At 43.4% G+C, this 241,366-nt stretch overlaps 3 protein-coding genes across 3 annotated transcripts; 2 read left to right on the top strand and 1 right to left on the bottom strand.

Annotated features, from left to right (window-relative positions):
* Positions 1-16,949: 16,949 nt before the first annotated feature.
* On the bottom strand, positions 16,950-65,059 carry MYH16 (myosin heavy chain 16). The gene is given in 44 exon segments (XM_087449238.1): positions 16,950-17,037; positions 17,039-17,079; positions 17,170-17,309; positions 19,719-19,935; positions 20,778-20,910; positions 22,198-22,288; positions 22,291-22,321; positions 22,324-22,395; positions 22,751-22,788; positions 22,791-22,877; positions 24,702-24,819; positions 25,737-25,982; positions 26,570-26,656; positions 27,359-27,415; positions 27,890-27,932; positions 27,934-27,978; positions 29,102-29,247; positions 29,439-29,525; positions 31,980-32,084; positions 33,088-33,315; positions 35,038-35,211; positions 38,610-38,691; positions 40,064-40,200; positions 43,646-43,763; positions 45,142-45,259; positions 45,635-45,719; positions 46,644-46,702; positions 47,471-47,597; positions 49,246-49,425; positions 50,856-51,026; positions 52,747-52,914; positions 52,916-53,016; positions 53,385-53,523; positions 54,324-54,427; positions 56,175-56,264; positions 56,566-56,614; positions 56,920-56,930; positions 57,565-57,661; positions 58,420-58,516; positions 58,832-58,859; positions 59,512-59,668; positions 62,281-62,421; positions 64,851-65,035; positions 65,038-65,059. Coding segments are annotated over 44 exon segments (4,740 nt in total).
* A 21,470-nt stretch (positions 65,060-86,529) lies between these two features.
* On the top strand, positions 86,530-111,095 carry KPNA7 (karyopherin subunit alpha 7). Its single transcript, XM_004440844.2, has 10 exons — positions 86,530-86,613; positions 88,286-88,414; positions 96,983-97,065; positions 97,499-97,767; positions 99,086-99,168; positions 101,265-101,528; positions 102,931-103,164; positions 104,917-105,099; positions 108,341-108,487; positions 110,982-111,095. The coding sequence occupies exons 1-10, from the start codon at positions 86,548-86,550 to the stop codon at positions 111,093-111,095; spliced, it is 1,572 nt and encodes a 523-aa protein (XP_004440901.1). The 5' UTR covers positions 86,530-86,547.
* Positions 111,096-113,486: 2,391 nt separating this feature from the next.
* On the top strand, positions 113,487-240,939 carry SMURF1 (SMAD specific E3 ubiquitin protein ligase 1). The gene is made up of 20 exons (XM_087449237.1): positions 113,487-113,504; positions 128,934-129,495; positions 205,367-205,441; positions 210,997-211,035; positions 212,196-212,304; positions 214,412-214,545; positions 214,697-214,762; positions 215,999-216,074; positions 217,602-217,843; positions 218,581-218,665; positions 220,251-220,397; positions 221,502-221,700; positions 223,544-223,647; positions 229,061-229,175; positions 230,180-230,358; positions 231,550-231,687; positions 232,713-232,833; positions 233,882-234,083; positions 235,755-235,830; positions 237,561-240,939. The coding sequence occupies exons 1-20, from the start codon at positions 113,487-113,489 to the stop codon at positions 237,658-237,660; spliced, it is 2,787 nt and encodes a 928-aa protein (XP_087305363.1). The 3' UTR covers positions 237,661-240,939.
* The last annotated feature ends 427 nt before the right edge of the window (positions 240,940-241,366 follow it).

Below are 241,366 nucleotides of genomic sequence, written 5' to 3'. Positions count from 1 at the left end.
CCGCTGCCAATCTTCCTCTTCTTGCTCTTTTTGTATGTGAACTGCTGCCACAGCATGGCCACTGACAGATGAGTGGTGTAGGTCCATACCTGGGAACTGAACCTGGGCCACCGAAGGGGAGCATGCCAACCTTAAGTGCTATGCCACCAGGGCTGGCCCTAAAACATATTTTGAGGCCATATTATAGGTGTTTCTATGTTATAGAATTTGTCTTCTGATAAATTGAATGTTTTATCATTATGAAATATTCCTTTTTTTTTTTTTTTTTTGTGAGAAAGATCAGCCCTGAGCTAACATCCCTGCTAATCCTCCTCTTTTTGCTGAGGAAGACTGGCTCTGAGCTAACATCTATTGCCAATCCTCCTCTTCCCCCCCCCCCAAAGCCCCAGTAGATAGTTGTATGTCATAGTTGCACATCCTTCTAGTTGCTGTATGTGGGACACGGCCTCAGCATGGCCGGAGAAGCGGTGCGTTGGTGCGCGCCTGGGATCCGAACCCGGGCCGCCAGTAGCGTAGCGCGCGCGCACTTAACCGCTAAGCCACGGGGCCGGCCTGAAATGTTCCTTTTTAATAGTACTTTTGTCTTAAAATGTACTTCTCTGATATTAATACAGCTATACCAGCTTTTGTTTGGTTAGCGTTTACCTAGTATATCTTTTTCTCTCTTTTTACTCTCAGCTTTTCTATTTACCTTATGTTTTTAGATATGTTGCTCTTAAACAACGTATAGTTGCATTTTATTTTTATAGCATGTTTACCTTTTAACTGAAATATCCAGTCCATTTACATTTAAAGTAATTACTGATATATTTGAGTTTAACTCTAGCATCTTATTATATGCTTTATTCTTGTCCTGGCTATTTTGTTTCTTTTTCTCTTCCGTCTTGCCTTCTTTTGGATTGGTTATTTTTTATTATCCCATTTTAAAGGACTAATTCAGAGGTGTGCTGGAACCGGATCACACTGGCTCAGGAGAGCCAATTGTGCCCATTTCTTCCCAACTCCACGTTCAGTAACCTCTTGTTGGTAGCTTGAAATCAGCCATGGTGGGAGCATTTACACCATGGAAAGTAGCAAAGATTACAGATCAGGGCTTTTGTCCTACAGAGAGCTGGTTGTTAAACATTTACCAGCACACCAATGATTAGTACTTTTTCTTCCTGGATAGTGCAAAGGTCTTAGAATACTTTAACTCCATTATTATCCTTCTCCACAGTTACATGCTATTCTTGTCATGCATTTTAATTCTATAGTAAATATCATGTGTTTGCCATTTTCTGAAATTCCTGTGGGATTGTTTCTATTACCAACATATTGTTTTGACGAGTTCTTGTTTATGTTCTTGTCCTCTCATATGCTTGGTTATCAATGTTGTGTCTAACATTTTATTTTAAAAATTGTGTAAGAATAATTTGAGACCTAAAATGATTTTATTTTTGCCCAGATAAGATTTCCATTTTCATTTTGCCAGGTGCCTGAGATGTCAGCAGTCTGGGATCACCTTAATCTGATTTTAGGATTTGAGATTTTCTGGGCCATCCAGATGACTCAAAGTTGGGCTCCAGTCATTGGGAAGAACGTTCATCTTCTAATCACCGTTTCTCCTAGCATCCCAACCCACAGCACAGGTGTCATGATTAATTTTATTTATCAGCTTGACTGAACCATGGGATACCCAGATATTTGGTCAAACATTATTCTGGGTGTTTCTATGAGGATGTTTTTGGATGAGATTGACATTTAAATCAGTAGACTGAATAAAACAGATTGCCCTCCATAATATTGGTGGGCCTGATCCAATCAGTTTAATTCCTCCTGCCTGAAACTTTTGAACTGAAACATTGGCTCTTTCTGGTTCTAAAGCAGCTTCTGGCCTCCAGACCTAAACTGGGATGTCAGCTCTGCAGATTTTTACTTGCCAGCCTCTATAACCATGTGAGCCAACTCTTTGTGATAAAGTCTCTTTATATCTATCTATCTACCTATATATCTGTATCTGTCTACCTATCTACCTACTTATCTGTCTATCTATCTCCTATTGGTTCCATTCTCTGGAGAACTCTGACTAAGACAACAGACATTTACCAGGACACTCGTTCTTGGATGGCCCTGGACTCCAGCTTTTGTCTCTGTAGTCATGATGGGCTCAGGCTCTCAACCACCTGTTCTGGAATCAGCAAATAGCGCTTGGGGTAAAGCAGTCCTAACATGCTGGGCTCACTCTCTGATGTTTTCTTTTCTCTTGGATATTGACCTGGCATTTACTACCTTACTAGCTCTCTCTTATCTTTGAGTAGATGTTTTTGTATATTTTGTCCACTTTTCTAGTTATCATTAGTGAGAGAGTTGTCTGTTGCCCTAGTCCTCCATTACCAGAATCATTCAGTAAGTAACCATTTTAAAAAATTATCCTGTTTGCCTATTTTATTTTGCTAAGTCCTATTGCATTAATTACATATCTTTAATGCATTATTACATTGTTTATTTGCTTTGTTACTACAAAGCCATCTGGGCCATGTTTGTTGCAAGTTAAAGGGAATATTTAATTCTCATCCAATATAGTGTATATCATGATAATATAGTGTATATCGTCATGTGCTGCTCATAGATGTAATCACCATGGAGTTTAAGTGTTAAATAATTAGGTAATTGATGTTTAAAATGTTTATATTATGCAGAAATGTTTGGAGAATTATTTTATAGGTGTTTAAGAGGGTTTTAGTGATATTTAGAGAAATTGGTTGGAGTTTTTGGACAGGCGGTGAGTGCATTCTTATTTTCTCATTTAATATAATATAGGCTCCTTTTATCTTAGAATTATTTTCAGGAATGGATTAACCTGGGATGACTATAGTTCTAATTATAGCGTATAGCATATCTCTGAATTTGTGAAGATGTTGGCAAAAGCTGAGTAATTCCACGTCTGGAGGGAAGTTAACCCACAAAAAGAATGTCTCTCCAGAAGGAACAAATTTAAAGTGGTAGGAAATCACAAGTCTAATGATTCTTTTTGTAAGAACACCGAATGAAATAGCTGGTTTGCTCATGAGCATAAATGTTTTTGTTTGGGTCTTGCTTCTGGGCCTGAACCTTAAATGCTGATGAACCCAAGTTTCTGCCTCCCTCCACACGCACTCCCTAAGTGACCTCACAAGCTCTCGGCGTCAACCAGCACGCATAGGTCGCCAACCCTCAGATGTGTGTCTCACTTGGTTCCTGACCCTTGATAGTTCTGACTGCCGCTGAGCTTCTCCACCTGGTGTCTCCTCAGCTCCCACTTCAGTTCAATACGTATAACCTGTTATTTCTCTTCCCTTCCCCACCTCAGATTCTGCTGTCCTCTCTACCTCTCACTTCAAGTCATCATCTAGGTTGATTACTGGTTCCCAGGCAGTTAGTTACCGAGTCATATCATGTCTACCACCTATGTATTTCTTTTTTTTTTCCCCGAAAAGCTTTCAAACCTACAGAAAAGTTTCAAGAATATTATAAGGAATATCAATATACATGTTTACTTAGATTCACCAACTGTTAACATTTTGTCACATTTGCTTTATCTCTCTCTCTCACATATATATATAAAGTAATAACAATGGTTATTATTATTATTATTTGTTGAACCAGTTGTAAGTCACAGACATCATGACTCATCACCCCTAAATACTTCAGCGTGTATCTCTAAAGAACAAGGACCTTCTCTTACTTAACCATAATACAACGATCAAATTCAGGACATTTAACATTAATTCAATATTATTATTAACTATAATAATAATATGAGTTAATTACAAAATTATATAACACATAATTATAAGTTTGTTATAAGTTCATCTTCAAATTTCATCAGTTATTCCAATAATATCCTTTCTAGCAATTTTTTTTCTTGATCCCAGAGCCAATCCAAGATCATTTGTTGCATTAGTTGTCATGTTTCTTTAGTCAAATCTGAAATGGTTTCTCAGCCTTTTTTTTTCTTTGCCTTTTACCACATTGAGAGTCTTGAAAAGCCCACACCCATTATTTTATAGAATATTCTTCAATTGGGGTGGACGCCACCTTAATCAGGTAATCAAAGTTAACCTCACAATGGTACAAATCGACATTATGTGTCTTCTGGTGTGATGCAGTGGTTGGGACACAACTTTGCTTATGTAATATTCCTGTCAAAAATGCACAACCTGAATTGAATCATGACAAACCTTCCTCACCCTCTGAATAAAGTCCATACTCCATAACAAGTTATCAAGGTGTCTCTAATGCTCTGTCACCTTTGTCTCTCACCATGTCCTCTGTGTGACAGACACTCGAGCTATCCACATTATCGCCTTTCCCCCTTTGGCTTCCCCACTTTTGTGCAAGTGGCTGTTGGGGAAGCTGGGCCCTTCCCCAGTCCAGGGAATGAACCACAATTGGTCCATGTCTTATTGCCACTGCTGCTAATTGGTTTAGGGATGGGCCTGTGACCCATATCTGCCAATCAGGACTCAAGGGGAAGTCTCTGGGGAGCTTTTTGCTCCTTGATAAAATGGATAGTGAGGAAGTCTTTATCTTTTTCCTGTCTTGAACATAGTTGTGGGAAGATATGATGGTTAGAGCTGGGGCAACCGTCTTTACAGACCCAAGGGTAAAGCAGAGTGGAAAGGTGGAGACCTGCATCCTTCACGTGGCATTAATTCTGAAACCGTCTGTCACTGCCGGGGTTGGTGTGTAAGATCATTAAATGTCTCTCGTTTGTGCCACTGTTGGCTCAGGTGCTGCTGTTTGCCACCAAGCACATTCTTAGCTGGTCCTCTCTACTTCCACCTTCGGTTCCCGCACGCTCTCCCTCCCCTTTATGCCTAACTCCTACTCATCCTTAGGCTTCGGTAAAGACATGATTTCCTCCGGATCACCTTCCTTTATCTTCCAAGACTGGGCTGAGTGCCTTTCCTGTAGTGTCCTGTACCTACCCCCACAGTAACCTTCCTAATTACTAAACCTAATTCTTATAATACAGCTTTCCCCATGGTCTAAATGTCTGGTTACTATTTTGCAACCTATATTTATTTATTTATTTATTCATTCATTCATTCATTCATTCATTTATTTATTTATTGTGAGGAAGATCAGCCCTGAGCTAATATCCATGTTAATCCTCCTCTTTTTGCTGAGGAAGACCGGCTCTGAGCTAACATCTATTGCCAATCCTCCTCCTTTTTTTTGTTTTCCCCCAAAGCCCCAGTAGATAGTTGTATGTCATAGTTGCACATCCTTCTAGTTGCTGTATGTGGGACACGGGCCTCAGCATGGCCAAAGAAGCGGTGCGTTGGTGAGCACCCGGGATCCGAACCCGGGTCGCCAATAGCGGAGCACGTGCACTTAACTGCTAAGCCACGGGCTGGCCCTGCAACCTATATTTAAAGATTTTATTTATTTATTTTTTCCCCCCAAAGCCCCAGCAGATAGTTGCATGTCACAGCTGCACATCCTTCTAGTTGCTGCATGCGGGACTCGGCATCAGGATGGACGGAGAAGTGGTGCCTCGGTGCGCGCCCGGGATCCGAACCCGGGCCACCAGCATCAGAGCGCGCGCACTTAACCACCAAGCCACAGGGCCGGCCCCCTGCAACCTATATTTAAAGGTGGGTTTTTTTTTTTTCTCAAGGCTTTCATTTATTAAATCATTTAATCTCTTGACATCTGTAAGAAATAGTTCCAGTTGTTTGTAGATGAGAGAACTGAGGCCAGAGTGGTTACACAAATAGCCCAAGGTCCCATGAATAGTAAATGGCAGATCCAGGATTAGCAAAAAAACAAAATAAAGAACTCGAGACTTGAGACTTGAGGCAGTCTGGCCTCAGAAGCTGTCTCCAAAGGCTGCGCTTTTCATACCACTGTGCGCCCCTGCCTCGGGTCCTGTGGGCTCAGCACCCAGTCCCCTTCTCAGCCCCTTCTCAGCCACGGGCCAGGCCGCTCTGGCCTGGGCTATTGAAGAGCCTGCTTGCTGGTAGCCTGTGATCTTCTACCTCACAAGGCAGGACCAGGACATTTCCTGAGGCCAGCAACCCCTATGATTTCCGTTGTGAAGAGATTCAAGACCAAATACTCAACCTGGACCGGAATAGCCTCCCCAGACCCCTCTTGACCCCACGCATTCCCTGCTCACATCACCCAACCCAACGCTCTCCTGCCTCCTGTCTCCCTCACCCCCTCTTCCTTTATCAAACTTTTATCCAGCCTCAAATACCGCCTCTGCTGCAAAGCCCTGCCTGACCCCCTGCCAGACTCCATTGCCCTCTCCCTTGTGCCCCCACGGCTCTGGGCCTCTGCCTCTGGCTGGGCTGACTTCACCCCTGGGGTTACTGTCTGTAGTGTCTGCGTGCATCCATGTCCTCTGCTGCCCTGTGATCCTCCAGCCCGGCACCATGTCTTATTCATTTCTAGGTCCAGGGACAAACAGGGCGGGGTGCAGTGTGAGCCTCGATACTGATATGAACAGAGTGACCCACAGTATCACTTGGTGATTCAGGGCAGGCAGAGTCCGAGTGTCTTTCTGTTCTCCTGTTTGTCCTGCTGTAGCAACCAGAAATGGGGAATGATTCCCAGATTGTCAAACCCCAGATTGGCTGCACTGGAAGGGCCAGAAGAGGTCACCTGCATTCATCCTTTATCTTTTTTTTGTTTTGTTTTGTTATTTTTTTATTGTGAAATTTTTGTTGTACATTATTGTTTATCAGTCACCATATAAGTGCATCCCTCCACCCCTTGTGCCCACCCCCCACCCCACTAGCCCCTGGTAACCACCAAACAGTTCTATCTGTCCATGTGTTGGTTTATCTTCCACATATGAGTGAAATCATGCACTGTTTGTCTTTCTCTTTCTGGCTTATTTCACTTAACATAGTACCCTCCAGGTCCATGCGTGTTGTTGCAAATGGGACGATTTTGTCTTTTTTTTTTATGGCTGAGTAGTATTCCATAGTGTATATATACCACATCTTCTTTATCCAATCATCAGTTGAGGGACACTTGAGTTGCTTCCATGTCTTGGCTATAGTGACTAATGCTGCGATGAACATAGGGGTGCATAAGCTTCTTTGGATTGTTGATTTCAGGTTCGTTGGATAGATACCCAATAGTGGGATAGCTGGATCATAAGGTATTTCTGTTTTTAATTTTTTGAGGAATCTCCATACTGTTTTCCATAGAGGCTGCACCAGTTTGCATTCCCACCAGCAGTGGATTAGGGTTCCCTTTCTCCACAGCCTCTCCAGCATTTGTTGTTTTTTGTCTTGGTGATTATAGCCATTCTAACGAGTGTAAGGTGATATCTTAGTGTGGTTTTGATTTGCATTTCCGTGATGACTAATGATGTTGAGCATCTTTTCATGTGCCTATTGGCCATCTGTATATCTTCTTTGAGGAAATGTCTGTTCATTTCCTCTGCCCATTTTTTGATCGGGTTGTTTGTTTTTTTTGTTATTCAGTTGTGTGAGTTCTTTATATATTACGGAGATTAATCCCTTGTCAGATATATGGTTTGCAAATATTTTTTCCCAGCTGGTGTGTTCCCTATTCATTTTGATCCTGGTTTCATTTGCCTTGTAAAAGCTCTTTAATCTGATGAAGTCCCACTTGTTTATTTTTTCTTTTGTTTCCCTTGTCTGAGTAGACATAGAATTCAAAAAGATCCCTTTATGGCTGATGATGAATAGTGTACTACCTATATTTTCCTCCAGGAGTTTTATAGTTTCAGGTCTCACCTTCAGGTATTTGATCCATTTTGAGTTAATTTTTGTCTATGGCGAAAGAAGATGGTCTACTTTCATTCTTTTGCAAGTGGCTGTCCAGTTTTCCCAGCACCATTTATTGAAGAGACTTTCCTTTTTCCACTGTATGTCCATAGCTCCTTTGTCAAAGATTAGCTGCCCATAGATATGAGGTTTTATTTCTGGACTTTCAATTCTGTTCCATTGATCTGTGTGTCTGTTTTTGTACCAGTACCATGCTGTTTTAATTACGATCTCTTTGTAGTATGTTTTGAAGTCAGAGATTGTGATTCCTCCAGCCTTGTTCTTCTTTTTCAGGATTGCTTTAGCTATACGGGGTCTTTTGTTGCCCCATATGAATGCTAGTATTCTTTGTTCTATTTCTGTGAAGAATGTCCTTGGGATTCTGATTGGGACTGCATTGCATCTGTAGATTGCTTTAGGTAGTATGGACATTTTAACAATGTTTATTCTTCCAATCCAAGTGCATGGAATCTTTTTCCATTTCTTTATGTCAGCATTGATTTCACTCAGTAATGTCTTATAGTTTTCTCTGTATAGGGCTTTCACTTCCTTGGTTAAATTTTTTTTTTTAATTTTATTTATTTATTTTTTTCCCCCAAAGCCCCAGTAGATAGTTGTATGTCATAGCTGCACTTCCCTCTAGTTGCTGTATGTGGAACACGGCCTCAGCATGGCTGGAGAAGCAGTGCGTCGGTGCGCACCCGGGATCCGAACCCGAGCCGCCAGCAGCGGAGCGCACACACTTAACCGCTAAGCCACGGGGCCGGCCCTCCTTGGTTAAATTTACTCCTAGATATTTTTTTCTTTTTGTTGCAATTGTAAATGGGATTGTCTTCTTGAGTTCTCTTTCTGTTAGTTCATTGTTGGTATATAGAAATGCGACTGATTTCTGTAAGTAGATTTTGTACCCTGCCACTTAGCTGTAGTTGTTGATTATTTCTAATAGTTTTCCAATGGATTCTTTAGGGTTTTCTACATATAAGATCATGTCATCTGCAAACACGAAAGTTTCACTTCTTCATTGCCTATTTGGATTCCTTTTATTCCCTTTTCTTGCCTAATTGCTCTGGCCAGAACCTCCAGTACTGTGTTGAATAAGAGTGGTGAGAGTGGGCACCCTTGTCTTGTCCCTGTTTTCAGAGGGATACTTTCAGTTTTTCCCCATTGAGTATGATGTTTGCCGTGGGTTTGTCATATATCGCCTTTATTATGTTAAGGTACTTTCCTTCTATACCCATTTTGTTGAGAGTTTTTATCAGAAATGGATGTTGGATCTTGTCAAAAGCCTTCTCTGCATCTACTGAGATGATCATATGATTTTTATTGCTTGTTTTGTTAATGTGGTGTATCACATTGATTGATTTGCAGATGTTGAACCATCCCTGTGTCCCTGGTATAAATCCCACTTGATCATAGTGTATAATCTTTTTAATGTATTGCTGTATTCGGTTTGCCAATATTTTGTTGAGGATTTTTGCATGTATGTTCATCAGGGATATTGGTCTGTAGTTTTCCTTCTTAGTATTGTCTTTGCCTGGCTTTGGTATCAGGGTGATGTTGGCCTCATAGAATCTGTTGGGAAGTGTCCCATCTTCCTCTATTTTTTGGAATAGTTTGAGAAGGATAGGTATAAGTCTTCTTTGAAGGTTTGGTAAAATTCTCCAGAGAAGCCATCTGGTCCTGGACTTTTATTTTTTGGGAGGTTTTTGATTACTGTTTCAATCTCTTTACTTGTGCTTGGTCTATTCAGGTTCTCTATTTCTTCTTGGCTCAGTTTTGGGAGGTTGTATGAGTCTAGGAATTTATCCATTTCTTATAAATTGTCCAATTTGTTGGCATATAGTTTTTCATAGTATTCTCTTATAATCTTTTGTATTTCTGTGGTATCTGTTGTAATTTCTCCTTTTTCATTTCTAATTTTATTTATTTGAGCCTTCTCTCTTTTTTTCTTGGTGAGTCTGGCTAAGGGTTTGTCAATTTTGTTTATCTTCTCAAAGAACCAGCTCTTTGTTTCATTGATCCTTTCTACTGTTTTTTTAATTTCAATTTCATTTATTTCTGCTCTGATTTTTATTATTTCCCTCCTTCTGCTGACTTTAGGCTTTGTTTGTTCTTCTTTTTCTAATTCTGTTAGGTGTAGTTTCAGGTTGCTTATTTGGGCTTTTTCTTGTTTGTTAAGGTGGGCCTGTATCGCTATGAGTTTCCCTCTCAGGACCACTTTTGCTGCATCCCATATGAGTTGGTACAGTGTATTTTCATTTTCATTTGTCTCCCGATATGCTTTGATTTCTCCTTTAATTTCATCAATGATCCACTGGTTGTTTAGTAGCACGTTGTTGAGTCTCCACAGCTTTGTCACTTTCCCGGTTTTTTCCTTGTAGATGATTTCTAACTTCATGGCATTATGGTCTGAAAAGATGGTTGTTATGATTTCAATCTTCTTAAATTTATATAAGCATGCCTTGTTTCCCAACATATGGTCTATACTTGAGAATGTTTCATGTGCACTTGAGAAGAATGTGTAATCTGCTGTGTTTGGATGGAGTGCTCTGTATATGTCTATTAAGTCCATCTCATCTAGTTTTTCATTTAAGTCCATTATTTCCTTATTTATTTTCTGTCTGGATGATCTGTCCATTGATGAGAGTGGGGTGTTGAGATCCCCTACTACTATTGTGTTGTTGTTAATATTAAAGGTGTGTTTTTTAAATGTCTGTAGAGAAAAGTTTTATAGAATCACTGCTCCAAAGCAGCAGGATACATTTTTTTGTTAGCCTAAGCCAGGGTTCAGGAAGTAGAGGAAAGAATAGTCTCGTATAATAGCCAGTAGGTTCCCTTCCAATCTTGTGATTCTACCATAACTCAAGGTTGGCCTTTTCACAACAGCTCTCCAGCCCCAATTCCTGGTAGCTTGTGGGTGGAAGGGTCAGGAGTCTTTGTGATTTCTGGAAATACCCAAAGGTGTGCTCCATGGGGAAGACCTAGAACCTGCTGGGTCCCTACAAAGACCCAGGATTAGTTCCCATGAGAAAAGAGAAGGAAGATAATCAGTGGTTTTAAATGTACCTGGGATTTGTTTTAATCAGGTATGATAAGACGCACAGACAAGGAAATGATAGTCATGAAAGAAGTTTTTCTACTCACAGACTCACCCTTAGAAGCAGGAGGCACAGCATGGCATGCCACTCAGGGCGATGTGGGGAAGCACCAGGGTTCGTCAGGAGGCAGGAGAGTGAGGAGAAAGCATGGGCATGAGCCTTTATTGTGGTTTCCATGGGAAGGAATGGGCGAGGCAGGGTAAGCAGGTTTAGGATGGGCTAGTTTGAATAATTTCAATGGGCACTGGGGCATAGGAGCTGTCCCTAGTTGTCTGGTATGGGGCCCTGAGATGATTAGGGCAAGGGGATATGATAAGAGCTAGACAGAGGAGGTGGTTCGAATTGTGGGCTCCGGATTGGTTAGTCTGTGTACAAAAGCTGTTTGCCATCTCTAAGAATTGGCTAGCCCTGGAAGGGGTAGTGTCTCCTCAGTCAGGGAAGCCCCAGGTGCCAGAGCATCAAGAATACAGAAAATAAGAAAATACAGTTAATATAATCAGTAATACAAAATTTAGCAGCCTTAAAATCTAGCCCAAAACATTTAGCAAAACCATTTAAATAGCCTTTGGTCCATTTACTCTGCAGAACATGGCACCACTGCCCTGATTTCAATCATTGTGGGTACCAATTAATGTTATTATATTGCAAGGCTATAGATTATATCCTTTTAGGCATTCAAGCCATTCTGAAATTACATGTTCTTAGGCAAAAACAGCATATGTATGTGGCTATGTGAAGTCCATTTTCTTATAAATACTGGGTCAGAAACCTTACCTCATCTCATGCTACAAAGGATTTCTAGCTGTGCCATTAACTGAATGGTGATGGGCAAGTCACTGAGCCTGTCTACATTCCCCACCCCCTCCAGCAAAGTGAGGAGCTGCTCTGGAATTCTCTGAGTGTGGGGAGACCGTGGGTGGACTGTCCTCCAGGAAACAATGATGAGGTCTTAAAATCTCATGGAATGCGCCTTGCGCTTTTCCAGCAAGAGGTCTGCTGCTGTCAGCTACTAGACTGACAGGCCCCGCCAAGCCTCCCTTGGAAGGTCAAGTGTTGAAGTCCTAGGGCATGCTAGAAGAAACTTGGCAAGGGTCATGCATATTAGGCTTTGTGCCAAGTTATCTTATTTAAACTACACATTCCCACAAGGCAGATGCTGTTATTATTCCTCATTTCATAGTTGAGAAAACAGGACATGAGATAGGTTAAGTTGCCCAAGGTCACACTGCTGGGAAAGGGGAACCCATATCTGTCTCACTTCAAAGTATAAGAATTAGACTTATTTTATATAATTACATAAGTGAAGACTAGATCAAAATAAGGGCAAAATATAGGGAGACATATTCTGTTCAATATTAAGTGGGACTTTTGAACCGTGATCATTAGGCGAAACCACAACGGACTGCCTTTTTTTCATTGGAAGGGTTCAGGTACAAGTTGGATTACCATTCTTTCAGGGATGTTACGGAGGGGAATCCCCAACTGGCTGAAAATTGGACTAGACACCCTCTGAACATCCCTTTGAGCCCTAAAATTCTAATATAATTCTAAGATTCTGTGATTTGGTGTCGCCCAGGAAATTCACACACAGCAGTTGGAGACCCCACCACCAGAGGGCAGTGTCTTCACATTTGCAAACATGGAACCAAACGTGGTTCCCATGGAGCTGCCTAGAGAACGCCAAGTTTAGAACCATCACAAGGGTGATATGGGCCCATGTGAGTTTGGAGAGGGATCCACCAACGGAATATTAATATCCCTTCCCTCTCCAGCCTGAACAATGGTTTCTGTCTGCCCATGGATTGGAGAGAGGTCAGAGTGCCGAAAGTGAAAAGGAAGACACCATTTCCAGAAAGCTGGGGAAAGGTGCATTCAGAGGGCTGTGAACTGGCAAGGAGCCCACATGGTGCTGGCCCTTCCACCCCTGCACACGGACGACTAGGGAAGAGAGGAGAGGAACAGGGTCGAGGAGTGTTAGAAGGTGACAGCAGAAACCCTGTCACATCTTGGGAAGGTTGAAGGACCCAGGAATATCAGCCTGGAGAAGAGAAAACTTGGAGGGACCGTGAGAACTGTCTTCTCTTGAGGTTGTTCTGCAGGGCCCTGGGTATCAAAACCAGGATGAGCAAGTGGATACCACTAGAGGGCAGGTCTCAGCTTGATTAAGGAAGAAATTTCTGGCAATATCAGGAAGTTCGAGCGCTCTGCTTTGGCAGCCTGGGGTTAGGGGGTTCGGATCCTGGGCGTGGACCTATACCACTCATCACCCATGCTGTGGTGGCAACCCACATACAAAATAGAGGAAGATTGGCACAGATGTTAGCTCAGGGACCATCTTCCTCAAGCAAAAAGAGAAAGATTGGCAACAGATGTCAGCTCAGGGCCAATCTTCCTCACCAAAAAAAAAGTAGTAATAAAATAAAATTTATATAAATGCAAAGGACCCAGAATAACCAAAATAATCTTGAAAAAAGAAGAACAAAGGTGTAAGACTCCCATTTCCCAATTTCAAAGCTTACTACAAAGCTACAGTAATCAGGACAGTGTGGTCCTGGCATAAGGATAGACATATAGATCAGTGGAATAGAACTGGGAATCCAGAAATAAACCCTCACATTTACAGCCAATCCATTTTCGACAAGAGTGCCAAAACCGTTCAATGGGAAGAGAATAGTCTTTTCAAAAAATGGTGCTCGGACAGCTGGCTATTCACATGCAAAAGAATGAAGTTGGTCCTCTACCTCACAGCATATTCAAAAATTAACTCAAAATATTTTTTTTTTATTTTTTTATTTTTTTTGTGTGTGTGAAGAGATCAGCCCTGTGCTAACATCTGCCAATCCTCCTCTTTTTTTGCTGAGGAAGACTGGCCCTGGACTAACATCCATGCCCATCTTCTTCCTCTTTATATGGGACGCCTCCACAGCATGGCCTGACAAGCAGTGCGTCGGTGTGTGCCTGGGATCCAAATTGGCAAACCCTGGGCCTCCGCAGCGGAGCGCACACTTAGCCGCTTGTGCTACCGGGCCGGCCCCGGCAATGAGTTTTTAGACATGACACCTAAAACACAAGCAACCAAAGAAAAAAATAGATAAATTGGACTTCAAAATTAAAAACTTTTGTGCTTCAAAGGATATTATCAAGAAAGTGAAAAGACAACCCACAGAATGGGAGAAAATATTTGCAAATCATATATCTGATAAGGGTCTAGTATCTGGAATATGTAAAGAACTCTTACAACTCAACAATAAAAAGACAACCCAATTTAAAAAATGGGCAAAGGACTCAAATAGACATTTCTCCAAACAAGATACACAAGTTGCCAAAAAGCACGTAAAAGATGCTCAGCATTATTAGGCATCATGGAAATGCAACTCAAAACCACAATGAGATACTACTTCACATCCACTCGGGATGGCTATACTCAAAAAGACAGATAATGATAAATGTTGGAGAAGATATGGGGAAACTGAAATCCTCATACACTGGGAATGTAAATGGTGCAACTGCTTTCTAAAAGAATCTGGAAGTTCTGCAAAAAGTTAAACATAGAGTTACCATATGATCAGAAATTCCACTCCTGGGTATATATCCAAGAGAAATATAAACATATGTCCACACAAAAACTTGTATATGTTCATAGTGACATTATTCATAGTAGCAAAAGGTGGAAACAACCCCAATGTCCATCAAGTGATGAATGGATAAACAAAATATGGTATATCTAAACGATGGAATATTATTCAGGAATAAAAAGGAATGAAGTACTTACTGATCCATGCTATAACATGGATGAAGCTTGAAGACATTACACTAAGTGAAAGAAGCCAGTCACAAAGGACCACATATTGTATGATTCCATTCATATGATACGTCCAGCATAGGCAAATCCAAAGAAACAGAAAGTAGATTAGTTGTTGCCTAGGGCTGGAGTGGGGGTGGTAGGGAAAAATGGGGTGTGACTGCTAAAGGATAGGGGGTTTCTTTGGGGGAGCGATGAAAATGTTCTAAAATTGTAGTGATGGTTACACAACTAAAAACCTTTGAATTTTTCCCTTAACATGGGTGAATTGTATGGTATGTGAATTATATCTCAATAAAGCTGTTGCAAACACACATACACACATACACACATACAAGCCACATAGTGGCAATAGCTAGGGCTGGGGTCAGGTTTAGCCCAATGTCTGCAGAGTCATCGGGCTTCTCCTCCCAGTGGCTCTGCCTACAGCCCTCTTAGAAGGAGTGATTGTGGGGGATGTTGTAAACTCAAGTAGCAATAGTGCAGGAAACTTTCAGGCAGACATATTAGGCACGGTGCCAATGTGGATAGTCCCAAATGTGTTGATCTTCTCAGAATCACAACAAATCACATTTCTGCAAACTAAGACCTAGTGATGAGTCCAAAAATTTCTTGAAACCTCAAGCAGCAACATTAGTCACTGAATTAAAAAGAAATCTCCAAATCCAGCATTCCTTGGCACTCCAACATATCAATTCTTTTCCATGATGTATTGGATGTCTTCTGAAAGTTCATGAATGCTAATAGTAACTTATATCTGTATGGCTTTCCAGGTTACAATGTGCTTTCAAATCTACAATCTTATTTAATCACCACATCCCAGAGAGGTGATGTGGAAGCTGTCATTATTCTCATCTGTTAGATGGGATAATTGCACCTATCTCGCTGGGGATTTTTCCAATATTTTTTTATTGTGGTAACATTTACATAACGTAAGATTTACTGTCTTAACCATTTTAAGTGTACTGTTCAGTGGTATTAAATACATTCATAATGTTGTGCTACTATCACCACCATCCATCTCCAGAACTCTTTTCATCTTGTAAAACTGAAACTCTATACCCATTAAACAATAACTCCCCTACTTCCTCCTTCCTCCAGCTCCTGGCTACCACCATTCTACTTTCTGTCTCTATGATTTGACTACTCTAACTACTTAATATAAGTGGAATCATACAGTATGTGTGTTTTTGTGACTGGCTTATTTCACTTAGCATAATGTCCTCAAGGTTCATCTATGTTGCAGCATGTGTCAGAATTTCCTTCCTTTTTAAGGCTAAATAATATTCCATTGTATGTCTATACTACATTTTGTTTATTCATTTATTAGTCAATGGACATATGGGCTGCTTCCATGTTTTAGTTATTACAAATAATGCTGCTGTGAACATGGGTATACAAATATCTCTTCGAGACCTGGCTTTCAATTCTTTTGGATATATACCCAGAAGTGGAATTGCTGGATCATATGGTAATTCTATTTTAAATATTTGGAGAAACCCCCGTATTGTTTTCCACAGCAGCTGTTCCATTTTACATTCCCACCAACAGTGCACAAGGGTTCCAATTTCTCTACATCCTCACCAACACTTGTTATTTTTTGTTTGTTTGTTTTATTTTTATTTATTTTTTTGTGAGGAAGACCAGCCCTGAGCTAACATCTATTGCCAATCCTCCTCCTTTTTTTCCCTTTGTCTCCCCAAAGTCCCAGTAGATAGTTGTATGTCATAGCTGCACATCCTTCTAGTTGCTGTATGTGGGACTTGGCCTCAGCATGGCCGGACAAGCGGTGTGTCGGTGCACGCCCAGGATCCAAACCTGGGCCGCCAGTAGCGGAGCGCACGCACTTAACTGCTAAGCCACGGGGCCGGCCCCATTGTTTGTCTTTTGGATAGTAGCCATCCTAATGGATGTGAGGTGGTATCTCATTGTAGTTTTGGTTTGCATTTCCCTAATGATTAGTGATATTGAGCATCTTTTCATGTGCTTATTGGACATTTGTATATCTTCTTTGGAGAAATGTCTATTCAAGGCTCTTGCCCATTTTTGAATTGGGTATTTATCTCATGGATTTTGTGATGAATCACTGAAGTACTATATTTCAAAGTGTTTGTAAACCAGAGAGTGCCACGTTGGTATAAGGTACTATCATTATTCCCAATTCACAGATGAGAAAACTGAGGTTCAGAGAGGTTGACCTAAATTGCCCAAGGTCACATGACTAGTAGGTGGCAGAAACCCAAATTTATGGACTCTGCTCCATCATGCTACCTAAAGTCAGCCTCCCATCCCATCAGCCCCATATCTCGTAGCTTCAAATTCCTCTTCTTTCTCGTGGATTCTCCGGTCGATGTCAGCTTTAATGAGCCAGTTCCAGTTGAATTCGAATCACCTTGCTCTCTTCAATCTGCCAGGAATTTAAGCATTCGTCTTTCTGGCCAAGCGGGTGTGTGGCCCCTGGCCCAGGGTCCAGCCCCCAAGGTGATGGCCACGTGGCTATCTCCAGGGAAGACTCAGTTTCCTCCAGGGCCACCTGGAGTTCTTCCTTCTCCATCTCCAACTTTTTCTTCAACTTCTGCAGCTCATACACACTCCGTCCTCCCTTGCCCAGCTAATCAATCAGTTCCTTTACCTCCTCTGAGAAAGAGATATTCTCAATACTAAGGCACATGAGGACTATCCACTTTCCAGGGTCATGACACGTGGCACAGACATTCCTCTGTAGGACCCAGAAGTGGGCACTCCTAGCCTCGTTGTATCAAAAGAGAAGCAATATACTCCAAGTCATAGACTCGTGGAGCATTAGGGCTTGCACATGGAACAACAGTGGGTTCTAGCTCCTTTTTTTATAGCTGAGAGGCTGAGGCCCAGGGAAGAGAGAGCAAGCACAGCGGCTTTGGGGCCAGTGCCCAGGACTCCTCGGGCCTGTCAGTCCTACAAGTGAGGCCTTCCTTTTTCAGAGAGCCCCCACCCGATTCTCAAAACCAACTGCACAAGAACACCACTGGGAGGATTAGAGCCTTTCTGGTCTCCTTCCTCAGTTGGGAGACCTCTCTGTTGCACACCCAGAGGAACTCTGTGGGACCCACAGCACCTCAGAGCAGGTACACATCTCAGCCTGCAACCAGAGGTGTCCAAGAAGTAAAACTGTCTTGATTCGTCTATTTTTTTTAAAAAGATTTTATTTATTTATTTTTTTCCCCCCAAAGCCCCAGTAGATAGTTGTATGTCATAGCTGCACATCCTTCTAGTTGATGTATGTGGGACGCGGCCTCAGCATGGCGGGAGAAGCGGTGCGTCGATGCGCGCCCTGGATCCGAACCCGGGCTGCCAGGGCAGAGCACGCGCACTTAACCCCTAAGCCACGGGGCCAGCCCTTGATTCATCTATTTTGATGTCAAGCCTCCTTGAGTTCAGAGAAATCTCATTTAATCTACCTGGGGTTCTAAGTTCCAGGGAGTTTCTGGAGAGCATTGGTGGGCATCATCGAGGTCTCAGCTGTTGATGTCCACCAGTGCTGGCATCACTGACATGCCCACGTCCCACATGGCCTCCCAACATCTGTCCCTGGATATAGTGGCTGTTTCCAGAACATTCTCTACTGCACTGCTCTGGGACGGTGAGGAATGCTGGGATGTTGCCTCATACTCTCTCAGCCCAGGCAGGCTGCTTGGCCATTCTCCTCCACGCTCGCACCAGGCTGGGGCTACTTTACAAGGTTTGCCCCTTACCTGGGCTTCACCTGCAAGGTGAGGTGCATATTCCTCTGCTCTTAACCCCCAGGTTACCTGGGAGCTTTGTCATCTGTACCAGGAGCTGGTAGGGGGCGAGGAGGCAGGGCCTGGGTCGTTGGCAGAGGCCTTCAGCAGTGCCTGATCATCACTCCCTTCCTATTTTCCTTCCTCTCCTAGTCCAGGCAACCTTCTTCTGGTTCAGCTGCTCCTCCTCCGTCTTTAACGCATGTATTTACGTTACGCTCAAGTCCTTCAGTACTTACACTTCCCCCCCCCCCAAAGCCCCAGTAGATAGTTGTATGTCATAGCTGCACATCCTTCTAGTTGCTGTATGTGGGAGGCGGCCTCAGCATGGCCGGAGAAGCGGTGCGTTGGTGCACGCCCGGGATCCGAACCGGGGCTGCCAGTAGCGGAGCGCGTGCACTTAACCGCTAAGCCACGGGGCCGGCCCAGTACTTACACTTTTGAGATTAAGAAAGCAGAGGCCTCACACCCCAAACGCTTGGCTCTCAGGATTGTCTCTTCTAAGCAGACAGCTCCCCTGGGAGGGACTTGTAGCAACTCGGGCAGGTTTGGGGACAATCTGCCTCTACTCTCCACTGCAGCGACCCTACATCAGCCACCCTGGGACTCAGATACGATCCTAGGGAGAAAGCAGGGTGGGGTAACCCGAATTGAGGAAACCCTGCATGGACTGAGATTTCCTTTCTGCCACTCAGCAGAATGGGGACCCAAAAACAGTTCTTCAAAGTGAGAAAGAGTGACATCTCTTTCACATTGTCTGTGGTTGGAAATGTGTGCCTGCCACAAAAACAAATATTGCAGTCAAATCTTCAAATGGCAAAATGATCTTCAACAGATAACCCACACTTTTCAAGAAGTATCCAACAGAATGAAGTTCCAGCCTGAGACTTCTATATGTAAGAAATATATAGGCATATTATTTACATATGAGAGATGTAAGGGCTCAGTATATGAAATCTATTGAGCCCTGGTCTGTGCCAGCTACTCTACTGAGAGAAGACTTTACACATTTTATCTTATTTCATTACACAAGCACCTTACAAGGAAGGCAGTATTATTTCCCCATTTTACAGATGAGGAAACTGACGCACAGAAAGGTTAAGTAACTCACCTGCCTGAAGTTATATTGCCGAGTGCCCAAGTGCTTCAACAAAGCACTTGCTAGCCAGTCAACATTTATTGAGCACCTACGGTGTGCCAGATGCTCAAACCCATGGTGTGTGCAGGAGGAAGGGGCCCTGGCTGTGTCTGTGTCCCTGCAGGCCCACCCACCTGCCTTCAGACTCACCCTGCAGGGTCTTGTTCTCCTTCTTCACCGACTTGAGGTGCTCCAGGGACTCCTCGTAGGCCATCTTGATCTTGAAGCTCTCTGTCATGTACATGCGGCACTCCTTCTACGAACAGTCCACCTCCACCTGCAGCTCCTCGTGCTTCTGCTGCCACTCAGCCAGCATCTTGTCAAAGACCTGCTGCTCCTTGTCCAGGGTGGTGGCCGCAGCATTGGCCTAGGGAGAGGTGGGGATGGTCCCTGGGGGTCTGAATTCCCTTCCTTCTGCCCCCCTCCCCAGTAACTCTGGGGACCACAGACTCCTTGGGAATTGGGATATAATTCAACGTATGGAACAAGCATGGGACAGGAAGTCTGGAAAGAGTTATGTTCCAGTTCTAAAACTTTTACTACTAGACATGTGACCTTGGGTAGTCCACCTTATCTTCCCAGACTAGGATTTTCTGAGGTGTAAAATGAGGGATCTGGGCCACAATGGCCTTCCCAGAATTATGACATTCATCTAACTCCTCGTAATGTATTTCTCTATAATGTACTAATATGCATTATACATCATTGTCCAACTCAGAGATGGGTTTGGTATTATTTTTCTTGTGAATCACAGCTAGATTATTCCAGACATTATTTTTCAAAGACCTTTCATCTTTTTCATAACTACCTGGCATTTGCTGCTGTGCAGTATTAGATTTTGTAAATTTCTGCTTAATTTCCTAATTTGGGGGGAGCAAAACCTTTTTGGGTTTTATCTCACATGTATATGACCTTCTACCTACGTGCCCCTGACAGCTGGCATGAAGCAATGGTCCCATCTGGACCTAGATCAGGTTGGCGTATGCCAGTGGAAGGCTTATTTAATTTGGCTAGAGACTGGCAAAGCAGTCTGAACCAGGGAGGTAGCAGGAGCCCGTGTGCAGTGGGCCTGAATACAAACTCTGTGTCCCACTCTCTTGGGCCACCTGTTTCTTCTTGCCAACCCCAGACATGTGATAGTCTCATCCAGCTCTCTGTGGGCCCTTGGACACGGCAAATAGGCAGCCTATGAGCATTTGACCTTCTGACCTTCTCCAAGTCGATGTTGAGGTCCTCAACTTCTGCCTGGAGTCTCTGTTTATTTTTCTCAAGGGAGGCAGCCCTGCCCTGGGCAGTTTCAGCTGTCTCTTCCACTTCCTGGAGCCTGGAGGCCAGTTTCCTACTGTGGATGAGGGCAAGAGGGGCCATCAAGGAAACATAGGAGCCCACGGAGGGGACCTGGTGTGTGGCACTGAGCTCTAGTGTCACGAAGGAAAAGATGCTGACAAAATGGAGAGCATTTAGAGGAAAACAACCACTGTCCATTCATTCATTCCACAAATATTTATTGTTTCTACTCCGTGCCAAGCATTGTTCTAGGCATTAGGGAAACAGCAGTGAGTAAAACAGACTAAAATCCCAGCCCTCTTCTTCTTTCTGGATGGGGGGATAGACAACGCACAACACATAGACGTAAGCACTATGGTGAAATAGAGCAGGGGGGGACATATGAGCAAAGGCCGAGGGAAGGGAGGATGGGGGCCCTGTGGGTGTCAGGGCAAGAGGTTCCCGAGGTAAGGAATTTGAGATTTAGGTTTAGCCCCAGACTGAGAGCCTTGGGGTAGGACTAGGCAGCTCCCAGCAGCTCTAAATAGAAAACAGAAAGGGGCTGGAGGACAGGAGTGGAAGCTTCAGGAAGGCAGATTTAGGCTCAGTGTATAAACAGCTTTAGATAAAGGATTTGTGTCAGCTGGAAGGCACTGTGCTTATTGCTATCACATCACCACAAATTCCAGTGGATGGAGGCACCAGCAAGCAGGCTGGGTTCCCCTCCTCACCTAGCACAGGGTGGCTCACACGTGGGGCTTCCCTGGACACCAAGCCAGCCTCTTCTTAGGCAAGAGAGCAGTTCACAGCCACATTCACGAGTCCACACTTATTTCCTCAGGCCCGCCAAGCAGAGTGTCCACTTCCCTAGTTTGCGAACGGGGAAGAAAGCTCAAAGGAGTTGAGGGCATTTTCCACAGAGCTGGGGAACTGGCAGAGCGGAGACGTTTGCCACTGAGCGTGGTCCGTGTCCTCCCAGCATCGCCGAGCTCCCCCTCCTCAGACCCACCAGGCCTGTGGAGGCTTCCTAAGCACGTCAGAGGCAGAGAAGACCTGCCTGGAGGAGGAGCCCCTGGCACCTGACTTCCCTGCAGGGAGCCTGAGCACTTTAAGGCAGAGGATGTGGGTGAGAGAGCCCTTGAAGATGGAACCTGAAGGCTGGCGATGCACACAGTGGCTATTCTGCTGAGGGCACAAAGTGGGCTCCCCGGCCCAGATATCTCTCCCCCCTTTAAGAGGGGCCCGTGAACTGCCTTCTCCTGGACGTGGCCTTGGCCTCAGCAGTGGCTGACAGTAGTGAGACTCCCAGTGCCCACCCACCCGCTCTGCCTTCCCGGCTCTCCTGGCACAGAGTGACACTCACTTGGTCTCCTCCAGCTCCTCCGTCCTCTGGATGGCATCAGTCGCATACTTGGTCCTCCAGGTGGTCACCTCCGTGCTGAGTTTGGACACAGGCGCTGCAGCTCCGACTTGCCTCCCTGTTCCTTCAGTCCTCCAGCTGCTCCTTCAGCAGGTCCAGGTCGTGCTTGGTGTTGAGGCTCACCATGGCAGCACTGTGCGCCTGTGGGGACTGGATGAGCCTGTCAGAGATCCACAGGGCTCTCCATGCCTCCGGGCCATCACTTAGATGTACATAACCTTGGATCAACAGTACAGCATGTAAAGGGGGGAAACACACCTGGTTCTACAACCCAAACCATCAGGGTTTATTTTCCATGTTTTCTTCCAACTATTGTCCACAAAGATATGTAATTTCATTAGTTTCATTTAGTCATACACATAGAATATTGCAGTTTTGTAGTTAAATTTTACTTCCTATTGAATCAAATATTTTTCGTATTCCTTCTACATCTTTATAACCTGTGACTTTCTTCAAGGAGGCAGCTCTGTCACCCCCACCCCACCCCCAAACAAACCTTGGACTCTTCATCCAGCTGCCTCTTGGAATCGTCAGCTGTGATGTCAGCGATGTCTTTATCCGCAGGATTTGACTGAGCCGGCTCTGAGATTCTTCATATTCCCGGCTCACTTCACTATTTTCAGCTGGGCGAGAAGGGAACAAGAGAAATATTGGATGAAGAACTGGCTCCCCAGCCAGAGCCGAAGCTCCCTGGGCATCGCTCCCAAAGTACCCAATAAACATGGCAGCTTGACTGACTGAGCTGGAACAGGGAGCACTGTGAGCTGCCACACCAGCCACCCAAATTAAGTGAGCCCAGAGCACTTTTTTTTGCACCATAAAGTCAGACATGATTTGTCAGCCTTTATTAACCAAGAGTGAGCCAAGCCCTAGAGTTTCCTTTTAAAAAACCCAACCTTGTTTATGGCAAACAATGTTTTTGTTATATGTTCAATACTACAGAGCAAGAATCGATCACTTTCCAATCACTTATTCTTCTGATATTAAAATATAAGTGTAAAACAAGTTAACATAAGATTCTCCCCAATGATTTAAAAAATAATTCCAACTGAAAGACATTTCAAACACTATGTGTAGAAGTCAGGACCAAAAAAAGACCTTAAAACCTGTTTACCTTTGAGGTAGCACAATAATGCTGAATTAGATTTCTTTTATTACAATGAGCTTAAGAAAACAATGAGGAATCTACCTTTTTGCTCAAGGTGGGCTGAAAGGTTTTTCTGCAAATCCCCCCTGAGGTTAGTGACAGTTTTATCCTTTTTTTCAAAGTATAAAGATAGCCCTGCAGTGTGTAAAAGGAAACCCATGGGCAGGCTGCTTCCCGTAAAATAGACATTAGAATCATGAGGCAGTGAGCAGTCAAGACAGGAGGAACAAGAGGTGACTGTAGTGCCCAAGGTCGCCGACATCCAGGTGACTTACACAGGGTAAGGGGCTTCAGATAAAGAAGGCCCTGGCTCCTGGCGGGAGATGCAGCAAAGGAGTTTGGAGAAAACAGTGAGGCAGAGAGGGTTTACTTTGTAAACTGTTATTTGTCACGGTCCCAGAACCTACACTCCTGTCATTTGTGGACTGATTGCTTGGGCCAGAGGCCAGGAAGAGGTGCATGAGCCACGGTTTCCGGTTCTGCTCTGTAAGGCATTAGTTTTGTGACCATGGGCAAGTCACCTCATCTCACTGAGCTTCACTTTTCTTATCCATCAAATGGGGATATTGATTTTAAAAAGTATTCAGGATGGGGGAAATAAGGCCAAAGGATGCCTGCAGGTTGCCTGGTGTCACACTGCAGCATTGTCTCCCTGGCCCGCCTTCTCTCAGGGAATGCACCAGCTTACTGTTTGAGCCCAGCCTCTGCAAAGTTAGGTGTTAACTTGTATATTGATAAGTCTCAAATTATTTTTGTCCTAGAGATGCAAAAGATTTCTTCTGGTAGAAAAAAAACGAAACTAAACCCATAAGTTGCAGTACTGTTGTCCTGTAGGACTTGTACTGGTTTTGCATCTAACTTAGCAAAGTTATCTTAGCATTCCTTTCCCCGCTGACGATGTAAACTCGGCCCCTGAAATGCTTCTCGAAGGCAGCTTTACCATTTTCCTCGTTCCCTCCTTAGTGACACACGGTGGCTTACTTTAGCATGCGGGTCATGTTTTAAAATATTTGAAAATTGTATTTTGTCAGCATTACTGCCCCTCCTGCTGCTCTCCCAGGGTGGTTGAGGGAACTGATAGGAAAATGCCTTGAATAGTGTTCTCTGTTTCACACCATAAAGACATTGCTTAGAACACTCAGCAGAACAAAATCTCCTTGTCTCATCACAGGGACTGTGAATTTTCCAAGGCCAAGAAAGCTCTGGGGAGGGGACCCGGGTTCTCCCTCCGTTTCCTTGAGGATCCCTATTCCTTTTCGTGCACTGGTCCTTAGGAAGTTGCAGGGAGGAGTGGGCTCACCTTGGAGGCGGGTCCTGATGGCACTGATCTCTGCCTGGTTTTGCTCCAGCTCAGCCACTGTGCCATTGGCTTCTGCTAAGCTATCTTCCAGCTTTTGCACAGAGGCCTCGGCATTCATCTGCTCAGGAAGAATGAATCCAGTGGGGAAATGGAGAGGCCTAGGCCAGGCCCTCCCTGCTTCCCAACTGGGTTCCCCTAGTGCACCCTCCCAGGCTACCTGCCTAGTCCTTCTAGAACGTTCCTGTCTCAGAAATCCCCAATGGCTCACCATTTTATATCAACATTAACCCAGAGCCCCTGGGATGGCACACAGCCCCTCACTCTGGCCCATCTCCTTTTTGTAGCCACTCCAGACCCCTGTATACCCACTCAATCAGAAAATGCAGTGGGCCAATTTAAGGAAAAATACTAGCATTAGTGCAGTGGTCTGCAGATGAAACAGGAACTATGAAGATGCCTCATGAGTGTGTGAAGTTTGGAGACACTAGTTGGCTGAGACAGGGACCCCCAAAGCATCATCCCAGCTCACCTTTGGAGTCCCCCTTTTCCCTCGTGTCACAAGAAGCCTCTTCATGCCGCAGGTACTCGATAAATGCATGCTGAATGCTTACTTAATTTTCTTTCTTGCCGTATATCACCTTTGCATTCTGACAATGCATGCATTTATCCTGTCACTCCTACTGGTCTCCAACTGCTTGAGGATATAGTCATACTAATGTAATGATAATCTTAATAGCTCACATTTATTGAGCTTTTCTTATGTGCCAGGGACTGTTGTGCTGTTGTGGCCCTCACAACAGTGCTATGAGGTCGGGATCATTATTAGGCCCATTTTAAAGATGAGGAAGCTGAGGCACAGTTAGGTTAGGTAATTGGCCAAGGTTATACATCCAGCCGGTGGGGTTTTGAGGGATTCATCTTGGTTCCCTTCACAACATCTAGAACAGGTCTCAGGCCTGCTGGGGGCTCAGGGAATATTTCGGAAGGAGCCAGATGCCAGGGCACCTCCCTGTGGCTCAAGGGGGCCTCCCTCACCTTGGACTTCTGCACGTTCTCCATGCTGGCATTGAGGTCATCAGTCTCGGCCTTCACGGCCTGCTTGTCCTTCTCCAGCTTGGACTGGACCCTCTGCACGTTCTCCATGTGCTCTGTCAGCTCGGCCGTGGAGTTCGTGTGCTTCCTGTGTAGCGTGGATGCCATGGCCTCGCTCTGCAGGGCCGCCTCCTCCAGCTCCTGCCGCAGCTCCAACAGCTTGGCCTCCCGCTTGTAGTTCCGCTCAATCTGGGATAGAGGAGACGCAGGGCTTAGCAGAACTGGCCAGACAACCAGGGACAGCCCCTCCGCCCCAGAGCCCACTGAAATGATCCAGATTAGCCAACCCTGAACCTGCTCACACTGCCTCGCCCATTCCTTTCTGCAGAAACTGCAACAAAGGTCTTGCCACAGTTCCCTCTCCCTCTGCTCCCTGACCAACCCTGGTGCTTCCCCATGTGGCCCTGCGTGGTGTGCAAGCCCCCTCTCCTTGAGAACGGTAACAAACTATCTTTTCAATGGCAATCATCTTCTGATCTGCTGGCCTTACTGTACCTCAAATTTTCTATTAATACACTATATTTTAGAACACCTGCCCCCTTTGTCCAAAGCAAATCCTGCTTCCATCAACACCACTGAACTGAGGAGCCCCAGAAGAAACGGGACCGAACCAGCCCCTCTCATGCCTACTCTTTATTATTGATTGGTTTCTCCTCCAGTCAGCCCCAGCAATTCAGCAAGAACTAACTGGACTTTATCCTATTGCTCATCATCCAGCATTTCTTTCTCCCTGAAGGCAGGCAGAGATTGGGGTTCAGGCCTCCCAAGGATGGTACCTGAGCAGACGTGGCTCCTCCAGCCTCTTCCAGCCTGTCGCTGGCATCTTCCAGGTCCTGGGACAGGTCGCTGTGTTGTTTCTCCACCTGGGGTGAGACTGAATGATACTGACTGAAGCCAACCACAAGCCCTTCTTTCTCTAGTAAAGACCATGATGACCACATCGTGTCTGTGAGGCCAGGGGCCTGTGCTTGGGGAGGAATGCGCCCCACCTGCCACCCCACACACTCAGTGAAGGAGGCTGTCTGTCCTTCTCCCTGTACTGGGTAGGTGTTAGTGCCCATCGTACCCTCAGCCCAGTTGGGCTGACTCTGGAGTTTAGGTGTGTTATGACTCATCTCCCACCAGCTTTCTGGCCTCATCTCCTGTAGGATCCCCACCCTCAAGCCTCCCTCCACTCTTTGCTCTTCCTTTTACACCTTCATACCTGTGCAGGTAGGTGCTATTTCATTCCCTTTGCCTGGAAATTCCTCCCTGCATCAGCCTGTTGAATTTGGTCTTCAGGTCCCCAGGCTCATGTCTCCTCCTCCACCTGCCCCAGGCAGAACTCGCCTCCTCTCCTCGGGCTCATGCCACACATAGCGTCTTTGCATCTTACAGCATAATTAATGTGCATGTGTAGCACAGTGCCTGGCACGCAGTAGGTGCTCAAGAAACAACAAGGCCTTTTCAATGGGAAGTCTGTCCTCCTCTCTATCGGTTTCCTGAGTGGGAGTTGCTACTTATGGTTGGATTGTGGCTGGCACTGGGTCCTTGGACTCAGGAAAGGGGATAAGTATTTCATTTGCCTTGGCTCTCAGTGCCCTCTCAGCTTCCAGCTCTTCCTCCAGCTCCTCAATTCAGGCCTAGCAGACAAACAAGCAGACAAATGTGGGGGGTGTTGATCTTTCCTGTGAGAAATCAGAAGCTTACCCACTTGGCTTTTAGAATGAAAATGATGGAAGGGAGCTAAGCATATGATAGACACTGTCAAAAGCAGAGAGAAGGGGGGCACAGAGAGCATGTGCCAAGGCCCTGAGGCAGGAGGGAGCCTGGGGTATGTGAGACCCTGCAAGGAGCCAGCGTGGCTAGACAGATTGGTAAGGGGACTGGTGGGTGATGAGGTCAGGGAGGGAGCAGGGGCTAGATTGTAGAGGGCCTTGTAACCAGTGTAAGGACTTGGAACTTAAGCCTGCATGAGGTGAACACAGGTTAGTCTCCAAGGACTCTGCAGCAGTCTTGCTCCTCAGGAAACCTTAGCGGCTAATCAGCTGATGTGACCACAGGGCAGGGAAGTGCACCTCACAAGGAGACCTCAGTCTTCTCGGTCCTGGGCACACCTGGTGTTCCTTTGGTTTCCTCTGCAGGGTGGAATTGAGACGGCTCATCCTCGTATTTAGAGTTCACAGAATTGATTTCCATATCCCTCCTGCAGCAGAAGGTTTGATCACCTGAGGAAAAGCTCTGAGGGGAGACCAACGAGCTGGCGAGGGAACGGAGACTGGGCTGCCTGAGGAGGCCTTGAACCTGCTGAAACCCACTCGTCCCCCAACCCTCAGCCTTCTGGGGTGACAGCCCAGGAGGTCTCACCCTAGAGAGGAGTCAGACCCTGGAATCTGCTCCACAGGCTTTTCGTTCACTCATTCATTCACACATTTATTAATTCGGCACATGATTACGGAGCACCTACTGTGTGCCAGACATGGGGGTTCCAGGGACGCAGCAGTGAACAAACTGGGTAGAAATCACTGTTCTGGTACAGCTCACATTCTCCAGAATCACATTGATGCTTTGTCTTCTTAGGGAAAACTTTCCTCCAAAAACTTTCCACAAAAAGTCAAGAAGCCACACATGAGAACTAAGATGCCAGAGACCAAGTGGATGAGGAGGACGAGCAGGGTCGCTGCCCCTTCTGGCTGTGCTACAGAGGAAATATGCTCGGATGCAGATTTCGCTGCACATGCCCCTAGAGCACTGCGCGGCGCTTTAAAACTGCCTCAGCAACATAGACTTCAAGGATGCAAAGATGTCCAAATTCTACTCCCACAAAGCTTTCCTTATCTGGCTCCTCCTTATCTCCATCCCCTCGGCCTCTTACCAGTTCGGGTTTTCACCCGGACCATTGCAGGAGCCTTCCAATCATCTTCCTGCTTCCAGTTTTTCTCCACCCCACCTGTCTTCCATGTCACTGCCAGAGTGCTATTGATAAAATAGCCCCCTCAACTCTTTGTGAACTTTGAGAGCCCAGTTTATAGGTTTCTGCGAAGACTCCCTGCCCTCTGGGGCAGATGCATTGCGTAGTACCAGTCTGCTTTCCAGCACCCAGCAGGCACCGTGTGAGGCTGGGAGCTCCCTGTGGACAGAGTAGCACCTACTCCTTCCCTCCCATATTCCTCCATGCTGGGCACAGTGCCTGCAGCATGGTGGGTGCTGAGGACATGCATGAATACATGTCAAGCCCTCAGCACAGTGCCTGGCGCCTGGCACCATCTAGGAAGTGCTAGGTATTGCTAATATTGTTACAGACGGAATGAATGACTGCAGAAGCGTACTTTTTCACCACCTCCTCGAGATCCAGCTTGGACCGCTCCATCTCGTTGAGATCATCAATGGTCATCTTCAAGTCGCTCTCAGCTTTCCGATGAGCCTTTTCCACCTCTGCCCGGATTTTCTTTTCTTGCTCCCAGTTATCCTCCAGCTGCAGAGACAAGAAAATCAAAAGAAAGTAGAGGAGGGGGGAGTCTGAGCCAGCATGTAATAAGGAACCAGACTGGGCCTCACTTCCCAGGGGATGTGTCAGTCCAGTTCCCAAAACGCGATCGAGGACCCTGTGCCCCGGGACGGACCTGGCCCTCGGGTTGTGGAATTGGCCCAGTAGCAGGGTGTCACCTCGTGGATCCGGGCACTGAGCTTGCTGTCGCTCTTGGTCAAGTGGTTCACCTTGTCCTCCTCAGCTTGCAGGTCATCAAGGGTTTTCTGGAAGTAAAGATACACATGGGGGTCCCATAAGGCATGCAGGAGCAGCTGAACAGACCTGGTTCTGTGCTATGACTTCTGAGCCGAGCAGAGCTGACTTCAGTGAACAGCTGTTGAGCGCCTGCTCCTGGGGGCTGGGTGAGGCCCAGGCAGACCTGAGCACCTGTCGTGGGGTCACTCGGGCCTCTGGTTCTCCACGGGGCACACAGGAGATCTGTGGGGGCTTCTGGTTGTCACAATGACTGAGGACCCCCCTGGCACTTGGTGGGTGGTTCCACAGATGTGGGACATCCCGTTTTACTCTGGACAGTCTGGCACCGTGAAGAATAATTCTGCAGTTCACACACTTGATGTCCCTCCCAGGCATTCATGTAAGTAAAACAACTATTTATATTCTTCTGTACCTGGAACCCAGCACCACTTTACATATAATTCAACCATTTTCTTTTCATTTAGTATACACTACATCTTTAAAGAATGATCTACCACGAAAACTGAGAGAAGATTTACTTGTTGTTGTTCACACTTTCCCTGAGACAGGGGCTGGCCCGGTGGTGCAGCGGTTAAATGCATGCGCTCCGCTTTGGTGGCCCAGGGTTCACAGCCCTGGATCCCATGTGCAGACCTAGGCACTGCTCATCAAGTCATGTGGTGGCGGCGTCCCATATACATAACTAGAGGAAGATGGGCACAGATGTTAGCTCAGGGCTAATCTTCCTCAGCAAAAAGAGGAAGATTGGCAACAGATATTAGCCCAGGGCCAATCTTCCTCACTAAAAAAAAAAAAATTTCCCTGAGAGTTATTCACCATTTTCTAAAATCAGATCACCGACAGCAGCCACACTGTGCTACCTGAGCCATCTACACCCCTCCTGTGCCTGTTTGCAGCCATTATAGATGAGCCCGGGTGGATAGCCCCCTGCTCACGATGTCTTCCAATCGATCTGCCAGAGTGTTTACACACTGACAGTTCTATTATTTGTTACAAATTACTCTCCATTCATTTCTTCTTTATATCAAAGGGCACTCATTTTTTTTTTGAAGTTATGTATTAGTTATATTATTTATAATTTTTATTTCAGGATATTCCAAAATACAGTCGAGCCTCATTATTTGCAGATTGTCTATTTGCCTATTCACCTACTTGCTAAAATTTATTTGTAATCCCCAAATCAATACTCTTGGTGCTTTTATGGTCATTCGCAGACATGCGCAGAGTGGTGAAAAATTTGAGTTGCCTGAGGTGCATTCTCCATCAAGGTGATGCTCTGCCTTCTTGTTACAACTCATACTATAAACAAGTGTCCTTTTCTTGGTCTATTTGGTGCCATGTTTTCCACATTTTTGTGCTTTTTGTTGGCGATTTCACTGTTTAAAATGGCCCCAAGCATATGCTGCAGTGCTGTCTAGTGTTCCTATGTGCGAGGCGGTGATGTGCCTCACAGAGGACGTTTGTGTGTTAGATAAGCTTTGTTCAGGCCTGAGGTATAGTGCTGTTGACCGTGAGTTCAATGTTACAGAATGAACAATATGTGCTAAAGAAGATGTCTTTAAACAGAGACACACACAAAACGAAGTAATGTATTGATCATAATTGTATGCATTATGTATTGACTGGTTGATGAAAATGTGACCAGAGGCTCTCAGGAACCTAACCCTACATTTCCCTTAAGAGCAGAGGTCCAGTATTTGCTCATTCAGTGTTCTCAGTGACTTTATAGAACATAATTACTGCAAACAATGAGAATTGACTGTATTTGTTATAAAAGGGGGCTCTGGGTTTGATATGGTTGAGAGTCACAGTGTCATGGGAGGGGTTTCCAGAGGTGGCAGAGAGAGACACTCAGGGGACATGTTGTAGACTCATGGTGTCAGCAAAGGGGATGAGGGTCCACTGTCCAGGTTTGGGCTTCGACTTGCTCTTTGCACCTGTGTCTCCAGAGCTGGGAGGTGCTCTGTGCCACCATCAGCACTGGTGGCCGGTCAGGGCCAGCTCTGCATTCAGGAGCCTGAGCCTGTAACAGCAGCCATCGGAAAGTACGGTGGGTCTCCCCCTGACCTCAAGAACTCGTGTCTGTTGTTGATGTATCAGGGTTCACTGGTGCTTGAGAGCTCCCAGGGCACTTCCCTGCACCCCACTCATCCTACGACAGTGGGGCCATACCTCCCAGTGTGCCTGGGACCATCCCGACTCATGCCTATGTCCCCTTTCACTCTTAAAACTGTCCTCATTTGGGTGATGTTATATGGTCACCCCACTTACAACAAACCCGGAAGGAAGGTAGTGAGACATGACCACACCCACTTCACTGATGAGGGAATTGAGATTTAGGGAGACTCTGTGACTTCCCTAAAGGCCCTCAGCTGAGGCGTGGCAAAGCCAGGACCTGAGCCCAGGTCTCCAGTCTCCGAGCTCCTCCTGCTCCACTGAGGGGAGAAGAGGGCAGTGCTCACCTGGTGCAGCTCCTCCAGGGCCCTCTTCACCTTCTGGAGCTTGGCGATGGAGTCTTCGCAGGCCGAGAGGTCCCCGGACAGGGTGCGGACCTTGTGATCCAGGGCCTGAAAATCAGGGCAGGAGAGAGACCGGCTCTCAAAGCTGGGAGGAGAGGAGGGGAAGGCATTTGCTCCAAGAGACGGTCCTCAGCTTGGTTGCCCTCTAGTCACCTGGGAGCTTGAGAAATGCCAACGCCCAGGGCACACCCTAACCAACCAAGGCAGAATCTTGTGGTGAGGGGGGCAGTGAGAACCACTAGTTCAAGCCTTTGCTGCTCAAAGCCTGGTCTCAGGGGTCAACAGTGGCATCGTCTGGAAGCATGCTAGAAACGCAGACCCTCAGGCCCCCCTAGACCTGCCGACCCAGGTCTTATAAGAGACCTGCATCTTATCGAGATATCAGTGGTCTGTGTGCACATCAGAGCTGGAGGCATGCGTTTAGGCAACATCCACTTCCCCTGCTGTGGACCCAAGGGGGCCCGGGGGCCAAGGGCTAGCCAGCTGGTATCAGGAGCCAGGGGCGCCCACAGAGCCACCTGGAGGGGCAGCAGCTGCTTGTTTGGGCAGAAATCCAACAGCTCAAGGTGGCCTCAGCATACTGCTAGGGTTGTCTCTTCTGGGAAGGGGGAAGGGTGGACATGGTGCCGATGAAGAACATTCTGTGAGGGGCCCCAAGGGCAATGGGGCTGAGGGGGCAGCAGGCCGGCCTAGATGTCTGGGAATCCCGGGCATGAGGAGGCCTGAGCCTGGACGTCACCTTGATGGGAACAGCTCTCAGTCCCCTTAGTCAGCTGCTCTGTCCAGAACTTTCTGTAACGATGGACATGTTCTTGGTCTGCTCTGTCCGACATGGTAGCCCTCACTATGTGTGGCTATTGAGCACTCAAAATGTGGCTAGGCTGACTGAGAAGCCACATTTTAAATTATATTGAATTAAGTTAGAATAGGCCCACGTGGCCGGTGGCCAGGGCACTGGGCAGCACTGCAGTGGGGGCTCCAGGTGTGGCCTCTGTGGGCAGGAGGTTTCCTGGCCCTGAGAGGAGCATGGTAGGCCCAGGGGACGCCTCACCTGCTTCCGCTTCTCCGTCTTGGCCAGCATGGTCTCGAGGCCCTCTAGGTCCTGCTTCAGGTCGCTCAGCTCCTCCTCCAGCTTGCGCTTGGTGGCACTCAGAGCGGTGGATGTGCCCTCCTCTTCCTCCAGCCGCTCCCGCGTGTCCGAGATCTGGCTCTCTAGCTCCATTTTGGTCTTCATCATCTGGGTCAGGCGCCCCTCTGCATCTGTCAGGTTCTCTTGCTCCTGGTGGAAGAAAGAGCCCCAGTCAAAGGCAGGGGTCCCAGTACTTGCTGGGGACCAAGACGGTAGGCAAGCCTCGGGCTGATGGGCTCCAAACAAATGTGTCCTGGGGGTCGGACAGGGGGCTGGGCTAGTTCTGAGCTCCTTTGGGATGTGTGTGACAAAGTGTAGTCTAGGAGAATGGTCCCCAGACCAGCAGCAGCAGCAGCTCCAGCATCGCCTGTGAGCTGATTAGGATGCAAAATGTCAGGCCCCACTGGAGACCTGCTGCATTCGAATCTGCATTTTAACAAGACCCAGTGATCAAATGCAGTCAGGTTTCAGCAGTGGTGTCTAGGAGAAGTCGAGGGCACTCAGGCAGGACACCACTGTTAGTCCAGGCTCTGCCATCTCATCTGCTGACCCTGGGGGTGCCCATGCGTCCACCTGTCCACGGGGAGGGTGATGTCCACTCAAGTAACTCCCAGCATTGATTTCACACTTTTGTGTTAACACATCATTTCCCCCCACGGTTCCTCCTTATAACAACCCTGAGAAGCAGGCCAGGCAGGGGTTCCTGTAAGCTATGGTTTAGAGATGAGGGAACTGACATTCAGAGGGAGGTGGAGTTGCTGAAAGTCACACAGGCAGTGAGTGGCAGAGGAGGGACAACCTGGGTGCCACTGGGGTCTCCCTGTAATGAGGTCAGTGGTGGAAGACAGCAACTGGCCACAGAGTCAGAAGACTGGGCCAGCTGTGTGACTTTTGGTATGTGTGGTGCAGCTTTACTGAAATTCAGTTCTTTGTCTGCAAAATAAGAGAAATAATTATTGTGAGGCGTAAAGGGCTGGAGCACATGAAGGCACTCTCTAAATGGAAGATTCTTTTATTACTGTGGTCTTGCTTGGCCTCAGTCTCCCTGAACATTAAATAAGGATCTCAGCTTGAGCGACTTCTCAGGGGAGTCGAGAGATGCAGAGAAATGATGTTAGAGACAGCTTGGGGGAAAAGGGCAGACACTCTCACTGCTGCGGGGACGCGGCTGTGGCAGAGCAGGAAGGACCAAAGACGCAATCGGACCCCTCCCAGTTGTGGGTTTTCTACTAACAGGCTCAGGACTTTGATCAAGTCTCTAAATGTCGGTCAAACTGAGTTTTCTACCCTGTAGGACCCATGTAAAAATCTGGCGTCTTCAGGGGTGGTTGTGAGGGTCAAATCAGAGAAGGACCCTGTGTACACCGGAAGGGTGACAGCAGTGAACACAGCTGCCATATTGGAGAGCAGAGTTGTGGGGGGGTTGTTGAGTCAGGCTCCCCACAGAAATTAGGTCATTTGTTCTCCCCGCTACGTTTGCACTTGACAGGCAAGGAAAAGGAGGCAAACAAAAGAGGACACATTCCCGAGGTTCTCGCGGCAGAGCCAGGCTTGCTCCAGGGGCGCTCCTCCCACCACATCTAGTGGCCGCCATGTCTGCGCCATCCTCACAGGCCCAGCATGTATCTGTGTGGGCCCAGCCTGCTGCCATGGGCAAATAAGAATTCGATGGAGACTTTTTGGTAGCGGGGTCAAGGGTGACATTGCAATGAAGGAAAGAGAAGGCTGGGAATTCCCTGTGGTCTGGAAGGACATGGCTTCTCAGAAGGTTCACCCTCCCTCCCTCCCTGGGTGTAATTCATATTGACCCTGGGGGTCTGAGCAGTTGCCAAGGCCCCCAGCTCTCGCTCCTCTCCCCAGGGCCCCACGCACAGCCTGCAGCTGGATGGTGAGGTCATTCTTCTCCTGGCTGAGTGTGGCTATCTTCTCCTCCAGTTGCTTGACCTTGCTCATCAGCTCCTGTGTCTTGGACAGGGCATTCCTCAACGCCTACTTCTTGGCCTTCATCTCCTCCTCTTTACGAGCCACGTTCAACAGCGGCTTGACCTGGGCAGCAAGCAACACCATAGAGTGTTAGGGAGATGGGCTTTGCCAGGGGGCCAGGTGTTGGGTTGTGGGGGCTCTGCCTCAGACTGGACCTCACACCCCCATTGGGGTGGAAAGCAGCTCTTGCTGTAGCTATGAGGTGGAGCCCCTCTCTGCAAATGCCATGAAGCATCCCTAGGCTCCACAGAGAAGGCCCATCCTTGCTTAGGGCCAATCTTCAGGGTGCTCTTTGATCCCGAGAGACAGCGTTAGGTGTTCCTCAGCATCCAGGTGCACCCAGTGCTTACATCTGTTCTGTAAGTTGTCTGTGCTCCAGACACCCTGGCCAAATTCTCAGGTGTGGTTTCCCTTCCCTTTCACCCTTACTGAGTCCTCCTCTCTCTCTCTCTCTTTCTTTGTCTATCTTTCTCTCTCAATCTCTGTGTCTCTCTCTGTCTCTTTGTCTCTCTCTTCCTCTCTCTCTCTCTGTCTCTTTCACTCTCTGTGTCTCTCTTTTTTTTTAAAGATTTTATTTATTTATTTATTTTCCCCAAAGCCCCAGTAGATAGTTGTATGTCGTAGTTGCACATCCTTCTAGTTGCTGTATGTGGGACGCAGCCTCAGCATGGCCGGAGAAGTGGTGCGTCGGTGCACGCCCGGGATGCGAACCCGGGCCGCCAGCAGCGGAGTGCGTGCACTTAACCGCTAAGCCATGGGGCCGGCCCTGTGTGTCTCTTGTCTCTCTGTCTCTGCCTCTCTCTCTCACTTCTTTTGTCTTCTCCCTAACATGAAGTCCCAACTCTCCACATGGCCTTCCAGGCCTCCTACAACGTAGCCCCGCTCACCCCTGTTCCAGCTCAGCTGGTAGGTCCTGCCTCTGGCCTCTGCCCTGGTTGCTCCCATCTCTGTAGGGCTGGGCGTGCTTTGCCCTTCAGCTGGGAGCAGTCACTCTTCTGCACCCTCAGCATCTATCTGGACCTCTCTGTGCATTTGGCACTTCTTATCCTGCAAGAGTGCCTGGTTCATCAGGTCCCATGACCGTGTACCTCTGCCCTGCTAGACTACGAGCCCCTCAAAGATCTCCCTCCTGCCCTCTGTGTCTCTACAGCACCGAGCACAGTAGGTGGGACAGGCCCTTGGGGATACTTCCTGAGTTGATAGATACATTTCTCAGAAGGGCAAATGCTGTGGAAATGGGTTTGGGAGAAGGCATTGCCTCTCTTTGAAGATGACAGATAAACTTCGTTCATTGCCAGCCTGGTCTGTGGGGATCTGGGAGACCGCAGTGGCGAAGGTCGCAGAAAAAGGTTAGAGTGAGCACCACAACTTGCAGCTACACAACCCTTGTTATTCAGTGAAAGCCTACTAAAAAGCGTTGCTTTGGGGCCGGCCTGGTGTCGCAAGCGGTTAAGTGCGCGTGCTCCGCTGCGGTGGCCTGGGGTTCGCCGGTTCGGATCCCGGGCATGCACCGACGCACCGCTTGTCAAGCCGTGCTGTGGCGGCGTCCCATATAAAGTGGAGGAGGATGGGCATGGCTGTTAGCCCAGGGACAGTCTTCCTCAGTAAAAAGAGGAGGATTGGCAGATGTTAGCTCAGGGCCAATCCTCCTCACAAAAAAAAAAAGTGTTGCTTTTCTCATTGACTCATCCTATCTGGCTTAGCTAAATAAGATTAGAGCTTAGTTCACATAGTAAAGGTAAAGGATTTTTATTTTATTTTTTTACTCATTGGAGCAGGACTTTGCTCTGCCATGTTTAATCAGTGACATTTTACTTTCCAGTAAAGAGCAAGGAAGTTCCCACGTTCTGTCTCCTTGTCACCTGAGGCCACTGTGTCCTGCTGAGTAGGAATCTTTTTTTTTTTTTGTGAGGAAGATCAGCCCTGAGTTAACATCCATGCTAATCCTCCTCTTTTTGCTGAGGAAGACCGGCTCTGAGCGAACATCTATTGCCAATCCTCCTCCTTTTTTTTCACCAAAGCCCCAGTAGATAGTTGTATGTCATAGTTGCACATCCTTCTAGTTGCTGTATGTGGGACGCAGCCTCAGCATGGCCGGAGAAGCGGTGTGTCGGTGCGCGCCCGGGATCCGAACCCAGGCCGCCAGTAGCGGAGCGCGCGCACTTAACCGCTAAGCCATGGGGCCGGCCCTGAGTAGGAATCTTAAAGGCTGTTGGTCTGGGGCTTCCCAAAGAGTAATGCATACTCCAAGGGGGCAAGAGATGGATTCAAGCATTGCATAGAAACTCTGGTTTTCAGTTACATAGTTACTTTAAAGATAATTTTTTAAAATAATAATTTAGTAAATAATTTTGAAAAATAACAAATTTTTAAAAATGAAAAAGAACTCACTAAATCCACAACTTTATGGATAACATCTGCTTAGGATGAGATTAAAGCAGGTAGGGATACGGTTTCCTTTTAAAATGAAAATTTCACAATAAACAAGTGAACTGACGTAAAGAAAGGAGGTCAGTCACAGATGAGGTGGGGAAAGTGCGGCGATGCCTGAGCTTTGAGAAATGCTCATCTAGCTCCCTCTGCAGTCTCAGGCCCTCGAGGGGGCTGGCCTGTGTGTGGGTGCCTTTGGGGATGCAGAACTTACTATCCCTCCCTTTAATTTTGTGGTCAGCACCGATTCTTAGAAAGTTCTTTCGTATGGGGAGGGGAAAGAAGCTTCTGTGGGAGCTGTGGGGGGCTCAGGGCCACCTGAGATGATTTGGAGCCTGTCCCAACCCCTAGCATGGCTGCCCCAAACACCCTGCCCCTTCAGACAACACCATCCTCCTGTCTCCTGAATGTGGCAGTCCTGCATTCTGGCCTCCTCTGGTGCCCAGTGGAGTGTACCCTCTTAATGGGGCCCCAGGTGGGATGCCATGACCCAGCGTGGTTCGACTCGCACGCAGCAGGACGGCTCATGGCCTCCCGTGTTGGTTGAGGGCAGCCTGGATGCTTGGGGCGCCTGCAGCCCCACCACCTGGCTGACTCACTCTGCCCTCACTGCTGTCTCAGGAGAACCTGGGATATGAGAGGTCAGATCCCATGATTTCCTAAGGTCGCTCCAGATCTGAAGCCGAGGCCTTCACTGAAGGAGTTGAAGATGCCTCCACATGCCCAGGGGTGAGGCGCTGATAACCAAGCCCACTTTTGGGGATCAGTGGGGCTTTCTCCATCCTAAGTGGATTTTATTTTGAGGGATGAGATGAAAGGTGGGAAGACGCACTGTGATTTTTCTCAGGGAGGAATTAACTCCTATTTGGAAGGAGGCTAGATTCCTTCTTCATCTCCAAGGTGCCCTCATTTTCAGACTGTCTCTACAGCATCCTGTGGCCTCCCACCCTCAAGAGTCACCTCCACCTGGGACCGAGGCCCCCAGCCCACAGGCAGCAGCGGTTCTGCTGGCCTAGCCCCTCAGCCCCCACCTTGTTGTAGAGCTTCCACCAGCCCCAGAAACGCAGCTGCAGGAACTTGCAAATGTTCCTCTGGATGACTTGCAGGCCAAATCTGCAAAAAAGAATTGCATGAGTTATGTATGTTAAAATGCAGGTGTCAGGGCCCGGCCTCCCTGACGGAACTGGTTCCTCTCAGACAACACATGGCTGAGACAAACCACTCATCTCTTCCGGCATGTCCCCGCCTCCTGTCCCTCCCTGGAAATCAACCATTAGTCTCTAAATCTCATCCACCTGCAAAGTCTCTGGAATCCAGCCCTTCTTGTCCCTTACAGCTTCGTTCAAGTGTCATTTACTGATGACCTCTTGTGCCCCAGGGCCCTGGGCTGGATTGGGCAGCCATCCCACCCCTCAGCCCCTAACAGGTGTCCCTGCCTTCAGCCAGGGGTCACGGAAGACCTGTTGGTGGGTATCAGGACTTCATTACTGTTATTATTTCTTCATTACTGTTGTTATTACTACTACTATGACCACAAAGAGCCAGAGTCAAGCACAGGTCAGCCGGAAGGGCCCGAGATATTTTCTAGTTACTGTGTTAGGGAGAAGGCTGAAAAACATGATTCCGAGGGCAGGCATTTGCAGTGAGGACTCTTGGGTTCTAATCCTGACTCTCTCTGCACAAACCTGGCCCAGTCCCTTAACCCCTCTGACCTCAGTTTCCACATCTGTCGAGTGGGGGTGCTGGCCCTCCCACATCCCTCTCACAGCATCATCATATGGATCAGTAAGGGAAAGGCTGTGAAAGTGACTTGTGGACTGTAAAGAGACGAGTTTATAGCAGTTGGTCCCTGTTATGAGTTGAATTGTGGCCCACCCCCCAAAAAAGATATTCTGAAGTCCTAAGCCCCAGTACCTGTGAATTGATCTTATTTGGAAATAGAATCTTTGCAGATGTAATTAGTTAGGTTAAGATGAGGTCATGCTGGAGTAGGGTGGGCCCCTAATCCAAGATGACTGTTGTCCTTATAAAAAGAAGGAAGATGATGTGAAGACACAGACATAGACAGAAGGCCTTGTGAATACAGAGGCAGAGATTGGAGTGATGCAGACACAAGCCAAGGAACGCCGGGGGCCACCAGGACTAGAAGAGGCGAGAAAGCATCCTCCTCTAGAGCCTTCGGAGGTAGCATGGCTCTGCCAGCCCCTTAAATTTGGACTGCTGGCCTGTAGAACTGTGAGAAAGTGTATTTCTGTTGTTTTAAGGCACCCAGTTTGTGGTGGTTTGTTACAACAGCCCTAGGAAACTAACACAGGCCACAAACAAGGTTCTTTGGGCCAGCAATGATGTTGGCATCCTCCCCTCTTCTCACCACACCGTGTCGCTAATGGAGCTGACCACTGTGTGTGTGGCAGGGTCCCTAGTCACTCTGTGTGGACATGTGTGGCTTCAGTGGTCCTGCCCTGTTGGTATTTGTGAGTGCCACCTTTGTTCCAGCATATTCTTGAACTCAAGCCTCATGAGGAAACCCCGGAGCCAACACTGCAACATTGTCATGATCTTGGCCAGACGCCCATCCCATATGTCCTCAAGCTTGGCCAGGATGCCCGCTCGGAAGAACACCTAGGGAAAGAGACGTTCCTCTGAAAAAGCCCAGCTGTCACCAATGGTGGCCACTTGGGGGAGTTTTAAATCAAAGAAGCAGAGGTTCAGAAGGGTCCTTAAGAGTCAAGAGACCCAGTCTGGTGCTGGTGCTTGCGGATCCTTGGAAACAGCTGGCCCTGGCCTGGACACCTCTGACAGCCGGGCCACTGCCAGTCTCATCGTCGACTTCCCCTTGCCCAAGTGCACCTTGGATTCTCCTATGGGCTCCAGTCCCAGCCTTGCTAACACCCACTGTTACAAAGCAAGCTCCAGGGAGCTAGGGACTCCTGGTCTGTTCACTGGGGTGTCCCTGGAGCCTAGAACCATGCCTGGAACACGGGAGACACTCTTTGAACATTGCCAAGTGACCAGACGTGTCAGATGCACATGCAGTCTGGAACTCACGTCTCAGGGCTTCAGTTCCTCATCTGTGAAATGGGAATGCTGATCCCTCCCTTAGAGGGTTGCTATAAGGATTAAATTACATAATGGGTGGAAAGGGTGGGATCGGCAGGGGGGCTGGTTGATTTTCTAGAAAGGATACAGAGTTTTACCAGTGCTGCACAATTTCTGGCATCCAGCTCTGGTGTATGAATGGGACTCATCCCCAGGAAAACAAGGCTAGCTTTGCAATGTGTGTTAGAAAGAGCCAGAAACACCCAATCTCAGGACAATACAAATTAAGGTCACAAGATAGCATTCGCCCATCCCCCCCACCTGCAATATTTAAGACTGCTGATCAAACAAGCGTTGGCAAGGGTGTGGATCAGGGTTGGGTGAATTGGTACAACCGTTTTGGACAATGGTTTGCATTTCCTCGTCCTTCAACAGGCAACCATCCTCCTCAGCGTATCTCAACCATGGCTGCACATCGCCCCACCTGGAGGGGTTTGGAAAGATGCTGATGCCTGGGCATAGGTGATTTCAAACAATTTCAGGGGTGAGGCTCAGGCACTGGTATTTTAAAATCCCCCAGTGTTTGAATGTACATCCAGGGTTGAACACTTTGTTCCAGAGAAACTCCTACATAGGACCATGAGCAAGGATGTTCATAGTAGCATTGTCGGTAACTGTGAAGAAAACAAAGAAGCAATCCCACTGTGCAAAGACAGGAGAAAGGATAAGTAAGGGTGGTATGGCCATCTGAGGCAAGATGATATGGCAGTGACAATGAATGACTGTCATGCACCAACCAACAAGGAGACATCCTAGAAACGTGATTAAGTGATAAAAACAAGTTACAGAAGACTATATTGAGTATAATACTTTCATGAAGCTCAAAACCAGGCAAAACGTAGGGCCGTATGCATATGTGATAAAACTGTTTTTAAAAAGACGAGAGAATAGTTAGTATTCAGGACAAGGGTTACTCCTGAGGGTGGGCAGGAAGGCTAGGAAAGAGATGCAAAGACTAAGTTCTGGGTTCTTATGTGTGCTCATGGGTGCTCACTTTGTTAGTGTGTTTCATAAGGTAATATCTTTTTATATGCTTCCAGTAGGACACGATAGAAACTTCTAGGAGGGTAGAAGGATCCAGGAGACCTGCATCTGGCTCAGCCCACCTTCGATGTGCTATGTGACTTTGGTCAAGTCACTCTCCTGTGGGGGGCCTCAGTCTCCCCTCTTGTTGGGTGGGAGTGCAGGACCCTGAGTCCTCCCAGCTCTGTGAGTCTGTGATTCCACACATGGGGGAGGGAAGAGACCCCCCAACTAAATCCTTTGGGTGGATGCTACAGATACTGACGGGAAAAGGATGGAAAAGGATCTCCCAGCCCTCCTCCCCCAAAATCCCACGGAGCAGAGATAGCATGGGGTAGAGACATTGGGCTTGATTTTGTAAAATGTTTCTTGATGTTTCAAAATTAATTGGCGTTAAGGTTTGGTCTTTGAGGAGCAGTGAGGTGAGCATTTGGCTGGGGGTGGGGCCCACATGAGCCAACACCGGGGATAGGGACGCAGTTTACAGGCAGAGTCATCCTGATCTCTGTTCTGCCCCTGCCGCCAGAGCCTGCCTGGTCCTCGGGGACCAAAGCTGTGCCCTGCAGCCCTTACCTGGCTCTGATGTGCCCAGGGTAACCCCTGAACAACGACAAGATGCAGTCTGTTTGCCTGGCGGCAGCTGTGTCAGGTCCCGGCGCAGTCAGCCCCGTCTTCTCAAGCCCCACGACCAGCAGTCCTGGGCTTGGGGCCTGCTCCGTCCTGCCTAATTCTGTGAAATTGGGCATGTCACCTTCACACTCCCTCCAGGCTTTATTAAGTCTGACGAAGGTAGGGTGAGGGAGGGAGGGGCCAGCTGGTTTCTGAGGTTCTCTCCAGCTCAAGTATTCAATGATTCTGTGACGAAACCTGGAGTGTTCCTCCTGTAAGTCAATTTAGCTACACACAGCACATCTTAATTGTGCAAGAAGCCAAAAGCTAACAGTTCCGGCAGATTCGAGAGCAGTGTTACAATTCTGCTAACACCCACTGTTACAAAGCAAGCTCCAGGAAGCTAGGCACTCCTGTCTGTTCACCGGTGGATCCTTAGAGCCTAGAACAGTGCCTGGCACACAGGGGGCGCTCCATGACCGTGGCTGAGTGACCAGACACGTTGGATGCACACGTATGCTGGAGCTTCCTTGTGCATCGGGCCACACCAGGCCTGCGGAGAAGCTAGGTGTGGCTTGGCTTGTGTGCCTGCAGTGGCACACCTACTTGTACCACCCATGAGACCTGGAAAGGAAGTGACCTGCTCCGGGCTACACAGAAGCAGCTTTGAGCCTGATGCTCCTGATGCAGAGCCAGTGCTCCTCCCCCATCACCCTGGCTGTCAGGCTGGGGTGCAGTCTGGTTGGGCAGCTGTAGATGGACACCTTGCACCACCAGCCTGGCTGGCCCTTACAATCCCAACGGGACTCTGTGGGGCCAGGAAGTGGGACAGACACAGGGCAGCCCAGGCCCTGTGAGTCAGGATCAGGTGGCCGCTGCGTCTGAGTCAGCCCCGACTCACCTGCCAGCTCAGGGTCAGGGCTCTCGGTGTGGGTGGGCTGGGAATATGGTGCTTCACTCCCAGACCCTGCCCCCCCCCCCACACACACACGCACTGCCGTGCCCTGGTCAAATCCAGGACCTTGATTCTGATTGGCTCCTTTTATTCTTAGAAATCTGGGGCTCACACAGTCCTAAGAAATAATCTACCATTTACTGAGACCGCTCAGTCTGAGCTGAGTTCTCATGCACATTCCTGCTGATCACCCCTGAATCCTGTGAGATTGACCTTATCACCCCTGATTTTTCAGAGGAGGAAACTGAGGCTCTCAGCAGCTGAAGGACTTGCCCACGGCAGACAACCGGTCAATGGCAGAGCTGGAAGTCACCCCTGAAGCCCACCTTCTCAGGACAAGGCTGAGTGGTGTATGGAGGGAACACCACCAGAAGGCCCTACCTTGGTATGTCCAATTTTGTATTCATTCGTGTTCAGGTCGATGGCCCCAGTCAGCAGCTCTGAGGCCTTCTTGTCTACAAAGCCCTGAGGAATCACGTCGGGGTTCAGCACTTGGTACCTGGTGGGAGAGAGACAACCACACTCATCATCATTCCCAAGCCAGCAGCACAGGATCACATCCATGCAGTTACCCACTGATCTATTTGTTTTTTTTTTTTAATTGAGGAAGATTGGCCCTGAGCTAACATCTGTGCCCATCTTCCTCTACTTCATATGGGATGCTGCCACAGCATGGCTTGACAAGTGGTGCATCAGTGCAAGCCCGGGATCCGAACCTGCAAACCCTAGGCCGCCGAAGCAGAGCGCGCGCACTTAACCGCTTGCGCCACCCAGCCGGCCCTGTTACCCACTGATCTTTGAGATGGGCTTGGAGGCAGGGATTAGATTAGTTTCACAGATGCCCAGGCAGGCAGAGGGACGGGACGGACAGGGAGCGAATGTCAGTGTGGGTCGATGTTCCTAGAAATGTAAACACCAAAATCTTTCCTTCCTGATCTTTTCTTCCAGTCATAGGAGAACTGCTTCTTTTCCTGACCTGCCAGGATCTACCTTTGTGATTTAGACAAGTCCTTCCCCAATTAGGGACTTCAGAAGGCTTGGACAAAATGATCTCTTGTGATCCTTCCTGCTCTAGCAATCTGTGGTCATATGTTTTAGCAAGTCGAGAGGGAGTAGAAATAAAATAATCCCTCAGGTGGAGGTCTCAGTTTGGATTCCCCCAGAAGCAGACCCTGAGACCAGGATTCAAGTGCAAGTAGTTTATTTGGGAGGTGGCAGAGCTGGGAAATTGGGCAGGAAAGCCAATAAAGGCACGTTATCAAGCCAGTTATCACAACGGGCAAGTAGGGCTTAATGCTGCCTGGGGGACACTGGTGAGCTGGAACCGGCTCCCACTGGCTCCAAGAGCCAGTTGTAAGCACCTCTTTCCAACCCCACATTCAGTGATGTCACACTGGTGGCTGGAAATCAGCCATAGAAGTATTTAACACCATAAAAATCAGCAGATGCTACAAATCAGGGCTTTTTTTTTTTTTTTTTTAAACCTGGAGAGCCCGTTGGTAAGCAGTTACCAGCATGCTGCTGTCTGAGAGCCAGCATAGAACACGCCTCAGAGTTAGCCCACCAGAAGGGTGAGGGTGGTGAGGTGTTTATATGCCAACTGTCCTTAGTCACTGGTTGAGGGCTGCTCCTGGGGAGGTATTAATTCCTGATACTTTCAGCCTGCCGAGTAGCGAAGCAGGCTCCAGCAGCCAGAGAGAGCCCTCAGGCAAAGAAACGCAGATGGTGGCCCTTGCAAGTTGGGCCAACGTGTACTAACTTCATGACAGTGGGGCGGTATCCATCACCGCACCCATAATGTCTGGTATAGTGGGACTGTATTTGTCAGTAGTCATCCCTGGAAACTATACTCAAGGTATGAGGAAGACACCACTCACCTCTGTGTGAACTCTGGGCACTGCAGCCTGTTTGGGAAGCCTTTCTCAAAAATACAGATGCCTTCCAGGACTCCGTTGCAAGCCAGCTGGTGCATGATCAGGTGGGCGTCCACCACGCCTGCCACGAGGGAGGGCACGGGATAGGGAGTCATGGGTGGGACAGGCCACTCCTTGCCACTCAAGGAGGCTCAACAGAGCATCCACATCACCAACTCCTGTCTCTTCCCATCACTGCCCATGGGGCCCCAGATCCCCCACAATTCAGCCTCTCCTGAGTGTGACTGCTGGCTGGTGCCCACCCAGCCAGAACACGACTTTTGCTTTATAAAGCAGCTAGAATGTGATTTTTGGATGATCCATTGTTGGAGATTCTTTCAGTGCCCCATTTTGCCCCAATCGTCCCTAGTGATTAAAAGTGGACTTAATTTAGAGCAAACTCTGACTACACAGATCCTGAGGACTTCCAGCAGGGAGACAAGTCCCCATGATGCACCTGATTGCTTGAACTCATTGGGGCCAATACAGTGGACAAAATGGGGGGCGGTGCTGTGGAGGGTGGCCATCAGCTTATTCAACTGCTCCGGGATGGAGGAAAAAGAAAAAGAAAGAGTGAGTAAAGCTCGGCATTGGTGTTGCAGGACAACCATGCTCAGGAGAGGTATTCACTTAGTTTAATTAATTAAATTAAAATTAAAATTCAGTTCTTTAGTTACTCCAGCCACTTTTCAAGTACTCATTAGCCACATACGGCTAGTGGCTACCACATCAGGCAGCATATTGGACAGCGGCTGCCATAGAGGACAGAAGAGAACATTTCTGTCATCGCAGAGAGTTCTGTTGGATGGCGCTGCTCTTGGAGGTCCAGTGACTTGCCCGAGATGACATGGTTTACAAGAAGTGGGGCCCCTCCTGATTCAGTGCTGGCTCATCACAGAATCTCAGTACCAGAAGGAACCATAGTGCTTGTGTGGACAAACCCCTGCCCATTGTTAACCTCCCTACTGGACGGTCCCTCCTCCTCTGCTTGGATACCTCCAATGAGGTGGCCCACTCTGCCTTAGGACAGCCTAATCCTTGGGAAATATCAAAATCTCTCCTCGTGCAACATCTTGCCACTGGCTGCACTTCTGCACTTTGGAATGTGTCCCCAGTAATGCCCAAATTTTGTGGAAGTTGTGACCAGCCCAGAAGACCTGCCAGCCAACTCTAGGGCACAAGATTTTAGGCACTGATATCTCCATTTGTCATGTTGGGCAAGTCCCATCACTCTCTGGGTTTCAGTCTGAAATGGGCATGGGTGGAGTGGACTGTCTCTAAGGGTCTTTTCTGCCCTGTGGTCCTGTGGTTCTGTGACGCCTTCAGAAGGAAACAGACTCCTCAAATGGAAGAGGCAACCATAGGCATGGAAATGAAGTCATCCTGCCCTTGGCTGTGAGGTGGCAGCCAGACCACCACATAATTGAAAGGGAAGTTTGGGGCCCTCTGGGGCAGCACCTACTCACCCTGTAGAAGTTGGAGACCGTCATGAAGGAGGAAGCTCTCTTATGCTTCTTGCTTCCAGCTGAGGAAAAGAGACAAGCACGTTTCACGTCAGTACCCAGCACGGGGGCAGGCAGCACCCTTAAGTTCGCTCTGTGAAAGGACACGCATGCTCTGGTTTTATAAAGGCCTTTCTTGGGTCTAGGTGAGGTGGGGCCCTCCCACCAAGAAAATGAGATCTACCGGGGAGGGGTGAACGGGCTAACTGTGGCATAATTGTCAAAAGGAGTGCTGTGCTCCCTGGAGAGTGTGGAGCCCTTTGTGATTTAGGGCTGGCACAAGGTGACAAACTGCTCCCATTGCCCGGGGAGGAGGAAGAGCCCACAGACCGTCTGGAGAAATTGCCCATTGGTGGTGAAAACATCTCTGAGCCCCAGCACATTTGCAGTTCTTGCCCCACTGAGTCACCACCCCATTGGGAGGTTCCAACAAAGTGTTCCCATATGGGCCAGATTGGGTGGGAGGCAGGGCTGGGCTTGGCATTTGCCTCAGACAAACATCAGGGAGCAGAAAATGAGCATGGAGCATTTGGTCGTCAACTTTTCCAAAGCAGCATCGCTCCACCTAGAGGTGACACGGGCCGGGGATCAACCCGGCTCCCAGGATGCCTCTGCATCCCTCTATTGCAGTGTCATCTATGGCCTACCTCAAGCAACTACTCATTCATTCATTCATTGATCATTTATTCATCCAACAAGAGCTGGATAAGAGTTTCATTTCCTTCTTTCCATTTTGGCCACTAAAGGGTATCAGCAGAGGGAGACTGGACACAACAAGGGGTCAGCTGTACCTGCAGCCTCCTCTTCTTTGAAGAGAAGGGCCAGGATTCCCAGGGTCGATTTCTGGAACAAGCCCGCCACTGTTTCATTCAGGGTGTCTTTGTTCTTCTTCAGCCAGCCCATGATGTTGTAACCCACCTGGAGGGGGGAAATGCCAGTGGTTACCTTTCAGGCAACCACAGCTCTAGCTACAGCTCTGCCCTGCTCTGAGTTCCCAGGACCAACCTTCAGCCCCATCCCCTGGGGCTTCCGTTCTTGTCCTGATGACTTGCCTGGAGTCCTGGGATGACCCTGAACCCCAGCCTAAAGTGGAGGCCCCATCATCTGCTTTCTTGGGCATTTGCACTTTGCCTGTCTAGGACACTCCCTCTCTGAGCTTTACCCACAAACCAGGACTCCGCAGTTTCTCTCTGCTGAGCTGTGACTTTCTCTTTCATGTCTTGCTTTGCTGGCCACAGTGAGCCTCCCTGACCCCTGGGTCTTCTTCTACCCAGATGGGCTGATCTTCTTCCAGGCTCGTCTCTGGCAGTCAGTGACTGGTTTTGATGAGTGGACTCCTGAGCTACATGAACTCCCTACAAGGGCATCTGGTCTCTCCTTGCTGAGGAGCACACATTCCCAGGGTCATTGCCTGGTAGAAGGGGGGATCCACCCACCCAGAACTGGGGGCTCCATGTGTCCAGGTAATTGGACATCCACTAATTTGTTTCCCATTTTGCTATGTGGCCCCAGCTGGAGAGGCAAAGAGGAAGGAGCCTTTCAGATCCTTCCACTGAGAACAGAAAACTGAGGGAAGCATATGAGAAGCCAAAACCTTTGGGCTTTCCTTCTTCTATATAGTGTATAGACATTCGTCACCTCTGGGCCTTATTTTAGAGTCTTCTTGGAATTGCATGGGCTCCATTAGACTTTGAATGTTTCACTGCTATAAATATGGAGCTCTTCTCATTTCACTGTGGGAGGTGAGGTGGAGCACCACAATTTGGCCCCAAGCCTGCTGTTTGCTCTAGGTACGGCACAGTCCATTTTGTGAGTAGTTGGCATTGTTATGGTCAATGAGATCATAAAATATTGGCCCCAATGCCCAATCCAACAGCAACTTTCCTGACAGCTCTGTCCTGAGGCTGCTGTTTCCTTTTAGTTAAACCCACAGAGGCTCAACAAACTCTGGGGTTAACAGGAGCATTGGCATTTACGGCAATACTGAAATCCCAATGAAACCAAACACATTCTTATAAGCTGGTGAATGAACGCTGTCTCCCCCATCGATTATTCAAATAGAACCTGAGTCCTGGCTCCACTTCACTTCCCTCTTCCCTAAGGATTAAGTTTCTCATGAGTGAAAAAGCCACTCTGTAGATGTCACCTTGTTGGTTTGGTGGCCATGAGCTGTCAGAAGGATGGGTTCATCAATTGGGGAATAATCAATGGGCTCATGGATTTTTTTTTTCTTTTTGCTAGTGTTGTCATTTCTGACCAAGATTGAAGTTTAGCCATCAAACCGAGGGCCATAGACAATGTTGTGGCCCTGGCAGGTCGGAGGGCTTGAAGTGCTTGCTGATCCCTAGGCGGGCATCCTTGGCTGGAATTGGAATTTAGAATCTCAGAGGGAGAAGTGATGAGGAAGTATGAGCTGGAGTTCATTTCAATGAGCTGATCACCCTGTTGTATTGTGGCTGTGCTGGTTGGAGGGAGGAAGCCTCAGGAAGGGTGTGGCAGGAGGGACCTACAATGGGAGATGAAGGCAGCCAGCAGGTGGCCACAGGGGGCACGAGGCAGTACTCACAGTGCCTGCGTAGTGGACGAGCTCGAAGTGGGCCTTGGGCCTCTTGCCCTTGCCCCCTTTGGTCTTGAGGAAGTTGCTGGACTTGCCCAGGTTGTTATCATACAGGGCTGCCTTGAATGTGGCGTCGGCGGCCTTGGGGAAGACACACTGTTCCTCCAAGGTGAAGAAGATGCCCATGGGCTAGAAGTGAAGAGGAGCGGATGGTGTCAGAGGAGGCCGCAGGACCCCAACAAGGCCACTCTGGTGTTGGCCTAGGGTTGGTGGAAGGGGTGCCCCAGACACCCACATGGCCAGCCAGGAAGCAGAACTCTGGGCAATGACCTCTAATGGTGCCAGCGCTCCGTGGTCTGGTCTTCAAATGCCATGGCCATTTAGACTTGAAAGAGGCTAGAATTTATGGAGTCCAACAGAAGGGACGACTGAAGTCTGCAGGAGCTACATAGCTCCCCAAATGCTCATCCCACCCGAACAATCATGCCAGGCAGGCTGGGCCCTCAGAAGAATGGTGAGATCAATGGCACCTGTCCTCTCTGTGTTTAATTCTCTTTTATCTGCTTCTCCTCAATGACATTTCTGGCTACCAGAGGCCTCAAATGGTTCTAGGTCTTTTCTCACAACAAAGGGGAGCTCATAAATGCTGTTAGTGACTTAGTACCCCCCCATCCACGGAAGGTCTGGATTTCTAAAGAAGACTTCTGCAAGAGGGCAATGCTTAACCCCAAAACTCAGGCATGAGGACATTTCAGGCTCTGTGACAGCTGGACAGGAGGTATTTGTAGGTATTGGGGGCAGGGGGATCGTGCATGCAGCCTGTTTCTGGAGACTGTTTTCCTGGGAGGCTCAGGCTGGCCCCACACCGGAGACCACTGGCTGCTCTGATGATAGAGTCTCTGATGGGCCTGAGGATAAGCCTCAGAGAAAAGCTATGTTCTTTATTTCCTTTATTTTTTTAACTTTTCACTTTGAAATAAATTCAGGCTTGCAAAAGTAGTGCAAAGCATTTCTATATATCCTTTATCAAACTTCAATTGTTAACATAACCCCTGTATTATGATGAAAAGCAGGAAATTAACATTGATCCAATACTATGAACAGACTTTGATCAGATTTTGTCATCTGTCTCATTAATGTCCTTTTTCTATCCCTTTTCCGCATTTAATCAAACAACATATTCTTGAACTAAGCCATTTGCTGAAGCATCCCCTATGGTGTGATTATAGGGGAGGTTATCAGATTGCCTGGGTTTAGAGCCTGACTCTGCCACTCAAGGGTTGTATGACCTTGGACAAGCGACTTCCCTTCCCAGTGCCTCAATGTTCCCATCTATGTAATGGTTATGATAAATTACCCCTGCATATGGTAGCTTGTGATGATCCAGTGAGTTAAAGCATACAACAGCCCAACTAACGGTGGCCATGGCAGTCACTGTTGTACCCATTTTGTAGAGAGGAAGCTAGAGGTCAGAACAACCAAGGTCATCAGTGGCGTTGCTGACTGCCCCGAATCCAGGAGGAATCCAGGAGCCACCTCCCCGCAGGCCTCAGTGAATTCCCTTCCTGAGGCGTGCCCCGGTCAGGGCCCCGGGCTCTCTCCTGCGAGCAGCAGGTTACCTTTTCTGGAAGGTCAATGCAGGCCTGCAGGTGAAGCCCGAAGTCTATGGAGACCCGTTCTATGCCATCCCTCTTGTACTCTTCCCACTCCAGCACAAACATGTATAGGCTGAAGAACTGCTGTGGCTTCTTGTTGGTGATGCTGATGCACCGCTGCTCGAAGCTGTGGAACTGCGGCAGGAGGACAGAGAGGGGCCTCAGCCCAGACAAGACACAGCCTCTCCCAGGACTGAGTGATGAGCCACAAGCAAAGCTAAAATTTGTCGAGTGCCAACCGCCTTGGCACTGCCCCAAATGCCTTCACCCTGACCACCCCGTCCGTGCCCCCATCAGCCCTGTGAGAGGCCGTTCTCTGTCCCCCTCCGCTGCGAAGGCACAGAGCAGCTTGTACACATGCCGCGGGCCACACAGCGCTGATGCTGGGACCTGAATCCCAGGCAGCCAGACTCCGGCCCGTGTGCTTAACAAAAGTCATTGTGGAAAGAACCCTTTTCTTTCCGGGGATGGAAATCATTTGAAATGCTTTACGGATCTGACCCCTTGTGTGCCTTGGGCAGTTCTCTCTGCGTGTAGTTTGTCTCATCCTCAGCTGTAGGATGAAGGGATTTGAGGGGTTTACCGGCCTTTTTTTTTTTTTTTTAAGTCAGAGACTGCTTTCTCTGAATGAAACCCCATGCTGAAGCCTCCTATGAGAAGCAGGTTACAGTAGAGGTGTCATTGTAGTCACAGAGCAATATTCGTGGCGCACGTACACGTGCCAGACCCCGGCCTAAGCTGAATCTGCTCAAAAACCTTACAAGGCGAGAATGATTAGTGTCCCCATTTATGGATGGGGAAACAGAAGCACACAGGTTGGAAGTGGCCAAGCCGGGATTTGAACACTGTTTGCCTATTCTACCGCACTCTGCTATTGGCACAGGGCACCCTCCTTCTCTAGTCCCACCCCTGCTAGCCGTCAGAGGCTGCCCAGGATGCTAAGGCTCCTTCCATCTATGAAATTAAATGATTCTATTGCAGACAGCAGCCAGATTAGCCTTTTAGAGCCTGAAAGAAATTGGGCTAAGCTGTTTTTTAAAAAAATCCATCTGTGGCTAGTAGAAATCTTATAATAATAGGATAGCAGAGCTGAAACGGATCCTAGAGACCACTTCTTTCAGCCTGCTCATTTTAGAGTTGAGAAAACTGAAGCTCAGAGAGGGGTAGCTGCTTTCCTAAGGCCACACAGCAGTTAGAGGCCGACCTGAGTCCAGAACCAGGTCTACTGACTCCTAATCGTGCTGCTTCCAATTACAAAGGTAAAGTCTTCCAGACCCGCAACACTAGTCTTGTGATGAGACCCAAGTCTCTTTCGTGGGGACAAGAATGGGGAGGCCACCAGTGTTGTACTGGTAAATCCGCTCTCTCTCTCAGTTCCAAGCTGTGTGCCTCTGTTTCCCCATCTACAAATTAAGACACGAATCATTCTTGCCTTATAAGGTTTTTGAGGAGACTCAGCTTAGCCCAGGGTCTGGGCTGAAAAAAAAACAAAAATCTGATTTGCAGTGCTGGCCAATTTCCGTGGTGTAAACATTCACACCATGGCCGTGTATCAACATGATGTCAGCTGGCTCACAAAATTCCAGAAAATTTAACAGTCAGCCCTTGTGAGCCAGCACAGGCCGCTCCAGCACACCACTCGTTCTGTCCATTATGTTCACAGCATTCTTTATGACTTGGCGCCACACAAATGAAGACGGAACTTTCTGGAGTCCAAAGGTCAGAGACCCAGGAGCACACTGAGATTGGCCCGCCCCAGGCCCAAGGTGAGAAACTAGAGAACCCCGGTGAAAAGTAGCTCATAAAAGGAGGATGGGCACCCCAAGGCAGAAGCGGAATGTGAGGCCAGGCACACCTCAAAGATCTCGAAGCCGGCCATGTCCAGCACCCCGGTGAAGAACTGCCTCTGCACCTTGCTGTCCAAGGTCTTGTGGGTCCTGACCACCAGCCACTTGAGCATCTTGTCCTAGACGGCCTGGCCCAGGGCCCCAAGGGAGTTCTTGCACTGTTCCAGGTTCTGGCCCCTTCTGCACAAACGCATTGCCTCCTTTGACCTGGGGCCTGGTGATGACCTTCTGGAGTTTCCCCAAATTGAGACCCATGCGATGGGAGACTTTGTCAGCCACTGAGGGGGGATGGACAAAGCAGGTGAGTGAAAGAAAGACAATGCCCTGCCCCAGAGAGGCCCAGCACTGACTACTGTGGTTAGGAAAGGGCGTGAGGAGAGGGTGGAGGAGACCCCACTTTGCCAATGAGAAAACAGAGGTCTGAGATGGTTTCCACACTCATTCAAGGTCAAGTGGCAAAACAGAGTATAGAAACCAAAATCACGTCTCTGACTCTCTGTCGTGTCTCTGAGAGTACCGATGTCTGGACATCCAAGCAACAGTCCTGGTTTACAGCCTGTCTCTGAAAGGTGCACGAAGCCCTGGAGGGCAGTGTGCCCCCGCCTCTGGCTGCCTCCTCCCTGAACGGCCCCAGCCAAACGCCTACCCTCTGTGGTGTCCACTTCAGCTTGCTCCTCTCTGGCCTTCTGCTTGAACTTCTCATTCCCCAAGCGCATGATGCCCCCAGTCAGCTTATAAACGCCAATCTTCTCCTTGGCGCTGAAGCCCAGCACGTCAAAGACAACCTGCAAGGCCACGGGGAGGAGAAAGCCAAGGAACTCCTGGCTTCTCATCCACAGAGGAGAGGCCATGGCACAGCCACAATGGGTTGGCACCAATGGGCCACTGCGGCCCGGTGTGGGTTCTGAGAGTCAGACATACTCTATACAAGGAGAGGTCTGTTTTCCTCCAAGGATCCCAGACCAGATGCTCTGCAATATAGTCATTTGATTCATTTAACCTCTCTGGCCTCTGTTTAGTCATCTGTAAAATGGGGATAATAGGTGGTCATAAGAATAAACCAGAATGATGTGTAAACGTTTACTCTAGTGCTTGACACATCATAAGTGCTCAATAAATGGGAAGTTATTACCATCATTATTATTGTTAAGTCTTCATGCTGGGTACTGGCAGAGGGGAAGGCAAAGATGCCTCAGGAATCGATTCTGTTGTCAAAGAGGAGAGAGGGCCTAGTACACAAACCCTACTAACAGAAGTCACAGGTGCTCAGTGCCGTAAGAGAGGGAGAGAGAGGGTGCGGTGGGAACTTCTAGCTGGACTGAGGAGGAGGGAAAGTTGCGTGGAGAGGATGGCCCCTTAAGTCACTGTGGAATTCTAGTCCAACTCTGCAAAGAGAAACCCTGCTTGCTACAACGGGCTTGGGATAAATGTCAACTGCAACCCCAGAAATCTCCAGGAAAGAACTTGGCTGCTGTCTGACAGCTCTGAGGGACCCCCCACCACAATTCTGGTGGCAGTGCACACAAGGCCCCAAAGTTTCCATCTGGCTCTCCCTGTCTTCCACCAGCCATGCCCTCCCACTCACATCTGTGATCAGCAGCTCCTCCCTGTCGTCCACGTTATCCACCATGGTGACGCCCTGGCTCACCCAGTGCTACTGCTTAGGGTTGGGGACCAGCAGCAGACTCTCTGCCAAGAGCAGGAAAGCGGGTTAACAGCTTGGTGACACGTGGTTTTCTTCTCCTTCCTTTTTAACCCATATCTCTAAATGCCTCGCACGTGCCAGGCATGACGATGGACATCATAGGAGTCACAGAGCTGTGTAAGTCATCACCCCTGCCCTCCGGGATCACCTGGAGTCAGGGAGGGACTTGACAGGGTCACAGGAGGAGCTTCAGAGTGGCAAGAGGGTCTCAGGAACTTGGTTGTGTCCTCTGTCACTTGGCCTAGTACTTGGCACCTAGTAGGCACCCAATAGATATTTTTATAGATGACTTCATGTCTTTCTCCTTCTTCTCTCCTATGAAAAGCAGGTCATACCAAAAGGCAGAAGGTAACACAATGACTGCAGGAGGCAATAACACTCACGTGCATATAATATGCATGGGATGTGCTTTTACAACGAAATATGCTCACTTCTGTTTTTCTTCAAATGTGTGCCCCTCTTAGTCTATCTTTGTTTTTTCACTTTTGGAAGAGACATAGGTGCAAGAAATATTTTCCTTTTCTTTCATCTCTACTGTCAAAAAAAAACTGCAGCCCAAGAAGGAAGATTAATGGTGCCTGCCACTCTGCTCCTTGGTCAGGAAGGCAATAGGGCTTGGTGGGGAGTGTGGTAAATAGGAGAGCTTGAGTTCCATCCAAAGGAGCCACCACCACTCAGCTGCCCTGATCAGTGCCACATCGGAGGGCAGGCCCATGGCTACTGGATCTTCTGCTACTCCAGAGAAACCAGTAAATTGATTTTTTGTGTGAAGACTTCCAATTTCAAAATGCCATTTATTAATTTTTTTTGGGGGGGGGAAGATTGGCCCTGTGCTAACATGTGTGGCCAATCTTCCTCTTTTTTTTTTTTCCTTTTGCCCCCCTAAAGCCCCGGTATATAGTTGTATATCCTAGTTGTAGGTACTTCTAGTTATTCTATGTGGGACGCCGCCTCAGCATGGCTTGATGAGCGGTGAGTAGATCTGGGCCCAGGATCCGAACTGGCGAACCCTGGGGCCACAAAAGCAGAACGTGTGAACTTAACGCCTACACCACCGAGCCAGCACCACCATTCATTAATTTAAAAGTACACTGTGTCTAACACAAATAAAGCCCACCTGTGAGTGGGGGTGGTACCCAGTGCCCTATTCTCTGGCTAGATTAGGAGATGTGTATGTGGAAGATTGAGTCTTCATCCCTCCCGGACCTTACATCCTGAGCAGGTCTGCCATGGATGGCTGAGCATGTCAGTGCCTGCACAAGGGCATCCAGCTGAGTAGGTGAGTGCAGTCTGCTTGCTGAGCCGTGCACTCAGTGTGGGCCGTGTCCACCCGGAGGTGAGCCTGCTCTCACTGCACACGCAGACACTGGCAGGGCTAACCTGGTCCTGGGCTGACCTCTCTGCTGCTGTCTGAGCTGCAGACCCAGAGGCAGCAGGTCCAAGACCTGGGGCTCTAAAGCCCCATATCCCAGGTCCACGTCTCAGCCGTGAGTTACAGGCACACCCAAGCCCCATCTGTGAAATGGCCAACGGTGTTAAGGCTGCTGTGAGGATGAGATGTGCAAGTAGGACTGTGAGAGAGTTCTCTGGAAGCCATTCACATAACTCTAAAGAGATTCATGCAGAACCACAGAGGTGACACCAGACCCTCCGCACACAGCAATCCTTTCCTTATTGAAACGAGAGGAAAAACAAGTTAAGGGGCAGGCAGACAGGCATAAAGATATTTACCGACATGTTCAGGCTTCCTGTTAGAGAGAATCTGGTAGAAAATGTGGTAGCTCCTTCTGCCTGGAGCGCAGGGTTCCGTGGAAAGCAGGGCTCCCCTCTCCATAAAGCCAAGTGCCACAGCCAACATGGGTCCATTCCTCCCCCTCCCTTAGACACAGCCTCAGGGGGCCTGACTGCCGACAGAGGGGAGCCCAGGAGCAGAGCCAGCCTCCTGGGCATGAGACAGGCTGTGCTCAGAAGGGCCCCGCACTTCGTTTAATGTTCTTCTGTGGCTGTTTTGAAATTCTTAATACTTTTTGAACAGGGGCCCCTCATTTTCATTTTGCACTGGGCCCCACAAATTATGTGGCTGGTCCTGCCCAGAAGACCCTCCAAAAGGGGCCCGACACACAGCTCTTGATGTCAGCTCCAGCCGGCTTGCCTGTAGTTCCAAAGTGGACCTGATGAACTTGCCCTGAGCAGGGAGGAGAGGAGAGGGTTGTGAGGAAGGAAGCATGTAGCTCTAGAGCAACACGTGGCCCGGGTTTGGCCGCAACCACTCGTTAACGGCCCCCCTGAATTCAAAGAGCGTTATGGAGAATGTAACTGGGCCAGACGTGGCTGTATGTGGAGCCGCGGGTTTCCCACGCAGATAGGCAGAGAAGGAGATGGACAGGTCTCAGAGCTAAATCTAGGATCTGTAGGGTGGTCTGTAGGTTTGAGGCATTTGTAGGAGAGAGGAGGGCTCAGCAGGAAGGGCTGGGACCCTTTGGAATTCTGATTAGAAGCAGGCATGGTGGGAATTTGGCCAGCCAAAGGTAGAGAGCCCTCTACTAAGTCGCCTAACCCAGAGACATCGCAGCCCTCTCCTGACCTTCAGCAGAACCACAGATAAAGTCTTCTGGAAGCAGGAGCCTCTGTATCTGCATCTTGGCTGCTCTGTCCATTCACCCTCACCTCTATTCCTCACCTGCCCCACCTCCTCCCACCTGCCTGTTTTCCCAGGTTCCTGCCAGCCCACTGGCTCAGGCAATGAGAGGCCACAGCAGGAGACTGGAGTCAGGAGGGAAAGGCCAGAGCACTTCTAAGCCTTCTGTGACTCCAGCTCCCACCAGACGGCCAAGCCAGCTTCCCAATCCACCAGGGCCCTGGGGATGGCACCTCTCCTACGTCCCTCCAAGGAGCGGGGAGGCTTGTCACCACGTGTTACCAAGTTTCTGCATTCAAGCCCCTTGATTTAAATACCAAAGTGGGCTCTGACAGACAACAGATTAAAAATCTCTTGCAAGGAGATGCTGTGACTTGCTTCATTCCATTCGCCTATTCAAGCCAGCCCAAATTTCCTTACCTAGAGTGGGGTGATGACGCCTGTCCCACCACCCCCAGGGGCCACTGTTGCCACTGCTCACACTTATGAAGCGAGAGGAGTTGCTATTCCTGATGGTCTTGGTGTTCCTGAAAGCCTCCAGCACAGGGTTCGTCTGGATGATTTGATCTTCCAGGGACCCCTGACCCAGAGAGAAACACAAGGCGCGGTGGCCCGTTGGCTGCTGCCTGGGGACCCAGGGCTTTCAAATGGCAGCAGCTTATGCGCCAGGGAGCAGGAGGGAAACGGCCTTGGGAAGGCTAGGAAATAGGGGCTGGAGGGGAGCTGGGAAGAGGGCCACCACCTGATGACTGTCCCCCTGCAGCCCTGACATTGGAGGATCACCTGGCAGACGATAGACCTTGACTCTTAGCTGTTGTTGCCTCACTTTGCTATTAGTGGAGAGACCCCTGAGGGAGCCGCAAACACTTCCCTGGGCATCCCTGCTCTTCCTCCCAAGCTCTCCTTTTCTCTTTCGGCTTTTTACAGCTGCCAACGGCCCAGCTAGTACTCATCGCACCCCCAAGGCTGCCAGGGCCTGCAGAGCAGCTTCACGAGAAGCCTTTGTTCCCCATTTCTCCCCTGCCAAGCACGAGGGGCTCTGGCCCCCGCCTTTCTGGGGGCAGACGTGGCCTGGGGCAGCAGAATCCATCCTGTGGGAGGAGACTAAGTCTGCAGCTGCCTTCTCCCTGTGTGACTCCATCCAAGTCGCTTCTCTCCAAGCCTCAGTCTCCTTGTCTGTAAAATGGCCCTAACCCATGGAGCAGCTATGGGGGTCACAAGGGCTCTGCCGTGTGTGCCCTTCTCTGTGTGCCACTGCTGTGTGAGCCACTGCTGTGTGTGCCTGAAGATGGGGTGGGCTGAGGATGACAGACTCTGAGCCTGCCCGGTGGGCCCTACCTTCCCATCCGAGGACTGTTTGCCAGTTCCTCCAATATTGGCAAAGTACTGGATGACCTTCTTGGTGTTCACAGTCTTGCCAGTACCAAATTCTCCACTGTGGGAGGAAAATAGGAGCAGACAGTGAAGCACAAAGAGAGAAGCAAAGTAATAAATTGTGCAGGCTAAACGTGGCCACATGTCACCCCTCAGTGGGGACAGACAGGCAGGGGTGGGGAGGTGGGGGTGGGGATTGGGGACATGGAGGCCCCCCTGGGTTTACGGGTGTAGACTTACTCGTCCTGCTAAGCCCACTCGCTGCCTGCTGATTTCCATACAAAATCCAACCAATTAATTCTAAGAAGGCTTAATTACATGTGTAAGACACAGACCTAATTATATGTATATAGACTGAGAGACAGAAGGGACACACGTGATTAGCATAGACTGATTTTCACAGTCTGTGGGGAAGAAAACAGCAACAGGAAGATGTAATCAGGAAACACTTAGTAACTGGACGTTTGACATCGTCTGGCCACACAGTCCGTGTCTCCCAGCATCCCATCCAGCTTGGGGAGTGGTTGCAGCAGCCAGTGGGGCTGAAAACCAAGGATCCTGCGGCGTCCGTGGCCACATCCCTGCCTCTCAGCATACACCCTTGCAGAAAGGGCCAAGAATTTACCAGTCACTCCGTTTCTACCTGCCCCGTCCCATAGAGCTACCCAGTCATAAGCAACATAAAGAGAAATGTTACTCAAAAGCACTTCACGGGGCCACTGTACTGTACGGCAGAGGTCATACAGGGGACGCTTAAGTGTTGACTTGAGTTCTGGGCTAGTTACTTAACTTGGCATCCAGTGTTCTTGTGATATTTAAATGAGATAGGGTGTGAGGTCGGGCTGGTACTTGGCGAGTACCCAGTGCACTCACCGAGCGCTGGTACCTGGTGTTCATATCGCGTGTTGCTGCTCCTCAACGTTTAGTAGAGGACTTCAATGGGTGGTGGGGGTCAGGGCCGGGATTGGGTAGCATGTGGTTCTAACGCGTTTGGAGCCACAATGGAAAAGGAATTTTTGGTGCCCACCACGAAAGCCCCTGCGGGCTCCACCCCACTCAGGAGCACGTCATGGTAGGCGTTGTCTGAGGTGGAGAAGAGGTGGGGTGGCAGCTCCGTGCGCTTCTTGCCTTTGTACATGTTGGCCGAGCAGGCCCCACAGATGGGCAGCCACTTGTAGGGGTTGACTGTCACACAGAACAAGCCCGAGTAGGTCTAGTGGAAGGGAAGGAGGACAATTAGCAGGCCCTTCCTCCTGGTGCCCTCTTCCCTCCGGGCCCTAGCCTGTCCCAGAACAGCATGGCGGGAGGTCACTGCCAGCCTGGAGAGATAGGGTGGTGTCCTCTCTGGGGACAAAATCTATGTCTGAGTCTCTGTTGAGTGAGCAAAACAAGCTTTCTCTTTAATATGTATTTTTTAAATTTTCTTTTGGTTTAATTATTCGAATAGACAGTTCAATAGGATTATTTGAATAACACAGTCACTATATGGACAAATATGCAGCCAAAGTTCCCTCCACCTGCTCAGTGCCCACCCCCTCCTCCCACAGGTAAGCATTGTGTTAGTTTCTAATATCCCCTTCCACAGTTTTTGATGCATATACAAACAAATCCAGAGAGACATTTTTATCTCCACCCTCCCCCCACCGCCTTGTTTTTAAAACAAAAGGTAGTATTCTATACTGCTGTTTTATATCTTGCTTTCTCCACTTAATGTATCTGGGAGATTTTCCATGAAAATTCACGGACAGATTTCTGGGGTATTTTAATAGCTGTGGAGTCATCACTGTGTAGACACAGATCCCTTCTGGTGGACAGCTGCATTTAATCTACTCTTAATAAGAGACACCAGCTTCTCTTTTCACTCCGAGGCAATTTTGAAATCAAATCATCCCATTTAAAAAAAAATCAGAGAAACCAATGAGGTAGTAAAAGAAATTGTCTGAGGGAAGAGTGAGTGGGGGCAGGAAATGGCCAAATCCGTGGGTCCCCAGGAATGGGTCCCAAATTTTCCCTTCTCCTTGCTGTACACTCACATTCACCTCTGGTGCCCTCACTCTGTGCCTCTTTTCTTTTTTTTAAAGATTTTATTTATTTATTTTTTCCCCCCAAAGCCCCAGTAGATAGCTGTGTGTCATAGCTGCACATCCTTCTAGTTGCTGTATGTGGGACGCGGCCTCAGCATGGCCGGAGAAGCAGCGCGTCGGTGCGAGCCCGGGATCCGAACCCGGGTCGCCAGCAGTGGAGCGCGCTCACTCAACCACCAAGCCACGGGGCCAGCCCCTCTGTGCCTCTTTTCAATTCAACTTTAAAACCTTCCACTTTGGTCCAAGTGGGAGTAAACACCCCCAGCTTCTCCTTAGCATAGCTGTGATATGTTGAGTTTTTTAAAGGAATCTTATTAAATAGAATGCGATCCAAAGAAAGAGAGGCAAAGAGGAGATAAAAAGAACCCCCTCAAAGAGTTGAGAGTATGACACACAGTGTCTCATCCTGGGACTCCAGCCATTGAGTCACTCTTTCCCTCCATGGGGTAAGGGGTGGGGCAGACAGCAGCCCGGATGCCAGTTATGTCCCCGTTTTGGTCAGAATGAAAAGGAGAGGTCCCTCACACCAGTTGGGGCCATGAGCAGCCCCTGCCTCCCAGACTTGTTCAACCAGTGGTTCAACCGAGGGGCTTCCAGTGGAGACTCCCTGCCCTGCTCCCTCAGGCCACACTCCGCAGACCCTGCAGTAACCTTAGCCCAAAGACATGGTGTCACTGTCCACAGGGAGCAAGGTTCTTGGCTGCAGAGTGGCCCCAAGTTAGCCCCAGCCCTGAGCTTGGCCACTGAGCCCACATAGACATTCTCAGCCCAAGCGCCAGTCTCAGCTGGAGGTGGATGTCGTTCTTCCCAGACTGAGGTCCAGTGAAGCCCCCACTGGCCTCCAGGCCCAGCAAATATCCCCAAGAGCTTCCTAGAGCTCTTCCAGCATGGCCTGGGGCTATGGTGCTGGGGGAGGGGGCCCTGAATCTGGAACTAAAGCCGCATTGAAGTACGACAGGGGAGGAAGCATGTAGTAGCCATCTTGGCTGTCACCATAATCCCAAGGAGAGGAAATCTCCAGTGGCCCCTGACCTTGAAGTCATGGCCAACCTTACCTATTCCTACTAGACAAGCATCTTTCGTTTTTAGTAAAGACATCTAGAGAGGCAAACACCAAAACTTCCCTACATCTCATGTTGAGTCTAGCCACCAGCACCTTCAGAAAGTCATCTTTCTGTCTTAGGATTTCCAAGATGGTTAGGGGACTGACAGTAACCCACGTCATTCATCCGAGCATGCTCGATGTTTGTTGAATGAATGAATGGTTGAATGGATGGAAGGAAGGCTGAAAAGAAGGAAGGAAGGAAGAAAAGAAGGATAAATAAATGGATGGATGGAGGAAGGAAAATGGATGGATGGATGGATGGATGGATGGATGGAAGGATGGATGGATGGACAGACAGACAGGGAGGGACTTCTAATAAAGCCATATAAAGTCACTAGGGAGAAAATGATGTTTTGACTGGGGAATTTTCAGGGGTGGGGTGGGGAAGAAGACTTCTGGGTAATAGCTTCAGCAAAAGGTGTTTCAACTGCCCATGGAGATGGCGCCATCACTGAGATGGCGAAGATTTGGGGTGGAAGTTCTAACATGTCAAAAACATGGTCCCTGTGTGCTTATCTGAGCCATAGTGTAGACTATTTGCTGGGGAACATAGAGTAGCTGCCCCCTTCCCATCAGGAGAGGGGCAGAAGATCTGCAGCCACCCTTTCCTCCCCATGCCCAGCCCCAGGCACTCACATAGATGCTCATGTTGGTGTAGCGTTGGTGCATATTGTCCAGAACAGTGGCCTCATTCAAAAATGTCATGTCTGCCATGTCACTGGCCTGGTAGAATTTGGGTGGGTTCATCTGCTGGATAGCATCCTTCATGGTGAGGGTCTGGTGGTATGGGGGGAATGTCAAGACACAGAAGCACTTGAATTAGGAAATAGTACTGTCACAGCCATAGTGGCATCTGGCACAGGGTCCCACACACTCTCTGGTGCCCTGAAAGGAGCTGGAGTCAGGCATCCAGTGGGCCCAACTCCTTGTCCAGTCATGTCCCACTGTGAGACTTGGGATGGGGAGGGACTTCTGAGGCTGTATGAGCCCTAACTGCCTCCCCTCTGAAGTAGGGATGACAATAGCTTCCTTGGAAGCTTGCTGGGAGAATTATATGAACTTCAGTGGGATCATGTAAAATACCTTGTAAGCTGTGAAGTTCCCTCCCTACATTCAGAGCTTCTCTTCCCCTCAAGTCCACTCTGGTAGCTGATCAGAGCTTGCTCTTCCATCGCAGGGACACTTTATAGAGATGTGACTCTTAGCTCCCTGCCTGGAGAATTACTGGTGGTTTCTAAATAGCAATGAACTTTTCCATTAAAAAAAAGACATTCCCCGCCCCACCCCCCCAAACCACCTTAAAGGATAAAATCGAAAGCAAGCAAGCAAGCAAAGAAGACAAAAAAAGGCAACAATGAGTGTGGAGGTGTAGATGTGTTAGAGTGAAAATAGTACAGCATTAAGAGCCCAGAGCTCCCGTGCAAGGCAGGCAAATCCCATCCCCCCTCCGCACCCCAACTTCTTCATCTGTAAATGAAAACTAGCACCAGCTCTTAAGTTCCAGCATCTGGAACCAAAGCTCAAGACGTGATCCAGAAAACAGACATCGTTGAGCTGCCTGCAGCCTGAGATGTGAGGCTGGAACACATACTGGGCTTTCTGGGACTTTTAATAATTTATGAGTCCAATAGGCAGATAATTTGCAATCTTGATAGTTCTGGAAAATCCACCCAGTAATGGTCACGGAGTAAATCAAGCTGGGTTTTATTGAGTCCATTTACAGTGGTAGTTTCCAGATCTCTGGGCCTCGCCCACAAGCAAACACTTCGCTTTCAGCTCCAGCAGAGGAATGGAGGCCTTTGCCTTTTTCTTAGAAGCCAGATGAGTCAGTCTTTTCTGTCCCAAACCTGGCTGGGTGGCGTGTTCACTGTGGATGCTCACAGAAGTTAAGTGTTGTCCTTAAATAAGAATTGTCCTTAAATTGCCTTGAAACTGGGGCCTCTGGGGCTCCAGTCTCATCGTCCATCTTTCCTTGCAACACTGCAACGCTCTGCCCTTCTGAAAAGTATGTTTCTCCTGAGAATTAAGCTTGACTTTTGTGTTCAAACCCACTTTAACCCAGCTACAGCCTCATCTCTCTCCCGCCACTCCCCTCAAAGGGTGGCGAGGCATAAAGCAAAGCTCAGCTATTGCAAGTTCTGATCATGGAGGGTCTCTGGATTCCCTTATTCGTGAAATGAACCAAGTGTCGACCTCACACTCCCCCTTCACAGGCCACCATGGAGAGATGGCGTGGTGATGTAGCGGGAAACGGGCACATACAGTATTTGAGTCAGATACAGCTAGATTCGAATCTGAGTTCATCATTTGCTGTCTTTGTGACCCGATGGTTACCTAAAGTCTCCTTGATCCTCTGCAAAATTAGATCAATACATCCTACTACATACGGTTATTAAAAGGATTAAACTAAACGCCCAGTGCCTCACCAGGAGTCTGCCACACAGTAGGGGTTTAATAAACCAGATTTTCTCTCCATTCTCTCAAGTCATCCCTCACAGTCAGACCCAGCATGGACCAGCAGAGAGAGTGGTGTGCTGGTAACCCAGCTGTGTGGAAGAAAAATCCCTGATTTCCACCATTTGTCAATTCTCATGGTGTAAATATTCTACCGTGGCTGACATCAAGCTGTCAAAGTTTTAACAACCGACTGCAAAAGCCCCTGAATGTTTAGCGTTGGGTCCTCGCAAGCCAGGACAAGCCCAGCCCCAGCGTGCCACCGGCGTGCAGCAAGGGGCTCAGGAACCACCATCTGTTGCTCACACAGCTGAAGAGCTCACCCAGGGTGGCCAGGGTGTTCTGGGCCCTGTCTCACATTCCTTGTGCCATCACGGGCACGTGGTACAACTGCTGACGGGTGGGATGCCCACTCTCACTCTTAGAACAGATTCCACCTGAGAGCTGTTTGGGACTTTAAAAAGAAGCAGCTCTCATGATACCCGTACGCACAGAGCATACAGAGTGCTTTCGTGTGTCCTATCACGTGGGAGTCTACTGTGAGAGAGCCAAAGATCAGAAAGGAGAAGTGTCTTGCCCAGGGCCACACAGCTTGAGTGTGGTTGAGTTCTGAACTTGAACCCAGCACACGGGACTCAGAGGCATCTGCTCTTCTGACCTCCCTGCCTCTCGAGCAGAAGCGTAGATGGCAGAGCCTGGGTGTCTGACACTCCCAAAGCTCAGTGTCAGCCTGGAGATTGTTCCTCACTCACCTGGTTGGTGATCGTCTTCACAGTGACCTGGTCGCACTGTTCAGACTGGATCTCCCCAGCAATGAAGCCCTCCTTCTCGTCTTTGACCCAACAGGACCTCTTGATGTCATAGGGCTTATTCATGGCTTCAAACCTCTCCTTTTCAGGAGGTGCCAGGAAGGGCATTGGGTCCACATTGTCCCAAATTCGCCTTTGTATCCAGTGGGCATCATGGCTTGGCTGAGGGAGGACCAGGAAGGAACCAAGGGTGGGAACTAGGACTTCCCTGGGTGCTGGAGGGGAAAGCAAGGACAGTTCACCAAGACTTGTGTGTGGGCTGAGGCAAATGTCCAGAGAGAGACAGGGGGTTGCTTCTGCCATGTCACTTTGGATGTCTTGGTGCCATTAGGTCTTAATAACCGAAAATAAGAAACTAATAACTCCTCAGAGTATGTACCCCCACCAAACACAAAACACTCTCCATCTGTCATCTCACATGCCCCTCACACAAAGGCTGTGAGGTAGGGATCGGGTAGCTCATTTTATAGAGGAGAAGACGAGGGCGAGGAGAAGTTAAAGCAAGAACTTTTAACAGTGAAATAGGATGGGAAACAATTACCGCTTGGTTTTCACTTTCCCTTAAGGTGTGAACACAGGCCACAGTCACAGTCGTACCAGCACTGCTGTGGCTTGTCCCCAACAGAAATCACAACTATTCTCCTTTCACTTTAGTGTGGTTGCAGACATCTCAAAATGTTATTTACCCTCGTCTCAACTTTGAAATTATGGTCTTATAAGACTCTCCATTTGATGTTGTTATTTAAATCTATTAACAAACAAGTCCACTTATTATTACTGTATGACAAATTGATTTTTAAAAACATTTTGATAACTGCCTTTTAATACCACTGGTTTCCTCTGTAACCCTATGTAGTTTATTTTATGCATTTAAACACACTAATCTGAGCAGGAGTCCCCAGGCTTCACCAGATGCCAGATGGGTTGCTGGAATAGAAAGACTGGCTGGGCTCAATGATTGCCTATCCTAAGACGAGGCCAGCCTGTGGTCAAGCCTGGGCCTCTTGGTTTCCAAACCCAGATAATTTCACCAAACCACCAAGAAGGAGAACTGGGATTCTTGGTAGCAAAGAGAGAGCCAGGTGCATCTCAGTTTGTCTTGGGGGTGAAGAAACTTCTCGAAGGTCTGGGGAGGGGGTGGTTCTGAGCCCCTTTGCCAGCGGTGCTGTTCTCAAGGCATCTTTAAATAACCTGGCTGGAGGTCAAGGGTCTCCTGACTGGGCCCCTGGGTCCCTGCTGCACCCAGCTATCCAAGGGAGAGCTCCAGCTTTTCCTGCAAGGGGCACTGGTGTTTCCAACAGAGGCTGAGCCTCTGAGGACAGGCAGCGATGGAGGCAAAGCCAGACACTCTCTCCTATTCTTATCTCGCTGTGGGGTCCACCTTACAGAGTTCTGGTTGGAGCCTGGGTTCCTGACCTCAGTGCTGGTCCATTTCACAGAAACTAAGAATGAGGAGGGCGTGGGTCCTGTGCCCTCGAGGGCCACAGACCTCTGTGGCCATCTGGTGATGTCTGTGGCTTCATTGGACAAAATGTTTTCAATTCAGGTAATAAAATACATGGGATCACCAAGGAAACAAGTGACATTCAAATATAATTCACGCAATATTAATCATGCACGATACGGTAATATATGTGCTTCTTAACTAACACATCAAATAACATGATCCAGTGGCAGTTCTAATCAACACGGTAGCTTTGAAGAACTAACAATCTTTTGAGCTATCTGCAACAACTGTAATATGATAAGAAGGTATCAGTGAATTCCATTGCTGACAAAGCTGCAGGTAGTGCTAATACAACTGTGATTTGTTGCCTGTGTTAAAAAGGGAAGGAAATGATACCTTTCAGTTAAAAGTAGTGAAGATCACGACAGAATTGTTTTCCCACTGAAGATTCCGAGCCTTGGGAAAGAACCCTGCTTAATCCGTCCTGAGTCCCGTCACTGGGGAGCACTGGGCTGGGAGTCCTCGGCTTCTGAGGATAGCTTCAAACACTCTTCATCCAGCATCCAGGAGACTTGGGTCTCAGTCAGCTCTCCCACAAGTCACCTGGGGCAGCTCAGTCTCCACACTGGGCCTCCCCCCACTCTGTCCCCTTTCTGGAAGATACAATTGCTCAACATAAGCTTCCTTTTGTAATTTGCTGGCTCTGACAGCTCTACAGCATTATCTTTTTGCTGTCTCATTTTCTTGGTTCCATTTAACATCCTTGGAAATCACCAGGGAGAAGAGACCAAAATCTACATGAAAAGGAGATGCAGGTATCAGCAAAGTCAGATTAAAACGCATTAGACTTGTCATTAAAACAAAAGAACTGCTCAGTCTGAGGGCTGGGCTCCTTTTTCATTGTTCTAATGGGGGAGGGAGGGTGGGAAATTCTCCTTTGTTTATTCCAATTAGGCTGTTTGTATTTTTTTTAATGGGTGGTTTTGCCATGAACCACAAACTAAGGTGTCGTTGCTGTTGTCCTGGCCTGGTAGCCTGGGGCACAGACCCCTGGACCAGGGACCGCCTCAAAGGTTGTGCAGGCCTCGGACACCAGGTTCCACCCCTCTCAGTGGTCACCAGCCTCCTGCTCAGTCATAACCCCACTTCCCAGGCCCCTCTGCATCCAAACCACTCCTAGCCCCCAGATACAGCTCTTCCCAGGCATCTTCGATAACCAAGACCCACATGAACCACAAAATATAGAAAAAATTCAACTGGCAGAATGCAAAAGCTGAAATGGTCCTCAGAGGAAAGAGATGCGTTACAAATGCAGGAAGGGCAGGGCTGGGGTTGAACCCAATGGGAATCCAGCGCCCGCTGCACGCTCCAAGGAAGGCGCGTGGTGCGGTGAAATGGGGCTGATCTGGGTTCGAATCCCAGCTGCTCCCATCTCATCATGGAACACTGCACGAGTCCCAGCAGCTCTTTCCTCATCGGTAGGTCCAGTTCCCTGGGAGCACTGAGTGAGATGCCGACTCTGCAGCCCCTGGGGCAGGCAGGTGCTCCAGAAATGCTCATCCCCTGCTCCCCTTGCTAAGCTCTCATCATTTCATCCGCTTTCCCCAGGTGGCTCCTCTACGGCACCCTCCTCCTCATTTCCCATCTCCCCCAGCATCCCCTATGGTACCCACCTGAGACCACACTGGAAGAGACTGGGGGCCCAGCAGAGGCTGGCCATTCCCTTTTATACCTGCCCAACAGGTCTGAACCAGCAGAACCTTAAAAAAGAAAAGAATCCCTCAGGGCTCCAGTGGCTCAGCTGGCCTCACCTTCCAGGACCTGTCTGGACACTCCCGGGTCCCTCAGGGGTGATCAGTGAACGCCCTGATTCTAGGGCATTCGCCTTCCTCCCATTGCCCTTGTGGGGAAACTGATGACTTCAGCCCAGGGGTGCAGGCTGTGGGCAGAAATAGAACAGCTGGCTAATGACTTTTCCTCTTAAGCTATAACTGCACTCATGGAGGGGGTCTGACTCTCAAGGAGGAAGACCTTGGTTGACTCATCAAAGCATGGATGAGCCCGGATAACCAGTTAGTTGATGACTTTGTCCCTTTCATATGCTCAGGCTGGAAGGCCAGTGTAAGCTTGGACTTCAAGCATCTGGTCATGGCCATGGGCCCCCTCCAGACCACCACGGCCAGCAGAGGCCATGTGGTATCAAGGTGCAGTGCCAGCCTCGAGTTCCAAATCCGTGCCTCTAATTCCTCCATGGCTTCCCAGGCATTGCATGGCCTTGAGCAAGTTCCTGCCCTCTCTGGGCTTGCCATCTGTAAAAGGGGATGGATGGACCCTTGGAATCCTTTGTGCTCTTCTCAAGCTCAGAGATGGCCTCTGGGTCTGGAGGGAGAAACTGCCTAGGGGACTTTCTGCCTGGCATCTGCCATCACCCATATCTCTACCCACCAGGTCCCTAATTCACTGTTTTTTGCTTTTTTTTTTTTTTTTTTAAAGATTTTATTTATTTTATTTTTTCCCCCCAAAGCCCCAGTGGATATTTGTATGTCGTAGCTGCACATCCTTCTAGTTGCTGTATGCGGGACTCGGCCTCAGGATGAACGGAGAAGTGGTGCCTCGATGCGCACCCGGGATCCGAACCCGGGCCAGCAGCATCGCAGCGCGCGCACTTAACCACCAAGCCACAGGGCCGGCCCACTGTTTTTTTCAATTGAGAAAAAATTAACATAACATAAAATTAACCATTTTAAGGGAATAACTCAATGGCATTTAGCACATTCACAATGTTGTGCAACCCCTACCTCTAACTAGTTGCAAAACATTTTCATCAGCCCAAAAGGAAACCTAGTACCCATTACAATTTCTCCTCTAGTCCCCAGCAATCAGTAATCTGATTTCGGTCTCTAGGGTTTTACTTATTCTAGGTATTTCATATAATGGAATCATACAATATGCAACCTTTTGTGTCTTGCTTCTTTCATTCAGCATAAAGTTTTCATAGTTCATCCATGGTGTAGCATGTATCAGTACTTCATTCCTTTTGATGGCTGAATAATATTCCATTGTATGGATATACCACAATTTTTTAATCTATTCATCCACTGATGGACATTGGGGTTGTTCCCACCTTTTGGCTATTGTGGATAGTGCTGCCATGAATGTATGAGTACATGTGTTTGTTTGAGCATGTGTTTTTTTTAAATTATTTTATTGAAGTCATAATGGTTTATAACATTGTGTAACTTCAGGTGTACAGCATTATTTATTAGTTTCTGTATAGACTGCATTGTGTTCACCACCAATAGTCTAATTTTCATCTGTCACCCTATGTATGTGCCTCTTACCCTTTTTGCCCACCACCCCACTCCCTTCCCCTCTGGTAACCACTAAACTGTTCTCTTTATCCATGTGTTTGTTTATCTTCCACATACGAGAGAAATCATTCAGTGTTTGTCTTTCTCTGGGTTATTTCACTTAACTTAATACCCTCAAGGTCCATCCATGTTGCAGAGCACGTGTTTTTGATTCTTTTGGATATTTACCTAGGAGTGGAATTGCAGGATTATTTGGTAATTCTGTTTAGTTTTTTGAGGAACCACCAAACTGTTTCCCATACAGGCTGAATCATTTTACATTCCCATCAGCAATTCACGAGGGTTCCAATTTCTCCATATCCTCAACAACACTTGTTATTTTCTGTTTTTTTGGTTATGGCCATCCTAGCAGGTGTGGAGTGGTATCTCATTGTGGTTTTTACTTACATTTCCCTAATGACTGATGCTGTGGAGCATCTTTTCATGTGCTTCTTGGTCATCTGTATGTCTTCTTTGGAGAAATGTCTATAAAGTCCTTTGCCCATTTTTTTTTTTTGTGAGGAAGATCAGCCCCGTGCTAACATCTGCTAATCCTCCTCTTTTTTTGCTGAGGAAGACTGGCCCTGGGCTAACATCTGTGCCCATCTTCCTCTGCTTTAAATGGGATGCCACCACAGCATGGCCTGCCAAGTGGTGCATCAGTGCACGCCCGGGATCCGAACCAGCAAACCCTAGGCCACCGTGGCGGAGCATGCACACTTAACCACTTGCACCACAGGACCGGCCCCACTTTGCCCATTTTTAATTGGATTATTTGTCTTTTTGTTGTTGAGTTGCAAGAGTTCTTTATATATTTTGGATACTAGACCCTTATTAAATATATGCTTTGCAAATATTTTCTTCCATTCTGCAAGCTTTTTCACTTTCTTGATGTCCTTCAACACACAAAAGTTAATTTTAATGAACTCCAACTTATCTATTTTTTCTTTTGTTGCCTATGCTTTTGGTGTTGTATTTAAGAAACCATGGCCAAGTTCAAGGTCATGAAGCTCTGCCCCTATGTTTTCTTCTGAGAGTTGTATGGTTTTAGCTTTTATATTTAAGATGTTGATGCCTCAATTAACTCTTAAAGGAGAAAGGAACACATCTGAGCCCAGGGCTGATTTTCTTTTCTTCCTCTCTAGGTTTGGGCCTTGGAAACAGCTACGTTAAACCCAAAGAACTTTTTATTTAGTGCATAGAGATGTTTTGCAGATGCTTTCCATTATCATCCGGTCCCTACAGCATGTTATTGTATTCTGACAACTGGAATCTGGCGATGAAGAATCATATTAATAAGCAATCGTGACGCTGAGATTTACTGAGCCCCTGCTCGGCCTGAATGCTTCACACCTGACGATGAGCCTCGCTTCTCCCACGCTGGGCCTCAGTTTCCCCAAAGGAGAAATAAGATTTTAGCTGAGATGTCTCCAAGCATGGCTGTGGTCAGTCCTGGTGCTTGGGAAGCCTAGAACTTTGCTTGCTGAGGCGCCCTTCAACCAACCTGCTGCTCCCCAAATTCTGATCACCCGGCAGGGCTGTTTTAAATTTCTTCAGCTGCGGCACTTTTAACGGGCAGATCCTTGTGCAGAAGGCTTGTTTGTAAACAAATAAAAGTGGAGCTTCTCTGGGCGTAGCAGGTGGAGAGGTCTCCCCACGCCTCACCCTCCCTGGGGCCTTTGAGGACAGCGCCCAGATACCCAGGAGAGGCTGCTGGGGGGATCGTTCCCCTGGCAGCCGGGGGCTGGAGTCCATCCCTGAGATGCCCCACCCAAAGCATCAGCCCTGGGGGGCTTCCAGCTTATTTCCACATGATCCTCATCCTCTGGCTAGTGAGAGCAGAGGCTAGTGAGAAGAAAGGGGGCCTCTGTCCCACTGTAGTTTTGAAGGATATTCTCCAGCAGGAGGTTTTCTGTCCGAGACCCAGCAGCAAAAAGTACCCTCCAATGGGGTCACTGTGTAGTTTAATGGAGACTATTGACTAAGGTGGCTTAGGGTTAAGGGAAACCAAGAGCGGTTGGTGAGGCACCCCTGGCCCCCAACAGGTGACAGGAAAGCCACCACACCCCTGATATGGCTGTAGGAAAATTGTGGCCATCAGGGGACCATGCAGCTACCGCCTGACCAGCAGGGCTAGGGGCTCCCTTGCCTCTCCCCGCCTGCTCCGCCATCTCCTCCCCACAGCTCCTAATGCCACACCGAACTGGAAGCTGGAGAGCAGGGACTTGGGGAGGGCAGCCAGTGGAGGTCAGCCTCCTGGGCACAGGACAGGTTAGTAAAGGGCAGCGAATGGATCTGGAGCAAATGTGGGACATCCAGGACCTGCCCCTTAGTCTTTCATGGTTTGAGCTTCTCACAGGGTTTTTTTAATGTCAGTGTTCCAGAAAGTTCCATCTCAGTAATGTGCTTGGTCTGGGGAAGGCCCTTCATGTAACTGTCAGGGGACTACTCTTTCCCAAGAGTAGATGGGTGCACGCAGTGCTCTCTGTTTTTAAAAATATGGTAAGAATCGCACTGGACTTGGAATCATCTGGCTCACAGAGATATCTGGGGGAAGGACAGGGGTGTCTTTCTGTAGAAAGCAAGCTGATTTAAATCCCTCAGGGGAAGAAAACTTCCTGGAGTCCTGGGTTGGTGTTAGTATAATAATAAAAACAAAGTGCCCCTGTGTCCATCAGTTCATTTTGATCCTTCCAGCAACCTGAGCAGGTGGGTAGGGTGGATGAGTCATGACCTGCTTTTAGCAGGTGAGAAAACAGAGGCTCAGAGGAGTGCAGCAAAGACACAGCGAGTCAGCCTTTGAGACGTGGCTTCATTCTGCTTTCTTCACTTGTCACTATCTAACAATACATTATAATTCTACTGGATGATCTCTGGGCTCCTTCCCTCATAGAATATAAGCGTGGTGAGGGCGACGGCTTGGTTTGGTCTCTTTACTGGGAGGCTGTAGCGTTTCGTGGTCAAGAACTTGGACTCTGAAACCAGAGTTTCTGGGTTTGTCCCTTACCAGCTCTGTGTCTGAATTCTCTTGTCTGTAAAATGGGGATAATAGTGGTACTTACCAAATGGGCTTGTTATGGGAATTAAATGAGTTTATGTATGTAAGGTGCCTGGCATCTATTAAATGATCAGTAAATATCTGTTGAATGAATGAAAGTCGCAGCCCTGTGATGGGAACAATGACTCCAAGCACAGTGCTCTGTTCGAGTGGTAGTCGAGATGGGAGTTATTCTTGGGATCCACATCCATAAACCCCTGGACTTGGTATACGCAGGGCTGGATCCTGCCCCCAAACAGCTAGCTCGGAAGTAGGCCTGCCAGTCCTTATGCGTCGTCTCTCCCCTCCCCTCTTCCTTCCTTTCCTCAGCTCCTTGTTGAGCTTGTTTGCTAGACACTAGCAAAGATACACAATTAACTAGCCACCTTCTCTGCCTTCAAGGAGTTTGCACCGCTGCCTATCGGCCTCCGGTGGGGAAACCCTGTGCTGAGCGCTATAATGGGAGACAGACTGGGAGGGCAGAGGACATCTGAGAGATAAAGGTGGAGAAGTGGCGCCATGACCCAGCCTGAGGACCCCCACACTCAGTGCCCTCAGAGGGCCCCCCAGGGCCACGTCCAGGGCCCAGAACCTCAGATGGAACGGAGTGCTCAGTCAAGGTATGTCAAAGTAAATCAGACTCCTGTCGAAAGCCAGAGCCAAGAAGCTGAAGCTACGGATTTCCTGCTGCGTGCCTGGCCCTGGGCTGGGGCCCAGCTGCTCCTGGAACAGGCCCCTTCTGTGAAGCAAAGCACCGGCTGTGGAAGGTCCACAGAGCAGGCCTCGCCCAGCCCACGAGAGCCCCTGCTATTGCTCATTCAATGGTCACTCGCTCCACACAGGTAGTGGGGACCCAGAGACCAAGCCCTGTGCCAGGTCCTACTGCTCCTGAGGCTGGTCTGTCCACCCATGATGGTGGGGGATGTGGGTGGGGCGTGGTCTTCTCTCCTTGCTTCAATGATGTGTGGCCTTATTCAGTTGGATGCTAGGTGCTGGCTTCTAGAACATTCTTAGAACTCAGAAACCTAGCAAGTGGAAAGAGTTTCATGGCTTTGAGTCTCAGTTCTGACCTTTGGCGAGTCACTTGACCTCCATGACCTTCCATTTCTTCAGTATAAAATGGGAGTAATAATAATAATAATGCCTACTAACCTCACAGAACTGATGAAATGATCGAGTGGGGTTATGACTTGAAAATGCTTTTTAAAATTTTTAACTAATCGTCATCAACTAATGACGTTGAGCATCTTTTCACCTGCTTATTTGCCACCCACATATCTTCTTTGCTGAAGTCTTTTCAGATTTTTTGCCCATTTTTTAATCATCAGATAATTTGTTTTCTTATTATTCAATTTTGAGAATTCTTTATATATTCTGGATACAAGGCCATTGTTGAATGTATGCTTTGTAAATATTTTCTCCTAGTCTGTGGTTTGTCTTGAAAACGCTTTTAAGTGGTAATATGCATCCTACATGTTAAGGGTCTCCCTAAGTGACTCAGAATGGAGACCCCAAGAAATTCCACCTCCATCTATCTCTGCTTATCTCCTGGCGGTTTCCCTGGGGCATGTTGGGCTCCTCTGAGCAAGGTCAAGGGTTGGAGCCATGAGCTCCGATAACTTGGCTCAGGGCTGGCAGTGGGAGGGGTGGGAACAGAATCAGAATATATTTGTCATGCCTCTGTGTTCCTCAGCCGGTTTCTGCAGGTGTCTGCAGGGTTGTGTCCTCAGCAGCCCGATCCCTACCCCTCGATGAGAGCATCTCATTGCTGCCTCTCTGACTGTCCCAGCTCCACATTCCACACTGTTTGGGTGTGCAGGTTATTGCTAGGCTGCTGGGGCAGGGACAAGCTGACCCCACACCTCCAGGGTGTTCAGGCTCCAGAACTCTCTGATCTGGAGAAGGGCACCTGAGACAAGCTCAAGGCTACTGGCTCCTACCTCTCGCCTTGGGCCCAGAGCAGCCCCTCACCAGGTGCTGCCCACACCAGGCTCTCACCTCTGCTTCATGGGGGACCTCTTTAGAAGCCCCACCAAAGTCTGTCCTCTCTCCCTCCCTCTTTGTCTTCCTTCTTCTTTTCTTTTTTACCTCCTTCTTCCCTCCTTCCTCCCTTCCTCTCACCTCTCCCTCCCTCTCTCCTTCCTTCAGGCGGCTCCACGCTGGCTTTCCGTTGAAGGGAGCAGAAGGAGAAATTCCGCAGGAAACTGCTATTGAGGTTGTCCAACAAATTGTGAGAATGAAAAGTTGGAAATAACCTAAATGTCCATCTATAGGGGATTATTTAATGAAGTGAAATATAAAGTTAAATAAAGGTACAATGGATATTTTTGAAACAGATGATGTAAATTCATATTCATTGGCATGGAGCAAGACCCAGAGAATACAACTGGGTTAAAAAAAAAAAAAAGTCATAGAACAGCTTGAGCCCATTTTTGCAAAATGGCACCTGTGTGAACAGATGCACCAAGAGCTTATCTGAAAGGAGGCTCAGCCAGGTGATCACACCCATTAGCTCTGGGTGGTGGGATTTCAGTTTCGTTTTGGTTTTTTTTAACCTTCTTTAAACTTATCAGTGTTGCCTGAAGTTTTTTCAATGACAAGGACTATCTTTAGGATCTGAAATTATTTTTTAGGAAACAAAGGTCAGTTGGATGTGTCTCAAGAGGCTCCCTTTGGTTTTTCACCCCAAGGTGGTGGTTGGAGGGTCCTTGCTGGTGAGCTCCAGGACCCACATTCCCAGGTGTTGTTTGCCTCCTTGGAGGAAGGGGGATTGGTGCCCTCCCAGGAGAGTTGCGGGATGAAGCCTTGGCAGATCGAGGAAAGTTCACAGTGTGCTCCTTGAAGACCAAACATGGGCATGGAGCCTGGGCCCAGAAATAGCCCTTTGCCCCAGAGACCCTTGGAATTCTGCAGGGTCATCTCAGGGAGGGGAGAACCCAAGCAGGCCACTGCCGCAACCTTCCTCACAGGTTCTAAAATGGAAGATGGGGCCTAGGACAGATGCCTTTGAACAAAGACAAGCTGGGACCCAGACAAGGAGTTCTCTAAAGTCAGCCTAGCTTGAAGAGTCTCTGATGCCAAGCCAACTGGAGATTTCCTAATTAATCGTGAAGTCTGTGGGATCCCAGGAACGTGGTGGTCAAGGCTGCTGACGACAGATTTCTCCTGCTGCATTTCTTTCTTTCTTTTTCATGCTGCATTTACACTTGTATCTCAATTTGATTTTATTTGGCACTAAAATTCCATTTTCATTTTATTATCTTGACTTATCAAGATAAATTATCAATTACCAAAAATATTTCCAGCTTTTTATCCTCCTCAGCATCATTCCTCTTTGTAAGAATTATTTACTTTCATTTTTCCAAATTTTTCTTTGCTTTCCATGACTCTCCCAAGGTCAAATAAAGCCCAGTGTCTGAAAAGCTCAGGTGGATTCAAACGCCAACACAGGTGGGTAATCTCTTGTTCATTCATACATCAATCCATCATCTATCCATCCATCCATCCACTCATCTATCCATACATCCATCATCCTTCCATCATCCACTCATCCATCCATCCATACATACATCCACTCATCCACTCATCTGTCATCCATCTATCCATCCATCTATCTATCCATCCGTCCGTCCATCCATCCATCCATCCATCCATCCATCCATCCATTCATCATGTATTTATGGTGCTCCCTCTGGGGCCAGGGACTGGGCTGGAGCAAACTTTGGCCTTATTCACCTGTACTCTGTGAGGATACCATGGCCCCCACAGAGCCATCGCAGGGAGTGGGAGCATCATGCTGGACACACAGTGCTATCTTTGAATACCTACCTCACTTCCTTATCTGGGATGATAATATCCATCTCACCAGGTTGTTACACACGAGAGGTTGTTATACAGGTAATAATCACCTATGTCATTATTAGAGCCCAGGTGCTTGAGCAATGACAGCTGTGAGTTCTAAATTCCTTGGCAGCAGGGACCCTGTCTGGTCCACTCCTGCACCTTGCAGAGGGCAGCACAGAGTAGGCGCCAGTAGCTGCTCCCAATCTAGCCTTGTCCCTGGCCCAGCTCCTGAGGTCATATGGTGTCAGGAGAAAGCCACACATGACCCTGGACTCTGGGCGTGATTTGTTCTTCTGCTGTTCAGAGGCCCCACTGAGGAGAACATTCTGTAGAGTGCCCCCACACCCCTAGAAAAGAAAACGCTTAGGACAATCAGGCAGATGAGAAAACTTGGAGCGCCAGCCCCGTGGCTTAGGGTTAAGTGCTCACGCTCCGCTACTCGGATCCCGGGCAGGCACTGACGCACCGCTTCTCCGGCCATGCTGAGGCTGCGTCCCACACAGCAACTAGAAGGATGTGCAACTATGACATACAACTACCTACTGGGGCTTTGGGGGAAAAAAAAAAGGAGAAGGATTGGCAATAGATGTTAGCTCAGAGCCGGTCTTCCTCAGCAAAAAGAGGAGGATTAGCACAGATGTTAGCTCAGGGCTGATCTTCCCTACACACAAAAAAATAATAATAAAAAAAAAAAGAAAGAAAACTTGGAGCGACGGCGCTGAACCAGCCCAAGAAACAGGATCCACTCTTAGCAAATAACTCCTGAACGGAGGGCCTAGGGTTCTGACTTCACTGCAGGGCCCCCAGACTGGATAAATAATCAGCCTTTGGTTTCCTTTTGCTGCTTCCTGCCCCCCCACCCCACCCCTTTTCTTTCCTTCATATCCCTTTTCCTCCTCTTCTCCTGGTCCTGGGCCAAACAGCATCTACCAAGAATCTAAAATTAGCTCCTTAAGAATCAGCATCCTGGGAAGTTAAAGTCCCCCCAGACCCTGGGGACTTTCTGACACATGTATGCATACACACAGACACACACACAAGCTTGCACACGCAGAGGCCAAGGATGTTGACAGCTGCATTCGTCAGGAGCCAGTGGATTCCCAAAGACTGAACTCAAGCACAAAACCTTCCCTGAATCCCCTGAGGAACTGTGACATCAATTCTCCAATTCTGGAGTTATTTTTTTTAACCTTTTTTATATTAATAATATAATGAATGGGCATTTATATATTAATAACCAGTGATGTACCAAGTTGGGGGGTGGTGGGAGCAGATGGCCGGAGATATGGTCAACGAAGGGATGCATTGACAGCAGAGGACGTAAAAACAATAACGAAAACTGAGTACAAATCAGTCTGCTTTTATTTTCGCTCTGTGCTGGCCATTATAAATGATGTCAAAAGATAAGTACTCCCCCCTGCCAGGGAGGACCCACACACACACACCTCCCCCCTTGGGATGCTGCTGTAAATAACAGTTTTAATGGTACTACAAAAACATGAAAAATGTTTTTGTTTTAAAGAAAGAAATAAGAAGGAAGGAAATTCTGACACACACTACGACGTGGATGAACCTTGAGGATGCTATGCTAAGGGAAATAAGCCAGGCACAAAAAGAACAGATTCTGTATGATTCCACTTGCATGAAGTATCTAGAACAGGCAAATTCATAGAGACAATAGAATGGTGGGTGCCAGGGGTTGAGGGAGGGAGGAACAGGCAGTTAGTGTTTAACGGGCACAGAGTGTCAGTTTTACAAGATGAAAAGAGTTCTGGAGAGGGATGGTGGTGATGGTTGTACAACAGTGTGAATGTACTTAATGCCGCTGAACCATACACTCAAAAATGGTTAACGTGGTAAATTTTATGTGTATTTTACCATCATAGGAAGAAAGAAGTCAGGCACGATCCAGCACAGGCAGTAGAGCATCGAGGCATAGAAGGGGCCGCACAGACTGGGCCTTCCCCCATCATGTAACCTCGGGCAAGTTACATCAATGTCGTCAGCCTGTTTCCCACTGTGAAAAGAGATCGGTAATTCCTACTACATCACAAGAGTCAAGGTGGGTTAAACAAACCAGGTAAACAAGTCCATCCGGGTAATTCAATCACAAGAATTTAATGTAAGATTTGTTGGAAGGGTGTTGAAGGGAAGTGCCGCCAGACCGGTGGGCAAGTGGCCCCCAGTGGTCAGCCCCGAGAGAGGATGGGAGGCTCAGCGGAGGGTGAGCTGATAGAGGAAGGAGAGGGAAGTGGGAGGCCAATGTCAGGCTCCCAGCCTGGTGGACAATGCGACCCTTACACACAATTGGGGCTTAGGAGTAGGGGAGGATGCTGTCACTTGTTTGAGGACTCGGATTCCATCCAAGGTGCTTTTCTGAGTCCTTTGGGTAGCAACTGTGGGCACCGTTGTGGTGAGCTGATTAGATTTATTCAAAGGATGCCAGCTTGATACTTGCCTTGGGAAGAGCGTAAGCACTGCCCACCATACAGCCCGGGTGAGGGAGAAGGGATGCCCTAACATAGTAGGGAGCAGTGGGAGAGCTTGGCTTTGTGGCACGTGCCCACTTATGCATTCAACAAATACAATGAGCAATGACTCTTCCTGGCAGTGGGGATAAAGCAGCAAGCAAAACAGACCACACCACTACCCTCATGGAGCTCACATTCTTTTTGGGCCAGGGGATGGAAAATCAACAAGCAAATAAATGTATTGCATTTTGAATGTTGATCAGAGCTGCTAGGGAGAGCAATAAAACGAAGTAAGTCAGATGGGAAGGCAGGCGTGGGGTGAGGTTCGATCTTAGGGTGACCAGGGATGGTCTCTAAAAACGGAGACCTGAAGGAAGTGAGGGAGGCATAGGGAACAGCAAGTGCAAAGGCCTTGAGGCTGGCACAGGCCTGATGTGTTGGAGGGACAGTGAGGAGGCCAGGTGGCTGGTGTGGGTGAGTGAGGTCAGAAGGAACAGGATGGGGGACGAGGCAGAGCATGAAGGGCCTCATGGGCAATTGTGGGGATACTGGGGAGCCCTGGAGTGTTTGAGCAGCACAGTGGTGTAAGCTGACTTGAATGTTTAAAGGTTCCCTCTGGCTGCATGTGGGGAAAAGCCTGAGGGGCACGGTCCAAAGGAGGGATCGCTGTTATGAGGTGAGTGGGATGCCACGGGGCCTGGGTGCCCAGTGGAGGTAGAGAGAGGTGGCGTGGGCAGAACTGGGAGGCCTGGGCAATGCCTCTGATAGACTCGGATCCTGGGGGTCAGACCTCCTATCAGCCATCCTGAACCCCCCTCTTCTGACACCACCGCACACCAGCCACCTTGGCCTGAAACCACAGCATCAGCTTGTGTCTCTGTCACTGTCACCCACCACCACCTCCCATGGGTCACTGAGTCCTGCCCCAGCTCTGAACCACTGGCCTTTGCTGCACCCTCACCTCGATGGCCTCCAGGCACCGGGATGTGAGGGTCCCCTGGACTCCACGCTTCACCCACTCAGAGCCCCGGCTTCTCCGCACCACACCCCCTCCCAGCACCAGAGCATCCTGGGGCCAGGCCCTCCTCTCTCCACTCACCCCCGGCACTTCCTGTCTGCTCCTCCTCCCCCAGGCCCACCCCGGAAAGAATCCTCCGCCTTCCTCCCCCAGGCTAGCCTAAATGTTCTAAAATGGCATACTAAGAATGACTGTGGATTTTGTTAGGTGATCGTGGTATTTTGGTTTTAGTTTTTAAAGCCTCTGTTAGAGATGCATTCTGAAATATTTATGGGTGAAACAATATGATGTCTGAGATTTCCCTTAAAACAACACCAGCAAAAAATCAATAAATACAAAATTAAAAAGGTGGGAGGAGAAGAAGTAAGATGGTGTTGGTAATTGTTGAACCTGGGTGATGGGTACTTGAAGATTCGTTTGTACTATTCTTTCTACTTTTACGGATTTGGACCTTTCCATAATAAAAAAGCAAAACAAGCAAACAGGAGTACAGCGCTGCTGCAGCCTTCAAGGGCTCCCTGCCCTCAGGACAAAGTCCGAACACTTTCTGAGAGTGAGTAACCAGGTGGGGCGCGGCTCCCTGACGCTGTTCAGAGCTCCTGGCTCATGATGATAATAAAATGCAAACAGACTTGTCGGTTTTATCATTGATTTAAAATTGCCTACATACAGTGCAACCCCTTACTGCCTGGACGCGGGTGGACACCTCCCACTGTCCCCTTTCCTGTACACCAGCCCATCTTTGCCAGAGCGCCTGGCCCCATCATCCCTCTAGCAATCATGAACCACCTCTGTTCCCAGGGCAACCATGGCTATTTTTCTTGCCTCGGTGCCTTTCCTATGCTGTTCCCTCTGCCTGGAGCATCTTTCTCATAGTTTTTCACTGGCTAACTCCTGCTTTTCCTGAACACTTTGCTCCCATAACACCTACTCCAGGAAGCCTTCCCTGCCCTCCCCTGCCCTGTGTTGTTGCAATTGCTGTTCTGCTCCCACTCTGCTGGGAGGACCCATCTCTGCTCATGTTGGGAGGGCGGGGACCAGGTCATCTCATTCACTGTTGCGTGTCAGGGCCTGGCACAGTGGGGACTCGGTAAATATTTGTTGAATAAATACATGAAATTTTATTCCTATTTCCATTTCAGTATGCAGCATATTCTTTCTCACCACCACCCAATCTCCTCGCCTGCCTTGAGAATAAACATTTGTTAACAGTTCCACAGCAGCTTTAAGCCTAATACTCCAATTTAGGAAGAGGCCACTCTGTCTAGCCAGATCCCAGAAGCCTTAAACACCCAGAATGCAAACCCTTCCCTGGAGGGAGATTCCCCCACCCCTCGCCTTTTGATAGTTCATCTGAGGGTCTCAAAAGGATGCACCTGCAGAGGCTGAAGGTCCATGGCGCCTCTGAGGCTCCCCTCTGCATCTCTTCTGGACATGAGCGTCACCTGGAGACCCAGGCCTCCTCCTGGGCCATCTCAATTAGTCTCTCAATGGGAGCCCAGGCGGCAGGGTATTCAGGGCCCCCCATGTGATTCCAATGTGCATCCAGGGCTGAGAGCCACTGGCCTCCCTGTGGGGAAGGCCCACTGCTCCGAAACACCTGCCACATGCTGAGGGCATTTAAGGCGGACCAGGGGCCTGGAGGCCGCGGCTTCCTGCCGGGTGAGTGATGAATGGGTGGTGGTCTGTCCTTGTGTGTGGTGAGGGGGTTCCTGGGGTGGCTGTGTTCTCCCCAAGCCCTTCTGTCTGAGTGTTGACCAGACACCTTACTCTTGTTTGGGGAACGAGCCACGAAGCTGTTCGGGGGCCTCAGCAAGGCTGCTGGGGTCTTGCCCTCCCAAAGCCGGCAGCCTGCCCAGAGGGGCCGAGGCTGGGTCTCTCCTTGTTGAACACAGCCTTGATTTACAGAAACTGTGCTCCGTGGCACTGGGCTTGTTTCCAGGATGGGTAAGGAGGATGCGGCAGATGGTGGGTGTCCGTTTCCTCTGCGGAGCCCGGATGGGGGCTCGCAGGGCGCGTGGAGCTGCGTCTAACCACAGAGTGGCCCGGAGAGCGATGTGCCTGGCTTGTGTCCCCTCTCCTGGAACTATCCCTCGGGACATTTTCACCTGTGGGAATTGTCCACCCAGTTCCACCCCCTCCCATGAAGGCTTCCCAAGCCTTAGAGGTGGGATCCCCGGGAGGGGGTCTCCTGTTTTCTTCCTGCTGGGACACCTGCCTCCCCTCTGGGCCAGCATGAGCCCTGGAGGGACGCCAGGCTGTGTGTCTCCCTGCACCAAACGTGGTGTCTGGACATGTCTTGCCCATGTTAGTAAAGCCCTGCGGGGAGCCAGAGGATGCTAAGGTGGGCCCTGCCACTGGGGCTCATGACCCCTGTGACCATCCCTGCCCCCCTCCCAGTCCCTAGGGCCCCACCCCAGCCCTAGCAGTGCCTGTTGCTGACCCACACACCTTGGGGCAGAGGTCAGCTTGGTCCTTCCTGGGGCACGGGCCTCACTCATTCCAACCCAAGGTGTAGTTTTAGCTTAAAACAAATTCCACTGTGTTTGAAGAAGTGGCTGTTAGTGATGTGGATCTGACTGACCATCCATCAAAAGATGTCTATGGTGCAGGTGAAGCGGAGAAACTTGTCGAAAAACCCTATCAAGCTCCACTTTCTATAATTAGCCCCTCGGTGCACCTGCAGAGCGGCTGTGGCGCATGGGGGTTGGGGTGAGTTTTTAAAGGTTAACTTGGAGGAGGACTGGGGTGACTGAGAGTTAATGTTCAATACATTTCTGAAGTATTTAATTTTCTTAAGCTGTGATTGTGTTAATTTAAAATCAGAAAAATACTACTTTATAGAAGCCAATTCTTGGCTGATGAGATATATCTTAATTTAAAACAGTTCTCAGTTCATTAAAGAGGCTCACAAAGGTTAGCTAGATCTAGAAAAATATAGAAAAAACCAAAATGACCTCTAATACCCCAACCAGAGAAAGCGATGTAGTGCCATTGAGACTTGGCCAGGGTCCCTTGGCTGGGCCTCTTGCACCTGACACCCAGGGCAGGGGTCTCATAGTGTGTGGGGAGTAGCAGAGACAGCCTGAGGCTGGGTGTGTGTGTAGATACAGCCCCAAAGTTGGTGACATTTGCCTAAATATCCAGGTCGGCTTTCTCTGGATCTCCAACTTAGAGAATCGATGAAGAATGTTCCTGACTTTGATTTTGTGCATAACTTAAAGCCTCCAATTCGGCGTTTTCATACTCCTGGTTAAGGACAACAGGGTGGCGCCTCTCCTGGATGCTACAAATAGCAATGTGAGGTGAAGGAAGCACATTTTGAGCTGAGACTAGAGAAGACTGTGAAAGCCAGAAGGATTTGCTTTACAGCTGGCTTTGCAGACTGTCCTCAAATGAGATGGTTTGGCCAAATCCGTGACTTGCAAATTGCTCCCTCCAGAAGCCTCAGGGAGAGAGGGTGACCCTGTTGGATCTGAAGTTGAGCTTTCTCTGCTTGTGTCATCTCATACTGGTTTCTACTTGATATTTGATTTGAAGGAAGGTGGAGGCCATCTGAACCCCTGGATCCACTTCCAAGGTTCCTTATGGCCATACCTTCTGGGATGTGGCAGAAGGATGAATGGTTCCCGTGGCAATGGTGCTAGAACTAGGCACTGCCTTGGGTCTCCCCAGAAGTGAAAGCATTTCATTCCCTTATACACATTCAGACAGTCTCATGAACTGAGCTGGTCGGGCCCCTTACAGTGGGTGAGACAGCAATGAGGTGGCAACGCGTAGCAGAGTATTTCAGAAGTGGCCTCTGTTGTTTCCATTGCTTAAAACCCGTGCTTGCCTATTTTCCAACATCTCACCCCATGTGTTAAGTGCCACCCATGGTGGTGACTCAGTGCCTTCCTAATCAGACCTTGTTACAGATTGTTGGCTGCAGAGCTTAGTGATCCAAAGCATGGACGCAAGAGTCAGACAGATATAGGCTGAAGTCCTGGCTCTGATACTTAACAGCTGTGGGAACTCAGGGGTTCTGCGGGAAATGACATCTGAGATGGTTTCCCCACCTGCTCTATCCACCTTCCTATTAATGTTGCTTCATTTAATCCTAAATGTCCAACATTCTTGGCATGTAAAAAACATGTTTTGGCCATTGCTCTCTGAAATAGGCCCATAAGACTAGTCTACTCCAGACTAATAAAATGCCATATGTCTTATCTCTTGGAGATGTAGGATACAGCTTCTCATTTAAACCTGAATCTCAGATTCCAACTGATAATCCTCTTGACTCTGGTTATTATACCAACTAGAAAACTCTTGTGTTGAGATGGCGTTTTAACAGGTATCATGATTAATATCAATGATTTACCTTTTGGTCATAAAAAGCAACTCTTGGCTTCCTTGTGGGGCAGAATTTGAGATTATGTAGAAGTAGGTGAAAGAAGAGGTCATGGTTACTCTCTGGCCTGAGCTTCCAGTGCCAAGATTGTCCTGCCACATAGTTCTCTCCTCTTCCTGACGTGCTGGCTTCTGAAGTGTTGCTGGAGGGAAAGCTACCTCCAGATTGAACTTGCAACTGAATTAATCTAAAGCCTGAGATTGTCTTAAACCAACTTCAGTGAGGTGCTTCTCCTGGTAAATACACAGCAACTGAAGGACTACTGATGTCATTGAGGCACCTCTACCCTACATGCAGGGTGGGGTGCGGTGGAGGGGGAGGTGGCCAACGTGACTTCGTTAACAGAATGGTTGAGAGCTTCGTTAATGTTCCTTCGAACCATTGTTTCACTCTCCACCTCTCCAGATTGGGCTGTGCTGGGGGAGGGAGGGAGACCGGTGAATTCTAGGAAGTAATTTACATTTCCGGTTTTTGGATTTGCCGACAAGTTGTACCCTATTCTTGCCCAAGCTCCTAAGGACACTAATGCTTTAAAACAGCAAAGTCACGGCAGTGAAGCCTCTGCCTGAGGCTCAGCTGACTTACTCTATCTTGTTGTGGCTGGCTGGGGGCATTTTGTTTTAGGGGCTGGTCCCTGACCTGGTAGCCACTGTTGCCGGCAGTGCCTCTAACACTCATTCTGTTGTTCTATCTCAAATTCCCTTCTTTCTCCTGGTCCCTTGCTGGTTCTTTGTTCTCTTGGGCCCTAAAATGAGTGTCACCAAGGCTCAATTCTTGTTCTATTCTCACATAGAGTTCCTTTCTCAAGACATCAGTCTTAGCTCTCTACTCACCTATGGGATTCTCCAACTTGTCTACACTGTCCCATCCAAACTGATGTCTAAATTAGTCTTTCCTACCAAAATTATTCCCAGCTATTGTACACTCAAGAATAGAGGCAATAGACTCTGGTCTTCTTTATCTAGTTTTCTCTTTTCTATAATATAGTCTGACCTATCCCGTATACTTGGAAACAGATGGATATTCATGGCACATTTGTAAGAAATGTCCTTCCCTGCTGCCTTGTAGAAAGTTTAAACTTGGCCTGATTTGAATAACCTCCTCTAATTGAGAGCTGACTCCTTTTATCACCTTATCACCCACCACCCTCATCCAACAAATATTTGAGTACCTACTTACTATATGCCACACACTGTGAAGGGGCTGAGGAATCATACCTAAGACACATGTGGTCTCATTGTCATTAGGAGAAGGGAGAGGAAGATGCACAAACAAGAAAATATTGTAAGGTGGTAAAAAACTATGAAGAAAATAAAATTTATTGGGAAGATACTTAGATTCTTAGGTAGGAAAGTGTTGTTGGAGATGAAGTGGGTTGGGGCCAGCTCATGCAGGGTGGGCATCATAGGGAGTTTGAGTTTTCTTCTGAGCTCAATGGGCAACCAGCAGAGGGTTTTTAAGTGGGAGAAGTTACATGAACAGATTCTTTTCAAGACCATATGGCTTCTGTGTGGAGAACAGATTGGAATAAGGCAATGGTAGAAGCAAGGAGAACAATCGGGTGGCAATTGCCAGAGTGTGGGTGATAGATGATGGTGGCATGGTCCAGGGTGGATGCAGTCTACCAAAGAATTAGAAGGAGTGGGTCATGCTTGAGACTGCCCTGACCCAAGGGGAGCTGGTGGATTGGGTGTGGGAGGAAAGGGCTGTCTTCCTGTCGTAGCCTGGTTGGGCTCCTCACCATCCTACACATATACTCTGAGTAGTACTCCTTGGACACAGCCACATGAAAGGGTTCTGTGCTTTCCTTCCAGCCTACTGTAGCCATTGAAGGCCCAGTTCAAGCCAAAGTGCCGCTGAAAGGTTTCCCTTATTGCTGCAACCCGGGCTAGTCCCCTGGGAGCTCCCACTGTGCTCATCGCCTATTGAGCTGGTGTGGTGATGCCCATGGAAGCTGACTTCCTGAGTCTGCTCTCCGTTCCACTGTGAGCCCATTAGGCTTTAACACAGTAACCCACACCATGGACACTGAAAATCTCTTTGTAACTGTCCTACCTACAGGTGGTTTATTTCTTCCAGTCAATATGTCAACTTCAGGAACTCCAGAAGGGAGGCTGAGAAAATTTAAGTACCGTGGCAAAGATGCAGCTGTGAGTATGAAACAGCTGGGCCTCACTCTACTAAGGACTAGGGCAGTGGAAAGCTCATGGTGGAAATGCTCAAAAAGGGAGTGGAGGATGGGGAGATGGGGGCTGACAAAACAAACATAGCAAAATGTTCATTGTGGATAGGTGCATGGGTGTTCACTGAACAATTCTTTCAACTTTTCTGTCTGTTTGAATTTTTCATAATAAAATATTGAGGGTGGGGAGGACAAAAGTGCATGGACCTAGCGGTCAGACAACAGTGGACTCAAATTAAGGCCCCCATGTGATCTTGAAACTATTAACTTCAGAGTTTCTGTTTCTTCACCTATAAAACAGGGCTAATACCTACCTCTGAGGGACCGGATAGCAACATCAAATGTCTGATATCTGGATGCCTCGCTGCAGCTACTCATGTCAAGGAGGCTTACCAAGGAGCTAAAATGTTTGGGATACAGGTGTGGCCAATAAGCATGCCTTGTAGAAATGGACTTGAAAAGTCCAGATTGTTCTTCTTACTGTTGGAATGAGCATGAGGGCCTGTGCCAGGGAGCCTGAGCTGTGTGTGATTCTAACTCTGCTTCTCTGGTCTCAGAGTTTTCTGGCTCCAGCTCTGGGTCCAACATCTGCATATCTTGACTGACATATCATGCAAAGTTGGCTACACCTTGGGAATCTGAAGGTAGCTGAGGAGGAAGGAAGCATAAGGCCACAGCCGCCCAGTTAGGACACCATCTAGAGTCAAATCACTCTTACTTACACCCTTTCCGATGAGCTTGGCTGACTGGCTTCCAAGGCCACTACAGATTAAAAGAAACCAATTAGAACAAAGGAATTGAACCCTCCCCGTGGAGAGCAGTGGGAAGGGCCAGGAGATGAGACTGGAGAAGCCAAAGTTACAAAGCCCCCCACAAGGAGGGGCCACTTAGTGATGGGGGCCACAGTACAGTTGGCTCAGTGAGCCCCGAATGCGTCCCTGCCTTGTTGGATAACACCACAATGACCCTATTTTCAAGCAAGAATTAAATGGCTTGTTCAAGGAACCAGAAGTATCTAGTATGTATTAACTTCCTTATAATTAACTTAAAAGTCTTCAACCTAAAACTCATCTATCCGTAAATTACTTAGATCTTTTCCCAAGATTCTCAGCACTACAAAGTCTGTGAGTTTTGCTTGATATAAGGAGAAAAGAGTGGGTTTTATTTTAAATTTTAATCACCCTCAGTCTGGTGTCCAAAACTCTTGGGACTGGATCAAGGATTGACTGACCTATAGACTGATTCCCTACCAGTGGAAATGGTCAGGGGCATCTGGGGCGTGGGCCTTCCCGTCACAGTCCCCAGCCCCACCTGGATGCCCACAGTTCGAAGGCCCAGGCCTGCTCTTCAGGAGTGAATCAGCGCCAATGTAGATGTGCTCAGTCTCGGGGCAATGGGGTGCACTGCCCAGATATCCCTACAGCCTGGCCTGCCAAGGGCATACACGGTCTTCCTTCACTTTGGGAGGAAGATGGACTGTTTTTCTGGATGTAGGGTAGAAGGAGAAAGCAGAGGAGGTAAATGGAGCTGAGACTATTTACTAGCTGTGTGATCTTAACTCGTCCAGCCTGTTAGATCTGTAAAAATGACAACCTGACTCGCTGGCTCTATGTGCTTCAGTTCTTTCTTTTCCCCACTAGATGAGGCGGCAACAGCGGATAGCAGTCAGCCTGGAGCTCCGGAAGGCCAAGAAAGATGAGCAGGCCTTAAAGAGAAGAAATATCACCCCTCTCTCCCCTGACCCAGCTTGTGAACAACAGACCAAAGTGGTACGTTGGGGATGTGGTGTATAGAGCAGTTGTGTGTATATTATGTCCTTAGTAAGTTTCTCTGGCTTGAAAATGTTTAATAGATTCAGAACTTGCAAGCTCTAATTGAAGGTCTTTAAGGAAAGGAGTGGAGAGATCACCATTGGAGTGTTGTCAGAAAGCTAAGGGTCATGACCTTTGTGGCTGTGAGTCTTCGGGATCTATGTTCTAACGGTGGTTGAAGAAGATGCTGCTTCTAGTTGAAAATTCACTTGCCACCCCTCGGCCAGAAACAGGAAATGGGGGATCGCGAAGGTTATCTCTCAGCAGAGGCATCTAGTCACTTGACGTGTAAAGTCTTGCCTAGGATTTGAATGCTGTCCTCTATCTTTCATTCTCCATCTGGCGCAACCTGGTTAAATGCAATTCCTGGGTTGACTTCTGGGCCAATACTGTTTTTTGTGAATCCTTTCCAGAATGCCCTCACCAGGAGGTTTCCCTTCTTAGAACTCCAATAGCATTGAATCTGTGTGCCTTTTATGATCCGCCGCTGTCTATGTCCCGCCTTAACTATCCACGGGCTTCATTGCACCTTGCTAGAATTAAGGCTCTTAGAGGAAAGAGATTGGTTCAGTCTGGCCAAGTGGATCTGATGATGCATTACCGGCCATCAAATGGAATGGTTGTAATCATTCTCTGAATTGCCTTGGACTCTGAACCATATCTCTACTTAGCTTCATTTGTCTAGAGGAGTCACTAGGATTCCCACCACCCAAGGAAAATGAAACTCAGAAACAAAACTGTGAAAAGAGTTGTTTCCCTTTTTATCCTATATTAGCATGTTCTTTTTAAAAAATTATAATTCACATACCACAGAATTCACCCTTTTAAAGTATATAATCAGTGGTTTTTAGTATATGCATAAGGTTGTGCAACTATGTACTAATTTCAGAACATATTCATCACCTCAAATAGAAACCCCATTCCTGTTAAGCAGTCACTCCCCATCCTCCTTCCCCCTAGCCTCTGGTGACCACAAATCTACTTTCCACCTCTATGGACTTACCTAGTCTGGATATTTCATCTAAATTAAGTCATATAATATGTGGTCTTTTATGGTTGGCTTCTTTCATTTAGCATAATGTTTTCAAGGTTCATCCACATTGCAGTGTGTATCAGTACTTCATTTCTTTTGCGGCTGAGTAATGTTTCATTGTATATATATATATACTACATTTTGTTATCCATTCATTAGTTGGTGGACATTTGGGTTGCTTCCACTTTTGGCTATTATGAATAATGTTGCTATAAACATTTCTGTACAAGATTTTGTGTGAACATGTTTTCAGTTCTCTTGGCAATATACCTAGTAGAATTGCTGGATCATATGGTAATTCTATGTTTAACTCTTTGAGGAACTCCATATGATAAGCTGAATAACGCCCCCCAAAGATCTCCGTCTCCTAATCCCCAGAACCTGTGAATGTTAACTCATGTGACAAAAGGGACTTTGTAGGTGTGATTAAGTGAAGGATCACAATGGTTCCTATAAAAAGAAGGATGGAAGACAAGACAGAGCAGAAGGTGACATGATGACAGAAGCAGAGATTAGTGTGATGTGCTTTGCAGATGGAGGGAGGGGTCACAAGCCAAGGAACACAGGTGGCCTCACTAGAAGCTGAAAAAGGTAAGGAAACAGATTCTCCCTTCAGGGCCTCCAGGAGGAACCAGACCTGCTGACACCTTAACTTGATTTAGTCCAGTGAAACTGATTATGAACTTCTGACCTCCAGAACTGTAAGAGAATACATTTTTGTTGTTTTAAGTCACTAAATCTGTGGTAATTTTTACAGTAGCAATAGAAAACAAATATGTTGCCAAACTGTTTTCCAAAGCAGCTATACTTTTGTACATTCTGGTGTTCTTACCAACATTTGTTATTGTCTATTTTTGGATTATAGCCATCTAGTGGGTGTGAAGGGCTATATTGTTGTGATTTTGATGTTTTCCTAATGACTAATAATGATGAGCATTTTTTCATGTGTTTATTAGCTATTTGTATATCTTCTTTGGAAAAATGTCTATTCAAACCTTTTGCCCATTTTTTAAATTGAGCAATCTGTCTTTTTTTAAGCTAGCTGTGGTGGTCTAGTGGTTAAGATTCGGTGCTCTCACCACTGCAGCCCAGGTTCATTTCCCGGTCAGGGAACCACACAGCCCGTCTGTCAATTGTCATACTGTGGTGACTGCATGTTGCTGTGATGTTGAAAGCTACGCCACCAGGATTTCAAATACCAGCAGGGTTACCCATGGTGGACAGGTTTCAGTGGAGCTTCTGGACTTAGATAGACTAGGAAGAAGGACCTGGCCACCCACTTCCGGGGGAAAAAAGTAACCATGAAAACCCTATGAATAGCAGCAAAGCATTGTCTGATATAGGGCCAGAAGCTTTCAGCTCTGTTGTACACAGGGTCACTAGGAGTCAGAATTGACAGGACGGCACTAACAACAAAATTTGTCGTTTTATTGTTGAGTTGTGAGACTTCTTTATATATTCTGGATACTAGACCCTTACCAGATACATGATTTGTGAATATTTGCTCCCATTCTGTGGGTTATGTTTTCACTTTCTTGAATAGTATCCTTCGAAGCACAAAGTTTTTAATTTTGAAACGGTCCAATGTATTTTTTTTCTTTGGTTGCTTGTGCTTTAGATATCATATCTAAGAATCCATTGCCTAATCCAAGGTCACAAAGATTTATGCCTATGTTTCCTTCTAAGAGTTTTATAGTTTTAGCTTTCACGTTTAGGTCTTTGATCTATTTTGAGATAATTTTTGTAAACGGTGTGAGTAGGGGTCCAACCTCATTGTTTTTGCATGTGGATATCCAGTTGTCCCGGCACTATGAAGACTATTCTCCCCCATTGAATGGTCTTAACACCCTTATCAGACATCAATTGAACATAAATGTGAGAGTTGATCTGTGGTCTCTGCATTCTCTTCCATTGATCTGTATGTTTATCCTATGCCAGCACAACACAGACTTAATTACTGTAGCTTTGTAGTAGGGTTTGATATTGGGAACTGTGTCTTCCAATTTTGTTCTTTCTTTTCGAGATTGTTTTGGCTATTTGGGATCCATTGTATTTCCATATGAATTTTAGAATCAGCTTGTCAATTTCTTTAATAAAGGCAGCTCAGATTTTGATGAAGATTTCGTTGAACCTGTGGATTGATTTGTAACGTATTGCCATCTTACAATATTAAGTCTTTCCATTCATGAACATGGGATATTTTTCAATTTATTCAGGTCTTCTCAAATTTTTTTTATAGTTTCAGCATATAAGTCTTGCACTTCCTTGGCTAAATTTATTCCTAAGTATTTTATTCTTTTTGATGCTATTGTAAATAAAATTTTCTTAATTTCAATTTTGGATTGTTCATTGTTAGTGTATAGAAATACAACTGATTTTTTGTATGTTGATATTGCAACCTAGCTGAATCTTGTTTATTAGCTCTAATTTTTTTGTGTGTGTGGATTCCTTAGGATCTTCTATATACAAATTCACATCATCTGCAAATAGAGATAATTTTACTTCTTTTTCTGATCTGGATGTATTTTCTTTCTTTTTCTCACCTAATTTACCTGTCTAGAACTTCCAACACTATGTTGAATAAAAGTGGCAAGAGTGGGCATCCTTGACCTGTTCCTGATCTTAGGGGGAAAGTGTTCAATCTTTTCAATCTTCAACCATTAAGTATGATGCTAGCTGTTGGTTTTCTTGTAGATGCCTTTATCAGGTTGAGGAAGTTCCCTCTTACGCCTAGTTTGTTGAATGTCGGTTATCGTGGAAGGGTGCTGGATTTTGTCAAATGCTTTTCCTGCATTTATTAGGATGATCATGTGTCTTTCCCCCTATGCTCTATTAATGTGCTATACTACATTTTCATATGTTGAATCACCCATGTATTCCTGGATTAAATCCCAATTGGTCACAATGTATAATCCTGTTCATATGTTGATGCATTTTGTTTCCTAGAATTTGTTGAGGATTTTTGCATATATATTCATGAGGGATATTGGTCTGTACTTTTTCTTGTAATGTCTTTGCCTGGTTTGGCATCAGGGTAATACTGGATTCATAGAATGAGCTAGAAAGTTCTCTCTTCTATTTCTTGGAAGAGTTTGTGAAGGATTGCTGTTACTGCTTCTCTAAATGTTCGGGAAAATTCACCAGGGAAGCCATCTGGACCTGGGCTTCCCTTTGTAAAAGTGTTTTGTTTTTTTTTTTAAGTTATAATTCAATCTCTTGTTATAGATCTATTCAGATTTTCTATTTCTTCTTGAGTCACTTCTGGTAGTTTGTGTGTTTCTAGGAACATGTTCATCTAGATTAATCTGTTGGCATACTTTGTTCATATAGTCTCTAATCTTTTTTATTTCTGTAAGTTCAATAGTAATGTCCCCACTTTCATTCCTGGTTGTAATAACTTGTCTTCTTTATTTTTCTCGTGATCATTCTAGCTAAAGATTTGTCATTTTTGTTGATCTTTTGAACCAACTTTTGGTTTCACTGATTTTTTTTTCCTCTATTTTTCCATTCTGTTTCATTTATTTCCATTCAAATATTTCCTTTTTTTCTGCTTGTTTTGGATTTAGTTTGCTCTTATTTTTCTAGTTTTTTCAAGGTGTAAAGTTAGGTTATGGATTTGAGATCTTTCTACTTTTCTAATACATGCATGTAGGTCTATATATTTCCTTCTAAGCTCTGCTTTAGCTGCATCTCATCAGCATGGTATGGTATTGGTATGTTGTGTTTTTGTTTCATTATCTCAAAGTATTTTCTATTTTTGCTAGTGATTTCTCCTTTGATCCATTGGTTATTTGGGAGTATACCGTTGACTTGCCAGAAATTTATGAATTTCCCAAATTTGTTTCTATTATTGGTTTCTAATTTTATTCCATTGTGGTTAGAGAACATACTTTGCATGATTTCAGTCCTTTTTAAATTTCTTGAAACATGTTCTATGGCCTAACATATGGTCTATTGTGGAGAACATTCCATGTGCCCTTGAAATGAATGTGTATTCTCCTGTTGATTGGTCTAGATGTCTGTTAGGTCTGGTTGATTTGTGGGGGTGTTCAAGTCTTCTATTACCTTATTGATATTCTATCCAGTTGTTCCATCCAATACTGAGTGTGGGGTTTGAACTCTCCAACTGTTATTGTTGAATTCTCTATTTTTCCCTTCAGTTCTGTCAGTTTTTGCTGCATGTTGGGTGCAAATATGTTTATAATTGTTATATCTTTTTGATGGGTAAATTGACTCTTTTATTATAAAATATCCTTCGTCTTTAATAAAAACTTTTGTCTTAGTTTGTTTTGTCTAATATTAGTATATCCACTTCAGCTCTCTTTAGTTACTGTTTGCATGGTATATTGTTTTCAACCCTTTTACTTTCAATTCACTTGTGCCTTTGAATCTAAAGTGTGTCTCTTGTAGACAGCATATTGTTGGATCACATTTTTTAAACCTATTCTGCCAATTCTTGCCTTTTATTGGGAGTGTTTAATGTATTTACATTTAATGCAATTAATGATAAAATAGGTTTTGTGTCTACCATTTTGCTATTGGTTATCTATATGTCTTAAGTCTTTTTTGTGCCTCCATTCCTCCATTACTCTCTTCTTTTCTGCTAAATAGATATTTTCCAGTTTAATATTTTAATTTGCCTGTTGCTTTTTTTACTATATTTTTTGGATAATTTTCTTAGTGTATGCCCTGGGGATAATTAAGATCTTAATTTATAACAATTAGTTTGAAGTAATACCAACTTAATTTCAATAGTATACAAAACTGCTCCTATATAACTTTGTTCCCTACCCCCTCCTTTTGCATGATTGTCATCCAAGTTCCTCTTTATGCATTGTGTGCCCATCAATATAGATTTATAATTATTGCTTTATGCAGTTGTCTTTTAAATCAGATAGAAGAGTTATAATAAAAAATATATTTAGGGGCCGGCCCGGTGGCACAGGTGGTTGGGTGCGCGCGCTCTGCTGTGGGTTCGCCGGTTTGGATCCCGGGCGCACACCGACATGCCTCTTGTTGAGCCATGCTGTGGCGGCATCCCATATAAAGTAGAGGAAGAGAGGCACGGATGTTAGCCCAGGGCCAGTCTTCCTCGGCAAAAAGGAGGAGGATTGGCATCAGATGTTAGCTCAGGGCTGGTCTTCCTCACACACACACACAAACAAATATATATATATATATATATATATATATATATATATTTATTTATTTATACTGTCTTTCATATTTACCTATATATTTACCTTTACTGGTGTTCTTGATTTTTTTTTCATGTGACTTGAGTTATTGTCTTGTTTCTAGTACCTGAAGAACTCTCATAGGGTGGGTTTGCTTACAATGGATTCTCTCAGTTTTTGTTTATCTGGGAATGTCTTAATTTCTCTTTCATTTTATTATGACAGTTTGCTGAATATAGAATTCTTACTTTGACAGTCTTTCTTTCAGCATTTTGAAAATGTCATCCTGCTGCTTTCTGATCTCCATGCTCTCTGATGATAAATCAGCTCTTGATCGTATTGAGGCCTTGTGTGTAATTTGTTGCTTCTCTTTGCTGATTTCAAGATTCTCTCTTTGTTTTTGGTATTCAACAGTTTGATTATGATGTATCTAGGTGTGGATCTCTTGGAGTTTTTCGTATTTGGAGTTTATGGGGCTTCTCAGATGTGTAGATTAATCTTTTCATCAAATTTGGGATGTTTGGGAAACCACTTCTTCAAAAATGCTTTCTCTCTCTCCTCTCCATCCTATTAATCATATGTTGGTATGCTTGATAGTGTCCCACAGATCTATAAGGATCTGTTAATTTTCGTCTTCATTCTTTTTTATCTTCCTCAGAATGGATAATCTCAATTGATCTATCTTCAAGTTCACTGATTGTTTATTCTGTGTGTTCAAATCTGCTCTTGAGCCCCTTTAGTGAATTTTTAATTTCAATTATTGTACTTTCCAATTCCAGAATTTCTAGTTGGTTCCTATTTATAGTTTCTATCTCTTCATTGATATTCTCTATTTGGTGAGACATCAATCTTCTACTTTCCTTTAGTTCTTTAGACATGATTTTCCTTAGTTCATTGAACATATTTAAAGTCTTTGTCCAGTAAGTCCAATGTCTGGGCTCCACAGGGACAGTTTTTATAGATGGCATTTTTTTTCTTGTATACATGCCATTCTTTGCATGTCTTGTAATTTCTTTGTTGACAAGTGGTCATTTAAAATGATAAAATGCAGCAACTTTGCATATCAGATCCCTCCTCCCCTTGTCCAGGGTTTGTTGTTGTTGCTTTATGTTTGTTCTTTCAGTGACTTCTGAACTAATCTTGTAAAGTGTGTATTTTTTGTCATGTGTGGCCACTGAATTCTCTGCTCACTTAGCTTAGTGGTCAGCTAATGATTGGACAGAGATTTCCTTAAATGCTTGGAACCAAATATTCGCCCAATCTTTGCCAAGGAGTTCTGTGTGCTTGTTGGGGCATGCCTTCAACACTCAGCCATGCAGTTGACAATGCTGCCTTAAACCTTCACTTCCCACTTGCAAAGAGCCTTAAAGTCAGCCAGAAGTGAGCACTCAAGGGCCGTCTCAGTTTTTTGTGAGCATGTGCACAGCCCTATGCATGCACATGGCCTTCTAGATTTTCAAGAATATGTTGGAGCTTTCAAAGCCCCAATGAACATCTCATTCCCCAGCTTTTCCTTTTAAGTTTTTTGGTTAGTCTTCTGTTTGCCCCCAACTGTTATCCACCCCAAGAAGCTATGAAGTTAAACAACTTCCTGTAATTGTTTTTAACAAACACCCTCAGGGAAAAGACTTGGTGCATTGTGTGAACTCTGAGTCAGATAAAGAGAATCTTATAAATGGGATCTCCCAGGAAACCGCCAGACAGGTCAAATAATAATTCTGTGGGAATGAGGCTTTAAAGGAGCACCAACTCATTCTGCCTCCTTCAGTGGCTGCTGTGTTGTTGGTTTTCAAGGCTATCAGAGCTGAGGGGTGGGTGGGAATAAGGCAAAGCAAAAGGCCACAATGCTCACTGTTCCACTGAGATTTAGACATTTTTCTTGAATAAACTCTTTTGGGTTTAAATAAAAAAAATTGTGGCAAGCCTTTGGTCAGCTTCTAGAGTTCTGAGAAAGTTGATTCTAACTATTTTTGTCAGCTTTCTTGCTGCTTTTATGGAGGGGAGCATTTTTGGAGGTCCTTACTCTGCCATTTTGGCTGACATCCACTAGCATGTTCTTGCTGCATGGGATAAAAAGGTACTTGGGATCCAAGTGATGATAGGAATTACCCCTCCCCCAGAGCATAGGGAGTGTCCTACAGATCCATTAGACCTATGAGACCACCAAATGTTCTTCCCTCCCCTAATATAGACCAGAATGCAGATAAGGACATACTGTGCAAGCCAGCCTGTTCTAATCAGATAGATGGCTAGACTAGATGACCTTCATGGTTCCTTTTGGCAGAGACTCTGACCTGAATGTGTGTCTCCTTGCAGATCAGCCTCACCCTGCAAGAAATAATCAATGGTGTGAATGCCTCAGATCCAGACGTACGTTTCCAGGCCACCCAGGCAGCCAGGTATTGCCAAATAGACTCCTGCTATTTACAGGTTCATAGCTAGAAATGAGCTCCAGTGACCTATTTGGTTTCTTGGCAGTGGCAAAATGCCCACACAATATGAGAAAAGGCTAGTTTTCTATCCAAAAGGGAGCTGAAGTTGCTCCTCTACACTGTCCTTGAGAACAACTTAAGATATGCAACTGTTGTCAGAGATGAATTGCTTAATTTAAATCGGCCCCTACAGGAATCTCAGCTCACAGACAATACCTGAGGGGAAAAAATGTTGCTGCTTCACTGCAAAGTGCTATCGGCTGAACTCAAGGAGATTAAGTAGCTCTGGCCCAGCTGTTTGTCTCATTTGATAGTCGGGAATGCCAAGACTATCCGTAAAGGAGGTTCTTAATACCTGCCTCACCTGACTTGTTTTTGTTTTTTCTCTTTCCTTGCAAAGGAAAATGCTGTCCCGGGAAAGGAACCCTCCCCTAAAACTGATTGTTGAAGCAGGGCTCATTCCCAGGCTGGTGGAGTTCCTGAAGTCGTCACTTCACCCCTGCTTGCAGTTCGAGGCAGCCTGGGTTCTGACCAACATTGCTTCAGGGACTTCACAGCAGACTCGAGCTGTTGTGGAAGGGGGTGCCATCCAGCCTTTGGTTGAGCTTCTGTCTTCTCCCCATATGACTGTGTGTGAACAGGCAGTGTGGGCCCTTGGTAATATAGCAGGTGAGCCTCTCCTCTCCGGGGACTAAGAAAACGGTGGGCCAGGCATGTGGCATGCTGTGGGAGTTCTTTGGGTAGTATTGTGGGCCCCATATTCTAAGTATAAGTACCTAGAAATGCTGGGAAAAGCACAACAAGCTTTTCCAAAATCCAGAGGCCAAAGTTGAAGCTGAAGCCAGACGATGCAGTGCATACTGAAGCTACAGGCAGCCTGGCGACATCTGCCAATACTGGGGCTCTACAGCCTCAGGTCTTAATGGCTTCAGGAACAAAAGACATGTCATTGGTCCATACAGTGTGGGGGTTAATGACAGACTCTTACATAACCAAGGACCCTAAAAGAATCCTACCTTCATTGAAAGTTGCCAAGGGAACATACAAATGTTTTCCTTAGTTTGGGTAAAAGTCTGCGCTGAAAACGCAACCCTAAGATTGGCTTCGGGGATTTGCACAAGTGGGGATTTAGTGCTACAGGGTTGGAAGCTCCAGGATTGCTGGCTGAATATAAATACAATGCTCTCTGGGGGAAATGAACTCAATTAGGCCCCTCAGGATTTTGACAAATTAAGATCAGCCAAATATTAGCAATTCCAAGTTCAGAGAATTAACAACCCACCATGACTGAGTCAGCAGAAACAACAGTATGATTAGACCTCCAAGGATTTCCGATATTGGGATTAGCAAACATAGAGTATAAAGTATTACTGCTGTTTAAATCCTTGCAGAAATAAAGCACCTCTTACAGAGATTTTGCTTCTCATTTTGCTTGGTTCAGTAAGGAACAGGCAAAATTGGGTGGTGTAATGTAACTTATGCCTTGCCTGATGGTTGAAGAATTATAAACTGAGACTTCTAGGGTCTAGAGTTGGTATTCTAGACAAAGTAGCAGATAGCTGATGGCTGGCATCTATCCATCTCCCAGACTTGGTTCTGAGTCACATTTGGAAATTACTGCCCCATGCCAAAGTTTTCTGGGAAGACAAGTTGGTCTCTAATGGCTTTCATCTTCTTGAGAACCATACTGTGAAATGCTACCAGCATTTAGAGCACACTGCCTGGGCCCAGTTGGCTGGCTCCGTGATACATCCACAGACTCAGCTTATAGCAGTCGCTGCTATGTGGCGCCTGCTTTTCACATCAGGCCTATCCACTCAACTGACATGTTGGAGACCCAGGATCTAGTTCACGCTATACCAGCTACTTGCCCAACCCAGGAATGAGTTTTGGCCTCTCCCTTTGCATAAATTTTTTAAAAATTAGTCACTCACCCCAGGATTCCCTTTGTTCCCTCTTTGAGTGTCATGTTCTTATCTATTTGTAGGTGATGGCCCAGAATTCAGAGACATCGTTATCTCAAGCAATGTCATCCCACATCTGTTGGCCTTGGTTTCATCAACCATACCAGTGAGTGCCTTCAAATTAGAGAACCTAGCTAGATAACAAGTTCCCACATTGGGAAGTTGGGGAAGTACTTCCAGATTAATGCTCCACCGTGTGGTTGCTGCGTGGCCCCTTACGGCAGCCATTATAAACAAGGCCTAGGACTGAATACCACTTGGGGTAGAGATTGATCCAAATTTGTCATCAGGGGGCAGTAGTGCTGATCTTTCTTTTGGAGGCATTGGAAGAGGTCCATTAAAGTTTTTCTAAGCTTACAATCCTGCAAAAGTAGATGACTAAGCTCTCCATTCAAGGGACACAGACAGAATTAGTGGCTCACCAGTCCTCTTGCTGGGTAATAGGGTCTGGGTTTGAATCTTACAGTTGAAGTTGGTTAATGTGGCAACAATAGAGGACTCCCTGGATTAGGGATTAAATTTGGATTCTAGATTTGCCTCAAACAAAAATGAAGAGAAGGTGGCTTCCAAAAGCCAAGGGAATACATGCCCAGCCCTTAAGGTGGGAGAAAACCTGACATGGTCGAACCAGGAAAAGGCTGGCATGACCAAGGGAGTTGGCAAGGAGAGAGCAGTGTAAGATGGCAAGTAGGGCATGGGACTTAGACATCATCCTGATGGCAACGGGAAGCCTGTGGAGGATTTCAAAGTAGGAAGTGAAGGTCTGATCTTTTGGAAAGATGCTTCTGGCCGCTTGTTGTAGGATTATAACTGAGAGAGATGGTGAAGCAGATGGACCTGGGATGCTGCTGTGCTGGACATGGAAGGGAGATAGAAAGAAGCAAGGATGCCCCTAGGTTTTGAGGTAGGTTGTTTAGATGACTGTCCTCCTAGAGAAATGGGGACAAGAGAGGGAAGGAGGAATCAGAGCTTTAGCTGTCCATGTGAAGTTGGAGTGAGAGGCCCCGTCGCAGCAACATCAGGTGGATGGATACGCAGGTCTAGATGACTTTGTGTGCGCACAGACATCGTCCAACTGGGCAAGATCAACTAGAGTGGAGGTCGGCAAACCTAACCTGGCCAGCTGCTTGCTCGTGCATATAAAGTTTTATTGGAGCATATCCATGCCCATTCATCTACCTACATATTGTCTGTGGCTTTTGTAGTGTTACAAGGGCAGCGATGACTAGTCACAACTGAGACCATATGGCCCACAAAGCTGAAAGTGTTTACTACCTGGCCCTTTACAGAAAAAATTTGCCAACCCCTGACCTAGAGTGTGAGGAGAACCTGGGACCAAGTCCTGGGGGCTCTGATATTCAGAAGTCAGGCAGAGCCTGCCAAGAAAACTGAGAAGAAACAGCCAGCCCATTCAGCAATAGAAAACCAGGTTTGGTGTCACAGATGCCAAGAAGAGCTCTTTCCAAAGGGAACGACTGGCTACAAAATACAGCTGAGGGGGACAGTAACTTTAGGACTGAAAAGCAGCTGTTGGATTTCGTGAGTTGGAAGGAGCTGATTTCATCACCAACTACAAAGAAATAGCAACAAAAACCAGACTAGAAGGGGTGGAAGAACAAATGGGAAGCTGTGAGGTAGACAGTGACTATAGATGCCTCCTTGAGGATGGGCTCTGAAAAATAGAAGTGAGTGATGGCTGGAGAGGTGCCAAGAGTAGGGGTTGAAGGTCGCAGAGTGTGTTTCTCTACTGGTGGGAGTGATCCAGGGGAAAGAGGTGATCCTGGGGCCAGAATCTTAAGGCAAAAAGTGATGGGATCCAGATGTGGGTTAGGAAGACTGATCCTTAAATGGAAGATCAGAAATGTGGTTATGACATGTCGGAAGACTGGTGGGAAGCCCAGGTTAACTCCTGCTTGGTCTTTGTTTTGTCAGTGAAAAATGAAATTAGGTCATCAATTGAGTCAAGTGGGGAAGGACATTTTGAAGAATATAAGGAAATCTCTGTCTAACATTTGAATATGAAACATAAAGCTCGTTCTCTATGTCCCTAGTATACATCACTACCTAGAACAAATTCCTCTTTGAAGCTCAAATGCTTTGGTTCATGCTGGTCAATAATGTTGGTCAAAGATGGCAAGGACACATGGCTTTTGCATTTTTTCTTCTTTGCACCTGATGCTGGAAGCAGTCTCCTTGTTACAGATCACGTTTCTGCGGAACATTACCTGGACCTTGTCCAACCTGTGCCGAAACAAGAACCCATATCCTTGTGAAAAAGCAGTGAAGCAAATGCTGCCTGTCCTCTCCCACCTCCTGCGGCACCAGGACAGCGAGGTTCTCTCGGACACCTGCTGGGCCCTGTCCTACCTCACCGATGGCTGCAATGATCGCATTGGCCAAGTGGTTGACATAGGGGTCCTGCCCAGGCTGGTGGAGCTCATGACCAGCTCAGAACTCAATGTCTTAGTAAGTGTCCCAGGTCCCGTCTGTCTCTATATGGGCCTTCAGATTAGAGTTTATAAATCAGATTCACTCTAGAAAGTTCTATCGCTCCACCCCCAGCTCTTTACCTAAAACCAAGCTTGTCATCTGCATTTCCCTGGTCTCTGCCACTCTAGCTAAAGACTTGGATCTATTTAGTCCCAAAATCCTAGTGGGTATTAAGTAACTTACTTTTTCTTAATCTGATACCTAGAAAACATAGAAAAGCACCAAATTAAAATTGCTTATAATCCCTCCACCCAGTGAACTATTCTTTTGTGGCCTTTCCTTCTAGTAGTCTATGCAGGGAGACATTAACAATTCGGCTTACAGGGAGGCTGTGTGTGTGTGTTAATGTAAAACTCATTGTAACATTTGAATTTCTTACTGGAGTATAGAAGAAAGTTCCCTCTTATCCTCTCCCTGGTTTGGTCTCTTAGACTACTTCAGATATAGGTGAAAAGTAACTAAAACCAACATCAAATACTTTGCTATGTTATGAAATGTGTCACTTACATAATACACTTCTTGAAACCATGGTTCAACATGCAGGTGCCCCTCTTGATTTCTGTGCCAAATATTGTATATTATGCAGCCTTTGTGAACATCTATTCCAGGATGACCATAATATTCCTCAGAGATCAAGGTTAGTTTGGGGATAGTGCTGGGGGCATGGAGGGTGTGAAGAGGATATCTATAAGAAGTTGCTTATCCTGGAGGTCTGGGGCGCAATTGGAGCCGTCCTGGCAAGGCTAATTCCACCTCTTGCTTGAGCAGCAGATACCTAGCATGACACGCTAGGAAAACTCAGGAACTGTTGATGGGCGATGCTGGGGCTGCCACTACAGTGCAGAGAAACCAAAACAAATCCACGGTCAGCCCCCCTAGGACAGTTGCTGTCTTGAGGCCATTTGTAGACCCATCCTGGGGACCTTCAGAGTTGATGAGGGGGGGTTTGTGAATACACCAAAAAGTGCCATTGGGATCCCATTAACTCCAATTAAATATACAACAGAAGCTTGATACTGGTGCTAAATACAAATTCAGTAGAAATTATGACATTATAAACACTACAATCCATTTAGCGATTTTCCCAACGTAAGGGTATAAAAGGACAGCATCATTTCTTGATACAGGCATCCCTTGACCTCTATCTCACCTGAGCTGCGGCCTATCATGAGGCTGGCAGGTACCTTTAAACTATGTAAATGGCATGGATGTGCTGAATGAATAAGCATCATGGATATAATCATTGTTCACAGGCTTCCAGAGAGCCACCAGCGTCACATGACTAACGTTTGGGAGGGTACAGGGCTTGGTGTGATTATCACCTTCCACTGTGATAAATTTGCAATGTTTGGTCACACCTCTAGCCTTGTTCTTCCAGACCCCCTCTCTCCGCACTGTGGGGAACATCGTCACAGGAACGGATCACCAGACCCAGGTGGCCATTGATGCGGGCATGCTGAGCGTGCTGCCCCAGCTGCTGATGCACCCCAAGTCCTCCATCCAGAAGGAGGCAGCCTGGGCCCTGAGCAACGTGGCCGCAGGGCCCTGCCAGCACATCCAGCAGCTGATTGTTTGCGGCATGCTGCCTCCCTTGGTGGCTCTGCTAAAAAATGTAAGTGGCATACTCGGCATCCGTGACAAAAGGCTACTTTCTGACTGGCCCTGTGTTAACTCCTTTGGGAATTCAGACGCAGGCTAAGAAGCAAATTAACTGAGATCTCAACAAGCTATGAAACCTTAGTTTGCTAGTTCTCTGTGGAAAAAAAGGAAGGGCATTCCATTTTGGACAACCCATTAAAAACTTAGAAGACTCAACAAGGATTGTTCAACCAAGGGGTGACCCCACAGCTCAAATATCCAGAAAAATCTTGAGCTGGTAAATATCGGCTTATCTCTAGGCAGTGTTAAAAGAAGATGCCATCTACTCTCCACTTGCCAAAAGAGGGAGGAGGTTTTATTTTGTTTCAGGAAGGAAAACATCAGGTTATTGTGATATTATACACCAGAAAAAGGTGGCCTTTTCAGTGTAGAAATCACATTGATTAAAGTGGTAATATACACAGAAAATCCAGATATAAAAGTAGAAATACATTAAAGTTTCCTTCTTCCTTCTGACTCCCACTTCCCTTTCCCAGTACAACTACCATCGTCAGCATTGCTTTTTGTCACCTAAGCTATGTTTAAACCATCTACGTGTGAAACAAGTCAGAGGTGGTTACCTTGGGTTGGGGGCAGGGAAGCAGGTGGAAGAGGATGGGGAAGAGAAGCTAGTGGTGGTGGCCCCACTCTCAGGGTGGAGGGTGGGTTCCCAGGTGTGCATTAAGTATGAAAAGCTAGGCCAGGTGTGCGACCCAAATCATGGCATCTTCCAATCTGTTAGACACTTCCTATCCTGCTGTGAGTCTGTACATGTTCTAATTGGGAATATCCAGTCATGAATCAAGGAGTAATCTTATTTCAAACTGTGACTTTTGAACTATAACTTGCTTGAAGCCAGAAGTTGTTTGGGTTCTTTATCTTATTTTAAACTGAGGTCACAGTTTTCCCCAGCTGTAAAATGGGAAGAACTCCTGCCCAGGGATGGAAGGATCCATGATAAATTACTCCCATGTCTCTGGGCCAAGTGCTTTTTATAAGCTCAAGGGATGCATTGAGTGATATTCCAGTGGCCTTCCTTTGTCACTTCTGGGCTGGCTTTGTCCCCGAGATCACATCTGTGTGCTCAGTTTTGTGGCTGTGGAGCTGTTTGTCCAAAGTTTCACTGGGGCAGAAAGACTAGAAATGTAGACATAGGCCAATATAATCTAAAATTCCAAGCCTAATGCCTTGATGGGTTTATGTTCTATTTTTCCCATTACCTGACTTAAGGAGATGAATCTGTTTGATCTTAGAACCTCCCTCTAAGACCCCATATGAATCTACCTGCCTGCTTCTCCGCCTTTCAAAAAATGCCACATTCTAGGGCCATCTGGTGGCATAGCGGTTAAGTGCGTATGCTCTGCTGGGGTGGCCTGGGGTTCGGATCCCGGCGTGCACTGATGCACCGCTTGTCAGGCCATGCTGTGGCGGCGTCCCATATAAAGTGGAGGAAGATGGGCACGGATGTTAGCCCAGGGCCAGTCTTCCTCAGCAAAAAGAGGAGGATTGGCGACAGATGTTAGCTCAGGGCTAATCTTCCTCACACACACACAAAAATGCCATCTTCTTCTCAAGAACTAGAGGCAGGTTGCCGAGATATTCTATGTAAATTGCACATATCGTCCTGGTTATCACCAGCCTACCTAGAAACTGAAGCAAGTTAGCATCACTCTATTTAAGTTCTTCTTAATGCTCTATAAAGGATACAAACGTTCTCTTTCTGCAGGGAGAATTTAAAGTGCAGAAAGAGGCTATCTGGACGGTGGCTAACTTCACAACTGGGGGCACTGTGGACCAGTTGATCCAGCTTGTCCATTCCGGAGTCTTGGAACCACTGGTGAATCTTCTCACCATCCAAGACCTCAAAATTGTTCTCATCATCCTCGACATCATCTCTTTTATCCTCCAGGTGAGCTGTTCTGAACAGGTTGGTTTCTAAATAGCAGTCACCAAATTTAAGATGTTTAATTTGATTCTTAAAATCAAAGCAGGATTCTCTTTCCTCTCCACTCCCCACCCTGTCCCCCTGTCCACACATCCTATGGATCACAAAAATAAGAGGCCTTTCAAAGAAGTTTTATCATCTTCATTTTCTCAAATGAGTGTCTTTGCGCCAAGCACTGTTTTAGAAGCTCAGGATACAACAGAGCAAAGTTCTTGCTCTAATAGAGCTTATGTATTAGTCGGGAGGCGAGCAGACACATCAGGTGGGGAGTGATGGGTAAAATATATCTGATAAAGGGGTAGTCACTGATGGCTCAGAGTGGGGAGGGGATGGTGATCTCTTATAAGCGGCAGACAGGAGAAACTTCTCTGAGGAAGAACATTTGAGCAAAGACCTGGAAGAAGTGAGTGAGTCTTGTGGATATCTGGGGAAGAGAATTCTAGGTGAAAGGAATAGTGAGGAGGAGGGTATAGCCAGAGCAGAGAAGAGGGATGGAAGGTGGTGGGAGATCAGGCTCAAGGCATCCAGGGGCCAGATCACATAAGGTCTGTGAGAACTTTGACTTCTCTGAGTGAGATGGAGAAACCAATTGAAGGTTTGAAGCAGGAAAAAATAGTGAGCCACATGATTGGCTCTTTTAGAAGGCTAAAACATGGGATATACTTGAAGGAGCAGCAAGAAGTTAGTAGGGATAGATCTTGGGGGGCCATACTAGAGTTCCTTTTCCATTCAACTATGTAGCTGGGAACATGGACTAAAAAGCCTTGAATCAGAATTCTAGAGAAGTCTTATTTCTGAAATAAAGGTAAGTTAAGCAAATATTTACATACTATTTGTGTCAGTTCTATATTGATGTATAACAAATTACCCCTTAGTGGCTTAAAACAAACATTTATTATCTCAAATAGTGGCTGGGTTAGGAATCTGAGCACAGCTTAGTGGATGGTTCTGGCTCAGGGTCTCTCATAAAGTTCAAGATGTCAACTGGGGCTACAGTCTCATCTGAAGGCTTGATGGAGGCTGGGGGATCAACTTCCAAGGTAACGCACTTACATGCCTAGCAAGTTCTTCTCACCATGTGGACCTCTCCATAGGACAGCTTGACTGTCCTCACATCATGGCAGCTGGCTTCTTCTGGAGTGAGTGATCTAAGAGAGCGAGGTGGAAGCCCCAATGTCTTTTATGACCTATAGAGGAGATGATTTCAACAACATCCTATTTGTTACACAGATCAGCCCTATTTAGCATGGGAGGGGACTACACAGGGCATGAATACCAGGAGGCAGGGATCATCTGGGGCCATCTTTGAGGCTGGGTATATTCATTTGCTTAAGGTCCTTTTATATGTGACTAAGCCATTTGAAAAGTTTCCAAGTAACACCAGGAAACTCCTTTTAAAAGCCCACTTGCAGCATCCCTTTCATGTAACTGTCTTGGAAAGAACTGACCTGAGTCAAGAACAGATCTGAAACATAGCCCAATTAGACACTAAGACTTTGAGCAAATCACACAAAGAGGACAGACGGGGCAGCCAGTAGACAAAGTTGGACATAACAAACTTGTGAAAGCACACTTGTGGGCTATAGAAATTTAATGTCATCTGCTTCATTTGAACTAAACACTTGGGATTTTTTCTCGGGAGAGTCAGGTCAGATCCTGTCTGATGGACCAGTGAAGCCCCTGTATCAGACAGAGGCACATGGAACAGTAGGTTAGAAAGATCAACATGAGACAGGAGAATGCTTCAAATGGGCAGCAGACTACAGTTGAGGTTCTTTGAAGTAACTTTGGGGCCATTTGCTGTTTGGTCAAGGTCCGTAATCCTTCTCCAGGGCTCCTACTGCTCTGGGTCATCCCCCGCTTCCCAGTTTTCTTTCTGAGGCTAACCTAGCTGCCTCACTGTCTTTACTTAAAGCCAGTAACTCATCTTGGACCTACAGATAGGACTAGAGGATATCAACGCTTAGACGTGCAGTGTAAACACTCATCAGGTAAACAATATGGCCTAAATAATGTTTAATTTGATCCATAGGAGGTTTTTTATTACTGCTCACAAAATAGCAAGCAGAGCGCTTCAGGATATGATGCGATAGTTTTTTCTTTTTCTCTCTCAGCTTCTCCCAAATATGCTGTTTAGCTAAACCACTCCCTCTTCTCATAATATGCGACACTTGCTCCTTCAGAGCTGGATCCTTGCTCTTCCTTTCTCTGGGGAATGCTGTTATCCTACGCTTGACCCTGGCAAAGCACTATTCACTAAGAACTTGTGTTACCCTCCAAGCCTTCTGTGCCCATCTTCTATAACTTAAACCTCTGATTTTTTGTTATAGTTTTAAAAGTATAGTGTAATAATTATTTACTTGTCTCCTCTAATAGTCTGGATTATGAAAAGGCCTTCTCTAAATTGCGTCTTTTTTGTGTGTGAGGAAGATCAGCCCTGTGCTAACATCTGCCAATCCTCCTCTTTTTGCTGAGGAAGACTGGCCCTGGGCTAACAGCCATGCCCATCTTCCTCCACTTTATATGGGACGCCGCCACAGCATGGCCTGACAAGCGGTGCGTCGGTGCACGCCTGGGATCCAAACCTGTGAACCCCCGGCCGCCACAGCGGAGTGCGCGCACTTAACCACTTGCGCCACCGGGCCAGCCCCTAAATCGCGTCTTGATCTCAAATTTTGTGTGCCTCGCCCATAGCATGTGTACAAATGTTTGAGTGAATGAATAGCCCTGGATGATAAATCCAATGACCAGCATTGGATTCAATCCACTCATGTTATTTGTTTGCAGGGACTTCGTTATTTGCTGTGGTGTGGCTTCTGTGACTAAGGGTCTCCTGTCTTATCTCACAGGGCTTTCCAGGGAGTGCGGGGCCAGAACTTCTGCAATTGTAGAGCATTACTTAAACATTCTTTCAAACTGACATTTAAGACAATTTCCATGAATTAGAAGAAGGTATCTACTAAATAGTGATGGTGATATACTTATGAATGGCAGCATATTCAGCAGAAGAAATATTATATTTTGTGCAATAAAGATAAATACATCCAAAATGGGAAGAAGGTCATGCAGTTTTAAATCAATTTGGGAAAAGTGGAACTGTGACTGCCCATTCTGGAATGGGAGCTTTTGGTCTGATCCACTGATGGGAAGCTCTGCCTCCTAAGGGCTTTTCCCGGAGTCTCACTTTCTCTCCTTCTGTCCACAGGCAGCAGATGTGCTTTCTGAGAAGGAAAATCTGTGTCTTCTGATAGAAGAGCTTGGCGGGGTGGATAGAATTGAGGCTTTGCAACTTCATGAGAACCATCAAGTTGCCCAGACTGCTTTGAACATTCTCGAGAACCACTTTTGTGAGGTAAGTGACTTCAGAGTGGAAAGGAGTGCCCATCCCTCCTGGCAAGCCACCTCAACAGGTGATCACCTGGTGGGTGACCGGACAAGCAGGCTTCTCTCATGACTCAGCTCTGAGTGTCTCTTCTATCTGTAGTGTATGGGCCGCCTTTGAGGAGCAGCTTCCTGGTTCCTGGAAACTGTCCTAGTCCTGTAGAAACTTGTCCTGTTGCCTCTGGTTTAGAATTTCACTCTTTTTTTTTTTCCTACTTGCCTCTTTTGGGGAGAGGAGAATGTGGAGGGGAGGGGATATGACGTGCAAGTGACTTTTTATTCAAAAATGTAAATGACTAAGGCAGGCCCAGCTTGTGAAAAACCATTTTGCTACTTACTCCATTTTGTCTCTTTCCAGAATATGGTGTTTGGGGATGAACTCTACAAAAGGCTTCTAAAGGGAATAATGATCAGATAGCATTAGACAATTTTTTGAAACTTTTTTTCGTGTAGTAAATATGTATAACAAAGTTTACTATTTTAACCATTTTTAAGTGTCCAGTTCAGTGGCATTAGGTACATTCACATTGCTGTGCAACTATCAGCACCATCCATCTCCAGAACTTTTTTATCTTTCCAGATTGAAACTCTGTCCGCATTAAACACTAACTCCCCATTCCCCCTCCCCCCAGCCCCTGGTAACCACCATTTTACTTTGGGTCTCTGTAAATGTGACTATTCTAGGTACCTCATAGCTGGAATCATACAGTATTTGTCTTTTTGTGACTGCTTTATTTCACTTAGCATAATGTCCTCAAGGTTCATCTATGTTATAGCCTATGTCAGAATTTCCTCCCTTTTTAAGGCTGAATAATATTCCATTTATAGATATACCACATTTTGTTTATCCATTCATCCATTGTTGGACACTTGGGTTGTCCTTTTGGCTACTATGGATAATGCTTCTATGAATATGGGAGTACAAATATCTGTTCAAGTTCCTGCTTTCAGTTCTTTTGGGTATATACCCAGAAGTGGAATTGTTGGAGCATATGGTAGTTCTATTGTTAATTTTTGAGGAACCACCATACCGTTATCCATAGTGCATGCACCATTTTACATTCCTACCAGCAAAATGCAAGGACTCTTATTTCTCAATATCCTCCCCAATACTTGTTACTTTCTGGTTTTTTGATCATAGCCATCCTGATGGGTGTGAAGTGGTATCTCATTGTTGTTTGATTTGTGTTTGTGTTAGCTATTTTTCATATGAGGAAGGTGAGCTCAAAGTTCGTAAGTGGCCAGGTGAACATGGAGCCAGGGGTTTACAGAGTGAGTGCTACTCTGTTAGGTGTCAAACTTGAATCATCAGCAAAGTCCAGGGCCATACAATAAATTTGACCAGGTTGGTGGCTGTTGCTAACTGGAGGTAGCAAATCTTGGTTTGCGCCCAAGAGGATGCTCTCAAAGCAGAGAAGACCCAGAATGGTGATTAGCATCTTCTGGGTTAAAAATCTCCTATGAAAACCTTGTGATTAGGACTCTTGTCCCTTAAAGGGAGTTCAGATCTGTAGGACTTGTCCAAGGGCTCTAGGTTAAAGACTTCTGATCTAGAAGTAACAGCTATACCCATTGTATCCTTACTCACTGTAAGGATAGTGTTCTTTGTATCAAAACTGCATTTAAAAATAAGCCAGACACGACGATTGGATTAGGAAAATGTGGTATATATATACAATGGAATACTACTCAGCCATAAAAAAAGACAAAATCGTCCCATTTGCAACAACATGGATGGGCCTGGAGCGTATTATGTTAAGTGAAATAAGCCAGAAAGAGAAAGACAAACACTGTATGATCTCACTCATATGTGGAATATAAACCAACACATGGATAGAGAAAACTGGACTGTGGTTACCGGGGGCAGTGGGGGTAGGGGGTGGGCACAAGGGGTGAAGGGAGTCATATATGGTGATGGACAAACAAAAATGTACAACCCAAAAATTTCACAACGTTAGAAACCATTAAAACATCAATAAAAAAAAATAATAAGCCAGACATAAAAGGACAAATATTGTATGATTCCACTTCCATGAGGGACCTAGAGTAGTCAAACTCACAGAGACAGAAAGTAGAATGGTGGGTGCTAGGGGTTGGGGGAGGCAGGAAATGGGGAATTGTTTGATGGGTACAGAGTTTTGGTTTGGAAAGACGAAAAAGTTCTGGAGTTAGATGGTGGTGGTTGCACAGCAATATGAATGTATTTAATGCCACTGAACTTCAATGATTTAAAAATGATTAAAGATGGTAAATTTTACGATATGTTTTACCACACACTCAAAAACTGCATTTTAGGTCCATTCTGGGAAATACTTCAATGTTTCTGTCCTTCAGTCTCTCCTCTGAGGGAGCCTCGAGGCCAATTTAGAGCAAATTCTAATCCACAGAAGATGTTAAGGAGTCAGTTGTGTGGTAATAATGTGCTGAGAGCCTGGAGATGTAACAGTGTCTCTTCTCCCCCGAAGGAAGAAGAAAATGGCGTAACATTACCAGCCCTGGACCAAGATCCTGAATTCTTAAAGCACTTAGCAAAAAAATACCAAAGCTCTGCAACTTGTAAACCAAGGCCCAAACCTTAAACGTGACTTCTTTAAGCAGCAGCACTCCTATATCTTGGTGTGCCACAGGTGTAAAGCTTTTTAAACTGAATGTTAATAAAATTTTCGACACATTCACCACCTTCTATAAAAAAAAATGCAGTTAAACTACTTGTGTCTTAAAGCCATGTGGAATTCATCTCCTAAGATTATGTGGTTTAGTTGTTACGTTGAAGGATCTTCAAAACAGAGCAGAATGGTCTATAGCTATCTAGACAAACTTTGACTTTTAGACTTGGTTTAACCAATATTTCTTAAACATATGTATTTGACTGTGGGTCCCCTTCCCTTTTCATTGTCATGTAATGCCTATTAATACAGAATATTCTTCGGGAAAGCTGTGTAGGCGATGGTCAAAAGGAGAGTGACTGGGATGGGAAGGACCTAGAAACACGGTACTGGGCAGTGTGGTAATGGATGTGGGATACATTTAAAGGAGGATTGGACTTGATTTGTATAATTTGAGTGTAGAGATCAGACCAAGTTATTTTTTGGCTCTAAAGCATCACACCAAAATGTCACGCCGAATGCATGTCTTCACTGGTCCTTGATAGGTGAGGAGGAAAGATGTGTGGGTGTCTATCTAAAATATTGCTGGAAGACATTTCATGCTCTTACAAACTTCTCATTCAGTGGTGCGAACCAATCTATGATTCAGTGGATATTAGGCCTTCCAATCAGTATCCTCATATGCTTTAAGGGTGACTACCTGCCTGCAATTGAGGGCTGTGTTGGTGGGATGTGATCCTCAAAGTGTTGTGGTCTCCCACACAGAAATGGAGGGGAACTGGGAGAGTCCTTTCAACTCCCTCTTTCGTTCATCAGCTCAGGACATCTTAGCTTGGCACACCTTTGGCCAAGCAAAATCTCATTCTCCAAGGACTTTGAATCTTAGACCCAGGGACTGAGCACAGAAGAAACAAATAGTTGGCGAGTGTTTGTTGAGAGTGGCAGGACCTTACGCTTAGTGGAGTGGACACTCTCAATGGCTGCCTGCTTTTCCAAGGCCTCCTTTTGGTCCTATTCACTCTTCCATACTCTTCCAATAGATTCTTTTTGTTTAAGTAGCCAGAGTTAGTTTCTGTTGCTTGCAACTGAAGAATCTTAACTGATATACATAGAGTGGAAAACTAAACTATAACTAGTTACTATTTAACTATTTATTGTATTAAATCCTATTCTGTCAAGATAGACATTGTATAAAATTTGAATTTTTAAAAATATAAAAATATATAATATAAATTATATATAAAATATATTACTACATAATGTATATATTTGTATTATATATTTAAAAATTAAAAACAAAACTAAGAATGGAAAAAAAATTGTCCTACCACTCCAACACAACTATTTTTATGTTGGCATTTTCCCTTCCAGTTTGAGTTGACGTATACATTTTTTTTTTTAATATGATGGGATCAGATTCTTTTTCAACATTTTAAAACGTCACTTTTTCCCCTATTGGTAGACTGAAGTTGAGGGGAAGGCAGAAGGTGAGGTGGTTTACAAAAATAAGTCTTTGAGAAAAAAAATTTTTAATTGAAAAAAAGTTTGAAACTCTGAGGTTAGTCACTGTTGCCTTAACGGTCTGACCTAGTTGGCTCAACATCCTGTTCACTTCTTTCCTCTCTGTCAACTAATCTTGACTAAAATTGCATAAAAAGAGCATTTAGTGTTTAAAGATACTGATACCAACTTGTCTAGCGAGGTTTTGAAAAAAGGAACTGTTTGCCTATTGTACATGGTTTAGGTGCAAAGAGATGGTGTTAGTCACCTTCTGGCTGGGTGCCCATTGCTTGGATTCAGCCTGTTGGGATGACTGGCAGAGCAACAAAGAGAAAAGGAAGGAGTAACTGGCTCTTTGTCCACTTTACAGTGTAAAAGCCAAACTGGAACAATTCTGACCCTCTTGCATTTGTCCCCAGGTTTGTCATGTAGCGTAAAAGGAATGCAAATCTGACCCCAGATTTGTCATGTAGCATAGAAGGAATGCAATTCTCTTGGTTCACCATGTACAATCCGTAGTTTATCTGCTGTCTGTTTTCCTGGAACATGGAGCGGCTGTATTTAACGATAATAGCAGGTGATACTTTAGACATAGTGGGGGAAAAAAACTGGACTTGGAGTCACCAGCTCTGGGTTCCAGTCCTGGATCTTTCTCTAAATAGTTGAAGCTTGGACAAATCATGTAATTTCTCCATTCCTTAGTATCTCATCTGTCAATTCTTTTCATTCCTTTGGGCTTCAGCTTTTCATAAGTAGTTATATATATAAGTTATATATACATATACACAAATAGTTGTATAATGTTTTCATATATTTTATCTTATGTGAGACTCATAACAACCCTGAAAAGTAGATGAGGCAAAAATGGTCATCAATTTCCAAGTAAAGAAACTGGAGCTCATGAGGTTATCCAAATTGTCCTGCATCTTTTGTAAGTGGTAGAGCAGAGACTCGGGTACAAATCTTGATGTATTAATTATCTACATAACAAATTTCCCTAAAATTTAACAACTTAAAAAAATAGAACTTATCACTGCATACAGTTTCTGTGGGCCAAGAATCTGGAGACAGCTTAGCTGGTGGTTCTGGCTCAAAGCCTCTCATGAGGTTGCATTCAAGCTTCTGCTGGAACTGCAGTCTCATCTGAAGGCTCAACTAGGGGAGGATATGCTTCTAAATTCACTATGTGGTAGGTAGCAGGTTTCAGTTCCTCCATGGCTGTTGGCTGGAGACTTCAGTTCCCCATGACATCAGCCTTTCTGTAGACTGCCTGAATCTCCTGACCACAAGGCAGCTCACTTCTCCCAGAAGAAGTGATCTGAGCGAGTGCATGGGAGAGAAATAGAGTGCCCAAAACAGAAGCCATAGTCCTTTAGAACCTAATCTCAGAAGTGAGATACCATCACTCCTGCCGTATGCTGTTGGTTACACAGACCAATTATGGTAGAGTGTAGGAGGGGCTACACAGGGTGTGAAAACTAGGGGACAGGGGTCATTGGGAGCCGCCTTAGAGGCTGACTATCATGCTCTGCCACTCTACTATATGTTCACATTTTAAAAGACATCATTTAGATGATAGCCTAGGGTCAGTGAGGTCTCAGCAAATAAATAGAGGTAAACAAGAACCATATGGAAATTTTAGAACTGAAAAATACAATAACAAAACTTTATTGGATGGGCTCAACAGCAGAATGGAGGACACAGAGGAAAGAATCAGTGAACTTGAAGATAGAACAATAGAAAGAAGCAATTAAACATCTAGATCCAACCACTAATTTACAGGAAATACAGAAGACAGAGAAAAATGTTAAACTACGCTTCAGAGATACAAACAGCAAGATCCAGACTGAGAAACTCGGCAGAGCAAACAACTCAGTTTTTTCATCTAATAAATTCCAATTAAAAGATTGCACATTGGGGGAACCTAAAAATTGAGAAAGACTTAAAAGACATATCAAGCAGCCAGAAAGTGTGGACCTGACTTGTATTCTGATTGCAGCAAACGTAAAAATAAAAGCACATATGACATGAGACAATTGGAGACTTGAACATTCAATGGAGTTTTGATATTAAAGAATTGTTCTTTTTTTAGATTTAATAATCATATTAAGGTTATATTAATTTAAAATGTCCTTACCTTTCAGAGATATGTGCTGAATGATTACAGATGAAATGATGGTTGGAATTTGTTTCTAAGTAATATGGGACAAGGGAAGTGGAAGAGAGAGAGAGATGGCAGAACTGTCAACGTGATGAAGGCTGGTGGGGCTAGTGATAGTCCATGGGGGTTATTATACTATTCTGTTTTTTTTTTTTCTTGTGAATATTTGAAGTTCTCCATCATTGAAAGTTAAAAAGAAAAAAGAAGCCATTATATCCTCTTACTCCACAAAGCTGATCATATGGCCCTTCCCCATCCTAGCAGTAAACAAAGTTTGTTTTTCAATTGGGTAAAAAATGTGTCTGCACTGGAAAACACTGGGAAGGTTGAAAGCAGGTTTATCATGCTGAATGCAGGGGGATTAAGTAAATTACATAGGGAATGGTGAGCCCTCCTCATCCCCACATCCCACTGGGTGAATGGGATGCTTCCAGCTAGGTGTATATCCTCCAGGCAAGAGATTAGAAGATCCTTCTCTGGGAAATCTGACCATCCCAAGAGGAAAGACCTAAAGACACTGACATTGTGGGTTCCACAAGGAAACAACCCGGCCAGATTACCCCAGGCACTCAGAGCTTCTGATCAGCTTTTTAGTACCTTACTCTTAAAGCGGCAGACCAAGAACTACCAAGAATCACCAGACATTTGAGGAAGGCCTCTGACATAATAGAGACAAAAACAAAAGGTGTTGGTGAGGGATTTGGAAGAAAAATCATGCAAAGAAAGGAAAATTAAATAAACAACAATCCTCTCATACTCGGGAAATAAGAGATGATATTGCTTCCATGATGGAAAAATAAGATGCTGTTTTAAAAAGTCCAAGAACAAAAAGGATTCTTGGAAATAAAAAATATGATAGTAGAATTGAACAACTCAACAGTAGGATTGGAAGAGGAAGTTGAGGAAATCTCCCACAAAGAAGAGCAAAATGACAAAGATAAAAAATAGAAAAGATGAGATTATATAAATCCTGAAGTCCACGAGCTTCAAAATCTGAAAAGAGGAGTTCCAGAAGTGCGGAAGGAAAAAATAGAGGAAAGAAAATTATCAAAGAAATAATTCAAGAGCATTTCTCAAAGCAGAAGAAAACTGGTTTCCAAATTTAAAGGATCCAATGAGTGGCCCAGAAAAATGGATGAAAGTTACCTATGTCAAAGCACATCATCATGAAATTTCAAAAGGCTGGTAAAAGAAAAGATCCTACAGATTTCCAGAGAGTAAAAACAAGTCACGTACTAAAGATCAAGAATCGGGTTTGTTTTCTTCTTCCTCGCCTGCCAGTCAAGAAACCTTTTATGACATCCATAGGGCACCCAGTCTGCTAATCTATTCACACAGATGTGTCTACACAAGAAATCTGAACAGTTGTCCAGAAAAATAAACCCAGGCTCTATTCTTAAATATGATCAGGCACAAGAAGAAAACCAGCATAATGAAAGAGAAAGACCAAGGCAAATGAACACAACTGTTCTCAGAAGAAACAGACATAATTCAGAGAAGCTAGGGAAATCACATAACTCCATACTCTCAACAGATTTGAGAAGATATTGCAGCCATGAATTGAGGATACTATGAAACAAGAATAATCTCAGAAATTAAAAAAAATATCAAAGAGTTAGAAGATACAGGTAAGGAAATATTTCAGAATATAGACCAGAAAATTACAAAGAGATGAAAAAGAAGAGACAGGATCACTGCAAGAGGCCCACCATTTGAGTAACTGGAGTTCTGAGAAAAGACAAAAGAGAAAACACAGGGAAAGATATTCTCGAAGAAAATTTATGAGAATTGAAGGAAGTGAGTCTCTAGGCTGAAGGACGCCCTGAAGGCCAGGCAGAATAAATGAAAAAAAGATGAATACCTACATTTAATGCTGTGAAATTTCAGAACACCAAGAATAAACAGAAGAACCTAAAAATTTCCAGAAAGAAAAAAATAAGTTACCTACAATAGAATGAGATCAGGCTAACATCAGATTTCTCTTTGGGGACACTGAATGCTAGAGGATAATGGAATAATGCCTTCAAAGTTCTGAAGGAAAGTTATTTAGAACCTAGAATTCTATAGGTATAAGGCATACAATCATATATTAATCATATTTAATAATAATATATTTTCAGATATAAACTCAGAAGGATTACCTTTCAAATACTTTCTAGGTAAGCTACTTGAGAATGTACTCTGTGAAAAAAAGGATGAAAACAATCTACCCTCTGCCAAAATAAGAGAAAGGCATAAGATACAAGAAATGGTGGAATCAACCCAGAAGTCCAATGAAAAGCAATCCTAGGATAAGAGTTGGGCAGCAAACCTGGAAAGCTGTTTGTCCCATGTGAAAACAGAAAGGCAGGGAGCTCCAGGTAGAATGTCTTCAAACAAGAGGAATGAAATAGATCCAAATAATAGAGCGCCTAAGAAGCCAGGTGATGTTACCCACATGATGAAGAAAACATAAATCTGTTTCTTCCATCAGTAAGAAAGTAAAGCAATCAGAAACAACAGGGCAAAAATTGTGTAAGAAACTCATGGTCAGGTGTGAAGCAAACCAAAATGTGGTGTGATTTTGGTCTTGATTCTGAAATCATTAACTCATGGAACCAACAGACAAAACAGGGAAGTTAACTCTCCATGCTGAAGAGAATGTGAATGTCATCTTTGGTATTGTCAAAGTTCAGCCGACAAAAGATGAAAGTGGGAATGTAGAAGAGAAGTGGAACAGAAAGTAGGGGGTACCAATATCTTCCCCTTACGTGGAGGGGATCACGAGTCACAGGCTGATAGAAGAGCAAACACGGGTTTAAAAAATTACTTAAAAGTACAAATAGAAGAACTGAAAATAGTAACTACAAAAGTGGAGGGAGGAGGAGGGAAGTGTTAGCTACCTAACTCCTCCCCTTTCATAATGGGGAGCCAACAGATGATGTCTTAAATTGGTGAATCAAGAAACACCAGTGTCTCTATATTATTATTTGTGAGAATATTATATATCTGGTAGTGTACGTATAGAAAAAGATTCCAGGAGACTATTCACCAAACTGCTCACTTCTGGCTGGGAGATAGAATAGAAGGGAGTCCGAAGTTAGTCATTGGTAGTTTTTTAGTAATAATTAAAAATAAAAAACCTCAACAACATTAGAGTTGTGTAATCTCGTGGTGTATTGCATGCATGTGGATTTGAGTCCTCCATGCCTGGAGCACGACTACGTACAATGAAAGGTGAGAGATGACTGAGAGATGACTAGGGAGTTACGAGTAATGAAAAGGCTTTTCATTGTGTGAGCTTCTCTCCTCCAAAGTAAACACCCTTTCACTCAGTTTGGGTGAATCATAAACGGCAAAATATTCCATATCCCCGTGCTTCTCTTGGAGAAATGTGATTGTTTAGAAAACCCTTATAGTCGTTCTTTTTTTGGGGGGGGGGTCATAGCATTTAACAATTATTAAAAATTATGAGAACTTTTATTATAGATAAAGTTCTGGTCACTACCTGCACATTCAATTGAGTAAATATATGAAGGAAACCAAAATCTCTCTCTGGCAGCTGGTGGGTTTAGATACAAACATCCCTCAATTAAGAACAATCATTATATGACACTTCTACAAAGTATTTTCACAGACATCATCTTCCATACCAGTAATGCTCATAATAACAGTATGATGTTGGTAATAAATCTATTTTATAGATGAAGAAATAGAAGCTCAGAGATTTTAGGGAATCACCCATGATCACACGGCCAGCAAGTAGGGGAGCATTTAAGCCCACTCTGCTGATGCCAAATCCACCTAGGTTGTATCCCTAACATGGAGATTGTGGGGGAATTCATTGCTCTGGGGTTTATCTTGGTTCTTATATGCCTTGGGTTTCTAGTTCTCGATGCATTTTAAGGGAAGGAAACTCTGACGATTGTTAAACACTTCATGGCATGTCTCTAGTTTTGAGGGAAGGTGGGGAAAGTAATGTTTGTATGATCAAGAAATCAGAATCCACAGGAGGCTTGAAAGTGATTTTTATGGGACTTCTCTACAAGGATTGCCAAGGAGTATACCCACCCTAATAACGCTGGTATACTGCAGACATGGGCTTTCTCTTTGCCCATGGCCATAAATCTGGCTTCCTAACTACAGGTACTCCTCTTGTATCAAAACTCCAAGAATTTTCTAATCTGAGTGACCTAGGGTCAAGGTGGCAGCTCTTTCTTTTGAACTTCCAGGCTAATTCTTCCCAATAAGAAGAGAAATAGCTCTTTGGCAAAACAACCTAGGGCTACCCAAATACTAATGTTCCAGGCACCTGGCAGGTTCATACCTTTCCTAAATCATTCATTGTTGGCACCAATCCCCTGACACCCCTTTTCCCTTCCACTTATCTAGGACTCATTCTGCAAAGGATTGCATTCGGGGAGTGAAAACTCCTTCAGGGGAAGGATGAGTTAGCCCAATGCGTTCCATGAAACATCTTTAATGATACTTAGTCCCACCCTTTTTCCAAGGGAAGCATTCTTCTAAGACCAGCCCATTATTATCAAAATATTCCATTCAGATGCATTGTGGTTCATTTAGGATAACAACTAACATTCAAGTCTCTTAATTGTCATCAATGAGTTGAGAATCCAACCATAATCCATAAATTCAGCTGTAGTAAGCACAGTCTTTGCAGCTAGTACTTTCCTTAGTGAAAATAAAACTGTTTTCCCATTTGATTCCAAAGACTCTCACTTATTAAAGAGAAGCATGGCAGCCCTGTCCTGTGCTCGGTTAAGACAGCACAGGCTTTGCTCTCTGAGCAAAGTGCGACATCTAAATTGATCATACCTCCAAGTGACAACCTAAGATGAAAACTCACAGCAGAAATAAATGTGTCTTGTCGAGAAAGCTGCTCAAGCCTTTTCTTTTTTTCTTCTTTCTTTTTTTTATTGAAGTAACATCGGTTTATAACATATAAATTTCAGGTGTACACTGTTATATTTCGACTTCTGTATATACTACATCGTGTTCACCAAAAGTGTAGTTGCCGTCCATCACCATACACGTGTTCCTTTACTCCTTTGGCCCTCCCCCAATCACTTCCCCTCTGGTAACCACCAATCTGTTCTCTGTATCTGTGTTTATCTTCTACATATAAATGAAATCATACAGTAATTGTCTTTCTCCATCTGACTTACTTCATCAAGTCTTTTAAAAAGCAAAGGTTTGGCGCTGTCTTATGAGAAACAAAGTTACCAACCACACAACCCAAGTATATGTAAATTGGTGATGCTCCTGAATTAATCACAGCTAATTTTTGAACCTCTTTAGAAACTGGCTGCTTAAGATACGTGGCAAAAACCTTCAGCAAGCAAGTCACCTTCCACATGCATCCAGGTGAGGCAGCTAAATGCACTTATACCAGTATCCACAAGAAAGGGAAGCCTTCAGTCTGGCTCTTCTGCCTCACTTGTACATTGTTCTGATGATTTGCTTATGTGATGGTCTCCACTACTAGATGTGAACCACAAAATGCAGGGACCATACTCAATTGACCTTTTAAAATTCCTTGCCAAACAATCTGATTCAAAAAGGGCAAAAGACTTGAATAGATATTTCTCCAAAGATATACAAATGGTCAAAAAGCACATGAGAAGATGCTAAATGTCATTAGTCATCAGGGAAATGCAAATCAAAACCACAGTGAGATACTACTTCACAGCCACTGTGTCGGCTACTATCAAAAACCAGAAAATAGGGGCCCACCCGGTGGCTTAGCAGTGAAGTGCACGCGCTCCGCTACTGGTGGCCCGGGTTCGGATCAGGGCATGCACCGACCCACCACTTCTCCCGCCATGCTGAGGCCGAGTCCCACAGACAGCAACTAGAAGGATGTGCAACTATGACATACAACTATCTAGTGGGGCTTTGGGGAAGAAAAAAAAAAAGGAGGAGGATTGGCAATAGATGGTAGCTCAGAGCCAGTCTTCCTCAGCAAAAAGAGGAGGATTAGCACGGATGTTAGCTCAGGGCTGATCTCCTTCACAAAAAAACAAAAACAAAAACAAAAAAACCCAGAAAATAACAAGTGACGACAAGGATGTGGAGAAATTGGAACCCTTGTAGGAAGGAATGTAAAATGGTGTAGCCACTAGGGAAAACAATATGGTGGTTCCTCAAAAATTAAAAATAGAATTACCATATGATCCAGCAATTCCACTTCTGGGTATACACCTGAAAGAATTGAAAGTAGGGTCTCGAAGAGCTATTTGTACACCCATGTTCATAGCATTATTAACAGTAGCTAAAAGCTGGAAGCAACCCAAGTGTCCATTGACAGAAGAATGGATAAGCAAAGTGTAGTCTATCCATACAATGGAATATTATTCAGACTTAAAAAGGAAGGAAATTCTGACACATGCTACAACATGGATGAACCTTGAGGACATGAAGCTAAGGGAAATAAGCCAGACACAAAAGACAGATATTGTATGGTTCCACTTATATGAGGTACTTAGAGTAGTCAAATTCACAGAGACAGAAAGTAGGATGGAGGTTGCCAGGGGCTGGGGAAAGGGAGGAATGGAGAGTTAGTGTTTAATAGGGACAGAGTTTCAGTTTTAGAAATGAAAAGAGTCCTGGAGGTTGATGGTGGTGATGGTAGCACAACATTATGAATGTATCTAATACCACTGAACTGTATACTTAAAAATGGTTAGATGGTAAATTTTGTGTTATGTGTATTTTGCCACAATAAAAAAAATCAGAAAAAAACCCCCTGGTAGCTCATATCCAAACTATATAAAGCATGCCTAGAAATCAGTAAGAAAGACAGACAATCCCATAGAAAAATGGACCAAAGAAACCCCAAAACCTTGAACATGCACTTCACTTAAAGGATTCCAAATAGCCAAAGTAATACCCTAAAAAAGTAAATCAGGAAATGCAATTTAATATAGTGTTCATATTAGTCAAAATGCGATTTAAAATAATGTTCATATTAGTCCGAAATTGGAACAATATGGATGTCCATGAATGGATAAATAAATTGAAGTATAGTCAAACAATAGAATACTACACAAACAATGAAAATAAATGAACTATGTCCACAACACAATAATATGGATGAATCTTGAAAATAATGTTTAGTAAAAAAAAAAAAAAAAATGCAAAATAGTACATACTCTATGGTTCCATGGTTCCATTTATAGAAAGTTCAAAAACAGGCAAAAGAAAACTGTATGCTTAGGGATTCATACTTAACTGATAAAACTATGAATAAAAGCAAAGAAATGATTACACTTTAAGAGTGATCAGGGCCGGCCCCATGGCTTAGCGGTTAAGTGCGCGCGCTCCGCTGCTGGCAGCCCAGGTTCGGATCCCTGGCGCGCACCGACGCACCGCTTCTCCGGCCATGCTGAGGCTGCGTCCTACATACAGCAACTAGAAGGATGTGCAGCTATGACACACAACTATCTACTGGGGCTTTGGGGGGAAAAAATAAACAAGAGTGGTCAGGTCACCCTTGGACAGGGCTGGGAGATATGGGGATCAGGAGGGTGAATGCAGGTGTCTTCTGGGTCTGGCAATGTTCTATTTCTTTACCTAGTAGTGACTACATAGGAGTTTCACTTTTCTGTAAGTGTGTCATATTTCACAATAAAAATGTTTTTAATAGCAAAAAAAAAAAAAACATTCCTGCACATGAGCACATTGCCTGGTACACCGAAGGTTCTTAATAAATGTTTGCTTAATATTCTACAGTATAATAAAGAGGGAAAGTGAACTAATATCATAAATTGGTGCATACAAATGACAAATCGTGTATTCTAAAATATGGTTGCTGGGGAAAAAAAAGGAACTCTTAAAGCTATTCTGTGGCCTAAACCTCCTTCATCCAGGGAGATCCTGGGCAGATAGAGGATTGATGCAAGCTTGCGAGATGGACAGATGGACAGTGTCGGCTTTCAGCATGCCACAGTGCTGTGACAAGCCCCGAAAAAGGGATGAACCTGCATTTGAAATAGCTATCCTCGAAAATCTTTATCTCGTTCATTAGGCAAGAACGGAAGCTAATAATTATATAGCATCCCTCTCTCACACAAACCAGAACCCCAAATTAACTTAATTTGTTTATATTAATGCCTTTAAATAATGAGGTACAGCTCCCACCCCTTTCTTGGTACGAGGGGAATCTTTGTCACATTCATCTGCACTCGTTTCTATTTTTGCACAATCAGGGTAAGATTAGAGCCTCGGCAGATCTCAGCAGAAAGATGAGTTTGATTTAAACAGAGCAGAATGCACAGAGCAATGATTTGGTTACTGGTCCAGCACATCTGTTGGACTGGGGAATTGGGTCACCTCCTTGCTGGCAGAAACTGGTTGTATTTGCCACAGATGGGCACTTACTACAGCTCTTTTTTGATAATTAATGCAAGAGTGTGTGATTCATGAATTTTCCAGTTTGTTTTAAATCACAGACTTCAGCCTTTCCTCTCATTAGGCTGCCTCCTTCTTCGCATTTGAGTCAGTGTGTGCTTGGGGAATCAAAAACCAAACTCTGAATTATTGGTATCAGTTTAATCAAATTATAGGAAATGTTAATCTGCTGCCCTCCTTCCCCTGTCACGTTCCTGAGGCAGACATTAGCCATTTGGAGGCTGTTCAGTTCTCTTCCTGTTAGGGAGAAAGCCCTACTGCGTGCAGTTTGGGCAGGAGGCAGTGCCCCAGTTCCACTACAAAAGTAAAAGGGGCTTCATCTTTCCTTCTCCCTGTCCCCAGGCAGCCAATTGGGAACTCCTTCTGGAGCTTACAATCTTGAAATGTAAGGATAGACGGCATTAAGTCCTAGGGGAGCAGGGGCCGAGTCCTGGCCATACTATTTCCGATAAAAGAATCTGCTCCTTGGCTGTTCAGATATGTTGATCACTACCCATTGTCTAGCATAAAACCTAGCAAGGATTCTGTGAGCCCCTGAAGTTCTTCTTCTTTTTTTTTTTTTTTTTAAAGATTTTATTTATTTATTTTTCCCCCCAAAGCCCCAGTAGATAGTTGTGTGTCATAGCTGCATACCTTCGAGTTGCTGTATGTGGGACTCGGCCTCAGGATGGACGGAGAAGTGGTGCCTCGGTGCGCGCCCGGGATCCGAACCCGGGCCACTAGCATCGGAGCGCGTGCACTTAACCACCAAGCCACGGGGCCGGCCCTGAAATTCTTCTAATATATCCCATTTTTGCTTAAGTTATCAAGAGTTGTTTTTAACATTCAGGCCAGAATACCTTTGTTTTGGATTCTGCACATCACTGTTCTCTTCCTTTTTAGGCCAATAGAAAGGTAACTGGATGCCTTTCACAGAGGTTCTCAAACACAAGCCTATGTCAGAGTCACCCAGAGGGCTTATTCACACAGACTGTTGGGCCCACCTCCTGAGTTTCTGATGTAGTAAGTCCAGAGTGGTGCCTGAGAATTTGCATTTCTAACAGTCCCCAGGTGACCCTGCTGCTCTAGTAACCACACTTTTCAGAATCACTGGCCTAGAAGATAGTAGAGCTTCCTCCAACCCTGGCCAAAAACTAGCAAAAATATTTAGCCAATAAGCAATGACTCAGGGTTTTACTTGGGATTTCCTTTAGTTTGTTGATTTCCCTGGTTATTGTGGCTTATGTATTACAGATGAGATCCAACAAATTTGGAGAATTTTTTATCTTATTTTCTGGACCAATAACAAACACAAAATCTTGAAGGAGTAGTAGACCAGAGGCCTGGACATCTCCTTTGTTTATTTACCATAAAATTGTCATGTCTGCATTTTTAACATTGAGCTATCATATTCTTAATAGTGCCTTAATTACTTTTATTAGGATAATAAATTCGATTGTTTAAAACACTGCTCATCTAAGTGGGAACTACTCTATAAACAAAGTTACATTTTTAATAAATAATAGCAGTTCAATACTTTTCTCATTTTCACTGATGACCTTAGCTGTGTCTGGACATAGACTGTGGGGTTCAACTAGGATCCTTAAAGAAAGACTTTAGAATTATTTTTCTAGAATTGTCCCTAATTACCTGGATGCATATATTTCAAGAAATAATATATATCTCAAATAACTCCACAGCCATAAAACACAACAACTACACACCTGCCAGGATGGCTAAAAGGAAAAATAGTGACAACACCAAATGCTGGCAAGCATGCTCAGAAACATTGCTGGTAGGAAAGTAAAATGCTAGAGCTACTTTGGAAAATAGTTTGGCAGTGTCTTATAAAACTAAACATGCAATTTCCAATATGACTCAGCAATTGCACTCTTGGGCACTTATCCCAGAGAAATGAAAACTTATGTTCACATAAAAACCTGTACAGAAATGTTCACAGTAGTTTATTTGTAATAGCCCAAAACTGGAGTTAGCCCAGGTGTCCTTCAAACAAATTGTGATACATCAATACCATGAAATACACAGTAATAAAAAAGGGTGAGCTACTGATACAGTAACAACTTGGATGACTCTCCAGGGAATTACGCTGAGTGAAAAAAACCTATCCCAAAAGATTACATTCTGTATGATTCCATTTATGTACCATTTTTGGACTGACATTTTAGAAATGGAGGACAGATTAGCGGTTGCCAGGTGTTGGGGGTGGGGCAAAAGGTGTGGTTATAAAAGAGCAACAGGAGGGATCCGTGTGGTGTTGGAACTGTTCAACTGACTGGGGTGGTGAATACCTGAACCAACACAGGTGTTAAAACTGTATAGAATTTAGTAAACGCACACAAATCAGTATGACATTGTATCAATGTCAGTATCCTAGTTGTGATATTATACTACAGGTTTGCAAAATGTTACCATTGAAGGAAAGTGAGCAAAGCGTGCAAGGGATCTCTCTGCATTATTTCTTACAACTGCATGTGAATCTACAATTACCTCAATAAAAATTTCAATTAAAAAAACCAAGTAATAAATTCTACCAAAGATAATAATATAGTAAGACGTGCATACTGGTAATATTAAGTTTAGGTTGTAATTCAGAGGAAGATCCTAAAGGCTTCTGGGCATAAAAGAATAAATAAATGTACTAATTAATCACAATTTTGTACATTGACTGTTTAAAAAACTTGATGTTCAGGTGAAAAGCAAAGGAAGCCTAGATTCTAGATGTAGAAAAGACCTTAAGGGCTAATCTGATCCGGCCACTGGCCTCAGAGGCACCAGCTCAGGTTAGCAATGTGCTCTCAAGAGGTATTTGTGATAGCTGTCCACTCCTACCAGAGAGCCTCTGCACAATATCCCAAACTTTTCCCTAGGGGAATAGCACTAGTAGGTTTTGGAGCAAAGACTAGCACATGCATTTTACATGTACTAATAAGAACTATCATTTACCAAGTGTCTGCTGTGTTACACTGCTCAACCTACAACCATGAGTTAATTTAAACCTTGCGCTAACTTGGGGTGAGAGACATTATTACCTCCATTTTACAGACGAGCACAATGAGGCTTGAAGAATTTAACTAACTTGCTCTGGCACCAGCTGGTGATGTGGCGGACACAGGGTAGAGTGCGGGTCAGAGCTGCCCTCTTTTCAGCATAGCACTGCCTTCAAAAGGGGCACTACTCTGCTGGCTCCTGAACAAATACATAGGGTATAGTCCCAATGTTATTTGCTTGATCATTTCCTTTAGATTAGGGGTTCTTATTCTAGGGGCTACAGGACCTTATAGGATCCGTAAATTGGTTTCAGATCATGAATCCACGGAAAGCAGATGCAAAATTTGGTATGTATTTGCATATATGCATTTTTCTGGGGAAAGGGTCCATTGTTTCCATCAGATTCTCCAAAGAGGTCTGGGACTCAAAAACAGGTTAAGAACTACTGCAGTCAGATCCAAAGAGAGATTTTTTTCCACTGGAAAACGTGTTAAATGCCCAATAACACTGACACAAGGAAGTGATACATTTGGGAGAAATAAAATCAGCTGCCAGGTCCTGTGTAGAAAGCGGGGTCAAAACTGCTCTTTGTAAAGTCATTGCAAAGACGATACTTGAAGAGATTCAACGAATTTCATCTCCGTGTCTGCAGAGTTGTTTGAAATTTCCCATCTATTTGTTCCAGATATCTTGAGAAGACAGTATTTTTGACAAATCTGATACATGATGAAAGAGATATCAACGTAAACCTTAAGTTCAATACAAGGGCTTGCCCCCAGCCTTAGAACAAAATAGTGCCTTACAATTCTTAAGTGGGCAAATATCTTTTTATTATCTTGATCAACTTTTAATGGAATAAGATGTAAGGAGAGAAGATACACCAGCTATGTGGTTACACTTACACTGAAAACAGTGCTGGAAAATACATTCATTTTCATGCCTTTGCATACACTGTTCCCTCTGTCTGGAATGCCCTTCCCCATCTCTTTGCTCAACAAACTTGAACACTGCCTTTAAGCCCTAGATCAAGCTCTTCTGTGACTCTTGAGATCTCCCCATTTCTCTCTTCCCATTAGCCCTCCTCCTATCTCCATCACTGTGTCATTGACAGTTGTTCATGTCTGTTTCATCCAGTCAACTGCAGCTGTGAAACGCTGTAGTTGTGAAACGCTGTAGCCGTGATTTATTTTGTGTTCCTTGTCCCTAGTCACATAGTAGGCGGCTGATTGCTGATGAATAAAACACTAGCTTCCATTTAGGAAGATCCTCCTTGTAGACACTATTAGGTGTATCTAGTTAAATGACAACAGCAATTAGTTGTTAATAAGTAAACGAAATGCCTTTCAGTAACATCCAGGAGTGACCTCCTGATTGGGCGTTGAGGAAACAATCCAGAAAAGGAAGGCCCAGACATTTAGGCAGGTATGAAAACAATGAAGTTAAGAAATGAAAGGTTTTTAGGTCAGAAACAGCTGGGGCTCAGAACAGGGGCCAGCACTCAGGTAAGCAGAGAGAGAGATGTTTAGTCTGCTTTAGAGAGACTTCTTGAATATGGGAATAAATAGGAGGGAGCAGTGCTGACTGGACTGAAAGAAGAATGTGGAATCTTTGGGGGTGAAAGATTCTAAACGGATTTATTCAGACCCAGCGACTCACTCTCAGTGACAGTCGCCTACAAAGAGAAACAGAGCTAGATTCTGGATCTACTGCTCTGTTGCTTAAACATAGCTTGTATTCCTGGATATTTCACTAGAATCATTGCAAGTCTGAGCTGCAAGGGGCCATAGAAATGACCTAGGCCTGTCCTTTTATGTAAATGATTGAGGCTCCAAGAGGCAGCCTTGAACCCAGCCCAGGAGACACTCGGCTTTCACATTAGGCTCAGCCTGAGGCAGGTGGACATATCAACGGGTTCTAGGGAGAGGGCTCTAGTCTGAAGATGTGACCCCAGGAACGGTCCCCAGATGCAGAGGATGGCTGCAACCGCTCAGAGCCTAGTTTCCTTAGGACACAAACCAAATAAAGGCATTCAAAGAATTAGGTAGTTGGTCAAACACAAGCTTGATAAACAAACCCAGCTTTTCCTCTCTATTAATGTAGTATTTCCTCTCTACAACAGGTTAACAAAGAGAGGCGTTTGTCTGCAGGAAAAAGCATAATGAGCTTTTTGTTCTACCCTGCAACTCCGGGAAAAGGAGAAATGTCAGCAGAAGGCAGGGAAAAACAGGCCAGGCCGTAAAGCTGCCTTTTTGTTTGGTTGGTTAAATTGTATGCAGATTGGGTAATAACAGACGTCTTATCTACCTCTCAACTTTATTCTTCTCTCGCAGCATGTTTACCTTGTCCATATATGGCACTTCCTGCAATTCTGGCAACTTTGTTAGGGGTCAAGAGCGCACTAGTTGCACAGAACACACCTAGGGGACTTTGTCTCTTTGAGAAGTCCCTCCCTTGAAACTGCATTACCTAAAGGCTCTTCACTCAAAAAAAAAAAAAAAAGGTATTGCATGCCTATTTGTGCACGGCGCTTGGTGTGTACAGGCCACGGTTTCACGTGGCCCTCCCTTCGATAGCTAGCAGGAGCCCGGAGCGTTGAGTCAGAGACCTGGAAAATCAATTTCGTTCTCTGAACCTCAACGTCCGCATCCGCAAATCGGTTCCCTCGGAGAACGGGGCGCAGAAGACAGAACCCTCCAGGCGCGGGGTTCCGGGGCGCGCTCCGCCCCCAGCCCCGATCTCCTTCTCTCGGCTCCCAGCGAGCCCGCCTCTGCACGGAGGGGGCGGGAAGCCTCGGCCACGAGATCCAGACCCCGCGCGCCCGAGGCTGGGCGGGCGACGCAGCCGCGCAGCGCGCCCCGCCCCGACGTGCGCAGCGGGAGCGCGCACGCACACAGGCGCGGGGGCGCACGGCGCGGGCGCGCGCAGGGCCGGGCCGCGCGCGCGGCTCCGGGAGGCGGCGGCGGCGGAAGCGGCGAGGGCGGCGGGCGTCCGGCTTCAGAGGTGGTGGTGGTGGCGGCGGCGGCGGCTCCGGACTGGGCTGGGCTGGGAGCGAGCGAGGGGCGGGGGTGCCGGGGCGAGCGCCGATCCCCCGGCTCGACCATCCGCCCGCCGCCCGGACGCCTGGGCCGCGGAGTTTGTGTCCCGGCTCGGACCCCGGCGCCCAGCCCGGAGCCGTAACCTTGAGGCGGCGGCGGCGGGGCCGGGCCGGGCCGGGCCGGGGGGCGGCGGCGCTGGATCCGCGGCTGCCCGATCGTTGGCGGGAGATGTCGAACCCCGGGACACGCAGGAACGGCTCCAGCATCAAGATCCGTCTGACAGGTACGGCCGGCGGGGGGCCCACCGCCCCCCCAGCGTCCGCTCGCACCCGCGCGGCCCCGGGCAGCCTCGGAATTTCCCGCAGAGCGCCCCGGCGAGGTGTCCCTCCCCCACGCCGGCCGTTGTCCCAGGACCTCGTCACCCCCTCGGCCAGTGCCCCTCGCCGCTCCCTCCGGCCCCGCCCCTTCGTTGCTCCTGGCCCCGCCCCCTCGCTTCTCACACCCCCATCCGCCCTCTTCTCGCTTCCCTCCTCCCCACCTGCCCCCTCGCTTCTCCCCCTCGCTTCTCCCCTGCCCCGCCCCCTCGCTTCTCCCATCCTGCCCCCTCGCTTCTCCCTCCATCCTTCTCGTGGCCGCCGACCCCTTGCCCCTCGCTTCTCCCCTGCTGCCCCGCCCCTCGCTTCTCCCCTGCTGCCCCGCCCTCGCTTCTCCCTCCATCCTTCTCCTGGCCCCCGTCCCCTTGCCCCCTCGCTTCTCCCCTGCCCCGCCCCCTCGCTTCTCCCCTCCATCCTTCTCCTGGCTCCCCTCCCTCTCCTCACTCCCTCCCTTCTCCCCTCCTGGTCCCACCCCTCGCTCGTGGTCCCGCCCCTCGCTTCTCACCACGTTCCCATCCTCTCTTGCTTTTCTCTCCCCCACTTCCCTGTCTGCCCCCGCGCTTCTCCCTCGTGTCCCCCTTCTCACCCCTCCCGCATCCTGTCTCTTGCTCTCCCTTCTTTACCCCCTTGCCCCCTCGCTTCTCCCCTCCTGGCCCTCCCCTTTCTTTCCCCTAGCCCCGCCCCCTCACTTTCCCCAAACCCCGCCCCTTATTTCCGACCTAGCCCCGCCCTCGCTTATCTCCCAGCCCCGCCCCCTTGCTGGTGTCTCGCGGCCTCCACCCTTTCCTTCAGTCTCGAATTCCTCAATGCTATCTTGTAGCTTCTCCCGGTCCTGTTCTCCTCGCTTCCCCTCTGGTCCAGACCTCTTCAGTCTAGTCCACTTCCTTTCTCTCTCAGGCCAGGCTACTGTTTACTCTTGACTGTGCTTCTTCTGTTCTTTCCTTTTCACCCCCACCCCTCAGCATCCTTGAGCCCCGAGATTAGGCGCTGATCACCGCCCCCCCCCCCCCACACTGGAGGTTTTGGCGGCTGCCCTAACGCAGGCTCCTTGATTCACTCATTTAGTCTTCAATGAAATGCCCGTGTCTCCTAGGTGGCTCTGTAGTACCACCTTCAAGGGTGAGCGCGAAGCTCTGCTGTGGGCCTGCGACGCGGTGGGTTGGATGTGTGTAGATGCTAATGTATCTGCTGGAGGTGCCCCTCGCCAGCGGGCTTCTGAGATCCTGGACCAGTCTGCACCCGGTCTGCCCTTTCTCACTCTCCTCACTGCTACGGGACTGCTGCCCTGTCTCCCAGTTTAAAGTCATACCTGAGGCCGGGTTGTAGTGTTGCAAATACGGTTCTGCTGGGGGACTTTCCAAACTCGAATATTTCCAGCTCCGGAAGGGAAACAAAAAGTTTGGGCTAATCCCTGTCAGGGGTTTCCCCCTGGATTTTTCTGTTCAGTGGCCCATCTGGTGAGGACTCCAAAGTCAGTGTGGTCAGATCCTTTCAAAGAGAGAATGAGCATTTGGGACACTTTATGGCAGATGCATAGCCCTAAGTCATTGGCAAAATCCATGAAAACAATGGGTGATTGTTTTCAAACTAAAATTTTCTTTGCAAGTCCATAGTTGTTGCATGATCCATTTTTTGTTTCAAGGAAAGGGTTATAATTTTTTTGGTATAAAGATGTCAGATCAGGTTATGATCAGATAGTAAGATCAGATCAGATGATGATTTGGACTCAAACCCAGACTCTGGTTTTGCAAAGTAAACAGGCATATGCCGGGGATCTTTGCTTCTGGAGAGACATAATCCTTTATTCCTGGTAGGGCTGGTAGGAAACACTTCTCACTATGTAGATACAGTATATACATTGTTATTTTTATGGTTACGTGAAAGCCACGTGTTTGACTTTGTAATGCTTGTAAAACTTTAATTACTGGCAACTTTAATTTGGTTCTCATTTACAAAGTAATCTATAATTGACATCAGATTTGTTTCAGTTTTGTTAAAAACAGAAGTAACTGATTTTGTGAGTTTAGGTAGAAATGTGATTAATGTTTTACAAGGAGTAGGTTTTAATTACAGTGTTTGTGCCTGGTGTAAATGTATTAATCAATTCTAGTTGGCAGGTCTGGGTGTGGGCCTTTTCCTTGTAAAAGGGAGGGCTTGATTTGTCCTCCCGAATTATTTTTGGATTCAGGAATTTAGATGTCATAGATGCAAAAATGCCTTAAAAGAGTTTTGGATGGCATTTGATGTTGAGGGATCAGGTGGTAAATGTTCTTTCCGAAACACCTTTTCCCTTTCCCTCAGTTGATGTTAATGATCTGAGAGGATGTGCAACAGGATTGAGTTTAGTGGCGATTGTGGACACATGTAATGCCAGTTGTCTGTTGAACATTAATTTATGTGGAAACGTTGGAACTAGATATTTTGTTGAAGATACAATAGGTTTCAGCCTCGTCTTTATGGTTGTCAGGGGAAGTTTGAAATCTTTTCACTTCTGGCATGTGGGGTAGCCATCTTTCAAAAGTTGTATACTTTTATTCCAGGTTTCAGAGTTTATTTCCACATGTGATATTTGAAAAAGTGATTTTTAAAAATGAGGGATAGTCTAACCAGTCAGTGAATACCACATAGAGCATAATCATTGCAAAGTATGAAGACGTTGGAGTTACCAGAGAGCATTTAGAACTTTGGGGTCCACAGTTGTATTTGGTGGTGAGTGGAACATTGGTTTAGAATTAAGAGATTGATTCTGGTCGGATGTACCAATAACTGCATGCTATGGAACAGAATATTTAACTTTTGTGGGTCTCAGTTCCTCATATATAAAATGAGATTTCAACTCCATTATAACATTGTTTGATTCTGTTTCTTACAGTATATATCAACGTGGCTACCTACTTAATCTAAATTACCGTTCAGTGCTGATGCTTTCTGTTAAGTCTCAATCTTGATATTCAGAAATTTGTGTTAAAATACCACACTTGTGTTTGATTTATGCCAAACATTAATTTTTTGTGTTGATTACATTTATGATTTTTTTCTTCCTCTGGAACCCTTTTTGTTTTTGAAAACTACTGGGTAGTACGTTGAACTGCTTTGGAAACCTCGCCTAAATAGTAGAAGAATGCTTGAGTCTTTATATTTAAAAGAATATAATTTTAATGAATGTCTTGTGATATTTTAGCAGGAAAATAGGTTTTAAAGGTTTCAGTAGGTTTAGGGGTGTAATATGTGCAAAATCAAGTGATCTTTGTTAAAGAGCATTATCTTACAGACATTTTAGAGTTCACTGGCAAATCAAACACTTTGGAAACATTTTTATTTTAAATTCAAGCAGGATTTGCAAAAACTTTGTTCTTAAGTGGAACACAAATGAATCCCAGATATGTTATTTAGGCCACTCTGGGTAAAAGAATGGAATTTTGAGCTCTAAGTGTTCCACAGTACTCTTCAAACACATTAAATTTTATTCTAATGTTAACCAGTTGGTTGAAATACCAAATGCCTAAACTTTCTGTGCTTTTATGCCTTGAAATACTCCCAGACCTCCTTGTGTTTTTATGTCTTTCAGAACGTGACTGCATATTGTCAAGAGAGCGAAATTCTAATTCCAAGGAGAGAGGGGGAAGAGACCTTTCTTGATAGTATATGGCAATGGGGGCTATTTTTAAAGCTGTAGCGCATGTAGTGTAAGGCTGATTTGTGTTTTGGCATCCAGATGATGCAACTTGGAGAGAAATAGTTTTAGTAATAGCTGTTAATAACTTTAATTGATCAATAACAGTTAGGTGACCTAATTGATTCAAAATAGTTAAGATTCTCTTAAGAAAGATTAAGTAAGCTGTTAAGAGTGTTGCCTTTGTCAATTTGTACCGGCAAAGAACCTGACTTATGTAAGGCAGGCAAAAGTTTTAATAACTGTAACTGTGATGAGATGGAATAAGTCATCAGTTTTTAGCCATGCTTTGCGCCTGAGTTTTTGTAATGTTTTCCTTAGGGTCTGCCTTAAGCTTATGAAGGTACAGTCGAGGCACTTCTCTGAGCTGCGTTCTCGAAGGGTGTGGAATGCATTAGATCAAATATTACTGCAAAACTTAAACTGCAGTTATACTTTAAAAGGAATCACATTCTGCCAAATACAGGTTTTATTATTGATTTTATTTGTGATTGAATCACATTTGTGTTGTCCTAAGAAAAACCTTTTTTTAAATCCATTTTTTTCCTTTTTAATCTTCTTGACCCACCTAACAGACTTGAGAAATGAAATATTTCATATATTTCATTTCTCTCAGTATTTTTATAGTAGTTGTGATTTATCAAACTAGAATTTTTGACTTCAAGCCTGTTTTTCAGAGTTCATAACTCCTATTTTTGCAATTGTGCAAGTCGTGTCTGACTTTGAATTTTTCCTTCTCTTCTACAAATTTTCATTTTCTCTGGTCACATTGTAAGGTTCCAGTGTGGAACCTTGGGTGCAAGGGAAGGTTCTGGGGTCTGAGTCATTTGTGAAGAAGTATTTCCTCAAGAATAAAAAAGCAGAGAAACACTGACCCATAATATTTCAACATCAGTTCAATGATCCAGTTAACTGGACTGGCTGTTTTGTAACATGTTTGTGGTATTGGTTAAAAGTTAAAACAGCTGAATTGTGCATTTTCTTGAGTGCTAAGAGCAAAAGGGAAGTTCAAGAAACCTGAAATGGATGAAATAATTTGATATCTTCCCAATGCTCTGATTTTCTGGTTGAGAAACTCTAACTTTTAGGATTCTTATTTGGATTAAATTTTTGTAATTTCAAAACCATTTTAGAGGTTAAATATTTTTAAACAAAGAGAGAATAAAATATATATATTTTTTGTCACCGAACAACTTAAATTACTGGTTTGCTTGTTGTTTTGTTAGTGAATTTTATTGAGAGAAAGCCCCTAACTTATTGGCTTGCTGTCCACCGTGTTCTCACTCTAGCTGACCCAAGTGTCTAAGGCTATTCTAGGCAAAGAAGAGCCATGGAGCTATGTTGAAAAACAGAAGCACATAGCCATGTGGATGGGGCGCATCTCCTTTTTAAAATGTTGGAATTACTGTTGTGTCTACAGATGCAATTCAATCCACTTAGATATTTAAACTAAGTGGAATGTGGTTTCCTTATTTCTGTATTAAAGGAAAAAAAACACCTCTTTTATTGTTTTAAAACAAGGCTTAAATAACGTACAATCAGTGCGTCTGCTGATGCGGCCCACTCTGTAATTCCAGCTGTGTTCACCTCCATTGCAGCTGAAAGGAATTCTAATTGGCTGAGGAATGTCGGCAACATCATGTATCACTGAGCATGAACCTATTATGCTGGCTGCTGGGTGATGCATTTCAGATGTTTTAAGCTCCCGAGTCCAACTTGGAGCTTGCCTTCAGGAGTCTGGAAGAGAACATTGTGAAGCTGTAGGTTGTAGAGGGCAACCTGCTTTCTTTGCATGTTGGGCATCTGCTAAATTCTCTAAAGGCCGTGGTGTTTTCTTGTGGCTTAAACTCTGGACTGGGAATCAGAAGGTCTGAGTTTTATTTCTAACTCACAGAAGTGCCACAGTGAAGAAAGGGGTGGGTGGAATCATAATCTTATTGTGATTGATTTTTCCCATGTGTAATGTGAGATACCTGCATTTTTATATGGAGCAAGGACTTAATGTGGATTAAATATTTGGATGAGTAGTTATGAATTATTTATAGAGTAGCACAATGTAAATACAGAGTCATAGATTCTTGTTATTTCATATTCCTAAATAATCATGTAAATGCTAAAGCTAATGATGTACTTTGACACTGAAGAAAATCTATGGAACCTATTGATAAACATGGAAAAATAATACTCAAGAATGAATTGTTAAATTCTCTATGCATTCAGAAACTTACTTAGAGAAACAGTGTTATAAGCCAAAGCCAGCATATCTTTAATTGTGAAACCTTGGAAGCATTCCCATTAAAATCAGGAACAGTACAGGGATGTACACTGTCACAATTGTTATTAGCTAGAGAAAGACATCAGAAAGCAGAAAGTGAAATTGCTATTATTTTAGATGATATGATTTTATATCTCTAAAAATGCCACAGAATCAGCTGAAAAGCAATGATAAACAATAAAGAAAACTTTAGTAAAGTAGTTGGACAGAAAATTTCTCCACAGAAAAATAAAATGGATAAAAATTGACATGCAAAGACAAACTAGGAAAAACAATTTGTAATCTATATGAAAATAAAAGACTAGCTTCCTTAATATATAAAGAGCTTTCAAAATCAATTAGAAAAGGCCAATGACCTGTTTGGCAGAGAATGTGGACAATTCACAGAAAAGTATGAAAGTAGATTCCAAACATGTGAAGAGACTCTCAGCCCTGTTCATACTAAACAAAATACCAGTTAAAACTAAGGGTGAGACAGTTTTCATCTAGCAGATTGGCAGAGACCAAAGAGTGAAAATATTCATGATGACAAAGGTGTGGAAAAGCAGAAACTGTTTTCCACTGTTGGTTGAGAATGTAAATTGATACCATAGATTAAGGAGGGCAGTTTGGTACTATCAGATAATAAATTGTTTATATCCCCTTTGATCTAACAATTCTGCCCTAGAAATTTTTCTTAAAGATATATTCACACATTTATGTAAAGTCTTAATGTGCAAAATTATTGCAGCATTGTTTGAAATTATAAAAGACTGAAAACAAGCTAAATATGCATCAGTAGAGAACTAGTTAAATAAATTATGCTGTATCCCCAAGGATGTGTTGCAGTTTAAAAGAATGAGATAGCGCTTTATATTCTGATATGGAACATTCTCCAAGATATATTATTCAGTGGGGGAAGAAGCCTGATTCAGAAGAGTGGATATTGTACATTCTATTTGAGTAATAAATAGAACAAAATAAAAGGGGAAATTTATAGATGTATTTGTATAGCCTATCACTGGAAGGATACTGTTGAAAATATTGGTGTGATTTCCTCTGGGGAGGGGATCTGGGGCCTGGGGTCCAGGTGAGATGGGGACTTCCTTTCACTGTATTCCTTCTGTACTGTTTAATCTCCCCCATTGAGCAGATATTGCTTTTCAACAGTTAAAAATGTTAAAAACAACAAAAAAAAGAATCTACAGGGCTTAAGAAAAGAGTTTCTTAAAGAAACTAGTACATTAATTGCCAATAGTAATTGTTTTCAAATGTAGGTGTTCTGAAAATTCAAAATAATTATGCGGGATGTATTTTAAAGAGCTAAAATAGCATTTAAGGGCATTACCTGTGTTATGTGTAATTTCCTCACCAGGAAGATTCTTGGGTTCCAGAGAGTAAAATGCTTTGCATCCTTTGTAGGTCTGAACAAACTTATTTTCCCAGGGAATATGTTCATTCTGATACTGAGACACCCTCCCACCAAAAAAAAAAAAGAGAGAGACTTGTTCCAGCATGATGATCGAGTAAGCCCACATGATTCTTCCCAGATTCAGAAATTTGGTCCTCCTTAGATGTACTTTCTATAGTGAGTCCTTTGAAAGACTGGGGTCTTGATTCTGAATAATAGTGCTGGTTTATATATTTGGTATGTCATTTGGGGTTATCTCTGACCTATTTCTGTAAAATAACCTCATCCTTAAATGGGGTACTAAGCCAGTAGTAATAATTTGGTATTTTTCCCAAGTATTTATAATCAGTATGTTTGTTTTGAACTTAACCTTGACAGAGTGCTATTTCTCTTGGAGCCTGGTATTTAGAGTGTTGTGAATGGGGTAGTGGAAGCCTGGCTGTTTTTGGGGTTTTTTAGGCCTATTTTTGATATTAAAATTGAAATGAATTATGAAAGTCTTTTTGGAGACTTGACCTGTTTACTTATTGCATTATTTATGGCTTACTTCATCAGCTGAATGTCAGCGGGGTTCTACTTTTGTTTAAGAGGACCACATGAGCGTGGCAGATGTGCTGTTGGGTTACCTTGTCATAAGCCCCAGAGGCTGGCCTCTGGCACATCTGGCACATGAAGTATTTAAATATTATTTGAGGGTATTGATTATGATTTTGGAAAAGACTATATCTCAGTGCATTCCAGATTTTAATGCATTCAGGCCCTGTTTGTTCAATTTAGCAGTGCCTAAAAAAGAAATATTGATATCTGACTCTATAAAAGTAGAAAGAGTTGTAACCACATGTAATTTATTGCCTTTTTGTTCTCTTAGATCTTTGGGATAAAAATCCTAAGTTTTACTGAATTGTATTTCTACATATATTATTTATAAATTATAGATTTGAGAACTGCATGATGCCTATTCATACATGACAGTATAAGTAATGCCTTATATCTGTCCAGCGTTTCATAGTTTCCAGAGTCCTCATATATGTTTCCTCACTTAAGCCGAGATATCAAGACAAGCTTAAAAAAATTTCTAGCTTAAAAAAAATAGCATGCAATTTGTTGTAGCCTTTAAAACCACATTTTATAGGAGAGAAAAGAATAGTTTCTCTTGTCCTAAATGGATAATTATTTCATGTGCAGATACAAAAATACTCAGAAGCACACTTAACCCAACTAGAATAAATTCACATGCTTTATAATAATCAATAGTCACATGCAGGAGAAGGCCTACGTGTACTCATGGGACATTGATTTAACTCTTCTTAGGCTTTAGTGAGGATAATTCACACTCACAAAATTGGATAACCTTTTTTGGGGGGAAGGTAGCCTTTTTTTCTCCTTAATTACGTGAGACTGGAAACGTGACATTTCTCTTCTCCCCCAAACATGCCTAGTAGACACCTTAAGCTTAACATGCTGAAACAGTCTTCTTGATTCCCCCCTCCCCAGAAACCTTCCTCTCCCCAGTCTTCCCCGCTTCATTAAATCTACCCAGTTACTCAAACCAAACATCAGGACTCTTGGTCGTTCTTCATATCTAATTGATCCTCAAGCCCTCTCATTTCTGCCACCACAGTTTATCTGGAATGTGTCTTCTCTTCGTGTCCATTGCCCTCATCCTAGTTCAGGCTGCAGTCATCTCTTGCTTGGACAGCTGCTTCTTGCCCCTTTTTATTTAAATGTTCCTTGAAGCCAAAACTATCCTGCTACAGTATTATTTATTTCTTTATTTCAAAGATGTTGAAAGATTAATTATAAAGTCCTTATTGTGGCTAATTCTAAAGTGGAGATGGAAAGAGATTTGCTAACATTGCCCTTTCTCCTGGTGAGTGCAGCCCCTTCACTCTTGGCTTCTATTTTCACTGCTCCTAGCTTCAGCTCCAGGAGCATTGGTGAGGATGGCTAGTTGTCTTTGTCAGGGTAACATGGAGCTTCTCATGGTCCGATGGTTTAGGGATGGCCGGTGACAAGTTTAATTGTGTACAGTGGTGGAGAGAGATCAGGAAACCAAATGGAAGACTACTACTGAAAAGAGTCGAGAGTGGGAAATACGTAGTCTTTATGGTCCAGAGCACATGTTACATTCTCTTGTATAGAAACAGCACATTGGTTGCCTCTGGATAGCTCATGATTTTATCACCCTGACATTCATTCCCCAAGATGCTCTGACCCTAGTTTGCCCCATCTTAGTAAGTAACATCATCAACCAGTTGGTTGCTCAGACCGAAAATCTTGGTGTCCTCCTTGATTCTCTTCTCGCTCAAACTCTAGGAAGTTGTCAACTCTACCTCGTATACCATATCCTGAATCTTTTTTCACTTCTCTCCATTTCTACTATTACCACCCTAGTCCTAGGCATTGTCGCCTCTCACTTGGGTGCCTGCAGTAATCTCCTACATGCTTCTGTATGTTGAAATACCATGTACATACAGAGAAGGGCAGTGTACAGTTTGTTGATATTTTGTGAACGGAACATACCTCTGTCACTATATCTTAGATCGGTGGTTCTCAACTGGGGGCAATTTTGCCCCCAAGGGATGTTTGGCAACGTCCGGAACATTTTTGATTGTTACAACTTTGTGAGTGCTATTGACATCTATTGGATAGACGCCAGGGATGCCACTAAACATCCTACAATGCACAGAACAGACCCCCACAACAAAGAATTATCCAGTCCAAAATGTCGATAGTGCTAGAGAAACTCTGATCTTGATCAAGACGTAGAATAGTACTAGTACCTGGAATACCCCACAAGCTCCCTTCCCAGTTTCTACTCCCACCCCTACCCCCCAAAGATAATCATAGTGGAATCATGCAGTATGCATTCTTTTGTGACCGGCTTCTGCTCAACATTATATTTGTGAGATTCATCCATATTGTTATGTGTGGTTGTATATCATTCATCGTCTTTGTGGTATAGTACTCCATTATATGAATATACCATAATTTATCCCTTACCAGTTGATAGGTAGTTGGGTGGTTTCTAGTTTGGGTTGTTATGAATAGTGCTGCTATGAACATCTGTGTGTGTCTTGGTGAGTATATGTATGCATTTCTGTTGGGTATATAGTTAAGAATGGAATTGCTGGGTCACAGAGTAGGCATATATTCAACTTTAACAAAACTGCCAAATGCTTTTTCCAAAGTGGTTGCACCAATTTACATTCCCACCAGCAGTGTATGAGAGTTCCAGTTGCTCCATATCTTTGCCAACCTTGGTGTTTTCTGTCTTTTTCATTTTAACCCTTTTGGTGAGTGTGGCACGATATCACTTTGTGGTTCTGCTTCTGCTTTCACTTTTATCTAATCCATACCTTAAATGGCAGCCTTAGACATCTTTTATTTTTAACTTTTTTTTTTTGGTAGGGTAGAGCTTTGACATAGCGTTGTAATACCTAAGGTTTTTCCCTCTCCCAAGAAACAGTTTTCACACCCTTCTAGGCATTCTGTTGAGGATGAATGATCTACCCTAGTGTGTGTCAGTCATCTAGGGAAGCTTGTTAAAACTCAGATTGCTGGGCCCCCACCCCAGCCACTAGCAAATATATAAACAAATCTAGGTCTGTATTTGGATATAATGTAAAAAAGGTAAAAAAAAGAATTTTAGTTAAAATCTTTAAATCTTGTTTCCATGAATAGTTTCTAATTTATTACTTACATAATATTTTGTCTATATACCTGATTTCATTTCTGAGATCTCCTGCATAGGTTTGGACTTGTTTTCTTCTCAAATAACTAGTACTGTATTAAAATAATATTAACAGAGAATCATATATACTAATCATATATACTACTACATTATAAACCTAAATTCAATATTTTTGGTCTGAAAAGAAATAGATGCATATTTTTCACACAATCACTCTGTGAGTTTTATCTATTTAGTCTATTATTATTATAAACACATTTGTTCTCCCTAAAGCCCCAAATAAAGTGACTTATATTTTCTGGGTCAAATATTCTAAGCATTATCTTAGGATTTGTTTAAATATGATTTAGTTATTCTTTTAGTTTTCTTTTTCTTTATTTGTTTATTTTTTAATTGAGGTATAGTTGAGATAAAACATTATATTAGTTTCAGGTATACAACGTAATGATTCGATATTTGTATACGTTGTGATCACCACAATAAGTCTAGTTAACATGTGTCACTTTAAGTAGTTACCAAAACCATTTTTTTTCTTGTGATGAGAACTTTTAAGATCTACTCTCTTAGCAACTTCCAAATATGCAACATATTATTAACTTTTAATTTTGAAGTAATTATAAATTCACAGGAAGTTGCAGAGAAATATACAGGGAGGTCTGAGTGCCCTTCACTCAGACTCCCCATTTTTAACTTCCTGCATAACTGTGGTATAATATCAAAATGAGGAAATTGACAATCGACATTGGTACAATCCACTGGGGTTGTTCAGATCTCACCAGTTATATTGCACTCGTGTGTTCTGTGCAGTTTGATCATGTGGGTAGATTTTTATAACCACCTCCACAATCAAGATACAGAACCGTACTGCCGCCACATGGCTCCTGCATGCTCTCCCTTTATAGCCACACCCACCTCCTCTCCCCTATCCCTGGGACCCCTGGCAATCACTAATCTGTTCGCCATCTCAAAATCTTTTCAAAGCATAAACCAGATCATATCATTCCCTTCCTTAAAGTCTTCCAGTGGCTTCCTAGTCAGAATAAAATCAAACTCCCTCTGTGATCCTGCCCTGTCTGCCTCTCTGGCCTCTGTCACTCCCTCCCTCGTTCCCCAGGCTACAGCCACCCAGTCCTATTGGAGGACGCCCCTCCTGGAGGCAGCATTGTGTTGGTAAGCCTCTTCTTTTTGGTCACATTGTGAGTTAGGGGGCCTGGGAACTGGGCAATCACAGGCTTTTGTCAGCCGGGCTTGGGGTTTCTTTGACCATATGACACTCAAAACTAGTCTGCTTTCTCCTGGGTTTCTGGGCAATTCCAGGGGCTTGAACCAAAGCCTGAAATGTTCTCAAGTCTAGAATTTGGCCCATCTTTGTAGCCTTTGGTTTCCTGGCCTTCTCCTTAGCCTCTCCCTCAGGGCTGCTAGAGATAACTGGTTGGAGTGGAGGGACATCATTAATTTGCCCCTTGCCCGTGGGATGCTTTGCAGTTGCATCTTAAATGATGCTTCCCAGTTTCAGGCTGAGAATACCTAGCAAGAGTGTTGGGGAGATAGCTGGGGGTCAGGATTCCTTGTCCACCCTACCCCACAGTCTCATCTCCTGCGAGGTCTCCCACTTCCCTCCCTCCCTTTATCCTGTTCTCTCTCTTCAAATCTCTTGGATTGCAATCTGTAGCAGAAAGGGCCTCTTTCAGCAAAGGCATATTTTCTTCCCTTTTCACTTGTCTCCTTATGGGTCCTTACTAAACGCTGTGAGAAGTAGTCAGAGCCTTTTCTTATCCGGAATCTTTCCTACCCGTAAGTCCCCTAATGCCCTCTGTCGCCTTGGTGGGCACATCAGGCCACAATCTGATTGTTTTCTTCTTAGATAATAAAGAGGGTTAAATGCTCAGGCTGGGTTAGTAGGGTTCATTGAATTTTACCCAGCCTCCTTTCTTCAGCCTATTTCACATTTTAATTTCTATCTTGTATTTATAATACTACACTTCCCGATACTGGTTTTTTATTAGCTTAAAAAAAACAGGATGCTTTCAGATCTAAGTAGCAGAAAACTTAGCTTAAGTTGGCTCAGTAGAGTTTTATTCAATAAAATAACTGAAAAGTCCAAAAGTAGTCCCAATGGCATGGCAAGGCCCTGGCTTCTCTCCATTTCTTGGTGCTGTGGCCTCAGAACCGTCCTCGGCTGTCTGTTTCCCGTGTGTTCAAAAGGTGGCTTCCGCAGCTCCTGTAGCTATTTGCTTCTCACTTTAACCAGCGGGAAAGTTACAAGTCCGCTTCCCGACAGCTCATTCCTGGAGTAGCCATCCAGGAGTTGAATCTGCTTGTCTCATTGGCCTGACTGGGGTCATGTGTCCATCTGCGAACCAACCACTGTGGCTGGGATGATGGGATGTGCTGGTTGGACAGTTAGGGTCCATCTTGGAATCCAGCAATGGTGTTAGTCCCACCCAACATCTACAACTGGGATATTTGAGGGAACAGGAAAATGGAGGCTGGGAAGGCAACCAACAAATAACCAGACAGTATAATTTTTTAAAAAAAATGTATAATATTGGCTTTGGGTATGCTGACTATAAGGATGGTAAAGCTACCATTTAATGAACTTCTGAAAAAGAAATATGCCTTCTTTGTAGTAGTGTGAAGCAAAATATGTATTTTTGTAAAAGTGCCAAACATTTTTGCCAGGAGTTAGGAATGGTATCTTTATATGTGAACTCAACCCACAGATATCATTGTCAATTTGTATTATAGAACGTTTCTGGAATTGTTGTGTAGTGTTGTTTTATTTGGGACTATTTCAATACTAAGATTTAAACAAAATTCAGATACACATTCTAGGAATACATTCTTACATCATTTCTCTAGAGATAATAGGGTATTTTTAAGAAAGAAAAATACATGTTATTTGTTTGTAAATTGAATTCAGGATGTATCAAAAGAGAAAAAATTTGGTTTTTATGCAAGAGTATAATTTTTTGTAAGATAGATGATTACCAACTCTTCCCTGTGATAAAGGCTTTGGATTAATACATCTGTTCTTGATATTTGGAACTCTGTATTTTTATTCCTATATTCATAAAAAAAGGGGCTTATAAGATGCTTGGCTGAGCTTTGAACCTGTGCTCCAAGGAATGGTTGGCTCTCTCAGACCCCAAGCTTTTCCCTCTGTTGAGTCAGGGAGGCGGGTGGTTCAGAGCTTGGCTGGAGCCTGCCTGTGCCTTCAGACAAGTGACCTTGTCTCTTAGTTTCCTCAGCTATAAAAATGGGGAGAATAGGTGGAGCCACTTCAGGGCGCTCTGGGTAGTAAATGAAATAATCCACCTGTTGTATCTGGTACATGGTAAGTGTTGAATACGTGTTAGCTGATATTAACATTGTCATATTTCAGTGACCCTAAGATGACTTTGAAAGTCACACTATTGTTTTATGTGCCACTAAAAAAGAAACACCGGTAGTTACATTATAACATATGATTCATTTAAAGATTTCAGAGATGTTAAAATATGAAAAAATGTGTCTTAGAATCAATGATAGATGGTGTTATGGCTGTCTCTGACTTGAAAGTCCTGGAAACTGTTGGCATACCCACAAATTAATGCCATCTGTCTTCAGTTTAAACATAACACAATGTGATCTAAAGTTTCTTTTCATTTTTGTTTTGGTCCTAAACTTACACTGGATTTGGTCTCATGTGTTGCAGTATTGGCAATTTAATAATTACTGATTCATTATGTGGGTTTACTAATGGATTATACAAGACCCGTGATGGGCTTGGCAACTTTGGTTATTTGCTTTACTTCAGTGATTTAGAAAAAATTTGAGATACATTTTTGGAAATCATTAATATTGGTTGAAGAAACCTATTTAGAAACGAAAGGCAGGTTAAATGGTAGTACCTGTAACCTTTTAGAATAGCACAAGTTGTTGGCAGACGGCCTGTTTAGGAAAACGCCTTTGATACACCCAAACACGTTCAGTTTGGAAAGCATAATATTGATATTTGAAAGCAATGCATGGTAGTTGATTTTCCACTAAAATATAAATGTGGACAGTATATTGTAAAGCTTGGGAGATAGTCACAGGCTGTTTAAGTACCAAGTTGGTGTAGTAAAAAGCTGCTATGTAATATGCTTTGCATAAATTTAGAAGTAAAACCCATAAGGATATCACATAACCTTGACAGAGTGCTATTTCTCTTGGAGCCTGGTATTTAGAGTGTTGTGAATGGGGTAGTGGAAGCCTGGTTGTTTTGGGTTTTTTTAGGCCTGTTTTTGATATTAGAATTGAAATGAATTATGGAAGTCGTTTTGGAGACTTGACCTGTTTACTTATTGAATTATTTATGGCTTACTTCATCAGGCGAATGTCAGCGGGGTTCTACTTTTGTTTAAGACGGCGAGCGCATGAGCTCGGCAGACGCGCTGTTGGGTTACCTTGTCGTAAGCCCCAAAGGCTGGCCTCTGGCACATCTGGCACATGAAGTATTTAAATATTATTTGAGGGTATTGATTATGATTTTGGAAAAGACTATATCTCAGTGCATTCCATATTTTAATGCATTCTGAAACAGCGGTGTTGTTTTCTTTTTGGAAACCCAGGAGGGTTTGTTTGCTGGGTTTTGTATAGGGTCCAGCTTACCAGTACAACACAATATGCTTTTATTTTAGAAAAGGAGTTTTACTTTAGAAAATAGTACCTAAATTGAATAGGAAAATTATTTCCAAAAGGTGACACCTTAAGTCCTTTTTTATCAACTTAAGTTTATCAATATAAGTGCTCTTCTCATCACCTGCGTAGTTGTGATGTTTATATTTAGAATAGACAGAAGCCAGTCTGAGATCTCTCAGCAAGGCTTTACAAAAGGATGGGATTATGTTGCAGTGTTACTCCAGGTGTTTAATTTCAGGCAGTATGAATCAAGGATTTGATGCTTCTTATATTAGAAAAGATTGGACTTGATTCAGGAAAAAACCAAAACAACTCATTAATTTGAAGTGTATACATCACAGCCTAAAGATTTATTTTAGTTAGAGTTTTAAAATAGATAATGCATGCATATGATATAAAAGCGTATCCGTTAAAAATAAGTCTCCCTTCCTCCCTGTCAACCAGCTTGCACCTCGAGAGAGAACTATTCTTACTGTGGTATTCCTAGTTTCTCCTGTATTCTTCTCGAGACTTTCTGTTCCCTTCTCTTTCTCCCTCTCTTCCTCCCTTTCTCTTTCACACAGATGATAGCATTCTGTGTGTGCTGTTGTGCATCTTGCTTTGTTCACACAATCAGGGATTGCTCCATTTTCGTGCCTCCAGAGCTCCTCTGTGGCAGAAACATCACTGCTCAATGACTGTCCATGTGCTCTTCAGCATGTCCCAGCTGCCTTGCAGTTAGGTGGGACCATGGGATGGGTTCTGGTTAGTGAACTGTGAGAAGTGATTTGTTCCCCTCTGGGGCTGAAGCATAGGAGCCTCCAGCTCTGCATGGAGCACCCTGGACTGTGTATCATATAGTGGAGCCTCCAGCAGCCTGGGTCCCTGCATGAGTATGTGGAGCAGAGGGTCCCCCTTGCCCCGGCCTGCCCCTGCAGACCCAGCCTATGTTGGGTATGTAGTGATAGCAAAGAGTAACCCTCTGTTGTGTTAATTTATTGCTACATCACATCAGCCTCTCCTGATTGATGTAGTCTGTTTCTTCCTAACAGCTGTGAAATGCATAACACTTTGAATGAACCTGGTTCAGATTATCTGATAGCTTGTTAAGGAATGAAAGGGCATCTAATTAAAGAATAATCATTTTAAATAAACAAATACCAGAGAAATACATCTTAGCGCAGTGTGTTACTACACAAATGTAGCATCTCTATCTATCTCAGTAGTATTTTTTAAAGAAATATATACCTATTGAAAAATATAAAGGAGAAATAAGTATTTTATTATTTTAATGAGGCTTGATTCTTTAACATGATAGTTCATAATTTTTGCATTCATATTTGATATTAATTTTCTGGTCAGATTCTAAAGGAGGATAAGCACCAAAGCCATCTATACTAGCTTTACTCATTGTTAAGCATGATACTCAATGATGAGAGCAGTATTGCAAAAATATAGTCATCTCTCCCAGGAACTTACCAGTGCATAAGGCAGAGACTTTCACTGGAAACAGTTCAGTACAGTAAGGAAAGTGCCAGATTGAAGAGAGTGCTCCTTGTGGGCCAGAGAAGTCTAGCTGCTGGGGAGGCCAAATCTGAAGTGGCTTTGGAAAGATCCAGATGGGGAGAGGGACCATGCATTAATAGCACATGCAAAGATGGAGTGGAGCAAGAGAGTGGCCTCTTTGAAGGTCAGACCGAAGTAAGAGATGCCTGAGAGGTAGAGGGAACAGAGGACACAGGCTTCAGCGGCAGGCTGAGGGGTCTGGGTAGCCGTGGTGACACATCGGAGAGATTAGATCAGGAAGTGAGGTGATAAATTCTAATATTTGAGGCCTGCCAGGTAGAAGGGGCTCTTTTTTGCCCAGAGGGCAGCACAGGATCCAGTGAATGGAGTAGCGTAGTGGCTGTTAGCCAGGGCACTGGAGGCCTGGGTTCCAATCCTGACTTTGCCACTTTCTAGCCATGGAAAGTGCTGGGTAGGGGGCGCTGGGTCAGCGCTTAGAGAACATTAGTTGTGATGCCTCCTGTTGCTGCTACTTGGAAAGGAACTTGGTAACAGTGAGAACTGTCTAATGAGGGACTACATTAGGTCCTTCACAAAGTAGTAAGTGTTGTGTTACTGTGTTTATGCAAGTGCTGGGTGATAGTCTTTGTAGGGTGCTTTAGAAGGACTCCTTTATTGGGGCCAAGTTTAGACTAAATGGTTGACAAAGTTTCTTTTAACAAACATTTATTGAGTAACTACTATATGCTAAGTTGTCTGGCAAGCATCATCCTGGACATGATGAAGGAGATAGAGACCAGAGGAAGGAAATACTTGTTGTTTACCCAGGCTATGCATTGTTACAAAGGTATTATCACATTCCCTATTTGGCCCTTGAAAAACCATTCCAACTGGAGATGAGAAGCGTCTGTAAAGCAAGTTAAATGGTGTAAGTACTCAATGATGTTGGACATCCTGATAAAATGCAACGGACATTCAGGGAAGTTGAGTTAGCCCTTCCCTCGGATCTATTCACTTTAGTATCTTGCTGGTTCATTGCGACATGCTTACTTAAAACCTTCTTAGAAGTTCTACTTCGAGCCCAACTGTGGATCCTCCTGTCTTGATGCTAAGTTGGTGTTTGTGTAGTGTTTCTTGTTTTTTGATACTGGGCCTACTTCCGTTTACAATCAGGTACTGTTTAAAATCTTTTTGTGGACCAAGTAGGTCAAGCGTAAAGTGCCCAGGAGAGAATTGCTCAGGGTGGGAAGGCAGAGCCCATGGAAGGTCCTGTTCCCTTTCCTTCCCTCTGCTCTGCTCAGGATCACTTATGCTGGCCTGTGCAACCTTCATACCCAAAGTTTGGAGTCTCTCCAAAAATATTCTAGAATGAGAGTCTGCCAAGTGCTGGCTTTAAAGCTTCAGTGTTGGGACGTAGTTCCTTGGAGTGCCCCTTCTGTCCTTTGGCCTTTTTTATGGAAACTAGGTCAGGTATGCAGACTCCATACTCTAGAATTGAAAGGTGCATACTATGGTTAGAGTACGGGTTTCAGTTCCAACTTTGCTGCTCAGGAGCTGGGTGACTTTAGGCAGTAATAATAAAGCTATTTGTCAATTACTGAAGCTTTTCCTACTTGCCAGGCAGACACTATACGAAGCACTTGTCATGGATTATCATATTTTCCCCTCTCAATAAACTTATGAGGTAGGCACTATTCTTGTCCCCATTTTGGAGACAGCGGAGTGCGGTGGAGTTGGCTGACCCAGTTCTACCACATACCAGTGGCCTTGGGCTAGTCATGCATATTTCATCTTTAAGCCTCAGACAATACCTACCTTCCTCATAAAGTTGTTGCAAGGAATAAATGAAGTAAGCTGTTGCCCAGCACATGGTAGGCTAGCTTGCCCTGGTGGTCTAGTGGTTAAGGTTCAGCGCTCTCACCTCTGTGTTCCGGGTTTGTTTCCTGATCAGGGAACCACACCACCCATCTGTCGGTTGTCATATTGTGACAGCTGCATGTTGCTGTGATGCTGATAGCTATGCCACTGGTATTTCAAATACCAGCAGGGTCACCCATGGTGGACAGGTTTCACTGGAGCTTCCAGACTGAGAGACTAGGAAGAAGGACCTGGCCACCCACTTCTGAAAAAAAAAAAATTGGCCGTGAAAACCCTATGAGCGTCAGGGGAGCATTGTCTGATCTAGCACCGGAAGGTGAGAGGATGGCGAGAGGATGGCGCAAAAAGACTGGGCAGGGTTCCTCTGTGCTGTCCACAGGGTTGCTAGGAGCCGGAATGTCCAGGTTGCCTGAGGCTCCACTGATTATCTTGTAAGTGGAGTCAAGTTTAACTGCTTTGTGAAGTTACGGTTGCTTCTTTATAAATTGGTGTAAACATTGTTTCTGAATCTAGTTCTTTTCCTTTTTGTCTCCAAATTAGTCTTCCTTACACATCACTCACTTAGGAGCTCCCACGTTCAACCTTCCCAGAAAGCGATCACTTCAAGGCTGTTGTAAAATGGCTCCAGCGTTATTGTGACACAGAGGAGTAACAAAGCAAGAAGGAAAGACGATATTTGTTCTCCCCAAACTTCCCCCATCTCTTACCAACCTAATATGTATTATTTATTGCTATTTCCTACTTGGCCTACACCCTTATTAATTACTTGCTAAAAATCAGAATAAACTGCCCAATTATTATTTATCATATATATATTACTGAAATGTTACTGTGTAATTATGGTTCCACTAAAAAATAAATAAAATTTCGGTTTTAAAAAAATCGAAATTTGAAAAATTTCAAAAGTTTGAAAATTCTTGGTTTATGCTAACCCTTTGCTGTTTTTCTATTTGGTTTGGTCCTCAGGCCTCGTCGCCACCCTCTGTCTGTGAAAGAACTTTATATTCTATTTAGTGTCACGAAGCTGGTTGTCACTTTAAGATAGAACATTTTGTGGTTCCACTTAATCAGCCTTTGAACTCATGAACCAAGTTTAGGAGAGAATTTGCTAGTCTAGATAATTGTTGGGTCTTAGAGACATTTTGAACAAGACCCAAATACCACACCAGTGGTTGTCCAAAAGACACAAGAGAAATGGTGTGAAATGATGATTATGTAAAAAAAAAAAAAGTACGATTGATGTCAGTATGATTGACTCAGTCTTTTTAGTAGTGCAGGGACAAAGACATTAACATTTCAAAAATAGTACAAACAGGTCGTTCTAGTTGTTTTCATTGTGTCCTAACAGCATCAAGCAGCTACCGGGGTGGCAGTGAAGGAAACATGCAGACTGTGGAGATTCTGTTCCCCTCCCCGCTCCCTAAGTCCCCGGGGAGGAAGTGCTGTTGGGAGCTCATTTGAACAATAGTTTTCCCCTGAAGTTTGAGGAGCTTGTCCTTGGGTGTGGTGTTTCTCTCCATTTGTATAGTTTCCAGACTGCTGTGATTTTCTCTCTTAGCAATGTTCTCCGAGGTTTTAGTGAACATATAAAACTGCCAAACCGTCTATCAAACTGAGTTTGCAAAGAGACCTCTTGGGAAAGGACGAACTGAGTATTCTAAGTGGTCTACGATCCAAAGCCTTTCCTGGGCTGAGTGTTTATCAAGGCTGAGCTTTACTTCCAAACTCAGCTTGAGAAGAATCTGGGAATGTTTCCCAGCTGATTGGGGGTGGGGAGAAGAGGAGGAGGCAAGTCTGAAAGAACAGAGAAAATCGCACTCTCTTTTTATCTCTTACAGTTATCTGCTGAAATCAGTCTACAGATAGGGCTTGCAAAATAGAACCATTTTGGAGTATGAAGTAGGATAGGCTGTTAAATGTTAATTTAAAAATTATATGTAATATTTTAATTTTATTTTGGGAATGGAACATTGGGTAAGATTAGCTTTTAAATGGATCAGCCTTATTCTTCAAGGTTAAAAAAATGCAGAGAAAAGAGCATTATCTTTCTGTTAATTGTCATTAATCTCAAGTCACACCTTCGTTTTTGCTGTGATCCTTATCATCCTAGAGTTCAAGGTCTAAATTGACACATTTGGGAAGAGTGAGGTGTTGGGGAAATAGTACTGGTAAGTAAGTCAATGGTTTTTCCTTCCTGTCTATGTCAGTGTTAGAGAACTCTTTAGACAATGTGTTGATTTCAGTACCGCGATGCTGAATTATATTATTACAGACATCCTTGTACATAGATTATTAGTTCCTTGCTCTCTTAGTAGAAATCTCATAAAGACAACCTGTTTCCCTTACTTCACTGCTTCTTTCCCTAAAAGTTTTTGTAGTCACTAGTCCTTTTTCGAGAATTGAGTTGTTGGTGGTGCCAGAAGAAAATTTCTTTGGCCTGAATATGCCAGCTTCTCTTCCCTAAATGATGACACATTCATGTGTATTGTAAAGTTGTCTCCCCCTCCCCCCGCACTGCTGTGCATGTGGGTTCCCTAGCTGAAGAGGCTCGCGTTGGTGGTGAAAGACTTCAGTCTAAATTTAGATTCTTTTCAGAGGTTTCATAGAATACTTCCTGAAATTAAGTCACAGACTGCAAAAGCTGCTGCTACGTGGGGCTTCCAGGTTTGTTATTTTTTTCTACTCTGGAAACAAAGAAGACAGGGCAGGGAGGACTGGCTGTCACTCCAGCTGTTTCAGGAGGCTCTGCCATTGGAGCAAGAATCACTAGCAGCTTCTATAATGAATTCAAAGATTAGGGGAGAAGATTTGCTGGTAATTTGACAGAAATGGAAGACAATCACTAGTCTGAGGGAGAGTGGGTAAAACAAGTCACTTGGTTCCGGTTGTATTGTACGTTCTGGGTAGTAATGGGTAATGATAGGACTTCTGTTTCTCTGACAGCTGTAAAGGTACCTGGAGACTTATAAACCATGAGTTAAACCAGCAAATTTAATTTGTAGGGAGAGTGATGTAGTTGGAAGATCTTCCGAGTTAAGTTGAGAATGAGTGTTGGACTATAATCATGGGTGTTTCATACAATCTCCTCTCTCCTTGGATCATAAAAAAGGTGTTTTAAGGCTCCTTTCAATATGGAGAACTCCCTTACCTGTCAGTGCCTAAATGCCCCAGACTGGAGAGGCCAGAAGTGGAAGGAGGAAGTACCCAGATTTTCCTGTCCCTCGAGAGTCAGGGGTCTGAGGACTGCTTGTTGGGTAGTGTTTATAGTCGACCAGCCTGTTGTCGCTACACAAAGAGCCTTACAGATTCTGTTATGTAAGCATCACACTGTTTATATCATCTTATATTTGGGAAACGTGTAATTATATTGTTAAAAACGATTCCAATATCTGTCATTGTTAGGTAAACACATGGAGAATCTCATTCCCAGTGTTTTTCCCCCCAGCGTGGATCAACAACCTTCCCATGAGCATATTTTCATTATACAACCACCCCTTTATTTAAATATTTATTCTTTTAAGAAGGTTAATTTGGTTTTTGGGGAAAGGTATTATGTACACGGTGCAACATTTAACTGTACAAGATGGCTTATTTTGAAAAGGAAGTCTCTTCACACCTGTCCCTTGCCCTCCAGTTTTCTTCCCCAGAGACAATCCACTGGTAACAATTTCTTGTATATTTTTACAAAGATATGTTAGATAAAATGCTTATATATTCTTCTTCTACCCGCTCCCTTTTTTAAGGGGGAGCAATTATACACAGTTCTATACCTTGCTTTTTTCATTCAGTAATATATCTCGGAGAGCTTCCCATATCAATATATAGAGAGCTCCTTCTTTTTTTTTTTAATTGAGGTAAAATTCGCATGTATAATTCAGTGGCTTTTAGTATATTCCTAGTGCTGTACAACCATCACCACTATCTAACTCCAGAACATTTTCATCACCCCAAAAAGAAACCCAATACCCATTAAACAGTCAGTCTCCATTCCCCCAGCCTCAGCCCTGGCAACTGCTGATCTGCTTTCTGTCTCTATGAATTTGCCTAATTTCATAAAAATGCAGTCGTACAATATGTGGGCTTTTGTGTCTGGCTTCTTTCACTTGGCATAATGTTTTCAAAGTTCATTCAGGTGGTAGTATGTATCAATACTTCACGCCTTTTTATAGTTGAATAATATTTCATTGTATGGATATATCACATTTTTGTTTATCTGTTCATCAGTTGATGAACATTTGTGTTGTTTCCACTTTTTGGCTATTATGAATAATGCACATTCATGTGCAAGTTCTTGTGGGAACATATGTTTTCAGTGCTCTTGGGTATATACCTAGAAATGCTAGGTCATATGGAATTCTATGTTTAAATTTTAAGGAACTGCTAAACTGTTTTCCACGGTAGCTGCATCGTTTTACCAGCAGTGTGTATGAGGGTTCTGGTTTTCCTACATCCTAGCCAATACTTGTTATTTTCTGTTTTTTTTTTTTTTTTTTTTTTTAAGTTACTATTATAGTTATCCTAATGGGTATGAAGTGGTATCTTGTGGTTTTGATTTGCATTTTCCTAATGACTAATGATGTTGAGGATTTTTTCATGTACTTATTGGCCATTTGTATGTCACCTTTAGAGAAATGTCCGTTGGGTTGTTTGTCTTTTTGTTGTTGAGTTCTAAGAATTCTTTATATATTCTGGATACTAGACCCTTATCAGATATATGAGTTCCAAATATTTTCTCCTATTCTGTAGGTTGTCTTTTTACTTTCCTGATAGTGTCCTTTGATGTACAGAAGTTTTAAATTTTGATTAAATCTTTTATTTTTTAATTTTGTTTGTGCTTTTGGTGTCATATTCAAGAAACCATTGCCTAATCCAAAGTAATGAAGAATTTGCCCCTACGTTTTTTCCTAAGAGTTTAATAGTTTTAGCTCTTACATGTAGGTCTTTGATGCATTTTCAATTAATTTTTGTATCTGGTGTGAGGTAGGGGTCAAATGTGTCCTTTTGCAAGTGGATATTCAGTTGTCCCAGCATGATTTGTTGAAAAGACTGCTTGTTGAAAAAGACTTTGTCAAAAATCAGTTGACCATAAATGTATGGCTTTATTTCTGGACTCTCAATTGTATTTTATTGATCTATAATGTCTCTCCTTATGTCAATATCACACTATTTTGATTACTATTGCTTTGTAGTAAGTTGAGGTAGGAAGTGTGAGTCTTCTAACTTTGTTCTTTTTCAAGACTGTTTTGGCTATTCAGGATCCCTTGCAATTTCATATGAATTTTAGGATGAGCTTGTCCATTTATGTAAAAAGGCAGTTGGAGTTTTGATAGGAATTACTTTGAATCTATACATCAATTTGGGGAGTGTTACCATCTTAACATTTTAAGTATTACAGTCCATGAACATGGGGTACCTTTCTATTTATTTAGTTCTTTTAAAATTTATTATAACGGTGTATTGTACTTTTCAGTATTTAAGTCTTGTACTTTTTTGGTTACATTTACTGCTAATTATTTTATTCTTTTTGATACTAATGTAAATGGAATTATCTTCTTAATTTCATTTTTGAGTTGTTCATTGCTAGCGTATGGAAATACAGCTGATTTTAGCATATTGTTTTTGTATTCTGCAATTTTGCAGAGCTCATTTATTAGCTCTAATCACTTTTATGTGTGTTCTTTAGGGTTTTCTGTATATAAGATTATGCCATTTGTGAATAGAGATAGTTTTACTTCTTCTTTTCCAATCTGGATGCCTTTTATTTTGCAACAGCAGATATTCTAGTTGTATTCCTGTTATTAGGGGGAAATCATTCAGTCTTTCATCATTAAGTATGATTTTAGCTGTGGGTTTTTCATAGATGCCCTTTATCCAGTTGAGAGAGTTCCTTACTGTTCCTACTTTGTTGAGTGTTTTTTATCATGAAAGGGTATTCGAATTTGTCAAATGCTTTTTCTGCATCAATTCAGATGATATTGTGGTTTTTTCCCTTTATTCTATTAGTACGAAGCAGTCATATACTGCATAATGACATTTGAGTCAACAATGAATGACATATATGATGGTGGTCCCATAAGGTTAACCCCATGAAGCCTAGGTGTGTAGTAGGCTATACCATCTAGGTTTGTGTAAGTATACTCTATGATGCTTGCACAATGACAAAATCACCTAACAATGCATTTCTCAGAATGTAACCCCATCGTTAAATGATGCATGACTGTATATCATGTTGACTGATTTTTTGATTGTTGAACTACCCTTGTGTTCCTGGGATAAAAACCACTTGTTTATGGTGTATAAGCCTTTTAATATACAGCTGTATTCAATTTGCTGGTATTTCATTGAGGATTATTTGCATCTATATTCACAAAGGATATTGGTCTGTGATGTCTTTGTCTGACTTTAGTATCAAGGCAATACTGGTCTCACAGAATGAGTTAGGAAGTGTTCCCTCCTCTTATATTTTTGAAAGAATTTATGGAGGCTGGTGTTCCTTTTTTTAAAAATGTTTGATAGAACTCCCCAGTGAAGTCATCTGGTCCTGGGCTTTTCTTTTTTGGAAATTTTTGTTGTAGGTCTATTCAGATTTGCTGTTTCTTCTTGAGTCAGTTTTGGTGCTTTATGTGTTTTTAAGAATTTGTCCATTTCATCTAGGTAGGTTATCTAATTTGTGGATGTATAATTGTTCTTACTATTCTCTTATGATCCTTCTTATTTCTGTAAGACCAGTAGGAGTGACCCCACTTTCATTCCTTATTTTAGTGATTTGAGCCATCTCTTTTTTTCTTGGTCAGTCTAGCTAAAGGTTTGTCAGTTTTGTTGATATTTTCAAAGAATCAACTTTTGGTTTTGTTAATTCTCTCTATTATCTATTTCACTTATCTCTGCTTTAATCTTTATTATTTCTTTCCTTCTGCCTGCTTTAATTTGCTTTTCTTTTTCTAGTTCCTTTAGATGGAAGTTTAGGTTATTAATTTGAGATCCTCCTTTTTTTTTCATTGTAGGCATTTACAGCTATAAATTTCCCTCTTTGCACTCAGTTTTTGCTGCATCCCATGTATTTTGATATGTTGTATTTTCATTTTCATTTATTTCAAAGTATTTTCTAATTTGCCTTATAATTTTTTCTTGACCCACTGGTTTTTTTAAAGTGTGTTGTTTAATTTCAACAAATTTGTGAATTCCAGAATTCCTTCTGTTATTGATTTCCAGTTTCATTCCACTGTGGTTGGAGAAGATACTTTGAATGATTTCAGTCTTTTAAAATTTACTGAGACTTGTTTTGTGGCCTGATATATGGTCTATCCTGGAAAATGTTCCACATGCACTTGAGAAGAATGTGTGAGAAGTTCTTCTGTTGTGGGATGGAATGTTCTGTATATGCCTGATAAGTCTAGTTGGGTTATAGTGTTAAGTCTTATGTTTCCTTGTTGATCTTCTGTCTAGTTGTTCTATCCATTATTGAAAGAGAGATATTGACGCCTCCAGCTATTATTGTAGGACTTTCTATTTTTCCCTTCAATTCTGTCAGTTTTTCCTTCATATATTTGGGGCTCCATTGTTAGGTGCATAAGGATATATTTTTAGTTGTTTTATTTTATTTTATTTTTTTAATTTGTTTATTTATTTATTTTCCACAAAGCCCCGGTAGACAGCTGCATGTCACAGCTGCACATCCTTCTAGCTGCTGTATGTGGGACGCGGCCCCAGCATGGCCGGAGAAGTGGTGCATCAGTGCACGCCCGGGATCCGAACCCAGGCCGCCAGCAGCGGAGCGCGTGCACTTAACCACTAAGCCAGGGGGCCGGCCCCTGTTTTATCTTCTTGATGAATCAATTCTTTTATAATATCATTATATTAGGTCTTTCTTTGTCCCTTATAACAATTTTTTGTCTTAAAGTCTATTTTTTTTTTTAACAGGCAGATTTTTATAATTTTTATTTATTTATTTATTTCCCCCCCAAAACCCCAGTAGATAGTTGTATGTCATAGTTGCACATCCTTCTAGTTGCTGTATGTGGGACGTGGCCTCAGCATGGCCGGAGAAGCGGTGCGTCGGTGCGCGCCTGGGATCCGAACCCGGGCCGCCAACAGCAGAGTGCGCGCACTTAACCGCTAAGCCACGGGGCCGGCCCACTTAAAGTCTATTTTATCTGATATTAATATAGCCACTCCGGTTGTTTTTGGTTAGTTTGTGTGGAATATCTTTTTCTTTCCTTTCACTTTCAACTTATTTGTGTATTTGGATCTAAAATGGGTCTCTAGTAGACAGCATATTGTTGGATCATGTTTTGTTATCCATTCTGTCAATCTCTGCCTATTGACACTTATGTAATTGCTGATAGGGATGTATTTCTATCATTTTGATGTTTGTTTTCTATATGTCTTATGTCCTTTGTTGGTTACTCTAGTCCTCCATTTCTGCCTTGTGTGTGTTAAATCAACTGGCTCTCTTTGATGGACACGTAGGATGTCTCCAGTCTTGTGCTTTTACACGTGATGCTGCAGTGAATATCCTTGAATATGTGTCATTTTACACATCTGTAAGCATATCTGTGGATAAACTTCTACTGTTAGAAATCCAGCTGCTGCTGGAGTGATGCTGACAGAAATATGAAAATAGGAAGGAAGCCCCTTTTTCTCTCTTCTCATCTTTCAGCCTCTATCTAAGACTTCCCATTGGCAGAAGTGAACAAGGAGCCAGCCAGCATGGGGTCTGGGGAATGGAGTTTGTAGAGCTCTAGCCCCAGCATCACAGAGTAGAGTATAGCAGAGTGGGCTTGGAGAGAGAGAACGTGGGTGAATAATTGCACATAAGAAGTCATCATATTCCCTTAACATCTTTTTTTTTTTTTTTAATTTTATTTATTTATTTTTTCCCCCAAAGCCCCAGTAGATAGTTGTATGTCATAGCTGCACATCTTTCTAGTTGCTGTATGTGGGACGCGGCCTCAGCACGGCCAGAGAAGCAGTGTGTCGGTGCGCGCCCGGGATCCGAACCCGGGTCGCCAGCAGCAGAGTGCGAGCACCTAACCGCTAAGCCACGGGGCCGGCCCCCCTTAACATCTTGTTTCCAAATATACAGACTGATTTTCAACTTCTTAAAATAATTTAAATTAACTTCTTAATATCACATGAAGAGAAGTAAGTCTCTTCTGTATTACAGATCACGTCACAAATTTGTTAATCTTGTAGATCCTGAATCCCATCGTGGTTCTTACTAATCTCCCTTGATTTAAGGTGAGCATATTACTTTAGGCTTGCAGTTGTGTCTCTAGTGACTGAATTGAAAAAATGGCTCTGGAAAGTATTGTGCATCTGATGAACAGTGCTACTGTGCCCTTTTCAAATGTTGGATGAGCAAGAATACTATCAGTTCCTACGTTAGTTTATTGAACAAACAACGTATTTCAAGTATTTCAAGTCTTAGCTATATCTTCCTTTTTTCCTAATTTCTATAATTCTGCCATTATCAAATAGCATGCCTAGGAGGAGGTGACTTATTGCATGCTTTGGCATCTATAGAAGGGTAGAAATATCTCTTGGAACTGGAAAAAAGTTTTATCTGGTGGGCATATTCTAGAGTGGCTGTATTCTCTGCTTTGCCTAGAACAATTCTGTTTTAAACCTGTTGTCCTAGCATAACTAATAATAGTACCCTTTTTAGACATTTTTTTTTTAGGAAGATCAGCCCTGAGCTAACATCCATGCCAATCTTCCTCTTTTCGCTGAGGAAGACCGGCCCTGAGCTAACATCTATTGCCAACCCTGCTCCTTTTTTTTTCCCTTTTTCTCGCCAAAGCCCCAGTAGATAGTTGTATGTCATAGTTGCACATCCTTCTAGTTGCTGTATGTGGGACGCCGCCTCAGCGTGGCCAGACAAGCGGTGCGTCGGTGCGTGCCCGGGATCCGAACCCAGGCCGCCAGTCATGGAGCGTGCGTGCTTAACCACTAAGCCACAGAGCCGGGCCCCCCTTTTTTTCCCCCTAAAAAATGCCCTGGTTTGGTTGATATGGTCACTTGATATAAAACTTACCTATCTGACTGATGTTCAAGCCATCTTCTTGGTATAGTTCTATTCTTAGAAATTCTAAAACTTAACCTCTTAGATGTTTAGCTGTGTCATAGGTCACCATGTGAGGAAGTCACAGAGAGAGGCTGAAGTGTGGGGCTGGGGTTGACAAAAGGGCCTGTGACTGAAGGCATGTGTAGATACATAGACATGCAGTGTCTTCAACATATGTGCTGTCGCCTACATGCGAACACACACACATCTCTAAAGAGAGTTTTTGTATCTTAAGTGTTGTTGTTAAAGGAATGATTCTTTTCAAGATGAGAGAGCCTGTTAATCTTTTTTTAAATTGAAAGTCTTGGGTGCAAGGGTGTAACAGGGAATGCCTGGTATGGACTAGCTGTTAAGACTCCATGCAGAACAATGACCAAATGTTCTTTAGATTGTGAGCAAGATGTGAATTTCATTAAGGTTTGATTAGGTTTGCTCTGTTAGTGCCTTTCACATACTTTCAAGGGATTTTCGTAAACTTTTAAGTGAGTTTGAAGATGGCTGTTATGAATGATTTTTAAAAGAAGAATGACTTTTGAAAGCATTCTCATATAGGGAGATTAGGTTAACAACCTCACTTTTCATCGTTTTCACACTTTTGGGATATTTGTCACGTTTTCTGGGACAGGTGTGGATAAATGCAAATAAGTTTACTGTTGAGGTAAATAATAAAATGTCTTACTACCCTAGAGTTGTTACTAATACTCAAAAGAACCAGTGAGGTTTCATTAAGGGTAACCTGTTTTCTCTGGGAGTGCCATTTGATGCCACTCTGGAGCTGGCTTTGGGAAGGCTGGGACCGGCTTACTATTGCTTGCCCCCTGTTACTGTATGCTATTTGGCACAGGGCAGCCCTGCAAAAAGGACAGAAAAGTCATTTCCAGTGGGGACTGTTGGAGGTTGTTACCCAACTTTCTCCGTGTCCAGGAATAGTTGTTTTTCTATTGTTAGTTGTGTTAGGTCCAAGGGATTTCCAGGAACTCCTGATGAGTCTGGATCATAGGAATCAACCAAGCCCAATCAGAAAGACCGTAAGGTTTTATATTTTTTAAAGTGAATCTTTAGTTTTCGAAAAGAATGCGTTCTTTGAAGCACTCCTGCTTGTGAGCGTTCCTCGTGGTGGCAGAGGAGTTAATGTGTTAGGCGGTAAGAAGAGCTTCCTTAGCTTTGAATCCATAAATCACTTGAGGAAAACCAACTAAAGGAAGAAAAGAGATCGCAGAGGCAATGGGATTCTTAAAGGGAGAGCTGGCCACCTGTCTGATTTGCCCGCAGTTATGACCCTCCCTGATTGCTATAGTGGCTGGCAGAGTTTAGGCTGTTTCCCTCTGCTTCATGTGACCTTGTGTTCCCAGTATTTACCAAATAGTTTAAATAGTTTTCCAAAAAATTTCCTCTCATTTCCCACAGTGTGCACTTTCAGACCGTAAAAGGACCTATAGAGATAAATGTTAAAATTCCACAAATGATAGTGTCTCTTAATGATAGGTTTTTAGATTTAGATTTATAGGAGCTTAGAGTAGTTTAATGGTAGGCTCAATTTTTCTAAGTCTTTGATATTTTCCAGTTTGCTTCCTTGGAACAGTCTGTCTTGATAGAGAAGTCTTCAGCCCCCTGATTTCCTTTGCCTCAGTGGTCACTAACTGAGCGATGACTTCTTGCAGTAACTTCTTTCTATATGGTGGAAGATATCAAATAAAAGAAGAGAATTTATCAGATGTAGTCCCTGCTTTCTAGAATCCTCATTGGGAAGAGAGGGATGGGGAGGAAAACTGGCAGATTGCAATACATGCTCTACTGGAGGTAAACAGAACCACAGGAATATAGGGGCAGGCAGATTCTTTCCATCTGGAAGGGTTTGAGGAAGGTTTGTGGAGGATGTGGCATTTGAGCTTGGCATTGCATTATTGGATGAAAGTAGGCAGATAGGTGATGGGTTGGGAGGGCATTTTAAATATTGGAAAGAGCTTGAGTGAAGGCTTGGAATTAGAACAGCACTTGGCGTTTCTTGGGGGAAGGAGAATGATCAGTTGTTCTGTGTTCTGGGCTCATAGTCTTGGTGGCAGAAGCTATAGTAGAAGATGAGGTATTTATTGGAGTCCTTCTGTGTGGTAAATATCCTCTTGCTATTTAGATACCAACTGTGACACATTATAATAAAATGTAATATATGATCAGAACTTAAAAATCTGTCATAAGACAAAAATCAAGAAGCAGTATATATATGGTGGTTAAGAACACAGATTCTGAAGCTGGATTGCCTGGGTTCACATCCTGAATAGCTGTGTGACACTGGGCAAGTTACTCAATCTCTCTGATGCCTCAGTTTCCTTACATATAACATGGGGATAATAACAGTACCTACTTACAGGTGTATTGCAAGGATTAAAGGGCTAATATGTAAAGTATTTACAGTAGTGCCTGGCATAGAGTAGAGTGCTATATAAATATTAGTAAGTAGGAGTAGTAGGAGTAATAATAATAGTATTAGTATTCTGGGTATAATGTGCAATTTGATTTTTTTCTCTGAGACAGGTTAGATTAGTCATTCTGTAGATAATCTATTCTATGTATAATTTTGCATTAGTGAAATTGTAGCATCCCAGGCCCCTAAGTGCATGAAGACCCTCATAGCAGAATATTCATTGGAATACAAATGTCTTTCTTTCTGAGAACCTTGGTGCTTTGCGTTGCAGCTGTCTGGTTTTACTGACTCCTTCCTGGGACATAGCAGACTGTGAATGTTGGTTGGTTGTGTAGCTTATTGTTTGTGTGTATGTAATGGAAGACAATGATATCTTGTATATCAGTCAAGTGTTTTGGCTACAAGCAACAGAAACTGACTTGGGCTAATTTAAGCATAAGAGAATTTATTGGGAGGCTGTTGGAACTCCTGGAATGGCGAAGGCTGGGCGCCAAGCTTGAGAAAAGGCAAGAACTAAGGTCTCTCGGGTGGCCAGGAAGCACATCAGCCGTCTCCTGGGCAAATAGCTTGTCTGTGTGTAGCCCTTGTCACCATCACTGTGATTCAGGACATCCACCTTCCAACCATTCCTCATCTCCTATTGTAAATGCCCTGTTGTAAGAGCCAAAAACTGGAAACAGTTTAAATGCCTGGTGATAGGGATCAGAATGCATTGTGGAACAGCCATGTAATGGACTACATTGTGGCCCTTAAACATTTTATATAAGGACATTTAATGACATGGAAGCTGTTCACACGTTCTGTTAAGTGCAAACGGCAGTTAGCAAAACTGTGTGAGTAGGATAATTATATTTTAAAATTCAATAAAGTAGCTACTATTATTATTACTATTTGACAGAGGAGACATAGAGCTATTGACTAGTTTGCCCCAGGTCCCGGGGCTAGTAAGTAAGTAGAAGAGGCAGGATTTAAAACCTGGGAGTTGGGCTCCAGAACTGGGTCCTTAGCCACTTCATTGCATACTCTCTGACAGACAGAAAACTCTAGATGAAAACAGTAGTGGCAGTGATAGCTAGATGTGAGATTATGGGCGCTTTTATTATTTACTCCAATTTCTCTGATGAGCATGTGTTACTATAGTGACCAAACTGATTCTTCAGTTATTGTAAAAATTTAAAGTTCCAGAGGGCCGGCCCCGTGGCTTAGCGGTTAAGTGCGCGCGCTCCGCTACTGGCAGCCTAGGTTTGGATCCCAGGAGCGAACCAACGCACCGCTTGTCCGGCCATGCTGAGGCTGCGTCCCACATACAGCAACTAAAACGATGTGCAACTATGACGTACAACTATCTACCGGGGCTTTGGGGAAAAAAAAAAATTAAAAACAAAAAAGAGTTTAAAAAAAAAATAAAGTTTTAGAATATTTTTCTTCCAGTTGAAAAGTTATGTGTCCAGAGATATTCATTGTAAATTTCTTTTCATATGTAACAAGAAATCCCAGTAATTGTCTCCATTAGTATATGAATTGCCCCTTTGAACTTGTATGTGTCATACAGTGGGTGTTTACCATTAATGGAACAAGTGACTACCATCATCAAAACCAGAAAATGTTATTGGGATTTTAAACTCAGTGTTGCTGCATTTTCAAAATAGTTTGTGTTTTAAATGGAAGATTTAAATCTGTGAAGCTTTTTGAGATTTGTGTTTGTCACGTCTTGGCACGAGTTTCTCATTTGTAGTCTGATTATGAAAAGACTCCAGTTTCCATATGTGTATTTAAAATACTCTGAGTCATGAATTCAAATGAGTAATAGATGTTATATCTATATCAAATTTCTGCTTTATCCTACCTTAACATGAAGGCAGTACATTTGTTTTAGTACTTGCAATAGCAAACACGTTGAGTTGGCAAAGTGGTATTCATTTTAAGTATATTTCCCAATGTTTTTTTATTACTTTCCAGAAATTACTTTATTGGAATGAAAATTTCTGTTTGTGGGGCCAGCCCAGTGGCTTAGTGGTTAAGTTCGGCATGCTCCCCTTCAGCGGCCGGGATTTGTGAGTTCGGATCCCAGGCATAGACCTACACCACTCATCAAGCCATGCTGTGGCGGCGTTCCACATACAAGATAGAGGAAGGTTGGCATAGATGTTAGCTCAGGACTGATCTTCCTCACCAAAAAAAAAAAAAAGAAAAATTTTGTTTGATTTCATGGGAAGTATAGGAAAAGGGCCCACGTGTATATGCACACAGGCCCACATATATGGGCACGGTGAGTGGTGTCTGCATAGTTGTTTGGAAATTAAAAGTTGCACATCTCCATTTCCTTATCCTTTTTACTAAGTCTCAACTCAAATCTAAAACCACATTGAATGTGAGATGTGCCATTGTATGCACCACTAAAAGAGAAAAATGCTATGAATTAAATGACAGTGCTTTCTTATTATATATAATTTTATTTATACTATTGAGAGTGACTTAAGTATAGATTTTTATTATGTAGTATTCCTATGCATCATAATTAAAAAGTATAAGCAAAATAGATTAAAGAATTCCTAAAATATCTTCACCTTCAGTGTCCATCTCTTCTGAGTCAACCCTCTGACACAGAATCAACAGTATTTGTGTATTTCCACATATTATACCGTAAAGAGTGTTGGCAATGTAACTTTTTTAGAAGAGTGGGTCCATTCTTTGTAAGTTTTTAAAACTGCTGTATTGAGATATAATTCACATACCATACAATTCACCCATTTAAGTGTAAAATTCAGTGGTTTTTGGTATATTACATTATTAATTTTTAAAAATTGTGGTAAAATATATATAACAAAATTTGCCATTTTAACCAAAGGATGGGATTCAGTTCTATTAATTACATCCATAATATTGTGTAACCATCACCACTGTCTATTTCCGAAACTTTTTTAATTGCCCCAAACAGAAGCTCTGTAACCATTAAGTAATAACTCTCCATTTTCCCCTCTCCCAACCCTTGGTAACCCCTAATTTACTTTCTGTCTCTATGAATTTGCCTAGTCTAGATATTTCATAAAAGTGAAATCATACAATATTTGTCTTTTTGTGTGTGGCTTCTTTCACTTAGTATAATGTTTTCAAGGTTCATTCATGTTGTAGCACACATCAGAATTTCCTTCAGTTTTATGACTGAATAATATTTCATTGTATGGATATAGTAATATAATTTGTTTATCCATTAATCAGTTGATGAACACTTGGGCTATTTCTACCTTTTGGCTATTGTGAATAATGCTACAGTGAACATGGGTGTACAAGTATCTGTTTGAGGCCCTGCTTTCAATTCCTTTGGGTATATACCTAGGAGTAGAATTTCTGGGTCATATCTGCATTTACTCTCTAAGTTTTAACGCTGGTACTTTTGATCTCCACACACACACAGGCAATGACAACTACATCCCAGCTGTCACTGGCTGATTGTAGGATGCATCTTGATTTCAGAGATATTAAAATACAGGTCTTAGAATTGATGAAATATTGTATTTTTATATTTTATAAAGCTGAATGCCTTTAAGGATGTGGTGAGTCAACATGCCTATAGTAGATTTTCATCTGAATATATTCTTAAAAATCATTTTTAAAAAAATAGAAGTTTCCCATTATAAAGGAATATATCCTCTTTGTACAATATTTGGAAAAAAACAGAAAAATATGAAGGAAAAAATAACCTGCCCATTCTCTCTGAGAAATACTACTATTAATCTTTTACTCTAATTATTTTTGTGTTATTTTTCCAGGCATATATATTTTAGTTTATATTCTTTAGGATCTCTGACAAAAGTGATATATATTTAGTTTTTAAATTACATAATTATTTGCTATAGAAAGTGAAAGCTGCCTGCTTGTCGGTCCTCCCCCCCCGCCCCCATTCACCCATAAGATAACTATTGGTTACAGAGCTAGGAATATGAGCGTACAGATTTTGTTCTATGCCTCTATCACATTTATTGCTATAATTTTAATTTTATTGTCATTATAGTCTATTGTTATGGGATCATACTAACATTGTTTTCTAATTTGTTTTTCAAATTAGAAACAGATCTATATGTAAGGAGACCGAGCAACTTCATTTTATTTTATTCTTAAATACCTGCATATGGTAATAAATAAAATAAAGTAGTACAGAAGAGATTAGGCTGAAAAATTGACACTATCTTTCCCTTCCTTTCTCCACTCCCCTGAGTCTCTATTTTTAGTTCCTTTGGTAACTCTACATAATGCAAATATACTTCTCAGTGTTTACTTACTTTTACAGAACAGTGTAACTATGCTATGAGAACTTCCAGGTTTGCATAGATTCTGTTAGAAGAGAGCTGGCATCTGTCGTTTTAACTTTTGCATCACTGTCCCCACCCACTTTTGTTCATAAGTTTCATCTGCACATTAGACCAGGGCGTAGTCCCTGCTCCATTATTGACCTTCTTTCAGATCTTTTTCCTTTTTTTTAATTATTTTATTAGGTCACATTGGTCTATAATGTTGTGTAGTTTCAGGTGTAACGTTATTATATATCAGTTTCTGTATAGACTGCATTGTGCTCACCACCAAAAGTCTAGTTTTTATCTGTCACCATACATATGTGCCCCTTTACCCCTTTTGCCCTCCTCCCATGCCCTTCCCCTCTGGTAACCACTAATCTATTCTCCTTATCCATGTGTTTGTTTGTCTTCCACATATCAGTGAAATCATACTGTATTTGTCTTTGTCTGGCTTATTTCACTTAGCATGATACCCTCAAGATCCATCCATGTTGTTGCAAATGGGACAATTTTGTCTTTTTTATGGCTGAGTAGTATTCCTTTGTATATATACCACATCTTCTTTATCCATTCATCAGTCATTGGGCACTTGGGTTGCTTCTACGTCTTGGCTATAGTGAATAATGCTGCAGTGAACATAGGGGTGCATAAGCCTCTTTGAATTGTTGATTTCAAGTTCTTTGGATAAATACCCAGTGGGATAGCTGGATCATATGGTATTTCTATTTTCAAATTTTTTTTTTTTTTGTGAGGAAGATCAGCCCTGAGCTAACATCCCTGCCAATCCTCCTCTTTTTGCTGAGGAATACTGGCCCTGAGCTAACATCCATGCCGATCTTCCACTTTATGTGGGACGCCACCACAGAATGGCCTGACAAGCGGTGCGTTGGTGCACACCCGGAGTCTGAACCCTGCCCACCAGCAGTGGAGAGCACGCACTTAACCGCTACGCTACAGGGCCAGCCCCTCTATTTTCAATTTTTTGAGAAATCTCCATACTCTTTTCCATAGTGGCTGCACCAGTTTGCATTCCCACCAGCAGTGTATGAGGGTTCTCTTTTCTCCACATCCTCTCCAACATTTGTTATTTTTTGTCTTGTTAATTATAGCCATTCTCAGACCTTTTTCTATTCCTCCGTTCCTTCCCAGTGAATCTAGGAATATACTCCCCTCCCCCATCATATGCCATGCCTTTGTTATAATATTCATATGAATATTGAGTACATGAACTCTTTAGAGACAGATGTATAGGATGTTAGTAATAGATGCAAAGAACAGGAAAATATTGAGATGATTCCATCAAAATGTTAGTGAGATTTTAGAATAAGATTTAAAAATTTCAAGCTACTGTTTATAGAGGATCATATTTTGCCTATATTTTGTGCAGAGTATAGATTTAAATAGGATCAAAATTCAGAATCCCAGCATGCTCCTATAAAAGGGTGACCAACTGATGATGCCTTGTCTTTTTAGATGTCATATGCACACCATAATATAATATTTTTTATTCCCCCTAACAGCCCCCCACCCTCAAATATCATATTAAAATAGTCTTTGAGCTTGCTAGGCATGGAAATACAAAATAAGGAAAACTAGATTATTGTGTATTTTTGTATATATCATTTTTTCCCCTTTAGTGTGAGATTAAAATGTCTGGAGCTTCAGATGTGGAATTCCCACCTCCATTTACAAAAACTGATTGCACATTGTACAATAAATTAAATATATGTATTGTATTTCAGTTTGAAATTTAGTTGTGCATGTCTCCTGTAGAATATTTATTTGTATGTCTAAACCTACACTCCAAACATGAGCCGGGAACATGGTATCTCAGTTTTTAAATTAGTGGAAACTGCATGTTGCCTTGATGGGACATTCTCACCACTAATACCTCCCCTGCGCCGCCCCCCCCCCACCCCCCCCCGCCGCCCCGCGAAACACACACACTCATTTCTCTTCAGGACATAATAATAACATTGCTCCTTATCAGGAATCAAATTCTTTGATAACTTTTCAGAAAATTGAACTGAATTCTAAAATGAAAATAAATGGCTGAAAAATTTATTATGTGGTTAAAAATTGGTTACCTCTTCCTCTAATTAGTAAAAAATAAAAAAGTCTCAAAATCACTAAGTAAGATTCTTTTTCCTGCCAGGTTTATCTCTGGTCATTGTTTTTTGGATTTGGATTTAAAATTTGAAGATTATCTTGTATCTCTCTTTGGCTCTGAATATTCTTGTTGCTTCACAGGTCTGTCTGAATATCATCTCTTCTTTATTCCATATTATGAAATCTTCCTTCTCTAGTCTTCTATTTCAGTCTCAGTTTGATCTTGATAGACTGTTTCTAGTATCAACTTATAAACTATGACTATGAGTTAATGATCGTTGTTCTAAAAAAGATATAAAACTTATTCATATAAATGTGCTTCTGTACACGCATCACCTGGGAAGGCTGGGTATATCGTTCTATAATGTTGGGCACAGAACTTGCAACTGTATTTTTAAATTGAGGTGCTGGTTGCTCTCTTCCTTTTTCACTAGATACAGTGCAACGTCTTTCCAGCACCAAATTCATAGAGTTCCTGTCATCTGGCCTATTGTTAACCTCAGTGTATTTAAGTGAACATTTGGGTATTTATAAGCCTCAGTTATTAATAATGATCCTAGACCAATTGTTTAAAATAAAAGGCAGAGTCTCTTTTAGTTTCACGCATAATTTGCTTCAAACCCTCTGAACACAGGAAATAAATGCCTGTATTTCCATTCTCTCCCAACTGATTAAGTTGTGTCAGTTCATGTCTTTATCATGTACCTTTTTCCCTTTGGTGGTATTTAGCCCATGTACCTGAATAGCTCTGGACTTTGTAAAAACAGGGACTGTTGATCACCCTGAAGAGATTAACAGTTTTTAAGTAGATCTTATCCTGTATATTTAGAAAAAGTATAACATGTTGGCATTATGTAAGGTTAAAAGTCTTTCATAATATCTCTATGATGTTCATGCCACCTTTGTGATGATTTTCTGGTTCAGTAGTTTTCCAAATAATTTTTAAGCTGATTGTTTTTAGAATAAAAAATAAACCATCAACATAGATATCAATTTAGTTGATAAACAGTAAGTGGGTACTGTCTTTTAAAATATATATATATAACAGCTTTATTGAGATATAATTCATATACCATAAAATTGATGTTTTAAAAGTATACAATTCAGTGGCTTTTAGTATATTCATGGTGTTGTACAACCATCACCTCTTTCTTATTTTAGAACATGTTCATCACTCTAAAAAGTTCTGTACCCTTCAGCGGTCATAATCAGCCCCTGTAATCACTAATCTACTTTCTGTCTCTATGGATTTGCCTATTCTGGACATTTCATGTCAATGGAATCATACAATATGTGATCTTTTCTTTCTTTACTTAGCATAATGTTTTCAAGATTCATCCATGTTGTGTGTATCAGCACTCTGTTCCTTTTTATTGCTGAATAATAGAATAATATTCCATTGTATGGATATGCCATATTTTGTTAATTCATTCATCAGTTGATGGAATTTCAATTTTTTCCACTTTTGGGCTATTATAAATAATGCTGCTAATGAAAATTGATGTACAAGTTTTTATTTAGACATATGTATTCAGTTCTGTTGAGTGTATATCCAAGTGTGGAATTGCTGGGTCATATGCAACTCTATTATGTTCAACATTTTGATGAACTGCCAAACTGTCTTCCAAAGTGGGTGAACCATTTTACAATCTCACCAGTAATGTTTAAATGTTCCAATTGCTCCACATCCTCACCAATGCTTGTTATTGGTCATATTTATTTTAATCATGCTAATGAGTATGACCTGGTGGTCTAGTGGTTAAGATTCGACACTTTCACCTCTGCAGCCTGAGTTCATTTCCCCGTCAGGGGACCACACCACCTGTCTGTCGGTTGTCATACTGTGACAGCTGCATGTTGCTGTGATGCTGAAGCTATGCCACCAGTATTTCAAATACCAGCAGGATCACCCACGGTGGACAGGTTTCAGTGGAGCTTCTGGACTAAGATAGACTAGGAAGAAGGACCTGGCCACCCACTTCTGAAAAAATTGGCCATGAAAACTGTGTGAATAGCAGGGGAGCATTGTCTAATATAGTGCCGGAAGGTGAGAGGATGGCGCAGAAAGCCCGGGGAGGGTTCGCTCTGTTGTACACAGGGGCGCTGGAAGTCAGAATCCACTTGACAGCGCTAACAACAAATGGGTATGAAGTAGTATCTAATTGTGGTTTTGATTTGCATTTCTCTGATGAGTAATGATGTTGAGCATCTTTTAATATACTTATTGACCATTTGTATATTTTCTTTTGAGAAAATGTTTTTTCAAATCCTTTGCCCATTTTTAAATTGGTTGTCTTTTTATTGTTGATTTGTAAGAGTTCTTTATATATTCTGTATACAAGTCCCTTCTCAGATTTTTTCAAATAGTTTGAAGTATTCTCTGGATTGTCTTTTGTACTTGATAGTGTCTTCTGAAACACAAAAGTTTTTAATTTTGAGCAAGTACAATGTGTATATTATTTCTCTTGTCACTTACACTTTTGTCGTCAGATCTGAGTAACCACTGCCAAACCCAAGGTTATAAAGACTCACTCCTATATTTTCTTCTAAGAATTTTATACTTTTAACTCTTGCACTTAGGTCCATGATCCATTTTGAGTTAATTTTTGTGTATGGTGTAAGGTAAGGCTCCAACTTCATTCTTTTGCATGTGGATATTCAGTTGTCCCCAGACCATTTGTTGAAAAGACTAATCTCTCCCCATTATGTTGGCACTCCTGTCCAAAATCAATTGACATAAATGTCAAGGTTTATTTGTGGACTCTCTTTTCTATTCCATTGATCTATAGATATGTCTAGCCTTAGGCCAGTACCACACCATCTTGATTACCATAGCTTAGTTCTAAGTTTTGAAATTGGTAAGTGTGAGTCTCCAACTTTGTTCTTTTTTTCTAGATTGTTTTGACTTCTGGGTCCATTAAATTTCCATATGAATTTTAGGATCAGCTTGTCAATTTATGCAAAAAAACAGCTGAAATTTTGATAGGGATTGCATTGAGTGGATGCCATCTTATTTTAAGTAGTCTACCAAATCTCTACTATTGATTACATTCAACTTCTGGAACAGGCCTCAGTGATTGGGAGGATGCATAGAAGATTTGTATTTTGGTAGACAAATTGACACAAATCCAAAACTAGATTATTTGAAGAAACACTGAATGGGCACTATCTATATATTGAACTCTTTCCTTGATTTCATTATTAAATATATATATGTGGCATCCTTTGCTCAGGGTATTTGCTGTGCAGGTTTTTTAAACTCTTCCCATCAATGTTTTGAGATCAGTGAAGATGTGATAAATGAAGACAAGGAAAACCTGTGAGAACCAAGGTTCTTCAGGATCTTAGCTGTGTGTTAGAATGGTGTGAAAGGCATTGGTGGTCTTACACTCCAGGCACTGGAGTGTACCTGGGTGTGGCTTCTTTTTTTTTCCCTATCTTGAGAAAGGAATTACCTTAGAAAGCAGGAAAGCACTTTGTAAGAAATTTAGTTATTTTGCTCTTAGAATCAAGTCAGTTCAACATTATTGTTCTCTTACTGTGTGTAAGGCACTGTGCCAGCTGCCGCAGGGGGAGGAAAAAGACGGTTGAAACAACCTCCAAATAGGTCAGTCTTCCTGCCTCCTGCCTCTCTCCATTCCTTTGCATTTTCTGCTCCAGTGCCAGAGTTTACAGCTTCCTGAAAAAGCCAATCTGGTCCTGTTCCTCTCCTCATTGCACACAGGGTAAAGTCCAATTCCTGAGCGTTGCAGATAAGACCTTTCCTAGTCTGGCTGTAGCCTTTCCTCTTGCTCCTGAACCAAACATCCCATAGAGGCACACGTTTCCTTGTACGCACCATGGCTCTCCAGCATGTCTTTATGCACGTTCCTTCTCTGTCGGAATGACCTCTCCCTGCCCCTCCTGCTTGGCAGGGCTAGTCACCCTTTCTCGTCTTCCCACAGCAGTGTCTTCAGAACCTCATCGTGTTATTCATTTCTTTGTCATAGCGGCTGCTGAAGATGAGGCAAAGGCTCAATCATGTCTCTTTCTCCGGTGGCACAGGGCCTGGCCAAAGCAGTTCTTAAGTGTTATTTTGAATGAGGGAGAGTACCTGCTCAAAGGACCTGATAGTATAATGGGGAGGGAAGATGTTCAGAGGGCTGAAACTCCCTAATATGTGGTGGAATGGGAAACAGTGTGTTATTCAGCTAAATTCTGCAGTTTTTCTTGACCAAATATGGTACAGGCATATAATCATCCATATAGCTTAGCGTTCTGTGCCTTTCTTGTGCACCGTGTTATGTTCTGTGTTGCTGGCCTTTGTTCAGTAAAGCTCCGGGCAGAGTGCCTGCGAATAGGGGCCTGGTGTGTGGTGACACAGGGCAGAAATATGAGTCAATTAGTGATGAAAACGAGGAAGTGGACTGTTCTATATTATAGGCAGTCACGTCAGGTTTTAAAAAAATATTCCCCTGCGTTGTGAGACCACCTGGCATTCTGTGTCTTGTTCTTGTCTGGCTACCCCTCTCTCTCTGATCACCATGTTCATAGACAGAGCTCCCTCTGACTCCCCCACCTTTTGTGATGTCTGTAAGAAGATGTTCATTTGGGGATTAAGATATTATAGTCTCCCCTACCCCCACCTCAGTTTCTTTACCTTACCACAAAATAACGTAATTTTTTTTTATATTTTAAATTTGAGGATCAGATTTAACTCCTGAATATAAGGGGAAGAGGGTAGATTATTTATTCTTAGATTATTTTATTCATTCTTATAATAAATTTAGCTTTATTGTATAATTATTTTATACAAAAACTTCACTGGGAACTTTTTTGTTTTATGTGTATTTTAAATAAAAGCATCTTGTGATGGTAACAATGAAAATTTTGCTGGTGGCTAACTCAGGTTTTGTTTATCTGAAAAGATCTTTATTTCATCTTGAGTCTTGAAAGCCATTTTTGCTGGGTAGAGAATTCTAGGTTAGTAGTTATTTTCTTGAAGATATTCCCCTGGCTTCTGACTTCCACTGTTGCTTTTGAGAAGTCAGGCATCAGTACTTGGGAAGTAATCTTTCCTTTTTCTGTGGCTGCTTTTAAGATTTTCCTTTTTGTCTTTCATTTTCTGCAGTTTCACAGTGATATGGTCAGGTGTGTGTTTCTTTTTATTTATTCTGCTTGGGCTTTTTGAATTTATGGATTGATGTTTTTCATCACTTCTTGAAAATTCCCAGCCAGGATCTCTTTGCTCCCTTTCTTTCTTTTCTTCCTGGGACTCCAGTTAAACTGAAATTGGAGTTTCTTACTGTAACAGTTTATTTTGCTCTTCTTTTTCTACTATCTTAAGGAATAAAGTTAGATTTTTCATTTGCAACTTTTCTTTTTTTTTTTTTGGCGAGGAAGATCAGCCCTGAGCTAACATCCATGCTAATCCTCCTCTTTTTGCTGAGGAAGACCAGCTCTGCGCTAACATCTATTGCCAATCCTAAAGCTCCAGTAGATAGTTGTATGTCATAGTTGCACATTCTTCTAGTTGCTGTATGTGGGACGTGGTCTCAGCATGGCTGGAGAAGCGGTGCGTCGGTGTGCGCCCGGGATCCGAACCCGGGCCGCCAGTAGCAGAGCACTCGCACTTAACCGCCAAGCCACGGGGCCAGCCCCATTTGCAGCTTTTCTAATAAAGAATTTTTTATCTTATATGTGACATTTTACGGATAACTATCTTGACTGCTGATTATTTAATATATTTTAAGAGATGTGAATTTTTTGTTTTGTACATTTTATCAAAATAAGCTAGCTAATTGAGACTTTTTTCCAGAATTGCTGTACCATCTTTTCCTATCACTTTTATTCTATTAGTTTTATTTAGTTCAATTGGAAACATACCCTATTAAATAGCTTGAGTTGAAAATTTTAGGCCAGATTGGTTAGGACACTGTTTGGACATTGAGGCACACATAAAAAGATACTTTAAACATTTTGTTATAGTTTTTCATAGTGACTTTGGTTTATTAACAACTCTTGAGAAATTATAGAAGTGCAGCTTAAATCAGAGTTAGTGGTTATTGATTTCTTAGTCTCAGTGTGGTTTCCTAGTGGTGGGTCTTCAGCCCACTTTCACAGTATTGGGTATCAACTTCCAGAAAGTGCCTAAAGTTTAATTTTCAGATATGTCTCCACTGTGCCCTTTACATTAGAAAAATAGAAAAAAAATTTATCTTATAAATTTCCTTCTAAGTAGTGCTTTAACTGAATTCCACAAATTTTGATATGTTAATTTTAAAATTTTCTTTCAGTTCAAAATATTCTTTAATTTCCCTTAAGACCTTCCCTTTCACTCGTGGATTATTGAGAAGTGTGTGTTTACTATTCAGGTGTTTGGGGATTTTCCTGTTATTGTTTTGTATTGCTTTCTAGTTTAATTCCATTATGATCAGAGAACATACATTGTACAGTTTTAATTCTTTTAAGTTTGTTAAGATTTGTTTTATTAATGTTCCATGTGTATTGAAAAGAATATGTATCCTGCTCTGGTTGTGTGGTGTGTTCTATAAATGTCAATTTGTGCAGCTAGTTGATGGCAGTCAGTCCTTCTGTACCCTTGCCATCTACTAGTTCCATTGATTATTCAGGGGAGCGTTGAAGTCTCCAGCTGTAGTTTTGGATTTTTCTATTTCTCTTTTCACTTCTGTCAGTTTTTGCTCCATGTGTTTTGAAGCTCTGTTGTTAGGAGCATAACACAGGATTGTTATGTCTTCTCAGCAAATTAACCCTTGTTTCATTATGTAACGTCCTTTATTCCCTATAATTTTCTTTTTTCTGAAGTCTACTTTGTCTAATGTTAATACAGCCACACCAGTTTTCTTATGATCAGGGTTTGCATGGTTTTTCCCCATGTGAGTTGCAGTTTTCCTGGTTCTTTGTATGTTAATTTTGGATTATATCCTGGACATTTTGAATATTCTGTTATGAGACTCTGTGTCTTGTTTAAATCCTCTGGTGAATGTTGATGTATTTGTTTTAGCAGGCATTGACCTAGTTGAATTCAGGGCCTGTGTTCTAACCAACCTTCTGTGGGTTATGGTTTCAATGTCAGTTCTGTTTTCATAATCTTTGCAGTGTTATTTGTATCTGACCTGTCTGTGTGCCACTAGTGGTCACCTGGAGCTTGGTCAGTGGTTTACCCCATGGTTCAGGTGTGCTGGACATTTGTATTTGAAAGTTACCCACAGAAATCCAGAACCAAGGCTTGAGATTTTCTTGGCTACCCAGCTGATACAAAGCTGGGCTGCTCTCTGAACTCCTACCCCTAGCATGCTGCCTTTTGAGGATTAGCCCAAACTAAGCGTTCACCAGGACCTCATTCTTGGCAGGGAACAGATTCCAGCCCTCATCCTCCAGCCCTAAAAGGACACCTCTCAGCAAATGACGCCAGGGCAACAGCAGCTGGACTTCTGGGTTCTCTCTAAGCTCAAGTGCTGACTCAGATCTGGGCTCAGTACATCCTCACTACCTTGTCGGCTATTTGGTGCTTTTAGGAGGATGCTTTTTGTATTTCCTTCAGCTTTTATTGTTTTCAGCTGACTGACTTACCTCTTCTGCCATTACCAGGAGCTAGAAATAATGATAATTTTTAATATTTTCCAGTTTGTGAATTAGAGGTTGTTATGGGTTGCATTGTATCCCTCCAAAATTCATATGTTGAAGTCCCAACCCCCAGTATCTCAGAATGTGATCCCATTTGGAAATAGGGTCATTGCAGAGGTAATTAGTTAAGACGAAGTCATATTGGAATAGGGTGGGCCCCTAAGTCAGTATGACTGGTCTTCTTATCAAATGGGGAAATTTGGACACAGACACACATGAAGGGGAAATGCCATGTGGACGTGGAGGGTCAGATTGGGTGATGCATCAGTCAGCCAGGAACACCAGAGATTGCCAGCAAACCACCAGAAACAAGGAGAGAGGTCCGGAACAGATTCTCCCTCACAGCCCTTAGAAGGAACCAGCCCTGCTGACACCATAATCTCGGACTTCTAGTCTCCAGAACTATGAGAGTAAATTTCTGTTGTTTAAGCCACCCACTACCTGGTACTTTGTTATGGCAGCCCTAGCAAGCTACTGGAGAGGTGTTTATTTCTCTAAGTTGAGATCTTTAAGAAATTATATTCTTTTAGATCCTTAACTTTAAGTACCTAGCCCATTGCCTGTACCCAATAGATAGGCACTTGATAAACATTTATGTTCCAGAAAAACCTTGCATTCTGCAAATCATGCACTAAAAATAGTGTCTTATGAGAAAAAGAACATCGTGGCAGATCTCTGAAAATCTATGCGACTTGGTAACTACTAGCAAAAGCAATAATTGGTACCTCAGGAGATTACATGGACCACCTGGGCAGACATCTCAGTGTGGCTGGATGTTGCTAAAATAGATATTAAAAATGTACAAAAACAGCAAAGTGGAAATTCTAGCAATACTTGAATTGGTACTTGGATGGTGGGTGTTGAGCCAATGCAAATAGAAGTGAAGTTCTGAGCCAGTGGGGCTGCTGTTATAGTGGGCATGGACAAGAGACAGTGCAACGCCAAGCTGAGTGAGACCTTGGCCTGGTGTGGGTGCAGCCTGGGGAGGGAGGGTCTACCTGGGGAGTGAGACCCAGGTGCAAGCTCTTTGAGAGCGGTCTTAAAATACAGCTTCTTGTTAAGGCCGAGTTAGGTGATGGCTTTTTCTTTTCTTGCCTAAGATTTCAAATAATTCCATTCCCTCCACTTCTTTGCTTTGGAAACTCACAAATGAATCAATGAGACTTCCGTGTATAATGATGTCATTCCCACTTACCAATCAAACATGAGCTCATCTGTGTTACAGAAAGTCAGAGCAGAACAGATGGTATTTGAATTGAATTGAATTCCCTTTCGTCTTCTTCAAATTCACCTGTTAATCTCCTGCGTAGCTGCTCATGTTCAATTTAAGTGACTTAAAAAACATTGATTTAGTCAGAGCTGTAAGTATTTTAAAAATTAGTTGTGGAGTTATTTAAAAATTACATTGATAAATATTGCCCTAAACTTGTTCAGTTTTAACATTTTCAGTTAATAGGAGATATCCTGTTTATGATATATAAAGCCATTCATTGTTGCTGTTGATTTCCTTACAAAAGGGATTTTTTATGAATTTTTAGTTTGATCCTGTTTGTATTTCTAGTATTTTTAGTTTTTTGTCCTGAAATATTTAAGGTTACTTTTAGGTAACAATTATTGGATTTTAATTTCGAGATATTATATATATGCTTTCACATAACTTCTCTCTTTCAATTATTTTTAATCTTGTGTATAAATTTCAGCTGAGCTATTAACAAAGCTTACAATTTGACTTTTGTTATCTGTTACATTAATTTGAATTTTCAAAAGTATTACAGCATAGAAAGTTGGTTTATTTATCAAAACTTTAATATTTAGACTGCAAAGCTTTTATTTTAGCAAACTATTTATAATCAATTCATAGTTGAAAAGTTTATCTCAATTCAAGCTGGGGATTTATCCTTGGCTTTTTTTTAAATTGGAATATACATAGAGAAGAGTGCACATGTAGGACGATATACTTTGGAGTAGATTAATTTTTCTAAATAAAGAAAATGTCTTAAAGAGCAACCCTCTAGAAGGAGAAAAGAAATCATAAACTATACTTAGCTTGGCATAAAATGACTTTTGCATAAGACTTTTAGGAACAAAAGTGTGAAAACTCCTCAGGATTTGGGTGCCATTTTGTGGGGATCTGGCAATTTGGTAATAATTTGATGTCGTTCTAGGGTAGTTGTTTTGTTGCCTTTTGTTGAATTTTTGGCAGTAAATTCTAGGGGAATCTTTATTTCCAGGACAAAACATGATAAATCTATAGTACTGTGATAATACTGTCCATATTCTCACCTAATTTCTATGGCTCAAGCTGAAAACAGAGTAAGAGAGTGGCTTTGAAATGAGAGGAAAGGAAATTTGACAATTATCAAGAATGCCAGGCTGAAGGCAGCTTTTAATTTGATTAATTTGTAATTCATTTTTGGAAACGCTTTCTGAATATAGGGATTTCAGAGATTATCAAAGCTTCTTATAATTCTGAAAGTAAGAAGAAGCAGAGAATAGTAACACTATATGTTTTTAGTGTGTGGCTTGCATTCTCTCCTCTCACTTTCTGAGCAATAAGATTATCAGAACGCCATATTTGCTACATCTTTTCTTCATTTTACTCTTGTTTCTTCCTATGCCAATTCTCTCCCCACCCCACATCAATGTGTCTGATGGATAGTGTGGTGAAGGCTATGGGAGTGAAAACTTCTGGTGTGAGTCTGTGTATAGTATCTGAGGTGTGGATAATACCAGACCTGACAGTCAGTAGAAAGAGGACATACACTTGATTCTTGTTATTCGTGGTAGCTGTGTTCTATAAAATCGCCACAAACGCTGAATTAGTGAATACTGAACCATTGCTCCTAAGGGAATACAGGATTCGGTTCCTCTGAGCCTCTGGTCACATTTTTGTCAACTGATCAATACATAAACTTGTTTTATGTGTGCTTCTGTTTGAAGACATCTTTTTTAATATATATTGCTGCTTCATTAACACTGAACTCATGGCCCAACAGCATTGTAAGTCATGCCTGAATGAAGCTTATCTAACACATGTATTTTTTCTGTAAGGCACATCACGACCTTCTTGAGTTTAGGAACAGTAGACAGCACTTCAACACTACACTTGGGGCTATTTTATATAGTAAAATCACCAACAAAAAGCATAAAAATGTGAAAAAAGTGGCACTAAATAGACCACGAAAAGGACACGTTTATAGTATGAGAGTTGAAACAAGAAGGCAGAATGTCGCCTTGTTCGACCACTGCTGGGAACGTGTACATGGGGTGACTCAAGTTTTTTGTTGCTCTGCACATGTCTGTAAATGACCAGGAAAGTGCTGCGAGTATTGATTTGGGGGTTACTAAGACATTTTAACAAGTAGGCCAACTCACAAATACAGAATCCATGAATAATGAGGAATGAACTGTACTTGGAAGGCTAGGATTGGGGGGACCCACCACTTAATAAATATATTATCTTCAGCAAGTTACTTAGCCTCTATGTCTGTTTCCACATTTGTAAAATGGGGACAAATATTACATACCTCAGAAGTTTGTGAATTTATTGAGGAAAGTCGCTATCACATTGCCAGATGGATAGTAAGTCCTTGATGAGTGGTGGTAGTGGTATTAGTAGTAACTATTCAGACAAGTTTGTAATAATAGCAGCTATCTTTATTGAGTATGTATTCTGATGCTCAGAATAACCCTGAAAGGGGGGAAGTGTTGTCTCTACGGCTCAGGTGAGAAAATTAAGGCTCAGAGAGGTTGAGTAGTTTGTTCCATGTTACTCATCTGGTAAATAGCTGAGCTGGAATTTGAGCCCCAGACTTGATAATTTCAAAATGCATGCACATCTTGTGGCCTGGTATAGTGAAGAAAGATTATATATGGCTTCAGGTCCCCAATAATCCAATTGGGATCTGTACATCCAGGTGAGGGCAGAAGGTGGTTAGGCAAAGAGGAATGCGTCCTGAGTGAGGGAGGTTGTACTTGCTGCCCAGAGTTGGAAAAATTAGGGCAGAGGTAGAGCCCAGAGTGATCCAAGTGACATGTCTTGGGATGTAAAGACTTAGAAATATCATAACTTAGATTGGGCTAGAAGCCAGGGGTGGCTAGAAAGAATAGAAGACTTAGCTAGGGTTCAGCTGGAATGAGGGCCTGGACAAGGAACATTTTGTATTTGAGGGAGGTGATGAATTTGAGACTCTTTGGTATGTTGGTCATCTTCCTAGCTGTCCAAAACTGGACTTGTAAAGAATAGCACTTATAATTGCTTTCCTATATGTGTTTCTGACCTTCATAAGTCCTCATTGTAGCAGAAAGTTAGCATTTTGTGAAAGCTGCTTCTCAAGTACTCCAAATGACTGGCTTAACAGTGTTCTTTTCGTCAAAGTCTTAGTTCAGAGATGAGTCCTTTCTTTGGGTGGTTTTGGAGCAAGGCTTCTCATACACAGTTATGTTTGTAGATGGAGTGAGTTGGGAGCCATCCCAGTTCTCACAGAGCCCTAAGTGTCTGCCCTTTGGTGAGTAAAGGCCTGCCAGAAGCCCTTTCTCCTCTCCCTTCCCGATAACGGCAGCAGCGATTTTTCTGAGCCACAGCTGAGCAGAGTGTTGTGAATGTCCAAACTCTCCGAGAGACACATGGAAGTTTTCTATCATTTTCTACTTATAGTCTGCAAATATTTTTCAGTAGACTACAACATAGCAATTTGAGAGGAATGCTTCATGGTGTTCTTGTGGAATGATTATTTTGTACATCTGGTTCAAATTTGGCAGGTATGCATTGTATGAATTTCACCAAATTGTGTTTGTATTTAACATCCATATCAATAAATGAATAAGTAGTCAAAAGCCAGGGTAGTATTTTGGGGATATGTTATTCTTACTTCATGAATCTCTAAGAAGTTTGCCTACTGAGGTTATTATGTATATACAGTCAGTACTACTATACATTTGGGGCAGGGGCCGGCAATTTCTGCAGAAAGGTCCAGCTGGTAAATATTGTATGCTTTGCGGGCCACATGGTCTCTGTCACAGCTATTCAGTTCTGCCATTGTAGCCATAGACACTAAGTAAACAGATGAGCGTGGCTGTGTTCCAATAAAACTTTATTTACAAAAACAGGCAGTAGGCCTGTTTACAAAATTTGGCCCACAGGTCATAGTTTGCTGGTCCCTGATCTACAGCATAGCTGTTATTTTAAGACCCTCATAACTTCTTTGTAGGGTTAAACCCCAGAATTTTGTGTGTGCAGCATTTTAAAATTTGCACTAAAACCTTGAGCAATGAAAGTAATGTTTTATAGAAAACTTGTCATCTCTTAGGTATTTCACTTTAAGAAAAAGATTCTAATACCAAGGTGTTAAGTTCATTGAACATTTTTTCGTTGATGGTAGGAAAGGAAAATTGAAATTAAGTGCCAGGAACTCTGACTGCTTGCTCACATCATACTAATTTTTCTTCCATTACAAATTGTGTATTAATGATAAATTTGGGGGTATTTAATATCTCAGGATAGAAGGCAGAGATCGCTAATTTATTTTTCTCCCCTAAAATGTAACTCATTCTCTCTCCTTCTCCTCCTTTCCTTTTTTTCCCTCTCCCTGTCTTCTCCACGTGTTGGGTGTGAGAGGGTGACTATAAGGAGACATGGATTTCAGAGGAGGAAGAGACAAGGGGGTCCTGACCCAAGACGTCACCACCTCCGATCCTGAGATAACTGTAAGCTGTAGGGAAAGAAAGGGGCTGTTGACGGCTCTCAACCCATGATCAACTTGTTTGACCTCCCTGATTGTTTAATCATGGCCAGTTAGTAGATCTGTTTCTAAAGAGCTTTGTTTTAATGCTCTCTTCTCCAAACACTTGAGATCATACCCAGAACCTTGTGCCACCTGGTCTATGCCACAGAGAAGTGCAGTGTTTATGTGCAGCTGCTGTTGGGAAAAATAGTGCATGTTCGAGAATCATCAACAATTATCCATCTGTTTCCCACCATCCCTTTCCAAACTGACTTTTACTGATTCATGTCCACGCAAATGTGTTTTCCTGTAGTTGCCAGTCTTTATAAATTCATGTTTGTTTTTTTTTCACGAGGTCACTCCTTTTCTTTTGCGTGCTGTCATATGAAGGCCACACATCCTTGAAGCATTCATGATAATGTTATAATATGACAATAAGCCCTTTCCTACTGCACACACTCTCTCTCTTTGGAGATTTAGGTTGAGTGAGCAGAAAATAGTAGTGTGATGAAAAGATCAATGCAAGTGGGTTTGCAGAAAAGTTAACCCCTTGTTACGGGTAACAGACTGAAAACACAGACTTCTGACTGTATCGTGCAAACCCCAAGTGGATCAATGCCAGTTTACTTTCCAACGTTATTTTGATGACTAGCATAAAATGTTGAAAGGCTTTTGAAGACAAAACAACTAATCAATTGTATTTTAAAGATCCAATTTGTATCTGTGTCTAGATCTCCCTGTAAAATGCAAGCAACTGATGCATGGATCCCAGGATGGCCCTCCCTCCCCCTGCCAACCCTGTTTTATTTCTGACAATATTTCCTCTCAATAAATCCAAAACCTGCCTGCCCTTTGAAACCCAACTTGTCTCACCTCCACAAAAACAAATAAACCAAAACAACCTTTCTAAGCATTCCCACAATAATATTCTGTTTCTCTGAACTCGTGCAATCTGTCTGTACCGCTCATTTTGAAATTTGATTCCATGTGGCAGTGTTTATTGAGCAAGATGTCAGTTTATATTTACCCCTGTTGTGGGTCCTACTTTCAGTGAGTTTACATTCTGTTTGGAGAGTTATATAAGTAACTAATAAAACATGCCAGTAACTTTACAGGGCAGTAAAGGATAGGGGACAGATGAGAGAAGAAGAGAGACTTGAATTGGGCCTGGAAACAGAGACCTGGATGGGTGAAGAGGAGGAAGAGGGCAGTGGGAGGAACCCAAGCAGAGGAGTACATAAAAAGTGCCTGTGGGAGGTCTGGGAGACAGGGGGTGCAGTAGTCTGAGTGTGGGAGACAGGGAGTGCAGTAGACTGACCGGAGGGGAAGGGCTGAGGGGGTGGTGGGTGATCCGACCAGAAGTGAGTGGTACAGGCTTATGGCAAGTTCTAAGTGCTGGATGCTAGGAGTTTATATTTTTTCTCTTTCTCTGTCTTTTTTGGGGGGCAGGGAGGAATTTGTATGTCATTTTGTAAGTGGTGCTGAGCTCAAAGGTTTCTGTTTAGGAGAGTTACATAATGAAGTGTTTTATTCATTTATCCAACAACTAATTATTTCATGATTAAAATGAATGAGAGAAAAGAGATGCCAGAGCCTATTGTAATAATCCAGACATGAGACAACAGTTGCCTGGAATTGAGTAATAGCAGCGGGACTGGAAAGAATGGATTTAAGATACTACTACAAAAGATGGATTGATATGACTCGATGAGTAATTGAATGTGGTTAGCAAAAGTCATCTGCTTTGTGCTATTGTGTGGTTTTCTTGCTGCTGCATTTTGTCTCTTGAGCTGAACTGTAAGCTCTTTTGGGACAGACACTAGATTTTATACTCCTTTTGAGGTAGGTGCCCTTGTCTTTTTATTCCTGTTTAAAGAATTTATTCAACACCTGTTATTCCACATAGCATGGCATTTTTTTTAAAATAATTTTATTTATTTATTTTTTCCCCCAAAGCCCCAGTAGATAGTTGTATGTCATAGCTGCACATCCTTCTAGTTGTTGTACGTGGGACACGGCTTCAGCATGGCCGGAGAAGCGGTGCGTAGGTGCGCGCCCGGGATCCGAACCCTGGGCCGCCAGCAGCGGAGCGCGGGCACTTAACCGCTAAGCCATGGGTCCGGCCCCTAGCATGGCATTTTAAACAGTGACCTATAACTCCCTAATAAGATAAAGCTAAGACTGAAGGGTTTGTCTTATGAGAAACAAACACCACTTGTATTAGTCTTCAAATCGCTATTGCATTTAATGTTTTAATTGGGATATAATTGTTATACCATAAACTTTACCCTTTAAAGTGTACAATCCAGTGTTTTTAGTATATTTACAGAGTTGTATAACCATCACCATCTAATCTCAGGATATTTTCATCACCCCCAAAAGAAACCCCACATACTTGAGCAGTCACTCCCTATTCCCTTTATCCCCAGCCCCTGGCAACCACTAGTCTACTTTCTGTCTTTGTAGATGTCTGAGTTTGTTTGGGCTGCTATAACAGAATGCCACAGACTGAGTGGATTATAGACAACAGACATTTATTTCTCACAGTTCTGGAGGCTGGGAAGTCCAAGATCAAGGTGCCGGCAGATCCAGTGTCTGGTGAGGGCCCACTTCCTGGTTCATAGATGGCTGCTTCTCGCTGTGTCTTCACATGACTGAAGGGGCAAGAGAGCTTTCTGGGACCTCTTTTATAAGAGCTCTAATCCCATTTATGAGGGCTCCAACCCTTGACCTAATGACCTCCCAAAGGCCCCATCTCCAAATACCATCACACTGGGGGTTAGGATTTAACATATGAATTTTGAGGGGACACAAACATTCAGTCTATAGCAATAGATTTGCCTGTTCTGGACATTTCATATCAATGGAATCATGCAATATGTGGTCCTTGGCGTCTGGCTTCTTTCACTTAGCATAATATGTTCAAGGTATGTCTATGCTGTAGCATTTATATCAACACTTCATTCCTTTTTACAGCTGAATAATATTTCATTGTATGGATATACTACACTTTATTTATCCACTCATCAGATGATGGATATTTGGGTTGTTTCTCCTTTTTGGCTATTCTGAATAATGCTGCTGTGAACATTTGTGTACAAAATTTTGTTTTCAATTCTCTTGAGTATACCTGGGAGTAGAATTGCTGTTTCATATGGCAACTCTATGCTTAACATTTTGAGGAACTGCCAAACTATTTTCCAAAGTGACTGTACCACTTTACATTCCCACCATAAATGTCTGAGTGTTCTGGTTTCTCCATATCCTTGTCAACACTTGCATTTGTCCATCTTTTTCATTTTAGCCATTTCAGTGAGTGTGAGGTGGTATCTCCTTGTAGTTTTTTTTTTTAATTTTATTTATTTATTTTTCCCCCAAAGCCCCAGTAGATAGTTGTATGTCATAGTTGCACATCCTTCTAGTTGCTGAATGTGGGATGCAGCCTCAGCATGGCCGGAGAAGCGGTGCATCGGTGCGCGCCCGGGATCCGAACCCGGGCCGCCAGCAGCGGAGCGCGTGCACTTAATCGCTAAGCCACGGGGCCGGCCCTCTCCTTGTAGTTTTTATTTGCATCTGCCTGATAGCTAATGAGGTTGAGCATCTTTTAGGGACTTATTGGCCATTTGTATGTCTTCTTTGGAGAAATATCTGTTTAGATCTTTTGTGCATATTTTAATTGGGTTCTTTTTATTGTTGGTTTGTAAGAGTTCTTTATAAATTCTGTATACAAGTCCCTTACCAGAATTTGCAAATATTTGATTTACAGATATCTTCTTCCATTTTGTAGTTTGTCTTTTTGCTTTGTTATAGTCTCTTGAAGCAGAGAATTTTTAATTTTGGTGAAGTCCGATTTATTTTTTCTTTTCCTGCTTGTGTTTTTGATGCTACATCTAAGAAACCACTGCCTGGTCCCAGGTTATGAAGATTTATGCCTATGATTTCTTCTAATGTTTGTCTATGATGTGAGGTAGGAGTCTAACTTTGTTCTTTTGCATGTGAATATCCAGGTGTCCCAGCACCATTTGTTGAAAAGACTATTCTCTTCCCATTGAACTGGCTTGGCACCACTATTAAATTTTAATTTTAGTAAGTTTGACAACACAGTCATGAAATAAGGTATAGATATCTACTGTTTTAACAGATCAACTTTAAGTAAAAATTACTGTTGATTGGGTTTGAATTTTACACAGGTTGCTTAAGTTAGTGGCGATTGTGGATTTGGAGAGTATTGGACTTTTTCAAACAACACCATGAGATAGGGCCGGCCCTGTGGCTTGGTGGTTAAGTGCGCGCGCTGCGATGCTGGTGGCCCGGGTTCGGATCCCGGGTGCGCATCGAGGCACCACTTCTCCGTTCATCCTGAGGCCGAGTCCCACATACAGCAACTAGAAGGATGTGCAGCTACGACACACAACTATCCACTGGGGCTTTGGGGGGAAAAATAAAATAAATAAAATCTTTAAAAAAAAAAAAAAAACAACACCATGAGAACAACTGATAGTGTCATGAAACTTGTGGTCCTTTCCAAAGCCACAGTATTTGCAGCCAGGAGATGTCACGCCACCTGTCTCCCTGAGATGTCACACCACCTGTCTCCCTATGTTTATGTACTGGCTTAGTGATACCCCTGATTTCTTCTGATAACTGTATGGTTTGCATCAATGAGGGTAACTCCAGAGGATTCGTGTATGGCATTTTCACCAGCCTAGTAAGAGTTCAAGACTCTTAGGGCCCTAGTGCTGTCCAGTTCAGGCTACATGTCAACTGCAGGTGGTTGGCACCCATGATGGCTAGGTTTGCCGTGCACTGCACCCTTAGGAACTGGGCACTTGCATCCACCACAGCATACACAAATCTGATAAATGACATGACCTGTGCTAGCCTCGTACCCAGGCTGTGTGCTTTGTTGGGTTAGGTTGGGGTTAGAGGTCTGGGAGCTCAGGGAGCTGGTGTGCAGCACCCAAGTCTGCTTTCTCCTCCATAGCTCCCAGCGCACCGTGTCACCCATCTGGCTTAACTGATGGCTGCCACCAAATAGAAAGGCCACCTATTGTCTTTTATGTGGATGATAAGAATTTTCATTAAAGTTACTTTAAATATTAGGTGGTGTCACTTCCCAAGGAGAGCAGTATGGCTATTTAAGCCCAATTTTGTAAGACATAAAAATGCGAAAAATAAAAAATAATGCAAGGGCCACAGACAGGGAGAAAATATTTACAAAGGATATATCTGATAAAGGACTATTAATCCAGAACATATAAAGAACTCTTAAAACTCAATAATAAGAAAACAAAAAACTCAATAAATGGGCAAAAGAACATTTTTTTCTTGAACAGACATCTCACCAAAGAAGAATACAGATGGCAAATAAGCTTATGAAAAGATATCCTACATCATATGTCATCAGGGAAACACAAATTAAAACACCAATGAGATACCACTACACACTTACTAGAATGGCCAAGACGCAAAACACTGACAACACCAAATGCTGGCAAGGATGTAGAGCAAGTGGAACTCTCATTCATTGCTGGTGGGAGTGCAAAATGGTGCAGCCACTTTGGGAGACAGTTTGGCAGTTTCTTATGACACTGAATACTCTTACCATATGATCCTGGAATTGTGTTCCTTGGTATTTACCCAAAGGAGTTGAAAACTTATGTCCACACAAAAACTTGCATACAGATGTTATAGCAGCTTTATTCATAATTGCCAAAACTTGGAGGCAACTGTGGTATATCCAGACAACAGAATATTATTCAGTGCTACACGGAAATGAGCTATCAAGTCATGAAAAGATATGGAGGAACCGTAAATGCATGTTACTGAGTTAAAGAAGCCAATCTGAAAAAGCTACATACTGTATGATTCCAACTATATGATATTCTGAGAAAGACAAAACTATGGAGATAGTAAAAAAAGACAAGTGGTTGCCAGGAGTTAGGGGGGAGGAAGGGATGAATAGGCAAAGCACAGAGGACTTTTAGGGCAGTGAAACTATTCTGTATGATACTATAATAGTGGATATATGTCATTACACATTTGTCAAAACCAACAGAATGTACATCACTAAGAAGGAGCCCTAATGTAAACTTTGGACTTTGGGTGACAATGATGTGTCAATATAGGTTCATTGATTGTAACAAATATAGTACTCTGGTGGGGGATGTTGATAGTGGAGGAGGCTGTGCTTGTGTGGGGGCAGGGGGTATATGGGAAATCTCCGTCCCTTCCCCTTAATTTTTCTGTGGACTTAAAACTGCTCTAAAAAATAAAGTCGACTTCAAAAATATAATTCAAGGCAGTAGAGATTTATGTGTCAAAGGCAGGAAGTACTTTAGAAGTTCAGAGAAAGGAGAAATCACAGTTGGCTTAACAGGAAAGGGATAGGATTTGAGCTGTAACCCAAAGAATGAATAGAATTTCGATCACCAGACAGTGGTTCAATGTGTGTAGCCTTGGGCAAGTAACCTCTCAGACCCTTAGTTTCTTCATAGGGTTTGTGGAAGGATTACAGGATTAACATAGGTGAAGTGCTTGGGACAGAGTCTGGCGTAAAATAAGAAATAGAGCTCTCTTCAGTAAATATCGAGTCAGCACCTACCATGTGCCATGCACTATTGTTGAGCCCATATTTTAGCTCAAGAAATACTGGTTAGATGTCATAGAAGGAGGACAGCATACGACACAAAGAAAGGTCCAGAGGTAAGAATTGCTACGTTGTGGTCTGGGAACAGTTAAGTAAACCATATTTGGGTGATAAAGTTGGTAAAATAGATCAAGAGAAATTTTTTTTTTTTTTTTTTTTTTTGGTGAGGAAGATCAGCTCTGAGCTAACATCCATGAGAAAGATGAGCCCTGGGCTCACATCTGTGCCTATCTTCCTCCACTTTATGTGGGACGCCACCACAGCATGGCCTGACAAGCGGTGCGTCGGTGCACGCCGAGGATCCGAACCTGGGCCACCAGCAGTGGAGTGCGCGCACTTAACTGCTATGCCATGGGGCTGGCCCCAGGAGAAATTGTATTTTGAACTCCAAAGAAAGCAGTTTGTAGGGCAGTGGAGACCCTTGAGATATTATCAAAAAGGATTTTGATAATGTTTTAAGAATAATTTTGATTTGAATCAACATGGGAAGCAGGGATTTCAGTTGAGAGACTGTTCTAATAGTTTTGAAATCATTGCACAGTCTTTAGTTGGTTTGTTTAATGGGCAGGTTATTTATTTGTCAATCTAAAATGTACTTGATCAACATTATAAAAAGTAAACAGCAGAAGTTCTTTTTTTCTTCCCCTAGTTTAATGTTATGACAGTCATATCAAACTTTATTTCAGACTAATTTAACAGGAGTTAATGTTTCCATGTAAATCACCAGTGTCTTAACAGTGTCTTTTTGACATTGGCCTGGGGAAGTGAACCTCTTTGCTGTTGAAGTAAATGAAAAAGTACAAAATGCTAAGAGTTTGTTTCATCTACTCAATAGGGTTCATTCTCCCTCTCCTTCTCTTTCTCTCTCTCTTTGGTAACATTTTTTTTTTTTTTTTTTTTGAGGAAGATCAGCCCTGAGCTAACATCCATGCCAATCCTCCTCTTTTTGCTGAGGACCTCTGGCCCTGGGCTAATATCTGTGCCCATCTTCCTCCACTTTATATGGGATGCCACCCACAGCATGGCCTGACAAACGGTGCGTCAGTGCGCGCCTGGGATCCGAACCTGGGCCCCGAACCCGGGCCACCAGCAGCGGAGCGCACGCACTTAACCACTACGCCACGGGGCCGGCCCCTTTGGTAACATTTTTACTGAGATATAATTCACGTACATAAAATCTACCCATTTAAGTGTGGCATTCAATGTTTTTTAGTATAGTCACAGAGTTGTGCAACCATCACAACAATCAATTGTAGAACATTTTCATTACCCCAAAAAGAAACCCTGTACCCCTTAGCTGTCAACCCCCAAATCCCCTCATCCCCCCCTTTCCTTTGCAACCGCTAATCTACCGGAAAAGAAATTTAAAAACAATTCCTTTTAAAATAGTATCAAAAAAAATATTTAGGAATAAATTCAACAATAGAAGTGCAAGACTTGTACACTTAAAACTGCAAAACATTGTTGAAAGGAATTGAAGAAGACCTGAGTAAATGGAAAGACATCCCATGTTCATGAATTGGAAGACTTAATATTGTTAAGATGGCAGTACTCCCCAGACTCATCTGCAGATGCAGCCCAGTACCTACCTATCAAAATCCCAGGAGGCTTTATTTGCAGAATTGGACAAGCTGATCTTCAAATTTGTATGGAAATTCAAGGGATCCAGAATAACCAAAACAGTCTTGAAAAACTAGAACAGAGTTGGAGATTCACGCTTCCCAATTTCAGAACTTACTACTATGCTGTGGTAATCAAGACAGAGTTACTAACAATAAGGATAGACATATAGATCAATGGACTAGAATTGAGAGTCCAGAAATAAACTGTCACATTTACAGCGAATTGATTTTTGACAGTAATGTCAAGACAGTTAGATGGGGGCAAGAATAGTCCTTTCAACAAATGGTGCTGGGACAGATAATAATAAGTGGTGGTGAGGACATAGAGAAATTGGGAGCTTCATACATTGCTGGTGGGAATGTAAAATTGTGCTGCCACTTAGGAAGACAATTTGGCAGTTCCTCAAAATGCTGAACGTAGAGTTACTATATGACCCAGCAGTTCTACCTGTAGGTATATACCCAAGAGAATTGAAAACATATGTCTGCATAAAACCTTGTTACATGAATGTTCATTAGCAGCGTCATTCACAGTAGCCAAAATGTGGTAACAATGAACTGTCCATTATCTGATGAATGGATACACAGAATATGGTATATCCGTATAACTGAATCTTATTTGGCAACAAAAAGAATGAAGTACCGATACTTGCTACAAAATGAATGAACCTTGAAAACATTATGCTAAATGAAAGAAACTAATCATAAAAGGTCACGTATTGTATGATTCCATTTATATGAAATGTCCAGAATAGGCAAATACAGAGAGACAGAAAGTAGATTAGTGGATGCCAGGGGCTGGGGGGAGGGGAGGATGGGGAGTGGCTGCTAATGGCTACAGGGCTTCTTTGGGGGGTCATGAAAATGTTGTGAAATGAGATGGTGGTGATGGTTGTACAACTCTGACTATACTAAAAACCATTGAATTGTATTCACACTTTAAAAATCTGAATTTTATGGTTTGTGAATTATATCTTAACAAGTTGTTATATTTTAAAATGTATACTTAACGAGATACCGCTACTTTACGATTTTTTTTTCATTCTCTACTTAGAAGCAAGATCTAGCAGAGTTCCTTTTTTATTGTTTTAAGTCATATTTGTTTGCTTTTTTAAAAATACATGTTTCTCTAGAGTATTCTGACTTCCTTATGTTGTATGTCAATTTGTCACCATAATTATACCTTTTCTAAACCCACTGTCGGGGACTATGGTGCAGTGTAGCGCCTAGGCACCAGAGTCAGACAGACTCGAGGTTTTCCTCTTACAGGCTGTGTGGTCTTGGGCAAGTAACTTAATCTCACCTAACCTTGTCTTCCTTTTCTGTCGTGAGAACTAGATAAGATATAATCTGTGAAGGGCCGTTAATAATGTTTGGCACAGAATAAGCTCAACAAATATTAGCAATTGTTATTGTTAGTTTTACAGTTAATAATTATTAAATCTACCTCTAGATATATCTGTCCATGTTGGGGCCATTGCTTCCTACAAAATCAAACCTAGAAACTTATTTGAAAAATAAATCTTATGTTTATTTTTCTCCTGCTTTGAAAAGAAGATAAACAGAAAAAAAAAAATGCACCAATAAATAGTTTAGAAGGTCTTCTATCTGTTACAAGGGTGATCCCAAGAGCTCTTCCAATTCAAGATTCTACAAATACTATGAGAGTCTTCTCCAGATGTTAAATTTTAAATGAATTTCTTCCCTCTTTCCCTCCTCCTTAACTTTCTTCCCTCTTGAAAGAAGTTTTCTTTCTTTCCTCTCCTCTATTCATTCTCTTTTTCTCTTGGACCTATGAGATTTATCTTTAATTAAGAAGCAATATATAGATAAACACATTTTCATGATGGAAGAACAAAAATGTTAGGCTCAAGTCTCCCTTGTCCACCAATTCCAAACCTGGTGTTCTCCCTGCGCCATCCCTCTATACTCTCCCCTCCACCCCTCTCCCCTCCATCCCTCTATACTCTCCCCTCCACCCCTCTCCCCTCTCCCCTCCATTCCTCTATACTCTCCCCTCCACCCCTCTCCCCTCTCCCCAGGTAACCATTATTTACTTTTTGCACATGCTCATTGTGAGTCAGTGGGGCTGTTTTCCAGAGAGTTATTCAGATATCAAGGCTGATAGGGCTTCTGCCCCACCGCCATCTCAAGTGGTGGCTTCAGGCTTCGCGGAGGCAGGGAGATCTCTTGCCTGTTGTTCTGTACTTTGGCCCAGAAGTGACACACACCACTTCTGCTAGAAGTACTACAGTCACATGGTCCCAGCTAACTCAAGGGAGTTGAAAAGTACAATCTTCCATTTGCCTTGAAGGAGAGGAGAACTAGGTACTGGGAGCATTAGGGATATCTACCAGAGTCTATAATTTTCTTTTCTTTTCCTGTAGTTTCTGGTTTTGATGTTAGCCTCATAACTCAGTTGGAGTGGCTTGCCTTATTTATTTTTTATAAGGTGAGAATTATCTGTACCTTGAAATCTTGATAGAATTCTCCTGTAAAACTATCTGGGCTTGATGCCTTGTTTTGTGGGTAGATTTTCAATTACCATTTCAACTTCTATGGTTATTGGTCAGGGTTTTACTACTTTTGGGGCCAATTTTAACAATTTATATGTTTCTAAAAAAATTTCATTTTGGCCATTGTTAAATTTGTGCCTGTGGTGCGCTCTTAGGATTTGTAAAATTCATTCTTGTGGTTTTATCTCCTCCTTCTGTCTTTGTGTGGTTTATTTGTGTTGCCTTTCTTTTTTCTTGAGCTAATTTATAAAAGATTTGTTCACTTTTAAAAAACTAATCTTTTAAAAGAACTGGCTTCTGATTTTATTGACAACTCTCCTATTTTCTTTTTCATAAATGTTTGCTATTATCTTTATGACTCCTTTCTGCTTTCTTTGGACTTATTTATCTCTCGAGTTGGAAGATTAGTTCATACATTTTCCAACTTTCTGGATTTGTAATGAATGAAATTAAGCCCATGCATTTTAATATATAATATTTTTTGTTTTCATTTGATTATAGTTTCTTATTGCCACTTTGACCTTCTTTTTAATCTGAGTTATTTAAAAATAGGTTTTAAATTTTCCAGATGTGTGGATTTATTTAGTATATATATTTGCTGTGGAGTTTTGATAACGTTTAGTGAATGAATGTGGACTGTTTTCAATTTGGGAAATTTGTTTAAGTTTCCTTTATAGCTTAGTATGTAGTCATCTTTTCTAAATTCCATGCTTGTTTGTATAGAATGTATATTCTCAGCTTTAGGAGGAAAACAATTTCATTGAGTTTTTTTCTCTTTCATGATGTGGCTTCCTATAAACGTTTGGTGATGCTTAGTTATATATTCATTTTTGCAGCTGGGATTTCCCTTGTTTCTCAGTCAAAGCGCAAGAGAATGGAGGTTGGAGGCAGGGATGTGCCGTGGAGGGGCTGTTAGTCTGTGCAGTGCATGAGCTCTGAACTTCAGCCTGTGGCCCGGAGCCACACTACTATACTCAGTTTTGCAGCTGGAGGCAGAACCTGGGCCTGGGTCGCGGGCCCCCACTGGAGAGTGGGTGCACCTGATGAGGAGCCTGACTGCACTGACTACATAGCTCTTCAGACCCCAGCTCACCGCTCTAGTGGCCTCTCCTCCTGACTCCCACACCTGGAATGCCACAAGTGTTGGTGTCACCTTCTGCAGTCGCACTTGCCTGCATGTGGCTGTGTTGTCGTCTGTCTACAGCTAAGGTTTCCCTCTCCTTGTTTGTTCTCCATCTTTTAGGGATTCCTTAAATTTGTGAGCAGAGTTCTGTGTATTTGTATGTCTTAAATATCCATATATCATTCCTGTTGGTTTTTGAGGATGGGACAGATGGCAGCACGTGTTCAGTCTGCCAGTCTAGAAACCTAATAACCTGTCAGCTTTATTCAAGTTGGAAGTATGATCAGTGTGGTGTTACTATTTTTTTTTTAAATAAATGAATGAAAAGCCACAAGATTTTGGGTAGCAAAGCAATGAGCAAAGTAATAGAATGAACACTTGCAGGGCTCTGTGAAAATGATTTTGTGAATTAATTTTTGAAAATTTTATCCTCAGGACAGTCTTCAAAGCTTTATATTTTATGTTCTTACTTACTTTAGTGATGTCCCTTTTTCACTGCTCCTGTCTCTTCTAACATATATATGTATCAACCCAGAAAAATGCCATTTCCAGCCCTATGAGTTGCCTGATGGTAGAGATTATGAATGGCATATTACTAATCTGGATGAGGACTAGAAAGTGGAAGTAGTGTTAGTGATTAGGCAGAGAAGTGGATTAAGAATCTTTGCTGTCATTACAGTCTTTCTTACAAAGTCACTAATTTTTTTAACATATTATTTATACACACAATTTTACCATAAAAGGAGTCATACTGTGCATACTGCTTGTTCTATAACCTATTTTTGTTTTAATTTTTTTATTCACAGATTTTATTTTTTAGAACAGTTTTAGATTTACAGAATTATTGCAGATAGCACAGAGTTCCCATATTAACCCCCCCACACACCTGCACACAGTTTCCCAATTATTAAAATCTAATGTTAATGTGGTACATTTGTTATAATTAATGAACCAATATTAATATATTATTATTAACTGAATATTTTATTCAGATTTCCTTAGTTTTTACCTAATGACTTTTCCTGTTCCAGGATCCCATTCAGGATATGACATTACATTTAGTTGTCGTAATGTCATGTCTCCCTAGGCTTCTTGGCTGTGACAGTTTCTTAGACTTTCCTTGTTTTTGATGACCTTGACAGTTTTGAGGAGTACTAGTCAGGTATTTGTAGAATGTCCATCAATTGGAATTTGTCTGATGTTTTTCTCACGCTTAAACAGGGATTATGCATTTTGGGGAGGAAGATCCATTCTCATGGATCTCATCACATCATATCAAAAATACATACTATCATATGAGTTATGACTGTCGATGTTGCCTTGATCACCTGGCTGAGGTCGTGCTTGTTAGGTTTCTCCACTGTAAACTTTCCCTCTCTCCTGCTTTCCCTTCTCTGCTCTTTGGAAGGAAGTCACTGTGCACAGCCCACACTGAAGGAGTGGGGGTATGCTCCCCCTTCCTTAGGGTGGAGTATCTACATAATTTACTTGGAGTTTTTCAGCACATTGGATTTGTCTCTTTTCTCCCATTATTAATTTACTCAATTATTTATTAATATCGGTATAGGCTCATGAATATTGATTTTATACTTGGGCTTATAACGCAGTACTACTTTACTTATTTTGTTGCTCAAAATGTTCCAGCTTTGGCCATTTTGAGTTCTATCAGTTGGCTCCTGTGCCCCTTTGTCATACCCCCCTCAATGTGGTGGGATTTATTTTATTCTATTTTTTTTTCATTTTGTAATTACATGTTTTTACAGCTTTATTGATGTATAATTGGCATACTCTAAAGCACCTATAAAGTGTACAGTTTGATAAGTTTTGACATACATACATGACCACAATCAAGATAATAACACATAACTCATGCCTCCAAATTTCCTCATGCTTCTTTGTAATGTCTCCCTCCCACTCCACTCCATGCCCCCTTAATTCCCAGGCTCAGACTGATCTGCTTGTCACTGTAGATTAGTTTGCATTTTGTAGAATTTCATATAAATTAAATCATACAGTATGTACTCTTTTTTAGGGGGAGTTGTCTGGATTTTTTTTTTAATTTTTTTTAATTGATGTCATGATAGTTTATAACATTGTGATATTTCAGTTGTACATTATTATTTGTCAGTCACCATATAAATGCACCCATTCACCACTTGTGCCCACCCCAACCTCCATCCCCTTGGTAACCGCCAAATTGTTCTCTCTGTCCATGTGTTAGTTTATATTCCACATATGAGTGAAGTCATACGGTGTTTATCTTTCTCTGTCAGGCTTATTTCACTTAACATAATACCCTCCAGGTCCATCCATGTTGTTGCAAATGGCACGATTTTGTCTTTTTTTATGGCTGAGTAGGTATTCCATTGTGTATATATACCACATCTTTATCCAATCATCTGTCGATGGACACTTGGGTTGCTTCCACTTCTTGGCTATAGTGAATAATGCTGCAGTGAACATAGGGGTGCATAAGCCTCTTTGGATTGTTGCTTTCAAGTTCTTTGGATAAATACCCAGAAGTGGGATAGCTGGATCATAAGGTATTTCTATTTTTAATTTTTTGAGGAATCTCCATACTGTTTTCCGTAGAGGCTGCACCAGTTTGCATTCCCACCAGCAGTGAATGAGGGTTCCCTTTTCTCCACATCCTCTCCAACATTATTTTTTGTCTTGGTGATTGTAGCCATTCTCACGGGTGTAAGTTGATATCTTAGTGTAGTTTTGATTTGCATTTCCCTGATGATTAGTGATGTTGAACATCTTTTCATGTGCCTATTCACCATCTGTATATTTTCTTTGGAAAAATGTCTGTTCATATCCTCTGCCCATTTTTTGATTGGGTTATTCATTTTTTTTGTTGTTCAGTTGTGTGAGTTCTTTATATATTATGGAGATTAACCCCTTGTCAGATATGATTTGCAAATATTTTCTCCCAGCTGGTGGGTTGTTATTTTATTTTATTTTATTTTAGCATTTCCTTTCTGTCACTACAAGATGCTCATCTTGTATATTTCCTGCCCCAGTCCTAGAATTATCCATTTCCCCATGGAGCCCTTTTTCCTTTTAACGGATGATGATATTAGAAATGTAAACTTTTCCTAATTAAATATATCTATTATCATCTCGTGTCATTATATGTTCTTGTACAATACTAGGACTCTTTTTACTTTTAAAATAAACTTTACTGAAGTATAATTTACCTATAATAAAATGTACTCATTTTAAGTGTATAGTTCAATGAGTTGTAACAAACACATGACACTCAAGTAACCACCACCCAAGTAAAGATATAGAACATTTCCATCACTCCAGAACGTTCCTGATGGCCTTTTGCAGCCAGTCTTCCCACCTGATTCCTAGACCCAGTCCACTAGTGATTTGCTTTTTATATTGATTAATTTTGCCTATTCTAAAGTTTTATATACATGTAATCATGTAGTATGTACTCTTACGCGTTTCTTAATGTTTCTGAGATTTATCCAGGTTTTTGCATGTACCAGTGGTTTATTCTTTTTTATTACTGTGTTGTAGTCATTGCGTGAATACACCACCATTTATTTGTCCATTCACTTGTCAATGGATATTGGGTTATCATTTTTGGCTCTTAGGAATAAAGCTGCTATCAACTTTTATGCACACACCTTTTTGTAGTTCTATGTTTTCACTTCTTCGAGTAAAAGCCTAGGAGTAGAATTACTAAGTCGTAGGGTCAATGTCTACTAAACAGATCTCCAAAGTGGCTGTTCCATTTTATACTTCCAGCAGCAATGTAGGAGAGTTGTAGTTCCCCTGTGCCCTCACCAACACTTAGTATTGTCTTTTTAATTTTAGCTGTTCTAGTGGGTGTGTAGTAATACCTTATTGTGGTTTTCATCTGCATTTCACTGATGATTAGTGACGTTGAGCATGTTTTCATGTGCTTGCTGGCCATTTGCTTTCTGGTCTTCTTCAATGAAGTGTCCAAGTTTTTTCAGCCATTTTTAAATTGGGTTATTTTTCTTTTGATTATTGAGTTGTAAGAGCTCTTTATATATTCTCCATACAACTCTTTTTCAGATATATGTATTATGAAGATTTTCTCCTCGCTGGGAGAATTTTCTCTTGCCTTTTTATTTTCTTAATGGTACCTAGTGTTTATGTTTAAGTCTGTGCTCCTTTTCAAGTCAATTTTTGTGTATGGTGTGAGGTAAGGGTTAAGGTTTATTTATTCTTTTCTCCTAAGGGTATCCCATTTATCTCTACTGGATATCCATCCCATTTTCTAGGCCGGAAAAGACTATCTTTTTTTTACCGCTTCACTGAATTATCTTGGCACCTTTAATGCAAATCAATTGATCTTATACCTATGGGTCTATATTTGGACTTTCTATTCTGTTCCATTGATTTTTATGATTGATTTATAAATATTTAAGTGTATAGCTCACTGAATTCTCACAAACTGAACACACATGTGTAATCAGCACCCAGATCAAGAAACCGAGGCTTGCCAGTTACCCAGACACCTTCCTCAGGATTCCTTCCAGTCGTCCTTTGTCCTGCTAAAGGATAACCATAGCCAACTTCAACAGTATATATTAGTTCTGCCTGGTTTTGTGCTTTATATAAATGACATTATATAATATATATTATGTCTTCCATTGAATATCATGCTTGTGAGAATCATTCATGATTTTGTGTGTAGTTGTAGTTGTTTTTCTCATTGCTGTATAATATTGCATTTTGTGAATACCACAACTTCTTTATTCATTGTACTGTTGATGGGCATCTCAATGGTTCTTGGTCTTTGGTTATTACCAACTGTGCTGCTATAACCATTCTACTATGTGGCAAACGTTATGTATATGTGCATTTCTGTTGATTACACACCTAAGGGTAGAATTGCTGGATCATGACTGATTTTTTTTTTTTAATTTAAATGATCTTATGAATCCAGTGTTGGCCACATTTATTTGAAATTTTAATGTTGTGACAAATTATTTCATTCTTAATACTCAGTTGTCTTAATGAAGGAGCATGATTCATTGAACTATGTGGTTTTAGTTCATGGATGGATCAAGTTCTTATCTCCATCACTAACTTTGCCAGGTCACCTTGAGCAAGTTATTCAATCTCCTTGGCTTCTATTTTTCTCGACTAAATTGAGCATAATGATTTTACCCTGATTTACATGATATGAATAATGATTCGCTAAGTAATTATACAAAATTTTATGATAAAACCATGCAAAATAATACCTTTAAATACTTCAGTGCTATAGAACCTAGCACTATAAAATGACAAATAGGAAAGAAATTATAATGAATTTGTTCTAAAAGATTGTGTATTATGGGTTTTTTCATAACCATGCATGGGGATATTTGCAATGTGTTACCTTGCTAAACTTTGTCCTCACCTTTGGGTTTTCTGTCGACCTTTCTATGCATCAAATTAATAAGGCCTCATTTGTCAGCCCAGTAACTGAAGGAAAGAAAATGCTGAGAGAACTTTCTCTTGCTATTGTTTATTAATTATTACCTTTTTTCCTTGCTTATTTGTTTTGGGTCTGGTCTGATTATCAGGTTGTAGACTAGTTTGCTTAATTCTTTCTTGCTTTGTTGCCACCAAATCCCTCAATTTCCCCTTTACTCTCAGCAGTTACCACCTTGTTTAGGATGGCTTCATCAGAAGAACACAGCTTCATTTATATGACCAGGTCTTCAGGAGTCAGGCGGGTGAGGACGTTTGGATTTATGTGGAGTTCTCCTCCCTGTTAACCCTGGATTATCTCCTGTGAATGGAGTTCATTCAATTCCTTCTAGGGTGACAATCAAATGTAATTTACTTAATGACAGGCTTTTGGGGGTTGAAATTCATTTCTTTCCTGACAAAGTTGAGTTTTATTTTATATTGTATAACCTTAGGAAGATAGTCCAACCTTGAGAAGTCAATTTTTTTTTTTTTTTTTTGTGAGGAAGATCAGCCCTGAGCTAAGATCCATGCTAATCCTCCTCTTTTTGCTGAGGAAGACCAGCTCTGAGCTAACATCTATTGCCAGTCCTCCTCCTTTTTTCCCCCCAGAGCCCCAGTAGATAGTTGTATGTCATAGCTACACATCCTTCTAGTTGCTGTATTTGGGACGCGGCCTCAGCATGGCTGGAGAAGCCGTGCGTTGGTGCGCGCCCGGGATCCGAACTGCAGCTGTCAGTAGCCAAGTGCACGCACTTAACCGCTAAGCCACGGGCCGGCCGAGAAGTCAATTTTAAGCAGTTGTTAAAAAAAAAAGGATGCTCATAGTTTACTTTCCTTAGAAGTCAAACCCTCAGGCATGGGAAGTACCCTGAGGACAAGCACCATTTTTGTTGTTGTTCTTCATGGAATCCTCCGAGTTTAGAACAGGGCTTTGCCTGTGGTGGGTGATCAGCAGATGTTTGTTAAATGGATGAATGGATTCACCACTCAGAAGCAGCAGCTTTTACTAACTGACCTTGGTTTGTCAAGTTATATGACCTTTTAAAGCCTCAGTTTTCTCATCAGGAAAATGAATATAATAACAGTATCTGTCTCATGGAGTTGTGGTGTTGAATAAATGCAATCATGATGTCAGATGCAGTATAGTGCCTAATGATCTTGTAAGCATTCAATAAATTTGAGCTGCTGTTATTAGTTATACTCAAGGAAATTAGATTGCATTTTTAAAGTTTCACAAAACAATGGCAAAGTTTCCAAACCTTCCAAACTGTCCACTGTGATTCCATTGATAGGCTTCATCAAATGTTTTTGGCAGATGTATTGGTCCAGCAGATGTATTGGTCGGATGGTTGCCTGGGAGATAGTCTGCTTCCAGGGTGGTTTCGGAAGTTCAAGTTGCACACTGCTCCTTAGTTCCTGGTGTACAATCACCATGCGCTCACTTTTCAGCAAATGAGATAGTAGACATCCAGGCTGAGGTAGAGTTGGAGGTAATAAACATTGTACCATTGCGTATGACCTTTGTATGAGGACATTAGAAAGGAAAAATAAACATGTTTAAGGAGACAACGTTGATAATTAACTGATCTAGGAACTGATTACTTTTGGAATATAACTTAAAAAATTTAGATAAAACTTTCTCTAATGAAAACTTGAATTTTCCTATGTTGTAAGGCAAAGAAATATACGTCCACCTGTAAAATCACCCTGATTCTTCATGCCTTTGTTTCACTCTAACATGATTGGAAGACATTCCATTTGGTTTATTTAAGACAGAAACTGGAGACTGGAGATCTGGAGATGGAAATTATTCTAAAAGACAGAGACTTTAAATGAGATACTTTGCTTATCTCCCAAGCCAAGGGGTCTGGCCTGTAATACTTGGGAAGTAATCAGACAAAAGCCAACAGTAGCTTTGGAAATTGCTTCCTGGGAGGCCTGTCTTCTTTCTTCACCCAGGAAGAAGTCTTCCTAATGTAGATTCTGTGGGGCAAATCCACGGTGTCAAGAAAAGCAACATTTTAGGATTAAAAGTTAAAAATTAAATACGTCCCTCAGTTATAGACTTTCTTGGAGTGTAATGGCCTGATCAGTCCTTGGAAATCATCCCTTAAGGTGTAAAAATGACTGTGTTCATTAATGAGGGCTTTGTTAAAAAAAAAGTTCCAAATGCTGTCTGGACTTTATTACTTGTTTTTTGGCATGTACTTTTTTTTCTCCTGCATTGTATTACCTCTGTTTCGATGCAGGGGAACATTTTTTTCCATAGTGCCACCAAATGTCACTCATGATACCTTAAGAAATAGCATACACTCGTTCTGAAGAAGATCTGTCGGGTGACAGTGTATGCAAAGCTGCCAGGCGCTGACTCCTGGTGGAGTATGGGGTGGCAGTCAGTCACACCACAGTGGAGGTTTAGTAAAACTATCTCATTCATTCATTCAAGCACTTATTCATTTATTTCAACAAATATTTCTTGAGCATTGAATTTATGCCAGGCCCTGTGGTCCGTGCTAGGAATGTAATGGTTCAGAAGAATAGTCCCTGCCTTCTTGGTGCTTATGTTCTAGTGAGTAGTTAGACAGGAAAAAAATAAAATTTATTTATTCAGCAAACATTTTAAAGTAACCTCTGTGTGCCAGACGCCATACCAAGCTCTGGATACAGTGGTGAATACCAAAGACACAGTCCTGTTCCAGTGGATGTTTTTGTATGGGACAGGCAGACATGAAGCAGCATATAAATAAATAGAGGATTTAATTTCAAACTCTGATAACAGCTGTGATGCTGCTATGATAGTCTAATGTGGGATGGGGGTAGAAGTGGGGATGGCTGCTGAATCTTTCTGGATCTGAATAATTTCACCAATAAAGTGGAAAAAAGTGACACCTGCCCTGTATGTCCACTTGCCTCATCCTGTAAGAATAGGTAGAGAATGATGTATATAAAAGAGCTTCTGAGACTCTAAAGTCACATGAATGGTGTTAGTGTTTGCTGCTGGTGGGGACCGAAGGGGACAGGCAGAGGAGCAAGCATGTCCCCTCATCTCAGAGCTGAGCTCTGCCTCATGGCGGGAGGAGAGTTTCTGCCACAGCAGCCCTGCCTCGCCGGTGCTTCAAGGTTTGGGGCTATGAGCTGAACCCTGTCACACTTCTGAGGTCAAATAATTCACACAGTTCTGTCCTTTATTTTCTAATTTAATACATTGATAGAAGATGAAGCTGTAACACTCATATTTTAAGCAAGGAGGTGTTTGGAAAACCTGTCTAAAGACTGTCAGTTTACCAGAGTCACCCGCACCTCCAGAGCCAATATGGACGGCTGGTGATTGCTAAAACGTGTTTTGTTAACTTAGACAATTTTACCTGCAAAGAAGAAATCATTTTATCATCTAATGGTGTCTGAATAGTGGAAATGTGTTAGTGTGTTATGTGTATAAACTTATTGAGAAGGATTGGGAAAAGTTGTTTATTTCATTAAGCAGGTAATGGAACAGAGTTCAATTCTGTATGGATTTGAAGATTTTGGCATTTAAAGTCTGTTGATGTAACTCAAATGTGATTGTTTTTTCCTCTTAATGAAAATTTGAGGATTTCCTAAATTTGTATGAGAAGTGACGGATGAGTGACTCTGGTACAGGGCCTAGAAAATGACATGCTAGTGAAGCACTCTGATCAGGAAACCTTACTCTTTGCCATGAGCAGGGATTCTGTTTTTACTCTTTTTTGAGGCTTAAAGGATTTTTCCCCAAGGAGATAAAAAGAGTGAGTTTTAGACTTAAGTTAGATGAGGTAGACAACTAATAATATACTTTAAATGCATATTATGTGCTGGTGGCTATCCTAGGTGGTAAATTATATTTTCTAATAAATGAAAATTTTACGTAGATGTTTTAAGTTAGTGAGATACCTTAATTTTCTATATTTTTATCACTGTTACTCTCTGGCTTGCTTTTTGTTTTCTGTTCATCATAGTCCACGTTACGTGCCTGTTGTGTGGCCAGCACCACATGAAGCCCGTGTCTAAAGGGGTGGAAGGTGGGACTTCAGAGGAACTTAGCTGGGGGCAAAGCCACCCGTATGAAAAGTGATTGAGCACTCAGCTCTCTGGCTCTGACAGTAAACAGGAGTAAAGAGGCAACAGATTGCTGCTGGTTAGACTAGTGATTCCCGGAGCAGTCAAAACATTATGTAAATAAGGCTATCCACATAAAATTGCCAACTTTTTATTTTGCCAAGTCACTGTTGAAACTATTACCATTTTTTGTTACCTCATTTCGTTAAAGATAGGATATTTCAACATGAAAAAAATAGACATAACACTGGGACAAAGGACAGGTGTTTAAAATTAATTAGTTCAGTTTTATGAAAACCCACTATATTGTTCTCACTGTTTTCATTTTGGCACTAGTGAAAATGTTATCACAGAGTGACGTTTGGGAGACGCTGGCCTGAATGGGGCTTCACTGAGAAAGTGGGCCTCGCCTGGCTCGAGAAGATAGAGCACAGGAAGAGAGAGGGCTTGTCCGGTGGATTGAGGAGCAGGAATGACCGCCCAGCAGAAGCACTGGTTGGGGCGGATGGAAGCGGGGAATGAACCCAACTACGCTTTGAAGAATGTGGGAAATAAAGGTGATACTAGAGAATGGGACACTTTAAAACCCAGGGAGAAACAGATTTGCAGTAAATACAAGGCAGAGCCATTGGAGTCTTTTGAGCCTCAGAACAGGAAAATGGCATTTCAGAAGACTAATCTGGTGGCTAAGTGTAATGTGAATGGAGAGGCTTGAGTTAGGAAGGGCGCACTGCTCTTAGATTAAGCTGTGAGTAGGTGAAGCCAAGACTAGGAGAGTGAGTACAAAAGCAGGGGAAGGACAAATTCAAGAGACAGTTGGAAGAAAGAGAAGGTAGGATGTGGTGACACATATAAATATAAGAGGAGGGAGGAATAAAAATTACAGCCAAAGTTTCTAGCCTTGGAGAATAGAAAAATAGTGTGAAGTATTGACACAAATTAGAAAATTTCTTGTATGTCAACCAATTCTCATTAAAACCGGGGGAAAAAACCCAAAAAATGGAAAATTTCTTAAGATGATATAATAAAGTACTAAATTTGTGTTGATGTAGCTTATCCTGGGAGTGGGTGAAACCACAAATAGTATTTTGGGGACCCTATGCTTTTGTGAGGGACCTGGTAAAGAAGCTTGACTTACTAATTGAATTTACCTCAAGTTAGCAAAACAATTCCCTTCCGTGTATTTTCAGATGCTAAGTGAACATCATGTAATTTACTCTTACTTTATCCCCAACATGAGGAAACTATGGTACGTGATTAGGAAATTATAGGATGTAAGAGACATGATTTGTCCAAAGTAGAGAGCACTTGAGAGTTGGAGTTGAAGCAGCCATGCCTGGTCTACACCGAAAAAATAAGCTTCATTTTTTGTAAGAGTAAATGTCTCTTTTGTTCATTGTGGTATCCCCAGAAACTCACTCATAATTGGTGTATCACATACTTGTTTAAAAATAAGTGGTATATCTAGACAGAGTGGGATTTTATGCTGTGTAATAAATTATCTTTTATCATTATATCTCCTAGAGTAGACAAAGAGAATTCTATCTCAAGATCACAAAATTATTCTAGTGGGAGAAATTGTATGCCTTTAACTAAAGTAGATTCAGTATGATCCTAAAGCATCTTTGCACAAAATTGAGGCAAAATTCTCTTTGTGCTGACACTATTGAGACCTTCTCCACTTTGTGACGTAACCAAATTCCGCTGGAGTGAGCCTTAAATTAAAACATTGCCAGTCTTGTAAATATGAACAAAGATTAATCTTTCTGAGATGTTACCAGAATTCTTCCAGTCAGAAGCAGTCCAGCACCAGCACCTCAGAAAAACCAGGGCCCAGAGCTGGCAGATAATCTTGGAGGCTGGGGAGGTGAGGTTGGTTGGGGGCAGAGCATGACAGGTCTGGAGTTGTGCAATGGGAAGCGACTGTGGAATTTTTTAAAAGGAAAGAGACATGAGGAGATTTAAATCTTGAACAGATTACTTGGTGATAGCTAGTGTTGGGAGCTTGAACAAGGGTGGAGATGGTTTGAGAGAGATTGAGAAGTATAAGGATGACACACAGATTTCTGGCTTGTGCAGTTGATGGGTGTTGCTGGTGGTCTCTGAAGTAATGAATCTGCGGAGAGGACCAGGGTTTGAGGCGGAGTGGGAAGATTTTAACTTCAGTTTTGGACACTTTGAATTTAATATGAGAGCATTTGAGACATTCAAAGCTGTGAGAAAGAAAAGGCAAGTGAAGGAAAGAGAACATCACAGGCCCATTTGAAGAGAGTTGAAAAAGATGGCTGACTTTAAATTAACTTAAGAAAATTGATGGCTTTCCTATATCCAAATAACATTTAGAAAATGCAGCGAGAGGAACCCTCCTGAGATTCATGATAGTGACAAAATCCAGAACACTTAAGAGTAAACCCAGTTAGAAATGTGGAAAACTGTAATGAAATACTTTAAAACCTCACTTAATGTTTAAAGACAGGCATTAAAGAACTTAATAAATGGATGATTAACTACATTCAAGAATGGGAATACTCAATATTGTAAAGAGGTAAATTCCCCTTAAATTTATTTATGAGTTAATTTTTTTAACTGGCTCAAAATGATTCTAAAGTTCAATGGGAAAAGTAAGTATGTGAGACTAGCCAGGAAAATGCTGAACAAAGAGTAATGATGAATTTCGGGGCATGCATTTTCTGTTTATACATTTCCAAGTTTTCATTTTTTATAAGTAATGTATTAATTTTGTAATTAGAGGAACAAGAAGTAAAACACCAGCAGGAGCTGTAATAAATTATGATCTATCCACAAAATAGACTGAAGAGTGTGTGTGTATATGTGAATATATATGTACACATATATTGCCATTGGAAAGGAAGGGTGTAAAGATTATGCTGAAGAGGAACTATTACTACCAACTATACCGAAATAAAGAGGATTATCAGGGAATGCTGTAAACAACTGTATGCCAACAAATTGATAACTTAGATGAAATTGACAAATTTTTATTTTATTTATTTATTTTTAAAAATATTTTATTCTTCTTGTTGCAGTTGTAAATGGGATTGTCTTCTTGAGTTCTCTTTCTGTTAGTTCGTCGTTGGTATATAGAAATGCAACTGATTTCTGTAAGTTGATTTTGTACCCTGCCACTTGGCTGTAGTTGTTGATTATTTCTAATATTTTTCCAATGGATTCTTTAGGGTTTTCTATATATAAGATCATGTCATCTACAAACAGCGAGAGTTTCACTTCTTCGTTGCCTATTTAGATTCCTTTTATTCCTTTTTCTTGCCTAATTGCTCTGGCCAGAACCTCCAGTACTTAGTTGAATAAGAGTGATGAGAGTGGACACCCTTGTCTTGTCCCTGTTTTCATCTTTCTTCACTTTTATTTTTTTTAATTAATTAATTAATTTTTCCCCCAAAGCCCCAGTAGATAGTTGTATGTCATAGCTGCACATCCTTCTAGTTGCTGTATGTGGGACACGGCCTCAGCATGGCCGGAGAAGCGGCGCGTCAGTGCACACCCGGGATCCGAACCTGGGCCGCCAGCAGCGGAGCACACGCACCTAACCGCTAAGCCACGGGGCTGGCCCAAAATTGACAAATTTTTAGAAAGCCAAACTGCCAAAGCTGGTTCAAGAAGAAATGGAAAATCTGAATAGACCTATAAAAAGTAAAGAGATTGGATTAGTAATTGAAAACACTTCCTGCAAAGAAAAGCCCAGGCCTAGATGGCTTACTGGTGAATTCTGCTAAATGTTAAAGAAGAATGTGTACCAATTCTTCACAAACTCTTCCAAAAAAAAATAAAATAAAATAGAACAAGAAGGAACACTTGCCAACTCATTTTATGAGGTCAATATTGCCCTGATACAAAAAAAGACAACACAGAAAAGGAAAACTACAGACCAGTATCCCTTATGAATATAACCGTGACAAAATATTAGCAAACTGAATACAGCAGCACATTAAAAGGATACCTAAGTAGAATTTATCTCAGAATGCAGGGTTGGTTTAACATCTGAAAATCAATTAATGTGCTACGTCATATCAATAGATAAAGGACAATCATCTCAATAGGTGCAGAAAAAGCATTTGACAAAAGCTAACACCCCTTCGTGATAAAAACATGCGGCAAACCAGGATCAGAAGGAAACTTTCCCAACCTAATAAAGGGCATCTACAAAAAACCCACAGCTAACATCATACTCAATAGTTGAAAGACTGAATGCTTTCCCCCTAAGATCAGAAACAAGACAAGGATGCCCACACCTTCTGTTGTATAGGAGATCTTGGGCAGTTAGGCAAGAAAAAGAAAGAAAAGGCATCCAGATTGGAAAGGAAGAAGTAAAACTCTCTCTATTTGCAGATGATATAATCTTATATATAGAAAATTCAAAAGAATACAAAAAAAGATATTAAAGCTAATAAATGTGGGCTGGCCCCGTGGCTTAGCAGTTAAGTGCGCGCGCTCTGCTGCTGGCGGGCCGGGGTTCGGATCCCGGGCACGCACCGACGCACTGCCTCTCCGGCCGTGCTGAGGCCGCGTCCCACATACAGCAACTAGAAGGATGTGCAACTATGATGTACAACTATCTACTGGGGCTTTGGGGAGAAAAAGGGAAAAAAAAAATGGAGGAGGATTGGCAATAGATGTTAGCTCAGAGCCGGTCTTCCTCAGCAAAAAGAGGAGGATTAGCATGGATGTTAGCTCAGGGCTGATCTTCCTCACACACACACAAAAAAAGCTAATAAATGAGTTCAACAAAGTTGCAAGACACAAGTTGAATATACAAAAATCAGTTGTACTTCTGTACACTAGAAATGGACAACCTGAAAATGAAATTGAGAAAACAATTCCATTTGCAATAGCATCAAAAAGAATAAAATAAGTTTAATAAAAGAAGTACAAACCTTATACTCTGAAAATTACAAAACCAAGTTAAAACTAAAGAATACCTAAATAAATAGGAGGATACCTCATGTCTATGGATTAGAAGATTTAATATTGTTAAGATGACAGTAGTCCCCAAATTCACCTACAGATTTGGTGAAATCCCTATCAAAATCCTAGGTGGCTGTTTTGCAGAAATTGACAGGCTGATGCTAAAATTCATATAACAATTTAATACATCCAGAATAGCTAAAACAATCTTGAAAAAGAACAAAGTGGAGGGCTGATGCTTCCCAATTTCAAAACTTACTGCAAAACTATGGTAATTACTATGGTCTAAATGTTTGTGTCCCCCCCCCAAAATTCATACATTGAAATCCTAACCCCCAAAGGTGGTGATATTAGTAGGTGGGGCCTGTGGGAGACACTTAAATCATGATGGTGGAACCCTAATGAGTGGGATTAGTGCCGTATAAGACTCCAGAGAGATCCCTAGTCCCTTCTGCCGTGTGAGGATACAACAAGAAGTCTGCAACCTGGAAGAGAGCCCTCACCCAACTATGCTGGCACCATGATCTCAGACTTTCGGCCTCCAGAACTGTGAGAAATAAATGTTCGTTGTTTGTAAGCTACCCAGTCTATAGTATTTTGTTATAGCAGCCCTAACAGACCAAGAGAGTAATCAAGACAGTGTGGTCATGGCATGAGGAGAGACATGTAGATCAACGGAATAGAACTGAGAGACCACAAATAAGCTCTCACATTTATAGTGAATTGATTTTCAGCAAGGGTGAAAAGTCAATGGGGAAAGAATAGTCTTTCAACAAATGGTGCTGGTACAACTGAATGCAAAGGAATGAACTTGGACCCTTTCTTCACATCACACACAAAAATGAACTCAAAATAGATCATAGACCTAAATGTCTATTTAAGAGCTAAAAGTATAAAAAACCCAAAAGTATAAAACTCTTAGAAGAAAATACAGGAGTAAATCTTTAAGACTTTTGGTTAGGCAAAGCCTTCTTAGACATGACACCAAAAGCACAAGCAACCAAAGAAAATAGATAAATTGGACTTCATCAAAATTAAAAACTTTGGTGCTTGAAGAACACCATCAAGTAAGTGGAAAGACAACTCACAGAATGGGAGAATATTTGCAAACCATGTATGTGATAAGGATATCTTATCTGTAGATATGTAGATATTTATATAGAGAGATATCTATAGATAGGGGTATTTAGACTATTTAAAGAATTCTCACAACTCATTAATAAAAAGGCAAATAACCCAATTAAGAAATGGGCAAAACAGGGGCCGGCCCCGTGGCGTAGTGGTTAAGTTCAGCGCGCTCTGCTTCGGTGGCCCGGGTTCACAGGTTCGGATCCCAGGCATGGACCTACACCACGTGTCAACCATGCTGTGGCAGGTGACCCACATACAAAACTTAGAGGAAGATTGGCACAGATGTTAGCTCAGGGCTAATCTTCCTCAAGCACAAAAAGAGGAAAATTGGCCACAGATGTTAGCTCAGGGCGAATCTTGCTCAGCAAAAAAAAAAGAAATGGGCAACACAATCTAAATAGAAATTTCTCCAAAGAAGATATACCAATAGCTAATAAGCACATGAAAAGATGCTCAAAATCATTAGTGATCAGAGAAATGTAAATTAAAACCACAGAGACAGATAATAAGTATTAGTGAGGATGTGGAGAAATCAGAACTTCTGGTGGGAATATCAAATGGTGCAGATGCTGTAGAAACAATCTGGCAGTTCCTAAAATGTTAAACATATAATTTAGCAACTCCATTCATAGGTTTACAACAAGAGAAATAAAATATATGTCTACACAACAACTTGTACAGCATTATTCACAATAGCCAAAAAGTGGAAACAACCCAAATGTCCACCAGCTGATAAATGGATAAAGAAAATGTGGTACATCCATACAATGGAATATTACTCAGTTCTGAAAAGGAATGAAGTACTGATTCATGCTATGACATGGATGAACTTTAAAAACATTATGCTAAATGAAAGAAGCCAGTCATAAAATACCACATATTATATGATTCCATTTATATGAGATGTGCAAATAGGCAAATCCACAGAGACATAAAGACATAAAGTAGATTAGTGGTTGCCTAGGACTGGTGGGGTTTGAGGCCAGATGAAGAGTGACTGCTAATGGGTGTAGGATTTTGGGGGGATGATGAAAATGTTCTAAAATTGATTGTGGTGATGATTGTACAACCCCGTGAGTATGCTAAAAGCCATCGAATTATACACTTTAAATGGATGAATTGTATAGTATATGAATTATATCTTGATGAAGCAGTTATATTAAAATATACTAAGTGAAAAGTTTGCAGAACCATATATATTATATGAATATATTTTTGTAAAATAATATATTTACAAGTTCCTAATATAACACTATAATCTTAAAAATTAGCAAAATTTGTGAAGCAGTGGAAAAGAGACATTGGTGTATTTTCTCTTGATATAGTAGTTTTAATCAACTTACAGATCTGGTGACAAAATTTCTTAACAGTAATTAATATCACCTCATTGATAAAATAGTAATATCAGTAGCATTTATTGCATCCCTTTTGTATGTCAACATTATACTGAATTCTTTTTCTTTTCTCTTTTTTTTTTGCTGAGGAAAATTCGCCCTGAGCTAGCATCTGTTGCCAATCTTCCTCTTTTTGCTTGAGGAAGATTTGCCCTGAGCCAACGTCCGTGCCAGTCTTCCTCTATTTTGTATGTGGGTCACCACCACAGCATGACCCCCATCGAGTGGTGTAGGTCTGCGCCTGGGAACTGAACCCAGGCCGCCGAAGCAGAGCGCACTGAACTTAACCACTAGGCCATGGGGCTGGCCCCGTGCTGAATTGTTAACGTGAATTTTGTCCTTTGTTTTTTGCAACACCTGATGATGTCGCTGTGTTTTCTGTCACTCTCCCCTTGCTTTCTATTCTCCAACATACCAAAGTTTACATTTACAAAATTGTATTACCAGAATATCAAAAATGCGCCCTTCCTCTTGTTGTTGTTGTTAGCAGTAGCTATAAAGAGAAAAACTGTAGGTCTTAATATGAATTGGTATTTATGTGGTCCTATACAGTTATAGAAGCATATTGATAAATCCATCTGTCTGTATTTAAGTAAGATTTTAAAATTAAACTAAAATATTTTGTATTTTGTTACGATTGATTCCCAATTGGAGGAGAAAAAACTTTTTAGTTACTTGTCGGTTGTTTTGTTTAATGTAGTACTAAATCGGAAAGATAATCATTGGCAAAGATAATTTTTAGAATTTTTTTTTTTCTATTGCAAATATAGACTAGTGTCTCAGTCAGTTTGGGCTGCTATAACATACCATAGAGTAGATGGCTTAAACAACAAACATTTATTTCTCACAGTCTGGAGGCTGGAAAAGCCTAAGATCAAAGTGCCAGCAGATTCAGTTCTTGGTGAGGGCCCTCTTCCTGGCTTGTAGACAGCTGCCTTCTTGGTGTGTCCTCACATGGAGAGCAGAGTGAGAGCAAGCTCTGTGGTCTCTTCTAAGGGCACTAACCCCATCATGAGGAGCCCCCTCATGACTTCCTCTAAACCTAAGCACTTCCCAAAGGCCCCACCTCCAAATACCATTGTGTTGGGGGTTAGGGCTTCAATGTAGGAATTTGCGGGGGGAGGGGGCCGCAATTCAGTCCGTAGCAACTAGCTCTGGTGAAAATCTTGTCCATAAATGCTAACCCTAGCATTTTTTATTTGTTTTAGTATTATGTGCCAAGAACCTTGCAAAGAAAGACTTCTTCAGTAAGTAAACACCCATTTTTGCTCTCTTACAATATTAATATTCTTCACATATTTCTGAAATGTTGAACTTTTTAAAAAACACTGGGTGTATTCTCGTAAAAGTCCTGCCCTTTACTGAACAGAAATTCATGGTTTGACAAACTTCATTTCCCAGTTGACTACAACAAAGAGGCTCCTTAGCTCAAGGCCCAGAATTTATAACTCATGCAAGACAAACTGTCTCTCTCAGTCCCTGTTCCGGCCACACCCTGTGTTCTCTGTCTTCCCACCCATTAATATATTGCTTTCTGCTGGATGAAGCATTCTCAGCTCAAATAGAAAAGAGACATTTTTCTGTGAAATAGTTGGGTTTGAGTAAAATTGTTAGTTAAATTTTATAAATTAAATCACATTTTAAAAGTCTTGTAATTAAAGGAAATGTAAAAAATAAACAGAGGATCCATTTCTCAAGGAAAGAATTACCCCCTAACTTACAAAATTCACCTACTATAAAGTAGGCGCCTGCAGCATGAAATTCTGCACACTCTCTGATGCTCGTGAGAACGCTGCTCAGTTCTTCAGTGGTGTTATTCACACTTTAGAGATGACGAAACGCAGGCTCTCAGGCTTTATTCAGGCAACTAGGAAGCTCCCGAGTGGTGGCTCACATCCAGGTCTGACTCTAAAACTCTTCCCTGGCCACCTGTCTGATCTCACAAACCTGTCTGATTCATGCTCCAGCATTTAGGAACTTACTGAATTAAGACTTGGGGAATACTTGCTTCCATAGATAAAGCAAAGATCAGTAAACAAGATTGCTAGTATTACTATCTTTTAGAAGGTATAAATACAATTAATTACAGACACCTTTTCCTCCATTTAATTTGCCCCCCTTAGTGATCATCAGAAATGGAAATTTGAATTTAAGCCTATTTTTATAGTTTTCTAGCCTCCAAAAATCTGACGGTGATGTCGTACTGGGTTGCCTTTCTTAGAAACCTAAATGGAATTATCTTATTTTGCTGATCGAAACAAACCTTAAATTAGAGACTAAAATGTACCAGGGTAATCTTTACCGAAGTAGATGATCTTGAAGCGCCCTTTAGCCTGCAAGACTGTGTTCTGTGTCACAGTGATAGATCTGTAGTCTCATCCAGGTGTGGCTGTCCCCTCTCCTCTAGGACTCCCTGACCCTTTTGCAAAGATTGTTGTGGACGGATCTGGGCAGTGCCACTCAACGGACACTGTGAAAAACACATTGGACCCGAAGTGGAACCAGCACTACGATCTGTGAGTTGAATATTCTGTGCTCATAGAATTTGGGGAGCGGCAGGAAGGTGGGTATCTAGTTTTTAGGAGAAGGATTTAATAAAAATAAAAGTTTAAAAAAAGGATTACTAACTTCACATTGATAACAAAAGTGGGTGGCCAAATGAATACATATTGCCTAATTTTAGAATTCATATATTTGAAAGTTCTTGCATTTGACATTTTCCTAGATTTTTACGGTTTGCTTCTGTAACTGTGATCCTCAAACATTTCAATCTCCTGGTCATTTTAACAGGAAAAAAGGGCCATAGCTCAGGTGCTCTCTATGCTACTGATTTTTCATTGAAACCCCAAACCTGGTTGTAGAGTTTTTACTTTAAAAATGCATAATTATTATACATATTTATTATGTAAATATATATTATTATATATATTTCTGTTCATTTTTTAAAATTTTGCCTTTTTGTACAAATATATTTTATGCAAGAGAATATATAGTTTGGGAATGCAAACTGGTGCAGCCTCTATGGAAAACGGTATGGAGATTCCTCAAAGAATTAAAAATAGAAATACCCTATGATCCAGCCATCCCATTACTGGGAATCTATCCAATGAACCTGAAATCAACAATCCAAAGAGGCTTATGCACCCCTATGTTCATTGCAACATTATTCACTATAGCCAAGAAGTGGAAGCAACCTAAGTGTCCCTCGACTGACGATTGGATCAAGAAAATGTGGTATATATATACCATGGAATACTACTCAGCCATAAAAAAAGACAAAATCGTCCCGTTTGCAACAACACAGATGGGCCTGGAGGGTATTATGTTAAGTGAAGTAAGCCAGAAAGAGAAAGACAAACACTGTATGATCTCACTCATATGTGGAATATAAACCAACACATGGACAGAGAAAACTGTATTGTGGTTACCAGGGGCAATGGGGGTGGGGGGTGTGCACAAGGGGTGAAGGGAGTCATATATATGGTGATGGACAAACAAAAATGTACAACCCAAAATTTCACAATGTTAAAAACTATTAAAACATCAATAAAATAAATAAATAAATAAAACAAAAAAACAACAAAACAGTGACAGAAAACAGATTAGGGGTTGCCAGGGCCTGAGGGAGAAATGGGGAGTGAGTGCTTTTAAAACAAGGTTTCCTTTTGGAGAATGAAATATTCTGAACCAGACAGTGGTGATGGATGCAGAGCATTGTGAATGTACTTAATGCTCATGAAGTGTACAATTTAAAATGAGACAAAATAAATTGTTAAAAGATAAAAATGCATTATTATTATACATATTTATTATGCAAATATATATTATCATATATCTGTTCATTTTTAAAAGTTTTGCCTTTGCTAGTACAAATGTATTTTATGCAAGAAAATATATAGTTTGGTGTGAATGTATATAAGCCTACGTACCATCAGACAATTTCTTATATTCATTCATAAAATCTACTGCACTTTGAAAACCATTATTTTATAAGTATGTTTTCATATCCCTGCTAAGAAATTTTCGTCAAAGTAATACTGAGTGATTATTGGTTTTTATTAACACAAATTGTACTGGGTTTGGGTGGGAGTTTTAGTAGTTGGATTCTCAGACTCAAGTTCAGTTAGACTAAGGTACCATTAAGTAGCCTGGAAAGTGGTTGTTAATCCTTGTCCTGAAAGCTCCCCTCTATGGTTGATTTGCCTTGAGGGTAAGTGGGGGTTTAATGTATGAGTTAGAACCCTTTAGTGTGCTTTGGATGGGTCTATGGGTTTATAAGGAGGCCCTTGTTGCAAACTAGTATTCTATATTGAGTCTAGTTGGGAGGAATTAATGAATCATGTCATTGTCCTTTGGAACAATTAAAATATAGTAAATCTCTGTTATAAGATTGTTATCATCATGTGGTTATCTACATTTGCTTCTTATATAACCGGTGGTGGTCCTTTTCCCAGCCCACTGAAGTTAGTAGACGTATATTTATGGAGTGCCTGTTACATGTGGATATAGAGCCAATATTGCCTTAAAAGGATTCATCTGTACTCACAAGTTAATCAAATAAAATCTCAGTGGGCTCTCATAATTCAGAAATACAATGAAAATGAGTTTGCATGTTGTTTTCAGATATGTTGGGAAAACCGATTCTATAACCATCAGCGTGTGGAACCACAAGAAAATTCACAAGAAGCAGGGAGCTGGCTTCCTGGGCTGTGTGCGGCTGCTCTCCAACGTCATCAGCAGATTAAAAGATACTGGATGTAAGAACCAAACGCTTTTCTGCCTCTTAATGCAACTGAAGAAGGCTTATGAGGCATCATTTTTTTATTTTTCGAATACTGAATACAGAATTCCTGCCTTCCTCTCTAGTTAACATTTCCCTGGGTTAAGTTTTGAATTGTTTGTTTGCAGACCAGCGTTTGGATCTATGCAAACTAAATCCCTCAGATACTGATGCAGTTCGTGGCCAAATAGTGGGTAAGAACTTTCTCCTCTGTATAAAGAGATGCTTTTACAGAACTTAATATTCAACTCTTCATCACTGAGAAAACACATGTGGGCACTGACAGTGGTGACATACTTTGAAGGACAAACCACAAACGGGGCCATCTCTTTAGTACTAAAAAGTTTCATCTTGGGTGGTTCTTATTATTTTACCTAATTCCCTTCATCCTGTCATTCAAAGTTGAGTTAAAATGACAAAAAGATTCAGGATTATAATTTTAGTCATCACATTAATGGACAATTAATTTGTCATTGTATTATCCAAGTGTAGATGCTAAGAATGGTGCCCACATATGCAAGAGTTGAGAAGTAGTTTCTTCGTAAATGTAAAAGACCCATCGTATATGAAAAAGGCAAAGATAATTTCTGAAGACTTCCGTGTAATATGATGTTTTAGAGTCAGGGGATTGAATTCTTTAGAATGAAAGAATAAAATGTGCTAATGTTACAAAGTGTTGACTGGAGGTATTCTGTTGGAAGTGATTTATCGAAGTAGCTCATCCTATTATCCACCCCATTTTTATTAGCATTTTAGGGTAACTCATGTCGATTGTATGCATTGCAAAGAATCAAAACATAGTATTTCAGCAGCACACCAGAGTGACTTATGACCCCGAATGTTTTAGGTATTGTGTTACGTAGACTTGACCCAAGATAAATGAACAGTGGGTATACATCCTGAAAACTATCATAATGAAAAAGTTCTCACTTAATACTCTTCTGTTTGTGATTTCTTCTTTTCTTTGTGGAAGGATGTCGAGGGGAAGAACAAATGACTGGAAGCAACTTTATAAATGTGTTTGTGGTTCATAGCAGGGATAGAAAATATTTAGATCCATCTAGACTTCGCAAATACTGAAAGTGCTCTCTGTGTCCTTATTAAACATAAGTCAAAATCTTCTTAAAAATAAGGTAACTTAGAGGAAGTGAATATCGTATTCTGTTATTTTTGTGGAGAGCGTGAAAAACACAGCACCTCTTCCTGCTCCACATTTACAAGGAATGTTCGAAGCAGTATGTGGTGGTTGCAACTACTGGAGTAAAATGCTTCGTACTTGAAAGCATAGGAATATATGTGTGTATGTATATACCTATGCCTCACTTTTTTCATAATATTGTACGTATATTATACATTCACAATGGCTCACTGTATTACAATTGTATAAAATACCACTGGATTTTAATGCAAGACATTCTTTTCTGTTTTAGTCAGTTTACAGACACGAGACAGAATAGGCACTGGAGGGTCTGTGGTAGACTGCAGAGGACTGTTAGAAAATGAAGGGTACGTATCCCCGTGGCGATGCTGCTGAGTTCTCTGCTGCCTTAGGCTCTCGCTGTTTTTGAAAGTATCCTTCACACCTTTTCACTGTGCTGAATGCTTGAGATGCAGGAAAGGACTTTGGGATAAAACTGGGATCCAGTTTCCTCGTCTATAAAGGAAGCTGTAAGACTAGTGGGTTGGTGCCCAAAAGACTCAGGATCCTATTTAAAGAGGTTCCCACTGGCCAAAGATGGGACAGTTTGAGCATCAATAAGAATTATAACTGCAATGGATTGAAATACATCAAATATATTAAAAATCCTTGAGTTCATAATGATACAGGGAGGAAAAAAAAACTTCAAACACTGAAAAAAAAAACCACCGATAAAAACCATCAAAAACTCTCATTGGTCACTATCACATTTTGTGATCCCCAGTAAATTAATGGAGCTGGGCAATAATCATTAATAGTTGCTAACAACATCACAAAAGAGAGAGAGTCTGACATGAACATACCTCTTGGAAATGCCGGGGACGGGGGAACGTGTTGCACAGCCCCGAGAGAAGGCAGTTAAGCACTGTCCAGAAGAGGGGCCCTCTGTAAAGTGTGGAAGGCACAGCCCAGGGTCTTCAACAGATGCATTGTAGGAAAAATAAATAAAAAGGAAGAGAACCTATAAATTAATAATAAAAGAGACCTAAGAGCCATACCTATTAAATGCGATGTGTGGACCTCATTTGGATCCTGATTAATGAGACAATTGACTGGAGAAATTTGCACACTGACTGATATTTGATGATATTAAAAAAAACAAATGTATATTTTTTTAGTCATGATAATGGAAAAAGTCCTTATCTTCTAGAAGTGTATACTGAAATATTTAAGGATGAAATCGTAAAATGTTGGGGTTGGTTTCAGAATAATCCAGTGGAGGGAGAAATTGGAAGAATAGCCACGAGATGATCATTGTGTAGCTGGGTGATTAGTCCAGGGGATTCATTGAACTAGGCTCTCTATTTTTGTATAAATTTTAAATTTTTCAATGTAAAATGTTTTTGAAAAGTACTTGCTTATAAGGGAAAATAGACTAGTACATTGTCTTAAATTATTCAGGGGGTGAAGATTTGTGTTAAAGAGTACTTAAAGTCATTGCAGTATTTTTTGTAACTAGGAGTTCTTTTATAGAATAAAGTTACAAGGCAAATGGAGTATTTGGATTTGATTTCAAATCAAGAAAAATGAAACCTCGTTTCATGAGCTCCTGGTGCAACGTTGGTTTTTTTCCAATCATTCAGCTCCACCCGAGGATGAAATCCCTCAGGTGGCCTCCGTGGCACTTTACATATGGCTTCTTTTGGCCACTTGTGCCTCATGAAAAGTCTGTTTATTTAAATAGGACAGGATGAATTTTATGAAACTAAGCACTTGGGACAGTCTATATTGTTCAAGAAAAGCAAAATAAACAGATATGAGAGCATCGCATTGAATTGTAAGGTACTTGTCTTGGGCTGGTGTTCCCATGCGTGCTGCATTCTCCTCCCTTTCAGAACGGTGTATGAAGACTCAGGGCCTGGAAGGCCGCTCAGCTGCTTCATGGAGGAACCAGCCCCTTACACAGATGGTACTGGTGCTGCTGCGGGTGGAGGGAACTGCAGGTTTGTGGAATCCCCAAGTCAAGATTCAAGACTTCAGGCACAGCGACTACGGAATCCTGAGGTCCGAGGGTCACTACAGACACCTCAGAACCGACCCCATGGCCACCAGTCACCAGAACTGCCCGAAGGCTATGGTGAGAGAATTCACCCTGCCATCCCAAGTGTTATTGCAATGTGTCAGAGAGCTTTAATTCTTTGAACCTTTTTTTAGTAACTTGTACACGCCTTTGCTGCCGATGTTGGCAGAGCTGTGCCATACGATGGTTATGTCAGTGTAAAGACAAGTAACCAGAAAAAGCCAGTGATAAATCTTGCTCATCATGAATTTGTCAGCACTTGCTCCAATCTCCCAGTTTAGCAATAGTGTGAAAATTTTGGGCAAATGAATACCAAAGAAAACCAAGAGGATGCGGGGGCTAGATGAGGGTATTTGTAGTGCTCTGTGATTTGAATGTGGAGAGGACAGCGTGGGGTGGAAGTGAAAAGAAGCGATCATTTAACAACCACGGAGGGAGAACCTAAATGAAGGAGGCAAGATCATACCAGAAGAGCGAGCATGTGGAGATAACAGAGGGCAAGGTAAGGTCAGTCCTGAGGTGTAGATCCACATACAACATCTCAGGGGGGTGTGGCTGAATAAGAACACTGCCTCCCCAGGCGTGAATGGGAGGAAGTGAGATCCACCCAATTGTTCACATGGGCTTGTGAGGTGAGGAAGTCAGACAGAAGTTAACCACTGCCCTTTCGAATCCTCTTCTCAGTGATTTTAAAGAATGTTGAAAGGAAGCTTAGATTCTGTGCTTAGAGGATTGGTTGAAAACTTTCCTTGCAATTGAATTGAACTAATTGCATCCCCCAATTGCTTATGCAGAGCAAAGAACAACAGTGCAGGGGCAAGTGTACTTTTTGCACACACAGACTGGAGTTAGCACGTGGCACGACCCCAGGATACCAAGGTAGGTTTTCTAAAATTCGCACCATCAAAGCCGGTTTTCCAGTGGTTGCCTGGACCGCCCCCCTACCCTGGATTGTGGATGATAGAGCCCCTTAGATTTGAAGATGTAAACTTGGAAGAGTGGCAGTGCAAAGAGCGTGTCTGACTCAGGCTCTCTGGGTGAGCGTCCCAGCTCTGCTGCCCCCTCCAGACTCTCCACCTGGTAGATGGCAGCTGCTGTAACTCAAGTGGGTCCTTTAGAAAGCAATCCTGTATCTTGAAATCAGATCACTTGACTGAAAAAGACCCTCACCCCTAGATTAGATCAGATGTGCTCTTACTTGAAAAGTAAACCCTTCACGACGTGTTGCTCTCATTTTAAACTAAAAGTATTGATGGATGAATTGATATGATGTCTGGGATTTGCTTCAAATAATTGGGCTGGGGGAGTCAATAGGGGTATATTTGAAACAGGCTGATGATGAGTTGATAATTGTTGAAGTTGGTTATTCATTGTGGTCTCTCTCTACTTTTTTATATGCTTAAAATTTTCCATAATAAAAAGTTAAAAAGGAAATATAAAGACTCTATTACCCTTTCTCTCTTCTACTTTACTGTCCCTATTGCCTCAGTCCCTTGGGGACCATTCCTGGGGGAGATGAAGCTTTTCTATACGAATTCCTTCTACAAGGCCATACATCTGAGCCCAGGTCAGAGAGACCCCCACCCCCACCCCATAATGGAGTTAAGTTTCTTTTTTTCTTTGCTTTGCTTTCCCTTTTTTTCTTTTTTTAAAATTTTTGTGTTTTAGAATAGCATTACTACCTAATAACATTTTTAGTAATGCTCATTACCTTTTTATTCATAATTTATTTCATCTGAGAACAAGCTTCTTGTCTTTGATTTTCCAAGTCTATGTTGAATTTACGATTCCATATCTATAATTAGAATGAAAATATTACCTGCAAATGAATGAGGTATCTCTTTGGTGCCTACTATAAGAAATGTGAGGCTTTTGTGCTAATTAGAAGAGCATCTTGGTCAGTAATGCTGTGCTCCCATGTGACTGTAGATTGTATTGAGATAATTAATCAAGAGGTAGAATTAGAAACACTCGCTTAACAAAGCTGACTAGAAAATGAGAATGCCTTTTCCCGGGGCAACTATTTAGAATTGTGAGATTTCAAGTGCATGTTAATACATCCCCTTTAGCTTTAAAAAACTTGTGCTGTCTGGGAGCTTTTCAATGAAGAAACCTTTCTGACCTTGAGCATTTAATTTAACTTTGTTCAGGAAGCATTCAGATACTTCCTACTATTTTGGCCCTCTTGCGTGTAAGAGATGACATTGCCCGGTAGACAGTGTTCCCTATCATGGTTATAAGCTCTGAAGGTTCAGTTTTGATCTGTCAGATTTTGCTGCCTCTTGCAGCACAGAGGCCTGGACTCAGTGGGAGTTTGGCGTAAGTAGTACCATGACTGTCCCTTTAGCAGAACTGGGACATGGCCGTGTTGATAAGGGACTCCTGTGGTTCCTCTCGCTGAAGTTTTGGTCTTATGCCTCCATACGCAGATGGACAAACCTCTCTGTATCTTCCATTTTGGTAGAGACCTTAACAGTGTGAATTGTGATGAACTTGGACCACTGCCACCAGGTTGGGAAGTCAGAAGTACAGTTTCTGGGAGAATATATTTTGTAGATCATAATAACCGAACAACCCAGTTTACAGACCCAAGGTTACACCACATCATGAAGTAAGACTTTTACAAAATCTTTGTTGACCTCTTACATTTACAATTTAATGTTTTCTAATATGTTTCTTAATTTATCTGCTGTATTGTTTGTTAGTGGGGAGTAAGCATAAGCAAAATATGATCAATATTTGGTGGCAATGGCATGTTTTAAACTCTCAAGTGAGCTGTGAGCAGTACTGGAGCGTATGTTGTTGCCACGCTCTTCTTGCTTGCAGCCTAAAGACAATTCACCACGACGGCAGGTCAGGCAACTTCTGAACGAGCTTCCGCGCGCAGCGCTCTGATGAAGTGCGTGGCCCTTAGAGTGAGGAGCAGTGAGATGAGGTTGTTCCTTAGTGCCCGCTCGTCACTGTCTGGAAGGGCTCCGCAGTCCATGGGGCTGCCTGCCGGAGCCTTTTCCTTTGCCCGCCGTTCCTGCATAACTTGGAACTGGGAATTATCTGGGATCCCACATTCAGTGTTCCAGGTGTGTGGTGTTCTCAGAACCTAAGAGCCCACCTAGCTCTTCTCATTGACAGCTGACATTAGTGGCAAAACTTGAACAAGACCAATGTCACATTGTCCCTCTACTCGCTCTAGTCGTTTTATTTTACTGGAATTTTGCTTTTAGTGAGTGGGCTGAGAAATCTCTTGGTTATGAAAACGAGCAATAGTTAGATTTCACTTGAGTTCTTTGCTCTTGTGCGTATTGCCCGCCTCCACGATAATCTGCTTTTAAAATTTTTCGCGTTAACTCCATTGAATTCTAACCGCCAAGGCGCATCTAATGGTGTATTGGTCGGTCTCGTAGATACATATGAGATGCGTGATGAATGAGAGCAATTTCTGTTTTTATTTATAGCAGTGATAATGTGTGAGGTAAGCCATGTTTGGAATTGGGCTATCTCCTTTATTGTATCCTAGGCCTATATTTAGGCTAATGGTGGCCACCAGCAGTTTTTACATATCTATGTACATAGTTATGTCGTCAGAGAAAAAAGTTCGAAGTTCTGTGTAATGAACTCTCTTCTTAGCCCCTTTAGTAGGGAGGCAGCGGGGGGAATTGCTTGCAGCTCCCTTGGCCACTGCTTTTGGAGTGACTTGGATGCTTCTGTTCTTCTCAAGTCACCAGTGCCAACTCAAAGAGCCCAGCCAGCCGCTGCCATTGCCCAGTGAGGGCTCTGTGGAAGACGAGGAGCTTCCCGCCCAGAGATATGAAAGAGATTTAGTCCAGAAACTGAAGGTCCTCAGACACGAACTTTCACTTCAGCAACCCCAAGCTGGGCATTGCCGCATCGAAGTTTCCAGAGAAGAAATATTTGAGGTATGGAATTCAGTGCCACTAGCAAGTCAGGCATAGACTTTTCGTCCCTGTGAACAGAGAGGGAGTTCTTCTTTCTGTTTGGTATTTTAGGTGTCGATTTTATTGCTCAGTGAATTGCAAGGGTTTATCAGGACCAAAGGCTGTGTAGAGAGAGGGAACTGTATTTTCTTCTATGGGAAAAGTTTAAAAACTAGATAGCTTCTGAGGTGAAACCTAGAGATTTGTACAGACACTAGTTCTAATTAATATTGTAAATCCCCTTCACTGTGCAGATTATATATTCCTGCAACCTGCATGATTTCCTCAGAACCAGTCATTCCTTCTGCTGTTGCCTTGAACGGAATTTCATGTAATGGCACTGCCTCCTCAGAGAAGCTTAGTGGCCAAGGGGCCACCCTGTTGTCTCTTCTGGAAATAGGAAGATCAGATGGTTCCTGGAAAGGGTCCTATCCTTTATGCAGCAACTCTGTGGGGTCAGGGTCCCTAAACAGGCAGGGCTGTCTTGTCGCAGGGCCCTTTTCTCAAGGAAAATATGATCATAAGGTAAAATCTCAACTGTGTTTGGGCCATATCCTGCCTTCCTTTGTGGAATTATTGGCACAAGTGATCGAATGAGCCTGGGTAAGCACTGAACACAGATTCTCACCGGGCTCTAGCAGCTGAGGGAGGCGTGGAGGGTGAGTCCCATGGCTGTAGCAGCCCAGCGGCCTTCTCCACAGCGAAGGGCACTGAGGAAGCACCCAGGGCCATGCTTGATGCTCGTGCACAGCCAGTATTGGATGAGTGTCTGCATCAGCTAAAGTGCCCAGTTTTGCCCATTAGACAGTCTTGAATGGTTGGCAGGGATAGAAAAGAGCTGAATTATTGACATTTTGCTGCCAGATCATTTCCACTCAACATCCTCTTTCCCTCTTGGGATGGTAGGGTTTGAATTACATTAAATTGAAAGCATGAAAAAATTCTTAAGTGCCTTATCACTGAAATATCTACAGACATTTAGTTAGTTCCACTGAACATGGTGAATCTGAGGGACTGCTGGGCTGGCCACATGTTTTCTGTGTTTCTGGTAAGCTATTGTATGTCTTACTTAAACTCTTGTTTGCTTTTTGAGTCAGTGGGAATCATGTGATTTTTCACTTCAGATATAAAAACAGACTCAGAATTCTTTTAATATTCAGACTCTCTAGTAACATCTTTTTGGTTAAAATATATAAATTGTTCACAGTATGGACACATTAAAATTAATCTGTGTGGACAAAATCAACTCTAGTGAGGACGTTTGTTCTTAAGTCATTAGTGATTGGGCTGAAAATATAATATCTTTATTTCCTTTAGGTACTGTATTACCTGGCATGTATTTGCTTTGCTGTTGTTTCTGAGGGAGAGACAGTGGGAGAAAAGATTATGGAAGCAGCAATGTACTAGATGCCAAATAAACATTCTGAATAGGAATCAGATAGAGCTCGGATTTGAATGAATTATTTATTCGGGTTCCATTATCAATAACCTTTAATTTTTTTATAACTTTAAGAATAAGAAAAGTTCTTCTTAGGGCCGGCCCCGTGGCTTAGTGGTTAAGTGCACACGCTCCGCTGCTGGCGGCCCCTGGTTCGGATCCCGGGCGCGCACTGACGCACCGTTTCTCCGGCCATGCTGAGGCTGCGTCCCACATACAGCAACTGGAAGGATGTGCAACTATGATGTACAACTATCTACTGGGGCTTTGGGGGAAAAAAATAAATAAAATTTAAAAAATAAATAAATAAATAAATAAACTGAGCATTTGTTTAAAAAAAAAAAAAAGAAAAGTTCTTCTCTCTGAATCTGTACTTTTGATATGTAGGAGTCTTATCGCCAGATAATGAAGATGCGACCAAAAGACTTGAAAAAACGACTGATGGTGAAATTCCGTGGAGAGGAAGGTTTGGATTACGGTGGAGTGGCGAGGTGAGATGCTGATTTATTCACCCTTTCTGCCACATGGATTCCAGCAGAGCTGTAATAAAGTATTTTCAGAGAGAAGTTGTTTGCCCCTTTCTGGTGTCTGTCTTGGAGCGGTCAGGACCTCAGCAAGCTTTCTTAGAATAAGGATTCCTAAGAGCATGTGCACACTAGCATCTTGCCATCACCTTTCAGAATGTACGTGATTTTCACCATTCATTTACTTCTTGTAAAGCGAGAATTCAACTTTTAGACTTAGCCCCTTCTTCATCTGGCATCTCTGAACCTGAAACACGAAGGACCTGCTCCTGGAGTTAATCTGGGAGGCAGTCTGCTTTTGTCATTAGAGGACTTTCAGTGGTGTGAGGAAGGCATGTAAATTGCATTTGTATCAAAGGAATTGTGTAAAATGAAATTTTGGTCAAAATAATTCATGCAAATGATTTTAAAAATAGAATATAGTAATGAAAAGCTACCATTTCCTGTTTTACCTCTTTTCACCTTCAAAACAACTGCTTTTTTGCTCTTTGAACTGTTTCTTTAATAGGTGCCTGTATATCGCTAAATTGATTGAATTCAGATATTATCTATTGATTTCATGATTTATGGTCATAGACACAGATAGACTGGATAATGGTTGTGAGAATCTAATTTAATACTCTCACATCCCAGTTTAGTCATATCAATATTTTTAGATCGTCTATCATTCATTGTCTTTGGAACTTTACATAATGTGTTTTCACCATTAGTTTTTGATTCATCAAATGGAGACATTCTCAACCTCTCTTTTTCATAAGAAAAGGATATTAATACTCCTAAGTTTCCCTTCAGCATTCTTTCTACCTTTACCTCTTACATTCTGTCATCTGTAATGTTACTTTTATATTGTCAAGATTGAAGATTTGTGTTCTGTTCTGTAACCAAAATTAAGTAAGTTTCCTGTGCTTGTCTACCTATTATTTGTAAGAGCTAAAAATCAATACGTTGTTTATATTATTATGACAATGTAAATGTTGTTTGCTGAGGGGTTAAGTGGTATTCTATAATTTATTTTATCCTTTTGAACAAATTTTAATTTTTCCAACAATTTCTTCTTTTTCTTTTTTTTTTCTAAAACCATACTTTGCCTTTATTACCCCATCAAACTTCATCTTTTGCCATCCTCCACCTACCCTTTTTCCTCCATGTATCTCCCTCGTGAAGACTGTCCATCTGACTGATGATTCTCTAGGCCTTCTGCACAGTTCTCATCATGGGACTTCACTGCTTTCCTGGGTTAGAGCCATTGTCTTGTGGATCCCATAGCTTTCTCTTTCTTGGCTTACTCCTTTGTGTTACTGGAGTATATCCTCAACTAGCTTTCTTAGAAAGGGTGTGTGGGAGGTGAATTTTCCAAGATCTTGCATCTGAAAGTGTCTCTTAATTTACACTTTGACTGATAGTTTGGCTTTTTATAGACCTCTAGGAAAAAATAATTTTCATTTGACAGAACTTTGAAGGCATTGCTGTACTGTCTTCCAGCACCCAGTGTCACTGAACAGTGGTCTGATGACAGTCTGATTTTAGTCACTTCTTCACCAGAAGTTATTTGACCCCATCCGGGACCACCCATCATCCATAGATTCCACCACCTTTTTTGTTTTTCACCCTCATCCTGTCCTCCTCGCTTCCTCCTTACCCATAATCCACCGTCACAACCACCTTGTGCCTCCGCTCGACTCCCCTGCCTCTCTTTCCATTTGCTGTACTTGTCTGGCAGAACCCCAGCTCTGAAGAATCCACCCACAGGCTGCTGTGGGCCTCACCTGAGCAGCTGCATGTGGCTAGAGGAAAACATACTTCCGTGCCACGGGCCGTTCTCTGTATTGATGGCCACAGACCACGGGGAGGTTGTGGCACCTTCTGCAGTTCTGCTACGTCCTCGTCACCCCCCATTCTCTTTCTCAGGTCTCTAGCCTCACTTCCCCCTGTCCTCACTCTTATTTATTTATTTTTTTTGTGAGGAAGATCAGCCCTGAGCTAACATCCATGCTAATCCTCCTCTTTTTGCTGAGGAAGACCCGCTCTGAGCTAACATCTGTTGCCAATCCTCCTCCTTTTTTTCCCCAAAGCCCCAGTAGATAGTTGTATGTCATAGTTGCACATCCTTCTAGTTGCTGTATGTGGGACGCGGCCTCAGCATGGCTGGAGAAGCGGTGCCTCGGTGCGCGCCCGGGATCCAAACCCCGGCCGCCAGTAGCGGAGCGCGCGCACTTAACTGCTAAGCCATGGGGCTGGCCCCCACCCCCCGTCCTCACTGTTAGCTGCTGGCTTTGCTTCCTATTTAACTGAGGAAACAGAAGCAATCTGAAGAGTATTTTGTCACCACATATCCCGTCTGCCAGTATCTGTGCCCACGTGTCGGCCTTCCCTGCTGGGGCCCTGGGTGGCCCACGCACGTTTCTGTATAGGAGCAGCACCCCCTTGCACAATGCATCCCAGGCCCTTCTGCTTCTGCTGTTATTTCACATCTGTCTCATTTCAGCAAAATGTCCCGTTCTCTTGGGTCAACCTCGTCCACATACAAATGTACTATGATAACTCCTTTAAAAGAAACAAACATGCCGTGCCCCGCAAAAACCTGCCCTGGACACTATATCCTCTTCCTTTCTAAGCTAAAAGGAGGCAATAAAGACAAAGAAAGCAAAGTGAAAAGAAAAACAATTAGAAATTCCAGGAAAAACAAAAATTTGTTCAAGAATGCTTAATTCTCAGTTGTCTCCCTGATTCTCTGTTCTCTTTATAGCAAAATCCCTCCAAGGAGTTGCGTGCATCCCTATTCCTGCTTCCACATCCCTCACATTCTCTTGACCCCGTTCCAAGCTGATATTTCTGCCCTTTGAAGCCCTTTGTGTCCAGGTCTCCGATGGCCTACATCTCACCAAGCCCAGTGATGCCCCCTCAGTCTCTCTCTCCCCTGGTCTGTCAGCAGTATGTGTATGTGATGGAGTTGGTCACTCCCTACTTCTCGAAGCACTTTGTCCACTTGGTTTCTAGGACTCCACACACTCCTGGTTTTCCCTCTGGCTCACTACATGTCCCCTTTGCTGGTGCTTCCCTCTCTTCCTTACCGCTGAACATCGGCTGCCTCCGCACTCAGTCCTGGAGCCTCCTTAGTGCATGGCCTCCGAGTCCCACGGCTTTAAATACTGTCTACGTAGTGACGACTCCCAAACGTGTGCCTCCGGCTCCCTCTCTCCCCTCAGCTCTACACTTGTTTACCCAGCCGCCTCTCATCTTTCCTTGGATATTTCTAAAGCTTATTACACTTAACAGTCCAAAATTTCTGAGTTCCCCTCTCATACCAGCTCCTCCCTAATCTTTCCCAGCTCACTAAACCACCCCACTTGGCTCAGGTTGTGCAGTAGTCCTTACCTCCCCATTTCGCTCGCCTCCCAGAGCCAATCCACTGTGGTCCTCGCAGCTCTACCCTCAGAAGAGAGTCATACCTCAGCCACCTCCCCTCCCCTTCTGCCCCCCTCCTGGCTCAGGCCCCCAGCCCATCTCCTCTCTCCTCTCGCTCCTGACTGCTGTGGCAGTCAATGCCCTTGTCTGCCTGCTTTCTCACTTTTCTGACAGGCTGTTTCCCAGGGACAGCCACTATGATCTTTCTAAAACCTCAGCCGTGTCATTCCCTGTTCCTGAGACCCCGAAGGCTTTCCATCTACCTGGTGGGCCCTCCAGGTTCCTACCCCGACCCTGTCCGGCCCACAGCTGCTTTGCCAGCCACCTTCAATGTTCCCTCTGCCTAGAACTTGTCCCCAAGATCCTCACGTAGCTTGTTCCATCCGTTCGCTCAGGTCTGCACTCACACATCACCCTCAGGAGGCCCGCCCTGACCGCGCTCTAAATGAGCCCTTATCGCAACCAGGCCTGTTGGGCTGTCTGAGTTGCTCCCCTGTGTCTGCATCTCCACAGACACAGACTGCGCTGGCAGGAACTTTGACTTGTGCACGGCTGAATCCCCTGTTCCTAGAAGAGCAGCTAACACATAGCAAGCGCTTGTCTCGATAAATATCTGCTGAGTGAACAAATTTTACTTTCTGATAATTTCCTCTCCTCCATTTCCTTGCTTTAGTCTCTTGAAATGCCTGTTACTCAGATGTTGGATTCCCTGGATCGATCCTTATGTCTCTCATCTTTTCTGTGTCCCATCTTTGCTTTTCCCCCCTACTTCTGGGAGATTTCCTCAGCTTGTCTTCCAGTGCTTCAACATTTTTTATTTCGTCTTTTAAGGCACCACAACATACTCATTCACTGAATTCCATTGTAACAAAATGTAAAATGAAAGAATGAAAATAAATAATATATCTATCATGAGATGGAATCTTCTTAAGGGAGAACACCCCTCTAATTTGCATGCCCTTGTGAGAATTGTATTCATTCATTAACCATTCAGTATTGAACCTCTACCATCTACGAGGTACCAGGGATACAGCCGTGAGCAAAGTAACATGTTCTGTGCCCCCTTCACCCCTCCAGACTCCCCACGCAGAGGAGTTCTCAATCTAATGAGGTACAGACATCAATCAAAGAATTACACAAGTAAATGTAAACCACAGCTCTGGTTGTGCTCCAAAGGAAGGCCCCTGTGTCCTAGTGGCCCTGGGGAGTCAGGGGAGGAGAGCCTCACACCTTCACAGTTAGAAAACATAAGCAAATTCTCAGTGCTACAGCGGTTATCCCAAGGAAAATTATGTTCTGATGGGCATTATAGGGGGTCTCATTCTGTTTCTGGACAGAGTTAGGATTTTTTTCAGCAGCCAAAAGAAAAGAATTAGAAGGAAAAAAGTCACAATATGCCCTTTGGCCCTGGCACAGAATCCTTCCTCTAACTTCTCACCGTCACTGTCTCCTCCTTTATCTCACCCTCCCGTCCATCGGCTGTTCCTGAATCCCTCTGGGGTGAAGGCTGTGGAAAGGGCTGCATTCTCCTAAAAGTGAGCTCCCATTGGTACTGCCCCTCCATGGGAAATCATTTTCCTTTCAAGATTGTCCCAAGTTTCTTCTTGGATCTTCTTGATCTTGATTCCAGAAACCATCCTGCTTTTGGCAAATATAACTTCTACTTGCCCTTGATAACACTAATTCCATTTCCTGGCCAGAGGTTTAGGCTTTCTGTCCTCCTTCTCAGATAGAATCTTCCTACTTAGTCATTCATATTTGTCCTAACAGTTCAAATCAAACGACTTTCGTTTTTCTCTTCTATGCTGTTTCCTTTATATCTCAAGAGCTCTACTGAGAGCCAGGAATCCTCACCAATTGCTCATTTCACTCTGTACTATTTTGTCCTAGAGCATAATGAATCAGTCCTTGTGTTAAGATCTAAAACTAGAAATTTTAGCACATGTAAATGCTTTTTTGTTGTTCTTGTTCCTAGAGAGTGGCTTTATTTATTGTGCCATGAAATGTTGAATCCATATTATGGACTCTTCCAATATTCTACGGACAATATTTACATGTTGCAAATCAACCCAGATTCTTCAATCAACCCTGTAAGTATTAATGAATAAAGAAGTAGGGAATTTAGTTGGAGAATTTTTTAAATGGATTTTCAGCTTCAGTCTCAATTCTTGGTCTATTCATTATAGACTTACTCAAAGACTATGGTAAATAAAACTCTGAAAGGTAGAGTAAGAACTGGATTAAGATGGATGATTTCAGTCCTGTAGTTTTAGTGATTGGGTATCTTGTTTTCAGAGAGAACAAGAGTGAAATTGAGCTGCTCATATACTCAAAGCATTTTATTGCCATTTGAGGGCCCTCTGGTATGATGACCATACTTGTTGATGGTGTCATTCTGAGAAGTGGGTTACAAAGTGACGGAACCTTTACCAACATCGAAACAACGTTTTGACTAATTATCTGATTATAATTCCAACCTGAAAGTAGACGTGTGATGTTCCCTGGTTACAAACCGGAGCAGCTCTGGGTTTAGAGTGGTTCTTTGACTTGGATTGTTCATACTTATTTTCTTCTGTGTTCTCTTTTTTCCTTCTTTGGATTTCTTCTCCTTCTTTCTTGTGGGACAGGGGGAGGAATGAAGAGGAGGAAGGGGAGTTGCCCTTTGTGTGTGCAGTGGGAAGGCGGAGCAGGCGGCTCCCTGGCTGGAGACCTGTGCAGAGCACAAGGCCCTGCACTCAGAATGGCCTACACTTGCTTTGATTCTGTCTTGTCACTATGTGGAAATTCTTAATTTTTGAATATGGGTTCTGCATTTTCATTTTGCATTGGGTCTCATAAATTATGTAGCAATTCTGAGAAGTGTTCGAACTAAGAACATATAAAATGTTCAGGTGATCTATCCAAAAGACGCGCTCTTAGTTTCAACCACCTCAGCAGCCTTCTTTCACTGGGTCCTGAGCACACCCTGTGAGTAACTGATTCAGTGTTTGCTTGCCCATGGGATTGTTCCCCAAGAAGCTTGGAGAAAGCGCAAGATAGCCATCTTGGCTGGTCATTTTTCTAATGAATTCATGTTCTTTGGTGCCCCCTACAGGACCATTTGTCTTACTTCCATTTTGTGGGTCGGATCATGGGTCTGGCTGTGTTCCACGGACACTACATAAATGGGGGGTTCACCGTTCCCTTCTATAAGCAGCTACTGGGGAAACCCATCCAGCTCTCTGATTTAGAATCGGTGGACCCAGAACTACATAAGAGCTTAGTGTGGATTCTGTAAGTATTGACTCACTGTTCAGTTAATTGAAAATTCATACATAGTCACTTGTCTTAGTGTATGCCAGATACATGTGTTTTGTGTGTGTGCACGCACATGTGTATATATGTAGGGGATGGGGGTGAAATTAGAGAAGAGAAATAAACTATTGTTTTAAACTAGAAACATAAAAGTAGATTTAACAAAAATACTTAATTGACTTATTTTCCTCATAGTGTTTGGCCAGTTTCCCTTCATGGACAGTTCTTTTGCCCCTTCCTTAAGTTATTAAGCTGTGATGGTGAATGGTAATCCCCAGGCCATTGGTGGTTGGTTGGTCTTTGACACTTGAGGGTGCCTCCAGTCTGTCTCTAGAGGGGCCAAGAAAGTATCAAAAAAAGTTAGTATCCAGTCACCTTGGTTTTAGGATTATCCTCAAACTCTCTTAAAAGCAACAGGCATGGTAACATGGTAAACTGTGGGTGTCGTGGGTCCTTGTGAATGAGCTAATTTCACGGGAATGACAGGCAGATCCAGGCTCTGGCAGAGAGAGGACAAGCTGATGGATGAACTGGACGCGAGTCAGGCCTCTCGATTATATCCTGCGTCTGGTCTGCCTCATTTCCCACGTCCCAACTTGAAATGGTGGCTGGCAGGGGTTATGGCCTTCATCCTATAGAAAATCTTCCACTCTGTCTGTGTTTCAAGAAATATGGCAGATTAAGGAGCCAGTTTTAACTTTCAAGTGCTGCTTTGTTTGAACGGATGCATTTGGAAAGGCTACCTTAAAAGGGGGAGCAATATTTTCTTGGTGTGGCTGTGTGCAGGCTGATTCCCTTCGACTCAGTTCCCCTTCACGATTCCCTCCTTTCTGCTCATAGACTCGATTTGCAGAGCAATCAGGTTGCTGTGTCTCGTAAAATCACAGAATGGTAGAGCTACCGTCACCCTCCTTCTGTGACTGAGAAAGCCGAGTCGAGGACACGTGTGGAGCTCTGGTCTCCTGGTTCTTCCAGTCCCAGCGCCCTCCTGCCCTCACACGAGCTCTCTGTCCGTCTCAGGCTCTCTCTTCTCCCTCTTGCAGCCCTGGGTCTGGCAGTCCGTAAATCCTGTCTCTCTTTCTGCTGGATTGTTCCATTTAATGTTTCGTTCATTGCCTTTGTGGGAGAAAAGGTCTAACTGACATCCATCTTCTGTCCTAACTTCCACAGAGAGAACGATATCACCCCTGTGCTGGACCACACTTTCTGTGTGGAACACAATGCTTTCGGGAGGATTCTTCAGCATGAACTGAAACCCAACGGCAGAAATGTTCCTGTCACAGAGGAGAACAAGAAAGAATATGTCCGGTAACGTTCTGGGGAACCTTGGTGGTCGCCGATGGGGACACCCAGGTGCCTGGGAGCGTCCTGGGCAAGGCTAGGTTCATGTTTAGATTGTTGAGGCTCCTTCGCTGTGTGAGGCTTACCTGTCCCTGCCAGCACTTGTGACCAGAATCACATTAACAGAAGAGACTTCCAGAAACAGTCAGGTTCAACGGTGGGAGCTCTGCCTGGAGGAGGCCTGACATGGCCAGGGCTGACCTGTTGAAGGGAGAATAATGACCCCAGAGCCCAACTGAGGAAGGACTTTCAAGTGACTGCCCAATTCTGGTTGTGAAGGTGGCGAGCACAGGAGAGAGGAGGAGGCCTAGAAGTTTCCTTAAGATCAGTCTCAAGGGCCGGCCCCGTGGCTTAGCAGTTAAGTGTGCGCGTTCCGCTACTGGCGGCCCGGGTTCGGAGTCCGGGAGCACACCGACGCACTGCTTCTCCGGCCATGCTGAGGCCGCGTCCCACATACAGCAGCTAGAAGGATGTGCAGCTGTGACATACAACTAGCTATCTATACAACTATCTGGGCTTTGGGGGGAAAAAAATAAATAAATAAAATTAAAAAAAAAAAAAAGATCAGTCTCAAGGAAGTCTATTCCATTGTAATCTGTTTTCCACCTCATAAGACCAGTAAATGACTGGTCACTTACATTGGAAATTTAGAAACGTGGACATGTTTGCATGCTCAAGCCATCAGACTGCTGTGTAGTTGTCACATTGTCCTGTATTTATTTTCAAATATACTTTTAAATTATGGCAGTTGTTGGAACAGGTCACGTTAAATCCTACTGCTACTTTTAGTAAAGAATCAGAATGGATAAGGGGATGTACTGATTTATTTTTAACTTGGTACTTGGGCTAGGTACTACCAACTGGGGGGTTTTTCTCCAGGGAGGCCTGGCGGGCAGGGTGTTAGGTTCAGCAGATGTCAGACCTACTAATGGAGAAAAACTTTTTTCATGAACCATTTGGTATTGCTTCCAATTTGTGAATTTTTCTTTCAGGTTATATGTAAATTGGAGGTTTATGAGAGGAATTGAAGCCCAGTTCTTAGCTCTTCAGAAAGGCTTTAATGAACTCATTCCTCAACACTTACTGAAGCCTTTTGACCAGAAGGAACTGGAGGTACGTGGTCACTGTGCTAGGCCACATCCACATTGGAGGGTTCACACGTGATGGTTGTTTTCTTGATTCACAACCTGGCTACAGTGAGGCAAGCCCGGGAGTTTGTCCGGGCTCCCAGAGGAACAGAGTCAGGGCTACAGCGAGAAGGAGCCAGGATGTTTGCACCTGTTTGTGATGGGCCGGGTGTCCACTTGGCAGCAGTGAATCTGGATAATTCTCAGGAAATTGTTCAAGGTGTTTGTGGCTTATCCTATTTTTCAGGATCTCTAGCAGTGGAGATTTCTAGCCCCCTCCTGTGTATTCACCTCAGATTGAGGAAATTATCTCATATATAACCAAATTCTCCCATAATGTCAACTTTTTGTTTTTATTCTGGCTATTATTAGACTCAGAACAAAGTGTTATTGTCTTCTCTAATCATGCTTCATGTCCTTGAACATAGCCATTCATTCATCTCTTATCTGTCTCTATTTGGTGCCAAATAGCTCAAGCCATTAAAATTGTTCTCAGTCTCTCTGCCACCAGTGAGCCACCGAGAGCTTGTGAGCCATGCAGAGCCTCCCTTGGGTACAGCAGTGGCTCTGGAGGGAACTTTTGAAGCCAATTGCAGAAACACACACGTGACTCGTGCTGCATTCCCTTCTCTTCAGACTTTAAACTCCATGTACCATTGTCCCCAAGAGATCACGGGGCTGTGGCCCCCTTTTACAGTCAGCTCGGGTTTTCAGTTCCTTCCTCCTCCTCCTCCCAGTGCAGTGCAAAAGCACAGACCCAGACTTGGTGTAAGACAGTGTCCTATCATGGCTGTGCACCGTGGTCCCAGGGCTGGGACCAGCCTGAGGGGTCAGAAAGGCAGAGCGTAGCGTTTCAGGCGTCTTGTTGATTTATCTTCTTGTCTAAATGTGTGTCTAGTTTATTTGGACATAGCTGCTTCTTTGCTTTGGGAACCCAGTTTTTAACTCCTGTCATATAGTGGGAACCTGGGAGGCTTGTCGTGACATTGGTTTATACATTTTTAGAAGTAACTTGCCTGTAAACGCCTTCCCAGTTGATCATAGGCGGCCTGGATAAAATAGACTTGAACGACTGGAAGTCCAACACTCGGCTGAAGCACTGCGTGGCCGACAGCAACATCGTCAGGTGGTTCTGGCAGGCAGTGGAGACCTTCGATGAGGAAAGGAGGGCCAGGCTCCTACAGTTCGTGACTGGGTCGACGCGAGTCCCTCTCCAAGGTTTCAAGGCTTTGCAAGGTGACTGACATGGAGGTGGGGCTGTTGGCACTGCACGTCTGCACAGGGCATGTTCTCTACTGGGCCATGGCAGGAAGGACTGGAATGTTGGGGGCTGTTCTCCCGAGACGTCTGCTGGAAGACGACGTGCACGTGTTCTTTCGTAACAAATGCTCAGCCCTGCGGGGGCGCTCACCTGGCAGAGGGCTACACTTGCTCCCTGTGGCCGTGAGACCCTCTTCCCTCCATAAAAGATGATGCTCTTATCTCTGCCAGCTCCCAGTGCTCAAGGCTCTGCTATCCTTTGCCCAAGTTGAAAGAAAAAATCTATAAATACTTGGATGAGAATTCAGCAAAATAAAGCCCACTTCCTCTCAAGCCCACCTTTCCCAGTATCTCTGAGGCCACGGGAATCAGCAGGCGAGACATCCTCGAGTTAGCCCAAGTCTTTGCAGCAGCAGTGGTGGGTGCTTGCCCGCCTGGTGCCCCCTCGGGGCTGAGTTTGGAAAGACCTGAGCAAGGAAGAGCCCAGTGGAGCCGATGCCTCCCCTTTCCCTACAGAATTGGTTGACAGAGGAAGGGTACAAAGAGCAACAAGGTTTTAGGGAAAGAAATCAGAGTTTTTAAAGTACACTATGGATTCATTTCCGAATCTTTGATAGCAGCTCTTTAACTGTGGCCCTGGGATACAGGAGAGAGAGAGGCCTGCCCTAAGTATATCAAGAGGCCAAGTCCACTGCTACCATGTGGGTCATTAGCTCCAGGGGTCCTCCCTGGCCCTCAGTTTCCTCATCTATACAAGTGGACTGTCTGATAGGCTCCACTATCCAGTTAAGTACCCATCCTTTCTCTCATCCTTTCCAGCTCTAACTGGGTCCCTGGTTCACCCAGGTCTGGAGCTGGGGGTTGGAAAAGGGCGAGGTGGATGTCTATAGACACTGAGGGTGTGTGCCTCACGGCGGGGATTAGAGGGGCTCATGGTCAGCCTCGGCCAACTGGGAAAGTCCTCGCAGGCTGCTTCTCCCTAGCCCTGTGATTTGTAAAATTTCAGATTTTTGTCACTTGATAACCTTGATAGCTAGAAGGAGTCAAGTGAAGAATATTAATATATTAAAATTTAATAAATTGAACTTTGCAGTAGTGTAACGGATATATTTCACATCTAGAACATTCCCTGTAGACATTCCCTTATTTTAAGGACCTCTTTCAGTGAGAGAAGTTATTTCTGTTTCCTAGGGCTTTGGTCCCAGGCCTTCATGTCTTTTCGCGTTGTGCCTGTGCCTGGGAGGTTTCATGACTCCATACTCTGCTTTTCTTATAATGCTGCTGTCCTCTGTCAACAGTGGGCCCACTTGCTAAACATTTCTGTTCAAAAAAAAAATCGCTGGTGATTTAGGGATATTCTCCTCACACACCCTCACTGGAGCCTGGAGCAGACTCAGGGTTGGGGGCATCAGGAGGGTTCTCACCTCTTTGCTCCGCCCTTGTGATTTTCTGAAATGTCTGATGTCAGTCACTTGATGGCCACCGTAGGCATGTCAGCTGGGCAGAGGCTCACGCTGCCCCGTGAGCTCCCCGACCCTGTGGCAGGACAGCCCACTGGGACTCGGGGCTGAGGGTGTGGTCACAGGGGGGCCCGGGCTCTGCGTCTGAAGTGCATTAACTAGAATGTTGTCTTGTAAGGTTCTACAGGCGCCGCAGGGCCCCGGCTCTTCACCATCCACCTCATCGACGCCAACACCGACAACCTCCCGAAGGCCCACACCTGGTAAGCACGCCGGTCCCTGGGGGCTGTCTCCGCGTGTGCGGTCACCACAGGACTTTCCTAAGCTCGTGTCCTATCTGTAGCACCCCGAGTTTCATTGATGCCGAGTCACGGATAAGGACCCACTGTAGCAGCAGTGTCAAATGGGATAAGCGCTTGGAGTGTGTCACATGTGAGGGTTGTCAGAAGTCTCGCTTGTGAAACCAGTTTTGCCCCTTTATCGTTAATGTTAGCTCCCACTCCAGCGGGCTCCAGCGTTCACTTTGCTGGGTCTTGTTGCGTGTGTGTGCGCGCACGCATGTGCGCACATGTCCGTCAGTGGGGAAAACTGTAGTTTTTCACTTAGACTTAGTAGTCTTCATGGGGCTCCCTTTTCCTTCTGGGAACTTGCTTGTGACAGATGCACCTTGTGTATTGAAAAATCTTTCCTCCCTAAGTTTTAACTTAAATATTATCCATCGTGGATTATTTCCTTTGTGGTTTAAAAGTCACGGAACTTACATACCCTTTGTCTCAGAACCACTTATTGAAAGGAACAGCCGCCTTTAGTTCAGGAGAACCAGTTCCAAATGTCGCGATGCATCGTGATGTAACGGAAGGTTCCTGATTGGAACCCAAGGCTGTGGGTTCAGATGCTGGCCATGACACCCTCTAATATGTGACTTTGGGCAAGTTCCTCGATATGCTAACTGGGTTTTCCACACTTGTGAAAGAGGCTACTAAAGCTGTTCCCAAGACCATGGCGAGCGGACAGAGCACTGTCCCCAGCATGGCTGGTCCAGGAGTGGCGCCATGTTGATGCTTGGGACCATGTTGATGCTCGGCGGCTGCCGTCCTCCTCATGATGCCTTGTCCTTTCATAGTTTAATGCTTGGAGTAAAACGGAGATGAAAAATATCCTCTGAGGCTAAAGCTCCCAAAAAAGACTGCCATGCCATTTACCTCAACTCTTTCTTGGCAAAAACCATCCTTAATTGCTTAACCTCTATAATTCAACATGCCACTCTGGATCCTCTGGGTCACAGTTTTGTATTTTTTGATTTGCTGAGATAATAGCTTCTTAAAAGGTGTCTTTTTCTTTACACAAACATTGGAAATGAATTTCCCCATGGAAATACTGAGTCATAAATTTAATGTTTATTTCATCTATCAGGGATTTGACATTTTATTAGTTTTGAGATACAATTTGTTTTTGCAGGGAATTTTCCAGACTGCCCTATTTTGGTCTCAGATCCAGTCACAGAGGATTAGATAGATGTGCGGTAAATTGTTAGTGGTGATTTGACTGCCAGCCAGTCTGGATTATGGTGGTCTGCAAAGAGGGTATTCCTGGTACAGAGAAATAATTTCTCCCAAAGACAAAAAACAAACAAAACAAGTTGAGAGGTTTGTCTCAATATAACCAGTAAATAGTAATTTGGTTTTATTTTGGTTTTAAAGATCTTAAGATTTATTTTGCTGTGTTGATTGAAAAATCTTTGCATTAGAAGCAGAAAAGTCCCAGGGGGAAGAGGAAAACTCTCCTCCACCTTCCCCTGCCCCCAGAACTAGGCACTGAGGTGTTTTCCCTTCTCTCAGCTCCATCCCCCCTACACACGCTCGCGTGCTCCCACTCGGGAGCACACACGCACACACACTAGCTTGTGGCTGCTCCCACCTGTGCTTGTCCTTGAAGCGGGTCCTAGGGCCAGACGGCCCCCAGCAGCGACTCTCCCTCTTTTGTCCTGTCCCAGCTTTAACCGGATCGACATTCCACCCTATGAGTCCTATGAGAAGCTCTACGAGAAGCTGCTGACCGCAGTGGAGGAGACCTGTGGGTTTGCTGTGGAGTGAGGAGCAGCCAAAGGCTACAGATTCTAGCTCACCACCACCAGACCAAAAGCAGAGAGCTTTCTGTGCGCCTCCTGCGAAGCTGGCTGAGGCACTGAGTTCTAGATGACCTGAGGGAAAGGGTTGTCTCCCCTCCTTTTCGTTGGGGGAGCGAGGGGGGCGGGGGGACTTTGGTTGGTGGCTCCCACCCATATTTTCCTCCTTTTCCATTACCCATCCAATAAAATGCAGCCAGGTTTAGCATTTGGCTTCGGTCACGCAGGGTATTCTGCTGCGGTTGTACCACGTGGCGATAGGCCCCCTGCCCTGTGTCTTTATGGAGCATCGAGCCGCGGTTATGGAGCTGGGCCTGCTAACTGAGGGTTCATAACTGGTAGCTCTGCTAGCTAGTGTGTCTCAAGAAGTCCTGAGGCCCCTCTGCAAGTTCAGTGGCTCGGTTCCAGATTTCATCCCAGCAGCCTGCTCTGGGCGGCAGATCGATTTCTAACTGAGAAATAACTGTATAATACACGCTTATTGGAATTCTGCCACAGCAGGAAGCTTGAGTCAAAAATGTGCTTCCCTTTTGGAGAGGTAAAGGAATGGGGCAGCTTTCGCTGGAGACCTGTTTCTTTTCAGGGTATCCTGGCTGAAAAATTCGTTTCACGTAGAGAAAAATGATCTTTCCTTTTAAGAGACCCTTTTGCCGCATTATCTATCCAGTTTGAAATATGTTTTTCAGTGAAAACACCACATAATGGAACTTATAAAAGAACAGACCAAAACCAGCCTCAGATCCACGCAGCCAGTCGCAAGCTGTGGCTCCTGCACCATGTGTATGTAGAAGAGCATCGACTGGGTCCCTTGAATACTAACAAACGGTGATGCGGAAATTGCTAAGAGCTGAACTAACAAAACAAAATTCTGTTATTGTAGCTGCTGGCTTTGTGCAGACTAGGTTAAAAGGAAGACGGGGTATGGATAACCTCGATGACCTAAATCCACCCCAAGTTGTTTTACACGAATAGGGCGTGGGTGTAGACCTGGCAGCAGAGGGGCCCGTTCCACTCTGACCCATTCGGCCCATTTCCCCAACGTCAGACGGTGACACTAACAATTGTACTCGATTCACTTGCCCAGATGTCTTCTTCGTATGATGAGCAAGGCCACAGCAAGCCTAACCCTGAGTTTCTAGCACTATTTTCCAATTTGCACGAAAGTTCAAACAGTATTTCAACAAAGTGGCTTGATTGGAGATAGCTCAACTTCAGTGAAAAACTGCAGCAGCAGCAGCAGCTTCTCTGGGTGGTTTTTGGTGGTGGTTTTTGTTTTGGGGACAGGTGCAGGGTACTTCATTAGCACGACATTTCACTGTTGAAATTTCGTTGTGGAAGTTTCCGAGTTAAGCGTTGGGATCCAGCTGTGGGTCTGAGGTGGGTTTGGAAGAAGTTTTCGGCCGACCGTTTCACCTGTTCTTTTTGTCCCTAATACTGGGGTGTCACTTCAGACTGGGGTGTTTGGAGGCGTACTTACCCTTCTGCATCTTGCTGGGGTTCTTTCGCTTGCCTGGAAGCAGTCTGCAGTTTGGCGTGGGGAGCACGCAGACCTCTTAGGCCATGAACCCGGTCCTGAACAAGAGGCCGCCCAGTTTGGGGGCCGGGATGGCGGCTGTGGGTTCTCGGAGCTGTGAGAGAGCCACACTTCGGGGCCCTTACCGAGGTTCTCGGACAGAAGGGATGTCGAGTGCTATTGGCTGCGGAGGAAAATTCAATCCATTCAAAAAGTCCAGGCCAAATTGTGGGCTTAGTCTTCACAAGTTCTGCCTTGCCCCAGTTGGGCTTATCCTGTGTCTCGTTTACCATTATACTTTCTGAGGGCGTTCTAGAAGCTGGCTCCCCCATGACTCCCTGCAGTCTTCCCCCGTAGTCTTCCTCTGGAAGAGTGAGGAAATGAAAAATGAAAAGACCCCGTCACCCCCTAGATAGCTCTCCTCCCTGCCGTGAACTTAAACCACAGAGGAGGAGCAGATGTCCGTCAGGGAACTGGGAGGACTCACCACTGAGGTAGGAAGACCCGCCTGCTTTTCCTGTGCTGTTGGCCAAATCGGCAGTAATTAGGAAGGAAACTAGGGGCTCGCGGGAATGTGGCACTCGACTCCTCTAAGACTACCTTCCTGCCGTCAGGAGGCGGGGCAGACTCTGCACCTGCCAGCCCCATGCCCCTCTCGTGTCAGGGGTCACCTCAGCAAGATCCAGAGGGTCGTGTCCTGGCTCCCCCGTGGGTGCTCGGGACACATGGGTCACCCGTCCGCAGGGCCTGGGGCTCTGCTCTTCTACTTACACTTGCACGTGGGCGCCCTCGTCCGCTGTGCGAGTGTTATCAAGGAGCCTGAAAGAGCAGAACTTTCCAGAGCTCCCGTTTACTCTTGCCAACGGGCCTATCTGTCAGTGGCACTGCACTTCTAGAACCTTAAATATGGACAATGGATTGGGCTTTTTGAACCCCCCCCCAGAGAATAGTGTGGGAAGCAGTGGTAAAGGCTCCCAGTTATGCTACTTGGGGTCTGCGTGAACCCCGTCCACGCGTGCTGTCGTTGTCGCTCTTCTCAGTAGTCCCCGACCACCGCCATTCCCCCGTCTCTTTGCCCAGACGCTTCAGGGGCCCGACTTCCAGGCTTGCCCTCCCCAGCGGTCATCAGCCGACCCTCAGGGACGTAGCCACCCACCGCTCTGCCAGTGCTTTAGGTCGGGAAACGGGGGGGGCTGCCTGGGTGACGTAAGTGCAGCTCCTTGACTTCCGAGGGGAGCATCTGCCCGCCGGCTGGGATTGTGGCCCCTCGGCTTGCTTAGCCGTCCGGTCCAAATTCAGGTTGGGTGGTCCTCATGTTGGAGCTGGCGGGAATGGCCTTCTGCAGAGAACACACCCGCCCCACCCCACCTGCAGCCAGGTGGGTGCCACACGGCAGCCTTCCCGAAACATAGTATGAATTTTTAAAATTTGTTTATTTTTGTTTCTCAACCACTTTATAATGTATTTTTTAATTTATTTTGTAATGTCTTGTTTTTAAGTATTGCTGCTATCCTTGTTATTCTTCCCACTGTTTTTATTGCTGATTTATTTTGTGAAAGTTGTACACTAATGTTCTGTTTTATGTCAAAATCAAAAGTATTTAAAGAAATACTAGTTCTATTTAACGTGGTTATGGAACCAGCTGGAAACACAAAACAAACAGTGATTGTACAGCAGGCTGGACCCAGGAGGTCAGGTTCATTTTGTTACATATGCAATAAACTCACGACTTTACATTTTTGGTATCTGTTATTTTGGTGTGGAAATGAGATTGCAGGTTTTTTTTACAATCCCACAAGAAAGGAAGTCAATGGTCAGAAATGCTGGCAAGTGCCTTCTAAGGAAAACAGACAAACGTAAGATTAGAGTTGTGGAAGAAACTAATGGAAACATGGCAGTCAGTCTCAAGTGCTCTATCAAGCAAAAACTGGGATCAAGAAAGTTTCGACTCTCTTGACTTATCCTTCACACGTTGGTCATATTTGTTGGTTTGGGTTTTTATTTTTCTTTTTTATATGTTTTATCATGGTAGAATACACATATTAATTTAACCATTGGTAAATGTACAATTCAGTGGTATTAAATACATTCACAGTATTGTGTAACCATCACCACTATATATTCAACCCCTTTTCATCTTCCCAAATTGAAACTCTACCTA

This window comes from Ceratotherium simum, chromosome 26, assembly GCF_057802395.1.
Source record: "Ceratotherium simum simum isolate JZ-2026a chromosome 26, ASM5780239v1, whole genome shotgun sequence".
NCBI classification, from domain to species: Eukaryota; Metazoa; Chordata; class Mammalia; order Perissodactyla; family Rhinocerotidae; genus Ceratotherium; species Ceratotherium simum.
This window is presented reverse-complemented; position numbering and strand designations above follow the sequence as displayed.

Bases quoted from the DNA above. Each gene is read 5' to 3' on its own strand.
- SMURF1 (XM_087449237.1), top strand. The intron at 129,496-205,366 runs GTACGGCCGGCG...TTCTTGTTGCAG, and splicing joins CATCAAGATCCGTCTGACAG to TTGTAAATGGGATTGTCTTC. The intron at 216,075-217,601 runs GTACGTATCCCC...CCTCCCTTTCAG, and splicing joins GGACTGTTAGAAAATGAAGG to AACGGTGTATGAAGACTCAG.
- KPNA7 (XM_004440844.2), top strand. From the start codon at position 86,548: ATGTCAACTTCAGGAACTCCAGAAGGGAGGCTGAGAAAATTTAAGTAC. The intron at 97,768-99,085 runs GTGAGCCTCTCC...ATCTATTTGTAG, and splicing joins GGCCCTTGGTAATATAGCAG to GTGATGGCCCAGAATTCAGA. The intron at 99,169-101,264 runs GTGAGTGCCTTC...TCCTTGTTACAG, and splicing joins TGGTTTCATCAACCATACCA to ATCACGTTTCTGCGGAACAT.